General features: G+C 23.0%; 14 protein-coding genes across 26 annotated transcripts; 10 read left to right on the top strand and 4 right to left on the bottom strand.

The window, feature by feature from the left end:
* The first annotated feature begins 403 nt into the window (after nt 1–403).
* On the top strand, nt 404–102562 carry LOC122848187 (tensin-1-like). 6 transcript variants are annotated; one of them, XM_044146081.1, is made up of 11 exons: nt 420–482; nt 726–816; nt 9653–9733; nt 52827–52901; nt 70905–71051; nt 96235–96363; nt 98132–98341; nt 98683–99119; nt 99819–100034; nt 100140–100311; nt 101514–102434. In XM_044146081.1, exons 2-11 carry the CDS (start codon nt 778–780, stop codon nt 101721–101723), a joined length of 1716 nt encoding a protein of 571 aa, XP_044002016.1. In that variant the 5' UTR covers nt 420–482; nt 726–777; the 3' UTR covers nt 101724–102434. The 6 variants fall into 6 exon arrangements, with proteins under 6 accessions (XP_044002015.1, XP_044002016.1, XP_044002021.1 ...); XM_044146080.1 differs by having other exon boundaries at nt 404–816; nt 101514–102562; XM_044146086.1 differs by lacking the exons at nt 420–482; nt 726–816 and having other exon boundaries at nt 9715–9733; nt 52832–52901.
* Nucleotides 102563–104481: 1919 nt separating this feature from the next.
* LOC122848188 lies at nt 104482–107120 on the top strand. Its single transcript, XM_044146087.1, has 4 exons — nt 104482–104616; nt 104894–105093; nt 105474–105644; nt 105703–107120. Exons 1-4 carry the CDS (start codon nt 104610–104612, stop codon nt 105760–105762), a joined length of 438 nt encoding a protein of 145 aa, XP_044002022.1. The 5' UTR covers nt 104482–104609; the 3' UTR covers nt 105763–107120.
* A 502-nt stretch (nt 107121–107622) lies between these two features.
* On the top strand, nt 107623–113540 carry LOC122848186 (tetracycline resistance protein, class H-like). Its single transcript, XM_044146079.1, has 6 exons — nt 107623–109227; nt 110416–110517; nt 111395–111532; nt 111631–111714; nt 112086–112242; nt 112518–113540. Exons 1-6 carry the CDS (start codon nt 108144–108146, stop codon nt 112735–112737), a joined length of 1785 nt encoding a protein of 594 aa, XP_044002014.1. The 5' UTR covers nt 107623–108143; the 3' UTR covers nt 112738–113540.
* Nucleotides 113541–113984: 444 nt separating this feature from the next.
* LOC122848189 (angiotensin-converting enzyme 2-like) lies at nt 113985–120753 on the top strand. The gene is made up of 7 exons (XM_044146088.1): nt 113985–114590; nt 117570–117754; nt 117831–118185; nt 118353–118913; nt 118989–119238; nt 119297–119386; nt 119470–120753. The coding sequence occupies exons 2-7, from the start codon at nt 117572–117574 to the stop codon at nt 120158–120160; spliced, it is 2130 nt and encodes a 709-aa protein (XP_044002023.1). The 5' UTR covers nt 113985–114590; nt 117570–117571; the 3' UTR covers nt 120161–120753.
* A 644-nt stretch (nt 120754–121397) lies between these two features.
* Nucleotides 121398–133174, top strand: LOC122848190 (putative uncharacterized protein DDB_G0277255). Of its 4 annotated transcripts, none has more exons than XM_044146092.1 (7): nt 121398–121590; nt 127014–127161; nt 127297–127510; nt 127584–127679; nt 127977–128214; nt 128651–132281; nt 132465–133174. In XM_044146092.1, the coding sequence occupies exons 2-7, from the start codon at nt 127034–127036 to the stop codon at nt 132634–132636; spliced, it is 4479 nt and encodes a 1492-aa protein (XP_044002027.1). In that variant the 5' UTR covers nt 121398–121590; nt 127014–127033; the 3' UTR covers nt 132637–133174. The 4 variants fall into 4 exon arrangements, with proteins under 4 accessions (XP_044002027.1, XP_044002024.1, XP_044002025.1 ...); XM_044146089.1 differs by lacking the exon at nt 121398–121590 and adding an exon at nt 123391–124689; XM_044146091.1 differs by lacking the exon at nt 121398–121590 and adding an exon at nt 126190–126410.
* A 2415-nt stretch (nt 133175–135589) lies between these two features.
* On the bottom strand, nt 135590–138938 carry LOC122848192 (activin receptor type-2B). The gene is made up of 4 exons (XM_044146096.1): nt 138098–138938; nt 137603–137805; nt 136393–137529; nt 135590–136315 (listed from the first exon to the last, which is right to left on the bottom strand). The coding sequence occupies exons 1-4, from the start codon at nt 138159–138161 to the stop codon at nt 136130–136132; spliced, it is 1590 nt and encodes a 529-aa protein (XP_044002031.1). The 5' UTR covers nt 138162–138938; the 3' UTR covers nt 135590–136129.
* A 1630-nt stretch (nt 138939–140568) lies between these two features.
* LOC122848191 (bromodomain-containing protein DDB_G0280777) lies at nt 140569–146302 on the top strand. Of its 2 annotated transcripts, XM_044146093.1 has the most exons (8): nt 140569–140834; nt 141189–142362; nt 143828–143912; nt 144344–144517; nt 144638–144766; nt 144862–145065; nt 145139–145388; nt 146038–146302. In XM_044146093.1, the coding sequence occupies exons 2-8, from the start codon at nt 141419–141421 to the stop codon at nt 146214–146216; spliced, it is 1965 nt and encodes a 654-aa protein (XP_044002028.1). In that variant the 5' UTR covers nt 140569–140834; nt 141189–141418; the 3' UTR covers nt 146217–146302. The 2 variants fall into 2 exon arrangements, with proteins under 2 accessions (XP_044002028.1, XP_044002030.1); XM_044146095.1 differs by lacking the exon at nt 140569–140834 and having other exon boundaries at nt 141183–142362.
* A 9068-nt stretch (nt 146303–155370) lies between these two features.
* On the top strand, nt 155371–157546 carry LOC122849349 (PR domain zinc finger protein 13-like). The gene is made up of 5 exons (XM_044148041.1): nt 155371–155389; nt 155483–155574; nt 155886–156138; nt 156513–156791; nt 157164–157546. Exons 1-5 carry the CDS (start codon nt 155371–155373, stop codon nt 157544–157546), a joined length of 1026 nt encoding a protein of 341 aa, XP_044003976.1.
* Nucleotides 157547–158407: 861 nt separating this feature from the next.
* On the top strand, nt 158408–163775 carry LOC122848193 (interaptin-like). Its single transcript, XM_044146097.1, has 12 exons — nt 158408–158737; nt 158863–159044; nt 159120–159299; nt 159376–159543; nt 159614–159751; nt 159820–159990; nt 160071–160406; nt 160575–160751; nt 160829–161005; nt 161073–161249; nt 161316–161470; nt 161540–163775. Exons 1-12 carry the CDS (start codon nt 158641–158643, stop codon nt 163599–163601), a joined length of 4020 nt encoding a protein of 1339 aa, XP_044002032.1. The 5' UTR covers nt 158408–158640; the 3' UTR covers nt 163602–163775.
* Nucleotides 163776–168848: 5073 nt separating this feature from the next.
* Nucleotides 168849–171101, top strand: LOC122848194 (protein FAM76A). The gene is made up of 7 exons (XM_044146099.1): nt 168849–169183; nt 169529–169593; nt 169658–169871; nt 169942–170078; nt 170142–170385; nt 170461–170698; nt 170786–171101. The coding sequence occupies exons 1-6, from the start codon at nt 169088–169090 to the stop codon at nt 170692–170694; spliced, it is 990 nt and encodes a 329-aa protein (XP_044002034.1). The 5' UTR covers nt 168849–169087; the 3' UTR covers nt 170695–170698; nt 170786–171101.
* A 1507-nt stretch (nt 171102–172608) lies between these two features.
* On the bottom strand, nt 172609–187820 carry LOC122848195 (GATA zinc finger domain-containing protein 14). Of its 4 annotated transcripts, none has more exons than XM_044146103.1 (7): nt 187374–187820; nt 177326–177507; nt 177132–177251; nt 176912–177037; nt 174495–176835; nt 174073–174408; nt 172609–173986 (listed from the first exon to the last, which is right to left on the bottom strand). In XM_044146103.1, exons 2-7 carry the CDS (start codon nt 177491–177493, stop codon nt 173832–173834), a joined length of 3246 nt encoding a protein of 1081 aa, XP_044002038.1. In that variant the 5' UTR covers nt 177494–177507; nt 187374–187820; the 3' UTR covers nt 172609–173831. The 4 variants fall into 4 exon arrangements, with proteins under 4 accessions (XP_044002038.1, XP_044002037.1, XP_044002036.1 ...); XM_044146102.1 differs by lacking the exon at nt 187374–187820 and adding an exon at nt 179163–179220; XM_044146101.1 differs by lacking the exon at nt 187374–187820 and adding an exon at nt 177603–177644 and having other exon boundaries at nt 172609–173983.
* A 14159-nt stretch (nt 187821–201979) lies between these two features.
* On the bottom strand, nt 201980–205175 carry LOC122848204 (pyridoxal kinase). The gene is made up of 7 exons (XM_044146123.1): nt 204678–205175; nt 204499–204598; nt 204262–204405; nt 204027–204147; nt 203803–203945; nt 203267–203446; nt 201980–203188 (listed from the first exon to the last, which is right to left on the bottom strand). Exons 1-7 carry the CDS (start codon nt 204762–204764, stop codon nt 203079–203081), a joined length of 885 nt encoding a protein of 294 aa, XP_044002058.1. The 5' UTR covers nt 204765–205175; the 3' UTR covers nt 201980–203078.
* Nucleotides 205176–205519: 344 nt separating this feature from the next.
* LOC122848196 (probable serine/threonine-protein kinase DDB_G0282963) lies at nt 205520–209638 on the top strand. Its single transcript, XM_044146105.1, has 3 exons — nt 205520–206029; nt 206628–206851; nt 207271–209638. The coding sequence occupies exons 1-3, from the start codon at nt 205800–205802 to the stop codon at nt 209025–209027; spliced, it is 2211 nt and encodes a 736-aa protein (XP_044002040.1). The 5' UTR covers nt 205520–205799; the 3' UTR covers nt 209028–209638.
* Nucleotides 209639–209798: 160 nt separating this feature from the next.
* LOC122848207 (ATP synthase subunit delta, mitochondrial) lies at nt 209799–211039 on the bottom strand. Its single transcript, XM_044146127.1, has 4 exons — nt 210928–211039; nt 210575–210706; nt 210280–210477; nt 209799–210103 (listed from the first exon to the last, which is right to left on the bottom strand). The coding sequence occupies exons 2-4, from the start codon at nt 210686–210688 to the stop codon at nt 209936–209938; spliced, it is 480 nt and encodes a 159-aa protein (XP_044002062.1). The 5' UTR covers nt 210689–210706; nt 210928–211039; the 3' UTR covers nt 209799–209935.
* Nucleotides 211040–227289: the final 16250 nt, after the last annotated feature.

The raw sequence follows: 227289 nt of genomic DNA on the forward strand, positions 1-227289 counted from the left end.
TTTATTTGAACCTTTTTTTTCACGTGACTTTTAAACATTAAAAATATCGTGCATCACTGTGCCACTGTAAAAAAATTTTTTAATCTTTTTTTTTTTTTTACAAATTGGATTTTCTTGTGGTGCTTCTTCATGGTTGTGTATATAGATTGTCTGTCATTTAGCCAATGATTTTTTCTTAACGAAAAATAGTAAAAATTATTTGAAAAAAAAAAAAAAAATTTGTATTTATTTTTAAATTAATGAAAATTTGTTAATTTTATTATTCGGGAAATTGTTGGTGGTAGTGGTCATGATGATGTTGATGATGTTGATGATGGTGATGGTAATGTTGATGATGATGATGATGGTAGTGGGGCAGGGGTAAAGGGGGGCCCACATGCAAGAAAAAGGAAGTGTTAGCAGTATACCTTCGTTCGGCCTTTCGGCATTGTGTCGTGCGTCTTTAAACTGTGATCATATTTTTGCCTGATTATTTATAAAACGTAAATTAATTTAACTAATTTATATTGTTAATTAAAAAAATTATTGTTATTATTGTTTATTTATTTAAATTTGCACTGTGATTTAAAGTTTAGTGATGTTTTTAATTTTTTTGATTAAAAAGTGATTATGATTTGTGATTTAAATAAATATTGTAAATTTGTGCCAATTTTTGATATTGGATTTATAATATTGCTGTTAATTAAATTATTTATTTTTAATTAAATTTTTTTTTTATATTATAGTCATTATTACTTATGAATTTTTGGAATAATTGGATAGTTATGTCTACGTATTATGGCAGATCCGTTGTCGAAGAGACTTGTCAAGGCTGAGGTAATTAATTTAATTTAACAATTTAAAAAAAAATTTATATTTTTATAAATAATGATATATTAGTTGTTTAATTATGCTCATTGATTCAAGGTAATTTATTTTTATTGTTGTTTTTATTTGATTATTTAAAAAAATAAAATTTTTTTTTTTTTCGTTTAGTAGTTTTGTGTGTGGGATAAATAAATTCCAGTGCTTAAATTCACATTAATATGAATTCACCTGTCAAATAACCAATGACTATCATTTCATATATCTACAAAAAAAAAAAATTTTTTTTAAATCCGTAGATTCTATTTTTATATGAAAAAAAAAAAAAACAATAATTTATGAAATTTATGACAACGTGATTTTTAGGAAAAAAATTCTTTGGGGTTTTTTTTCTTCTTTTTAAATTTGCATTTCAACATATACGCGTGTAAAATGTCGATTGAATTTTGAATATTTAAAAAATAAATATAAAAATAATGAATTCTCACGGGAATCGTTCTCATCAGATCAGATTACTGTTGAGTTTTTGTGGCTAAGCGAAATCGCCCCACTTGATGCAAAACTCATGTACCAAATGGAAAAAGAAAAAGAAAATAAAAAAGAATTAAAATAAAAGAAATATATAAAAAGCAAGATCAAGTATATTAAATTAATACTAAATTAAATACGTTAAATTTATAACAACTTTCAATTTCATTAATAAATCATTATAAAATATCTGTTATTTACAACTCATTTTGTCTGATGCTTGGGTTTTATTTATGTTTATTTGTTTTTAATTTTTTTTTCGCATTTTATATCACGCACATCACGCGATGCTTGATATACTTGCCAAAATAAAAAACAACAAAAAAAAAGGAGTTAAAAAGTGAGGAGTTTTTTTAAATAATAATCGAAAGTATTTCGTAGAAAAAAAAAATGAAAAAAAAATTATTTAACAATTGTAACGTTGTGCAGTCTGAAAATTTGTCACAAATAATATTTAAAAATTATTTTTTTCTACTTGTTGACCCAGTGGAATAAAGCCTCACAAATAGCTTTTGTGCTTTTTTTTAAATTAAATAATGAATTGACTCATTTTGACCCTCTAGAAAAATAAAAAATAATCATTTCGACGATGAACATTTCGACGATGAACATTTCGACGACTCAAACTACCCAAAAATGAATAAATAAATTTGTAACAATTTTAAACGCTCGTTATATTTACGATTATAAAATACTCTCAAGTGGTTTTATAATCCTGTCGTAAAAAAAATTTTAAAAAATAAAACAACCTCAACGTATAATCCCTTGGCAAATGTCTCATTTTCGTTCCAAATCGTCATATATCCATTGAAAATAATGGACGCATTTATGTATAAACATGCTTGATGTTAAAAAATAAACCAATAAATTTACAGTGGCTTTAAATAAACATAGATTTGCATAAATTTTATATATAACCTCGCACATTTCGAAGCAATATTACTCTCTAGAAATCCATCTTAAATTTCTATCTTTTTTCATCGAAAACACATGGACTTTTCCACTGTTCAATGTGCTTAATTGTTTTTTTTTTTTCTCATCAATTTTTTTTCTATATATTTTTAGCTTTTTTTATTTTCATTTTTTTATATTCTTTTTTTTTTTTACTGTTGTGTCTTGAAGTTTGGCTGGCGCAGCTAATGGACGTCGATCATCAGCTGCAAGTCTTGAAATAAAGAAGCCAGTCTCAAAATAATGTATACCTTCAATTCGGCATCTCCATTAACCTCGATTAACATCACCTTCCTTTGTTTCATTACTTTTTTTTTTTTTTTTTATTATTATTATATTATTTTTACATTAAAATTTTATGCGATACACAGAGGCAATTCATAAAAATTAAATAAAAAAATTTTTTCATACACATAAAATTATTTTAATAATAGGTGTAATAAATTTTTTTTTATATTCAATTTTTAATCGAGAATGAGGATCATATTGTGGATAACAGGAATAATTTTAAATTTAAAAAAAAATTTTTTTTTTTATTTACCAGTGAATAAATGTACTTGCGTATTTTATTTCGATTTTTTTTTTCGAATTTGGTATTGGTAAAGATCTTTGAAAATCATTATACAAATTAGTTTATTTATTTTATTTTTTATTGCTAAAAAAAAGAGTCGGTCTCGGAGGATATCATGCAAATCGTCTGGTCCTTTTTTTTTTTTAAGAGATAACTGAAAAGTGTCGTGAAGACGATACAAACATTCAAGTCGATGACTCATTTCTCATTTAAATGCTCATAAAAGGAGAAACTAAAAAGTTGAATTTACAATAATAATAAAAAAAAAATTGAGAAGCTAATTTCAAGGAAAAAGATCAATTAAAATAACCACATGATTTCATGGTTGAAATTATTGAAAATTAAATATGACTTTGAACAATTTGGCTGAGAATATTTTTTAAAAATTCTAACGGAAATGCAATTTATATTTTTAATATTTATAAATAAAAAAAATTGATGTTCAGTATAATTTGAAATAAATATAAATTGATTGTAATTCACTTGACTAATTTTATGATTGATCTAATTTATATTCTTGAAAATACATGAGTTTGCATATCATCATCATCATCATCATCATCAGAATATATAAAAGATAAAAGTGAAAGGATTGAAAAAAAAATAAAAATAAAAACCTGTTGCATATATGCAACTTTTATAAAAATTCTCAAACAAAAAGTAAAAAAAATTATTACAGATATAAATAATAATAATTTTGCAAATGAAAAATTTTTTAATTTCAATTTATTAATTTTATTATAAATAAATATTGAAATGTAGTTGATGACAGTAACATTGTGGTTAACCATAAAAAATGATAAAAAAATTTAATAATTTTTATTATCGCATCATTGGCAATCCAGTTTTTTTTATCAGTATAATTTTTTTAATTTTTTTTTTTTATGTGTTAGGCACAAGTGAAAGGTATGAGCGCAAATTGCAATTAACAATTCAAATTAAATTTTAAATTTTAAAATTCATTTTTCATGTTAAAAATAATAATTTTATTCCAATTTTTTTCCTAGAAGTTGTAAAAAATGTCACAGTTATTCGAAAAGTATTTTTATTTGTTTATTAATATATATTTTTAAACAAAATATAAAATTATTTAAAACAAAAAATTCAAGGTTTAAATTTGCAGCTGAAAATTCAACAATTTTTTCGCTTTGTTTTCTTATTTACTTTGTTGCAGTATGATTTTTATGATTTTTTAAATGATTATTATATTTTAAAATTAAAAAATTTCCAAGTAATGAAGGCGTTGGTGTGTTAATAATAATTATATTCAGTGTAGCGTAAATGAAGGACAGCTGGATTTTTACCATTAGTTCACTTGAGTCACTCGAAATTAGTTGGCATAATAAAAAAATAATAAAATTGCAAGCTGGTAAAATGGAACGTGTTTAACATCTATATTTTAAAAGCGACAAAGAAAGATATTAATTTATAATAAATATATATTATACAGTGTTGAATTTATATTAACACCATATTTTTTTTTTCTGTTACGTTCCATTAGTTTTGCTTTATATCAGAGAGTTGTGAGTAAAACAGTCACACTGTTGCATAATTATTTGAATGAGCTTGTTTAAAGGTAACATGAAAATTCGCTCGTAATACACAAGGGGCATTTACCCTATTTTATTTACCCCCCTTTTTCAAGTAATTATAATATTGCAATTTGCCTCAAACAAAAGTCGTTCTCGTCAAGCCATCTAAATTCAACTTGTTAATTAATTTTTAGCAATAATAATAATAACGATTTTAATATTAAAATTTTTTATATAATAATTTCTCATTTGTTTTAATTAATTAACAAACTTATTTAAATATAAATATCATATTCATCATTATAACGATAGGGTGGTTTTAATTATCATCGAGCAGAGCAGTTTTTAATTAAACGAAAAATTTAAATCTTGGAATTATATTTCACTTTTTTTTATGTTAACTTTCAGGAAAATTTATAAATATATTTTAAATTGTTCATATTTTTTATTTATTTATGTTTTTTTATAAATTGATTGTTGCTTTATTGTCATAAGGGCCTAACTGACAAAAAAAATTGAAAGTAAATTGAAACTTTTCGAATATTTGAAGCGTGAAAAATAAATTAAAATAAAAAAATATTTGATAGATGAAAATTAATATTAAAAAGGCGTAATTCCATAGATTATTTTTGTGGACATAAGCCTGTTTTATTCTGATAATTTAAACATTATTTTATTCTGTAAAATAAATTTTTTCCGCACAAAAACTTTAAATTTATTTGAAATTTTTTGAAAATTAAAAAATAAAAAACACTTACGCCTTTGTAATATTAACAAAATTTGAATTTTCAAAATATGGTGGTTAGGCCCTTCTGATAGTAATATGAAAATGTATATTTCACAATGTATATATATATTTTTGTAGATACATATTTCAAATGAAAAATCCAAAACCAATAGAACAAGTAGAAAATTTTTTAGTTCTTAATTTTTTTTCATAAACCATCAAGAGGTTGTAAATTTTTTTCAAAATAGCTATCTTGATGTAAATTTGTCTGTTATGATTGGCTTAATTCATCTGATATACAAACTAAAAAAAAAAAATGAAATAAAACCTTTTTTTTTTTTTTATTCTCCTTAGAGACTTTGTAAAATCTTTTTTATCGGAGTTATCTTGTTTTCTCAAGGTTTTTTATTTTTTTATTTCATTTTTATATACAATAAAAAAAAATTATTATTTTTATGTTATTACTTTATTAGTAATTGCCATTCTGTCCTCTGTATTGCTGTTATTTTTTTTTTATACATTTTTTTACTTGATTATTTTTTTTACAATTTTTCTTAATTACTATTATGAAATTTTTTATTTCTTATTTCTTAATAATTTATCACTGGAATTTTTCTACTTATTATTATGATTATTATTCTAGTCTTATGTACAATCACTATGAAATGATAGATAATATTTTTTTAAATATCTAATATAAATTATTTTCCATAAAAAAAAAAAATTTTCTTTTAAAATTAATTCAAATATTGAAAAGAAATTTTATCGTCAAATTTTTATGATGAAAATATAACGTTTTTTTTTTTTAAATTCAAAAATAATTTCAAATATAAATTGAGCTGTTTATAGAAAAAAAATAATTCGCAGGTCAATTTAATATTTTCTTTCAATTTAAAAAACTCATATTTCATTATTGTTTTTTTTTTTACCGAGTAATTTATTGCCGGCAATATTTTTATAACGTTTTTTTTTAATTTTAAATTTTAGACAGATGCACAATCAGTATTTTGATAGTAATCACAATATGAATCACGATGTTGGGTTAACCCAGTCGAACACATCGTGACCATAGTTAACCACCCTCGTTGTTCGACGAAAGGCTCACACAAAACTCTCACTCACATAGTCACATGTACACTTTTCTTATAAGAATTATAGTTCGTTGTCCAAGAAAACATAATTGCGTTAGTGTTATTTACAACGTTCACGAAATGACCCCTTGTGCTGGTTATTTATTGGGTGTATATTCGCCAACAATAAAAATAAAAATTTCATTCAAACTATATATATAAATAAAATAAATAAACGGTTAACTCAACTATTTTTATCACCCGTATAATCACCTGGAATTTTGCCAAATATATCCATCATTGTCAATATACAAAATAAAGAAAAAAAAATTTTACAATTTAAACCATTTAAATTACAAAAAACAATAATCTTTTTACTTAAAAATTATTATTTATAATTTAAATCTAATTATTTGCATTGAAAATATTATTTTTCATTATGTAAATTAATTATTTTCATTAAAAAATTAATTTTATTAACAAAAAATAATTTTTTTTCTTAGAAAAATTGATTATTTCGTTGAAAAAATTAGTTATTAACATGAAATTAATAATTTAATATTTAAAATAATAATAATAATAAAAGTAAAAGTCTTTTGATAAGATGACTAAATTGACAATCGAAGAGGGGTATATAAAGGTGGTGTACAAAGGCGGAAAAGGGGTCGTATCAAGGTCGATGAGCTGCCAAGCGAAAAAGGGAAATGAAATTCTTGTCGTAGGCCTGTCAAATATACATATATATTTTTATATACTTTTCTATATATATTGCCGCTTTAGACACGACCACGCGAGTGCCTTTTTTATATTTTTTTATTACCTTTTTATATAATATTTTTTTTTTATTATCTTTTCTTGTATATAACGTCTTTCTTTCTTTCGTTACCCCAGCATCAGAGAAAGCCCGCGGTGATCTTTTGTTGTGCACACAGAAAATGACATGCTCTGTGCTTTCAATCATTATTTTTTTTTTTTCTTCATGCATCTTTAGTATTAATCTCAACTCATATATTTTTGCTTATACAAACTGTATGTATAAACTAAAAAATAAAATAAATTTGCAATTTTTAAATTTTTGTTTTAAAAATATTTCAAATATTTCAAGTAAGTTTATTATGATTATTATTATTTAATTTTTTTTTGTTTTTTGGTAGAGTTTATTGTTGTTATTTTATTTTAATTTTTTTTTCAAGTTATAAACATTAAAAGTAACTGTAAAGTTGTAGTCAACACTTTGAAAATATATTTGCCCAGAGGCTTTTTTTTATTTTTTTTTTTTACAATTTTTATTTTCATACTTTTGTTCTTTCGTGTTTTTTGATAAAAGGAAAAGAATGTTTTTCAAGTAATACTAGTATACAATTTTGAAAAAAAAAATATAAATAAATAAAAAAAATTTGCCACGGGACAGAGGATTAGCCGAGTGAAAAGTTTTTCACAATGTTTCTACTATATACTCTATCTGTTCAACATAGTTTTATTTTTTTATTTATATATATATATTTATTTATTATTTTTAAAAATTAAAATCAGTTTATACTTTAACTGAAATAACTGCAAATGTTCATTTATTTATTTTTTGCAATGGTACATTGTTCAGGTCGTTCTAAAATCTTGTTATTAAAATTTTCGATTTTTTATTGAAGAAAAAAAGCTCATCCTCATGGACATACGTCTTTTTGTTATTTCCAAATTTTTTTTTTTATAAATAAAAAAAGGGCCTATCTCCACTGACATATGCCTTTTAGTTTGAGCTTTTTCTTATTTTTTTTTAAATTTTAAAATGTCCATACAATTATCAAAAATAAAATTGAAAATTTTTAAACTGAAAGAGAGCTTTATTCGCTGAAAGCTAGGATTTTTTGTAAAAAAAAAATAAACACTTCTTAAAATAAAAAAAGCATGAGTCTGTAGAGTTAGGTTTTTCTTAAATTAATTTCTGGCAATTAGGTTTTTTTTAATGCTAATTTTCCTTCTTCTATTATTTTGTTTACAGTTTAGTCAATAGTGTTCATAACTATTAAATTGCATATTAAATTAACTTGAATTAACTTAGCCACCATTTTAAATATATCGATTTATTGAATGTATCGAACGTATAACGTGTATGTGTGTGTGAGCTAATGAAAATGAATGTGTCGACAGCGTCAGCCAATAGAATCACGAATAAAGCGACTTCACATGATGTTAGCCATTAGTACCTTGTTTTTTTTTATATAGGAATGTGTTACTATGTTTGTTTTATTTTTTAAACTACTATTTGGGAGGGAATACTTGACAACAAAACTGTTATTAATATTGAACAAAAAGATTGAGATATAAAAATTATTAAATTAGGAATTGCAAAAGGATAAATCCACGTCTGGAACAAATATTTCCGAGCATAGAACCAGGAAAGAAGCTGTCTTTACTCGTTCTTTGCAAGGAGATATTTGTTCCACACGCCTGGTCTTTTCATGTACATCCATTTTCACATATCTGCGATGACCCAACCTTAATGCATCTACATCGAGCTTTAAATGTAAATATTGAGTGTGCTCTTAAAGATCTGCCATCAAATAATGGACAGGAGATTCGAACTCAAGACAATAGGCACCGTATTACGTAGCCCTAGCTCTCTCAACCACAAGCTTGCTTGATATTTTTTAATGATCGATTATTATTTATCTACGTATATTTTCATATATCATCCATTTTGTAAATAATAAAACTGTAAAAAAAATTTACTGTATTTAATACTACATTTCGTTCACGCAACAATTAAAAATTGTCAATTTAATTTTGGATTTTTTGGCGGTCAAGTCTCTCTACCAGTGAGTCTACATACAATATAAATTTATTTGTATATTTTTATTGACAACTGAATACTGTTAAAAAATTATAAAAAATATTTAATAGCATCAATAAATATTCCCCAATTTTATTTGTTATTTCTAAATCATAAAATTTCGTCAAATAAATTTTTTTAATGTCATTTTTTTTTCAAATCTATAGAATTGATAAAATTCACTATAAATTCATATTGAAATTTTTATTTTTTAATACCAATGCAGATAGATAGTTTCATATTTTATCTGAGAAATAATGAAAAGAATAATAACTTTTGTTGTAAAGGTCAGTCAGCATAATGCGGGACATAATATACATTCATGAAAAATTTATTATAATTAAATGTACAACTTTGTAATATTTATATACGTAACAAAGTTCTTAACATTTTTAACTACATAACAAGGATATTTGATATTTTCATGAAGCAGTATTTGTTATTTCATAAAAAATAAATACATAAAAAAATACTGAAATTTTAAACCAAAGCTTATACATAAAAATCATTGAAAAAAAAATAATTTAAAAAATACACATCTTGAATATATTTTTGTATTTATAAAATAATTTTTATTCATATTTTTAATCTATCTATTTGTTCTTTTAAAATATTTTATATATTTTTTTATATTTATTTCAGTACATGGGTTCGTTTTCAGTGGCGAGTCCTGAGATTTCCAGACGAGCTGAATTTGTACGATCCCAGCTCGAAAACCTGAGGGTGAGTAAGTCTTTTACATTATCATTAAATTTTTTTTACTATTGAAAAAAAATTAAAATAAGTAAATCATATTTTTTTTTAATATTTCAATTAACTTTTCTTTAAAAAATTTGAATAATTTATTTTTAAATTACCATTAAACTATATTATTACAAAATTACATTTTTATCATTCAAAAATTAAATTAATTTTCCTTTTGATATTATCAAAAAAAATTATTTATCATTCATATTTTTAAAGTATACATAAATGATATTTAAAAAATCCAATAAATTACTTTTCATTGCCTAAAAATATTTCCAAATTAAACTAAATTCTATAAGTTTTTTTTAATAAATAATCTTAATTAATAAACAGAGCTTTTAATAAATTAAATACACGAATAATTAATTTTTTTTTAAATCACTAAAAACAACGTTGAATTTTTTATTAAAAAAAAAAAAAAGAAAATAATATTTGTCGAGTATTAAAAACGTCTGGATGCATAATATATGTAATAATGGAATAAATACACCCCTGACAGACACGTGATTTTGTTTACACTTCTGTTCACCATTCATGCATTATTAATATACCAAATTTAACCTACGCAAATACATTAAAAATCCAACTAATTAATATTCTAAAATAATAAAAAAAAATCCAACTATCATCATAATTTAAATACTATTTTTTTAAATATCCCAAGGTAGGTATATATTTTTTTTTTTTGTTTGATTGGGTTTATCGGTCATATATAACATCAGTAAAAATATGTAATTCCGATCACGTATCATATTCACTGTTCAATAATCCGTAGCGATATATAATATAACAAAAAAGAGATTATAAAATTTTTTTTTGTTTTTTATTTTCTCTCGTCACGTTCACAGAAATTTTATTTTTGCATCATCGTAAATTTTTCATTGATTTAGTGTTTAATATTTTTGTTGAAATAAATAATAAAAATTTTTTTTTTTCATAACAATAGTCAATGAGATAAATTTCGTATAATTTTTTTTTATAAAATTTTAAACTAGACAAAAAAATGATTGTAAATAAGGGTTGAAATTTTACATTGACATTCTCAGACATGAGATGGAGGAAAATAAAAAGTGAATATGAAAAAAAAAAAAAAAGTTCTATTCTTCACAACAATGTAATATAAAAGATATATTCATGAATATTTTATGAGAAGATTTTTCATGACATTCTGTAGAATCAATAAATATAGTATAAAGTTTTTCAATCACAGTGTGACCAAGAGTCAAGTAAAAAACGTTTGGAATTTTGGCTTTAAACGTCGTTCTTCGTCCAGGTATTTTAAATATAAAATAGACGAGGGTGATCGAACCACATGCTATTGGAATTCAATTTTATCGTATGAAAATAAAAAATATATACGATAATATTAAAATCCAATAAAATTCTTGAATTTGTATGCTATAAATATATGTACGTGTATTTGAATTAAAGCTAAAATAAATGTAAGTGTTGATTTTGGAATTTTCATTTTAAAAAAACCCTTTTTAGCGAGCTTTTTTGTCTTCATTTTCATTTTTTTTTTTACTTTTTTAATTGTAATAAAATACACAAGGACAAGTAAGTTTTAAAAATTCATATAAATATATTTATAAATTTGTTTGACTGCTGTCAATCTTGACAGTTGTCTTGTCAATTTACAAAAGATAAATAATTTTTATGTAATTTAATTATTAAAACAATTACAAAACGAAATTTTCAATTTAAAAAAAAATCAGAGATGAATAAAGCTGCACTTTTTAAAGCTCAATTTAAATGTCCAATAAAAATAGAAAAAAAAATAAAATTAATCTGTCTAATTTACAATTTAATTACAATTTTATCTAATTATTATGAAAAAAAAAAAAACTGTATGGAATTTTTATTTTTACCAAAATCAAAGGTCACAAAAAAAAGCTCCTTTTTTTAACTCAGACTTGAATAAATAATAAAAATAAATCATTGAAATTTACAAAATAATAAAATTAAAATATAATTTATTAAAATTAATTCAATTATATGAAATTAATAATAAAATTTTTTGACATTTACGAATTTTTATTTTAAAAATTGTTTATTTGAAAATTATGTAGTCAATTAATTTATTGAAATTTTTTTTTCATGACAAATATTCGTCTGATATATGTAGCTACCGTATATTTATTTCCGAAAATTATTAGTTGTTGGGTATAATAACAGCTGGACCAAAAAATAAAAAATAATCGTGAAAAAATGTTGATTTAATTATCATGCTGGTCACGATACTCAAGCACACGTTTATTAAATATTAATTATTATTAATTATTAAACAAAGTGACAAGAATATATTCATTTTTTTTTATTTGTTTTTTAAATAATTTTATTTTTTTTTTTTTATGAAAATAAAATCAAATGATGAGTAAACTCGAGGTGATGTGTCTCTTCATCTCTGATAATTGCAACGATGAAACAAAAGTCAAGTAATTTTCTCTCTTTGCTTTATTTTATATTTCTTTTTTTATTTTATTTTATTTCTTTTTCTTTTATACCAAACATTTTTACTTTGTCGACACTTTTGTACACGACTTTATTTATTTTTCAAAAAATTTTTTCATCCGTTTGTTTGCATTTATTTCTCAACTTGATAATTTTTTTTGACGCTTATAATTGGTTCGGGTAAAATCTCCCCAAAGCAGTGCTTTAAATAATATATATAATTTTTTTTTTCGCAAATGAAATAGTGGAGATTTAAGAGACAGACTTCGAGTCCAATCAGTCGAAATTAGATCAAGTGTAAAGCTCATTTATTGTCCCGAGCTTTTATTAAAAAAAAAAAGAAAAATAAATAAATTAAAATAGATAAATTAATGAAATTTAAGTTGAATATACTATGGGTTTTTGGGTTTTATATAAATTTGGATATTTAAATCATAAATGAATATGTTATTTGAAAATTCGTTGACATGGAAAGACCAAATTTAGAGGACATTCAAGCATGCTAATCGAAAATTCAACACTGTGCATATGTATATTATTGTTGGCAGCATGTAATCTTGTATTAATGCCTACTCAAATATATATACAATACATGTACACACATACAAATTCAACTAAATACATTCACTCTAATATTTTATCCATAAATATAACGTACACGTGCTAATCTCGTATTTCTCAAACTTCGATCGGATTTCCATTGTTTAACTAAAATATACTCAAAATTTGTTTTAATATTAAATTCACGTTTATTACACTTGAATTAATATCCTTTCTTTAAAAATATACATTTTTATTTTTAAATATGTTTTATTAATATACTTTTATTAATAACTTTTGTCTAAATTTAAAAATAAATTTTTTTTATTTTTTTTAATTTCTATTTTATAAATATAAAGACTAAAATAAATACTATAAAATTTTTGAATTAATTAAAATTACAAAAAAACAAGTTATTAAAAATATAAATCAAATTAATCAATTAATTTTTTTATTTATTAACAATTAAATAAATAAATAAATAAAATTTAAAAAAAAAAAATTTTTTTTTTTTTAAGTCGTCCTTAAAAACTATTTATTACAAGTCATTGTTTATAATAATAATTATTATTATTAATTTTTTTTTTGTCACAATAAATTAAGAAAACTACAATCAATATAAAAAATTAAATAAACAATATATTTTATTGTTAAATAATTAAACAAAGCTTGAAGTAAAAAAAAAAAAAAAAAAAAATTTGAAAAATTCAAAATTATGTTTTTTCTTTGAAATGAAATATAATAATTAAAAAATAATAATAATAAATGAACAATTGATTAAAAAAAATAGTTTATATTTAATTATAATAATTATGAATTTTTTTTTTTGTCACAATGAACCATGAAACACGTTACGTCACCTCAACTCTCAAAATGGACCGGTGTGTCCTACCTCAGCATTCACATTGGGTCGTTGAACTTTTGCAAAGCCCCACATTCTCTTCCATGTTTAAATGTTAGTGCGTATATATACATACATATATTATTATTATATATAATATACAAACTGTATATAATATAAGTTTGTATTTTGTATACAGTCTTACTGGTATTTTTCAGCGATCCATCCATAATACAAATCGAGTGTTTCTGCATTCACTTTTTATATTATTTCATATCCATCAGACAAAGACAAAATGAAATATAAAAATTTTTTTATTTATTATAATAATATGTTTATATAAAAAATAAATTAAATAAATAACAAGATGAATTTTATCGAACCGTTATGGGGATGAGACTTGTATCTTTCGAAAAACTTGTTAATGAGCCATAAATTTTTTTGTCATCAATCTTTTACTACTCCTCCTTTTTTTTTTTTTTTTTCATTCAAAATATTTGAAATATTTACTTTTATTTATTTTATTTTTTAAATATTTTCATTTATTTGTTTTGTATTTTTTTTTATTTTTAATCTATATAACATTTGATTGTTATACTTTAAAAAAAAAAAAACTTTTAAGGACAATTTTGAAATTGCAGTTTTATTTCTTCAACATGAAAACAAGTTGAACTTTGTTCACTTGATAAAAATGGGAAAAATAAAATTCTCGTTAACATCGAGTACCCTTAACACTGAAAATTGCAATTTTACATCGTAAAATAAATTTTTTTTTTTTTTATTGCTATACATTCAAGTTGAAAAAAAAATTTTACGCTTTTTATTTTTTGTGTGTGATTGAAGAATTTATTGTGTCTATCGATTTTTTATTATTGTATCGTTTTTTTATCGTTTTATATTTATGATAAATAAAAATAAAATGAATGACAATTTATTGTTAAATTATTAGATTTTTATATCAAGTATTGATAGAAATTTCTTGGCAGTTGTTTGATGCTTTTAAAATGGAAATAATTTAGTAAATTAATAATAATATGTGACAGAGTTATCATGCCAAAAGCAGGCATGTGCAATAAATTCATCAAGCATGACCGAAGGTAATCAAATTACATCTAGAAAGTTACAGAACGCTGAGTTTGTAGAAAATTGATGAGCATGTTATAACGAGATGTAGGAATATAATGCTGTCGTGGATTAAGAATAATTACAACGTTTAAAAGTTGTTAAAATAATTTGAAAATGAAAAAAAATTTTTAAACAATAGAAAATAGGTTTTTAGTTGAAAAAAAATTTATATAAACATAAAAAATTTTATTGATAGGTGCATTATTATATAATTAAAACGAAATAATTTTTTAAAATTGATTAAACCTATCAATTTTTAAACAATAAAAAATAAATTTTTTAATGATAAACCTTTTAAAAGAAAACACTAATTTTTTGTAATGAAATTTGTTTTTTTTTTATTAAAAAAAGACATTTTTAGAACAGTTTTAAATAAATTTTCTATGAAAAATAATATCAACATTTAGTCATAACAATAAGATGACTAAGTAATTAACTTTTTAATAAATCAATTTACAATTTATCCAAGATATATAACAAAAGTAAATTTTAAGCAAATAAATATCATAATTTTCGTGACATTTGATGATAGTCATTGTGTCATTATGATTAAATGTGTTACTACGTTTGTTTTATTATTTAGCCTACTATTTGGGGGATACTTGACAACAAAACTGTTATTAATATTGAACAAAAAAATTGAGATATAAAAATTATTAAATTAGGAATTGCAAAAGGATATCTCGACGTCTGGGACAAATATCTCCGAGCATAGAACCAGGAAAGAAGCTGTCTTTTACTCGTTCTTTGCAAGGAGATATTTGTATCACACGACTGTGTCCTTCGATATTACTTGGATTTTAACGTATCAGTTAGATATCATCCACCATCTTCGATACCGATTCATAGCTAATTTTGAATACTCAAAGTTAGATGGTTTTACATAGATCTACCCCCACGTACTGTTGTACTGTGATTTGAACTCAAGACTACAGGCACCGTAAAACGATGCCCTGTCTTTCTCAACCACAAGCTCGCTTGATACTTTGTAATGATCGATTATTATTTATCTATGTATATTTTCCATTTTGTAAATAATAAAACTGTAAAAAAAATTTACTGTATTTAATACTAGATTTCGTTTATTTGTTACTGTATATGGATATTTTTTATAATTATTTCTTTTACTAAAAATAAAAAATTTAATAAAAAAAATTGAAATTTTAGCTGATAGTAAGACGTGACGATATTGCATAGAACTGGTTTGCACGACTAATTACAACTATCTCACAACTATCTCTCTACACAAATCTTCGTATTATTAACCCTCCAAAAAAAAACAAGAAAATAATATTATAATACTATTAATAATATAATAGAAAAAGAAAAACAAATTAACAAAAAACAATATATACCTAAATAAGAAAATTCTTTAATAGAAAATATAATTTTTTTGTAATAAAAAAATTTTTTTTTCAAATGAAAAAATAGTTTTCAAGATTTTAAACAATTTTATAATAACACCTTGTTTGATAAATTACAAAATAATATAAATTTCCATGACAAAGTAATATTTCAAGTAAAAAAAAAAGTAATTTTTTTTTTCAAACAACGCACATGTTAAATGAATGGGGTCTTTATTAACCCTCTCACACTGATAAACGGTCCAAGAATATTGCTCGTCATTGGCATTCATAAATTCTTACTTCCCATCTTGAAAAAAAAAAATAAATTCTTTACTCACCATTACATTTTTTTTTATGATATTATTAAATTCACAATGTGTCATAACCGACGATAATTCAACCCCAAACTATTTTAATTTAACCATTAAAAAAAAAAAATTACTGTGCCAATAATAATAATAATAATATTAAAAAAATAATTTTTTATTTTTCTATACATATACATTATATAAAATATTAAAAATCTCAATTTAAATATTTTTTTTTTAAATGAGAAAAATAGAAAAAGCTCGATGAAAAAAAAAAATAATGAAAAAGAAAATATTTTTTTTGAATAAAAAATAATCTAGATCAAGACATTCATCTAGACTTAAAAATTTTAGGCAAGATTGCTCATTCATTCCAAGTAGCTTTTCATTGAAAAATTTATGCTTTATATTCTTTTATATTTTTTTATTTTATAGACAACTGTATCCAGAACTTGGATTGATTACAAGTCTCTTGCGCAAGTCAATGTATAACAGCTATTTTTATTTTTATTTTTTTTCATTGACAATTTTTGAACACGTATGTATATTTATTAACCATAGATAATTCTTTTTTATTATTTTTATTATTTGGTTTTTTTTGGAGTAGGGTAGAGTCGTCGATAGATCCACCAATACAGAGAACTAACATCAAACCGGATATTTACAGTCTGCTAGGTTTTATACGGGTAACTCTTGGATGCCTACTTTAATATCCTGTCGTCACTCTACCGCCAACTTTTAAAATACAAATAACAAATGATCAAAATAAATAAATAATAATATTAATATTTAATCGATAAATTTTATTTAATATTTTTATTAATTTTTTAAATTTTTATTTGATATTTTTATTGACTTTTGAATTTTGATTTATATTATCATCAATTTCTAAATTTGATTTGATAATTTTATTTTTTTTTTGAATATTAATTTACATTTTTATCAATTTTATTAATTTTTTTTTTATATTTTCTTAATTTTTTAAAAATATTTATATCATTTTTTAAATTTTATTTAATATTTTTCTTTTTATTTTTTTAAATTTTATATTTCAATATTTTTCTTTTCATTCATTATTTATATGATTTCAACTTTTTTCTTCTTCATCATTATCTATGACGACAGTCAAATAAATAAATAACATGATTTTCTGATAAATGATGTATCTCAAAATATATTTATTACTTGAACACAAAAAATAATATTTATTTCACAACATAAAGAAAAAAAATTGACGTACTGAATTTCATATATACTCAATAAAAAGAATAATAAATATAAAATTTTTCCAAAATAAATACAACTTTATTCATATTTTAAAAATTGAAAAATGATATTTAAAAATCCAATAAAAAAAAACCAAAATAAACAACTAAAATTTAAAAATCCCCCGATGTAATAAAAAAAAAAAAACTAAAAAATAAAATGAAATAAAAATTGAGCAACATTATGCTCAAAAAGAACAAAAAAAATGTCATCAACTTTTTCTATATTAATTTAATTTCTATAATTTTTATTATATTTACCAAATTGAAATTTTTAAATGGAAATAAACAGCATCAATAGAGATAGTACTAACCCACATCAAAAAGAAAATTTGTTCCATTTAATGCATATATATATAATTTAGCAAAAGGAATTCATTTCAATGCAACTCACGCATTTGGTATCTGTGGTTCCTTATCTGTCCGTTATCTGTCGGTATTCCAATACAACACTGAAAATAAAAAAAAATAAAAAAAGTCTTTCAATTCAGTCTATCTACCACACATGTACACTTTCAAATTTCACATGTATTCACATCGTATTTTACATCCCCATTTTGACATATGTATAGTAATTTTTTTTTTATTTTTTTTCTACATTTTTTCCTTGTGTATGTATACATGTATATACATGTTTCTTTTATGCATTCGAATCGTGAATTTCTGCATTACACAGATACATAGAAAAATGTGTACTTGGTGTAGATGAGTGTCGGTGAAAACAGTCGTCTAGAATAGAGATCGAGCCAAGATGTCTGTACATTCATGCTGGACACGAGCCCATCATTTTGAAACTATGTTTCACACAGTATATTAAATTTTTTTACTCAAAATTTATACTGTTATTTATCAATGTTAATCAATAAATTTATTACAAATTAATAAACAGATAAATAAATGAAAAAATATGGGAAATTTAAAAAATTAAAAAACCACTGACCACTGATGCAATAAAAGTGTTTGAACAGATGGAAATAAAAAATAATGGAATAACTTGTTTATTGGATATTTGTGTATGCGGTTAGGGTCACATGTCCTTTTGTAGTTCAAATATTATCAATATTGAAATGTCCATTCAAATGGAAATAAAAAATTTTATATTAAAAAATTGATAAAATTAATAAAATCATTTTTTTTTAAATTGCAAAAAGTCTGTAAAAATAACAAAAAAAAAAAAAAGAAAAATACACTGTTGATTTACTACTAAAAAGGCGTAAAATCCAACAGTCTTGAAGCTAAAATAACAAGGGCCTATCTCCAGCCAAGAATTTTTGAATTATTTTTTCAAAAAATTAATATATAAAAATGGCTAATTATACGGACTTACGCCTTTGTTATTTTGAAGATTTGTAATATTTTTAATCCAAAAAAAAGCTCAGCTTTTATTGATTAACGAGCACATTGGCGCGCTACGCGCGCCTGTATCTATACATTCTAAAAGGTTCATTGTTCATTGATTTTATAAACACAAGTATTATCATAAAAAAAAAAAAGAATGAATAAATTGACGAAAAATTTTATTAATTTATTTATTTACACATAAATCACACATAATTCACACGTAATTTTTAGTCTAATAACATCAAGATTGAATGTTTACTGAAAAAGTTGTGCTACCTTAATATGTCAATTTTAAAAAAAAATATAAAAAATATTTAAAAAATTTTGTTTTTGAATTATTTCTTCACACATAAAAAACACATAATTCGCACAAAATTTTAAGCCCAATTGCATCGAGATCCGATAATTACTAAAAAAGTTGTGCTAGCTTAATATTTGAATTTTTAAAAAAAATTTAAAAAAATTTTCTTTCAAATTTATTTCTTCACACATAAAACACATAATTCGCACAAAATTTTAAGCCCAATTGCATCGAGATCCGATGATTATTAAAAAGTTGTGCTAGCTTAATATTTGAATTTTAAAAAAATGTAAAAATATAAAAATTTTCTTTTAAATTTATTTCTTCACACATAAAAACACATAATTCGCACAAAATTTAAGCCCAATTGCATCGAGATCCGATGATTATTAAAAAGTTGTGCTAGCTAAATATTTCAATTTTTTAAAAATGTAAAAAAAAAATTTTCTTTCAAATTTATTTCTTCACACATAAAAAACACATAATTTGCACAAAATTTTAAGCCCAATTGCATCGATATCCGATGATTATTAAAAAAGTTGTGCTAGCTTAATATGTCAATTTTAAAAAAAAAAATATCAAAAAAAATTTTGTTTACTCGCTTTTTTTTGTTGTTTTTTCGTTGCTAACGAAATAAATAAAAAAATAATAGAAAAAAGCAAACAGAAAGAAATTTGTATGAGAGTAAGTGAGAAAAAAACAATGACCAATCAAATGTCCGGAAGACCGATGATGTTTGTCCTTTTTATATTAGGAGAATACTTTTTTTATATTTTAATAATTTTTAACTATATTTAAATGCTAATAAAAAATAAATAAAAAATAAAAAGCTCGTAACAAAAGTTTACGTGGACATAAGTCTTTTTTTATTCTAGGACATAAGCCCTTATGTTATATATATTTTTTTTTTCTCAAAAATACTTCAAAGTTATACATGAGAAATCGAACAATAAAAAAAAAAAAAACCCAGTCTTATTTTTGTTACGCGTAACTGAAAAAAAATGGATTTAAAAAAAAAAAAAATTTCATGTATATTTGATCGAGACAGAAATGAAAAAAAATTTTACAGACATGTAAATAGACATGAGGATTATAGTGTGAAATATATTTCGAGTATATTGAAAAAAATGAAAATAAAAAGTATTTTTTATATATATAAAATATTAATGTTTACTTTTATCAGAGGGAGAGAGAGAGTGAGCTTTTTCAAGCTCCATCGGTTCTTCGCCAGTAGAACGAATATATTGAGTTCTAGTGTACGATGGTTTTTAGAAACTTATGAAGGGAGTGTATTACGTTGAAGCTCACTGATAAGCTCAGACTGGTACTCTGTATATTCAAGTGTAAACAGCTCACTTTTAACACAGCCAATAGTCTACTAGCCTTTTTGGATGGCTCAAGTTGATATCTTCAATACTGAATGCGAAAAAAAAAGGAAAAAATTAAACCAAGAAAAATGATGAAGAATAAAAAAGAGGGTGGAAATGTTTACGTTGGATCATTTTACTTTTTACTTTTTTTTTTTTTGGTGATAGGGTATCGAACAATAATATTTATATATGACACAAAATACTAGCCAACAAAGTTTTAGATTTTTTTTGTGTTTTGTTATTTATCTTTTTATGCTGTGATTTTGAAAATTTTTTATTCTCGTCAACTGTCTCAAACAGACAGAGCTCTGTGCCTTTACAAGTCTCATGGTTGAAAATTTACAGCCGATTAACTTCTATGGTTAGGTAACATGAGTGGAAATTCAGGCGAAAATCTTTTGAAATATTCACTAGACTATACGAGAGTCTATATTGTATTGACAGGTTTGTAAAAAAAAAATATTTATGCCTAGTCAACTATTTATTTTTAAAATGTAAAATATGGAAAAAATATATGTGAAGAAGCTTTTTTTTTAGTGCAACGTGTAACGTTTTGACTTGACAGAAAATTGAGTTGTATATATTTTTTTTTTAGTGTTGATTTAAACAAATAATTTGAGTGATGATAATTTTTTTTTTTAATTTTAAAGCCATGTCTAATTACATTTTAATCACTTTTTTGAATTGTCTATGATCTTAGGTAATTGAGAAAAAAAAATTATAATTTTTGAAATAATCAAAAGAGGGTAGGGGTGAATTTTAATTGTTTTTAATTTTTTTAACTGTAGTAGAGTTGAGCTATCCTCGTATTTTTTTTTTTATTAAATTTTTCATGATTAAAGCTACTTGAGAAAAAAAAATAGGAATTTTTGAAATAGTCAAAAAGGGGTAGGGGGTGGTTTATAACTGTTTTTAATTTTTTCAGCTATGATATAGTTGAGCTATCCTCGTAACTTTTTTTTTAATAAATTGCCTAGGATCTAAGTTAGTTCAGGAAAAAAAATTATAATTCTTGAAACGGTCAAAAAGGGGTAGGGGGTGGTTTTTAGATGTTTTTAATTTTTTTGACTATTATGGAGTTGAGCTATCCTCGTAATTTTTTTTTTACTGAACCTTCTAGGATTTAAGCTAGTTATGAAAAAAAAATGGAAATTTTTGAAATGGTCAAAGAGGAGTAGGGGGTGGATTTTACTTGTTTTTAAATTTTTTGACTGTGATAGGGATGAGTTTGACCATTTCAAAAATTTCCATTTTTTTTTCTGACTTAGCTTAGATCATAGAAAATTTAATAGAAAAAAAATTACGAGGATAGCTCAACTCCATCATAGTCAAAAAAATTAAAAACAAATAAAATCCACCCCTTACCTCTTTTTGACTATTTCAAATATTCCCATTTTTTTTCCTGAACTAGCCTAGATCTTAGACAATTGAATGAAAAAAAATTTACGAGGATAGCTCTATTTTAATAATAATTGATTACAGGAGTTAAGGGCCGGGCCCAAGAAAACCCAGCTGTACTATTATTTGTATATAAATTAATTATAAAAATAATTTTAAATGATATTTTATCTAATAAATGAATGGTATATAATTAAAATTAAACTCTAAAGTTTGAATTTAGCAATGACAATTGATGAAATGTTTAAATTAATTTATCTAATTAATATTTTATTCCTAAAGTAAATTCTAAAATTTCTATGAAAACCACATGGATCAATTGAATTTAATTTGTGCAGAAATGACAATTACAAATCTATTCATACGTAATTTAGTACAAAATGTCCAATCGAATTTTAAAGTTCAAAGTGACCTGACGTTTGACTATGGACAAATTCATTTAAATTTCAAGAGACTTTTACAACTCATATAAATATATTACTGTAAATTTGTAAAAATTTTTCAATATTAATTTTTAATTCATATTTTATTTCAATTTATATTTAATTAATACTTTTATTATTTTTATTTTTATTTTTACTTCAAAGTAAAGCTCCATATCAATTTTTCCCCTAATTTTTCCATTTTAATTTTTCATATAGTTATGATATTTTTATAAACAATATTTTATATTAAAATTTTAAATTGATATTAATTTTTAATTTCAAATACTTTTCTATATAAATTTTACAAAATTAATCCTTGTATATTTTTCTACTATTTCATTGCTCAATTAAATTTTAATGTGACAAAATAAATCGATCTGTATAAATTTATGTACAACTGGTTTTTCAATATTAATGTATATGACTCAATTAAAAACAAGTAAATTTGCGTTTGTAGTATTTAGAATATAATCTAATTATGAATTCAATTATCAATAGGCTTCAATAAATATATCAATTTAATATAATTTTATTATTTAATAAAATGAATCCGTTAAATAGTAACTACTAAAAATTTTTTGTGATTTAAAAATTATTTTAATTGTATCACGACAAATTATCATAGCGACATAAGACATAAATAATTTTCCATAAAAAAATTAATTCTAACAATTAATGGGTGAATTTAATTTTTTAAAATTATTTTGCAATATTTAATTTATAATGAAAATAATTAGATGTTTATTTTTATTTTAAATATGCAAATTAATATTTGAGTTAAAATAATTTCAACACTAATTTTTCTAATAAATTAACTTTAGAAAAAAATGATTCTGGTTAATAGATTCACTATGTAAAAATATATATATTATAATTAACGGAATTGTGTCAACACGATTTGGTCAAGTTGGTAAAGCGCGTGGTTACTTTACGATTATGATAGAGTTCAAATCCCGGTCCGAAATGTGTTTCGAAAGGATACAGGTGCACAACTTGTTTGTCATGTTATGGATTTTCCAAGCAAATACCTCCGGGTATAGAACAAGTTGCGTCGAAGTCGTCACTTGTTCTACGCCAGGATGTATTGGCTCCAAATGCGCTAGATTCCTTTTTTTTTTGTTTTTAAAAAATACTCTAATTTTAATTTATATTTATTCTCGTTTCAATATAATTGAAATTGTTTATTTTTTTTTTCTTTTTTTGCTCGATCAACTGAAAAAAAATTGAGATATCAAAAAGTATTATGGAAAGAAGTTGTCATTTTCAAAATTATAAATACACTTGTCAACTACATTAATTATTTTTTAAATTGATATTTATTATATTTTTATTAACAATATTTTATATTAAAATTTATTTTTAAATTGATATTAATCTTCAAATTCAAATACTTTTTTATATGAATTTTACAAAATTAATCCTTGTATATTTTTCTACCATTTCATTGCTCAATTAAATTTTAATTTACAAATTTTTATCAAAAGAATAAAAATCATTCAATTCATCTTCATATTTCTATATCTTTTCAAGGAGTAATTAAGCTTTTTTTTTTATTTATTATTTTAATATATTTTTTTATTTCCACGGTCTATTAAAATTGCATAAAAGAGTTGTGGAAAAAAGGAGAGCTAAAGAGCTTGCATGTAGCTTTGGCATTGACCATGAATAACTGCCTCAAAAAAAAATAAAATAAAATACCCAAAATAACACAAAAAAAAATATATTTAAAAATTCTTAACAATATACCTTTTGTTGGTTCATATCCAAGTTAAATAAACAACACGTATTCATATATATTCATGATTTTTCATGTTATATATTTTATTTATTATTTTTTTAGATAAAAAAAATTAACAAACATTTGCATGCCAGTAGGAAAATTTAATTTGGCAACATGTAACATTGTTTTTTCTATTTTTTTTAACAATAATAAATGATGATTTAAAGGGTAAATAAAAATATAAAATTATCACTTTAAATATACTTGGCAAATTGTCAATGTAAATTAATTTTTAACACATTTTTAAATCTGTGTATAAATAAAATTTATGTGGTTAATAAAAATTATTAATTGTTATTGTTTTTACGATGTTATTGATTATTGATAAATCATATTAATAGTAGAAAAAAAAAATAGATAGATAGCCTAGATTATTTAATTTCCGTTGAAAAAAAAATTAGCTTGTCAAATATTTTTTTGAAAATTAAATCAATTGTGTTCTGAGAATGATAAGAAATCAATTGTCATGACCAAATCCGAGTTAACTGTTGTATCGCCAATCAGAGGGTGGTTTTTATTTTATTTTTTTTCATCAATTGGACGTGGTACCTCGATACTGCCAATGAAATTAGTGAGGGTTTGAATTGATACTTATTTTATCAAGTTGGAGATTTTAATTTTCATTTATTTTTATTTATAAAAAAAATATAATAATAATATTATTGATGAAGGTAAATAAAATATAGATATGAATGATTTACGAATGTAAATAAATTGCTGGAGGCAAATAAAAGAGATGAAGGAAAAAAAAAAAATAGAAATAAATAGCAAGAAAAACGGAAGCTGGACTCGCGAGGTTTCTTTATGTTTGAGCCCTAGGGTTTCTTCAGCTGAAAGGAGATTGAAATATAATATGAAAAATTTTTCAATATAAAAATAAATTAATACACAAGTTGTGAGTTATTATTGATTTTTAAAATCAATATTAAAATTATTGCACTAAGTAAATCGAGCTTTTAATAATAAATTAAAATTAGTTTTTAAATATTTTTTTTTTTTGAAATTAATTATTAATTTCTTTATAGCATAAAATTTTATTTAAAAATACAATTAAATAGTAAAATAATTGAAAATACAAATTAACAGATGTATTATTAAAATTAACTTCATGTTTCAAAATTTTTTATATATATACTTTTTGATAAATAATTTTTGCAAAATAATTTTACGAAATAATTTTTTTTAGTTTTTTTTTTTTCTGGTATTTTACAACGTTCTGTAAATAATTGAGTAAATAAATTGAAAAAAAAAAATTACAATCATATTATAAATAGCATAGAATACAAAAAAAAAAAAAAAAAAAATTATTTTAAAAAATTTCTATAATAAATACTGAAGCCAAATTCTAAAAACTAATTATTCAAAAAAAAAATTTTTTAACAAATTTTAAAAAATCAATTTTACTTTGAAAATTCCTTTTTTAGTTTCTATTTGAATTATATTTTTTAGTTAGTTACTATTAAGCTGTATTTCAAACTAAAATTTTACAATACAAAAATTAATATTAAAAAGATTTTAGAGAATGATATATATGAAATAAAATTGAATTAAATAAACACGACTGTTAACTTGTTAATTAAGATTGAATGTATATGTTCTCCATCTGCATAAATAAACAATTATCATACAACAATCGTAATAAATCACGTGAATAATACAATCACTAATTGTGTGAGTATAGAAACGATAGATAATTGTAACGTAAACATCAAATAGATGCTAGAGACCGTAAAGAAAATCAAGTTTAGAAATATAGAAATAGAGAAATTATACTGATAATTCAAAAGTCAAAATATATAGTCACAAGTAAGCATCAGACATTTGGTATTATGATGATAATATACAACGGGGTTGAAACGAGTAAATTGTTGACTTTTGGGAATGATTCAAGTCACTCAAATTCACAGTTGGTTGTGTTATAATTTTGAGCTCGTGCAAGCATACAATTTTAAGGCGACATATATAATTTCCACTGACATATATTTTTTATCTACATGTAGACATTATGATGTCTCAGTAATGAAAATCCTTGAGTTGTTCATCTTTGTCACATCATTGTACTCTCGGACAAATCGGCTTTGAAGTACATCAACTTGTGTAAAAGGAAATTGTATTTTCAAGTCAAAGCTTCTTGAATTTCATAAAGAGACATTATTATATTTTTTTTTTTTTAATATTCTTTTCACTTTTATACATCAACCCCAGCATATTTTGTTTCAAATAAAAAATTTACTATCTATTTTTTAGTTTTAAAATAATAATTTTATTTATTTCAATTTTTACCACTTTTATTTATGTCCTTTTTTTGTTAGGTCGCGTGCCAACGACTGTTTGTGATTTACAAAAAAGATATGATATTTTTGTTTGACAAAGAAATAAAATAAAACACAAAACTATAAAATTTATTATAAAAAAATATAAATATAAAATGTTTATTTAATTTTTTTATAATAATAATAACAAGTACACTTATTTATTTTTTATTTAATGTTTTTTTTTTTTTTTTGTGGATTCGTCTTGTATTACTTGAATTTTTTATATATTTTAATTTTTCTTTTTTTATTAGGCATATCATTTTTATTTGCATTTATTGTTTTATTCTTTTGGCAGTAGCATTAAGAGATGATATGCCTAGAGGGAATGTTTCATGTTATACATTTGCTTCATTTTCAAGTTTTCTGCGTGAAACAAAAGCACGACTAATTAACAGAGGGTCCGGTTGCACACCAACCCCAATTTTTTTTCTCAACATTTTTATTACATTTTTTTTTTTTCTTTAGTTAGTCTCGTTTTTGCCTTGGTTTTTGAGTGTCTAAATATACATATATACTTGCGGTTATTCCAGGGGGGGCCAAACACACTCACAGGTATTTTTTTTTTCTTTTTAAAAAAGGAAACCTTTTTTAGTCTCCCTATTATTTTTGTATATATAATACGAGTCAAGATCCCCAAGTGTAAAATACAAAAAATAGTAATACATATTTTTTAAAAAATTAAAAATTATATTACAAAAAATAAATATAAACAAGTGTTGTTTTTTATATAGCTTTTTTTAAATAGAATTTATGCAAATAAAGAATTAAATTCAATCGATTAATTATAGATACATTTTATAAAATTTATATTCAATTTGAATATTTACCTGAGATATGTTTGCAACGTGACAAAATAAATCGATGTGTATATATTTATGTACAACTGGTTTTTCAATATTAATGTATATGACTCAATTAAAAACAAGTGAATTTGTGTTTGTGGAATTTAGAATATAATCTAATTATAAATTCAATTATCAACAGGCTACAATAAATATATCAATTTAATATAATTTTATTACTCAATAGAATGAATTCGTAGCTAAAAATTTTTTGTAATTTAAAAATTATTTTAATTGTATCACGACAAATTATCATAGCGACATAAGACATAAACAATTTTCCATAAAAAAGTAATTCTAACAATTGAAGACTAAAATTGATTTTTTAAAATTATTTTACAATATTTAATTTATGATGAAAATATGCGAAAAAATATTTGAGTTAAAATAATTTTAACACTAATTTTTCTGATAAATTAGCTATAGAAATAAAATATTCTGATTAATAGATTAACTATGTAAGAATATATATATATCATAATTAACGATATTGTGTCAACATGGCAAGCGGTCAAGTTGGTAAAGCGTGTAGAATTTCGAACTCTGGTGTGTGGGTTCGAATCCTGGCCTCTGGTAGATTCCAATTAATGTGAGTCCAAATTGATGTTGTCAAGTTTTAAAGTTTTAAGCGAATACCTCCTGGCATAGAACGAGTAGCGTCGAAGTCGTCACTTGTTCTACGCCAGGATGTATTGGCTTCAAATGCTGGATATCTTTTTTTTTGTTTTTAATAAATACTATAATTTTAATTTATATTTATTCTCATTTTAATAATAAAAATTGTTCATTTTTATTTTCTTTTTTTGCTAGATCAACTGAAAGAAATATTGAGATATCAAAACGAATTATGGAAGGAAGTTGTCAATTATCAACAGGCTACAATAAATATATCAATTTAATATATAATTTTATTATTTAATAAAACGAATCCGTGATTAAAAATATTTTGTAATTTGAAAATTATTATAATTGTATCTCGACAAATTATCATAGTGACGTAAAACATAAATGATTTTCCACATAAAAAAGATCCTAACAATTGAAGAGTAAATTAAGTTTTTAAAAATTATTTTGCAATATTTAATTTATGATAAAAATTATTGGATGTTTATTTTTATTTTAAATATGCGAATGAATATTTGAGTTAAAATAATTTTAACACTAATTTTCCTATTAAATTAGCTATAGAAATAAAATATTCTGATTAATAGATTAACTATGTAAGAATATATATCATAATTAACGCAATTGTATCAACACGGCAAGTGGTCAAGTTGGTAAAGCGCCCGCATTCCACAATCGTTATTCGTAGGTTCGATTCCTGGTTGTCTATATACTGCCTGACGATATTCAATGCTGTGTCATTTCAAATAATTGACCATTTCAAGCGAATAACTCCTGGCATAGAACCAGTTGCGTCGAAGTCGTCACTTGTTCTACGCCAGGATGTATTGGCTCCAAATGCTGGATATCTTTTTTTGTGTTTTTAAAAAATACCATAATTTTAATTTATATTTATTCTCATTTTAATAATTGAAATTGTTTATTTTTTTTTTTTTTTCAACTTTATCAAGTAAAAAATTGATTTTAAAATAAACACTTGTCAACTACATTATAATGCAATAATAAAAATTATTTTCTTAAATTGATAAGCAACATTTGATAATTTTTATTTTACGTGCTTTTTTAAGAAAAAAAATATACAAATTGACAAATATTCTAGAATGTAATTTTAGCAATATTATTGCGCTAAAAATTTATAAATGAATGTGCAATTTAAATGTTTTTATTATTTCATTTTTTTTTACCTAAAACACTTCAAAAATAATTTAAACTATGTATAAATTATTTTTTATATTAATTTAAATCATCATGTCAAAGGTAAAGAAGTGTATTTAATTTTTGGAATTTTTATGTTTTACTTTTCAAAGGTATTAAAATTTATTTTTAAAAATTTTTTTGGCAAATGACTTGTCTAATAATTAGCAAGATTTTCATCTTCATCGGACACTCGCCTTTTTTACCATTAACTCCAAACAATGGTTATTAAAAAAAAAAAAAAACAATACACCAAAAATAGGTCATTTAAAAATTTGTAATTTATTGAAAAATATATTTCCTTTTACTCTGTCATTTATTTTAGTAAAGAAAAATTAAAAATGATATTGAAATGTTTTTAAGAAAATTCCAATAAAATGAAAGAAGATAAAATCAAAAAAAAATTAATTAACAACTTGATAAAGATTCCTGAAAACTGTCAGTAAAATTCACGTTATGAATAAAAATGCCTTGCGGCTTTTTCTATATTCAGAATCAATTTTTATAAATATTTCTTTCTTTTTTTTTTAAATTAATCTCCCCCATATGACGATGTTATATTTAGCTGGCCATGACCAGACGATGCTTCTGCAAATACTATATACAAAACACGAAAAATAAAAAATAAAAAAACCTTTAATCTGCGTGAAAATATGAAAATATATTGAAAATAAAATATAAAAAATACAAACATATCGATTAGCTGTATTGCCAAAGAGAACTTCACGTAAATATTTATACATTGGCCAAAAATAAAATACAAAAAAACAGTAATAATAACAAAGCCAAAATAGGTTGAATAATAATAAAAGTTATTTTTTACATCAGCAAAATCAGTATGTATACAAAAATGAAAAAAAAATACAGTGTGTTTGATTTTAGCTAGTCACGATTGGCTTCAGGTGCAGCAGTTGATTATTTTCAATACCATTGGGAAATCTATCGGCACAAACGATGAGTCTTTAAACGAAAAAATCAATGCTTTTACTGAACCACGACGACAATATTCTTCTATTTTTATTACCCATTGAATTTTTGTTATTTTCACTTTCAAAAAAAAAAAAATTAATTAACCCAATTAAATATATACACAAAGATATCAAAAAAATGAAAAAAAAAAATATCAAAAGAATAATTCTCGAGCCTTTATTATACACTAAAATGTCAATTTAATTTTTTTAATTTACAAACAAATATTTTATTATAATAATCGACATTGTTATAATTTTTTTTCATTCATTTTTATTATTATTTTTATTATTATAAACATTGTTTGTTGTTATACTGAATGCAACAAAATTTCCGGAAGTTAGGACACTAATTATCCAGCCGGAAGAGTACTGCAATTTTTATTTTTATTTATTTTAGATATTTTATGATGCGCATGTGCTTAGGGTGGAAAAAAATAATATATATTTGTATGTGTATGTGTGTTGACAGGGTGGTTCAACCCACGTGGCGCAACACCGTGCTGTCAGTTTGCCTTCGCGAGTCATTCAGTGAATGTCGTGATTTAATAACCCGTGTTGATAAACAAATTTAAAAAAAAATATACTCAATTAGTGTGTTGATAATTGTTTAAAAAATTAATATTATTATTATCATTATTATTATTATAAGGTATTTTTAGGGCTTAAACAAGCAAGTGTATTTTGTTAGTTAAATTTTTTTATTAGCTGTTTTTTGGGTAAGTTTATATTAAATTGTTTTTTTATTTTTCATTTATAATATAAAAATAATTTTAATTAATTAAAATAGATGTTAAAGTTTAATTAATCATAAAATAAAAAATTATCGTAATAGTTTAATTACGTATATGTACTTGTTAACAAAAGTGCTCGTCAATCTCGTTGTTATTTGCTGTCAACTTTTCAATCATCGTGTTAAAGTTTTATTGACTTTTACGTAAATGAGTGGTTTTTTAAAATTTATTACTACTGTCTGTGTTTATTTATACAATAAATATACGAGTGTGTGTGTGTTATTTTTTTTTTATTAGCAATTTAAAAGCTCAATGAAAATATTTATCTAAATTAATTTTTTAAATGAAAATTCAAATAAATTTTAATAAACAAATTATATTTTTGAATAACAAAATCTTGTAATTTTTTATTATAAAAATATATTATTATTGTTTTAAATTTTTTTGGGTAGAAATTTCGATAAGCAGATATTTTTTTCTAATGGTTTTTTAAATTATTTTGATTAGTTTATTTAAAACGAGTTTTATACTGATTTATATTAAAAAATTTGCATTTATTTTATCGTGTTTATTTTGTTAACTATAATAGTTTTTAGTAAATATATTTATTTTTTGAATATATGTGATCTAAAGTGTTATGTAAAAATAAATTGATAAGGCTTCTAATGGTGTGTAAACTGATAAATAATTTTTTTTTTGTTTATAATGTGCGTTAGTTTGGATAAATTTGAAATAAAGGGCGTATAAAGTGCTTTTGACTCCCGTTGAGATTTATTTTTCATTTTTTTTTTTAGATTTTTTTCTCTCTCTGGTTTTGATACGACGTCTGGCCTTGACGTTTCGATAAACACCCAACATTGCAACGTCGTTTAATATATATATTCTTTGTTTGTATATACTTAAAAAATAATAAAAAAATTATAGTCAAGGGCGGATATGAACTCTTTGTTACTCTCAAATCTGACAAATTGATTGCAATTTTTATTTTAAAATGATTTTTTTAATTAGAAAATTTATATATATTTATCAATATTTATTTAATTTTTTTTTTATTATAAAATAAACAAAGAAATTGTTTGTTTTTTTTGGAAACAAAATTACAATATTCAACCACTCGAATGAAAATGACTTGAGGCGAAAATAGTTATAACAAAAATAAAAATAGATGAATTTATCAATTAAAAAGTTGGCTTCGTTCATTTTGTTATTTTATTTTATTTTTTTTTTAATATTTCATTTAATTAAATTTACAACTCGAGTGTATTCATCAAATCAAAGTTTTTCTTTTTCGATGGCTGCACTCTGGTATTTTTATTTTTTATTTTTTTATATTTATAAATTTGTATATTGATAAAAATTTATAGAGATAAATTTAAATCAAACAAAATTAATATTATGTATTGCTATTTGACTGTTTGAATGTACTTTTGTATCAAGTTAATTGAAATATTTATTTTTTAAATTTCTATTTAAAAAATTTTGTTTTGAATTTGAATTATTTGAACATCAGAATTAATTAGTTTTCGATATATCCTACGGGTGTTTAAAATATATGCATACTAAATTAAATTCAATCGATTAATTATAGATACATTTTATAAAATTTATATTCAATTTGGATATTTACCTGAGATATGTTTGCAACGTGACAAAATAAATCGATGTGTATGTATATTTATGTACAACTGGTTTTTCAATATTAATGTATATGACTCAATTAAAAACAAGTGAATTTGTGTTTGTGGAATTTAGAATATAATCTAGATATAAATTCAATTATCAACAGGCTACAATAAATATATCAATTCAATATGATTTTATTATTCTATAGAATGAATTCGTAGCTAAAAATTTTTTGTAATTTAAAAATTATTTTAATTGTATCACGACAAATTATCATAGCGACATAAGACATGAATAATTTTCCATATAAAAAAAGTCATTCTAACAGTTGAAGGGTAAATTTAATTTTTCTAAATTATTTTCCAATATTTAATTTATGATGAAAATATGCGAATAAATATTTGATTAAAAATAATTTTAACACTAATTTTTCTAATAAATTAGCTATAGAAATGAAATATTCTGATTAATAGATTAACTATGTGAGAATATATATATTATAATTACCGATATTGTGTCAACATGGCAAGTGGTCAAGTTGGTAAAGCGTTGAAATTATCATATACTAATGACTAGATTCGAATCCTGGCCCATGTTAGGTTTCGAATGGATATGAGTCCCAATTTATGATTTTAAATTTTCAATATTTAAGTGAATACCTCCGGGTATAGAACAAGTTGCGTCGAAGTCGTCACTTGTTCTACGCTAGGATGTATTGGCTCCAAATGTGCTGGATTCCTTATTTTTTGTTTTTAAAAAATATTCTAATTTTAATTTATATTTATTCCCATTTTAATAATTGAAATCGTTTATTTTTTTTTCTTTTTTTCCTCGATCAACTTTCAAAATTATAAATGCACTTATCAAGTACATTAAATATTTTTCAAAATTGATAAGCAACTTTTCGATAATTTTTATCTATATGTTTTTTTGAAAGAAAAAAAATATACAAATTGACAAATGTATAATACAACTATTCAATTTTTTTTAACTTAAAATACATCAAGAATAATTTAAACTATATATAAATTATTTTTTTAATTCTTTTAAATCATCATTTAAAGGTAAAAAATTTTAACACTAATTTTTCTATTAAATTAGCTATAGAAATAAAATACTCGGTTAATAGATTCGCTAAATGTAAGAATATATATCATAATTAACGGAATTGTGTCAACACTGCAAGTGGTCAAGTTGGTAAAGGGCCTGCGTTTGAGCTATGTCGAACATTGGTTCGAGTCTCAATACCGAATTCTTCTCGTTCTTTGGTATTGATCCTATGTAGTGTATAAAAAAAGTATTGGTCTCATTCATTAATAATTATGACAAGTCTCATCTAAATGTAGCGTTTTAAGCGAATACTTCCTGGCATAGAACGAGTTGCGTCGAAGTCGTCGCTTGTTCTCCGCCAGGATGTATTGGCTCTAAATGCTGGATACCTTTTTTTTGTTTTTGCAAAATACTTCAATTTTAATTGACTCTTATTCTTAATTAAAATTTTTTTTTTTTTTCCTATTTGCTCGATCAACTGAAAGAAATATTGAGATATCAAAAAGGATTATGGAAGGTAGTTGTCATTTTAAAAATTATAAACGCATCCACTTGTCAATTATCACAAATTATTTTTTTTAATTGATAAGCAACATTTTGGTAATTATTTATTTTACGTGTTTTTGGAAGAAAAAAAAAATATACAAATTGACAAATATTCTAGAATTTAATCTTAGCAATATTATTGCTCTAAAAATTTATGAATAAATACTTTAAATCATCATTTCAATGGTGAGGAAGTTGTATTTAATTTTAGAAATTTTTTTTTTTTTTACCTTCAAAAATTAAAAAGTATTAAAATTTATTTTTAAAAGCTTTTTTAGCAAATTACTTGTCTAATAATTAGCAAGATTTTCATCTCCATCGGACGCTCGTTTTTTTTACCATCAACTTCAAACAATAGTTATTGAAAAAAAAAAAACAAAACAATATACTAAAAATAGGTCATTTAAAAATTTGTAATATATTAAAAAATATATTTCCATTCATTCTGTTATTTATTCTAGTAAAGAAAAATTAAAAATAATATTGAAATGTTCTTACAAAAATTGTCCTAATAATAATAATTGTCTGGAAAATAAAACTAATTACAAATAATTACCATCAAAATTAAAATCCAATTTAAAATATAAATAACATTTTAAAAATAAAATCCATTCATTATTTGACCACGTGAAAGTATTTAAAACTTTAAAAAATTCACCAAAACATGTTACTTAATTATCTCAACTAATCACATACCTGTATTCAACATTATTATTATATATCAAAAATATAACCACAACTATTTTAACACAAATAAAATATACCCTATTGCAATGGAATAATTTTGTACTCTCATCGTTATCCAATTAACAAACCGGACAACAAATAACCATAAAAACTTTTCATTAAAATCCACATGAAAAAGTTTTTAATTAATACACAAATTTACACTCAATTTATAAAATACAAAATTTATCTTAATAATATTCTATTTATCTTTAGAATATACATGTTTTATAAAAAAAAAAAATATATATTTGTTCACCTGCTTGCAATCAGTGTTTCAAATATTTTTTCAATATATTTTTCATCTGAAAATATTTACCAGTACGAGTCAATTTTTTTGTGTGTTATTTTTCATCAATGATCATTTTTTTTTCAATTATTTTTTTCCAAACTTTAATTTCATTTTAAATCATAAAAAAAAAAAAATATAAAAATAGTTTTAATAAAATATATATGTTATTTGATTTCCAATAATATTGTACATTTGTGATCGAGTCTAAAAGTGTATAAAGCAATCAAATTTAGCCTAAGGGGGTTACGGAAGTAAAGCTTAGAACACATCTTCTGGATCCACTTGGTCGATCACTCAATCATCCCCTTTTCATCCCCCAAAAAACATCCCTCTATTTTTATCATCTTTCACCTTCAATCGAGTCTCGTTCTCTCTTACTTTTGGTCTCTTATTTTATCCTCTTTATATTTTTTTTTCTTTCATTTTCAACGTAGCTTCTTGCAATTTCAACATCCCTTCAGGTTCTTTTTTTTTTTTTTCTTTTCTTTTTCTTATTTTTGTCGTAAAAAGTCACATAGCCCTTGATTAACACCCACGCGACCACATTTTTGCTTGAGGGTCACACTAGAGACAATATATACATTTGGATCTACCTTTTTATTTTTTTTTTTATTACGAGATTGTTGGATATTGGTGACTATTTTTTGTAACCGCAGGGGATCAATTGACAAACGCATGTCTATTACAAATTTGCTGAATCAAAACATTGACCTATTTTAGCAATTGAAATTTTTTTTTTTAATAATTTTTATTTTCACATTTATTGGGTCTTAAATTCCATCAAAAATTAACCAGAAAAATCTATCTAAAAAGCCATTTAAAATTTACAAAAAAAAAATCTTAAAATTTTTTTTTATTTATTTAAATAATAGCTATATTTTTTCATACATAAAAATATTAATTAAAGCTTAATATCATTTACGTAATTAAAATTTATTACTCAGTGCATTTTTACAATTTTTTTTTTCATTTTATTTTCAATTTCAAATATTCATAATAATTTTACTGTTTTATTTTATACGTAATTTATTCATTATATAATTTCAAATGAAAATAATACATTATTTTTTTTATTGTTCTATTCATTGAAAAACAAATGATAAAAATAATAGGATTAAAACAAACAAAAAGAAAATATTAAAAACAATTAATCTGTGTATAATTTTTATAATTTAAAATTTATTTTTTCACAACAATTTTATGAAATATCATATCTCCTTTCTCTATATTCAATTAAAAAATAATACCTTCAACAAAATAAATTAAGACAAAAAAATATAAAAAATATAATTTTGTCGGTTTGTTATTTACAAATGTGTGAATGGCTTTAGAAAAAAAAAAATAATAATAAAATCAGAAATTAAAGTATATTACCTAGTTTAGATTGAATACTTTACTACATATCGAAACGATTTAAACGTAATTCTTTTTCTTATCTCAAGATATACATATATATTTTTAAAGCTCGTTGAAAGAAAAGAGACTGTAAATCGACGAGGCCAGATTGGATACGCCAGATTACCTTTGGTGCAGTTTCGATTCATACTATATTACTATCACACACATTTTTATATATATATTTTATATCTTATATACTTCTTGGTTATATATTGCTTTTCATTTGGTCTTTTATACCACTCATTTCACCTTACACTTGCCAATCCACATTTTATTTTTTTTCATATATATTTCTAAAAAAGGATAAGTAACATTTACATTTTTTTCTATCATTTCTAAATATGTAGAAAATTTATTTTATCAAGATTTTAATAGTGTCAATTATATTCAAATAATCTTAATAATTTTTTTTATTTATTTATTTTTAAATAGTTTTAAAATATTATTTTATTTACTATCGATTTGAATGGTATTTTGTGGTTTTATTTTCAATTGAGTGTGTGGGTTTATTATCCTGATGATTGGTGTAAATAAAATGTATGAAAAAAAATAAAATGAAAGAGATTTCTGTAGGAAAAACGAGATATTCACCATTAGACCAAGTGTCCATGGAGAGTTGAAGAAATTGAACAACTCTTGGGAGCAATATATGGTGTCTACTGAATTGAGAACGACTCTGAGATTATCAAACACATGTTATATATATGATTTTTTTTTATCTACTTACTTTTAGACTTGCAAAAAAAAAAACTGATAAAATTTTTTCAACTAAAATCAAAGTTTTAATGTAGAAATTTTTTTTTTTTTTTTTCCATTTTTTATCGTTTCTTCAAAGGTTTTGTTTTATGTGTATGAGGATGACGTGATCGATGAATACTACAAAGAGAGATCGTCAATCAACTCTCACCCTGTCTCAATAAAAATAAAAAATACAGATTTGTTGAACAAAAAAACACAGAGAAAAATAAAATAATATCATGAAGCTCTTATATTTCGCGATAGAAACAGAAAGAGATTTTCCTCTTTTTTTTTTTTCAATTTGTTATGAAGACTTATCGAATTTTACTTTGATATTTCAAGTGGAAATTATTGTCACTTTTTTAAAGACTATGTAAAAATTAATAACATATTTATTATTAATTTTTTATTTTATAATCCATAAAAATAAAAAAAAATTTGAGACGATTGTGCTCTTTCATTATGAGCTTTTTATTTTGAATTAATTTTTCTAAAATAAAAAAGTGTTCGAGTCCATGGAACTTAGGCCCTTATTATAATTAAAGAAAATTAAAAATTTTTAGAATAAAAAGGGCAGAAAGGGCTGTCAAATTAAGCTCATGTTTTATTAATTTTTGGCAGCTGAATATTTTTCATATCAATTTTTTAAATAAAACAACCAAAAAAAAAAATATTTTAGCACTTTAAATTGGAGATAAGCCCTTGTCATTTTAATTTAAAAAATTATGTAGTTTGTCGCTTTTGTTAGTAAAGCAATGATTATTTTTTTTCTTATTTTTTTTGTAATTTTTTAAAACATTTTAAATTGGACGTCCACTGTACATTAACAAAAAAAAAAGAAAAAAAAAGCTCCGTATTGTTGTATTTAATTTGTTAAATATAAAATATAAAAATAATAAAATTTCAATGATAGGGTAAACACATGTATTGTTTATTAATATTTATAACTTTTGGTTGTGTCATGAAAATATCAAGAGACCATTACCACCCCTCGAAATTCTTGGTTGTTATTATTCCTGTTATTATTTTCGTGTCTCAATGTTATACGGTCCTTCATTTTTATATACAACTGCACTATTTTTTTTTAAATATTTTTTTCTTTTTCTAGTATTTTTATTTTTGTGCCGAAGGGTGAATTCACGTTGTCTCGTCCGGACGAATTGATATAGGGATGCTACAGAGAAAAAGAAAAAGACAGAAAAATAAGAGAGGGTGAGTTTGTGTACCGTCTACACAGTGTACATCAAAAACCACCCCCCTGAATTTTATTTTTTTATTTTTCTTTTATTTCTATCTTTAGTTATTTCTTATTTTTCTTTCTATAGATTTCAATATCAGTATATTTTATTTTTTTTTTTATGACAGACAAAAAAAAATTTACGTTGCTATTATTATCGCAAGAAATTTTAGCTCAATTTTTTCGAGGAGCATGGAGCATCCAATGCATTGCTATGATTGTCGATTTTTATATTCCTTTGTCTTTTTTTTTTTCTATATTTACACACCACCACTGTGGCAATGAAATTATCTTGAAGAACAAAAGCCACAATTTTTCTACTTGAGATAAAAATAAATAAATAAAATCAGATAATAAAATTTTATCGGGATTAATTTTATTAGAGTTATATTTTCATGAAAATCTTTATCAATATCATTGATTTTTTTCGTTTTATTTTCTTCAATTTATTATTGTTCTTTTCAGGATATTTATGGATTTTATTTTTATTATTTTTTCATATTGTTGAATTAGTTTTTAAATGGAGATTTTATTTTTTTTTTTCGACTGGGTTTTGTTTGAATATCAATGATGACATGTTGCTAGCTAAATTACATTAAATTAGAGAAAAAAATAATGGTGAAAAAGAAAAAAAAAAAGGAAAATTGTGTTGGTAAAAATTTTTTTTTTTTTGGAAAAGTAACGAGCAGGATGCCGGAAATCCTTTTGGCGCCAACGAGTAGTTTCTTGCAAGGTCAGCTAATTTAATCTCAGCCTAGAAAAATAATATTAAAAAAGAAATATTTACAAAGATTATTCAAGTTTTTTTCTAGCATAATTTTCATAATATTCTCGATACAAATTGAATATAAAATTCATGAACAATGTCAAGTGAAAAACAGGCTTCATTTATCTTTTTGATTTATAAAAAAGAAATGAAATATAAAAACGCTGTATTGAACAATAGTTTGACAGGAAAAAAAATGAAATTATATATAATTTTTTTTTCTTTTCATCTAAAATCAAATGGATTAAAGTGGTTGATGAATTCTCGGTATTAAGGGGTGTGTTTGAATGCGTCAGTCGTGACTAAGATATAATAAAAAAATTATAATAATGATATAAATTGGTTGGGAAGTTGAAGCATGTCACCTGCAACCCCTCCGAGTTAAACAAATGGAAAATAAAAAAAATCAAAAGAGGGAACAATCTTGCCACCTGTCAGCTAAATTATTAAATGTAATATTGTTTCACAAAATAATTAGGGACTAGGGTGTTTATTGAATTTTGCAAATTTTATTTTAAAGCAACGACAAGTATTGGATACAAATTTTTACAAATAAATATAAGCTTTTTGTGTTAATAAATAAATATCAAAAAGTTATTTATTTATTCAATTAAAAATCAATATATTTTATGGTTTTTACTTATTTTTTTTGCTGTAAATATTGGATGATTTGGTGTCAAGAGATATTTCCGGTAAGTTGGCTGACAAGAAAGAAAAGAAAATAAATTTTTTATCAAGTCCAAAAGCCAAACTTGTGGCTCGATTGACCCTATGAAAAATTCAAGCTTTTTTCTTTCAAAATAAGAAAATTGTTCGAGAAAAAATTGAATTATTTAAAACAAAAATAAACTTGTTTTATAATGAATATTTAAATAAATTAAGTTTGGGAATTTTTTTAAATAAACTGTCAATAATGGATAATAATTTTTTTTTTTTAATCATTTATTTGAATTGGTGCCTTGAAGTTTACATGATGATCTTTCGAAATTTTAATGTAATGAAAAATTTGCAACGTTTAGAAATTCAAGATTTACAGTAAATATCTTCAATAAAATTTAGCTAGAAGTTTAACATGCATTAATTCATCTTGAAGATGGTAACCCAGACGTGAATTAATTAAAAAATTACATTACCTGTAAAAAAAACAAATAAAAAAACAAATTATTAAAAAGAAAAAAAATGTATTTTAAAAATCTCCATGTAAATTTAAAATTGAATATTTCGTGAAAATAATTAAACCAGCTAATCGACAATTCGATTTTTACAAAATTTATTTCTGAAAATAAACAGAAAAAATTATTTTCAATCGAAAAAAAAATCTAAAAATAATATTAAGCAATTTCAATTGTCTGAGATGAAATGAAATTAGAAAAATAAATTCTAAAAATATTCAAATAATATTTAAATTTATTTTTAAGCTTTTTTAAAAATAACTAAAATTATTAATAAAAAATTCAATAATTGGCAAATTAAATTACCCTCAAAGATAAAAATAAATAAAATTATTTTCAATGAAAAATTAGTCTAAAAATAAATGCAGTATTATCAAGAATATAATTCAAATTATAAATAGAAAATTCAATACTTTTAACAAACTCAATTGTCGTCTGTGGTAACTGATATGTAACTTTGGTCTTTCATAAATCCACAAACTTCTAAAAACCAATATCTTTGTCTCGAAAATGGTCATTTTACAAATATCATAAGCATACAAACGAAGCCCAATGAAATACTCAGTTATAAACCGTGCAAAATGGTCATTCAATATTGAATTTCATTCAGCTCTTGTTTGGATTCAAAAGAGACCAAGCTAAAAAATATAAAAAACCTTTAGTAAATATTGGTCTCCATAAAAAACATGAAAACATTTTCAAAAAAAAAATTTAAAAAACACCATCGTTTATTTAATAAAAATTATAAATTACATTTTTGTTTGTCAAGTGTCTACCTGGATGTTAAAAATTAAAAATTAAAATAATAATAGTCAATATATACTTTATCGATTGAATTTATAAATTATTTAATTTATGTAAATAAAAAAAAAATGTGTATTTAGCAAAACGTTGTTGATGAACTGTCATTAATCCAGTGGCGATCTCGAGATACTCATCTTGTGTAAATTGATGATGGTGATAGGCAAATTTAAGCATTCACATATTCCTCATTAATTTATTTATACTTGAAATATATTTATTCTTTAAGAACTCTCCGGTCTCCACGAACACCAACCAACTACAAAAACATCAGTCTAATTGGCTACCGGAGACAATTTATCCCACATAAATATATAAATTTTTCTTTAAATTTTTTTTATCCAATAGTTAAATAATTATAGCAATTATAATTAAAGTCAACAATTGCTAATTGACATTCAGCGGATGTGTAGAATAAATAATTATTCATTAATTTATTTAATTATGAGTTTTATAATTTTTTTTCACTTTATATTTTATATAATATATTTTTTTTTTGAATATTTGTTGAGGAATAAATTTATTGTCGATTGACTTGTAAATTTTTGGTAATTGTTTATTGGATTTTAGAGAAGATTTATAGTCATATTTTTCTAATTTTAAATGATTATTATGAGGGTCATTTAATTATTGCCAACAAATCTAAATTTTATTTTTTATTATTTTTTTTTCTTGATTTGATAATTTGATAATTTGATTTTAGAAATCAATAGGATTGTTAATAATAATTAAATAATTTTTTTTAATTAAAATGATAGTAAATTAGATGATTATATAATTAATTAATTTTTTAATTATTTTTCAATTCAAGATAAAACTGTGAAAGCCGAAAATTAAAAAAACTCAAGTAAAGAATTTTTGATTAATTAAATTATTTAAATTATTATTTTATTAATTGATGGGGCTATTTGTTTTTATTGATTGTCGATGAGAATATTCAAGTCAATATTTCAATATTCATATATATATTTTTTTGTGTTTATTTATTTTTATAGACAAAAATTTTTAATTGTAAAAAAATTAAACAAACACATAGACTCATGTAAATGAGAAAAATTCTCGGTAAATTTTTTTTTTACTTTTTTTTTTTTTTTTATTAAAGGGGAATAAAAAAATTGTTGCTTGATGTGTATACACAATCAGACAACTAATGAGAATAATAGCTTGTGTGTGTACATAACACAAAAAAAAAAAAAAGGAAAAATTTCTTTTTTTTTTCAATTTTTTTGTTTGTTTTTTTATTGTTTTGGGTTTTTTTTTTAGTTTATTTTGCAAAAAATGAATAAAAAAAAAAAAGTCAACTTTGAAAGGATTGGTTTTGGTGATGGGTATCAATACCAGAGGGTGTAAAAATAGTCAGGGGGATAAACTATTATTCACGTGATTGGATCAACATCAATTGGAAGTATCCAAAAACACGATGAATAATTTGACCAACAATGTCATCACAAACAAATGAAAAATAAACAATTATAATTCAAATTAAAATTTTACAGTATCAATTCAACAGAATAAACAATTTATTTTTAAAAAAATAAATTACTGCTTTGTAAAATTAAATATAACATTACAATTTATTATGTTAAACGAAAAAAAAAATAAAAAGAAATTTAAAACAAAAGAGATAAAATTGAAAATGAGGGGACAATTAAATTCAAGTGGTGTGTGGCAATTAAATACTTTGTGTCTACGTTACACTTATAATATAAAATAAAAAAAATTATTTAAAAATAAACAACCAAATACAAACCACATTAAAACGTCGCGAGATAACCAACCAAGGGTTTGAGAGTGTGTCTGACCATATATAGTTTTTACTACTGCCACCACGATTAAAATACAAATAAATAAAAAATATATATATTTATAAAAACATTTTAATCTAATTTAAAAATAAGAGGTGAGATTACATAATAATACATCATTGCATAACTAACAAAAGGGCTTAACTACCTTTTTTTTCGGAATTTTATTTTTTTTTATTTTTTAATAATTAAGTTGTCTGGATTTTTTGTTTTATAATTTATCGATATGTTATATTCATTTAAAGTGTTTGTAAAAAATGAAAATATACAGAATTTATAACAAAGTGTACTAGATTTTTCTATTATAAAAAAAACAGTTGTCATCGATAATTATGAGAGAGAAATAGATAGAATAAGTGTAAGTGTGTTAAATTATTTTTTTTGCAAAAAAAATAAAAACAGGTAGCAGGAATTTGAGGCAAATATTTCCTGGAATAGACCAAGTGCGTTGTTCACGTGGTCTATGCTAGAATATATTTGTTTCAAACACCATGCTAATCAATTTCTTATTAAATACTGATTATGGATTAGTATTATCAAATGGTCTAAACCCACTCACTATATACAATATACAGAGTATATCTCCAATAACCCTCATATATACGAGTCCCGCTTGGGCTTTGAACTCGAGACCTCAAGCACTATAGGCAAGGCTCTTGCCGACTTAACCATCAGCTACTCGATGAAATATATGGAAAATATTTATACTTAATTATTATTAATTCGGAAAAAATTCAACTTCAATTTAAATTATCCATTATGCCATTTCAGTAAGACCAAGTACTGATCAGAGAATGTAGTCATCATCCAAATTAAAAATTGAATTTATCAATTTTAATTGTTTTTCAATTTATTTATGTAAATGCATATTTTAATTTAGTAATAAACAGAAAACTGTTAAATTAAATTGTAAAAATTAAAGTGCTGAATATAAATTAAAGCTCACTTTTAATTTTTATAATTAAAAAAAAAAACAATGATCATCTCACAATTTTGAGAAATTATATTTACAAGTATTTTTGAAGTACCAATTGATCCATCATTTTTAATAATTCAAACTTGTCTAGGCCCTCTACCTGTCTAGTAAATATGAAAAAGACCTATGTCGTCGAAAATTGCCATTATTTTTTTTTTTTTCGAAAAAAAAAAGGTCATATCAATGGATACATGCCCTTTTGTTATTATTAATTTTTTAATTTCACAAATATAAAAAGGGCTTATCTCTACGAACATATGCTCTTTTGTTATTAATTTTTTTTATTTATTATTAATTTTTTATCTTATAATCCATAAGCATAAAAATACAGCTGAAAAGCTTTAAAATAAAAAAATGTTTGAGTCAATGGAAGTAAAGCTTTTTTCATAATATAAAATAATAAATAATCTTTAGAATAACAAGAGCGTAAATCCATGCGAAATTAGCTTTGTATTTTATTAATTTTTTGTCAATTGAATAATTTTATCATAAAAAAAATAGACAAGACGTAAAAATTTTTGTTTATTTAATTTTTCTTTGTTTAAAATTTCTATTATTCTTTAATTTTTTTTCTATAAATGCATAATGAATAAATAAAATGATATTACTAAACAATTTAACCTACATCACAGTTAATATTTACTTGAATAATATACTCGAATTGTTCGATGAATAAATTTCATACTTCATTTGCTTCATGCATGAATACAATTCTCTCTTTTTTTTTCTTTCTCATTTACGTTTATCTGTAATATCTATAGATCCAAAATTTATTTAACAATTTAACCGTAAATTCAGTTGAGTGTTATATACATATATAGAGATATCAAGCCATCAAGAATCCAAGATTCAACCAAGTAAAAGGAATTTTACCGCGTGCACCACGCCTTATTCACGTAAATACATATATATTCAACTTAAAAGTTATATATAAAAAGGGGTGGTTTTACGTAAACAGACCAAAAGTCACTTTGCCTTATAGCCATTTCTACTTTCTATTTCAACCCCTCGTTTGTCCTTCTTTTATAAATTATCCTTACACAACTCTCCTTACAACTTAAACCACCACAAAATCTAAAACCAAAAAAAAAAAAATTTATATATAAAAACATAAGAAGTAAATCTTTTATATATTTTTTTTTTTTTATCACACTTGAATACTCATTTATTTATTTGTAAAACAATTTGAAAAAAACTACTTGACTCGTGTTACAATGTCGTCATAAAAATAAAACAAAAAAATTGAAAAGATGTTTTTTTTATTAAAAAAAATAAGGGTGGAGTTTAGATGATAAATAAAATTTTAAAAAACAAAATTAATACATAAATGAAAAATGTATTTAATTTAAAAAAATGGAAACATTATTATGATTAATTTTCAGGGGATTATTGTTATCAGTTGCATAGTTGCAGTATTGTGGAGAGAAGGGTGAGTGGGTGGATGGGTGGATGGGTGGATGAGTTGATAGGTTGATGAGAAGAAGGGAAAAGGGCATGTAGAATGTAGATGAAGATAGTATGCTTCCGATCACACTGTACAAGAGATTCAAGTAATTAGTGAACACTGGATTAGATTGGATGGTATTAATACAGTCAGTGACCGTTCATAATATTGGTGAACCATGCCAATATTCTATGTGACAGAGTGCTTGTAATAATTTCATATGAATATATTCTCATAGTATAATATCAAAACTAGATTGGGTGATTATGATTATAATCTTGGTACAACAATACAATATTGTATACAATAGATATTCTCTGTCTCTCTTTCTCTCTTGATACTGTAATAATTATTATTTCGATTTTTTTTAAATTTATAAATCGAGTTCCTTTATTAACCTACAATATTGTCTATATATAATTAAAATATTTCGATAAGGTAATTCAATTATATTTTTGATTAAGCTAGTTTTTTTATTTTTCTCATCTTAATTAATTTTTATGCTCTATAGTAAATTATTAATTGACTAATTGAGGTTTAAAAAATAAAAGAGAATTACTTCTAAAACAAATTGGTGTGTTTGTTTTTTTTTTTCTGGTTTTTTAATAATGCTATTGTTTAATTTTAAATGAGACTATTTTCCTATGGAAATTGTCTGTAATTAGTAATCATAATAATTATAATTATTATTTTTTTTTTAATTTATATCTAGTACTATTGTTAAATACAAAATTGTCAATTATAAAAATAAAATTGGATTATATTATTATTTTAATTGGATTTTTATTTTCATAATAATTTCATCGTTTGGAAATTGACTTTGTTTAGCTTTTAATTATGTTATTCAAACATTTAATAATTGCTAAATATAAAATTTATAAAAATTATATTTTTTATTATGAAAAAATTACTCGATAAAAATATTTTAAAAATGAATAAATATTTTATTAATAATGAAGCTAAAAAATAAATCAATAAATTGATACTCATGAAGATTATTAATTGTCATTTCAAATTAAAAATATGAAAATAAAAAAATTGAAAAAAAAATTACAGATTCAGCAAATTTATCAACATATTCTCGTCATATTGTCTAAAATATATTGTTTAACCAACGGATCGTTGAACATAAAATATGCAAAGCTCATTGTTCCATGGATTCTTAACGTACAAAATTTTTTTTTTCTCTTTTTCATTTTATTATTTTATATTATTATATTTATTTTTCTACTTTAACTGTGTCTCACTTTTATTTTTGGTTCTTTTAATTCATCTCTTCACATCTCTTCAACTTTTATTCCCCACATCTACCCCTTTCTCTCCCCATTTTCACCCCATTTCAACTCACATTACCCCTTTTTCTTCTCTTTATTATTTTCCAAAACTTTCATTCACATAATGTATATACCTATATATAAAAATACATCCGGTTTGTGCATTTCTTGGGGCTTTTTAAACAACCAAAACAAGCCCTTTAAAATTATATAAAAAATAAAAAATAAAAATATGTCTTTTGATGCTATACATAGCTATTTTTAATAATAAAAACTTTGTCTTCTTTTCATCACTAAATTTTATAAATAATGACAAAGTTTAATTAATTTATTATTTTTAATTTAACATGAAAAATAAACAGTGAATTAAATATTTTAAAAAATTAAATTAAAATTGAATTCAAGTCTCGAAATAATGAATTCTCCAACAACTCGTTTTCTTAACATTCATTATGTATTTTTTATATGTATGCAAGTCGTCTTGTTACACCTTAATTAATAGTAATAATTAAAAGAGAGAGAGAGATGAAGAAAGAGGCTGTATATTTGTAAACGTGAGCAGTTACTGCAGTAAAAAAATTAAAAAACAACCCTCCAAGGCAATATATCTATACATATATATTTTTTTTTATATTTTAAATATTTTATACGTGTGTGTGAGTATGATTTTGTGTACCTGTGTATGTGTGTGATAACCATACTACTAATATGATGATGGTATCTCTCTTTATCTCTGCCGAGTATCTAAAATTTGAATATGCAAAATTTGTCTCAATTCTTCTCTAACAAACTGGAGTTTTCTCTCCTCAAATTTAATATATCTGCATATTGAAAATTTATAAAAATTATATTTTATTTATTTATGATCTATTGTGTTTATTATATATACATTATGTATTTTTAATTTTTTATATATAATAAAGACAATGCAATCAATTTTTTTTTTTTTATTATAACTTTTTATTTATTTTGTTACTTTTTTTTGTGTGTTACATTGTTCGTTGTATATTGGAAAATATGATTCACTTGTGATTGGTATTCTGATAGAGAAAATATGACTTGGTTAAAGTGCATCCTGCATATATCCTCGAGGGATAATATTCCTAGACAAAGCAAGTCTTTAAAATCATATATCAGAAATAAAAAAACGTGTCTAATATTTTTTTTTTTTACTTGAGTTTTATTTTATAAATTTTTATAATATTTTTTTTGAATATATTTTACTTTATTTATCAGCTTTAATAATTAATACATATTTTCATAATAAATTTATACAGAAAATTTCATTTTATTTTATATATTTTTCTGTTTTAATTTATGTAAAACTTGTAAAAAAAAAACCAAGACTTTTGCTATTTACAAAATGCCAATTATAAAAAAATAAAAGCAGTTATCGATAATTATGAGGGAGAAATAGATAGAATATGTGTAAGTGTGTTAAATTATCTTTTTTGAAAAAAAAATAAAGAACAGGTATCAGGAATTTGAGGCAGATAGTACCTGGCGCAGACCAAGTGCGTTGTTCACGTGGTCTATGCTAGATTATATTTGCCCCAAACACCATGCCAAATAGTTTCACACCCCACTTAAAATACGATGGTGCGATCATCGTATACACGAAGAGTGTTTGATGGGTTTTGATCTCGAGACCACATGCATTGTAGGCAGGGCTCTTGCCGACTTAACCATCAGCTTACTCGATGAACTGTATGAAAAATAATCATACTTAATTATTATTGATTTGAAAAAAAATTCAACTTTCATTTAAATTATTCATTATGTAATTTATACGTCGATCGGTAAGACCAAGTACCGATCAGAGAATGTAGGCATCATGCAAGTTAAACATTAAATTCATCTATTTTAATTGTTTTTCAATTTATTTATGTAAATGCATTTTAAAATCGTTGAAAAAAAACCAAGACTTTTGCTATTTACAAAATGCCAATTATAAAAAAATAAAAGCAGTTATGTCTTTTTTGTTCGTGATGCTAATAAATAAATAAGTAATATAGACTTAAAAAATAATTTAAAAACGAAAAAGAACAAAAAAGAAAATATGTAAATTGTAGGGTATATTGGTTCTAATGACCGTCTTATTTTGTCAACAGATTTCTTGACAAATTGAAAAGGCAAGCAAACGACCAATTTATATTCCTTCTCTTCTCTTCTCTTCTTATTTTTATTTATTTATATTTATTTTTTTTTTTTATATATACATTTACTTTATCGACCCCATGGTTTCTTCAGTGCTTCATTCATTCACTCACAGCAACAATGAATAATGAAATAGTGAATAATGAATAATGACTAATGAGACAAAATCACTACTTGTATACTACAATTATTATTATTATTTGTTTTATTTAATATATAGCTATGGTATTTATATTATACGATAAAGAATCGACAATTATTTTCTTCAAGTACAACAAGTTCAAAGTCTCAAGTGCATTAGTTTCAGATCGTTATATTGAAAGATTGCCATTGAGCGAAAAATAAAAAATTAAATTAAATAAAATAAAAAAAAAAAAACAACAAGTGATTGTATACTTGAAGAATAAACAGTTGGGAAGTTTCGATAATGGGCATTAATAATATATTATCGAATAAAATAAATTATATTTTTTAATAAGCTTTTATTTTAAAAGAAAAATTATTTGTGTCTAAAGACATATGCCCTTTTATTATGAGCTTTTTATTTTGTATTAATTTTTCTAAAATAAAAAAGTGTTCAAGTCCCAGAAAGGGCTATCAAATTAAGCTCATGTTTTATAAATTTTTGGCAGCTGAATATTTTTCATATCAATTTTTTAAATAAAACAACCAAAAAAAAAAATATTTTAGCACTTTAAATTGGAGATAAGCCCTTGTAATTTTAATTTAAAAAATTATGTAGTTTGTCGCTTTTGTTAGTAAAGCAATGATTATTTTTTTTCTTATTTTTTTTGTAATTTTTTAAAACATTTTAAATTGGACGTCCACTGAAAAAAAAAGCTTCGTATTGTTGTATTTAATTTGTTAAATATAAAATATAAAAATAATAAAATTTCAATGATGGGGTAAACACATGTATTGTTTATTAATATTTATAACTTTTGGTTGTGTCATGCAAAAATATTAATAGACCTATACCACCCCTCGAAATTCTTGGTTATTAAAATCGAATTGAAATGTTTTTTTGTCATTTTAAATTAGAGCTTTTTTTTTTTTCTGGTGGATAGGCCTTTTTGCTAGTAAGCCGCACATATTTTATATATTTTTATTCAAATATATTATACTTTTTTTTACTCTTTAGTGTCCTCACTTTCATGACCCTATTTTAAAAGTCCAATATCTCGGAAGCTTCTTGCATTTTCTCGACAAGAAGTCTCAAGGGGACTTTTCAAGTCACTGCAGAAAATGCTGCTCCAATGTATTCTTCACTTTAATATCAGATATGTAAACCAAACTTTACTATGAATTTCAAAAAACTTATTTTTTTTCAACAAACTCATAGTATCTATCATCCTAGAAGAAAAAAAAATTATTATCAAAAAGTTTTATCAACAATAATAAATAATATATATATACCGTTTTTTTTTTTTTCTTTTTTTACAATTTTTTTTTATAGAATATTTTCTGGCAGCACGCAAACTTTGACTGAGTCTCTTTTTTTTTTTTTGCTAAAACGCCAGCTGGATATGAATCATATCTCCAACATTCATCTCTTTAAATTTTTTTTCTTTCGTTTTTTAAATTACAAAATTATTAACTCAACTATCAAAATTTAATACTAATCAATATTATTTATTTTTCTAAATACATGATTTTTTTAATTATAGACAAAATGAAAATGATAATTAAATTTATACAATGATTGACAAGTGATTTTAGATAAAAAAAAAATAAATAAATATAGATTAAAATGATATAAATTTGTTGATTTAATACTGATGATTGATGATGTACGTTGAAAATTTTATGTTATAATACAAATCGATGACAAAAACCTTTTAGCCTGTCATTTGTACATTATAGTTTGACGTAGACTGTATATTCTCTCCACCAGTTATCAATTAATTTTCGGTATATCAAATATCAAACTGTCGTTATATATATTTATATTCATGAAAATGTCAATCAATGAATGACTGTTGTGCTTCATTAAGCAAGTAAATAACCATCGTGTGATGCATCATTTATTTAAAAAATAAACAATACTCTTTTTTTTAATTACAAAGTACTCGATTAATTTTTTTTTTTATTTTTATCTGTTTTTTAATTATTCAAATATTAATAATGATTATAAAATTTATTTCATGCTGATAATAAAATTATTTTATAATGATTTTAATTTCATAATAAAATATATATCAATTGAATTTTTAAATATCAAATTTTTGCTTTTATTTATAATCATTAAAAACGTGATTTAATTTGCAATTTTTTTTTCTGTTTTATTATGAAATTTATGGGGTTTTATTTGATTAATTGAATTATAAATTTTTATGTCATTTTGTCGGTGTAATATTTTATTGAATTTTGATATTTAAATGATTTATTTGTTTGACTATTTTACAAGATAAATTATCAATCAGATTTATAAATATTTTTGGTAAAAATAGCTAATTTAAATTGAATGAAAAATGTCTTTTGTTTATTTTATTTTTATCAATTTTGATAATAGTAATAATTTATTTATTTATTTGTTTTAATGTGGCTTAATGTTGTATGAACTAAAATCATTTTTATTTTTTTTTTTATGGAACCCTTGTAATGCCACAGAAAATCCATCAGATTTATAAATATTTTTAGTAAAAATAGCTAATTTAAATTGAATGAAAAGTGTCTTTTGTTTAATTTATTTCTATAAATTTTTATAATAATAATTATTCATTTATTTATTTATTTATTTGTGTTAATGTGGCTTAATGTTGTATGAAATAAAATCATTTTTATTCTTTTGGAACCCTTGTAATGTCACAGAAAATTAGACCGTTGGATTGAAGAAATAATTTATTATGCACCCTTGACAATACGTGAGTCAAGAAAATAAACGAGTCATTTACAAAAATGTCGACTGTATAAATTCATAAATTTACAAAATACATTTAAGTTTGTTTTTTTCTTGATTTTATATTATTTAAAAAATTCAATCTTTATTTTTTTGTGGTTCATTAAATTTTCATATTCATTATTTATAAAATTAATTTAAAAAAAAATAAAAATAAGAAAAAATTAATTCTTTATTCTGCAATTGCTCTTGTCAGTTATGTCATTTTAATTTTTTTTCTTTTAAGTACGGTTTTACATGAGAGCTTTTATTTTTATTTTTTTTTGATCTTGTCTCTTTTTTATTCTCAACGACTGAAAGGGTTTTTAATCACCCTCGATGAAGAACAATAGCAGATGAGTGTTGTAGGTGATAATGTACAATACGTATGTTGATTCATCATGTTATTGATATGTGTGTTTGCATGTGTGTGTGTGGCTTTATTATGAAAGAGAAAAAAATTGAAAAAAAAAAATCATGACCAACTGGTTAACAATGGACAATTTTTATGCTTCTTTTGCTGGTTATTTGAACGATTTAAAATCATTTCAATGAGTTTGACACAGTTTCATTAATTACATGCTTTATTTTTCCATTTAAAACCATAAATTTTCTTTTTTTTAATTTTAATTTTCATATTTTTATGAATTTTTTCAATGTCAGGCAATTTATTAATTTTTAAAAAATTTAAAAATGCGTTTATTTTAATTTTTTTCATAATAAATTATATTCTTTTTTCATTTAATTTGCTTAAGTACATTTTTGTCTTATTAATTAATCATTTTTAACTCGAATTTTTATTTTATTTTATCGTGTTTATGTCAATTTTAATTTCCATAAATTGTCAATATTAATTTCCCCAAGTTGTCAATATTTTTAATTTAATTTAAAAATATTATTACAATTACTATTTAATTTATTTAAAATGAAATTTTAAAAAATTTAAATTATTATTAATAATCCATTGTTTTTGCTAATAGCAATAATAATAATTTTTTTTTTATTCAATTTGTTTTAGCACAGCGATCGATCGACATCTGTACTTTTAATTGTTTCGCTCGCTGGGATAAAAGTATGCAGCCCCGATGGAAACGTAAGTCAAAAAAAATATTTAAAAAAAAAAAAAAATACTTGATTAATTCTCACTCAATTTACAAAAAGAAAAAAAAATATTTACCAAAGGTTATTTTTTTTTTACAAAGAAAATAGGTCAAGTAAATGTGAAAATTTCATGACAAATTTTCCACAATTTTTTTATCTCTCTAAAAACTATAATTTATAAATTTTTTTCTGCTTCTATTTTTCACTTTGGTGTGTAATTTTGTGGAGAAAATTCAAATAGCATCACAAAGGATCAAAATACAGATAAAAAAAAAAAATTAGAAACAATGAATAAAATGAAAAATGAAAAGAATAAAAAAAAAAAAGCTTTGAGATGTTACGAAATCACTGAATGCCGATGGAGCCCAATAAAACCCTTTTCATATTACCCACACATCCAGTAAAAAAAATTTTATCTTTTTGTAAATTCATTATTATTATTCCTTTTTTTTTTGAGATTCATTGAGTCCTCTTGACGACACATGGCTGAATGACAAGTGTGTAGGAAAAAAGAAATGAATGAAAGTTGATATACATGTTTGCCACTTGGTTTTTTAAATTTTATTTCTTTCAAATGTATTAACTCACTTATATATCCACTCACACATTACATTGAGAAGGGTAAATTTCATGTTGGTGAATGAGATAAAGGGAATATATTTACTCCAAAAATACATGGGGGTAAATTCTCGCGAGACTTTGATAAATTTAAAATCAGTGATTGGCAGTGCAAATGAATATTTTTGTATTTTCTTTCCTGCACATTTTACATCCCTTCAAAATATCATGAATATTATTCGAAATATATATTTTAAAAGCTTGATTGATAATATCCGTTTTAGTCTTTATTTTATATCTCTATATATTTTTTTTTTTATTTTTTCATTAAAAAGTTTTTTTGCTTTCAATTGAGAACGAAAGATTTTATTGTAGAATTTTAGAAAAAAATTTATTTCGATTCTTTAATAATTGAAAAATAAAATATTTATTTAGTTTAATTAATTAGATGTTGATGGTTTTAATAATTATAAATTAAATTTATTTTTAGAAATTTAAATGGACAAAATGTTTAACTTTGAATGCCGAATTTTTTCGAATTAAATATTTATAAATTTATTTATAACAAAAAAAAATATGTTTATAAATTTAATAAATAAACAATAATAAATAAAATATAAACAATTAATAAAAATAATTAAATTTATATATAGATTTTTCTATAAAAAATTTAAGAAATATTGAATTTTTAAATTTGAAAATCAAAAAAAATTAAAAATCCTTTGGTTATAAATTAAAAAAAAAAAAATTATAAATAAATAAATAACATAATAAACAATTGAAAAATTAATTAATAAAAAAAAAAGTGAAAATATTATTCCAAAATTTTCTAGGAAAAATGAAATTTATTTTTCTTCTTTTTGTGTTTATATTTGATTTATACATTTCGATTGAATGAAATGTTCTCAGCAATTGTAAATGATTTTCGGTGGGTTGGTCTGAACAAGTTACTATTCTCTCAGCAATATAACATGTACATCAACGAACCCCAGTGATTTATATAGGTTGACGGACATGTAGCCATCCAAACCAAGACACAAGGCAATCACTTACCAGTGAATTTCGAATTCGCTTTTACCATTCACTATCAAATAGTATCCAAATAGTAAAACATTTTATACCAAACTATTTTATTCATCACAATTTAATTTCGCTGAAGTTTCAACAATTTACACATATTAAAACACTGTGCATCATTACGTCATCAAAAGAACAAAAACAAACGGCAAAAAAAAAAAAAAAATCATCATAAATCTCAAATGGATCGTTGGAGATATTTTACTGCAAGAACACGCACGATTGTTTGCAACCCTCATACATATTATTTTTCATTCATCATCACGACCAATAAATTTATTGATCATTTACCAGAAAAAATATTTTTTCTAAAACAAGCAAATTTAATTTTTTTTTTAATAAAAAATATTTGTTATTTATTCATCAAATTTACACATTTTTTTAAAGAAAAATTAATCAATAAATATCTGATTATTAATTACAAAAATCTGGTATTATTAAATTAATACCAGCTTGATTAAAAGAAAGAAAAAATATTTTTTTTCTTTTATTGGTTTCTCGACAATCAATCAGAGCATCAGTTAAAATAAAAAAAAAAAAAAAAGTCAGAAATCGATTGATCGGTATAATACCCGTCCAAGAAAATAACCATGATAATAATCTGTCTCGTATTGCTTGTAGAGATAATGCCAGCATATATATAGTAAAGAAAAGCAAACAATTCATGAAACCCGACTTCCGTCAGGATGTTGCACCCTCGGTGAAAAAGGATATACCCTAAAATATATATATGTATGTATAAAAATGAATGAAGGTGGAAAGTTTTGTTGAGGGTCCAAACATTGCTCACAAATATATATAGAAAATTCACAACGCCCAATGTCCATCCGGTTTTCTTTCAACTTTATATGAATTTTGTCATGTGTACTATATCACAATACACTGCAGGACATCATCTACCACTCATCTAATGGCAAGAAAACTTTTCAAAGCAACCCTTACTCTCTCACCATCGTCATCATCTTTAACATCAAAAGTCAAACTTTTTAGTTCTCCTCAAATATTTCTCAAAGTCCATTTATATAAATTATTTTTTATTTTTTTTTTTTCATTTTTTGTTGGTGAAATATATAAGCATAATATAATGACAAAATTAATATTAAAAATTTATTTATTTATTTTTTAAAATGTTACCTAAATTATTATGCAAAATTTATTTTTATTTTTTATTAAAATTTTTTTATTTTTCGGTGATAAATTATTTTTTCCTTGACAATTTTTTGTATTTTTTTTTTTTTTATAAAATTATAAACATGTTATGAATATAAGAAGATGATAATTAATAAATTTATTGAGATTCAAAATAATTTTTTTAAATTTCTATTCAATACTAGAAATTAATTTAATTTAATTGTCAATTTTTTTTGTGTAATTTAGTGGAATTAGTGGGATTCACGAAGTGGACAAGCTTCTTCAGGAAACTTAAAATCATACCATTCCGGTTTCACTATTCTTAAACATGTTGATTCTCTATAGAGATGACGGTAAAGTGCCCGACCTGGAGAACGTCCAGGAGGTGGCTCTGGATAGATGTAGAAATTGACATATGTACACTTTTCAGGAAATTCAATAGATTCAATTACTCCTTTATCAGTGCCTTGGAAAGGTCTACTTCTTGCAAAATGCACTACACGAGAAGAATCGTAACAGTATACAGACAAAAATACATTTTCCTTGGAATTATTTGCGACCGAAATTGTTTTAGGTTTTTTCAATTGATCAAGGCACAAATTTGTTGGAATAATTGCACACAGTATAACCAATGCAAAAATTATTTTCATCTTTACTTTTTTTTTCTGCAAGTGTTAATAATTTATTTATTCATTTGTTTATTAAATAAATATTTTTTTTTTGTAATTTAAAATTTTATTACTTACTCAATTATGACAGCAATTATATTTAATATCCTTTAACTTTGAGATTATATTTTCTGGCAATTAATTTCGTTGTGAGTGGTGACTTTTCAGTAAATTAATTAACAGTAAATATGTTACGTAATTTTATTTTAAATCACTGATTAACTTGATTTAAAAAACAATTATTAAATGATCAATTTTTAACAAGTATAAATTTTTAAAAAATTAAACTTTGACTAGTTATAAACCAGTCAGAGTCCAACTAAATAGTGAAAATTTTTTTTACACAAGCTAGCTTTTTATACGTTTTTCCGTTGGAACATAGAGCATATACAACAGTATATTTCCAGGGAAAAACTCCACTAGTCGTTCTTGCCTACTGCCAGGTAAAGAAATAGGCAAAAGGGATAAAGATGGCTGGGCTCATGGGCTCGAGAAAATGTATTGTGAGATTTCTCTTGGATTTCTTGGTCTCTAGGGCCGATGTGCACAGACTAACCCAAATAAAAGAAGGTTGTCTATATTCACCGAGACGAATTGAAACCATCAGGCCGTCCTTTATACCATTAGGATACATCCATGGAGGTTAAACTCCATGGGATACATCAAATAGTTAGCCACAGGAAGCTTCAAGGTCCTACGACCCGATTAGATCCCAACTTAAATGCAAAACAAATAAATTCCGACCTTCATAATTTCTAGTTTTCATTTTCATTCCACTGCAAAAACACGCACAATTTTTTGCAACCCCTCATACTTATTATTAATCATTCATCATCACGACCAATAAATTAATCAATTATTTTTAAACCAAAAATTAAAAGTGTTTTCTTTCCAAAAAAACTAAATTTAATTTTTTTTAATAAAAAATATTTATTCTAATAATTAATTGATTATTTATCAAATTTGCCAATTTATTTTATCATAATCAAATTGATAAATATCTAATTAATAAATCAATAAAAGCTTGAAATTCATATAAAAAACTGATACAAAAAAAAAAAATAAAACATATATTTTTAAAAATAAATTTAAATCGATATTATGAGTTAAATTAATTACAAGTCTTTATTGGTAATAAATAATTGATGAAAATAATTAATAAAAATTTAAGTATATTTTCAATATACCAGCTGGAATAAAAGAAAGAAAAAGGTTTTTTTTTTTTCTATTTGTTTCTCGACTATCAATCAAAGCATCAGTTAAAATAAAAAAAAAAAAAAATACAGAAATTGATTCATCTATATATTTGTCTCGTATTGCTTGTAGAGATAATGCCAACATATATAGTAGAGAAAAGCAATAACACGTTGCATGAAAATGTGAGCATAAAAAAAAGAAAAAATTAATATTAAAATATTATTTATTTATACTTTGTTAAGTAAATCATTGATAAATAAATTTTTTATTTTCATGATAATTATTTGTTTTTTTATTTTTAATTGGACAATTTTTTTTTTCACACAATTATAACGATGTTGTTGAATATAGAGACATAATTAATAATAAAATTTTTTTGATAAAATTATGATTAAGCATATTTCTTTTTTTTTACAATAATCTCATTATGTATATCTTATTGGGATGTTTCGCGAGGTGGTCATAGGACATTGTTCTATATAAAAGTTGATACGGTCTAATGTCCATGCTTTTATCATTCTAACGCACCCACCATCTCTAAACTGGTGACACCAGAGAGCATCACCTGAAGACCATCCAGAAAGCGGTCTGATGCAAAAATTTGCATATGCACATTTTTCTGGAAATTCAATATAATTCATTACTCCATGATCACTGCCTTTCCAAGAAGCACTCTTTATACATTGCAGTTTGTTATCAGCATCGCGACAGCATATAGACATAAAGACATTTTCCTCGGAATGATTGACGACAAAAATTTCCTTGGGTCTTTCGAATGGTTGCAGGCACAAATTCGTTGGAATAACTGCACACGCTGTGACCAATGCAAAAATGATTTTCATCTTTTTCTGAAAGTATTAATATTTTATTCAATTATTTATTTATCCATTTGTTTCTTCAATCAATATTATTTTTTATAGCTTAGGGTCAAATTTACATATTCAAAGTGTACACAATAAGTATTCTACACATTATTTGTGCACAGTAATACTTAAACAATTATTTAAAAAAGTTATTCGCGATTATTCACGAAAAAAAAAAAAAAAATTCTATTTTTTTTTTATTTCTCCCGGTGTGTACTTATTGTGGAGGGAAAATACGTGGTTCAATTGGAAAAGAAATAAAATTATTATTTATAAAAATCGAAAATTCATAACTTTTGAAATATATAATTGTTTAAAAAAAAAATTATGATAGGCTGACGATTTTTTTTTTTTTTATGTAGTGATTTTTCGATTCAACTCATTTTTTTCCCCGTACAATTACTTATGCATGAGTGGGAATAGCAAGCGATCAGTTGTGTGCAGGTGAGCGAAGAAAAAGAGAAAAAATATTTTAATATTTTTTAATTGTTTACTTGTTAATAAAATAATTAATACACCACAGCCAAATATGTTTTTTTTTAAATCTTTATATTGTTAACTAGCAAGCTTATAATTTTTAAGAATTTCTATTTACAATATTATTTTATTTATTAATTATTTGAAAAAAAAATTTTTCGAGTCTGTATTTAAATTTTTTTAAAAATATTTATGTTGTTTATTTATTATCTTAAAAACTTGTCAATAGAAATTGTTGAAATTTATAGGATTGTTAGTTAACAATATAAAGATTTAAAAAAAATATATTTTGTTGTGTTGCATTAATTATTTTATTACTAAATAAACATTTAAAAAATATAAAAAATACAACGTATAGATTTACGGGGATATTATTATGTTCTTAAAATGTTTATTTAGCAATAAAATAATTAATGCACCACAGCGAAATATATTCTCTTGTAATCTTTATATTGATAACTAACAATCCCATAATTTTCAACAATTTCTATTGACAAGTTTTTAAGATAATGAATAAACAACATAAATATTTTTAAAAATTACATACAGACTTGAAGAAAAATTTTTGTAAATAATTAATAGATAAATTAAATGTCAAAAGAAATTCTTAAAACTTATAGGCTTGCTGGTTAGCAATAGCAAGATTAAAAAAAAAACATATTTGGCTGTGGTGTATTAATTATTTTATTAACAAATAAACAATTAAAAAATATAAAAAATATCCCCGTAAATCTATACGTTGTATATTTAATTGTTTAATTGTTCATTTGTTAATAAAATAATTAATGCACCACAGCCAAATGTATTCTTTTGTAATTTTTATATTGATAACTAACAATTCTATAATTTTCAACAATTTCTATTGACAATTTTCTAAGATAATAAACAAATGAGATGAATATTTTTACAAAATTAAATACAGACTTGAAAACTTTTTTTTTTTTAAATAATTGATAAATAAAATAATTGTCAATAGAAATTGTTGAAAATTATAGGCTTGCCAGTTAACAATATAAAGATTTTAAAAAAAAATATTTGGCTGTGGTGTATTAATAATTCTATTACTCAATAAATATTTTTAAAAAATAAAAAATACCTTCGTAAATCTATACGTTGTATATTTAATTGTTTATTTGTTAAATTAAAAATTTGTTGAAATTAAAATATCTTTTTGTTTATTGTTTTTTTTTTTACTTACTCAACCAATTAACTTGTTAAAAAAAATGATTTTTCAATGACTAAGTAGAAATTAAAAAAATAATAAAACTTTGACTACCCGGGATAAAAAATATCGAGTCGTTATAAATGAGTCGGAGTCTAACTAACTAATGATAATTTTGTTTACACAAGCTACCTTTTTATATGATTATCATAGAAGACAGTAGGCATCACGTGAGTGACAAAATTTGAATTCAGAAATTAATAATATTTTTGATGAAAGAGACGTCATCCAAAAAACCCCAACCGATAAAGTGTTGGCTGATAACATAATGATTTTCTGATTAACTTTTTCATCCACAATATTTTATTAATTTTTATTTTTTTTTCTATTAAATATACCGAGAATCGATAAAAGTTTTAAATTTTTTTTCAATATAATAGGTCAATGACAAATCAATCAATGTATTTCTTTATAAATAAATAAATTTTATTTTTTAATCAGATTTTAATTGCAGCACGATTCTTAAAATTCGTTTTTTTTTTTTTTATAGTCATATATTATCACTGAAAAATCAAATATTTAAAAAAATTTACTCTGTAAAAATAAAATAAATATTATCAAATAATAATATAAAAAATATTTTTTCTAAAAATATTAATTGATTATCTTCGATGAGAATCAATTTATTTAAATTTTTTTTTTTTTAAAGTTGAAGGTCTTTACTTTTTATTTAATAAAAAAATCATTGAGATAATTTCTTTTTTTATTCTATAAAAACTAGATGAACATATTAGAGATTTTTTTTATAGAAAATGTTTTTAATGACACTTTTTTAAGAGATGACAACAAACACGAATAAAAATATAATTAATAAATTGAAATGAAAAAAAATATGATTATTAAATGTCAAAATATTTTACATCTAAATTTATTTTATAAAAGAACATCAGTCACATTGATGACTAATCAGTAAATTAAAAATTGATAGCCCAATTTAAATCCTCGTAATTATAAACCTATGATTAAAAATATAAATTTTAAAAAAATATAATAATAAATTTACTAAAAATTTAAATAATAATACATAGCTTTGATTAACACAAATTAAATTACATGTAAGTAATAATGGCACTGATGAAAATAAATTCCCAAGCGAGACATAAAATAAATCTACTGTATAAATTATTGTCTTGTTATTTTAAATTAAATTTTTATTGTTGTAATTTTTATTAATTAATAAATTGATTTATTTAATTATTCAAATTAAAAAAAAAATAAATAAATAGGTAAACAAAAAACAGTTGAATAAAAAAAATAAATTTAGAAAAAAAATAAAAATAATTTATGCTAATAAATTGTTATGAATGTATAATAATTATTGTAATAGTGTATATGCAGATGTTGTATATCTTATGATGTATATATTTTGTATATATTTTAGACAATTTAATGCAGCATGCGGTAATCCAGGTGGATTAAATGTAAACACATTGGATGAGAGAGAAAATTTTCTACCCTTTATATTATCTATACAATATACCATGCAAAATATTTATGCCCAAAGCTTCAGATTATAATCTGCCAGTCTATTTTTTGACATAATTTTATAAATTGTAAATTTTATAAATATCAAAATATTACAATAAAATTAACACTTAAAAAAATTATCTAATTAAAGCTAATGACGTTGAATTATTACCAAAAAAAAAAAATTGAATTTATTATTTCAACAGCCTATAAAATTGAGATAAATTCAACGAAAAAAAAAATTATATATAGTGTCTCTTTAATAAAAAGAAAAGCTTTAATTTTCAATCATGGGAAATTTTTTTTTTCAATAACAAATGGGCGTATCTACCTATTTCAAATTTTTTTTTTAAATAATTTTTGAATTTTTTTTTTTATAAAATCAATATAAATCTTGGTCCAAGTTTTATTATTGTAATAATATTGTTAAAATAATTGTTAATAACAAGAGGGTGTAAGTGTAAAAAATAATCTTTTTTTAATTTCAATTAAAATAATGTTTTTTTAATTGTTTTTTTTAGCCTCAAATTTATCATAAAAATTGGAGAAATAAAATCATTTAAACATACGCCTTTTTTACTCTCAAAACATGGATTAATTTTAATTAAAAAATGTCAATATTATTTCCTTGTTTTATCAAATGAAAAAGTAAATTTATTTATAAGCTTTTTTTACAAAAGGTGAATGCCCTGTTGATGATATTGTTGTTATAAAAATTTTTCTTATTTCATGTAAATTTGATTCTCTCTTTACTGCTATCATCACACTTGAAAAATGAAAATAAAAATAAAAAAAAAAGTAAATTATATCATGTTCGCATAACACAACAAGTATATTTTTGTTTTATACAGCTTTTGCAATATTATCACAAGAGAATAGATATATACAAGATGAGCAAAAGAGCTATTCATATACAGTCATGATAAAATGCAATATGCACAAAAAACACTCGCTGTTTTTCTCCTCTCTCTGGCCAGCGTTTAAAAAAAAAAAAAAAAAAAAATCTCGTTTACCCTCTCACTGAATTTTTATACACTATTTCATTTTTATTTTTTTTTTTTTTCGTTACGTTTTCTTGTGTGTTCAAGCGCGATGCAATAACCAGCTTTCATTACTATTATTCCCTCGAGATAAAAAATAGAAAAAAAAATATAAAATAGATTAAAAATTAAAATGAAGAAAAATAAATATGAAATAAATTAAGAAAATGAAATATATATTTTTTTTTTTTTATAAATTGAAGATGAAAAATAATATAAATTACAACGTGATATAAAGTGACGAGATCAAAGGATTTTTTTGATTTTTATGCAAGTTTGTTGTATTTTCTCTTTTTATTTTCGCGGTGGTCGTGATTTTTTTTTTGTCTGGGAATAAAAAATATATAGATATACTTAAAGGTATATATTTAAAGTTGAATATGTGTATGGGCATATGTATATATAAATGTGTTCATTCGATTTATGTAAAAAAAGAAAAAAATTATAAAAAAAAAAAAAATTTGATGGGTGGAGCTTTTGAGGTGAAATATGCTTAACTTGTGTTAGCCGTGACTTTACGACTCTTGTAACCAACCACCCTAGTTTAGATATATATATATTTACTACTTACACTGACTTTAACCCCTTTTTCTTTAAGCATTTCGATCACCCTCTAATGCACACTCGAGATTCCAACGAGTCCCCTTCAATCCTAATGCACCTTGTTCAACGTTTTTTTTTTTTTTTTTTCTTTTTTCTCTTTGCTCTCTTTGTAAGAATACGAATGAAAAAAATATAATAAAAATATTACATGTTAGATAGAGAATGACGTTTTAACTTTTTTAAATGTATGATAAGTTTTTAGCCAATGGAGAATATACTTTGAGCTTGCTTATCGATCAATGCAAAATTTATAAAATTTTTCGCTTGGAAAAAAAATTATTTTATATATAAATATAAACAATAATTTGACGTTATGTTGATTGTAATTATCGTTGGAAAAGTTATCAAATTTAAGTGGCAGAAATTGGGAAAATAATTAATTTTGTAAAGTCAAAATGTTTCTCGCATGGGGACATGTTGGAGGTTTGTTAATATATATACAAGTTCTAGCGGACGATTGATGTGCTATAGCGTTAAACGAAGTGCATTTTTGTGAAAACAATATATCAAATAGCGCATATATCGATCATTAATGTTTATCAAATTTTATTTGTCTGTATATTCTGGTATTTGTTTATTATATACAAATACCAGGACCTTCAGACAAAAAAGATTAACCAAATAACAAGATTAATAAAAATCAAAAATAAAATAATTTTTTGATTTTTGTATCCAAAACAACCTGGATAAAAATTTTAGAATCAATTACTAAATAAAAAAAATAAAAATCTAATTACTTTTTTGTCAATTAACTTATTAATCAATCAAACAACTTATCTTTTCTATCAACTTATTTATTTATCCATCGATTGTTTAATTGTAAGAATATGAATATGAAAAAAATATAATAAAAATATTACATGTTAGATAAAGAATGACGTTTTAACTTTTTTAAATGTATAATAAGTTTTTTAGCCAATGGAATATATTTACTTTGAACTTATTTATTGATAAATGCAAAATTTATAATATTTTTTTAATTTAAAAATTTTGATAGATATTTTTTTTTGCTTGGAAAAAAAATTATTTTATTATTTTTATTAATATTTTTCTTTTAATTAAATATTTATTTATTTTAAAAGCTTTATAAATAAATCAAATTCTCAGTTAAATATAATTTAGGTAATTTTAAATAAAATCAAATTTGGTAAATAATTTTTTTCCTCAAATTTACTTGCAAAAGTTTATCGAAAATGTTTTATTTTATGAAAAGAAAAAAATAGTAAAGCAACTAAAATTAGCAGTAAAAATAAATGTATATATTAAACAGCAAATAAATATGTATATTTAATTTTTTTATGTCAAGCAATAATTTAATATTATGTTGTTTGTAATAATCATTGTAAAAATTATTAAATTTAAGTGATTGAAATTGAGTAAATAATTTATTTTGTTCAAAATTATTTTCAATTTTAAGTAACAATAATGTCATTTAAAAAATACAAATATTATTATAATAAATTTTAATAATCTCATTAAATTAAATCAAAATAAATAATAAATTTAAATTAATTTCATTTGATTATTTGCAAAAATGATATGATATTATTTTTTAATAATGAAAAATTATTTCCATTCATTTCTATTTTAAATACCTGTCAAATTAAAGAACAATATTTTCATATTAAAATTATCCCGCGAGAATAATATTAATATCATTTTTTTAATATCAAGGTAAATTTTTTTGCCTTAATTTCCAAACGAAGAATCGATTTATTCAAAAAAAGCCCGAACAATTTCATTTGGGAGCAGCTATATAGTGGACAATATCACACACGAATTTTATTTTTCTATTATTTTTTCATGTGTCTCATGTCCCGTGACAATGTATATACATAAAAAATCTGCACGATCCAATTTCTCTACCCATCTTTTCATGTTAATATACACATATATATACACGTGTGTATTTTTCGAGAGCAATATAAATTCAAATACCTCATTGACAAAACAACAAAACGACCAGTCCAAAAACAAGCCAGTTCTAATTTCAATACTGACGCTGAAATACTAGGTAAAATCACATCAAATGAATTGAAAATTTAAATTTTTATTCCCCGTTTTTTTCAACAATATATTTATTTATTTATTTTACAATAAAAATTTACTGTCATATGATATTTTTTTACAATATACTCTACATAGTTATAATACGAAAAAAAAAAAATTATCTGTGTTGATATGCAGTACTCGTTTTTCATGCTGCACTGGAGTTCCAACACCTTTTTCTTTTTTTTTTTTAAATATACCCTTATATGCAAAATTTTAAAATGCATATATGGCTTTGCAATTTCACCTCGACCATACGTGAAATTTTCTCATATATTTTTTTTTATTTACAAACCATTCAAGTGTCAATACAAAAATAATATTTTTTTCCAATAATTATTGATATTTTCGCGCTTAAAAAATTAATTTTTATTAAAATAAATGTTTAGTTGCCAAAATAAAAATTTAATTTTAGTTTTTATATGAAAAATATATTTTAAAAAATACCAAAATTAATAAAATAATATTTTTTCTAATAATTATTGATTTTTTCGCGCTTAAAAAATTAATTTATATTAAAATAAATATTTAGTTGTCAAAATAAAAATTTAATTTGAGTTTTTATATGAAAAATATATTTAAAAATACCAAGATTAATAAAATAATTGAATTTTGTTTGTGCCTTTTTGTTGAAAAATATGTATTTTTAGTTTTTAAAAAAAGAATTTGACACATTGCGAGTACAAAATAACTGATAATAAAATTTTTATTGTGAATTCCGCGTACGAGAATGAAAAATGATTTAAAAACTGTGATATGAATGTGTGTGTATAGCTACAATAAAAAATTGAAATAATTGTAAAATAACAGTGATATTTATTCACCTCCAGGGGTTGTATTTTGTATAGAATAACGAATGCATAAAATTATATACGCAATGTCGTATATTTTTAACTAAAAAATGGGAAAAATAGAATTAAAAAAATCAACAATAAAACTACCTAAAATGGCAAAGAATATAAAGAAACAAAAAAAGTTAAAATTAAATCCCTAGGGATCTTTGGAAAGTGTGAATGTGCACAAATGGAAAGTGTAAAATATATATACGAGACATTGTGAGTGGTCTTTCATGTATATTCACATAAAAATCCGTAAAATAAAAAAAAAGAATAAATAAACAAATAAATAAAAAAAAAACAAAAAAAAAAAATTTCTATTCTGTTATTTACGTTGTCAAGATTTATCGCAATATATCAAGGTATTTAAAAAAATAAAAACAAAAATTATATGCAAATGGAAGTTCAAAAGCTACTTGACTTTTATTTTTTTACTATTTTATTTTTGTTTTATCTTAAATAGAAAAATATGATGTTAGAAAAAAAAAAAGAACTACTTGAATTTCAAATATGCAATAATAATGATGAGCTTTTTTGTTATTTATTTTTAAAATTTTATGAAGAATGTTTTAAAAAATTTTTGTCGATTTTTAATTTTAAAGTCAAATAAAAATTATTCAATTGCATGGAAAAAATTTAACTATTTATGGAAAAGCTCAAGTAAATAAACAAGTTATGAAATTTATTTTTATTTATTTTATAAAAATTTTTTTTAGTTTTTTTTTTTTTCTAAATCGGGTTTTTTTTTTTTTGAAAAAAAATTACAAACTGTCTGATCATGTATTTGACTTGTAATATATGTCTTTTAAAGTCCGTGAAACGAAAAATAAAAAAAAATATATATATTTAAAAAAAAAAAAAAAAATTATAAAGAAAAAAAAAAAAAGCTCACATTACGCCTGAGTGCAGAATTCAAGAGGCGGTATACTCGAGTTGTTTATCTTGCAACTTGTCACCGGGTTCTCTTCTTTACTTTATGTATAACATCGTCCAATTTTTTTTTTTTTATTTTTTATATTTTTTTCTATCTTCATTTTAATTTTTTTTTTTTTATTTATTTTTTCTTTATCAAGCAGACGAGTAGACGCCAAATGAGACACTGACTATTTTTCAGCTAAAAGTTGAAATTCTATAGATTTGATTTATTTGTACATTCATTACTTGACAAAAGAATAATTATGAAAAGAAAAAACATTTGATTATTCTCAGCTAATTAATGTGTCTGTTGATTTGTTACTTTTTAAAATATAAAATATTACTTTGAAATTAAAATGAGAAAAGCTCAAATTTTATAATTATTTGCAACTTTTTATATTGCAGATAAATAATTTTAAAAATATCTAATTGCCAAAAATTAATATAAAAAGTATCTAATTCTACAAAATTAAGCCGTTTTTAATTTGAAAATATTTTTTCCCTTAGTCACATTAACTAACACATGAATTAATATAGAACAACAATAAATTTAAAAAATAAAAAAAGCTCTGACCATTTTACTATTAACAAAATGAAAATTTCGAAACAATTGCAGTTAGGCCCTTTTGTTATTAATGCAAAAAATCATAAATTCTATAAATTATTAATTTTTTCCAAGCTAATAAATAAAAAAATATCTATAAAATATTATTTCATTGTAAATCATCATCACGACCATTTTTAAAAGTCAAAAAATAATTTTAAATTTTTCGAAATTCAAAAAATCTTTTATCTTTTGTTAATTAAAGAAAAAAAAATAACATAAATTAAATTCAATATCAAATAATAAAAAGATTAATATGTCAGCTGTAATAATAATAATAAATTTCCACTTAATTGTTATTCAATTATTAAAGTATAAATATAGGTTTAGCCTTTTTGTTTTAGTAGTCCAATGATACAACAGAAATTGAGAATTAAATTTTGTCCAGTGCTCTTGAAATGACCATTAGTTGATGTAACAGTTGTGAAAACATAACAAAACTATTCATGAAAATATGACAATGGAGTGTTTCTCAAGATTTTATTCAAGTATTTTGAAACCACAAATAATAATACACTTGACAAATATACATACATATATTGTTGACAATGAAATTTTACTTTTTAAAATTATAACAATGTTGTATCATCAGCCAACAAAATACTTGATGATAATAATATAAACATTAGTCTTTATGTGCATATATATATGTGCATATTTATATGTATAAAATTTAAATTTAATATTCTTGAAATTACATTTGGCATTTTAAAACTAAAAACAACAATAATCATTATATGCGCGTGCTTCGAGCTTAACTCGTTTGTATAATTAGTCCGTTGTTGGCAGTTTGTTTAAAACTACAGTGTCACTTTCTATCTTACTTACTCTTTCAAATAAAACTTATATAAACAAATATAAAATAAAAAATTTACAAACTTTTAGTCATTTGCCTGTTGTTGCATTGTCACTTGAATTATTGCTGCGATAAACTCATTTACAATAAAATCCCAGGTGTATACATTCAAGAATATTAATCATTTATTTTGTTCTCAAGTCAACCCTTTACTTTTTTCAAATATTTTTTCGTTTATTGTTAGTTTTTTTCATTTAATCAATGATCATTTTTTTAGCCAATGAAATATACCTATATATTTTTTTAATTCAAAAATTTTAATAAATATTTTTTTACTCGGATAAAAAATTATAAATAATCAATAATTTGACTTTATGTTGTTTATAATTATCGTTGGAAAAACTATTAAATTTAAGTGATGGAAATTGGGAAAATAATTGATTTTGTAAAGTCAAAATGTTTCTCGCATGTGGACATGTCGGAGGTTTGTTAATATATATACAAGTTCTAGCGGACGATTGATGTACTAGTGTTAAACGAAGTGCATCTTTACCTAACTCTTCCACTACCTTTATACTACAATCTATACTCAAATACTCTATCAGAAACTTTACCAGAAAAATATGCGAATATCAGATACTATACCAGAAACAAAGTGCAATATGAAAATATACAGATGAATAAGAAAAACCAGATAACAAGATAAAAGAAAAAATAAGAGAAAACAATAATTTTTTGATTTTTTTTTGCAAAAAAACCTGGATAAAAATTCTAGAATCAATTAACTAAATAAAAAAAAATAGAAATTGAATTACTTTTTTGTCAATGAATTTATTAATCAAACAACTTATTTATTTATTGTTTATTTATTTATTGATTAATTAATTGATTTATTAATTTTTTCATTAATCTATTTATCCATTCATCCATATAATTATTTATTTAAAAGTTTTGTTTATTTTTTATTTACCATTATTACAGTGCGTGTTATTTAAAACAAAAAAATATATATATATTTGAGTAAATCATTGAGATAATTATCATGTAAATATATACAGTTGTAACCCTCAATCTTGTTATGAAAATGACTCGTAAATAATCATTCAAAAAAATTAAATGATGGGTTCGATATGATTGCAAGGTAAAATAATAAACACATATAATTTTTAACTCGAAATCAATATAATTTTTTATCATGTAACATCTTTATTACATCAATACAAAATAATTTCTATATACAATTAAATTTTTTTTTTTCTTTATCTTTTATTCCACTGAATTTTAACTCAACTAAATTTCTTTTTCCCTGGAAATATCATCTTCAATATCATCAAAATAAATATTCCATAAATAACAATTTTTTTACTACTATTTTAAATATAAAAAAAATTATTTATAAAATTTCTAGCCAATACGTTTCCATTAAAAGTTTAATTTGTAAAAAATAAAATAAAAGTAAAATTTGTGTCTTGATAAAATAGAGTAAAAAAATATTGGACAAAGTTTTATAAAAGTAATTCTGATAAAATGAAAAAAATATTATTAAAATTAATGCAAATTACAATTATTCGTTCGTCAAAGTTTGGAGTAATATTTATATAAAATTGTCGTGTATTTTTATACATCTGTGTCACTTGGGGCTTGTTTAAAATTTAAAATTTATAACCAACAACAAACCCTTCATGAATACAAATATTATTTTTATTTGTGACAATCAATCAAGCTGGTAATAAATATCACAATAAAAATATTTAATAGATATTTATTATAACCAATTATTGTCAATGAGGATGACCACAATTATCAACAATTTATTCAGTAAATTTTTACATTTTTTTTTCTTTCTCACAGATATAAAGCGAGACTTGAATTTTATTCATTCATCGACTTTGATAATCTTGGATTTGAAAAAAAAAATAACTCCATCTGTTGTGCATAATGAAGTAACTTTTTGAATCGAAAATTATTTATCATCTTGTGTCAAGATTTGTACACTCCAAAATTTTTATTAAAAAAAAAATTCATTTTTTATTTTTATCACTTGGAAAAGTGTGTCGAGTGAGGCTCAAACTGAAACTTTAATTTTCATTTTATAAAAATTTTTTTTTCATGTTTTTATCTTTTTTTTTTTAAACAAAAATAGATTTTACATTTTTTTTTTTTTTACTTTAATTTTCTCATTTGTTTCGTTATTAAAAAAAAGAAAAAATTAATATTAATTTTTAATTATTTATTAACTTTTAATGTTGCTTTATTTATTTTTTAATTTTTTAATTTATTTATTTACCTGTTTATCAATTAAAAATTGTTTTTTTCATGCAAAAAAATTGAAAATATTTAAACAAATTAATTGAGATAATTATTAACTATTAAAATTATTTATTTTTAAATTTCTAATTTAAATTTTCATATTTATTTTACTGTTGAAAATTTATTTTTTAATTTGTTGTAATTTTTTAATAATTGTTTTATTTCGTTTCATTTTGTTTTAGCGAGTGCAAATGGCACATGCGTTGAGACGCATCTCATACGCAAACTGTGAACCGCAATTTGCACAATTCAGTTTTCTAGCACGTGAACCACGTGCACATTTTAGTATTCAATATTGTCATTCATTCATCACCGAATCACCTGAACAGGTAAGCCAAAATATATTCCCCTAAAAACAAAAAAAAAATTATATAAATAATAAGTTATCGTATAAAATATTTACCCTTTTTATTTTATTTTATTTTTGTTTTATCCTCGTCACCACCAGTGTCATAACTTTGTTTTTTATTTATTTTTATTTCTCTTTTCCACCCGAGGAATTTTAAAAAGTATGCTTGTGATAAAAAAATAAAAAAGGGATAAAAAAAGTATATAACGGAAAAGGGCGTTTATATATCCAACAACTGTTCATCCAAAATCTCGTAAAACATTAATGACGAAATGTCTCGTGAATTTTTGTTTTCAAACCACGAACAAGCTTAAAACATATTCGCAAAAAAATTAAATTTATAAATGGAAAGAGCTGTATAAAATCGGACAACTAAGGAAATGATACAAATTTATATTTAGTCGTAATTTTTTTTTGTCTGTTTTTCCACTTAAATTACCGAAAATAATAAAATTATATAAATAAATCAAAAAAGCACAAGAGCAAAATAAACTTGAAAAAATTTTACCATAAGAAAATATGTATTTTTATTTGCAACGTTCTTTTTTCATTTGAATAATTACTAGTTATTAAAAAAATTATAAATAGACAAAATTAATAATTTAAAACAAAATAAAAAATTGCAAAAATAAAAAAAAAGCCATGTAAATTAAATGTAAATGTAAATTAAATTTTTTTTAATTACTTGTTAATTATTTTAGAAATATATTTACAAACACTCTAATTTTTTTTTCTTAGCAAAGTTCAAATCATCAAGTGAAAAAATAGTAAAAAAAATAATTTAAAAAATATTTTTTTGATTGTCTTATTTTACTTTAATAAATGTAAATTAAATTTTTCCAAATGATAATTAAAATGCCATTTAAATTTGTGGTAATTTAAATGAATCAATTTTTTTTTATTTCAACTAATTAACCAGGTAATAAAAATAAAAATCTATAGAGAGTTGTTAAAGTAAAGTTAAAAAGTTAACAGTGATGAAGTTTTAGTGATTATCCCCCATTGAGACTTTAAACGACCGGTAAAATAAATTCGCTTAACTTTGTGATCACAAACTAAATGTCCATCCTCTGATTTTAATGGCCAACTGTCTGGCGAAACGATATGCATCCCAATGGGATTTAGCTTCATTTAAAATTGGAATGATATTCCATCAAGCGAGAGAAGAGAAATCTTTTCAAATAATTTATCAATTGATTTATCATAAATCGATACACATATAGATCATCTGTTTTATCATTGAATAATTATTTTGAAATCTACATTACCGACTGAATGATCTATAAATCATTTTTATCATTTTATTATTATTCAATGCCTAAAATAAAAAAAACTTAACGGAATGTTTAATAAAACTAGCGGTTTAAAATACTGTATAAAATTAAAAATATAAAAATAAATAATAATAATACAACCGAGGGCAGCAATGACACCTCATGCAGAGAGTCACGCGCATAAATGCTGATAATTATGCACAAACGCAACAGGATATCATCATAAATGCAGACACTCAATTTTATTTAACGGTCTTTAATATTACCGCAAATTATCATTGAGGAAATTTCATATCCGGGCTTAATTTTTATTTCTTTGTCTTGTTTTATTTTCTTTTTTTATTTTTACTATTTTAGTAGAGATTTTTTACTCATTGAAGATTCAAAACCACTTGATACATAGATTGAAAAAATAAAAATGTAAAAATATTGAGAAACTCATTGAGAATAATAAAAGAATTTGATTATCGAGTCAATTTTACATGGAAAAAAAAATAATTAGAATTAAGTGGTGCTTGGATTTGTAGTTAGTATAATTTATTGTTGAAAATTTTTTGTTGTTTTTGTATAGAGGTTAATTAATATCAGTTACAAAGTTGATAATATGGTTTTTTTTATTTTTATTTTTTATGGTTTTCTCATTATCTTTTGGGTATTGAAAAAAAAAAGTAAAAGTTTTTGATGTCACAGGGAAGCAATATGCTGGAAAATATGTCTAATTAGTTGAGCTTAGAGAGAAGAGAGAGCCAAAGTAAAGTTTCCGCAGATTCATACTTGGAAGCTTGCATAGAAACGTTATTACCGGAGACAGGAATTTTCATATTGCAATTTTTCATTAACTAAAATATGCTCATGTTGGTAATTATAATTTCCAGATTTACCCTAGTCAAACTATTTAACTTAATTTATTTACAAAAAAAAACAAAAAGAAAATATTTTTTAATTATCCATAAATAGATTTTATTTTATAAAAATTAAATGATTTTTATAAAGAAATATTTATTTAAAATAATTATAATTTATTTAGCATTGGTAAATTAATTATTTAAATTGATAATTAAATATTTTTCATGAACAAATGCATTTGAATTTGTTAAATGATGTAGAGCAATAATTTTTGAGATTTAGGGTTTATAAAAAATTCTCCCAAGAAAATGGATAAGTAGATATTTTTAAAATTTGTCTAGCAGATCATAACTAGCTTCAACTATTCTCAAAAAAATTCCCGTCAGGGACCGAGCATTATTTTTTGCAAAAAAATATAAACCGTATTTTCAAGATTATAAAAATTCTCCTGAGAAAACTCATCGAATTTATTTATCAATTTTTTCTATTTAAATATAAAAAAATTATTGAATTCATTTATTTAAAAATCACTTGTCCAAACAATAAAACAATAATAAAAACTTCATGCTAATTAAATAATTTAAAGGACAAATTTTCCTATTAAAAATTTCTTCTATAAATTATCAAAAAAAATCTAATTTATTTCACAAAAATAAATAAATTTATCAATTTTTTAATTGAATAAATTAAAATAAATAAAATCAAGTCAACACAATAGAAACTATATATACCTGCAAAATAAATAAATCTAAAAAAAAACCACAAAAAATAATTGCAATTTAAAAAAAAAAAAAAATATATCTAAACATAAGAAAAATAAAAAATTGACATGTCCAATTAAAATTCTGATGTAAAGTTACAAGTTTTTTGGATCTGAAGAAACAGGTGAGACGAGTATATCCACTTAGACTTTACCTTGTATATATATTTTTACACATACTGTAATCTCTCGGTCGTTGACATTTTAAATATTACTATAAAACAATATAAAAAATAATTATAAATATTTATAAACATTGCTAAAAAAATTAAACAAAATATCCAGTTATAATCCCAATCGAAAAGTCACAATCTAAATTCATAAAAAATATATTAGAAAAAAATTATAATCCAGCAAGGAGAGAGCAGCAAAAAAAAAAAAGATGAGACATGGCTTTTCCACATTTCTTGTTACATTGTATCTATCATCATTGGAATATATTGTACATATGTCTGCATTATATTCTCGACGACATTTGACTTTGTCTGAATGCACACATTTTACATACACCAACATGTATATAATATTAAATGTGAAATGGAATTCTCGTCTATTCGTCACACTGAATCACATGCCAAGAAAAAAAAATAAAAAAATAACCCTTTGAGAAACTTATTTCCTCGGATTGCTCTTATTTCATATGCCTCTCAAAGGCACCTTCTTCTTCTTCTTTTTCCTCTCAACCCTCCTATATTTATATATATATTTTTTTTTTTTTTCATTATTTTTCTACTGATGCTACTACTTCTTTTCCATAACTTCCGTACTACCAAAGTCTTTTTCTGTCTCTTTCAGCCTCTTTGAACATTTAAATAAAAAAAAAAAAACCATATAGTAACTCTCTTAATTTAACGCATGACTTCTCTCGAGCTTTTCCGTTAAAATTACATTTCATACACATATTTTTTTTATTTTAAATTCTAGTTGAATTGTTTTATTTTTTTTTTCTTCTTGTTTTTGAAGTTTCTTTTTTTTTTTTGGAGAAGTTTATATTTGACACTAGAGAGTTTGGACAATTTTTGAATGTAAAAAATTTAAACTTGTGTATGTATCAATTATTCTGGGTGGCTTGGGGATGATGGGAGAAAGAGATTTTGAATAATTCATATCTCGGGAGAGACTGAGGTATACTGAAGTTGAAGCTGTACGTGTTGGTCGATCAAGTACGCGATGTTAACTCGTTCACCTTCGCTGCTTCAATGTATGTGAAGAGGGTTAACTCAATGTCCTTCGAAATGTACAGAAGCTACTTTATCTGTCTTTCAAAAAAATTTTATTATTTTATGAAACTCTTTGGGGTTAAATAACGGTTATTTAAATAAAATATTTTCTCCGCATGATAAATAATTTCAGTCGAAAATTCATATTTCGATATATATATTTTTTTTTTGAATGAAAATAATTTTTTTTTTAATTAAAAAAATATATTATCAATCTGAAAAATTCATTTGATTAACAGCAATTTTTTATTTTGTTTATAAAATATTTTTTTTTTGCAATAAATTAGAAATTAATATTTTTTAAATTTTTTAAATTCATTTTAATATTTTAAATAACTTTTGTAATTTTTTAAAAATTTTTTTACATCATTTTATTATTTTTAATAAACAAAAATATAATTAAATTAAAAAAATGTAAAAATTGAATTTTTTAAATATTTTTTTTATTTAATTTTTTTATCAATTTACATTCTCCACATTTTTTAAATTAAAAAAAAATGTAATTTGTTAAATTTTATTCTTGTCATTGTGATGAAACATATTTATCTATTTATTTTTTTAAATTTACAAATTCCAATAATCATTTTATTGACCATTTCTTTATTTCCCATTAAATCATGATGATAATTTAACGGCATTTTAATTTACCATGATAATTGACATGAAAAAAAAAATAAAAATACTTGTAATAATCAACAGTAGCATGTCAAAGCATAATATTATTTATTATTTTTGTATAAATTAAATTTTTTATTTAGCCCTTTTTTAGTCTATAGACTATACATAAAAAAGTGTTGTTTTCCTTTCACACCCGATTTAATTTGATGGACATGGATGATAATTAAGATTCAAAAAAAAAAAAAAATCAAAAACAAAATATAAATGAAACAAAGAAAGGGCCGGATCAGAAAGATTGACACATCCGGAGTTTTTTATTAGTGTTTTAATTTGTATTGATGGAATGTTTTATTATTATTATTGTTTATAAAATTTTTTTTGTTTTTTTTTTTTGTATTAAAAAAGGTGTGGTATGAAGGTTATTTTTTGGCTGCCAGATGACGTTGTGGTGGTTGGTTGTATTGTTGGTTTTGCGTATGAAATAAATCGGATACACCCCATATACCTTACCTCGATGTATCTTATTACCAACCTGCAAAGTTATTTTAAATTAATTTTTTTTTCTTTTTGTTGATAAAATAAATTATTAAAAAAAATATAAAAACACATGTGCACACACACTGGTGTGTAGATGAGAAGCCAGTGTTTACCAATGTGATAACCACAAATCGAATTTAATTTATATAATAATATTCGAGTACAGTGGTCAGGTTTAATCAGAGATTGCATGTGTTGATGGTACTCCAATGTATTTACAAACATGCTCTCTAATCGGGTGTTAAATTAAGTAAATTACAAAAAAAAATATTTATCAATATACAATAGTTATAAAATGTATATTGAATTCAATTTATTGATATTTTTTTTAATAAGAAAATTTGAGAAATAATAGGTCAGCTCATTGATTAACAAGTCTATTTTAATTTTATATATAAAAAGATATATTTTTTTTTTTTTGGTATATTGTTTGTTGATTTTTAAAAAATTTATATGAACATTTTAATTTTTTTTTGATGTAAAAAAGTGTGGCTGAAAATATTTTTAGTATTTCGATGGTATTTAAAACAAATTTTGATGATAATTATTTAAAGTAAATTTCGATAGATATTTGAAAAATATTTCGATGGATTTTTAAAATATATTTCGATATTATTTAAAAAATATTTCGATGATATTTAGAACAAATTTCGATGATGATTATTTAAAGTATATTTCGTCGGACATTTGAAAAATATTTCGATGGATTTTTAAAATATATTTCGATATTATTTAAAAAATATTTCGATGATATTTAGAACAAATTTTGATGATAATTATTTAAAGTAAATTTCGATAGATATTTGAAAAATATTTCGATGGATTTTTAAAATATATTTCGATTGATATTTAAAGTAATATTTCGATGTTATTTACAATATATTTCGATGATATTTAAAATGAATTTCGATGGATATTTAAAAAATTTTTCTATGGCTTTTTAAAATATGTTTCGATTGATATTTAACGAAATATTTCGATGGCTATTTAACGCAAACTATCAATTCAATATATCCGTTAAATTATAAAAAATCTATTTTTATTTTCTTGCACAAAATATAACCACCCAGAATAAAATCACATCATTGGTCTCTTGTTCATTATAAATACATAAAGAAAATCGAAATGCTCATTTCCGGTAGTAACATTAATATAGATATATAATATACAAAAAAAAATAAAATATATTTATATACATGCGTAATAATTGGAAAGATAAGACGAGTCAAAATGCCCCCAGGTATAAATTGAACATCCTCACGTGAATAACATTAACACATGCACAGGTTGCTATGCGAAGAATAAAATATTTGTATAAAATTTTCCAATCGCATCACTGGCTCATGTATTGCAAGGAATAAGACTGACCTTGGCATTCTATATTTTACATGCACAAATAAAAGTGATACTCAATATATATATAAATAATTTTCTTTCAAACTAAATTTAATTATTCCTTTCTCTTTGGATTCATCAATTTTATTTTTATCAAAATTATCATGAAAATTTATAATCTTCATGTTTGTAAGTTCATTTATCGTCCAATTAAATGCATCAAGTTAAATTTATATCAACACAAATTATAAAAAATATATTTAGTATTGAAGATGTTGAATAAAATTTCTCATTGAGTGTATATAAAAAAATAAATAACCGACAACGAAACAAGTATACCTGAACAATTAACCCAGACTTATTATTTATGACTTATGACTTGGTACAAGTCTTCTGGCTAAGAAGTAACTGGTGTAATTCAATTTCTCTTTTTTACTGTTCAAATGCCTCAACAGTAAATGACCAAAAAAAAATATAAAAACAAATTATAATATATACAAAATAATAGCTACAATTTAGTTAATGGAATGAAGAAAAAAATTTATTTATCAATACAAAAATAACAAAATAGTTTTCTAAGAATTAATTCTAAATATTCAAAGAATGTTATTTTCTTTTGGCACCATCACCATGGGGCATGGAATATTTTAGCCAATTCAAGAAATCCATGAGATATGCGAAAAAGGAACGAAAAAAAAAAGACAAAGTTCTTTTTTAACAAAAAAAAAAAAAAAAGTGTAAATCGTGCACGACAGGTGTTGACAAGAAGCCAATACTATAGTCCATAAATTCAGTCCCAAAAATGTCTAGTATACAGAAAATAAAAAAGAATCAAGAGAAATACAGAAGAGAAAATTATAATACAGATAAAGAAAAAAATTAGGGTCAGCAGCATGATAATCATAGCGAATAATGACGATTAAAGCGTGACTCAGACTGGGACTTTAAAAGAGTCCGGAAATAATCTTCAATTTATCCTGGAATTTTTTGTTAGAAGCTCCGAAAATCTTGATGAAAATTATCCACTACTGATCTTTAAATTTTCCAATCGAATTTATAACTATTAATAGAAAAAAATGCAACAAATTTATCAAATAAAAATTACAAATTAAATTACTTAATTAATATATTTATTTTGGAGTAATTTTGACTGGAAAAAATAATGAAAAATAAAAGCAATTAATACCTAATTATTAGAGAAAAAAATACGTTATTTTGGCGGTAAAATTCAAATAATTTATTCAAAAATTTTATACAAGATAATGATTTATAATTTGTTATATTTTTCCTTCAATTAAATTCAAATATAAATGTAAAATAATTACTGCACTATTGTGTAATCCACAAATTCCAAAAAAAACAATACTCAATTTGAAAAAAAATTTGAAATATTGCAAAAAAAAAAAATAAAAAGGGGGTCAAAGAACGATTTTTATATTTTTTTTTTCGGCTGGAGAAAAGATCAGGGATTCCAGCTGCCGTTGAACGTGTTCAATGTCGGTGATGCAGACTGGAGAGTTGCGAGTAAGAGAGATAATATAAAAATTGCCAAGTCAAAGCAACTATATAGAGAAAGAAATGATGCTGGGTAGAGAAAATGAAGATGAAGAATAATAATAAAAAAGGAGGGAGGTATGTACCAGTCAAGAAAAATAAAGAGAATAAAAGCAAAAGAATGAAGGCAGGCCGCATGGTTTTTCGAAAAAATTTAAAAATCATGAGTGGGGATAAAGAAATCGTGTGGGTTCTTGAGTTTGCCGTGTTCAGAAGAGCCAATACAACGTTACAACCAACTCTCTCGTACACAAGTCTCAGCTTGGCATGTATCTTGACTTCATGTACTCTTTGATATTTTTTATAATTTTTTTTTTTTATTATTCAAGTATTTCTTAACATACCGTTTTGTATTATTTTGAATTAAATTTTTGTCTATTATCTAGTCTATGTTAAAAAAGTGTTATTTGAAAAATAAAAAACCAAGTGATTTCTGTCGATAGATATAAATATACACAATGAAAATCTAAAAATAATTAAATGAAATTAAAAAAGAAAAGCGCTGGAAAATATATACAGCAAGTAGTTGAAAAAAATAAATTGTGAGTGTTGTGTTTCATGTGAAAAGTGAAAGTTTAGTGAATATATTATTTTAATATTAAAAATATTGTTGGTTTATGTATTTTGTTTTTTTTAAATAAATATATAATAAAGTAATAATACGTAACAGTGGCATGAGGAGATTGACACGCAAGCGCAGAAGCCTTGCGGCGTTAACAGTGATAATGGGACGACTTGGTAAATCAACTCAAAATCAAACCAAACCAATATTCAGGGTACATTATAAAAAATTAATTGATGAATATACTAATCAGCAACAGGATCAGCTTAAGTTTATGCCAGCATTGCCAGATTATATGTCATACTGTTGCTGTCGTTGTGGACATACACAAAAACTTGAAGTAAGATAATTAAAATTCAAAAAAAAAAATTATAATCTATAATGAAAATTATGAAAAATAAAATTACAAATTATTTTATATATTTATTTAAATTTTTTAAAATTTATTTGAATATTACAACTGAAAATTTAATTAAATAATTCAAAAATTTAAAAGAAATTTTTTTCTAAACATTATTATAAATAATTCTAATGTTTTTCATAAATTTTATGTAAATTATTTTTCAATTTTTATTTATTTTAAATAATCAAAAAAAAATTAATAATAATAATTGAATTGTTTATTAACAATATTATAAATAATTTTAATTATTTTATTAAATTTTTTATTTTTTTTTTTAATTGTTATAAGTAGACATTTAAATAAAATTTAAAAATCTAAAAAAAGTCTATACAAGTTAACCAGTTTTGCCCACGTTTATTTTGTAATTCAGTGTAATTATAAAATTGCATCCAAGGTATTCATGATCAACTGACATAAAACTGAAAAAAAAAAAAAAAAATTAAAGAAACTATCCTATTTCATTCAACAAACTATAAAATAATTTCGAAATTTTTTTACTATCAAAAAACGTGGGAGTGCATAAAGTCTATGAAAAATAGAAAAAAAAAATTTTTTTTTAAACAATTCTTAGATTATATAAAAGGGGGGTAAAATATTCTTGAGAAAATCGATGTTGGATTTGTTTTAATTTTTTTTTTATTATTTTAATAGCAGCAAGTATGTAGTGAGTAAAAATAAAGTGAGTGTTAGTATTGCTATGTTGGTCTTAGGGGGGTAAAGAGAGTAAGAGAGAGAGAGAGAGTGATAAAGAATTTTAGGTAAGGGGGCTGAAGGGTACACAAGAAGTAAGGGAAAAGCCGTGGGATCGGACGAGCACATTCCTGGCTTTTTTATACCTCTCTCTCTCTCTCTGTCTCTCCTGCTCTCTCTTTCTCGTTATCATTATTTTTATCTCACTTACTCCACTCACTTACTCCTGAAGACTTTGTAGTAACTACTTGTGATACAACACAGAGAGAAAACTTACGATGAAAAGTACAGGATGTTCACACAAACTTCACAACTATTTTTTTTTTTTTTATATTTTTTTAAATTACCTTTTTTTATATCATCAATTACACACGTCATTTTTTAAAATTTGTACTATATTTATCAATGATTATTTTTGATAATTACATTTATGAAAAATTATTTAAACAATTATCTTAAAAATTATGAGAAAAGCAAAGAAAATACTTGTGTAATTCTATATTTTTTATTTGGAGCAAATCCAAATATTTTTAGTTTGTGTTTTTTGAAAGTTCTGGTGATCCAGTGCCTTTGGCAATGCGGAAAAAAAATTCAGCGATACATATATAGTTAAAAAAAATAAATAAATACCTATTTATCATAAAAAAAAATACCAAATATATGAAAAGAAAAAAGAGAACTCATATTTGAATATCAAAAATTTACCTCAAGGCTATGGTTTTTAAAATTTGTCTAGGAATTTTAATAATTTAAAAAGTTACGGTTTTAATTTAATGACTATTTTATATATTCTTTGGCAGACGGTGAGTCAGTAAGTGACATCATCATTATCGTCTATTTATTCATTCAATTATAGATACAGAGTTATTTTTCGTAAAGTGGATATTTCGAAGAAAAAAAAAATTTAATTTCACCTAAAAAAAAAACTGTAAAAATCTAAATTCATGAGGATTTTACTTTCCTCTTTTTTGACCATTAAACACCATAAATTTCCATGCTAGAAAATATATTTTAAATTGATTTTTCCAAGTGGAAAAAAAGCTTTTTCAAAAGGAACCTTTAAAGTCTCTTGATGATTATTATTAAATATTATTTTGGTACATGTCAATGTGCAATTTTCTTTGACGTAAAATAGAGCATCGAATTTTTATTAAACACAATAGAAATTTATTTTATATATAGACTCATTGTCGGGACACTTCATAGAAAATAACATCAAGGAATTTATATGGGGACACACCATAACACAGTATGAAACCCTTCGATGCGATAATGCTTGGAAGCATTTAACTTACACCTGGAAGATCTTCAATAACGCCTCTCCATTTCCCTCATATTGTAGACTATTTTTCCATTTTTTTTTTCTTTTTCTTTTTCTTCTAGATTCATCTTTTCTCTTTTCTTTTTTCATAGTTACTTGATGGATTCTTTTGATATAAATTTTTGCTTAATATTTTCATTCATAGATATACATGAGAATATAATTGGCACCGCAGTTGTAGTTGGCCCTTCAAATACATAGGTATATTATAAAAAAAATAATATATGTTCATCGTTTTCTTTATACATTGTCGACAATACCACGCATACACGAAAATCATTTGAGTCTGATTTTTTTCATTTTTTTCCTTCCATCTCGCTTCGGTAAATAAAGAATAATGGACTAAGGTCGAGGACGTATTATGTGACTCACGGGACTTTTATACTTTTTTTGTTTTTTTATTCTTTCCTACATTTTTTTTTTTTTTTTTTTACTTTTTTTTGTCCCGTATATATCGCTTTTTTCTTTGGAATTATTTTTTTTTTATTTCGACAGATCACGTCTGTAACGCATCGTAAATTTGCTCATTGTGGACCCTTGAGAGAGTGACACTCGAAAATTTTCTTCACTCATTGTCGCGTGTCCCCGGACTTTATCGATTTATATAGAGAATTTTATATTGAAAAAAAATATATAGTATATTTCAAGAGGCTTCTTTTGTTGTATTTTGACATAAATTTTTGAGTATTATTATTTGATAGATATATATACTTTTTGAGTTATTCAAATAGTCATTCAAAAGTCACTTAAAAAGAACGAGAATTATATATTTTTTAAATATTCTTACTATTTTCTTTTATGAATTTTGTAACACGTTTACTTTTGTATATCGTTTTACTCAATATTCAGAAAATAAAGTGGAAAAAAATTTTTTAAAGCTGAAAAATTGATTAATGCTCAGAGCTTTTGGATAAATTTAAAATTAATTATGTAAAAATATATTATCAAGTCATTATGTTGTAATGACTTGATGTTATTATTATTTCAAATTTAATATTTTTAATATTAACCTTTAAAGTATTGTATAAATTGTTTATACATGCCATGGAAAAATTTTTATAAATAAAAGTATTAAACAAAATTGTTTGAAAAAATCCGTTACTAAAAGTTTTTTGTAATTTAAAAATTATTTGAATTATATATCACGACAAATTATCATAGCAACATAAGACATAAATATAATTTTCCATAAAAAAAGTAATTCAAACAATTGAAGGGTAAATTCAATTTTTTAAAATTATTTTGCAATATTTAATTTATATTAAAAATTATTAGATGTTCATCATTATTTTAAATATGTGAATGGGTATTTAAGTTAAAATAATTTTAACACTAATTTTTCTAATATAGAAATAAAATATTCTGGTTAATAGATTTGCTATGTAAGAATATATATCATAATTAACAAAGTTGTGTCAACACTTCTAGTGGTCAAGTTGGTAAAGCACTCAGTTCCCGTTGATAAGAGGTTAGGTTCGAGTCCAATTCTTGAAAATTGTCATGCTTATCACAGAAGAGCTTCGAACCATTTGAATGAGATTTATCGTTGACATGAAATCTATAATTAATTGATTTAATTGAGCGTTTGAAGCGAATACCTCCTGGTGTAGAACGAGTTGCGTCGAAGTCGTCACTTGTTCTACGCCAGGATATATTGGCTCCAAATGCTGGATAACTTTTTGTTTTTACAAATTACTCCAATTTTTATTTATTAATTTCTACTTGTCGACAGATATTTTAAACATTTCTACAGATATTAATTTTTTGCCAACAATTGAAATGTCTCAATCCACTTCAAGTCATTAAAACTGTTTATTTATTTTATTTATTTATTAAATTTATTATTAATAAAATATAATTATAATATATTTTTGATAAATTTGTCTTTTATTTATTTTTAATTTGGCAGTCGATATTTTCGTTGTCAGAATAAATTAAATCAAATTATATAAAACTAGAATAAAAATAATTTATTAAACAATAATTTATTATTAAAAAATTTCAAATTGACAGAAAATTAATTCAGAAAAAAAAATTAAAAATTGAATTTTAAAAAAGAAAAAAAATTTTGAAAATTATATTATTTAAATTTTTTTTTCCAATAAAAGAATATAATTAATACCATCTACTTGAAATAAATAATTAATGAAATAAATAATTAACGACAATGATTAAAAAATAAAAAAAAAAAAAACTAAAAATAATTCAAGACTGAAAATGTAAGGAACTTGATTTTGAATTGAGTCTATGCTTCTCAGACATTGAATTTATAATGAGAAACATATGAAATTTAGCATTGTATAGAATCATAAAATATTCAACAATTTACCTATATCTTTTCATGTAAAATTTATTGTTAATATTACAATAGATATTCCAAATGAATAACTAACATTATTCATTGTCAAAAAATTCATAAAATAAATTCACAAATTTACATTTAAAAATTTCATAAATAAAAAAAAAAAAAATAATCCTTTTAAAACAAATATAAACAATTGGGTTAAATTATTTATTAATTTATTCAAATAATTTTTTTTATGGTTTATTTTTAGCTACAAGTATTTATAAATAACTCGAAAACATCGTTAATATATTGACTTTCTTTATTCATTTTATCTAAAGGGTTTTTTTATTTTTTATCTCAACAAGATAGCGGTGCTTTAGGATGTATTTTTATGATCAATCAAATAACATTCATAATCATAGTCATAAAATATACATATCGATACACTTCCGGATCAAATAAATTTTAAATAAATATATTAAAAATTAAAAAAAATAATTTTATTACTATTTTAAATAAATTAACATTTAAAAGAAATTTTTATTTTCAATTAATTTTTATAAATAATCAATTTAGTTTATATTAATTATATAAATTATTTCTCTGAGAATTTAATAAAGATAAAATAAATATTTCCTCGTGTTTAATTTTGTTGTATGTAATTTTTATTTTTAAATTACTGGATAAAAAAAAATAAATGTTGAGGGTAATTTTATTGTTTTGTGGATTTTTATGTTGTCAGTTTTTTGTGTATATATTTATCTTTTGTGTTTGTTCACCGCAATTTAACGAAAATTTGCAAGAATGAATTATAATAATTCAACTTGATGCTAAGGTAACATATGAACCTTGTGGTATCTTGTTTGTGCACACGTTATTTTAAACAAAAAAAAACTTTAAATTTTATTTAAAATGGAAAACAATAAATTTATCGAAATAATTTTATCAATTTTCATATAAAACAAACATGAGAATATAAAAATTATAAATAGAAAAATTTTAATCAACAAAAAAGTGATTAGATTCTATAAAAAAATGATATAAATTATCAAAAACTTTTATCCCTGATGACATTTTAACTGCTGACTTGAACTAAAATGAGTTTTTCTTTTTTTCAGTGAGAAAAGAATGATTCAGTTGATTTTTATAGCAATGAAAAAATATATATAAATCATATTTTTCTAATGGAGAAATTTATTTCATTCATTTTTCTATTTTTTTTTATTTTTTTTTTTTTGCAAATATTAGATTTTTATGGTGTTTAATCGTGTACATTAAATTGCACTGTCACCGGAAATGGTCAAATGATTTATCGATTCGATAAATTGAAAAAAAAAAAAAAATTAAAACCGCTTAAAATTTGCTAATTAATATAAATTACTTGACATAAAAAATACATTTAATTGACTAAAAATAATAATTAGAAATTATATATTTAAAATATTTTTGGTAATTAATTTTGCATGTAAATATTCTTAATTAATTTTATAATTTAAATAATTGTAATTTGAAAATTTATTGAGACGAAAATAGTCACGTAAACATCAATCTAATATAATGTCAAATTGTCAAAGATTTGTAATATATATTCAAGTGTATAATGTGGATATTATATGTACTAAATGTCAAGGATTTCTCTAAGGATTTAATACTAATTGCTGATCAAAGACACCCACTTAAAACCAACTTGAATCTCCTTATCAAATTCAACCCCATTTAAATTTGAACCCCCGTTTCCGCAATCTAGGCACAAATCGTGTCAAGTCAAACAATTTTCCACTTTTAAATTACACAAGTCAGTCTTAATTTAAAACTCATTACAAAATTACACTCGTTATTATTATTACTCTATTTTTTTTCATAAATTTACACGATCATCATCGTCATCAAATAAATCTCTCGTATACCTATATATTTTTATATCATCATCTGAGTAAATTTTTTCAAGTGTCTATACAATCTCAAGACTCTCAAGACCACCCTTTATTTTTTATTTTCTTATCAGTAAAAATGTACTTGAGAAAATGAGAAAATTACCGGATGTTGTCGGCCTTGTCTTTGTGGATTATTTAAGGTCGTATGAATAAATTGTAACTTAATAATATTCAAAGAAATACAATATACTAGAAAATTAAATTAAATAAAAATTTAGTTGTATAATATTGTGAAAAGAAGAATATTTAAAATGGAAAAATGAATTTCAAGGTGTGGAAAAAATTTTTGCAAAGAAAAAGTGGATTTGTGATGTCGTGGTAAAAGAGGAGAGGAAGATATGTGTATAATATATGAAAAAAGTGATCGAGGTGAGGGGTAAAGAGGTGAATATAGAGGAATGAAAGATATGGCCGTGACCGGTTGGTATGTGCGGAATGTGGCCCGTCACGCAGTCAAGTTAAAGCATTCACACAGACAGATATGTAGACATGTATATGTTAATACATTTACAAATGTGGGTAACATCAGGTAACTTTACCTTACCGGTACCTTTCGATTTTTTTTTCTTCTTTTATTTTTTTTTTTTATTTTATTTTTAATATTCATTTTTGTCCTTTATTTAACCGCAATATGGTAAATTTTTTATTCACTCAAATTGAAATGATTTTTTTTGTTTTTTTCACTTAGCTAAGAATATTATTATTAAATGGAAAAATTTAATTGTATTTATGATTGGTATTACAATTAAATAGAAATGTATATACTAGACACAAATTTAAGTCATTTTAAAATTAATTATTCTGGTATATAAATAGCTTTTTTGAGATAAAAAACGTGTAGTAGTTTTTTTTTAATTATTTAGAATATTTATTTATTATTATAATAATAGTACAAACACAGTAAAATATAAATAAAATAATACAATGAAAATTGTCTAATGATCATTTCGATGTATAAATAAATATTGCATTTAATAATTTATTTATATTTATAAAATTTACTTTTATCATAGATATTGGATAAATTTAAAATTGATTAGTTTAAAAATATATTATCAAGTCATTGTGTTGTAATGACTTGATATTATTATTATTTCAAATTTAATATTATTAATATTAACCGCTTGGATGTTTATTTTTATTTTAAATATGTGAATTAATATTTCAGTCAAAATAATTTTAACACTAATTTTTCCATCAAATTAGCTATATAGAAATGAAATATTATGGTTAATAGATTTGAGAATATATATCATAATTAACGGAAATGAGTCAACACTGCAAGTGGTCAAGTTGGTAAAGCGCTCAGTTTCTGGTATAGCGTTCCTAGGTTCAAGTCCAAGTATATCCTTGGTAATTGAGGTTCAAAAATTCGGATTAATTTAGTCACGTATAATTCAGCGTTTCAAGCGAATACCTCTCGTCATAGAACAAACTGCGTCGAAGTCGTCATTTGTTCTACGCCAGAATGTATTGGCTCCAAACGCTCGATACCTTTTTTTTATTTTTACAAAATATTCTAATTTTTTATTCATTTATTTCCACTTGCCATCAGATATTTTGAATACATATTTTTATAGTTATTTATTTTTCTGTCAACAATATTGAAACGTCTCGATCCACTCCAAGTCATTAAAACTGTTTATTTATTCAATTTATTTGGCAGTGGATATTTTTATTGTTAGATATTTTCTACTAGTTTTTCATATTCTTTTTTTTTTTTTTTAAGATATTTATTATGCAGATATTTTTTTTGTTCGTTATATTTAACAGAGTAATTTTTGTTTGAAATATTTATTCATCAAATTATTTATTAATTATTATATATATTATTTATTTATTAACTTACCTTTGCTATAGAAAATATTTTTGTAGTGTAATATTTCCCATACTAAATTTTATTATGCAGATATTTTTATTCAGTATATATTCAACAAAAGAAATTCATTCAAAATATTAAACTTGAACAAAAATATTCAAATTAAAATAAAAAAAAATAAATAATTATCTCTTCAGGCCAATTATAAGACAGCTGCAGATTTTTTTATTTATGATAAATAAACACCTGTCTTCTCTGAAAGTTCATATATACATACGATTATCCTTTTTTTTTGTTTCAAAGAATAAAATAAAATCACTGCATTAACATCACTTGAAATCAAAAAAAAAAAAAATAATAATAAAACCAGCAATAATTTGAATTTTCATATTTAAAGCACAGATCAAAAAAAAAAAAATATATTAAAATTAAGATTGCGTGATAATGGAAAATCGATTAGACTTGCCACCTGCAGATTTATATATTCCATCTTAGATAAACCAAAAGATGAGAGAAAAAAAATTCTTCCTTTTAAATATTGATCCTTCTGAGTGCAGCTGCATTTTTTTTTTTTAATCACATGTCTTTACCATCATCATTCCTTCTCTCAATTCTCATTCTACCAATATTTTTTCCTTCTATTATTATTATTTGATTTTTTAAAAATAATACACCTGTCTATACCTGAGGACAAACAAAAATTTAAATACTCAAAATTTTTTAAATACATTTAATTATAATCACTGCATTTTATGAAATGCTACTTTATTAAGGTGTATCACCTGCTAAAATTAAAAATAAAATATTTTAAATACATATATATAAAACATCCGTAACGCCTCTTTTTACTTTTCAACATCATCTTCCTTTTTATATATTTTTTTTTCGACTTCTTGAGGTCATAAAGTAAAAAACAAAATTCTCTGGGGTTTCACACTCGATAGTTTTACCGCCCACATTGCACTATATTCTTCCAATTTTTTTTTTTTATTTTTTTCTTTAACACAACTCATGATATATGATCTTCATGACGCAAAAGGCGTGGACAATGCTCATCCAAAAGAAAAAAAAAAAATTCCCTTAATTCAAGAAGCTCTCTCCAATTCATGAGAGAGTCTTTTTGAATTTTCAAAATATATTTATTCTCAGAATATTATTCACACCTCGTAGTTGTACATTGTATTTCAGATGGTTAAAAATAAGTAGCAGAAGATGTTAAAAAAATATATAAAAATGAAGAAGATAGTAAAAAAAAAAAAATGAAATAAAAGCTGACTGAAATTCTATCACGTAGAAATGTCACAAATGATTGTAAAAAAAAAAAAAAGGTGTCACTATACACTCTTGATACGTGACTCAAAGTCTGTCGGCTCAAAGCTTTTATACATGTAACTAGATGAAAAATACATAAACATTAAAATAAGAAAACTTGACCGGAGATAAATTTTTTTAAAAGCAAAATTTTTAATTATTTGTATCTGAAATACTCAAATTTTTAACAATAAAAAAAGGTATTTTTTAAATGAACAAGACTTGAGGATAGTATAATTTTTTTAAGATTATATTTTTATTTTGAGAGTGTTTTACTTTGAGATAAAAAATACTCAAGTGTTTGATGATAATTTTTTAAAGCGTGGGAATAATTTGAGTTATTTTTTAAATTTATAAATAGCTCACTTGGTTTTATATTTTTATAGTCGATTAAATATATTATAAATCGATAAATCAATCCATTAATTTTTAAATAAGAATTTTTTGTAAATGATTTTTATATGTATTTTGTATTCATCTGGTTTTTAATATTTTTCATAATTTATTTTTACATTTTTATTATAATAAAAATGTATATTTTTTTGTTTAAATTGTGACAATGCCTTGGAGCCGATTTCATTTATATTTTACTTGGTTTTTCCCACCGTTGTAGCAAGTTGCATTGGACTGTGTAAAAAAGAAAAATGTTTTTCCCGAGGGAAACAAGACAGGTTGAAGTGCCCACTGTCTGTATGAAAAAAATAATAATAAAAAATTATAAATGAATAAGAAAAATATAAAATAAAAATATAAACAATTTTTTTTTTTATATATTTTTATTTTTTTTATACATTGGACAATTATTTTTAGTTAGGAGAAAGACTGGATTTCAGATAATTTATTTTTAAAGATGAGCTACTGATAAATCTTTAACATTGATTTTAATTTTTTTTTTTTTATCTGGAAACAAGTGACAAGTGCACTTGATGTAACTTGTATCATTGATGAAACTACATCCAATTTTAGACGATAAAAAAAAAATATTAAAAAAAAAATTTCCCAGAGACTTTTTATTTCTAAAGATAATTATTTTTTTAATTTTTCGCAATAATTTTTTTAATATTAATTTAATGAGAAGAAAGCTATAATTAGATTTGTTGATGAAGACAAATTATTATTGTCTTGTTTCATTTTTAAAATAAAAGAAAATTAGTTGATTATTTTTGTAAGGAAGTAGTTTTATTTCAAAAATGATTTCTTGAAAATGATACACCTCGAAAATCCAACTGGCAAATAAAGTCTTTGTGGAAAAATAAAAAAGGAAAATTGAGTAAACACACAATATTGTCTGCAAACCAGCAGGTAGAGCGCCTTTTTTTTCTTTTTTTTTTTTGCTTTTATTAACCGGAAGATATGTGTTTTGTTACTTGGAGAATTTTATTCTCAACCCTACAAAAAAAATTCGAATAATATTTACTCAACTTATTCACCACCATTGGGATGGTTTATATATTTTTTTTTTTTTCCTTTTACAACACCTTTTTTTTTGTTTAATTTACGATAAACGAATACGTGAGATTCCTTGGGTTTCTAAGATTTCTTACGAGGATTTTCATCTCACATTTCATCGACACTCGAAAATGCTAAAATTTATCTTTCAAAAAATAATAAAATAATAAAATAAAAGAAGAATTTCATTCAGTATATACGAAAAGTATTGTAGGGATTTTTATTTCTATTAAACAAATGAAATTTATTATTTTTTTGTAAAGTCTTTTGTGATTTAATTATATTTGAGATTAATAGTTTAAGTTTGATTTTATATTATCATCTTTGAAAATAAGTGGTTCAGATTGTTAGCAAAAGTTCAACCTAATAAAACAAGAAGCTATATATATCCAAGATGATAAATCATTTAAATTTTCATGAAAGTAAAATTTTGTGGTTCATAGAGTTTTGAAAATGGCACAAGTATATAACTTGATGGTGAATTCAAATTTCAAAAGTGTTATATTCATTGTCTACACAGGCTATTCATTTTTTATTATCAAAATTATTTTTTATTTTTTTCATTAACTTTTAAAGTCTTCAAAGACGCAATCAATAAAATTAATAATATATTTCTAGATTTCTGTGTTATGAAATAAAGAGATTTAATTAATATTTAACAATAAAATTTTTTAAAAAGAAATATAATTAAATCCAATAAAATTACTGGAATCTGAGTGAGATTGCTATGCAAATAGTCCGAGTTCTGGGGCTTCTGTGGAATCTATTGAGGATGTCATAAACCCGGAGAGTTATGAGATCAGTTCTCTTGGCCAAGTAATTACATCACCAGCTATATCTACATGCATCATCAAAATACCCAACCATAAACACGGTATCTTTGTATTCAGTCATTCTGACAGTATCAAGGCTTAATATCATTGTCGAAATAAACTAAACACAAACTTAATTCATCTTGAAATACGAAAACATTTTTAGCATAAATTCGTATTTAAAATATTAATTAGTTAGAATAATTATTTATTATTACAATTAAAAGAATTAATATATATCATAATTAACGGAAGTGTATCAACACATCAAGTGGTCAAGTTGGTAAAGCGCTAGGTTCTTCGTTCCACAATTTGGTGTTCGAGGCCAAGTTGAGATGGTCGTTATTATTTTCGTCAATAGCTCTAAGTTAGCGTTTTAAACGAATACCTCTTGACATAGAACAAGTTGCGTCGAAGTCGCCACTTGTTCTACGCCAGGATGTATTGGCTTCAAATGATAGAAATCTTTTTTTTTTCGTTTTTACAAAATTTAATTTTTTAATATTTAATTTATGATGAAAATTATTGGATTTTTATTTTAATTTTAAATATGCGATTGAATAGTTGAGTCAAAATAATTTCAACACTAATTTTTCCATCATATACAAATGAAATATTCTGGTTAATAGATTCTCCATGTACGAATATACATATATCATAATTAACAAAATTGTCTCAACACTGCAAGTGGTCGAGTTGGTAAAGTGCTTGGTTAATGATATTTCGCAAGTGGAGGTTCGAGTCCAAGCCTTAGTTTATTAAAGTCTCAAAATTTAAAGCTTCCAACATAAGCCAACTTTTTAAGCGAATACCTCCTGGCATAGAACGAGTTGCGTCGAAGTCGTCGCTTGTACTACGCCAGGATGTATTGGCTCCAAATGCTCGATATCTTTTTTTTATTTTTACAAAATACTCTAATTTTTTATTCATTAATTTCCACTTGTCAACAGATATTTTGAATATCCCTATAAACACTTATTTTTCTGCCAACAATCCTAAAACGTCTCAATCCACTCCAAGTCATTCAACCTTGAAGCAAATTTATTTGCATCAACTACACACACAATACCATATTACCATCTCAATTTTATTTTCTATATACAACATAAATTAATTTATCAATTTAATATTATCATCATCATCATTTCACCATCAGTATACATTTAAAAAAAAAAAAGCGACAGAAAAGAATATAATATAATAATTTCCTCAGCCACACCCATCATCTGAATGGTAATTAGCCTAATGGCATATCGAGTCAAAAAATAAAAAAATAAAAAGTGATTGATACACAGAACAGTAGTAATAGCAAGGCAATCGCGTGATGGGTCAGACTCCCTTTCATTTATCGATGATACTTTTTTATTATTTATTTTTTTTTTTTCAAGGAACGTTTAAGGTGTCTGACTCAATGTTTATATTTAAATACATGCAACTGTTTATCATAATACCAGTAAGCAAAAATATTATGTTGTACCCGAGTGATGATTGCGACTACTGGGCCATCCCATTAATAGCTCCAAAAAAAAAATCATAAATAATATTAAATAAAATTAAATACATATGTTATGCGTGTATGTGTTAACTGACTCAAATCACGTGTACCACATGAAATAGTCACCCTAAATATCCATATGTTTTACTAACGACTATAAAAAGTAAAAAAAAAATTAAAAAAACGTTCATGTTTCACTTGAGGAAATGGATTTTAACATTATATATTTTTATTTTTATATATTTTTTTATTTAGTTCAATGTTTTTTTTTTTCATTTGTAAAAGAAATCGTCCATAAAGAGTAACGTTGTGCCAAGAGATGAATGACTCCACTTGACTATTACTCCCCAATTTTTTTTTTTTATATTATTATTCATTTCGCTAGTGCTTTTAAACGTCAGTTCATTTGAATGTGTAAAAAGCACTCGTATTTTGTGTTATGGGTAACCCTTGAAATTTCAAATAGCATATATTTTTTTTTTTTATATTTTTTAAATTTCTTACGTACTTGAAGAATATTCATATTGTATGTCTTGTGCTTATGTGAAAAATAGACTTTTATATTAGTAATTTTCTCTCCATTTTTTGTTTTTTTTTTCTTTTAATTTTTAATCATGTTTCTCTTTTTTTTTTTGATGGTTAAAATTTTTTTTTGGTCTCTACGTGTGTGGCATATTATAATGAGCAATAAACGTAAATAATTTTTGATAATTTTTTATTTTTTTATTCAACAGGAAATGATGATAATAGTGATGTATAAAAATTAAGTAAATAATTTTTTTCTTTTCAAATTTTTGTCTAGATAAAAATTTGCTTTTTGATAAATTCTTTACATGGAAATTATTTAAATTAAATTACCAAACACACCTCGTAAAAAATTGATCACAGTATTTTTTTTTTTATTTTAATTTAACGATAAAATTGGCCAAAAATTTATTCAATCAAATTTAGTCTATCGCCTTTGTAGGGGTTGTTCGAGTGTGACGAATCGAATAACGATCGAATTTACTCATTGCATTTGTGCCTCTTTACCAATCGATCAAAATAATTGGACAAAAAAAATTAAAATAAAAATTACTTTCTCCAGCGATCATAAAAAAAAGAAGATTCATTTAATTTTTTTTTTTATATTCCACAATTGTTATAAAATTGAAACGTCGACGGGGCGAATAATACCAAACGATTTTAAGGGATTTTAAAAAATTCTACAAGTTTTTTATCTACGGATTTTTATAGCAGGCCACGAAAAATTTAATTGAAATGAGGTGAGCCTCCAGTAGATTACGTTCATCTTTATTTCTCGGTTGAGGATCGTCAAGTTATATCCTCATCTTTCTTTATCCGCGGCATCAAGATTAACCAGCCTTTTCCAACAATTTAATTCTCATTTTTTTTTTTTTTTATAAAACCAAGTTCTTTAAAATTAAATCATTATTTTTACTTCATTTATTCAAATGTTATTTTTTTTTAAATCATTTGCAAAGTTTTGCCTCGCTGGGGAAAAGCAGGGAGCATTAACATTTTCTTGAATTGCTTCTCAATTTTAGCAAGCCATAAAGACAGTTTATAATAAGAAAAAAAAGAAAAATAAAAATCAATTTTACAATAAAAATATTTGTAATAATATTATTTAAAAATTTATTTATTTATTTGATAGTTACAGGTATTAAAAATATTTTAAATTTATTTATTTGCTGTTAATGTACACCGGATATGTAATTTTATTTTTAATGTGTTATAAAAATACCAAAACCTTGCAATTTGTATTCTAAAAAAAATTACGTTTTTAATTGAGTAGCTTGTGTTAATTTTTATAAACAAATAAGTAGGTATTTTAATCTAAAAATTAATAGTTTTTATAAATGAAAAAAAGATAGTAAATAGGAATATTGTTGGGATTTTTTTATGGTTATTATTTTGTTTGAATACGCATGTGGAAAGATGAGAAATTGTGGTGTGTATATTGCGACTGATCAAATTTCAGATCAGTGTGGTTTTGACAAAAGACCACTGACAACTTATTCTAGTGATTCCATTTCCTTTCCGGTTATATATCTAATTTATTTTTACATTCAACAATATAATATTTATACATGAAAATTAAAATATACATGGAATTGAATTCCCCTGGTGACAGATGAATAAATTAAATTTATCGCGCTAATTTCGATTTATAAAATTTATATAGACAAGTGATTGATAAATATTAAATTGATTTATGAATTTAAAAATACTCTAGATAATATTTTTAACTCTTTCTTTTTTTTTCTTTTTGTTAATTATTGAAGAATAAATTAATTAATTTTCAACAGTGTGCTCCAGGTGAATTATCTGTCAGAATCAAACGAAATATTTATTTCTAAAATTAAAATTAAATATATTAAAAAATTTTTACCAGAAAAAAAAATACAATGGACATTTTAAAATATTTCTGACAATGAAATATTTAATTTTAATTAAATTTAAATAGTGAACTGTATTAAATAAATTAAATGAAAAAATTGACTCGATAATTTTTCATCAAAGACTGTCATGATTTTCTTACTTTAAATTTAAAATGAAAAATAAATTTTTGGTGAAAATATTAAACTATAAAAATCAAGTTGAAAACCATCCAATTTATTATTACGAAGTTGATTTTTCTACTGGTCTTTTTGGTGAGCATTTGAATATACTTGCTGGCAACAAATGCAAAATTTTCAGTAGCCATTAAAAATATTCTATATCCGGCTTAGGTAACTTTTAAACCACAGTGTAGTGTAAAATAGTTTTAATATTTAAATTTTATATATGAAATATTTTTAACTTTTCATATTTATAAATTTTCCATTTCCTCAAAAAAATGTGTAAAATATAGATGAAAGAATTAGAATCCATATATATTTATTATCGCAAAGATAGGATATTAATTTTTTTTTTTTTTTATTTAATTTCAGGCTGAGGAATTAAATACAATTGTTGGAAATGCTTTTCGCATGGCTTATGTGGCGCAAATTCAGCGTCAGCCAATTCTTCAAGATGTGATAACATCAAATAAAAATACAAAAGAACACAAAAACGTCTGGGTATGTATTAAAACATAAAAATATTAATTAAATTTCCAAAAACAATTAACAATTTCAAGCTAATAGTTAAAAAGTTATTTAAAAAATTAAATTAAGACAATTTTAAGTTGACTCATTCATAAATATTTTAAACAATAATAACGGTAGACTAAAATTAATAAATAAATAAAATAAACAAATTAATAAACAAAAGATAAAATAAAATATAAATATTTATCTTCAATAAAAAACCAATTTTTAAAATAAAAATAAATATAAAATTATAAAAATATTAATTAACTAATTAAACAAATAAAAAAATTAATAATAATTTTAACAGTAATAGTTAATAATGAGTCATTATTAATGACAAATTAAAATGAAAATAATAATAAAAAATATAAAATAAATCCTAAATAAATTTTTCAAAACTGTAAAATTAAATTAACTTTACATTAATTTAAATTTCAAATAACGATGCATGATTATGATCAATTAGAATATCATAAAAAAAAATAAAAAAAAATAAATAAATAAATAAATTAATTAATTAAAAACAATATTTTTTAAATAAATTTAAAGAAAATAAAAAAAGGATAAATTGAATTTATGTAGTTTAAAAATTCGAGATAAAAATAATGATAAGGTGATAATAAAATTTTAAAATATAAATTAATGTGAGGGGTTTATAGTGGTGAATGTGGTGTAATGAAGATTTTGATGATTAAAGCTCATGTGAGATGTGATGTATCATGGTATCCTGGTATCAACTGCGTATCATATGTATACATGAAGTTATGCGGGCCTCATGGGGCAATATGTGTATAATACAACTATATGTCCCATTTACGAGTAGAAATGCGTTAATTATAAAGTCAGCCTCGAGGCTTCTTGTTTCTCTCTCATTTTGTTGTATTATAATATATGTGTGTGTATCATATTCCTGGCGCCGATGAGATTTTAAATGGTATACATTCTGTATACAGAAAACAGTAGACCGACGACGCAATGTCAACGCGTATAAATAATTTTCATAGTTAAAAATATATTGTTAATTATTTATAAATTGTAATTAATTTTTTTTTATATTGGTCCATTTGTTTATATATATTTTTGTATATTTATAATTTTTTTTCATTCATAAACACCAGGACGAAATAGATATAAAAATTTTTTTTTTTTTGTGCCATCACGGTTTGATGAACTTTTTCAAAATTCAGCGCTTTGTTTAAAAATAAACCTTTTCATCTGATTTTTTTTGCAATGGGTTATTTGAAATGTCAACTTATTTTAGTGGTGAATTTAAAAAATTATACTTGAAAAATAACAATAATAAATTAACAATTAGTTGAAATGAAAAATTAACTTTTTTTATGTTTTATTATTTTTCTTTTTTGGTATAATTGTTAATTTATTGTTGTTATTTTTCAAGTGAAATTTTTTAAATTTATCATGAAAATAAGTTGGTATTTTGAGTAATTTAATGCAAAAAAAATTAGATGAAAAAGTTTATTTGTGAATGTAGGATTGGATTTTTAATTTATTATTTTTTTTATCACCACGGTCTGTCGAATGTAGGAAGTTGTAAAAATTTAAAATTCAAAATTCAATCCAACGTTTAAAAATATACTTTTTCATTAATTTTTTTTTTGCAACTAGTCAGTCAAAATACCAACTTACATTTGCAATAATTTGCGTCAATAAAAACCCTAAAAAATATCAAAAAAAAAAATGAAACCAATGAAAAATGAAAATTAAATTTTATATATATTTTTTTTTATTTTTACAGAACAAACCATTGAGTGGTAATTGTGAAAACAATAATAATTGTAATGGTGAAAATTTAATAGTAAGTGGCTATAAAAATTTATCAACAAATTCTTGGCTTAAAAGTCGAACAACCCAGGGATCACATCGTGGAAGCGGCTCGTCCGCAGTTGACATGAACGTCCAGATTGGCAGTGCCGGATCGCCCACGCTGCGACTCGCCAGCGTCAAGGTATAATTAATTTAAAAAAAAAAAATAATATCATAAACTATTAACAAACAAAACAATTTAATTAAACCAATTCACCTCAAAATAATTTTTAAAATATTTAAATAAAAAAACTACATAGCCAATTTATATAAATTAAATTTTTCATCAAGAATTTTATTCGTTTTCATGTTGATTCTTTAATTAAAAAATATAAAATAATTTTATACTAAAACTTTGTGAAATTTTAAATTGAAATTATCGATAAGAATATAAAAAAAAAAATTGCGAAAAAAAAAATGCAATATTTGTTATTGTTTGCAAGAGTTGAATTAATTAAAAAAAAATTTTTTTTCTTTTTGCAGACACCAAATTCAATACCAGGTCTTCGGCCATCACACACATTTAATAATGTACGTGGTAACATAACAGTTAATAATCAAGATGAAAAAAGTATATCACAACAAAGTACACCAAGTAGTGATGAGAGTAATTCACCAACAGAACTTAATTCATACAAAAGACTTACTGATAAACCACCATTAATAAAACGTCTTACAATGGGATTAACAAGTGGTGTACTTGGTCTTAATGGTGATGATGATAGTTGTCCTCTTGTTAGTGGTAGTAGTACACCAACAACACCAACAAATAGACCACATTCTGGTGGTTATATTAATGAAGCCATCATTGAAACGGAAAATACAAGAACGTCTTATAATAAAATACCACCATCTGAAAGTATTGATAACACATTAAGCTCTACAATAAATACGAAAAATTTAAATGTCGAAATAAATAGGTAATTATTTTTAATTATATTAAATATATTTATTATTTACAAAAAATTTTATTAATTTAATATTAAATACATGGACTGGAGGGGCAGTTGAGCTTGAACAAAAATTTAAAAAATTTCAAATTATTTGATAGTTTTTTTTGTTTTTTTTATCTAAAAAATTTATTTATTTAAAAAAAAAATTTATATAAATTTTTAATAGGACTGTAAATAGCACGTAATAATTGAGACACAAAAAAATTTGAAAATTTTATGTTAATAATAGTGAAAAATGACTTTAAACTTTTTAAATTTTCGTTTATGAAAAATTGAAATATTGGGTTATTTAATTTACAAGTTTATGTCCACTTTAACCTGTGAATATTCAGTGAATGTAAATTAAAATTTTTTTTTATTAATAGTTTAATAAATGTAATAATAATTTTAAAAAAAAATAATAATAATATCTATTTATTACTAGCCAATAAAAAGTAAAATAAAAAATAATAAAAAAAACTCTTAATTTTCAAATTCAAGTTAATCAAGTTTTTTAAATTATTAATAAATATTATTTTAAATACAACAGTTAAATTAATATTTAAAAATTATTATTCATTGTGAAGATATTAAAAATATAAATAAAAATATAATAATAATAATAATAATGGATGGGATAATTTGTTTAATTAAATTTATTAAATAAAAATATTTTTTTGTTTGTAGAATTGGTCATTCGCCAAATTCAGGAACAGATAATGATTTTAAAACAAAAAGAAGATCACAAATAAGTACATCAAGTAGTTCAGTACCAGCTGATGGAAGTACACATGGTTCAACACCAACACCACCACCATTACCAGAAAGAACTGATAGTCTAAATAATCGTTGTGAAGAAGGTGAATTACGAAAAGCACCATGGTTTCAAGCTGGAATACCACGGTAAATAATATATATTTAAATAAATATAATAATTGTAAATTAACCAATTCTATTTATTATTATTTAATTAAATAATTTAAATGTAAATTTTTTATTTATTTACAGAGAAATAACACTCGAAGTATTGAGCCAAGAACCTGAGGGTGCATTTATGGTACGTGAAAGTACAAGTAAACCAGGATGCTATGCATTATCATTACGTGTACCACGTGAATTTCAACCAAGTGGAATTGCCCATTATCTTATTATGCGAACAAATAAAGGCTATAAAATCAAGGTAATTATATTTTTTTCTTATTTTGAATATTATATTTAATTTTAAAAATATAAAAGTTAAAAAAAAAATGATTTTTCTTTGTGTATGTTTGTTTTTCAATGTTATAATTGAGTTTAAATTAATTTTAAAATAAAAAGAATAGATTTTTTTTAAATATACGTATATACGTATTAAGAGTGTATGAAGCTTAAATGTATAAGTGAGTTTGTTGTACAGCCCCATAGGCACAGGGGCAAACAAACTCAGTATGACTTTTATATGATGTACCAGAGGGAAATCAAAGTAATTTTAAACCACTGACTTTGCTCATATATACTTCTATAACAAAGTAGAAATTTATTTTAATTATTATTATAACAATAGACGTATTAATTTTTTCATTGATTGCTAAATTGCTAATTAATTTAATTTATATTTTTTTGTTTCTTTAATTAACAAAAGATAAAAGATTTTTTTGAATTTCGAAAAATTTAAAATTATTTTTTGAATTTTAAAAATGGTCGTGATGATGATTTACAATGAAATAATATTTTATAGATATTTTTTTATTTATTAGCTTGGAAAAAATTAATAATTTATAGAATTTATGATTTTTTGCATTAATAACAAAAGGGCCTAACTGCAATTGTTTCGAAATTTTCATTTTGTTAATAGTAAAATGGTCAGAGCTTTTTTTATTTTTTAAATTTATTGTTGTTTTATATTAATTCAAAGTATTTGCAAGATAATTGAATGAATAACAGAAGGGCTTATGTCCTAGATATTAAAATAAAAAAGGCCTATGTCCACGAAGATTGGATCTTTTGTTGGCAATTTTTTTTGTTATTAAAGGAAAAAAAGCTCACCTCCATTGATATATGCCCTTTTGTTATTAGCAATTTTTTTTTTTTTTACTAATGAAAAAAGGGCTTATCTCCAGAGACATATGCTCTTGTGTTATTAGCTTTTTATTTTTTATTAATGTTTTTTATTAATATTCCATAAAAATTAAATGAAAAATTTTTAAAATAAAAAAAGGTTTTAATTTATGGTACTTGGGCCTTTATGTGACTAAGGGAAAAAATATTTTCAAATTAAAAATGGCTTAATTTTGTAGAATTAGATACTTTTTATATTAATTTTTCTAATTAGCTAAAAGATATAATCATAAATATTTTTAATCATCAAAATTTGTTAATTAAAATTTCAATTTTTTTTTACAGGGATTTACTAAGGAATTTTCAACGCTAACTGCATTGATAACCCATCATTCTGTGATGCCAGAATTATTACCATGTCCATTATCATTAAGCCGTTATAATCCAAGTTTTGTAAAAACCGACTCAAACAAAGATTTTGCTGACATTGATTCTGATCCAGATTACAACACTCTTGCTGATTTTCGAAAAATGATGGCTGATTTAAAAGACTAAATAAACAAACAAAAATAAAATCAAATAATATTTAATAAATAAACAAGTGATGTACGAGAAAATAAATTTAAAAAAAGACCATGAAAGTCACAGTGATAGAATTTAAGGTGTTTTAAATTAAGTAATTTATGCTAGAAAATTTTTTTAAAACAATATCGTGGTGTTTCGGGTGAAAAATAAATTAAATTAAAAAAGCTTTCACTTGACTGGTTCGAGACACAAGCACAAACAAAAATCACTGCCAAGAATTTGTTCTTTTTTTTCGATATATTTTTTTTTCTTGATGATGGAACAATTAGAAAATAAATAAATAAATAAATGTATCCACGTAAATGTATTCAGCGTGAATGTAAAAACAATATGAATTGATGTAAATGTGTTTATATGTATATAAAGTATAATTGTTAACTGGTATATTATTTAATTAAAATATAAATAAAATAATAATGTGCAAGAGATGCAAATGTAAACTCGATTGCTCGACTAAAACTAGTCTTGTACAGTGGCATTTAGTTTCAATTATCCAAAAATAAAAAAAAATATATATATACGTTTAAGAAATATATTAACGAATAAATTACTATGACGAAATCAACGGGCAAATGTCAGATCATACGCTTTTTTTAATTTGCAATTTAATGAAAATAAAAAGCTAAAAAAATGTAAACAATTTGTGTGATGATAAAAAAATTTAAAAAAACATTTATCAATGGAAATTTAAATGTTATTCTATTCATTTGTATATCGAAATACAAAAAATAAAAAAAAAATTAAAAGCGATGCATTGTATAATATTAATAATAAAATTATTTATTACAAAAAAAAAAACAAAAAAAAAATTGTCAATATTTATAATTTCAATCCTCAACGAATGAAAAAAATAATTTAAAAAAATTTACACAAATTATTAATAATAATTTAAATTAAGTCTCGAAGAAATAAATAGTTTAAAATTATTTTTCAACATCAATAATATGTTTAGCTGGCTCAGCAACAAATGGAACACTTCCATGTTTCGAATGTCTACGACAATTAGCTTCTTTGGGTTTTTCTTTTTCACGTATAATTTTATATTCTGCTTGTGATTTATAAATTGGTTGAGGAACATGATGATGCCTAGCAGTTCTCTTGACTTGTGGATGGGCAGAAAATTTATCAATCAATGCACTGCCATAATTTAATGCAGCTTTTTCTCTGGGCTTTGATGAATCAAGTTTTTTAGATGCAGTTGATTTCCATACACGTAAATTCGCATCTAATCATTTCTACTGATGACGTATTTATTATCAAACGACCAAGCAACGTAAATGTTCATCTGGATTACTTGATAATACTTTGATTTTCATTTTGGTTTTTTAATTTTAGTTATTAATAATTAGTGCATTATTATGAGATTTAATTATCGCGCATGTTTTTGTTTTGTTTTTATTATATTATTATTATTTATACATAGATAGCGCTACTGTAAATTCAGAAGATAAAATAAATTCCATTGTTAACAATTGAATTTAAAATACCTATCATCATAATGATTAATTTTAACTAACTGATTAACTACTTATGAGATATTTTCCGGTAAAAAGCAGTCGGAAAAACTTAGTTATTAATAGAGTTTAAACCTTAAACTGTAATGTTACAACATTGAGATATAAAATTGGAAAAATATACAAGGAATAAATATAAAAAAAAAATAAATCTTTTTGGATTGTACGAAAAAGAAAATTAAAAATGGCATATCTATTAAACCGTCATATTTACGACAACCTCGTAATATTAAGAAAAATTTCGTTGATTTTTGTTAATATTACGAGACTGTTGTGAATATGACTATATGAAAGAGGATATATGATAATTGAAGATAAACAAGTCCTTTTTATCAAGACATTGCCATATTAGTAATACATATGTATGTAGTATGAGTATATTTTACTGGAACAAAATATTCATTAGACAAAAATTATTTGAAAGTTACTTTGTAGTATTTTGTGAACACCACTAATTTAACAGTAATATTATTTCAAAAAATTATGTCCACCACTAGCATCAACACGAACACCTGCCATACCAAAATATATGTCATATTATATGAATTAAATATATGTCATTTTAAAAATATATATAGAGCCAAGAAAAAACCATTATTTATTATTTATTAATTTTATTAAATATATTTTATATTTAGATATAATTTCTCAGATTTTTCTTTAATTTTTCTCCGATGTTTCTTTGCGATTTTACTTCGGTGAAGTACGGAGAAAATCAGAGTTATGCAGACGAAGCTAGAAAAACCATCAAAGAAAAACAAAAAAATATCAGAGAACAGTGAAGCAAAACGGAGACAAATTTTCACGACGGTACACTTGAAATCAATAAATAAATAAATGAATAATTTCTATCCATGATTTTTTTTCATCTTCATACGCTGGTTATTCTGCTAAAAAAATATAAATTTCACACAATAATTATTATAATACTAAAAAAATGTCGTTAATAATTTTTTTTCAATAAATACAATTTTTTTTATCAATAAAAATAATAAAACTAGTCAATTGTCATCAAATTAAACCAACTACTATACTGAGTTATTGAATATTAAAATAAATACCTCAAACATATCTGCAGCTTGATAAAATTTTCGATAAAAAAAAAACAAATTAAACACGTACTATTTTTGGACGATGACATATTTTAAGAGAAAAAAAAAATTTCAATATAATTTCTGAGAATAATTTAACACACCCAGATACTCAACAATACAAACACACCATCACGATAAAAAAATGAAAAAAAATTGATAAGATAATATAGGTTTTTAAGCAGGTTACCGAATCAGATAAGTTTCATTTGGTGATAAATCATTGAAGCAGTTACAAGTCGATTGCAAAAATGCCAGGTAAGCAATTAAATATTAAAAATTATTTATCAAATTATAATTTGACTCTAATTAAATTAAAAATATTACAATTAAATTTAATAAACAATTAAAAAATAGTTCAAGCAATTTTATTTAATTAATTTTTAAAATTAATTTAATTTTTTTAAACAAAAAACCTTGAAGATTTTTATTGATTAAAAATTAAATATCTTATCTGTTTAATGTATCACTGTGCAAATAATATTTATACTTATCCTTGATGATAATTTTAAAATGAAAAAAAAAAAAAAAATAGCTTACAGATGGGTAACACGTCATGTTGGACAACCATTGCCAGGGACAGCCGTATCAGGTGGCCGTGATACTGATGGTTCAACAATATATGTTGGTCGTGCATTTCACAATGGTGATATGGTACCAGCTAAAGTTATTCCTGATAAACGTGCTGTGTATGTTGCTCATGGTGGTGAAGAACACTCCAAACAAGAATACGAGGTATTTAAAAAAAAAACAAATAAACCAGAATTTTATCTAATTGTAATTAAAAATTTTATTAACATTTTGCTTGATTAATTTTAATGCAACAACAATATTCAAATGATTTTACAATTTAATTGCTTAAAAAAATGAATAAATAATTAATCAAAATTACCAGATGATTAATTAATTTTATGCTAATATTATCAATGGAATTTCCAAGATGATGATATAATATTTTTTCAATTTAAAGTGTAGCTTTTCGATGACAATGAGATATGATTTAAACAAAAGAAAAATATAATTATAAAATTAGTATTATTGATGACTTTTTTAAAATTAATTTTTCATTAATATTTATATAATTTATTTATATTTATTTATTGCTATTTTTAAAGGTACTTTGCCAGGGTGAATTTGCCTGGGTATTTGCAAGTAATGGTGTGATTCCTGATGATGCTGTGGTTGGTGGTCAAACAAGTGAAGGTGAACCCTTGTACGTTGGTCGTGTCCTTCACAATGGAGCTCAAACAATTGGAAAAGTACAACCAAGTCATGGCTGTCTCTATGTAAGTAAAAACAAACAAAAAAATAAATCTATTTTTAAAAATTATTATTTTCATTTAGATTCCATTTGATGGAGAAGAGCTCAGCTTCAGAGACTACGAAGTTCTTATTAACCACTGAAACAATAAAATAAAACCTTTGTTTCTACTAAAATTTAAATAACAAAAAAGAAAAAAAAATTAACAAGATGTTTTTAAAATTTCAACTGCCAAAAAAATAAATGAATAAATTAAAATCTTTTTATTGTTATTAGTATATTTATTGTTACAAAATATGTTATTATTTCCAGGGTTGAAGAACTCAATGTGTAATATTTATTATGACAATTGCTTGACATTTATATATTTGTATTTGAATGACATAATTTCGAATGATATATCCGGTAATTCTCCTCTTAATTTTGTATCATTTTATTCATAATATTTTGTCTCTACTGTACATAATATTTTTTTTTTGTCTTAAATTGCTATGTAACATATTTATATACATATTGCACACTTGTTTTTATTAATCAAATTATTAAATAAGTTGTTGAATGTCCTCGTGTTTTAACGAAAAAGTACTTGGGTAATTTCGAAAAAGAAAAAGACAATTTATAAGGTCATGGTAATTATACTAATCATGCATTTCGACAGTTGAAATTTGGATTTAATTATCAGTTGATGAATAATTTATTGACATTTGTACAAATTTTTTTGTAATCAATCAATCTTGTTGGTTAATATTTCAACTTGTTTATTTTTAAATTATTTTTTTCTAGACATCATAAAATGGCTTTTATTTTTTTATTTCGTAATTATTTCCTGGTTCAACAGGATACCTGCAGGATGACGACAATGATCGTTTTTATATTCACAAAAATTAGTATTTTTTTAAAAATAAAGTCTGTTATAAAACCAAGGCTAGGTTGTATAATCAATGGAAATTATTGATAATAATAGTCAATAGAAAAGTGAAAATTACAAGGATGAGTTGTATAAGAAATAATTTTTTTTTAAACATAAAATCACAGGAAGGTGAACGTGATTTTAAGACTGGTTTTACAGGACTCTCTGGTTTTTAAAAATTAACGTTCAACGACCTTTTTTTTTTTTGTTTAATCATTGCCAAAAAATTTGCATTAAAGTTGGTTTTGAAATTGCAAAAAAAAAAAATTAAATTTATTTATTTGTACAATACAATGTTAATGGAAATATTTTTTTAAAACTAAATATAAATTTTTATTAACAATAAAATTTCAGTTTTTATATGATTTTTTTTTTTATTGTTGTTGTAATATTTCTTGGCAAAATTTTATTTCGAATAACTTTGATAAGAAATAGCTGCTTGTTGAACAGAAGAATAATCCAACAAGTAGAATTATTTACGTTCAAAGAAAACGAATAAATAAATTTTTAAATAACTAGTTTTATTTAAATTAAATTTTTCTCTTTTTCATTACCATGAAGAATTTCATAACAAAAAAAAAAATAATAAAAAAAAAGCTACTCCACTCACTTTCCATGAATATAAATCCTGCGGCTGTTGATGGAATGTAGGAAGCATACTTTTGATGGGTTTTCCTTTCGCTCATATTGCTGATAATGATGATTCCCTTTTTTTTTTTTTTTTCAAACTCTATGGTTAAATAAAAATTGCACAGTTGTTTGTGTTCAACAATCATTGATCAATTTAAAAAATAAAAGAAATTTAAATAGGATACGAGAGTTGCTAGATGATGAAGAAAAAAAAAAAGAAGAAGAAGAAGAAGAAGATGGTGATGTTCAAGGTCCAAGTTGTGTAAGGATTACGGGTGGACCAATCCAAGGTGTTTTTTTTTTTTTTTCTTAATTTTTAAAAATAGAAAAAATAAAATATCATTACCCAATTGCAGATGATGCTGTTGAAAATATAATAGGGAGAGAGATGAAGGAAGCAAAACTACAAAGAGGGAGCACAAGAGGAAAAAGAGGAGGAAAAAAAATTGTACAAAAGTAACAAAGTGGAAGAGGGGCCGGTGTTAATACACGCGAGGTGTATTGCGCGAAATGCAAGGCACAATATGCCAACAAGAGCTTGCCTTGATACACTCAACGTACAAAGTTTATTTTTTATTTATTATTTTTTTAAATATATATTTTAATTCAAGTGTTCATTTTCATTATCATCACTATCATCATCATCATAATCATCATCATCATCATCATTTACCTGGGCTATGTATAAATAACAAAAAAAATATCATAGTGATTAAATCAACCAAAAAAAAAATAGATTTAACAAAGTGATTGTTTAATAAACAAAGAATATATTGTTGAAAATAATAAATGGATATAATTTATATATTAGATAATTTGTATATTTTTTAATTTTATTTTTATTTTTTAAAATCAATTTAACGTTGACTTTGAGAAGGTAATTGTGAATGAAAAATTTGTGTGAATAAAAAACCTAGATATTCTGGTCGTTACCAGTACATACCAATTGAATAAAACTGGGACAACAAGTGTTACATATTAACAATGACTAATAATGTGGCCCTACAGGGCACAATGCCATCATCATCACCATCTGATTTACTAAATGATAAAAAAAAAATAATTTTATCATCAACAACAACAACAACAATAAATTCATACAATAACACATCAACACAACAAACAACAACAACAACAACACAATCAACAGATAAAGTTGCAACATGGAAATCAATGAGTATAAATGAAAAATGGAATTTTTTAGCAAGTAATATAACTGTTGAACCAATGGTTGCATGTTACATTATGCCAAGTGTATTAGCATCATTAGCAACACAAAATTTAAATCTTGAAAAAGCATGCAGAGTTAATTTAGGATATTCAAATGAATTATGTAGTTCATTGGCAGCACGTAATACAAGTGGTTATGAAAAAGAAGAAACATCTGTACAACAACTTGTTGCTGGTATGCAAACATGGAAACTAGCATTACAAAGTGGTTTACCAACATTATTAATATTATTTCTTGGTGCATGGAGTGATCGTACTGGTTTACGTAAACCATGTATGTTATTACCAATAATTGGTGAATTTTTAACAAGTGTTAGTTTAATTGCTTGTACATATTGGTTTTATGAATTACCAATGGAAGCTGCTGGTATATCTGAGGCATTATGGCCAGCATTAACTGGTGGTTGGTTTACAATGTTTATGGCAATATTTAGTTACATTGGTGATATTACAACTGTTGAATCAAGAACACTTAGAATTGGTGCTGTTAATGTTTTTTTATCACTTGGTGTACCAATTGGTATGGCATTATCTGGTATTCTTTATATTAAAATTGGTTTTTATGGTGTATTTACTATTTCAACTATTTGTTATATATTGAGCTTTTTTTATGGTTTAATTGTTATCAAAGAAGCACCACAAAAACCACATAATATTATTGAATTACAAAAAAAACATGATAAACACATGAATGTATTTCAAAAAGTACAGGATTTTTTTGCATTTCGACATATTGAAGAGACATTTAGAGTTGCATTTAAAAAAGGTGATAATAATCGACAACAAAGAGTTGCTGTTTTGATGGTCATTGTCATGGTTATTGTTGGACCAATGTATGGTAAGCTAAAATCTAAATATTATTATTTTTATTTATTTTCTCTCCCAACAATCTTATTCACAATCAACAACTTTACTTGACATTTTTTTTTTTTTTTCTTTTTGATATTTTAAATGTAACATTAAACACTTGTTATTCTTCAACTTTAATCAGTATTTTTTTCTATTTTTTGGCACTCGCGCTTCTTTAATAGCAAAAATATTATTCAAGTAATTTTTCATTTTTATTGCTCATTGTCTACTACTTGAAAATAAAAAAAATAAAAAATTATTTTAAATTACAAAATGATGATAATAGTGATTAATAGAAAAATTCAAATAATCTAATTTTAATCGTCTGGATGGAAGTTTTACAAGATGATGATATAATCTTTTTTAAAAATTTTTATTATTTTATTTTTTTTCTCAAATCAAAATAATTATCAACCATCAGACTTATCATGTGTAATTTATTAATATTTTTTTTTTTTCTCAAGAAATATCAAGAAGCAAAAAAAATAAAAAAAAAATCCAAAATATTGTCATTTTTTCATTTATCATAATTTCACATGTTTGACCTTGTTGATAATGATAAATTATCGTGTATTATGGTTGCGTGTGCCAGGAAATAAATTAGTTTATGACACTTTGATCCATATCTACAATAAAACACATGTATAAATGTATATTTCTCTTAGAAATAATAGTAACAAGTTGATTTTTCAATTACTAATATAAAAATAATTATATTAAATTACATGACAGTTAAATAATTTTTAGAAAAATTAAAAAAAATTTAGTTTATATTTTATGAAGGTTTTTAAATTGTATGAAGGTTCGGGCCAATGACGAGAGAGTGTCGAAGACCTCGGCCTCCAAACAAGTCTTACCTTTCAAGGATAATATCTTGCCAATGTCCATTTGCAATATCACTATGAATTACATACTAAAAATCCTTGAACTTGATTTTACTTGAACATTTCAAATAACATAAATATACTAATGCTAATTTTAATTCATTCTTACTAATTAATCTCTCCTTTTTTTTCCCAAAGTTAATTACAAAAAAATAGTCATAAATCTACTTGTTGTGTAATTTTTTAATTATTACATAACAATGTTATGATTATAAATGAACGGGAAAAAATTATTATTCAATTGTTTATTGAGTTGTAAATTTTAATAATGAATTTTTTTTTTTTTTATGTAGGTGAAATGGCAGTTATGTATTTATTTACAAGATATCGGTTTAACTGGAATGAAGTTAAATTTAGCATGTTTTCAACTTACAGTATGGTGACAAATTTAATTGGTAAGAAATATATTTATTATAATATTAATAATGACCATGAAAAATACAGGATAATAGGAAAATAATTAAATTAGATAAATGAAATCGATATGAAAAAACTAGAAAAGAAGTGAAATCGCGGAAGTAAATGATCTCCTTGACGCACATCGAATTGATTTTATTTTTTCTATTTAAAAAAAATTTAATAAATTCATGAATTAACAAGTCGAAAAATTTTAAATTAAATATTAACGTAATAAAATTGCATACGCAAATGTCTTTGTTATTAATCGACCTTAATTGATGAAATAAATATTAATATACTGAGAGATAATAAAAAATTTTCTTGTTGTTATTTTATGGCACTTTCACTTGTTGATTTATATCAAAGAAAATAAATTAATTGTTTATTAAATGGCATGTTTATTTAATTGAAAACGTTACGTTTTATTTGTATTTTATTTTTTTTTATATTACATAATTTAAAAATCAATTTGTATTCGCATGTATTTATTTTTAGATTTTTAATTAATTTATGATAATGAATTGCAAATTGTATATGCTCATAGAATTTGACTGAAAATAAAATTTTAAATTACGTTTTTATTATTTAGCCAACAAATGAATTGAATAGATTTTTTTTTATTTTGAAAAAATATCTTTCATTTGTGATTATTCAATTCAAAAAAAAAAAAAACGGATGTGGATTTTTTTGAAATAGCAAACTCATGGTAAATAAAATTAATAAAATTGTCGTCAATTACGAAAATTACAATTCACTTGATTGTTCATTTGGAATTTATTCGAATGAAAAAAAAAAAAAAACAGTTGATGTTATTGACGAATTAAAAAATTAAAAGAGATGATTATTCATTTATTTTTTTTTTAATAATTACAGGAACAGTTGTATCAGTTGGACTTTTTAGTCATTTTTTAAAAATTGATGATGCACTTGTTGGTGTTATGAGTTGCATGAGTAAAATTCTAGCAAGTTTTGTCTATGCATTTGCAACTGAAGACTGGGTTTTTTATCTCGGTAAGAAAATAGATGAATTTTATTTTTTTATTTTATATTTTCTTTATTAATTAGCTTATTAATTTGTTGGTTTTTTTTAAATTTATTTTTAATTACAGCTCCATTGGTAGAAATTGTAAATGGAACGTCATTCATTGCAATGAGATCAATTGCATCAAAGCTAGTACCAACTGATGAACTTGGTAATGAAAAAAAAAAATAATCAAATACAGAAGAAAAAAAGCCTAACCCACAAAATAAATTGAAAATTTAAATTTTTAAAAATTGAAAAATAATGAAATTTGTATTTTTAAAAATTTCGAAATATCGAAATTACAATTTAAAAATTTCGAAATATCGAAATTACAATTTAAAAATTTTGAAATCCCAAAATTACAATTTAAAAGTTTTGAAATTAAAAAAAATAATTTAAAATTTAATAAAAAACAACTAAATTTTTCAATTATAACAATTAAATTTAAATTTAACCCAAAAAAACCATTTAAATTAAATCAACAAGACTATTTTCTTATTATTTTTTTTGTTTTTTAAATTAAAAAATTTATTTTTATAGGAAAAGTAAATTCATTATTTGGCGTATGTGAATCTCTAATGCCACTTGTTTATGGACCAATGTACAGTTCTCTTTATGCATCAACAATGGATACATTTCCAGGAACATTTTTTTTACTTGGTGGTTTTTTAACAACACCAGCTGTCATATCCTTTTTGTAAGTACATTTTACATTGATTGATTATACACACGTTACGAATAATAAAAACACATATTAATATATTTTTTTTTTTTATTCACAATTTGTATATACATATTTATAAGCCTCCCTTCTCATACCCAATTTTTCATTGACACGAATCAGTGAGACTGATGATTGTGTGAGCTAATAAATGTATCATTAATCCCATTTTAAATTTATGTCAATGTATGAGAGACAAATTATTTATACATACACATATTTATTATTTAAAATTTTTTTTTTTTATACAGATGGTTGTACAGAGAACACAGAAGAGATCGTGCATTGGAGGAAAAAAATATGATAAATAATAAATTTTTTAAAACAGAAGAACGTGAAAATGGAATTGTTGATGTTAATGATAAAATTGATAATGATAAACAATTAGAGGCTAATAAAATTATTATTCAAAATGATAAACATATTGAAGCTGGTATTGATAATCCAACATATTTGAATGAACGTTTATAAATGAACAAAAAATTACAACTAATTTCTAAAAATCATTTTTACGATTATTGTAAATTTTGTTTTACCTTTTTTTTCGATTGAATTGATGAGGCTATATTTTTTTTAAACCTTTAAGGGAAAGTTATGTTAACCAGTTTTTGGTTTATTACTTGAACAAGTTTTTCTATATAAAAAAAAATTAACAAGTACATTAAAAAGTGGAAAAAAAAATTATTTTAGTCCAGGCCTATTATTACTGAATCGTAAAATTCATTTGATTTTTTTTTTTTTTTTTCTTTTTTCTACAAATAATTTGTTGTTAAAAAAAATATATTTAAAAAAACGTTCACTTTCAGTTTATGTGAAGATTTACTTGTAAATTTGAAAAAAAAAAAAAAAATTAAAATAACTTGTTTTATTGTTTTTAAAAATAGAAAAAAAAGTTGAAAAAAAATACAAAAATAAGTTAATTTTTATGCAGTTAATATAGTTATTATTATTATAATTAATATTATTATTATTATTATATTATTTTGTACTTAAGTCATTTCACATTGTAAAAAGGAAAAAAAATAATAAATAAAATCAAAATTTGATTGTATAATAATTTTTTTTTTCCAAAAAAAAATAATAGCAGTATTATGAAAAAAATTTTAAAAAAATTTAAATATTTCATTTTAAAAAACAAATAAAAATATTTTAAATATTAAAATTATTATTATTATTATATGTAAAATGTTTAAATAAATAATAAATAAATGAAAATTTTATTTTTTAACATATTGTTTATTGTGAAGTTATAAATAAATAATATAATTTTAAAATTTTTTTTTTACTTAATTTATTAACATCAGTTGAAAAATACTACCAAAAGAGCAGCCAAATTTAGCAGTCGGTAAATTTCCGATGCACAAAAATGAAAATGCAATTTAAAAAAAAAAAAAATAATTAAATAATTATAAAAACATTGCAAGTATTTTTGGATAATAATTTAATAAAATTTCTACAATCTGAAAATGAATATATTTCATTTTTTTATATTGTAAATTTAAATAGTTTCTAGATAAAAAAAATAAGGTCGGTATGAATATAGAGACTGACGAGTGAATGAATATAAGACTGTAGTCCTAAAAATAAAATTCAACTTGGATTATCTATATTATGGACCGAGATAAATTTCTTGGAATCATTATGCAACGTAAAATAAATACGAGTTGTGAATCATGATACTCCATAGTCTGTGATTCAAAGTAACAACGTCACAATAAAAAAAAAAATACCAAACTAAAAATACATACATATTCTTTGTACGAAAAAAAAATATATACACATCACACTGTCATGTTTTTACAGTAGCACACAAGTGAGCACTAAAATTAAACAACACTGTGTAGAAACAAATTTAAAGAGACGAAAAAAAAAAAAAAGAGTCAAATCGAAATATATAAATACTAATCATACGATTTCGATATAGAAATGATAGAAATAGTAGGAATCAGTAGAAATGAGTAATGTGATATAGCAGCAACGATCTGGATCGATTGAACTTTGAACAAATATTTTTTTTAATAGTCAATTTAGAGTGTATGAGGACGCGCGAAATATTGTTGAAAAAAAATAAACGATAAGACATGATTGTAAAAAAAAAAATGATAATCATATCTCAAATATTTTAACAAGTATTTTATTAATTATTTATGTTGTTATAATTTTTTTTTTTAAATTTGTATCGTGTGCTAGTTGGTGATTAAACCGGCACAGTTTTTTTTTTTGAAAATAAAAAAACATTTGTCTGACATACAATTATACAAACTGATGAGTTTGTAAAAATAACAAGTTCTGTTTGAAAAAGTGTACTGACAACTAATACAAAGGTGAGTGATAAAAAAAATAATTAGTTAAAAAATCTGGTTCACTGTGTTCTTAGTAACAAAATAAAAGTATTTCTTTGTAAATTTATATAATAATTATTTGTTTAAGAGGAAATTTGTTTTTTTATTTTTTTGAAAAATATTTTTTTTTATTTTGTTATTGGTTGTTTTATTTTTTTTTTAAATAGTTTATTTATTTTTAATTTATTATTGACCTCGTTTATTGATCAATGAACTGGTACATTGACTGAATTTTATTTGTCTCGACAATTAATTACAAGGTTAATAATTAATTTGCAGTAAACAAAAAAATTTTTATGATTTTTTTATAAGACTGATTGGTTTGTGGAAATGATATTAAATTTTAGTTTTTTTTTAATTATTATTAAATAGTGGTTAAATAAGATTGTTAATAAATTTTTTTGTTTTGTTTGAAATGAAATTTGTTGATTTGTTTTTTTTGTTTAAATTTATTATGTAAATTTTATTTTATTTTATTTTATTTTACTTATAAATAATTTTTTTTTGGTTGATGAAATTGAGTTTTTATATTTTTCAAATTATGTAAAAGTTTTATTTGACATTGAGATGGCACATTGCATGCAAATTGTCGAGTTTAGAAATGACTATATTGTTTCATATAAATTTTCAATGCATGTGAACCTTGACAGCATGCCAAAGGTTAAACAGAAACGCATAACGAAAAAAAATAAATAAAATATATACCAAATAAAAATATTAATAATCTCTGAAAATTATTAACAAAGATAATATTGTTTGAAATTAATTCAACTATTTAAATAATTTACAACAAAGAGAGTTAATAAAATATGTGAAAAAAAATTAATAATCTCAAGAAATTATTAAGGATCAAAGCTTTTCATTTGTTGTAAATAATTTACAACAAATAAGAATTATTTAAAATGAAAGAAAGAAATAAAAATTGTTTAAGAAACAACAATATTTATTATTGAATAAAAATTGTAATTTACAACAATGTAAATAAATTAATAATCTCTAAAAAACTATCGACTAAAACGATAAATTTTTATTGGCTTTTGTTGTAAATTATTTACAACAAACAAATAAATATTAATAAGATGAATTTAAAAAACTAAAGAAAATTGAATTTTTAAAATGAATTTAAATAAAATAACAATAAATAATATCAAAAAAATATTAACAAAGATAAATTATTGCAAATTGATATTCAACTATTTAAATAAAAAATAATAATTTACAACAATGTAAATAAATAAATAAAAATAAATAATCTAAAAATATTTCTAACAATTTTTAAAAATAAATTTGAATGTCGAAACTAAAATCATAATTAATCAGCTAAAAAAATTACTTAAAGAATTAAAGTTAAGGAAAAATGAAGATTTGAATTTTAAAAATTTTCTAATTTGTATATTTTAATATTAATTTTATTTAATTAAATATAGACAAACTTTATCGTGCTCCTTGACATAAATACTAAATTCTATACAATAACTTTGATTATATATTTGCGTATAAAAAAAAATAATAATAATAAAACAACAATTACGAAATATAATTGTCACGCTAACAAAAAAAAAAAGTTAAATCCAAAAAAATAAATAAATAAATTTAGGCCTCAATTTTTTTTATTCATTTTTTATCTCAATTTCTCTATAATGAAAGTGCTAGTATTTTCGTGAAAGTATTAATACACATAAATAAATTTAAATAATAGATAAAAAAAAAAAAAATTTAATCTACAAATTGTTCCGACAAAAATTTCTTACGCAATCGTCTTTATAATTTTCATTCTAGACCTGCTGTTTCATTTATTTTTATTTTGTCTTTTTTATTACCTCGTTGGTCATCCGGTTTCAACAAATTAATTATATACAATACGTATATATATTTAAAACAATGTATTAAATTAAAAAAATAAAGAAACAAAAATTTTATAAATTTAGTTTTATCATCGTACGAGAAATCAATCGTAATTGACATTAATTTAAATACATTATCGAAATAAAAAATTAAAGCACTATAAAATTGTTAACAAAAAAAAAAAAACAAAAAAAATTAAAAAATAAATTACGTTTGATAAAATAAAAAATAGCATTAATTAAAATTGACTCTTCAAGGAAGTTTATTAGAGGCATTTAAAGAAATTAATTTCTTTTGATTAAAATAAAGAAAAAAAGATGTGAAAATATTTTCGATCAATTAATAACAATTGAAAGAGACATTATTGCAAATTCATGTGATCAATCATAAATACCCACGGTTTTAATTTCTTATAAATAGGTCAATTAAAAATTTTATTATAAAAGGTATAAACAATTAATAATTGTTGCTAAAAAAGTGTGTTAAATAAATTTATAAAATATATTTTTTGAGGGTTTATTTAATGACGAGTTGGGTCATGAATTTCCTTGATATGTTATCACGTTTTGTGGCCTTCAATGAGTCACATAATTTTTTATGAATCTTCTAGATTTTTTATTAGTCATGAAGATAGCTTTAAATAAGTAAATAATCTTTATGATAATTTTTTTTTTTCATTATTTATTCAGTTGTATATAAAAAAAACAAAACAAATTTTTATTATAAATTTTTTGGAGCATGACACAAAATAAATTGATAGAAAAATACTGGGAATTTTTTAAAATTTCGAAAACAGATTTTAACGATTCTCCAACTAACCCCAGTTTATAGTATTTTTTAATAATTTTTTATTTTAATTATAACTTGTTTTTATAACGACATTATCAATGACGAAAATCAGCTGATAATTTTTTTTTTAATTTTAATTTGTCTCAATCTACAAATCGAAATCGAAATCGAAATCCCAATTTGTTTTTTTTCCAATGCAAGTTTGTAAAATAATTTCCCCACTTGTCAATACCACAGTAAACAAATAAAAATAAGCAATTTCATATTTAGAATTTTTTTTTACTTTATTATAAAATTTAACTAAAAAATTTTGTTTAATTTTTGAAGGTATGAATCTACAGTGGATTTGGGTAAGTTTAAATCTCCTCGTCATTGTGAATACATTGTCAGAATCAGAATTCGATACACATATTGAATTTACTGATATTGGATATGAAGATGCATGCAACAAGGCATCACAATCACACTGGAATTTTATCAATAAACCCACCAATGAAACTCTACAATTATGGGTAAATAAAAATAACAAAAAAATCCAACTCTTACATTTATTTATATTTTTAAATTAAACCATAATTATTATTTCAGGAGGATGCACTTAATGAATATGCCGAGTACAAACGTGAACAGGAAATTGATATTGCAAATGTAACTGAAATAATGGATCTAAATGAAATGAAAAAATATAAAAGTAATCTTGTGAGTAAGCCAGGTGATGCTCTACTTAAAAAAGACGAATGGAAAAAATTTATATCATTTATTGCTGACATTGAATATGTAAAAATATCAAAAAATTATACAACAATTTTACAAGAATTATCTAGTAGTAAAACATCTGATGAAAAATACAAAATATGGTCTGAATGGTACGACGATTTTAAACCATTAACATCAAAATTTATTGATAATTTAAAATATTTAAAAAATGCTGCAATTGCTAATGGTAAGTTGTGTAATAATTCATAAATTAACCAATTTTTATCATTCAAAAAAAACCAATAAAACAAATCAAATTTTTGATACAAATTATTTGCTTAATCCAGTGTTAATTGCTAAAAATTAAAAACGAATTAAATTGTGTTTAATGATGGCTTATTATTTTACAATTAGGTGAAAATAATGTACAAGAATATTGGGAATTACTTAGTGAACATAAACATGGCTATGATGAAGCAAATGAAAAATGGTCAGAGGTATTACCTCACTACACAAGACTAGTTGAATTTGTAAAAAAAAGATTGTCTTTAAAATACAACAATGATGTGATCAATAACAATATACCAGCTCATTTACTTGGCTCACTTGATGGTCACAGCTGGACACCAATTATATCAGATGTCATACCATATCCAAATACAATATTTAATATTAAAAAAAATCTTATAAATAAAAAACTACGTGGTAAAGATTTATACAAATCAGCAGCACAATTGGGAAAAAAAATATTAAAACATAATCCAAATGGTGAATTTTTTCATAATAGTTTATTTAATAATTCATGTAATACAAAGTTAATTAATTATTGTCGTAAAGGAGAAATGACAATATCAACATGTTCAGAATCATCAATTGATTATTTTATATCTGCTCATAAAAATATTGGTAAAATTTTGGTTAATCAAATGTCAGAAGAAAGTAGTCCAATTTTAAATAATGCAAATAGATATTCAGGTAATTTTTTATTGTGTTATTGACTATTGAAATTGTTTGATAAACTATATATTTTTTTTGTATTTAATACAACAGCTTTGGAGGAAGGAATTACTGAGTTATTTGGAATATTATCAACAAGTCATGCTTGGTTACATTCACGGGAACTTGTTAATAAAACAAATGATGATGCTGATGAAATTAAAATGATTCCATTGATGATAAGTGCTCTTGATGTGTTACCAAGAATGTCATACTATTTAACAGCTGATAAATGGAGAATTGATTTAATTAAAAATAATACATTTGACAATGATAAAATTGTATCAACATGGTGGCAATATAGGTGAGTTAGCAATCATCTATTTTGTTTTTTAAATTATTAATTTGTTTTTTTATTTTAGATCTGAGATTGGTAATGTTAGTAGTCGTTTTAAAGATATTCCTACATTTTTAAATGACGATTATATTATCAGCAACAAACCCTATCTCTCGTGAGTTATTTAAAAATTTATTTATCATTTTTTATTGATTTATTTGTTGTTAATTAGCTGTGTTAATAAATTTTTTTCTAAAGGAAATTCATGGGGATATTATTGGGCTTTCAAATCTATGAATATCTGATGGATTCAACTGAGATTAGACTCGAAAAAATTGAACCAACAAAGACAAAACCAGAGCTGATAAATTTAATAAGAAATGGTCTTGATGGTAATTGGAATTTGATGATTGAAAAATATTTAAATTTCAATGAAATATCAGTTGATTCATTGATTAATTATTTTTCACCACTGGAGGATTATTTTGAACAAATTGAGAGTGATAATAAAACATTGCCATTGTTTCCAATTGATTATGAAATGCAGCTGGAAAAATTGGAAAATCAGTATAAGCATGATTTAACAACTACGACAACAACAACCACCACAACAACTACAACAACCACAACAACAACAGTTAAACCAAAAATTATTATAAAAGATGATTCGAAAATGATGAATGATCAACAAAATTTAGATAAAAAAATTAATAATTCAATGAATGATAGTAAAAAGATCAATCCAACATTTGAACAAATGAAAATTGATAATGAATTATCACCAAAAGAAAAGAAAAAAAGAGAAGAAGATGAAATTGCTAAAGGAAATACTAAAAAAGCTATTTGGGCTATTGGGGCTGTACTTATTTCATTGGTAACAATAATTACTATTGCAATATTTGGTAAAAGAAGATGTCGTAAAATACCAAAGAATAGAAGATACGTTTAAAAATTTATTTTTAATATTTTAATTTATAATTAAACATTCCAATTAAAAAAAAAATACTTGCCAAAGGATAACTACACAAGTTGCCTCTTAAAATTGCAAGTTTTCTTTTTTTTTTATTATAATATAATTAAAGTTAATATTTTCTCGAAATAGATGATAAATTTTATAATTTATAAAAAATTCATTTTTTTAATATTAATTTTTGAAATGTATAAATTTAATTTAATTACAACAGTATTTCATACGTCTTTAAATAGTAAATTAATTTTTTTCTTTTTTTTTTTTTTGATAATTATAAACACGCACCATAAAAAGTAATTTAAAAAAAAAAAAAAAAAAGCCAATGGGAATAAAAAAAAAAACAAGGTAAAAACGTACTGAAATAAAATAAAAATTTGTACATTTTTTTTTGGGAATATTAATTGCATAAAGTAATTAATTGGTTAAAAAAAAAAAAATAGTATAAATAGAAAAAAAAATCGATTGATATTTTTTATAAAATTTGAAAATAATTTACTTTGTGTAAATGATTAAGAAAAATTTTTGTAAAAACATTTTCATATGACAAAATAAAATGTTTATTTATTGATAAATTTCATTTCTTTTTTATTTAATTAATTGAAAATAAATTAGTCACTTTTGTCTTTGAATGAATAATTTTTTTGATGATAAAATTTAAATTATTTCTTCAATGATTTATAAAAAAAATAAAAAAAGAGTATATAATATGACTGTTTATTTATGATTCCGGATAATATATTTTTATGTTGAATCATATGAGAGGTGAAATAAAAAGTCATAATTTATTGCAACATATTCAAGACCCTCACCGAGGCCTTTGCAACAAAATTGTAAAATCAATACAACTATACGCTCGACTTAATCGTAAAACTACAAGAAATATCTTCAAAACCCCAAAGGTTTAGGATGCATGTGAAGGTACATGCACACATCAAGACTATAATGAAAAAAAAATCATATAAATCTATATACTTTTGCCTGATTTAGGCTGCTTTTGCCAGTTGATCCAAAAGAAACCTCAATATAATTTAAAAATATTTTCTCTATTTTTCCTCATAGAAATTTGTGATGGAAAAAATATTGAGATGGAAAAATATTTGAGATACTTTATCATCGTTGAAATGAAAATCATCCCCTTTGATTATTTGTTTTTTTTTTTTATGAATATATACTCAAGACATGCGCAGATAATTTTTCAACATTGGGGATTGTTTCAGTCAGGGAGGTGACCATGTATTAAACGCATGACTCAGTAACTACACCCTAAAATAAAATATATAAAAAAAATTTATTTTTCAATATCTTAAACATGGAATTGTATGGAAGAATTTACTGTTAATTATTAATAATTATTGTGGTTATTTATCAACAATTTTATTGGAATACATGTTGGATTTTAACAAGTTAAGGTGAGTTAATTTAATTTTTTTTTTATTGACTCGTTTTTTAAATGTAGAACACACCCACATAGACATTTAAATATATATTAATAAATAATCTATAAAAAAACATTTATTTAATATTATTTTAACAATGTCAAATATGTTTTTCTATTTAATTTCGAAATTTAGTTATTTTTTTTCGACAAACATCTGGAAGAAATTTGAAATACATCTAAAAATATGTTTTTCTTAAATTAATAAAAATAATAGATTTTTTTTTCTTTAAATAATTAATAAATATTGTTAATTATTTATTGGTTTTTTTTCTTTTTATTTTGGTTTATAGATTTTTATTTTTTTTCGTTTTTAAATTAACCTCAGGTCACGATCATGTTGGTATTGATTTTTCTTAATTCAATGTTATTTTAGAGCTTTTTTTTCGGTTTATATAAATTTTTATTATTTTAAATTATTATGCAATTTCTTTGATGTATTTTCAAGTGCGCAGTTTATCATATTTTTAACCCAGATTTATCAAATTAAATTATGAAAAATATGAATTTAAAAATAATTTAAATGAATTTCATAAAATTATATAAAAAGAATTGAATTTCAATTGGAATTTGATTTTTAGAAAAAATAAGAAATTTTTTGTTAATATAAATAAATTTATCAAGTGGCTTATTCATTCTCTAGTTATTTTCAACAGAGTGTGTTTTATTTGTCACTTTTTTGGTATTTTTTTCATACTCAATACCAAAGGGGTATTTATTTTAAAACTAAATAATATATAATCCACATGTGCCAACCATACTTTGAGATAAAAACAAATTTATAAATTTAAAATATTCACATTTAAACAATCCATTGGTCTATCATACGTGCTTTTAATATAAATATATAAATAAACTGTAAAAAAAATATTATGAAAAACAAATAAACAATATAAATAAATAAATAGAAATAATTTTTTTCGAAAGCAATATCAATCGAAAAAAATCGAAAGAAATTTTATTTTCTATATTAAATTCTGTTGTTTAATATTAACCCTATTGTTTAATGTTTAATTAATAAATAAGTTAATTATTGATGATTGTAAATATATAAAAAAATAGATAAATAAATCAATAGAAATAATTTTTATAATTTTTTTTTAAAACGAAATATATCAATCGAAAAAAGCTGAGAGAAATTTTTTTTTTCTCATCAAATTCTGTTGTTTAGTATTAACCCTATTGTTTAATTAATTAATCAATCAATTGTTGATAATATAGAGTTTATAAAAAAACATAATAAAATATAAATAAATAAATAGAAATAATTTTTATAAATTTTTAAATAAAATTAATACATCAATAGAAAAAAAAGCAAAAGAAAAAACAATGTTTTCTTTCAATTAAATTGCCATTGTTTAATATTAACCCCATTGTTTAATTTTCCAATTAACTAATTAATTATTAACAATTGAAAAAATTAAATAAATAAATAAATGAATAATATAAAAATAATTAACTAAAATAAAAAAATAATAGAAATTACCATCAACAGAAGAAGAAAAAAGGTAAAAGCAATTTATAAATTTTTTCCATTAAATTCAATTGTTTAACCCTATTGTTTAATTGACTAATAAAATTAAAAATATATTAATGACGTCAATGACTCATTGATACTAAAAACAATCAATATTTAATTGAGCAAAATTAATTATAAAATTGAGTATAATATCGCAATTTTACTTTATTTTTTCCAATAGAGTGCAAAATTTAATGGGTTAACGAGTATAATGTTTTCTGCAAAGAGGCTTTTTTTATTTTATATATTATTTTTTATAATTTATTCTTGTAAACCATGCATTGGGTATTATTAATAGAGATTAAAAGCAAGTTGGCGTCCTGTAGTGTCGAGTGCAATAGGTCTCCCGCGCTGTTTTCATCAAATCGTACCAGTCTGAGTCAGACATTGGTACATGAGACAATCATCAACATCATCAACAAAATAATATTTTATCTTTTAAAAAATTCTTATAATCAACACAGTGATAGCTAAAAAACAACCGGATATTTAAACTACCCAGAAGATCACTCGATACAATCACAATCTTATTTTCATTTAAACTACTTTACTTTTTTTATTGTGGTTTTTTATTTTTATATTCAATCTACCTTTGAACTTTGGATTCATCAACACATACAGATACACTATTTGAACTTTTTAATTGTGAATTTTGTGCAGTTGGATTACATTGTGTAAAATTAAGTGATTATTTTAAAACAATTTTTAATAATGTAAATTATTTATTTTAATTTTCAAAATTCAATTGCAATGTGAACGTGAAATAAAACACTGACAATATTTATAATAATAATTTTAAATTGTCGTTATAATGGCAGTTGTACCTGGTTAACACTGGGTAATTTTCAATCAAGTGCAACAATTGGCTCGTCACTTGTTGTAATTTAAACGCTCTGATAATTTTTTATATAATTTTTTTTTTTTTATCTACTATATCGTCATTAAATATTTATTAATTTATTTACAATATTTTTAATAACATTGAACGCTGTAAATTAGCTTTTAATTATATACATTTTTTTGATATTAATTTGTGTATTTTCCCTGATAAATTAGTGATATTTAAAATATTTTTTTTCGCTATCAATAAATTTGATGATTCATTGAGTTTGCCTTGAACGCAAAAATAACCGAGCATTTACAAAAAAAATAAAATAAATAAATGACATTGCTTTATTTAAATATTTATAAATAATTATTTTCATTTTATAATAATAATAATGGTGTTGATAATAAACTACTAAATTGCTTTAAATACATTAAGTGTTTTTTTTCGATTAAAAAATAGACAAAGATAAAATAAAAAAAAAAAGTTTCGTCGTGATAATTAATACAAAAAAAGGAAATAATATTTCGTCTATTATTTTTTTTTGTTTTTTCAAATGATGCTAGTGTTTCTTTTGTGTGTCATAATGAAGATTGCCGAGTTATCAAGTGGACGAACAAGTCCAACATTGTCAAGACAACCACCACCTTATTGTCAAAAACAAAAACGTCGTTATCGAATTCGTGGATATAATTCAAATATTAAAAATATTTACTGTGGACGTAAACGTAAGCCATTTATTATTTATAAAAAATATATACTTTTTTTTTTTGTTAATCTAACAGATGACTGATTAACTGACTGAGCGTTTTTAATGAACATTAAGTAGTTTTAAGTGGCTCGTTATTAAAGCATCACCCCATTTTTTTTTTATTCTCATTCTCATCTCAATGTATTCTAAAAAAAATAATACATGACGTTAACTAAAACATTATCTATTTCTGCATATTAATATCTATTTTTTTGTTATATTTTTTAGTATAAATAAAATATAATTTAATCGTTTGTTTTTTTGTTACATTGGCTTGATGTTTTTTCGATTCGTTTGATATAATTTCGATTCGTTTGATATTTTTTTTTATAAATAACATGTTTAATTAATTATGATAATTACAACTGATGATTCAAAATGAATGTATATTTAAGTTATTTCATAATTTATTTCCATAGAATAATTTTTAGTTTGTTATTGTAGCGAATAATAAAAAGATGAGAGCAACATGATAGTCTGCTAAAATTACATTTTAGTTTGAATTTCACACTGGGCGTTTTGCCGAGTCAAATAAATAATTATTATTCAAGTAATTTTATTTTTTATGAACTTGAACTATTCCATGAATATTTCATCTATTTGGCTGTTTATCAAAATTTAAATAACAGCTTTTAAAAAACTTTTTAAAAATTATATTTTGTTATTTTGTCATCAAAACAATTGTTTGATGTAAAAATATTATTACCATGAACAATGTTAAAAAATAGGGACAAGTACGCAATGAGCATCGACTTTCTACAATGACAATTATGACAATGAATAAATTATTTAATACACATTAGTCTTGTGATTGAACTGAGCACAATAGGTACCATATGGTCGTGATGATACATCAAATATTTTCATTAAACTTTAATGTATTTTAAAATTTAAATGACAAATTAAATTACCTAAAATTATCATTTAAAAATCATCTTGTTCATGAGGTAAAAATAATTATTATTAATAATATTATATTATTATTAACTTACCCATTTATTTATTTAAAAAATAAATCATCAAAATATTTTTTTTAAAAAAGACAACAGTGTCTAGACATCATGGCTTCACTAAAAAAAATTAAACAATATTTAATTATAGCTTTACCTATTCATCAACAACCCACTAATTAATAATAACAATTAAAAATTAAATTTACAAATACCAAAAATGACCATGAAAAAAATTCATGATAAATCATTTCATTTCTAATTGTCATTTGAAAAAAATTAATGAAATTAATAAAACTTACCTGATAAATTTACAGGATGTTGATAAATAATTATTTAATTGTTAGCAACAATATCATTTAGCCGGATAAAATAACATATTTAATTTTTTATTATTGTTTTTTTTTTTTGTGTTATTATTATTGTGTGTGTCGGCCATGTTGTGATAATGACGTCATTTCGAAACCGAGTCGAAACGAAATAAACCGACGTTTCATGTTCCACTTGGTATTTTTTGCTGGATGAAGACCATCTCAAAAGTGTCAAAATATATCTTAAATTTTTGTCAATAATACCTGTCAAGTGTCAAAATAATAAACATAATAAATTATAATTATTTAAACTATTTTTTTGAATAGTAATATCGTGATTAATTGATCATTAAAATATGAAGAAATTTTTTTTTTTATTTAATTTATCATCTACGCACACGAGACGAAATCGATCGTATTTTTGTGTCATATAAAAGGTTCGATTATTATTATAATAAAATTAATAAAATTAATTCATTATTTAATATTTATAAATACCTAATTTAATAACAATAATATGTGAAAATATTTTTTTAATATTAATTTAAAATGTATGAAAATTTCGATTTTATAGAAATTAGTGTTAAGTGACTTAATTGTGAGTCATTGAAATAATTTTTTTTTTTTTATTTTCATAATGTGTCATTTAAATGTTTTGCTATTGCCTACATGATATTACTAATTACCATTGATTATAATGAACGTCTTTGTGTGTTACGAAATAAAAAAAAAATATGATTTTTCCATTTTAGGATAGGAAAGTCGTGACAGATATTTATTTTTTTTTTAATATGAATTTTCTGCTGGGCGTAAACTTAATAGACAATATTGTCCTATTTTTTATCGTATTATTTTAGTGGGATGTAATGATTTTTCAATTGCATTGTCATTTGAATTTACATTAATAAATTAACATGATGATAAATTGAATAATAAAAATAACTTTGTCATTGTTAATAAAACTAAAAATTATTTCATAATTATTGTCAATTGTTTTTTATTTTATTTAAATAATAGCTTGTTTAATTTTTTATTTTCAGGTATTAATAAGGAAAGTGCAATGATGGAAGATCCACAGACTCCTGGTTCTGATTGCAATTCAAATCCAGCAGATCCAATTTCCCAAGATTTAATTGGATCAGAATTCATTCAGGATAATTCTGATTATCAATGGTTCATTGACTATGGGTATGTGAAATTACTTTCTCATTTTCACTTATTTTTTTGTGTTGTTAATAAACAAAAAAACAAAGCCAACATGATGTGGACAATTTAAATGTAAAAGTGAAATTTTATTAAAAGTTTTCCAATTTTTAATCATAGATATCGAGATGGCAGTTTACATGTACACCCAAGTGTATTAACATCATTATCAACATCTTATAATCATGATGATTTTACTTATTACGATGATTTATCACGTAATTTAGATGCAAATCTTGCTGAAGTTGATATGGAAAGTTTTAAAACAGCTGATATACATACATTATTAACAGCATTACCAGTTATGTGTACTGATCCAGTTCAACAATCAGAGGTAATTATTAATTAACTATTAATTATTGTTTAAATAGATTATTTTTTATGTAAAATTGTTGATGTTGATACAGTTTAACTATCAGAGAGAACGTTATGCAAGTATAACTGGTTCAGTTATGGAAAAAATTGACATTGGTACCTCACTTGGTCCACAAAATAGCAGCCAGGTACTGCAATTATTAGGAAATCAATAATTTTTTAGATAATTGCATCAGTAGTTTGCTTGAATTTTAAATTAATTAATTATTTTATCTAAAAACAACAGCATGTCTTTGATGGTGATGATAAAAAGAATTGAAATTAAAAAAAAAACAACAGTTTAATAATAACAAGCATATAATTGATAATATAATTTTTGCAGTTTCATAGGAATTAATTGAATGATTGGCATGAATAGATTGGCTATTTAAATTATGTTAAAAAAATGTTAATAATGTTTTTTTTTGTTGTTGTTTTTATTAAAGGGAGAAGACTCGGCGTCTTCAACAACAGATACAATATCAATTTGTAAATCTTCGTTGTTATTTTCCCCTGTTAAGGAGACACCTGTTCTACCACCAGGTGGAAGTTACAGTGTTGACTCTCTGGACTGTGAAGATATGTTACTTACTTGTCAAACAAATAATAAAAATAATTATACAATTGCGTTTGAAGGAAGTATGACAATGTATTCTGATGGTTCACAAGATTTTGAAAGTCAAGGTATATTTATATTTTTTAAATATTAATAAATAATTTAAAAATTTAAATAAACAATAAAAATGCATTATTTAATTTATATTATTGCTATTTATAATTAATAAAGAATTTAATTTTTTTATTTTTTGCTTTATAAATTTTAAATAATAAATTATTGTTTTTTTAAAATATTTTTTTCAAATTTCGGACAATTAATTAATTAATTAATACAACTAAATATTTTATTTTATTTATAAATTAACAATATTAATATTTAAAAAAAAAACAATAAAAATTAGTAATTTAATTTATATTTTTAATATTTATTCAGAAGTTCATATGTTTCTCATTTTTTATTTTTGTAAATAATTTAATAACGTAATTTAAATTTTTATAAAACATAAAATACATTATATTATGTATTAATTGAATAATAAAATTTATATTTTTATATTTTTAGAAAAACTAAAAAACCATGAATCACGTGAAAATTCATATTACAATCAAAAAATGGATATTAAAAATATACTTGATTTATCAATGATATGTTCTGATTCAAAAATATATACAACCTGGAGTAATCTTAAAAATTCATCATCAAGTAATAATCAAATGACACGTAATGATTCTGTCAACAATAACAACAACAACAACAATAATAATATTAACAATAATATAACAAGTAATTTTTATTACAAAAAATCATGTAAAAAATTAACTAAAAAATTCAAAAGTTTACCAAATTTATACAAACCAGATAATAATATTATTGATAATACAAAATATACATTAAATTATTCAACAACAAATTTAATTGAATCATCAAATAATCAAGAATCAAGTACAAATTCTGGTAATTGTCATTCAATAACAAACAGTTCAAATAGCAATACATCAAATGACAATAAAAAATTACAAAATATAAGTCTTGTTAAATTATATATGAAACAAAAAAGTATGAGTTCAGAAGGTATGAGTTTAACACTTGATCAAACTGATTCAACAAGTGATAATAATTGGCCAATAAGTAACAATAATAGTCATCATAAAAATATAAAATTAAAACGTCAACAAATAAATGATAATAATAATAAAAAAAACATTCCAAATAATGATTATTCAATAAATTGGATTAAAAATGATGATTACAATAAAAATGATGATAATAATACAAATAAAATTACATCAATTAAAGAAAATAAAGAAGAAACAACATCATCAATTGATAAAATTGACATAAATATTATTGATGATTATAAAAAAGATAATAATAATGATAATAATAAATTAATTGATAATAATACACCAATATTAAGATCAACTGGTACCCAGGCAATAACTAAAATGCAAGAAAATAGTGTACAAACATCATTACTATATGTATTACCACCAAAAAATGATTATTCATATATTCGCGAAACGCTGATTGATAAAAAACCAGTTTATATTGTATATCCAAATTATACACTACCTGATTTATCATTTTTAAATACAACAAAAATATGTAGCAATAATAATAACGTAACATTAAAACCACAATGTAGAACAACATGGAAAAAACAATATGGAAGAAATAATCGTCCATTTTCATGTAATGATATTGATGCAGTAAAACAAAAAGGTTTTTCACATATTAAAGATTGGGAATCATTAACATTTTTATTACCATTAGAATATCGTAAAGTATTACATGATGTACCAGAAATACCAAAAAATATATCTCTAAATGAAGAAATTAAAAAGCCATTATTTTGTTTATCACCACCAATGATGCGTAATCGTTCACGTAAATTAAGTGATGCAATGACAGCAACAAATGTATCATCAAGTAGTAGTACTGGTACACAGCCATCATCTGGTTATCGTGGTTCATCAACAATACTAACTGATTCATCAACAAATCAACAAACAAATCAAAATCCATTATATTTATATCGTTATGATAGTGCTAGTTCAGATAATAGTATAACAAGTCAAGATAAAAAATTAATAAATGGTAAATTATTAACAAAACGTTCATTATCATTAATACAAAATAATGATACACCACCAAGACCACCATTACCACGTAGTATATTACGTAAAAATCGTATATCAACAAATAAACGTTATAGTATGTTTGATATGGGTGGTGGTATTGAAGAAATTGATGATCATTATCATGAAAGAGAATCAAATAAACGTATGTCATTACAAGAACCATATTTTATTAATAATAATGTTAATAATAATATTACAAATAATAATAATAATACACAGCTACATACAAGACATGGTAAAATAATTGATTCAGATAAAGATGTTGATGAAGTTGAAGAACGTAGATATGCTGAAAGAATGAAAGAAGTTGATGCATATTGTAATAAAAATTTAAATAATAATATAAATAATAATGATGATATTGAATCAAGTATTGATGATGTTAAACAACTTGAAGAATATTTAAAAAAAAGTGGTTTTTCATCAAATAATAGTAGTGATGAAAGTGCATGTGGTATTAATGATGATAATGATATTAAATTACGTTCATATGTTAAAAAATTTTTATCATTAAAAATGAATAAAGATTTAAAATATATTGATATGCAAGAATCACAAAAAAAACAAGTTAGTTTTGCAAAATTAAATTCTAATAATAATATATTTAATGTTAATGATGATATTGATGATGATAAAAAAATGTTAATGTATCCAATAAATAAATCAGTTGATTTATTAATTAAATATTGGCAATCTGGTTCACGTGATACATATGATAAAAATGAATGTTCACAAATATGTTTAACAAATTTATGTTCATCTTTATATGCAATAATGTCTGATGGTTTAAAACAACAATTAACAACATCATTTGGTCCAATAACAAATAGTGTATGGCAAGTTATTGAAATATCATCACAACAAGGACCATTAACTAATAATTTAAATGATCTTGTACAAAAAATTAATAGTGAAGATTTTATGACTGAAGGAATGATTAAATTTAATGCATTTATATTTGGTTTATTAAATTTACGTTCACTTGATGCATGGTTTGCATATTTATTTACACGTGAAACAATACTTAGAAAACATTATTCAAGTACAAGTTTATTTGTATCATCACTTGGTTGTGTTAAATCACGTTTAATTATTGATAAATTTTTAAATGTACTACAACCACTTGCATTTTGTCCATTTCAATTGGATTTATTTTATCAATATCGTCAATTACATAATAGTTTTGGTAATATTAATGGTGCTGTTGCTGTTGCTGGTGCTGTTGGTGGTGGTGTTGGTGGTTGTATAATATCACCAAGTCCTAAAAAAACAAGACCACGTTCATGTAATTATGATGATAAAATTACTAAAAATGATAATGATATTAAAAAAAGATGGAGTAATTTAACTATTGGAAATAAAATTAATCCTGTATTGGATAAATTTTGTCTAGATGATTCTGAAGATTATACTGATAGTTTAGAGCATTCACCGCTAAAACGTGGTGGTAATAATGTTAATAAAAATCAAAGAACAAATAGTCCAGATAAAATAAAATCAAGTGTTGATGATGATATGATTAATGGTGAAATTAAATTTCGTAAATTACAAGAAAAATGGGAGTTGATGGTTTGTAATGATGATGTTAAAGATACAATACCAACATCACCAAATAAACAAACACAAGCTTGTCCAATTGGTACTAGTCAAAAATCAAAAATTCCAAGATTATTAACATCACCAATAAAACAACAACAATTAAAAACAAAATTAACAACACCATCAACATCATCATCATTAAAAAAACCAACACCAACAAGTAAATTAGTACCAAAGAAATCAACTGATGTTAAAATTAAAGAATTACCAAAACGTACTAGTAGAGTTGATCAAGAACATACTGTTACAACAAGAAATCATTTAACAAGACCAAGTTCATTACCATATAAAACATATGGACCAACAAGTAAAGATAAAAATTTAATATCACCAACACAAAGACGTGCTGCATCAACATCAATACCACGTACAAATAATACACCAACATCAAGTAGAACATCAACAGCTACAACACCATCATCATCAACGTCACACATTAAAAAACCATTAAAGTAATTATTAATATATATTATATATTTTATTATTGTTTATTTTAAAATTTATTTATTGTTTTGTGTGTTGTTGTATTTTATTTTGTTTGTTTTTTATTTTATATTTTAATAATAAATATACATTTGATTTAACATTGACAATTTTATTGTTGTTTTTCCTTTTTTTTTTTATTAATTTTCTAGGGAGGTGAAGACGTTGACTCAAAGATTACCATCTGATAATGGTCATTTGTCATTCAACGAGGGTGACAGATTAAAAGTTATATTTGAAGTTGATAATAAATGGCTGTTATGTGCTAAGGGCGAAAGAAAAGGTCTTGTTCCACGTACTTGCGTTCATCCATATCAAACTTAGCCCACTATTAATTCTTGATGAATTAATTTGAACTCAATAGCTTCATTAATCAACAAGACATTTAAATAAATACAAAAAAAAAAAATGATAAAAAATATTTGTACAGTGTATGAAACAAACAAAATAATACAAGTAATTACGTTGTTTTCTATTAAAAAAAGAAAAATTTAAAAAAATAATGATTATATAAAGAAGAAAAAAGAAAAATAATTTGCTTTAAATAAAAAGTTTATGATGTATATTAAATCATAATAATATTTTCATCATAGCTGATTAGATTTTAGTTAGACAAACCGCTAGTCATAGACTCACAAGAAAAATGAAGATAAAAAAAATAAATTACAAAGAATAATGAGGAAAAATAATGAAAAAAAAAGAAACCAGATTGTATTTATCTATAAAAATAATAATTATATCAATGAAACATTTTATTTATTATAATTTTAATGTAAATAATTATGCAGTTGGCAAAATAACGACTGTGGGACGAAAAAAGAACAAAAAAAAAAAAACAAAAAAAGCCTGATGTTTGTTAAAATGTAACACACATTTTATTATTATTATTATTAATTTTATTATTATTATTATTGTAACTGTGATCATAGTGAATAGAAATTCATGAAAAATTTATTCACAAAAAAAAAAAAAAATTTCATTTTTGTTTTCTTAATTATAGTTTATTTTATTTTAATAATTTTTAAAATAATTTCGATCCACATCGTTTGTGCGCAAAAAAAAGTAACAAAAAAAAAAAATTATTTAAATTTATAAGCGCTGTTTTTTATACTGATTTGAATTAATTAGCATATCTTTGTTTAATACGTAAATAAAAAAAAATATTATATATAGTTAAATTTATTTATAAATAATTATTATCGCTGTATAAATATAACAGGCTTAAAAAAAAAAAAAATGTTTAATCTGCAATAATTAATAAAACATGATAAAGACATTTAAAATTGAAAAAAAAAAAAAAGAAATGTATATAATTCGATGTCAAGTGTTTTAATTTTTAAACTTTGACTTCGCTGGATAATTTATTAATTAATTATATCAAAATCCTTAAAGTCACAATTTTATTTACGTAAAAAATTGTATTTAAAAATATTAACTCAATAATCAAACATGACAGCTTTTTTGTATTTTTTATTTTTTTTGTTGATTGAAATACGTTTTTTTTTTGTGTGTGTATTTATCGCCTGAAAATTAATTAAATAGAATAATTAATATCCTGAAAAATGAAGCAAAAAAAATATATGACATTAAAAAAGAAATAGATATTATTATAAATTATAATAATAATTAATAAAATGAAAAAAAAAGATTGGCCTCGTTTCAGTTTTATTAACACACTCGTATTGAAGAAATAAAAATGTATTTACCTTTACATAAATAAAATTATCATATTTATGATGACAACTTGGTGTTATTGATTTAATAATTTTATTATTTTAAAATGATCCTTCTAAAAAAATGAGCTATCATTTAAATTAAATTTCGTTTTGCATATTTCCATTTTTTTTTTTATAAACATTTATTTATTCAGCAGGAACATTTTATTTGACAATATTAATTCGTGCATTATGTGATAAATGAAAAATTATTTTATTACAGTTAGTCTTAAATCTCCTAGTAATTTTTTTATACATGATTAGTATTTATTTACAGTATCAACGTTTTTTTCTTCTTCAAAATTATCACGAAATTTTTTTTACTAACGGGGATTATTTTTTTATATTAAATTATATTAATACAATCAGATAAATTCAAAAACACTTGTCAGTTAATTTTTTTTTTTACAAATAAAAGTCTGCTAATGTAAGTCGTCAAAAAAAAAAATTTATATATAGTAAAAACCTGGTAAATTATACTACAAAAAGCTCTTGAAAAAATAATAAAAATATTGTTAAATATAAATTTTATTTTTCATCAAAATGAGTTATAAAAAATTTGCAATTTCAATGTTAAATTAATCAATGAAAAAATAATATTATAAATTTATAACAAATATTTTTATTGTTTTAAAAACCACAGAGTTATATTTCAAAAAAAATATGTATAATTAATTAACAAACTGTGTTTTCACTCAGAAAAAAATTATAAAAGACACTTGAGATAAAGTGACTGGTGAGTCATAAAAATGTGTCGACTAATAAATGAATCATTGTATCAAATATACATAAAGTAATTCAAATAAAAAATCTAAATTTATTTAAATTAAATAATAATGTCACCAATACAGTCCACAGTTTTATGTACAATTAAAAAAATAAAGCTACTTTAAACAAAATTAGATAAAAAATATCGTACAGTCATTAATCTATATTATTATTAATATATATATATATATTTTTTTTTTTCATTAAAAATAGGTTTTACAATAAATAAATGTTCACGTCCACTGTCAGATATGTCAGGGGGAGAGGAAAAAATAGGAGACTTAATTTAACAATCCTCAATAAACATCAGATCTCATACAATTTTTGTTTTCTTTTTTTTTTTTTTTGCATTAAATATATCTACCGTAAGATATATTTAAACTAAAAAAAAAAATCATCTTAAATAATGTTAAAATAAAGCTAAATTTATGTAATATTTCAATCGAAATAATTTTTTTTTTTTAAATTAATTTTTGAGTAAGTGATGATTATTTACTTTTTTTTATGCAAAAATGTGTATTTTTTTTATTTTTTTTTTTTCGCTATTAAATTGCACTTAATTAACATTTATCTATTTTTTTTTTTTTCTTTTTGTTGTGATTTTTTTAAATCTATTTTATTTACTATACTGTTTGTATATTTTTTTTTTTTTCTAAATATTATTCAGTTGAATAATTTAATAACTAATTACGTATTCGTGGCCTTGCTATTTGTTTTTTTTTCTACATGTGATTTAATTAAAAATTAATATGATCAACTTGATTTTTTAATGCAAATAATAATCATAGATATGGTTAGTTGAAATGATTTCATTTTTATAAATAATAATAAATTAAAATTCAATTTAAAATCTTGCTACTTGCATTATAAGTATTTTTTTTTTTTTCTTCTACTAAATTCCAGGTGGCTATAACACGATTCAGTGTCTACCAGGTACATTGTTTTCTTTTTTTTTTTATTTTTATCCAAGGTAATTTTTCAGATAATTATTATTAATTTATCTATTAAAATTAATCAAGAAAAAAAATCGTCAAATGAACACAATAAATTAAAATATAAACTGTGACTAAAAGTAAAAAAAAAAAATAGAAATTATAACAACTTTGTTAATGTTTTCTAAATTAATTAAAAAAAACTTTAACAAGATTTTTTCATCATGATAAATTGAGCAACTACCTGATGATCAAGCTTGACTGTTTGAAATAAATTTAAAAAATCATTAAAACCTTTTTTTCTTCTATAATCCATGTAAATTTTTTTCATATAATAAATGTATATTATATATAAATAAAAATTAAATTAGAAAAAGAAAAGAAAAAATAAATTTTAGTCAATTACATACTAGATTCCTTGGTATTATTGATAGACTCATTTGTATTATCAACTTTGATTAATGTCGATGAATTTATAACGAGACTTCTCAAAGTTGCAATACGTTCCATAACACAAGATGCTGATAGTCTAGCCTCAGCATCATGATCCCAGCATTCTTCCATTGTATCACAAATTGATAACAACAGCTAAATAACAAAAATAAAAAATACAATTAGCCATTAATAATTAACAAATAATAATTGTAATATAAAAAGCAACTTACCGGTTGTGATTTCCATATTTCTGGTATATGTGGTCTTTCTTTTTTATGTACAACACTTTCTTGCATATCTTCAAGTGTCGGATGTAAACCAACTTCTTCCTCAAATGGTAATCTATAATCTCCAACAATAAAATCACCAAATGTACATCTTGATACTAGCTCCCATAATACAAGACCACATGCATACATATCAATACGTAAAAATGAATCTCTTGTAAAATTAATAGCACCCTCTAATACTTCTGGTGCCATGTATCTTCTTGTACCAACTTGTCCATGTGTATCACCACATGGTTTACCAGGTTGAAATATAAGTGCAAGACCAAAATCAGCAATACATGCACTCATATCTGATTTAATTAATACATTTTTAGATTTAAAATCACGATGTGCAACTGCTGGCTTATAACCATCATTTTTATTTGGTGATATTTCTTCATGTAAATGCATTAAACCTCTTGCCATTGATTCTGATATTCTACACATATCAATCCATGTTACTGTATTTGCTTTTAAATAATCACACAATGATCCTTTATCATGATATGCTGTTATCAACCAAAATTCAGCTTGTAAATTATCACCACGTTTTTCAACACCAATGAAATTTAATATATCATCATGATTCATATGTGATAATTTAAATATTTCTTGTTCAGTTTGCCATGATTGTTTATCTTGCATTGGAAATACTTTAACAGCAACAATATCATTTTTATATTGTGCTTTCCATACAGCACCAAAACGTCCACGTGCTTTTATTTCAAGTAATTGAATTGGACGTAATCCTAAATTTGGTGATGGTTGTGGTAATGGTATTGGTTCTAATGTTGGTATTTCATTAAAATAACCAAGTTTACGTTTTTTATAAAACCATAATAAACCAATTAATATTATTATAAATAATAATAATACACCAATTGATAATATCCATGTTATTAATTGTTGTTCATTATTTTGAATTGGTTTTTGTTGATTATCACGGGTCGGTGGCACTGTTGGCTGTGGATCCCATGTAAAATTTTGATTACACATATTTGTATCACAACAACAATAAAATAGCTGTGCTTTACGTTTTGCATTTTGTTCAACACAACGTGGTTTATCATAACATTCTTTGTTGTCTAACCAGCAACCCTATTATAACAAAATAAAAATTAATTAATTTCATTTTCAAGTATTTACATTGTTTATATTATTAATTTATTACTTTTAATTTTATTGTTGATGTATTTGTTGCATTGTTATATGTCCAAAGAACATAACAATGATTACGTTTTCCTGGATCTGGTGATTGACATGTTTCACGTTTTGAACATCCTTCTTGTGATTCAGCACATTTTGTGTCGTTGTAAAATTCACAAGATGTTGAACCTTTTACATCATGACCAGCTCCATATTTTACCAATGATCCTGTAAGCAAATATATTACATTAAATAACAAATGTAATCCTAGAAAATCAATATAATTTTTCTGTGAATTTATTTACAACATCAACAAGACAATACAGCCTTGGATATCAATTCAATAATTCAACGTTAGTCTCTTTATGTTGCTCTTGATTCAATGCAAATAACAAAAAAAAAAATAAAAAAAATATATCAATTATTTAAATAAATAAACAATAAACAATAACAATTTATTTTTTTGCTCTTTAATGACTTTTTTTTTTTTTTTCAATTTAAAAATTAATAAACAACATACCAATGATAAATCCAAGAAGAAGCAATGATAATTTATTGAATGTATTCATTTTGATAATAATCATACTGATCACATCAAATTTTTCAGCCTATTAGCTATTAAGCAAATTGTTCAAGTTATTCATCCACCGACACATGTCTTATTTAACTTTTTTATTTTTTTATTTTTCACTTCTTCAATAATTTAATCAAAAATATTAATATTATTATTATTGTCTTTAATTTGTTACCAGGTTTACATTTACTTCATGATTTTAATGAAATTTATTTTATATTTTTTTTTAACAACAAATTAAAATTAGATGGAAAATTAAAAACACAAATAATTTTACAGAGAAAATTCATCTGAGTCGAATCGAATTTCCATTATCATTTTTTAATTGTTATTATTATTATTGTTGTTATTATTATTATTTAATTTTTAGGTATTTAAGTTGACAAAAATATTTCTTGTTTTTTGCACTTGCTTATTTATTTTTGATTATTGTTATTATTAAAAATATCTATTTATAATGAAAATGATTTTTTTTATTTTAGTTTTTTTTTCTGTCATAGCTATATTTATCTGTCTTTACTCCAAAAAAAAAAATGTAAATCACAACACGATTTTATATTCACAAATAATTTTTTAATTAAAAACACTTTTTAACTGATTTATTGATGTTTATTGTTGTTGATAATTAGTGGATTTATTTAGAAATATAATTTTGTGGTTTTTTTTTTAGTTTGGCTTTTTTAATAATAGTAAAAATCAGATGAAATTTGTAGAAATATTATTTTTTATCAGCACACAGCATCAGCAGGGTATTATATTTTTTTATCTATGTATTTGTGTGTAGATAATCCTGTCGGTGTGTGTCTAGACAGTAGCGACGTTAACAACAGCTGCCATTTTTGTTGGCGCCATTTTTTTTATATTATTTTTAAATTTTTCCCGCGTAAATTAAAAATTTAAATAATTAATTTGAATGATAAATAATCAAAAAATTAAATTCAAAATAAATAATTAATTATCAACAATAATTTATTTATTTATTTTTAAATTAACTAACTTTAAATTTATCCGGAAAATTTTAATTAAAATTTAATTAAATAGAAAAAAAAATAGATAAATTATTAAACGGAATTATTTATTAATTTTTTATAAAATTTTTGAGATATTTTGTTTATATTTTACAGATAAATTAATAAACAAATGATAAATTTTAAATTTATTGATACAAAATTATTCATTTGCCTAAATTAAACTAATTTTAATTTTCACAAATTATAATTTATAAATCATCGTAATTTTAATTATAAAATTTACGTGAAATTGTTTTTTTTTTTTTTTTAAATTCAAGATTGAGCTGTGGCAACGTTGATATGTATAACCAGGTTGCCAAGAGCAACGAGAACACACAGATGAACTAAATAAACTTTAGTCTATTTTTAAACAAAAAAAAAAAAGTAATAAATCATTATAAATTAATAATAAAATTGATAAAACGCTTAAAAATATAATAATGAATTTTTATAATTGAAAAAATTAATAATAATATAAATTGTCATTGTCAGTAACAACTATTTATAATTGATTTTAATATATTTTATTTTCTTGTCATTAACCTCAATGACCTACTTAAATGATTATTATTTAATGAATAATTAATTTATTAATTTATTAATTCAAGATGTCATTGAGGAATCAAGACTGTAAAATGTGTAATCAAGGATTACAACATTACAATATACCATCAGTGTCATCGTCATCCAGAAGAAACACATATGCCTTTGTCAAAAATCCAAGGGCCATTCTTAATAATCAAAAAAAATACAGAAATCCAAAGTAAGATTCATTTTATTTATTAAATTTATTATTTTTTTTTTATTAAAATATTTTTTTATTGTCATGTGTTGATAAAGACAAGTTGTCATGTTGAATTATTTATAACAAATATGTATTTAACTATAAGAAAAAAAATATTAATATACATACAAATCGATTTTAGTCTAGAAAAAATCAATAATTACTCTGTTAGCTTGTTGAAATAAATTTTCTTCTTTTTTGCTTGACCTGAGAATTTTAATAGAAAAGGCAAATGACCGGACGCATGGTGATAGACATCTTGCCTATTTTTATAAATTTTTTTTACATTTTATTAGAACTACTAATATTTAATAATTTATCAAAAAAACTTGATAGAAAAAACAAATGTTTGAAAGTATATCAAGGCTTTAAAAATAATTAATTAATTATAATAAAAAAAAATTGTCAATGAAATGAATATAGTTGACAATATCATGGTCATGAAAATGAGGAAAAAAAAAATCCACATATTAATTTAGCCTGAATGTTGATATGTTATTAAGGAATATCAAATTGACATGCGCAAAAGGGTAAAAAGAGGGTGAATTTCGTCTGGTCAGTGGTCGTATTGAGTTGGCCAGTGGCTACTTTTATATATAGATATAAAAAAAACATTGTTTAATATTGTTAAACATTTGTTGAAATATATGATGTAGCTGATGTAGGTTGAAATAATATTCAGTAGTCCATGTCGAGCTGTTGGTAGTTGGACATGTTGAAAATTTCGAAAAATAAATTGTTCGATTTGTACAAGTGTAATATAAATTAGTAAATTAATTAATTAAAAATATTAACAAAATTATTTTAACATTATTATAATGATTATTCAATTTGTAATTATTGAAAAAAAATATAGCTCAAAGTCTTTTTTGATTGGTCAAGGATACACGTGAGTTTGTTAATAATTTAATGAACTTTTTTGATAATTCGATATCAATCAATTTTAAATATACACAACTAGAACTCATTCTCATTAAATTTTTATACAAAAAATTTCATTATTTTTTCTAATTTACTTTGAGCTTTTATTTTTCTTAAATTTTATTTTTGTCGAATTGTTATTTAGAGCTTTATTAATTTAAAAAATTGTTATCGAAATTTAATAAATTCTTGGAATTTTTATTTTTATTTTTTAGCCTTAGTTTACTTGTGATTAGACTATCGTTTATTTTTTTTTTTTATCATAATTTTCTTGGCTAGTGTATATTTAGAGTGTACTTAAGACGATAAAAAAAAATTTCAGGTTTAAAAAATACTTATCGTGTTTTGCGGTCAACAACAAGTCACGCAATAAGACAGATTTTTCCCTATGATAATTTTAAAAAAATAAAAAATCTATATATTTTTTTATTCAACTGTCAAAATGATGTATATTTTTCATTTACATAACAATCGAAAATGTATATTTAATTATTAAAATACATAAAATATTTTTTTCGTCAAGTGAAAATTATTATTAATTAAATAAAAAAAATGCCAACTGGAGTATCAAATTTGGCACAATTTAATAATGCCGGTGAAAAATATAAACCAGCATTTAAAATAATAAATCGTGATAATTTACAAACAACTCTTCCAATAATTCACTTTAACCAAATGAATAGTGATGATATCAACAATGATATCAACAATGAAATTAATAACAATATAACAAAAATAAATAATAAAAAAAATTTAAATAAAAAAAAATGTATAAGTCGATCAAACGATCATCTTGTATTAGCAAGTCTTCAAAATAACCAAAAAACCCCAATTCAAAATAATGGTAAAAAAAAAATTAAATCAAAAAGTCATGATAATTTAATAAACATTGATGCTGATAATAAAAAAAAATTAGGTAAAAAATTAATGAACATTTCAACTGAAAATTTTAATGATGTTTTAAATGCAAAATTACGTAAAATACAAGAACAAGAAGAAAATGAAATGGCTAAAAAAATTAATAAAAAAATAATAAATAATAATAATACAAATAATAATAATAATATTAATATGAAAAAGCCATTTATAACAACTGTGAAAAGTGGTGAATTTTTAATGCCACCACCAGAAGTTGCAGCGTTATTAGGAATGACACCGACTGGTGCATGGATTGGAAATACATATTTAAATAATATTGATAATTCATCAGGTATTAATACAAATAATAATAATAATAGTAGTTTACATATTAATAATGATATAATTGTTCCAAAATTAAAACATCGTTCATTAATAACAATTGGTAAACGTCCTGAAATACGACATAGTAGTCACAATGCAAGATGTCCAGCAGCATTAAAAGCAACAATTGATTTTAGTATTAATCATCAAAATAATAATAATAATAATTATGTTAATTCAATTACTGCTAAAAGTTTGGCACAAGAGGAACGTCTTAAACATTTATCTGACAACAAATTCGACAAGAACGAAACGTAAGTTTCATATGAGAAATTTTGTTTTTTTTTTTTTCATCGATTTTGTAGCTTGAATATGAATATTATGGTTAATAATATTTCAACAAAAATTTATTAGTTAGTCAATTTTGAAGTAGAAAATTTATTAAAAAATATATATTAATTATTTAATTACAATATTTAATTTATGATGAAAATTATTGGATGTTTATTTTTATTAGCTTAAACTTAGCATCAAATTAGCTATTAAAATGAAATGTTCTGGTTAATAGATTCACTATGTAAGAATATATATATTATAATTAACGGGATTGTGTCAACACTGCAAGTGGTTAAGTTGGTAAAGCGCTCAGTACTTGAGGGCATCATTATAATCTCGAGTCCGAGTGTAGGCTGGTTGACTTTTACAACTTTGAGGATCAAAAGATTTCAAACTCTAGAGACATTTTTAATTGCTGGGTTAAATGCTAAGCGAATACCTCCTTGCATATAACGAGTTGCGTCGAAGTCGTCACTTGTTCTATGCCAGGATGTATTGGCTCCCAAATGCTCGATACCTTTTTTTTATTTTTACAAAATACTCGAATTCTTTATTCATTAATTTCCACTTGCCATCAGAAATTTTGAATATTTTTATAGTTATTTATTTTCTTGAAATGTCTCAATCCACTCCAAATCATTAAAATTGTTTATTTATTTTATTTATTTATTAAATCTTATTAATAAAATAATTATAATATATTTTTGATAAATTTGTCATTTATTTATTTTTAACTTATTGGCAGTGGATATTTTTGTTGTCAGTTGTTGTTATATTTTTTACGGAGTAATTTTTGTTTAAAATATTTATTCATCAAATTATTATATTAAACTTGAATAAAAATAATTTAATCTTATTTTAAATGTTCATTTAATATAAATACTAATAATTGATTTATTTTTGTTGAAATAATATTGCAACTACAATATTTAATTGTAATAATTATTTTTTTTCAACGTTCGTTTGTAAAATTATTGTTTTAAAAATTGTCAAGGTTGTGTTAATTGTTCAAATGTATAGATTATCATGTTAAATATTTTGAATCAAAAATGTAATTTGTTTGATTGATGAATTGGCAAATGAATACAAAATTATTTTAGTGGATTCAATCGGAAGAAAAGAGCATTGCCAAATAGGTTGGAACCAATCAAAGGCCCAAAACCCATCATTGATTTCGGGTAAAATTTATAGTGTGATTATTTAAATCAAAATTTGTGAATGTCCGTTTGAAAAAATAAAAAATATATATATATTCATTGACTATTGTATTTTGTATATGAGATAAATAATTCAACATGACCAACAAACATTGACACAAATTAACACATAAAATATTAAACACAAAATCTATGTATATTCAAATATAAATTTAGCTAATTATATTTATCAAATTATCAAAATAGAAATGACATTTAATCTATAATTAAAATTTCTACATTGCAGTGATCATCATTCACTTCCATTTGGTAATATTATGTATGACAAACGAGTCATTCGTGGCAGTACATATGCATCCAGTCAATTATTAGTAAGTTTTTAATTTTTTAAATGATTAATTTAACATCCAATCTATCAACAAATTAAATTATTTCATTGATTAATACCTCGTAATTAATTTCGAAAGAAAAAAAAAAAACATTGAGATAAAATAAACTCAAAATTAAATTTTAAAAAAATTCTAAAACTGGTGAAAAATAAATTCAAAAATTATAATAAAATTATTAAACAATTTATAATTTATCTATTTTTAATAAAGATAATAAAAAAATATTTTAAAATTTAAATGGGAAGTTTAACGAGTATTCATCAATACGATAATCAAAAAATAAAATATTAAAAAAATTTACAAGTCTTCCCAATGTTTCCCTGTCTCAAATTTCTATTAAAAAAAAAAAATATAATTAAAAATTGAATGAAGATGATAATTAAATTCCTATAAATATGATAAATAAATTTCAGAATGATGGTGAACAATCACAAGCGGCAAAATACGCTGAAATGAGAAGAAAAGGATTGTTGAAAAAAAAAAATCAGCTACAAACAACAAGATCAATGATGCTGCGAATAAAATCTCCACCACCAGTTGCGGGACGTAAACATGAACCGGTTCAAACTGAGCTCTATTTAGAGGAGGTAATTTTAATAAAAAAATTATAAAAAAATCTACAAATTATTTTTACTAATAATGAACTTAAATCTCAATGCAAAAAAAAGTTAAATGGAGAAAAAAAAAATGTTTTTATGTAATTTTAGTTGTTTGATAAACCAAGTGAATCAGAAGTTGGTACACAAACAGATTATTTTTTGGATAGACCATCAACACCACCATATTGTCCTGGTAAAATTGGCACAGATGTAGAAACCCAAATTGATCCTGGTGATGTATGTCAGTCAATTTTATTTTACATAATAATTAATGATTTTTTTCTTTTAAATTATTGTTGAATTTGTAATTTTGTTTTTTAAAAAATTATTAGCTCTTTGATTACGATACTGAGGTTCAACCGATCCTTGAGGTACTCGTTGGAAAGACGATTGAACAGGCACTCATCGAAGTTCTTGAAGAAGAGGAACTTGCTGCTCTGCGTGAACAGCAAAGAAGATTCCTCGAATTGCGCGCTGCTGAGAAAGTTGAACATCAAAGACTCGAACAGCAAGATAGACGAATTAGAGAAGAAAAAGTAAGTAGAAAAAAAATATATTGTTTATTGAAAAAAAAATCATAATGGTAATTGTTTATATTTTAAATTTAAGAATCAACGATTAAAACAACATGAAGAAGCTGTTAAAATTCAACAAGAAACAGAAGAACGTGTTGCTGCTGCTGTATTATTAACTGGTTACATCGCTGAATTATTACCAACGGCAATTGAAAATTTAAAATTATCTGGTTATTTAATTGACGATATTAAACCAGATATTCAAGATAATTTTATGCCATGGTTAACAAATGAGGTGAAAAAAGAAATTGGAAATACCATTGAAAGCAGAGAAATACTGATGGGTTAGTTGAAATATTAACAAAAGATATAGATAAGAATTTTTTTTCTGCAAAAAATACATGTTAAAAGTAACAAGAAGAATAGATTCTATTGTTTAAAAAAGGGAATAACACGTCAATACAATTTGTAAAGGACTGACGATCTGTCGCGACAGTAAAATTTTAAAAAATCATCATTCTTTATATGTGTAAAATAATAAAAAAATAAACACCATTGACGTGAAGAGATTTTTTCTATTTTACACATATTACATGCACAGTAGGTAACACCGGGTTAAACAATCAGCACATAGGATTTAAAACCACAAATATACACACTCATGTTTGGTTCAGGCTTGACAGAGAAATTTTTTTTTTTTTTTTTTTCTTTTTTCTTTTTTCTTTATTTTCTACCAGATACTTTACAAAGAAAAGCTAAAATCTCTTTCAAATTAACAATACAATTTTACAAGTTAAAATCATCAAAAAAAAAAAATATATTTTTTTTTTTTTTCTTTTTCTTTTATTTTATTTATTTACTTTATTTTTTGACAAAAACATAAGCAAACATCTTTTATATTTGAAAATGAATTCTTCAAATTTAGCTTACAAGGTTTTTACAAGTAAAAACGAAAATAATGTAATTTTTCTTTGATGTATTTATTCTTTGTAGATATTGTCACTGAAGTTCTTGAAAATCGTGCCAAGACCTACCATAAAATTGGCATTGAAAATGAGTCAAATTACGTCAGTAGTGAAAATATTGCAACACAAGAATTCGAAGAAGAAAGTGGTGGTATACGTGACCGAGATTTTCATGATTATAAAACACCAAATTTATTAAATAATTAACAAAATAAAAAACAAACTAAATGAATTTAAATATTGGAAAAAAATTGATAAATAAATAAATAAATGATTTGATGAAAAATAAAAAAGATAAATGAGTTTTATATTTTATTAATTTTCTTTTTTTAGTTTGGAAGGAAGGGGGTGGTGTTTTTTTTTTTGGAGGGAATATTTGAATGGTGTACACAGCTGCGAGACAAATCCATCTATTTTATTTGTATATATTTTCAATATTGCACCGACAGCTAGTGCATCCCCCCTAGCTTCTGCAAGAATGTTTTAATGCGTGTTGGGCCACCCGATATATTCACCCGGTGGTTTATCCAAACAGCAAATATCACCCACAGAAAAATACAAAAAAAATACATCAATTAAATGACCATTATATATTGATTTTTACAATTCAATTATTTATTTTTTTTTATTTAATTTTGTCTTATTTATTTTGTAATTATTTATGAAATTTTATTTTGATTTTAATTGTCGAAATAATTTATTTTTAGATGATAATTTTATTTGTAAATTATAAATTAATAATTAATTAATATAATAATAATTTAATAATAATATTTTATTATTAATAATATTTTATTTTATAATAATAATATTTTAATTAATAATAATTAATTAAAATAATTTAATGAAAATTATTTTCGTTTTTACAATTAAATTTTATTTTCAAGTTTTTTAATTTTCCAGGGAAAAAATATTGGTATAGATATTTTTTAAAATAGAGACAAGCTTTTAAACTTTATTTTTCTGTAATAAATAATCATGTTGATTTAAGAAAAATTAGCCCTTTCTTTTTTTTTTTTTTGAATCAGGTTGCGACAGGTTTTATAAAGTGACAAATTAACTGGCAACAGCTGTAAGTATTGCCCAATTTATGAGAATCCTCTGAACTAGAAAAAATAAAATCTCACGTACTTGCAATAACCGGATACTAAAAGTCTCACCAGCTAAAATTAACTGTGAGAATAAATGTTTTTAAAATTCCTCAGGATTAGTTTAATAAAAAATTATAACTCTATCTAAAATTAAATAATTAAAAAAAAAATAAAAAAATAACTACATATCAATTGGAAATTAATTTAACAAATTAAAAAATTAATTAAATAATTAAAAAATTTAACAATAAAATTGATAATTTAAATTGATGACTTAAAAATTTTCAAACGAAAAAATTAATATTTTTTTTTTTGGACTTTATTCTTGGAAATAAAAAAAATCTATTGATAAATTCTTTAAAAAAATTAATGAATTCCAATAAGACATTGTTTGTCTTTTGTATTTATTTATTCGAAAGAAAAAAAAAGGGAAAATTTTAAAGAGAAAAATAATGCTAACTAATTTTTGTATCAAACTAGCTATATGGAAATAAAATATTCTGGTTAATAGATTAACTATATGTAAGAATATATATCATTATTAACGGAATTGTATCAACACTGCAAGTGGTCAAGTTGATAAAGAACTTGGTGTATGGTCAATAATGTCCTGAGATCGAGTCCAATTGTGGAATTTGTTTTCGAATAGCTCTCGTAGACATCAATGACTTCTGAATACTTGGTTATCTTGATGCTTACTTTAGCATTTCAAGCGAAATACCTCCTGACATAGAACGAGTTGCGTTGAAGTCGTCGCTTGTTCTACGTCAGGATGTATTGGCTCCAAATGCTCAATACCTTTTTTTTGTTTTTACGAAATACTCCAATTTTTTATTTATTAATTTCCACTTGCCAGCAGATATTTTGAATATTTCTATAGTTATTTATTTTTCTGCCAACAATTGAAATGTCTCAATCCACTCCAAATCATGAAATTTGTTTATTTATTTTATTTATTAAATTTATTATTAAATATTGTTAATAAAATAATTATAATATATTTTTGATAAATTTGTCATTTATTTATTTTTAAATAATTGGCAGTGGATATTTTTGTTGTCAGATATTTTTTTGTTCGTTATATTTTAACAGAGTAATTTTTGTTTGAAATATTTATTCATCAAATTATTATATAAAAATTGCGAATAAAAATAATTTAATCTTATTTTAAATGATTATTCATTTATTATATTTATACTAATTAATAAATTTTTGTTGAAATAATATTACAACCACAATATTTAATTGTAATAATTATTTTTTTTCAACGTTCGTTTGTAAAATTATTGTTTTAAAAATTGTCAAGGTTGTGTTAATTGTTTAAATGTATAGATTACCATGTTAAATATTTTGAATCAAAAATGTAAAAATAACTATTATTTAACAAATGAAAAAATTAATTAAATAATTAAAAAATTTAACAATATAATTGATAACTTAAATTAATAACTCAAAAATTTTTAAATGAAAAAATTAATATTATTTTTTTTTGAACTTTATTCTTGAAAATAAAAAAAACTATTGATAAATTCTTAAAAAAAATTAATGAATTCCAATAAGACATTCTTTGTCTTTTGTATTTATTTATTTGAAAGAAAAAAAAAGGGAAAATTTTAAAGAGAAAAATAATGCTATCGCTAAGGAATGTTTGACATTGGCGACTTGTTGTCGCGCTTATGTTGGAGATCGCCACATGGATACCATTGTGGTAACAGTTGTAACAAAAAATTTAAACTATCGACACTTTGAATGACCCAAAAAAATATTGTATATATATTTTATAACAATTGTTTTTCACGCTTATTTTTTCATGAATATAGTTTCTTCATTTTTACTAAATCCAACAGACAATATATTTTCAAGGCTTGTCTGTCAAAATTTTAATTGTCAATCATTGGGCCTTTAAACTTGAAATATATTTATTTTCATGTTTTATTTTATAACTTTCGTTTATTTTTTTTTTTTTCTTTGATTCTTTTATTTTATTTTATTTTTTTCTTCTTTTTTCGTACTAAAAATTCGATAGACCCCTTGCAAAGTTTGGAATTTCTTTGATGACCAGCGACTATTTCGAAAACCAAGTTTAGAATACTAATATTTTCACTTTTCTTTTTTTTTTTTTCCACATGAAAAATCATGCTTAAAAATAAATTAAAATTTGAAAATATTTTTTTTTTTTAGAATTAAATGACAAGTTCCAAAAAAAAATTAAATCCTGCCAAAATTAAATGATAAAAATAGCTAAAAATAAATTTTCTTTCAACTTTTAAATAAATCTAAATTTTACAAACAAGATACAAAAGAAAAAAAAAAAAAACGAGATGAAGATAAAAATTGTAGAAAAAAAAAAAAATGATAACCACACAGAGAGACAAACCTGTCCGATCCAATCAGGATTAGATAAATCATAATAGGATGAGGTTACATGGTGAATTGATATCGGGTTTTAAAAAGCCACCCCCAACCCCTCGAACAATTTGTGGTATGCCCTGCAATATATAATTTTTTTTTTTTTTTTATTTTCACCCCTTCTTATTTTAATTCTTGTCCAGCAGGCACACAAGAGGAGCATATTGTATTGGATTAAATTAAGCAATGTATGAACAAATTTCATCTACACATACACAAAATCATAGATAATATATATCAATAGAAAACTTGTGTGCCAAGTGAATCGTGTACATGTATTTTTTTTAAGCAAGAAAAAAAACCAGAGCAACAAATAAAATGAGCTCTCCCTATTTAAAAATGTAACTTGGGGATCATCAATGAAATAAAAAAAAAAAAAATAAAAGGGGGTTGTATTATTTTGTCATGTGACCTGTATCACCTGCTTCTCTACACGTGATTTTTTTTATATTTTTTTATTTCATTTAAAAATTATTTTTTTAATTCATCAGGACAACAAATAATTTTGAAAATTTTAATTTTTAAAAATATTTCTAGCGCTGTTTTAAGTGAGGAAAAAAAAGGTTTATTATTGTTGTTATTATGTGAGGAAATAAGAGAGTTGAATAGATATTTTATAAATTTTTTTTCTACATTTTTTCTAGTTTATTTTTGAGGGGTTTATATAAGTGAATGATTGACTCTTAAAATCATGTAAACACCCAACTAATGGTTAAATACGTTTGTATCGTTAAAATTGTATTTCAAATGTCGCCACGTGTCGTATTACAGGGTAAATATAAGAGCAATATGTTTAGGCACGTGACCATCGAGATTCGAGTGGCAATCATCTGCCAAAGTCAAAAAATATTGAAATAAAATTATTGAGAAATTTGGATTTTATTAGGTAATTTTATTTACAACTAAACAGAAAAAAAAGTAAATAGATAAATGAATAAATAAATAAACAAACGTATTAATAAATAAATAAAAATAATTTTTTAAAAATTATAAATAATTTAAAAAATAATCCTAATTATCCAAAAGTAAGTTTTATTTTTTTTTTTTGTAAATTTTTATTTATTATTTAAAAAATTAATAAAAAAATTAATAAAACATGAGACAAGAATATAATACAAGTCTTAGTCATATATATATAAAAAAACCATTAGCTATCATCCGAAAACTTTTGACACTTGCAGAACCATAACGAATTGGCTTCAAACCAAAAATAAAAAAAAATAAAAAAAAAAAAAATTCAGTAGGGACTGTATTGAAGTATCAAAATATAAAAAGAGAAAATAGAAAATATGTTGATGATATTGTAGACATTATTATATACTTGTCTCTTTTTATTTATGTTAAATATATAAAATAAAAAGCATAATTCAGTAGCATCCTGTGCATAACAGTCAGCTTGTAAAGATACATCCATATTAATAAATAAATACAATGATATATAGGGGGAAATGATACAAATATCAACAACAAAGAAATTCGTCTTGGTCTTGGTTCAAAAATATAATATAGACCCATAAATGTTATATTCAAGTCATTGGCTTGCAATTTTTAATAATTCACCCTTCGTATTAAACAATATATTATTTATAAAAATTTTAACAATAAACAATTATTACAAAATTTTTCAAAATGAATTTTTCAAATAAATTTTTTAAAATAAAATTTTTATCATTTTTAAATCTATAAATGAGTAATTTATTTTTTTAAAAATTATTTAGTCGTTTATTGACATCTTAATTAATCAATTAATCAATTTATTTATTAATTTATTTATTTATTTATCAATTTATTAAATTATTTAAAATCCCTACATTAATCTTTGAATTTTTTTTTTTTATTAAAAGACAATAAATTATTTAAACAATAAAAAAAAATGTACATACATTTTGCCTTTTTACATTTAAAAAAAGTTCTTTATTTTAAAATAACAATAATAACAATAACAATAACAATAACAATAACAATTATTATTATTATTATTATACAAATGTTTATAAAAATTTTTTTTTTTTAATTTTTAAATTTAACTGGTAATTTATTACACAATAAATTTATAATAAATAAAATATTAAAATATTAATAATGTTAATGACAATACATGTAAAATAATAATTAATAATAATAATAATATTTATAATTTAATTTAATTATATAATATTTTAATAAAAATAAAAAAAAAATTGAAATAAATAAAATAATATGAGGATGGCATTGAGCTAGTGTACAGAGTTGATGTACGTAGAGAGATGTGATGTTAGATGAGGGGTTGATGCACATATCCCCATTGACGATAATACGTTGATGATAATCGTGATATTAATATCGCATTGGGAAATGCGCACATGCGTGCAAGGCCTTACCAATGAAATTCGCTATGGTGGAACACTTGCTTCTCGCGGTTTATATATATTATTATATTATTATTTTCAATACATCCTGATTTTTTGGTTGCTGGGTTATATTTTGGGGTGTGGGTCACAAAAATACAAGGGAGTAGATCAGGGTAGACACATCATAACAACAACAACAACGTTATTTAAGTGTGAGGGAGGATATAAAGACCAAAAATCATGCAGCCGGTGATGAAACAAACCCCCTCCTATATTATTTTTTTTTTTTTTTTTTTTTTGGACCTTTAACACCCCAATGTATACATCATATATGGTTTTTTTTTTTTTTTTATTTTTTTTGGCAAAATAGAAACACCAACAAAGTGCATAAATATATAAAATTTCACCTTGTGCACGTGTGTCAATTTATTTATTATTAATTTATTCAATTATGATTATTTAAAATAATAAAAATTTAATTTAGATTTAAAATAATATTGGCAGTTAATTGGCAATTTAAAAAAATTTAATTTGATAATTTAATTAAGTTAACAAATTGATTTTTAAATTTTAAATAAAATTTAAAAAATTAACGAAAAATTAAAAATAACATTGATTTATAAATTTTTGATAAAAATTAACAATTGAATAAACAATTTAAAATTAATTTACTTCAATTTTATTGATTATTTTTTTATTTAAACTTTAAATTTACTTTTTTATCTTGATAAATTTTTTGATCTAAATGTGGTTTTTTTTTTTTCATTTTTTTTTTATAAAATCAAACATAATGCACCACAGGATAGGGCTATTATTTTTTTATTTAACAATATTTAATTTTTGCTGATGATGCATTGGCATAAAAAAAAAAAAAAAAAAATATACATAGATGTGATAAGAAAAACAGCATGCTGAGATGAGTGACCGTACATTGAAAACACTTGTGTCACATTAATACTTGATACATACAAAAAATAAAAAAAGAGAGAAGAGTAAAAATATAAAGGGGATCATAGAAAAATATATATATGTATCGAGAGAAAATGAATAAGATGAAAAAAAAAAAAAAAAATGAGGAAGCCTTGATCGGTGTGGTTGAGAGGGTGACGACGTGTGAACACTTGTGTTTTCCCTGGTCTTTGTAGTTGACGACGACGACGACACACCAGGCATTCTATATCCCCTGGATTATTATATGACTCACAATAAAATAGGTATACATGTACCAAATTAAAAAAATTATATACTAAGAAATTTTAAATTTAAATACTATTTTAAAAAATTAATTTAAAAAACTTGTAAAAATTGATTCGAAAAATTTAAAAAACCAATTTTTGTTTTCTCATTGTTTTTGTAAAAATTAAATTAAATATTAAAAAATTTTTTAACACAAAATTTGCTATTTATACTAGTCTATTGAAAGATGAATAAAAATAATTTTTAAATGTCAAATGCACATGTGCAGGCGGCTAAAACCACCCACTAAATCAGTCACGATTAAATCACATAATTTTTCTATGCAATTATTATTATTTGTAAATTATTTGATTCACAATATATTGATGATTTTATCAGGTTACTTATCATACAGCTAAAATGTTAAAGATCAGATAAAAAGAAAAAAAAAAAATGTTTATTTTTTATTTGTTAATGCATTAAAATAGGGAATAAGAATGAAGCACTTAATTTGGTAATCAAGCGTTGATTCAAATCCACCTTTTTGATGCATTTAGCTTTTTAGATGGTCCAGCACACTGTGGATTGGTTTATATATGGCTAAATGTTAAATTTACCCTATAGATATATACACACTCAATGGGACACGCATTGGTTTGCAGCTGAGCCAAACAATGTCCTTTCACATGAAGCTTTTACAGCCCCATCAGTGAAAAACCATCAAATAATATCACCAACAATTTATATCGACTTGAATTTTTTATAAATATACATATATTTTTTTTTTTTTCTATTTTTCTTAAAAGCTTTATAAAATATTTCCAAGCTTTTTTTCGTTGAAAAAAAAATTTCTAAATTCTATATAATTACAAACAAGATATTCAAAAATTTTTTAAACAGAAAAAAAAAAATAAAAGAATTTTTTAAATTTTTTAAAAACATTTTCTTATTAAAAAAGAAAAAAAATTCTATTTCTTTTTTTTTTTTTTTTTTTTTCTCAACAGGTATCAAGGGGCTTGTAAGACATAGGTGTCTTGTAAGAAAAAAAAAAAAAAAAAATGTAAAATATCTTTAACAAAAAGAAATTTCTTATGAAAAATTAAGAAATAAAGAAAAAAAAAAAAAGCAAGTAATAGTTTCGATGTTTTTAAAAATAATAATTTTTATTGAAGAGTCAAGGTCAAGGAAAAAAAATATCATTGTTGCAAGCAAACAAGTACGTCTCGCCATTATTGTAATTTACACATGCAGAGGCGTCAACATTTTTGGCGCCAGACAGAGTCATTAAATGCCAAAAAAAAGAAAAAAAATAAATAGAAAATTTCAAAAATCTTTAAAAATCATTTTTTTTTTTTTTTAAATTTAAATAATAATAATGAGTCATCAGGGGGCATGACCACGACCTTAATCCGTCTAGACAAGCCAATTGAATTTTCAAAAAAATAAAAAAATTTCTACTCGTTTAAATAGTAAAAAATAAATAAAAATAGGTAGAGTGTAACGAAGGGTACCATTGAATTTAATAGATTAATTACACCTTGCAGAGGGTGGATAAGGGGGGGATAGATAAAATAGTGGGAGAGATAAATAGAGAAGCTAGTGATGGTCCTGTCTAGTTCCCGCCTACCTAGACACTTACCCTGTCGTGGTCATGATTTTTATGGCTCCAGCATCACCATGAACACCATAACACTTTGACGATTGGATAGAATACACTGAAGGGAAACCAAAGCCAACCCAGAGGAAACCAAAGGGAACCAAAGGGAGTCAAAGGGAACCAAAGGAAGTCAAAGGGAAACCATAGTTAGTCATTGAAAATCAAAGGGGGTAGAAATATATAGACAAAGATAATAAAATTTTCATTCCAAGTATAAAATAAAAAAGAAAAAAAAACAATTGATTTAAAGAAGGAAGGGATATATTTTGTAAAAATATCAACCACTGACTAGTCACCAGTGTTCCCCACCAACTTTTTTCCAAAAAATCCCTTATCGTTTATGGTATTTCTTTTTTTTTTTTTTTTTTTTTGAAGCCTTCACCCTCTGGTTATTTAAGGCACGTGTTCACTCATGTTCATGTTAGTTTAATATCTACCATCGTCCTAAGCACTACTAGATTTTTTTTTTTTTTTTATTTGCTCTTCAAACAGGTTCAACTGTTTGTTTTTTAATTTTAAATTTTATTATTTTGTTTTAAATTAATTTAATATTGAAGAGAAAATGGATTTACAAGTGTTAGTAAATTTAAAGTGAAATATAATTTTTTTTTTTATTGTTTAAATAAATTATTGAAGGAAAGAGGTGAAATATTTTGGGTTTTTTTGGAATTGACAGTGAGCTTTTACGATTGGATATTATGGTGATTGTTCATCCAAGTTATTTGGATAATAGAGCATCGTTGATTAAGATGCAGTCAATTTTAAATTTTAATGAATTATCATGTTGTAATGTTAAAAATAAATTAACAGTTTGTGCAGCGTCGGTTATTAATGAAAATTCAACAACTGAAATTGTTAATGTTCATCGAATTGCTGAGAATAACACAATGTTACTTCAAAATGTAAGTTGAAAAATTAATTTAAATTTTATTTAAGTATTTTATCAAATTAATTGGTAGGTTTTTTTTTTCAACCTGCTGAGACTGTTACTGATAAGATAAAAAACTTTGCCAGTATTTTTTCCAGTTATTTTAACGCATGAGTCATAGAAAAGAAAAATTTCCATTTGAAATAATTGAAAAGAGTTTAGAAATTTTATGACTCATAGGATTAATAATATTAAATAGTTTGATTAAAATTAATTGTTAATTTTCACATGTAATAATTCAAGATTAAAAATAATAATTTTTATATTTTTAAAATATTTTTTTAGGCCGAAATTGCTGAGTCAAACGGTCGAATGGTTTGTACTGGTGGTCAGGTTAATCCAACATGCTGGATAAAACATGTACAAATATCAAGTGATTGTCAAACAACAAATGTACAATTAGTTCATGATAATAGAGGTGTTTATCTTCAAGCCTTGAGGACAATTAAACCAGGTGAAATATTATTCATGTGGTTCAGTGATACAATTTTAAATATGATGGAAATTCCCGGCTACTTGAATCCATTCAACATTATTGGTAAGTCCAAAAAAAAAATCACAAATTAAAAATAATTAATAAACACAAGTAAATTCTTTTGAAAATATTAAAATAATTTTTTTACCTGTTAATTAAATAATTACCTTGAATTTTAAAAATTAAAAAAAAATTCCTAAAAATGTGAAATTAATTTTTATAGAAATAATTATTTTAAAATTAGAAAAAAATTTTTTTTTTCAAATATTTTTAATTAATACATTTTAATTGTTAATTTTCCATTAAATTAAAAAAAAAATTTTCTTTAATTTATTCGAAAAATTAATTAAAATAGAAAAAAAAATTTAAAATTCGATTTTTTTTTATTTTCAAATTATAAATATTAATTGTTTTTTTTTTTTGAATTTTTTGTTTAGATAAAAATCGATATCAATGTGGTACCTGTAAATCAATAATGGAATATCCAAATACACTAAAAATTCACATTGGTTTAAATTGTGATAGCCTGCCTTTAAATAATTTATGGAAAAAAATGTCAAATAATTTTAACTCAAGCCTAAATTTATCACGAACATTAACAACATTTAAATTTGAATTAAAACCATCAACCATCAGATTAACCCCAACATTATCACCAAAAAATCACCACGATAAAACACGACAATACACACTATCCCCATTGTCATCATCATCAAGTTCATCACTAGATACATCAACTCTAAATCAATGGAATCGATTATCACCATTATCACATGATGAAATAAATCATCAATCATCAGCATTTAAATTATATAATAAAAAAAATAAAGCATATAAAAATGACAATCTATTAACATCTAGAAATAATTTATCACCAAATTATTTGAGTGATAATTCATCACCATATAAAAGAGAAAATTTATCACCATACAGTACAACTGGAGTTTATCATGTGCAGCCTGATTATCATCAGAATGACGTTGTCATATCATCACAAAAAATAATACCAATTAATTATCATTATCAGCAACAACAACAGCAACAACAACAGCATCAAAATATTTGTAATTTATTACCAAGTGGTCCAGTTGTTGATGATGCTCATGCAGCACATATCGAAACGATTTTTAGTAATATTGGCAAGTCTGGTGATGGACATCGTTGTGTTTATTGTGGCAAAATATATTCACGTAAATATGGATTAAAAATTCATTTACGAACACACACTGGTTTTAAACCTTTAAAATGTAAATATTGTCTTCGTCCATTTGGTGATCCAAGCAATTTAAATAAACACATGAGGCTACATGCTGAAGACACTAATGCACCATATAAATGTGATATTTGCGGCAAGGGACAAATTAGAAGGAGAGATTTAGAACGACACATGAAAGCACAACATGATCAACTTAATAATTCAGCTGGTAATGAGACTGAATTTTATGAATCAGAAGTTGAAATTGATGTTTAAAATTTTATCAAAAAAAAAAAGCTCTAAATGAATCTAATGAATTTTTTTTTTTACGGTTGTGACATGTACAAATTATTAATTTTTTTTTTTAAACTAATTTAATTATAGATTAAAGAAATTATATTTAAAAAAAAAATAATAATAATATTGTTTATATATATGTAAAAAGAAAATGTTTATAATAAAATAAAATATAATTTTTTTTTTCTTTTTTTTTTATAAATTTCCATTTTTTTTTTTCTATTTTTTTTTTTAGATTTTAAGTGTAAAAAATAGTCAGTTTAATTATTTAATTTTTTTTATAAAATAGTTTATTGAATAATTTACAAATAATTGAGTACAAAATTGTTGATATATTTAATATTAATAAATAATAATTTTTGTTGAAACAAAGATTTATATGAAAAAAAAAAATAAATAAATAAAATATTATAGAAATTATTTTTTACGATTTTTTAAAACTAATTATTGCATTGTTAAACTACTTTTTGATAAAACTAATTATATATTAGTCATTATTGCTTATCAGCCAATCCAAGGATAAAATTATCAGCAATTTTTTCTACAAATTCATTAACAAATTGACAAAAAACCAATCGTTAGAAATTTCGAAAAAATACATTTCAATTTCCTTTTTAATAATTATCAATTGAATCAATAAACTATATTAGTAATTAAATATATTAATTACATAATTTCGTAATTTTTAAATTTTATTATCATTGTTTTAAGTAACTTTTTCGATTACAAATTAATGTAATGAATATCCACGTGTAGTTGATCCAATTAATTTCCACCGATTACAATGAATATTTATTTCTTTTGTTGTATACTTTCCCTCCTCTTGGTTTAACAAAAGCTTCTTCCATTGGCCCTCATATACTTGCAACCCTCTGATAATGCACTCTGTATGGAACAATTTTGATTTGATCAAATACACACACCCAAATGACAAATTCACATACACCTTTGCTCATCAATCCAAACGAGTCTGTCGCACACACAAATACAAAGCCAACAACAGTCGGTTAAATATTAATTAAGGTATTACATTATCATAAATATACAGTGATAATACAAATAAAATTTAAAAAATGACGGCCTTGGATACAATAACAAGTAAATTTGATGAACTTGTTAAGTGTACCAATGCTCTTATTACGGCTGTTCCAAGTGGTTCTTATGAAAAAGGTCAGTATTTTAGGTTAGTTTTTATATTTTAAATAGAAAAACTAACAAAATAACATTATTGTTATTATTATTTAATTAAAATGTATTTGTTTTTATTGATGTTTATATTTTATTTGTTTATTTAGAGCTTGGTTTATTTGCAAACAGTCAAGAAGATGTTAGAAAAGAATGGGCATCATCAATTGTTGAGTGTGATCATTTAAAATCAGAAATATCAACAATTTCTGATGAGTTATCAAGTGCAAATAGAAAACTTGAAGAAGAAAGAAAAAATCGTATTAGTCTTGAAAATAAAAAATTTCAATTGGTAAGAATTGTTTATGGTTTTGTTGATAAAGATTTTTGAGGTTTTGTAATATTTTTATTTGTTAATTTGCAATAGGAAAAATCACTTGCACAAGATAGAGCTGAAGTTAGACAAAAATGTTTGACATTTGTGCAAGAATGTGAAAGATTAAAAAGTGCATTGGATAAAACAAGAGATGATTTACTCAAATCTCGTCAATTATTAAATGAAGAAAGAAAAAAACATTCTGCTGTTGAAGAAGAAAAAGCTAAATTGGTAATTATAACATTCGAAATACATGTTTAGAAAATTTATATTTATATTAATTGTTTATTTTAATTGTGTTTTTAAGATTGCACAAATTTCAAAAGACAAAGAAATTGAAAAAAAGCTATCAGAGTCAATAAAAGAATGTGAAATATTGAAAATTCAATTGAAACAAAATAAAGAAGATTCATCAAAATTACAACAGCTATTTGAAGAAGAGAAAAAGAAAAATTTTAAAGATAAAAATCAAGAGGTATATTACACATCTTTATTATTAAATAAATTATATCAAAATTGGTTTGTAATTTTTTTTTTTTTTATAGCAAAATGATGTAGCTAAAATTGGAGAAATTGAAAAAAAATTATCAGCATCTGTTGAAGAATGTAAAAAATTAAAAACTCAAGTTCAATTGTTTGAGGATGAAAAAAAAATATATCAAGATGAAGAAAAAAAACAAGAGGTATGTTGACATGTACTTATTAATTTATAAAAATAATTGTGTTAATTGAATTTGGATTTAATTTATAGAAAAAAAAAGCTATCGAAATTGCTGAGTTGGAAAAAAAATTGTCATCATCTGCTGAAGAATGTAGACAGTTGAAAATTGAATTAGAAAAAGCAAAGAGTGAGTCAATTCAATCACTAAAGTATCTCGAGGAAGAAAAAATAAATCATAAAAATAATGGAATAATTCAAGAGGTTTGTATAAAATCATTTATGAGCTAATAAATAAATAAAACAATTAAATTTCTAATGAAAAAATATTTAATTTATAACAGAAAAAAATTGAAGAGTTACAAAAAGAGCTGTCATCATCTGTTGATGAATGTGAACAATTAAAAATTGAATTAAAAAAAGTCAAAGATGAAACAATTAAAACTGAGCTTCTTAAAATTCTTGAACAAAGTGAAAAAGATAGATGTCAAGCTGTAACTTGTGATGAACAAAATAAAAAAATAGAAAATCTAAAATGTCAATTGTCAACATGTACAATGGAATGTGAAGAATTAAAAACAAATTTAAATAAAACAAAAGAAGAATCATCTAGATCACTAAAGCTTTATGAAATTGAAAAGAAAAGATATCAAGAAACTTTTGTTGAAAAAAATCATTTGGTTAGTATTGTTAGAAATTATTTTTTTTTATTAATTTAAAAATTCTTCTTCTTGATAAATAATTTACAGGGGTTATTGTTTTTGCTCAAGGCATATTTTTAATTCGTGAATAAAATGTTGAAGATGTGCTTCTTTTTTTTTGTACAATTATTGTTGTCTTTTTTCCAGATAAAACAAATCGAAAATATAGGAGATGTACAAGATAAATTACTAGCATCACTTCAAGAATGTGATCGTTTCAAAGATGAACTTGAAAAAGCACAACAAGAAGCCATCAGTACTCGTCAACAACTTGACGATGAAAAACAAAAATACTGTACATTGGAAAATGAAAAAAATCAACTGGTAAATAATACATTTCGAAAATAAATTAATAATTATTTAAATTGTCTAATAAATTAATTTTCTTTCATGTTATTTAGAAAAAACAAATTTCAAATAATAGTGAGTTACAAAAAAATTTATCAACAGCCATTGAAGAGTGTGATAATTTAAAATTAAATATAAAAAATTTACAAGAAGATCTTGATAATTGTCGTCAACAGTTGAATGAAGAAAAACAAAAATATTTAGCACTTGAAATTGAAAAAAATCAAATGGTAATTATTTATTTACTTGAAAAATATTAATTAAATATAAATATTAATTTATTGTTTTTATTTTTAGAATAAAATAACAGAAAAAAATTGTGAATGTGAAGAAAAATTATCAGCATCATCATTGAATTATGAAAAATTATCAAATGAATTAAAAAAAACTCAGCAAGAATTGATTGATGTTAATGAAAAATTGGATGATGAGAAGAAAAAATGTTGTGCTCTTGAGCATAAAAATAATAAACTTGTAAGTTTATTATTTAGATAATTAAAATTATAAAAAATATAATTGTTAATTTATTTTTTATTGCAGGAAAGACAAATGACTATTGCACGTGATATGCTAGTCATTGAAGAAGATGTCATTGAAAAACCACTTGAAAAAATACCACCACCAGTTTTTCAAGTTAATGAAAATGTTTGTTCATCATTAATCAATACCAAAAATGAAAATAAAACAATTGAAGTGTAAGTTATTGAAATTCTATAATTCTATAATTATTTTTATATTTCATTTATTGATTTTTTTATTTATAGAATAAATACAACAGCTAGTGACACTTGTAATGAATCATTAGTAACTGATTTTGATGAATCATTAAAGACAGATATTGTTCCGCTAAAACCAGCTGATACTTCAAGTGATATTGGTGAAAAATTAATTTCAAATAAACGTAAAAGAAAAGGACGAAATTCAAGTATTGAAATTATACCAAAAAAACAAAAAAAGACAATGAAAAAATCTAAAAAGTCAAATAAAAAAATTAGCCTTTTATTGGATAATGAAGAAATTGATAAATTGTCTGTTGAAAATTCTCAAGGTATGGATTTTGATGATATTGATGAAACATTTGTTGTAAAATTCAATAATCCAAATAAAAAGAATAGAAAAAATAGTAAAAAAAATTCATCAACAAAATTGGATGAGAAAAATACATCAAATTGTACTTCTGATGATGAATTTGATGGAACCATTGAAGAAGTTGATGGATCATTTGTTGAAATATTAAATGATTCAAGCAAAAAAAGTAAAAAATATAATAAAAAAAATGTTCCAGTGCAATTTGGAGAGGAGACTACATCTGATGAGAAAATTGATGAAATAATCGAACAAGAAATTGATGAAACATCCAATGATTCGAATAAAAAAAATAGAAAATATAATAAAAAAAATGTTGCAATAAATTTGGGAGAAGAAGGTACATCAACACCTGATGAAATGATTGTTGATAAGGCTGATGAAATAATTGTTGAAAAATTAAGTAATAGTCTAAATAAAAAAACTAGAAAATATAATAAGAAAAATGTTACAATAAATTTTGGAGAGACTGGTACATTTGATGAAGAATTTAATAAAACGATTGAAGAAGTTGATGAAAGTTTTATTGAAAAATTAAATGATTCAAGTAAAAAGAGTAGAAAAAATAACAAAAATAATGTCTCAGAAAAATTGGGAGATGAGAGTACACCTGATGAAAAAATTAATGGAACAATTGAACAAAAAATTGATGAAACATTGTATGATTTAATTAAAAGAAATAGAAAAAATGATAAAAAAAATGTATCATCAAATTTTAGAGAGGAAAGTACATTAACAAGTTATGAAAAATCAAATGAAATGATTGTTGATGATGTTGATGAATCATTTGCTTCAAGTTTAACAAATTCAACAAAAAAAAGTAAAAAAAATAAAAAAAATGTATCATTTAAATTAGACGATGAAGAAATTACATCAACACCTGATGAAAAATTAAATGAAATGATTGTTGAAAAAGTTGTTAAAAAAAAAGGAAGAAAAAATAAAAAAAAAATTGAATCATTAGAAGATAACGCTCTATTGCCTGTTGAAAATGAAATGATAAATCAAGAAGATAATAAATTAGTTTATCAAAAATTACCTGGTTCAAATAAAAAATATAGAAAAAAAAATTTACCACCAGCAATTGAAGAGTCAATTCAATCGACACTTGATAAATTTAATGAAATGATAGCTGAAGAAGACAATGAAATAGCTTTACAAAAATTATCAAATAAAAAAAATAAAAAAAAAATACCAATGATATTAGATGAAAGTAGTAGTGAAAGTCTTGTTGAAGAATTTGATAAAGAAGTTATTGAAAATACAGATCCGATATTTGAAAAAGCAACTGAACAATCTGAAGAAAATTCAATTGAATCTTCAATTGATGATCCAGCTGAAAATCCTATTGATGAATCAATTGAAAAACCATTTGATCAAACAATTGATAAATCAATTGAAAATGAAATTGATTATTCATACCTACCAGCACCAAAATCTCGTAAAATTCGTTCTAAAAAACCTCAACAAATTGAACAAAAACAAATGAATAATTATGATATTGATATGAATAATGATGTTGCTAAAAATCCATCACAACATTATGATGATGAAAATCCAAATAAATTAAAATTAACACCGAAAATTAATTCAAATCATGATAATATTGTAACACTCAATGGACTAAGATTTGATAGTCCAATAGTATCACTTGAAAAATTACGTTCAACAAATTTTAAACAAATTACACAACGAGTTAAAAGAAAAATGAATATATCAAGTCTTAAATTGAGTAAATAAATAATTAAACAATAAATAATAATCCAAAGTTTATGTTGTATTAAGCAACAACTATTAACACTTAAAAAAATAATATGAAATCATCAAAGACAGTATATTCAAATAAGTCATTATGTTATATTATTTGACATGTATTAATAATCAATAATTACCAGACTTTATGAACAAATAATAATCATGATAAAAATATTTTTCTAAGTAAAATATTATTAATTTTAGCAAGACTATTATTATTAATATTTTATTGCACGAAATAGCTTTTTTTTCTTGTGAGTGAATACACAATTATTGTATATGTTTTTTTTCTCTTTTTTTTTTTTTTTTTTTATTAAATATAATATTTGCTATAGTTATTATTGATTGTTAGTTAATTATTTTTCATTTATGGTATTATTATTTTATACTAATGTATTATGATTATTAAAATTAAATTAAAATCGTTTTTCGAAATTTAAATAATGTGTTTGTTATTTTTATTAATTTCATGTTGTTTTTCTACGAATAATATGGTTTATTGATTAGAAATTTCACAGGTATATTCAGTATTGTTTTAAGAAGCTTGAAAAATATGAAAATTATTTTTAAATTATTTCGATTACGTGTCAAGAGTCAGTGAATTAAAAATAATTTTATTTTTCGTTAGAAATCATCATCACCTGGTAATGATCATTTCGATAAAATAATAAATGAAAAATAAATTTAAATTGTGTTGATAATTATATAATGCTTGTTGTAATTTTTTCAAAATATAATTTTGATATGATTATTGTTTAAATAATAACACTATGATGAAAATTATTTAATTTGATACAATAATTAATTTCAATAAAATATAATTTTTATTTGTTAATTCAATGGGTAGGTAAATATGATAATTAAATTAATTTAAAACAAATTTTATTTAGCACAATTTATTAATCATTCACGATTAGTTTCGTGAAAATCAATTGATACATTTATTGGTATTTTAAATTATCATGTTTTTTGTCTTTTAATTGGAATTTCATCAATTGAATCAGTAGGATGCATGTGTCTTTTTAAATTAATATTTGCTTTATCAATATCATAAAATTCAAACATGCTTTTAGCTTTAACTTTTTCCCAAAATTGATTAAACATAGTAATAAACATAACGTCCAAATTTTCATTACGTTCATTTGAACGTTTTGTATGAATTTTTCCTGAAATACAAAAATACTTAATACATAAATTTAAATTAAAAAAAAAAAATCGTACCAAATATTTTTGTTGTTTGAATTACACAATGAATAAATTGATGCAAAGTTATGTAATTATAGTCTCTGTATTTATCAATTAAAACTGCAAGTATTTTATACGATAATTTATAACCAAATTCATCAAGAATAGTTCGCAAGTCTTCATATCGTATCAAACTAAAAGATTTCACAGAATATTCATGATACAATTCCTAAAAAAAAAAAAAGTTTCGTAATTTAAAATTAAATAACAATAAATAAAAATATAATTTTTACATACTTTTAATTTTTTTATAAACTGAATAATAATTTTAAATTGTTTAAAATTAATTCTTCCAAATGAATTTGAAGCTGGTACTTTTGGAATATGATCAGGTATCATTGTAATCATATCATAACATAATTCAATTCTAAATTCTTCACAATAAATTCCTGTTAAATGAAAAATAAATTAAAAGCTCTATATAATTTAAAAAATATTTAATAGTAAATTTTTTATACCAATTGTACTTTTAAAAGTAAGTGCAATAGTGACAAAATCATTGTAGCTAATCATTTCATTTGAATCGACATATTTTTGAAATATTACGCCAAGTAAATTTTGATTAATATCATATCCAAGTATTTTTAATGCAAGAGACAAAGAAGTTTTAAAAATATATCCAGAATAATTTGGAATTTTATATGTATCAAATATTTCCTGTAATAAAAAAATGTAAATTAAAAAAATAACTAAATATCAATTTATATCAATGATATTATTTTACTTGACAACGTTGATCAATATTTGACAAAGTTGAAAGAGAAAATCTTCTAAGTGGTCCATAAACATTCTGTTCAATATATTGTTGTAATTTTACACTTGCTATTTCATCAATTTGCTGCACAGGTTGACCTGAATTAACAATCAACATTCATTGATTACCCATGACAATAATAAATCATTTAATATAACTTACATTTTTCATACAATGATAATTGATTATTATTTAAAATATCATATAAATTTTTATAATCAATTGTTTCATCTTCCAATGCATAATTTTTAAATAAATTATAATCTTCATTGCCATTGTCAAGCTCATTATTTAATAAACTATCCAACTATTTAAATAAATAAATTATATCCATATTAAAATTCATTATAAATTGCTGATAAAATTAAATTAAATTTACCATATTTTTTATATCAGGCACATCAATATCACGATCATATATTCTAAATTAATATTCATAAAAAAAAAAAATATGTTTTTTTAATATTTTTATTCTACCAACAACAATAAAGCAGGGACAATAATTTTTTTTTTCTTTTGAACATTAATAAAACTTACTCTAAAATATCAGGCTCTTCAGATAATATTTGAAGAAAATAAGTTGCTCCTGCAAATGTTTCTTTAGCAAATGGGATAATGTAATATGTACCAGGATATAATTCAATTCGTTTGCTTACTTGACCAAAATTATAATAGTATTGTGAATATTTCATGTATGAATTATTATCTAAACCACTATTCAATGGCCTTGGAACTTCAATATTATCTTTAAACTATTAAATTAATTATTAAATAACAATAAATAAAAAATATGTAAATAAAAATAATAAACTTACAGAGACAATTGTAAATGCAATCAAAGTGTTTTTTATTATTTCTAAATCATCTCTACGTTTTAATGATAAACCAATGAGAATACTACATTTATTACTACCAGAATTATCTGGTTTTTTTAATATCATACGATATTGTTGACTTAATATAAAAAAATCATTATTATTTTTATTTCTTTCAATATAGTCAACTGAACCAATTAATTTACCTTCATCAGATGTTAATGATAATTTTGTAATTCCATCATTTGCATAAACATTACCTGTTATTACATTTGGTGTTAAATTACAAATTTCAACAGCTAAAAAATATTTTATAAAATCTTCATATAAAATCCATAATTCTCCATCAACTAAAGTTTGTAATTCTGATGATATTTTTTCAGCTGTTAATTTGTTTTTTATTTCACCAGGATAAATATTTAAAAATTTATAACCCCTTGGATCACAAATTCTTATTAATTTAATTCTATTATTATGTATTCCTTTGAGAATTTTAACGTCTGTTATAGCATATGAATGTTCTGCTATAAGGCCAAATTCTTCTTCTGCTTTTATTATCATAATATCTTTGGGAGGAGTTGCACTAGTCAACATTGTTTTTCTTTTTCTTGCATCAATTAAAATTTCAAATAAACTTTCTTGTGTATATTTTATCAGATAACTTTCAGAAATACCACCTGAAAAATCTTGCATTGATATTTTTGATAAACAACCTTCACCAAGAAGTTCATAAGATCGATAAATTAATTTTGCATAAGATTTTTCAAGTAAAGTTGGCTGAAAATTTATTTAATATTATTCTAACATTTATATTATGATAATTTTTGAGGCAAAAAAAAAATTTATACAAACCCAAAACTCATTGCGAACTCCTGATGTTACATAGGTCGGAGTTCTAATATCATCTGTTGGAGGTAGCTGATCATCGATAACAACATCAACCCATCTTCCAGCCTGCCAAAATCTGCCATCATTAAATTAAATGTTTATCATTAAATTACCTGGATTAAAATATTATTACTCTATTGATTATTACTCTATTAATCAGGCAATATGTTTTTTTTTTTTGTTGTAATTTATATTTACCTAAAATGAAATATACCAGCGTATTTTTCATCCTCAAAGCCTTGGTCTTTACGTGGTACAAGTACAGAAAATAAATTTCTATATTTTCGAAGATTTATAACTGCTGTTAGAAACCAGCAGCTACCTAAATATCCTTGTTTGATATCAAAATTTCTATTTTCATCAGAAATTAAAACTGGATTTTCAACAATATCCTGTAAAATAATTACAAAAGAAAAAAAAAATAATTAATTTATATGGATGGTTTTAAAATTTATTATAAAAATTATTTATAATATACTTTTGGTCTTGGTAAACGTGGAATTTCATCTGTCAGAAGAAAATTTATTGGAAATTGATTATCGAAAAATAATTGTCCATTTGTTTTCATATCTTTTTGAATTATTTTATAATCCTGCTGTGGTAATTTAGTTATCTGGCCATTTTTGTATTCTGTCAACTGTAATCAAACATAAAAGTAATAATTTATAATTTTTAAAAATATTTTTTAGCAGTTTAAAAATTAATTTTACAACCTGAACATTTTCTATTTTTAATTCTCGAAGTTTTGAGTCAGATAAAATACTTGAATAACATGATGATGATGAAGATTTACTCGCTTCAGTATTACATGATAGTCTGCTTAACATTTCATCGACATCAGGATCAGATGAATTTATTTCTGTCAAAAATTAACGTATGAAATATATAATTATAAACTACTGTACAATAATTAAATCGAGTAACAGACATTGATAAATGATTCAACGCTTATTTTCTTGTGAAATATATTATTTTAAATATATTCTATTTAAAAAAATAAAAATACAAAAAACTCAATAATAAAAAAACCTTATCTATTTTAAGAAACATTTATTATTCAATTAAAAATTTATAGTATTTAAATAATTTACCAATTAATAGATTTAAAAAAATCAAGAAAAAAGTACAATTAATTTTCATGATAACTAAATTTATTATTTTTACTTTTTTTTAAAACACAGCTTGTATTTACAAGAAAAAATTTTCGAGTTTTATTTGGAAATACAATTTTACAATAAACTTGGAATTTTTTTTTTTTTTTATCATTTAACCTTGTAGCATTATCAGCAAACATTTAATAATAAAAAAAACTATATTTTTTTTTATTAAATATTTTATGTGTCGTTCTAACTGAACGCATATTTGTCTAATCTAAATTAAAAATAAATAAATAAATAAATTTTATTTGTTCTATTTTTTCTTTTGCATGCAAAAAAAAATATATATATTTTTAAATATTTTTTTTTGCCACCTTAAAATCCGCCATAATGTCGTTACATGAGAATTCCTTTAAACACGCAGCCGCCATGACAGCATTGTCAGCCGGTCTGGTAAAAAAAAAAAAAAAAATCTGTCATTTGTCAGAATTATGTTATATATACAATTATTTTATTCGTTTTAATATTATGACGCAAAGTTTTTATTAATCACATAACGATAATTAATTTAATTAAAAGTGTGAAAATAAAAAAATACAAATTTTAAAGTAAAGTGTAGTTTAATAATTAAATAAACTCAGTGAATTTTGGTTTTTATTATAATATTGCAAAATGAGTTCAAACAACGCCAAAGCCTTGTTTGCATGCTCCAGGTGTTTTTCACGTCATCCTTTCGAAGAATTATCACCAGGCCAGCAGCTGTGTAAAGTAAATATACAAAAAAATTATTATTTAAATTAAATCGAAATTATTTTACATTATTTTGCAACTTGCATCTTTCCTCGTCATCTAAAAAATATTTTCTAATCTAATAATAGAAATATCATATTATTGGCATTATATTTAAACAATAAGTTCATTAAATAAACTAAAATTTATTTAATTATTATTAGCTATTTATTTATTTATATAAAAAATATATAAAACAAACTCGTTATTTTTTTTATCTAAAAATCAAGCGTCATTTGTTAATTGCATCAATTAATTTGTTGCAAGTAATTTAAAAACAAAATTATCTACGTCTAAATGAAGACAATGAATTTATTTATTTAGGAATGTCGTGGATCATTTCCAGTTGTTAAATGTACATACTGCAGATCAGAATTTCAACAAGCAATGTAAGTAATACTTGTAATATAATCCTTGACATATCATATAAATAATAAATAAATTAATTAACAGAAAAGGTAACACATGCACAATATGTAAAAAATGTGAACAAAATGTTAAAGCATATGGTAAACCATCAGCATGTGAATATTGTAATACAATTGCTGCATTTATTGGTAGTAAATGTCAAAGATGTACAAATTCAGAAAAACGTTATGGACCACCAGTAACATGTGAACAGTGTAAACAAAAATGTGCCTTTGATAGGCAAGATGAAGATAAAAAGGTTAGAAATTAATTTAATAAACTAAAAATATATATTAAGCAATTATTAATTGAATTTTATTGATCACTAGGTTGATGGTAAATTATTGTGTTGGTTATGCACATTGTCTTACAAGCGAGCACTTGCTAAGACTAAACAATCTGATGCTGATAGAAGAGCTCACATGAAACTATCACAAGAACGTGCAGCTAAACATAAAGAACAAAAGTAAATATAAAAAATATAAATTGATTTGTTATTTGTTAATTGATTTGTTTATTTTTTTGATAGATTAAAAGGACATAATAAAAGACCACATCGTATTGATGTTACAAAATTACCACCACAACCAGAACCAGTTGAAACAAATGGACCAACACCAGCTAAAATAACAAGAATGGTTGGTACTCATGATCCACATGATCCAAATAGTTCTGATCATGTTGTTGCTGTAACACAATTAAAAGAAAAAATTGCATTACTACAAAAACAATTGTCACAAAAAGATAGCCAATTGTTGACCAAGGATAGACAGGTAATTTTTATATTTTAATAACAATTGTTTTTAATTTTTATTAATAAATTATTCATTTATTAAATTAATTTATAGATTCATGAATTAAAAGCTAAAAATTTTACTGCTGAATCTGAATTACGTAATAAAATGAAATCAACTGAAAAAGATCATGATAATAAAGTTAATAATATGCAACAAAAGATATCGAATTTGTTGAAAGAAGTAGCGACGTTATCTAAAAGTAAACAACGTAGTGATAGACTGGCTGCTACTAAAAATGAAGCTGGAACAAATAGTGGTAGTGGTACAGACAGTCCTGTACCTTGACAACGTAAGTTTAATATTATTTTTTTTTTTTTTCTTGATTGTTTTATTATGAGGAGAGTTTTTTGGATTCATTTCGAATTTTTGTTGATAGGAACGCTGGGCTAGGCGTGACAAGACAACCACATTTATTGTCAATAAATATATATTTTTTTTTTTCCCTTTTTTTGTCATATCGAATATACAAACGCTACAAATTTGTATTATTTTTATAATTACCGTAGATTAATAGCAAGTTGTCTTCTGACGTATTTAAAACAAAAAAAACTTAACAATGCTCATTGTTCTATTTTTTTTTTTTTTGTTCAATTAAGTAGCATGTGGAAATTTTTGTCATTTTTGTTTTGTGAATTTTATCGTTTAAAATGTCTCAATTTAATGAAAACTTTTTAATTGTCTGTATGATTTTAATCTGAAACCCGAAAAACGAAGAAAAACATTTTATTTGTATGGAATTTTTTAAAAAACGAAAAAACTAGGAAATTGTATTAGTTCATTGTATGTTAATTATCTTAAAAAAATTTCTTAAATAAAGTAAAATTAATAAATGACATAAATAGTTATTTTTATTTAAAGAAAAAAATTATTTATCGTATAATCAAAGAAAATTTCGATTTTTCATAACCCATTTATAAAATATTTTTTTACAATTTAGTCTACCTTTTTTGTTTACTAAATTTCATAAAAAATATATCTAATTTAAAGTTTATTTATTAAATAAATGATAAATATTATTTATCCATTAATTATCAACAAAATAACATAGAAATTTTCTCAATAAACAAAAAGAAAAATAAATAATTCTTCGCTATTCGAAATTAAACATTTCTGTTATTAAAAAATTTCTTTTTCCATTACTAAATTTATAAAACAATTAAACAAATGATAAATATTATTTATTTATAAATTATCAACAAAATAATATAAACATTTTCTCAATAAACATAAATAAATAAATAAATTTTAAATATTTCAAAATGAAACTTACCTTTTTTTAAAAAAAACTCTATTTACGAAATTTCTTTTGAAAAAAATAATAATTAATTGTTAATTATTAAATAAACAATTAATATAATTGATCCATTAACAATCAAATAAACAATATAAATTAATTTAATTTTTTTCACCATTATTAACTTTTATTTATTTTTTTTTTTTTAAATAAAACACAACGTCATCAATTCTGCATGATCATAGCGAGTATCGAAACTCATTTTATTATTTAAAAAATTATAAATAAATATAAACAAAAGAAAAATCAAGACGCCATTAATATTTATTTTTTTTAATATCCAACAGCCATATATTTATTTTTTATTTTAAGAAAACAAATGCTAATTGAGCATTACCTATTTGATAATTATAATAATAGTAATAATAAATGCATAACAGTTTTGTTCATTTTTTTTTCTTCTTCTTCTTCATCATTACGATAATGAATATGTAATTTAATTATAATATTATAGTTTAAATATGAGCGTATATATTATCATACACGTGTGCATTTTTTAAAAATGTTTTTAATATTTTTTTTTGTTTTGTTTTTAAATTATCAGAGCTGAATCTTTCATCATATTTTTTTTTTTTCTTTACAATTTATTCAGTAATATTATTATTTAATTATATCTACCATTATTAATCATGATTTATTTTTTTTATATTTTTTTTTCGTTTTTTTTAATGAAATTTTTAATAACTAAATATTGCTTTTATTTTTGCCGAGGCGAAATTATTTTTTTACTTTGCTTTCTTTTTGATAAATTCACACAAAATTTATTTACATTATTTATTGCATTCATACGTATTTATAATTATTATTTTGAAAAATAATTGCAAATTATTATTCAGACAATCGCATTGAAAGCAAAGTTTTAAAAAACAAATTTTAGATATATTTTTAAATTTAAATTATCATGCACGGCTGAGCTTGATTCTTATGAGTTATAATATCAGTCTACAAGTCGTCTATTTTTATCGACATAGACAAGCGATTTTTAAAAAAAACCCGAAAAAAAAAATTTATATTTTATATTCTATATTTTCTTTAATAAGATTTTTTTTTTTTTTAATTTTATTCATCGCTGATCTATGAGCAATATCAACGATTTATTATTTATTATTTTTTTTTTTTGCGGTGAGCTGCTTTCTCACATTGTTATTTTAGAAAAAAAAAATTCTTAAAATTAATGGAAGAATATTTTATATTAGCCAAAAAGATATTTAAATTCAGAGAATAAAGTGCCATTTAAAGAAAAAAAAAAATATAAAATACTGATCGGTTTTCGTTATACAAGAATGAGAATTATTTCCAACAAATTCTCTTTTTTTATATAATAAAAAAACATCAAATTTAAAATATTATTAATTAGTTAAAATAACAGTCTTAAAAAATATATTTACATAAAAAATATATTTATATTTTATATCTAGTGAGTGAATTATATTTTTTACTTTTTTAAATTTTAATATCAATAAATTATTATTTAAATAAATTGAGAATTTATTTGAGGCAAAAATTATTAATTAAATTTTCAAATGAGAAGGCAGTCCACCGCTTGGTTAACTTTATCTTCAAATTTAATTTTTTTTTTTTTCATTTTTTATTCTTTTTATTATTTTTTTTTTTTGTTTTTTTTTTTTTTGTCTTTTTATTTTTAACTAAATAATAATTGAACAGGTCACGTATAGTTACAGTCATGTCGTCACTTGTTTTAAATATCATTTTTTCATCCACCAAAAATTTTTTAAAATAATATTTTAATTATTAATTAACGGACGCCGACGAAATCCGCGATAATTAACTATATAATAAATTTCATTTTTTTTCTACTATACGGAAGAAAGAGAAATTAGTAAAATTATAAATTTTTTTTTTATACAATTAGTACGAAGAAACACGTGTTAGTTTATTCTCACTTTGGAAATAAATCATTGCACCTTTGGGGAAATTAAAAAAAAAATATATATATATCTATAATTACAATTAAAAATTGGTGTTTTATCTATTTTTTTTTCTCATCTTTTTACACTCATTCACACGCACTTGATAATTATAAATCCCCAATAATTTTTAAAACTAAATTAATAATTTTTAAATTGTTTTTTTTTGTGCGAATATTATTTATCCACTTGATGATTATTTAAGTACACTCAATGATGTGTGGTTGTGATGATTCAATGACACTTGGACGACCAACTGAGTTTTCTAAATTATGTAAAGTTGTTGAATGTGCACCATTGCGCCTTTCATAATTATCAATATGTTCAATTTCACATTCTTTTTGCATATTACCTGCTAAACAAAAAAAAATACAAAAATTATTATAAATAAATAGCTAATTATTGTGTTGTAAAAATGAATAATTTTTTTTGTTAACTTACCAACACTTGCTTCATTTCCAAACTCATAATAATTTGGTGAAGCAGCAGCAAGTGCAAGTTCATCTTCAATATTATTTGGTCGACAACTTGTTGTTTTCCAATGTGTTCTTAATCCACTTGCACTTATATATTTTTTATCACAACCTTGGCATGTGTATGGTCTCTCATTAGTATGAAGTCTTTTGTGCAATTTTAAATGTACAAATTGTGTAAATTTTGCTGGACATAAATCACAAGCATATGGTTTTTGTCCAGAATGTAAACGTAGATGAGTTTTTAAATTTGATGTTGAGCTAAATCTTTTTGTACATATTTCACATTGATGTGGTTTTTCACCTGTAAAAAATTTCGAAATTAAATAAACAATCTAAACAAGCTAACACTTATAACAATTAAAAATTAAAATTAATAAAATTTCTTACCAGTATGAACAAGATGATGTTTTTGTAAATGTGCAAGTTGTGTAAAACTTTTTGTACAAACATTACACTTGAATGGTCTTTCACCAGAGTGTGTTCTTAAATGTACTTTTAAATTAGATAATTGTCCAAATGTTTTACAACAAACATTACACTCATAATGCATTTTACCATCTTTTTTTTTTAATGGATATGGTAATGAACGATAGCCTCTTGAACCTTGTGAATTTGGACTTAATGAACCACTTTGTGAACAACCACGATCATCAGGTGACAATGAACTTGCTGGTGAATAACGATTAATATTTGTTGATGATGTTGAATGTATTGTTAAATTATTATGATGATTTAAATGTAAATTATGTGTACCATTAACAATATTTGTTTGGTTACAATCAATTTGCATTGTTGATGATGTTGGTAGCTGATGTGAATTTGTAATATCATGTCTTCTATTATCATTTCTTTCATAAATAATACTTGTTGATGGTGTTGGTGAATATGGAGCACAATTTATTGATAATGGTGCAATATTATGATGTAATGTACTATTTTGATGATAAATACTGTATTGATAATTTGTTGATGGTGATCTTATTGATGATATTGGTGATACACTTGTTGAATTATTATTACTATTACAATTTGTTGAATAATTATTACCAGTACTTGATTCAATATGTCCATTATTATTATTACTTGTTGTTGTTGTTGTTGTTGTACCATTTGTATACATTATTGTTGATGGACCAATTGTTGATGTTGCTGTATTTGGTAATATTGTTGTTGATGTTGTTATTGTTACTGGTGATGGACTTTTTAATTTACGTGATTTTAATAATGGTGATGTTGTCGTTGATGCTGATGATGATGATGATGTTGAATGAAGGCCACTTGTTGTCGATGTTAATACAGTACTTGAATGTATACTATTACTATTAATATTATTATTACTATTACTATTTTCATTAATTATATTATTATTACTATTGTTGCTATTATTATTATTATCATCATCATCATCATCATCATCTTCATCTTGATGATTATTATTACTATTTGATTTTGATATTGGTATTGTTGTTGATGTATGATTTGTTGAATTATATTGATGCAATAAATTACCACTACTTGAGTGTAAATTACCAGGACTTTGTTGCATTGTTGTTGATGAATGATTACTTGTTGAATTAACATGATGTGATGTGTTATTTGATGATGTACAATCACTTTGTATTTGTAAATTTGAACTTGAATCTGGACTACATGGTAATATATTTCCGTATCTGTGTGATTTTTTGTATGAATATGCCATTTCAGTTGGACTTGATGGTGGTGGTGGTGTTATTGAATTGTTTGTAACATTTATTGTTGATCCAACATTGTGCGTTTGTTGTAATATATTATTGTTGTTGTTGCTATTTTGATGCATACTTGTTACATTTGAATTGTTGTTGTTGTTGTTGTTGCTGTTGTTGTTGTTGTTGTTGGAGTCTGTTGAATTTCGCAATAATATATTTTCAAGTATTGAACTACTTGGACTTGTCATATATGGTGGTCTTATTGTTGCTGTTGTTGTTGTTATTGTATGTGAATTATTTTTACAATTATTATCTGTATCATAATATGATTTAATAATTTTATTATCATTTAATTCATCTTCACTTGATATTGATGTTGTTGATGTTGATATAACTGTTGTTTTTTGTTGTTGTAATTCTGGTGTTATTGAACGTTTTAATATATCATCTTTATCTTTTAATTCAATACCTTTTGTTGATGAAAAATTATTATATGTTTTTGTTATTTTAATTTTAACTTTTCTATATTCATTTTTAACAAGTACACTTTCTTGTTTTATTAATTCATTTTTATTATTTATAACAGATGTTTGATTATTTGAATTATTTATATTTATATTATTATTATTATTGCTATTATTTGAATTATTATTTTGTTGTATATTTGATGTACGTGTTGTTTTACTAAAATCAAGTACATAATTATTTTCTGAATCAGATTCACTGCTTTCTTCTGGTGGTGTTAGAATTTCATCATGATAACCATTTGAATGATAGCCTTCATCAGATCTAACTGAGCCTTCAGTTGGTGTCATTTGACAACGTCTTTCATATATTACTGATTCTTTTAATGGTATTGTTATGTCAACTGATGATACTATTTCAGCTGGTATCGTTGATTGTTGTACTTGTTGTCTAATACGTTGTAACATTAATTCACCAGTCAATGGATAATTTAGCCTTTCAGCAAATTCACGACAATACCAAACAAGAAGTTCTTGATTTGGTAATATTGGCTTTATTGTGTAAAAATATATTTCCATCTGTAAATTAATTTACAAACATAAATATGTCTTGTTATATTTTTTATTAGTTTTTTTTTTTTTTCATTCAACATACCTCATGTTGACCGGCAATTAAATTTTGTGATTCCGATGAATATGCTGGATTAACATATCTCATCCAATTTGATTTTTGCACATCATAGCCATCAATGTAATAAAATATTTCATTATTTCTATAAACCTGTTTTAATCAAAAAGAAGAGACAATTAATTTTTGTAAATTAAATTATGTATTATTTAATTATTGATAAATGTATTTTGAATAATTATCTTACCCTCCAGAAATATTTTCTATTTGCATCAACTGGTACAGAATCTTTGACATAAACTTGTCCAACAAGAGGACCAAATCTGGTACCTTTTGGTATATAATCAGTACTCCAAACGCCCAAAACCTAGATGATAATTGATAGTTAATTTACATTTCCCTAATTTAATGATGAAATAATAATTGAAATAAAATACTTACATCATTGAGAGCTTGTGATGGTTTTAGAACAAGATTTCTTGGTAATGATGCTTCAGCACGATTTGTCTCACCAGGTGATGTTGGTGCATCTGGTACTAAAAATGTTCTTGCAAGTTTATCTAATTCTTCTTCTCTCAATGTTGCTGGATCCCATTCACTAGACTCCATTTTTATTTTAATAACTATAAATGAAACAAAGAAATAACTAAATTATTGTTTGTTTTCAATAAAGATTAAAGTATTATTTAATTATTAAAATAAAAATTTATTAACATACTATTTATTGATAATTTAATAGTTAAATAAAATAACATTATAGAAAAAAATTTTTATTTATTCATTGATTTGTATTATATATATCTATATCGAGATGAAAATGAAACAGCGCGAAAGTGAAACCCGTCCACGCATTGATCGACTGCAAGCTGAAGATGCACGGGGTTGCAGAGGGGATGAAGGGTGGGAGTAACCGGTGGGTGTGGGTTTATGTCTATATGCAACCAACATAAATTCTATTGTTAAATAATTTTTATTTTTAAATTTAACATTGATTTTTATAAATTAAAAAATACTTATATTTTTAAAATTTGTTTTTCTTACTTTTTTTTTTTTTTCTATGGATTTTTTGTTTATAATTTTTAATCTTTTCCCTTTTTTTTTTAAATTGTATTTTAATTTTGTTGATAATTTATGTTATTCTTGAATTTTTTAATGACACTTTAACAGTCATTTTTGAAATATTTGATATGAAATAATTAATTATTTTATTTTTTAAATTATATTTTTTATTAAACATTTACGCTATTATTAGTAATTTTTGTTAATTGTTTTTAATTAATTTGGTATTGAGGTGTGCCTTTTTTACAATCGATTTTCAATGTTACGACACACGTTTTTTTTTTTTTAGTCGTTTTATCGATTATCAGAACAATAAAAGTCCCACACATCACAAAACGACGAAATTTATATTATTTCTATTTTGTATATAGAGCTTTAATTTAGATAGATAATAATATTTAAACTAGACACTTGTCCCAATTCACTTTCAATAGTCAATAAATTAAAAAAATTAAAAAAAAAAAAAAAAGTGCAAGTTGTTTTTACAAAGATCAACTCAACTCACAAATTTATTTTTAAAAAAAATGAAATAAATAACCACTATTGTTTTGCTTTTTTATAAATTAAAAATATATAACATCTAAATAATATTTTTAATTTTTATTCAATTATTTATCCGCATTATCACACACCCACAAAAAAAAAATAAAAAAATAATTTCAAATTTCACATTAAAATATTTTTAAAAATTGACTATTTTTAAAAAAATAATAACCACTAAAACAAACAATAAAATCACAAAATTTGAATAAAAAAATTTATAAAATATTATTTATCAAATCCACACAAATTAATTTCGAAAAAAAAAAATACAAAAACTATATTTCGAAATGCCAAAAACTTGTTGTATTGATTTGATGATGAAAAAAAAATTATTTTATTGCAAATTATTAAGCACAATGTTTATTATTAATTGTAAAAAGTTTACGATTAAAAAAATAAGAAACAACAAAAAGTATAAAATATTATTTAGTTTATTGCAATGTTGAGAGGGTTCGCGGGATGGCACAGTGTGTAACTCGGGTAGACCTGACCTAGCCCAACACAAGTCGGCTTGGCTCGTCTATATTCGCATTGGTTTATATGTTTTTTTACCCAAAGTCAATATCTGTTAAATATATATATGTTTTGTGCATGGGACAAACAGTAAAACTAAATGAAGAGACGACGTATATAAAATTTTGCGATGGTGGCGTTAGCTGTGTTTCAACATTCATACCAGACACGCTTATTTCTTGCTGCATTTTATATCTGCGCTGCGCTTTCAATCGACCCGATGTTGACGGCGCCCTCCAGCCTAGCCCCTCCCTTAAGCCCTCTTCATCATCAACCCTCAACTACCCCTTTTTTTTTATTAAACCCACACATTCTTGTATTGCATCACTAAAAGCTTTTTCATTAATCAAAATTTAATTTTTATCTCAGATTATTTTTTATATAGACATTCATTTCGAAATACATTTTTTTTAATTTCGAAATATTTCGAAATTATTAAAAGCCTTTTTCTTTTTTTTTTTTTTTTTTAATTCAAGACTAGCATGTTTTATTTCTACACCCTTTTTTTTATCTAAAATTAATAGTAATATAATTTATTTATTTATTTTTTTTATTAATTATTATTTTTATAAATTTAAACATTGTTAAATTTCATAATAAAATTATGAAGAAAAAAGAAAAATTATTATAATTGTCGGTTTAATTATTCAATCAATATAATTAATGAAATTAATGTTTAATATTTTTATCAATGAAATATAATAAATATCGAATATTTAAACTGACAATTCTGTCAGTCATAACTGAGTTTCGTACAAGTGAACGAACTAGCAAAGAATTTCCGCGTGAATCGACGACGACTACTAACCCAGATATTCGCAGGTCGTCGATCTCGCTACTTTTCTTAACTTCTCTCACAAACTTGTCAATATATAATATCAATAATAATTATCATTATACCATAAGCTAAATCCTCATTACAATGATAATTTTTACAATATAATTTTCATTAGAAAAATAAATCTCCACTACTTTTTTCATTAAAAACAAATTTGTTTTTCGCATTTGTTTATTTTTCTACAAAATCAAAGTCAAATATAATATTAAGTTCATTGACCTTCATGTTGTGTTAGAAAATTATTTTTTAATTATAAAAGTCGCATAACCTTCGTGTGTGTGCAGGAGGGGGGGAAGGGGGGGGGCTTTATATCAGGTAAATGTAAACCGGAAAAACGACGAGCAAGTGAATTAACTCCAAAGAGTTCGCGATTATTCTTTTTACCCCCCTTCCCCCCCCCCTCGATCTTTCTTTCTCTTTCTCTCTCTTTTATTTATATATTTATATATTTTTTTATTTTTTTGTTAACATATTTTGCCGTTCATTTCGCTTGCAACTTCTTGGCCAGTTTGTCGACTCGCGAAAAGAAGGTCTCTTACGGTCATTGTCCTACTTTTTGTTGTATATTTTACCCTGGTATATAACTATATATTTTTTTTTTTTATTTATTTATTATGCACATACAACTGGACATGGCCATGACACTTGTTTATTCCACCTTGAATTATATACATAATTTTGTTAATGATTTATTAAAATTAATTTTTATAAATTTTTGAAGATTTTTCATTAAATAATAGAAAATTATAGCGGAAAAAAAATATTTTCTATTGTTAATACAATAAGGTGATAGTGTAAATAATAAAAAAGTAATTAATTTAGTTGAAAATTTGAAACGAAAAATTATTGAAAGGAAAATATTGATATTTTTTTGAGAAAAAAAAAGTTTTAAAATATTTTATTTTTATGACTGCACACAAAATAAATATATTTATTTATTTAACATTATTATTTATTATTATTATTACCTTTTTTTTTTTCTATGTAGATAATTTATTTAAACTCGGGTCTTGTAATGCGAACCGTTATACCAAGAGTACCGTTTTACACCACGGGGAAAGGGAAACAAGAAAGGTGAAGATAAACGCAAGAGAAGATTTTTTTTTTTATAAATATATTTCTTCTTTCTTTTTAATTTATTTTCTTTTTCCATCAAAACAAAACGTCTGGCTGTTTTTTTTTATTCATTTATTTTTTCCACATTGTTCTTTGGGACTTTTTTTTTTTTCATTGTTATTATCCGGATGGGGCCATCAGCCAAAAAAAAAAAGTAAAACCGAATTCATTTTCGGTATCGTAAGACCGCGTCGAAACTCCAAAAAAAAAAAAATAATATAATAAAAATTAAGCATCAGAAAAAAGCTTGTGGAAATGAGAAATTAGTTGTATTTTTTTTTTGTGAATTTAAATAATTTGATTGATGATGAGCAGGATAATTGGTATCAAATTTTGTAACAGACAAATTTGATTGTCCTTGAGACACCTGTGTTTATGTAAAAAATAACAAAAAGAAATTTAAAAAGAATGAAAGAAGATAAAAAAAAAAAAAGAGTATAACAAATAAAAAAAAATTGGCATTACGCAATGGAGCGAGTCGAATTTTGTTGGGTTCAAGGTGGCGAGTTTGTGGTTATTTCGAAGGTAAGGACCTCGAATTTTAGCGAAACTCATGTTGCCATATGGTGGGAGTGGTGATATAGCAAGCGAAAGAAAAAAAAGGTTCAATGAACTCAACGACAGATTGCCATGAAGGATAAACATATCTATCTCTTTTATATTATTTTTTAAATAATAATAATTTTATTATTTTAAATGTTTAAGGTGAAAGGGAACGACCCTGAAACCATAAGGTACATAGTATTTTTTATATATCTCCATTTCTTTACTCTTCATTTTTTATATAAATTTTTTTTTTTTTTTTTTTTCGCAGTCAAAATCAGCAGGAGGCAAATTTTTAAAACATTCAATTTTTTTTCCGGTTTTCAAGGATAATGCCCGGCCATTGAACCCCAAAATACATATGAAAAAAAAAATTAAATTATACAAGAATAAAAAAAAAACCACTGAATGATTGAACGAATTAAAAAAAAACAAAAAAAAATTAAAAAATTGCGAAACAAGTAGTTTGAGTCAACGGCCAGTCAGACATATCTATTCACAAAAAAAAATTGATATGCCTATTTAAAAAAAAAAAAACCATATACATAATTAATAAATATAATAAAAAAATTAATAGTTAAAGACAGTTATGATTTTTTTTGAGAATAATTAAGTAGTATAAGTCATTCTTGCGAAAGCTTTGGTTCAAAAAAAAAATAAATAAATAAAATAGTAGTGTACATAGACAGAGAATACAATACATATTAAGCGTAAATAAATAAATATATAAATAAATAAATAGAAAATGAATAAAAAGTCTGTGAAAAAAAAAAAAAAAAAAAAAATAGTTGTATGGGTGTATGTGCGACAAGCGAAACAAGGCAATAGTAGTTTCGCTAAAGCGCAAGGTAAATGTACAATATGAGGTCTTTGAACTCACGGCACTGTTGGCGCTGCATAACCCATTTTGTAATAGCCCACTTTGTTTTAAAACCGGCACGCGGACTATCATCGGCAATATAGAAATAGCAATACGGATTACGGACCCAGATACCACAACACCAATCGTTCATTCGTTTTTTTAATTTTATTTATATTTATTATTTATACTTTTTATTTTTATTCTTCCAACGGGATAATCGACCTCCCACCAATATTCTTGCTTTTTTTTATCTTCTTTTTTTTTTTTTTAATCGCGAGACGCAATTTGGCGTAAAAGAAAACGAGACAACTGGGACATACACGTGCCAAGCTTCGATTTTATAAATTTAAAAAAAAAAATTGTTGTATTTTAAAATTATATTATTTAGGTGTTGCTTTTTTTTTCTGCAAAGAAATTTTTGTATTTTTTTTTTTATGGAAAAATTAAGATGAAGAAAAATAAATTGATGGTTGAGTTGACTGCTGGTGCATAGAATCGATAGCACACTTTCTAACCCAGTTTACTAAAAAATTTTAATATATAAATATTTTTTTTATTATCATGGTTTTTTTGTTTTTAGATAATTGGTAAATTTTATTTAGAGGAAAATTTTTAAGAGGGATTATTTTTTGTAATTGCAAAAGTGAATTAAATAATAAAATATTTTCAAAGTCATTTCCGTGTGTTGTTGCAACACAAGTTTAATCGAGAGAGGAGTGCCTTCAATGTCAATGTCAGTGTCGCCCTTTCACCTTATATAACAAACATATCTGTATTTTAACAAGTGTATGCAACGAAAATTATATTTTCAACGTTAAATTATCCAACAAAATTATTTAATAAATTTTAATTAATTAATGCATTTTTTTTTACATTTCCATTAACTATTTTTTCATTAAATTTTAATCAACTAAAAACAAAAATTAAATTTTATATTTCAAAAAAAATAAACAACTTTAATTACTTAAATTTAAAAAAAACAATTTTTTTTTTTTTTAATTACTTTATTTAAAGGGTTGTAAATTTTCATATTTTTCAATTAATTATTTTTTTTTTTTTTTCTGTAATTTATTTATTTATTTAAAAAATTTTTTCAAGTACTCTAAATTAATATTTTTAATTACTTAATATATTAAGGGTAGTAAAAAATTAATTTATCTTAAAAAATTAATGTAATATTAATTATTAAAAAAATTTTTAATAATAAAAAAAAAATTTATATCTTTTTTTGTCTTTGAGAGTGAAGGAATCTCACCGGTTGATGGTTAGCGTTGGCCGTGACTTTAACTCTTCATGAAGAGAGAGAAAGAGTGAAAAAATCATGATTTAAAAAGAGAAAGAAAAAAAAATATAATAAAAGAGTGAGAGAGAGAGAAAGAGAGAGGATCAGGCGGCACTCGCGGCGCAACGCGTCAATGTAGAACGGTCGTTGACTCGATGGCTCTCCATAGAAATACAGATATTAAAAAAAAAAAAAAAAAAAAAAATACACCACCAAGTCCAAGGAACTTGACTCCCAACAGTAACCATCAACAATTCCGTGTCTATGAGATCCTTTGATGGTCTCATCACCTCACGCATTATTATTTTCAAAACTAATTTCAAAAAAACAAAATTTACTCAATCATTTTTCGCACATGTTATTCATCAAGTGTTAAATAAAGATAAAAAAATAAATAAACAATTATCCTCAATGACACATGATATTTAAAAAAGCATCATAAAAAAAAATTATCTCCTTTTTTTTTCGTACAATGATGGTACCTCAAATGACACGTACAAAAATTTTTGCAAAATTTTTACTATGTAAAAAAATGAATAAATAAAAAAAGAGGAATTACGGTACTTTGGCACTATCACTGTGGGTGCATACTTGGCTAAATCTAGGTCTAGTTGGAATACAGAAAATTAAGTAGCAAAAACACATATTTAACTAGAAAAAAAAAAATAATAATAACATGCAGGAAGAGACACTGAAAGAAATAAATTACGAATTTACAGTTTTGACTTATTTGCATATTATTTATCAAGGGATTTATATAAATCAAAATCATATTGATTATTAAATTATTGCAAATAATCATAATGAAATTTGGAATTTAAAAAATGGTAAATTATTGAGGATATATATGAAAGCGTCGAGAGGTGGTTATTTATTTATTTTTTTTTTCTTTTTGAGTATATATTTTTTCCGTCATCCCGTTTAAACGAGACCGCATTTGCTGATCCTTTCGATTTGTGTCTTCGCTCTTATAAAAGTGCAATGACCGCTCCAATAAAATTATTACCTCCACTTGCCCCCACTCTAATTGACCGACTCAACCCTCTTTGGCCTCCTCTCACATTCTCTCCCTACCTTATTACATATTTACATTGAAAATTTATATTTCTTTCTTTTTTTTTTTTTTCCAATTTTTTTTCCTTTGCCATTCGAGTGCCGTTATGTCACACTTGTTTCATCTGCGTCATTACTTTGATTTTTTATTTTCAAATTTTTATTTAAAGCTTTTTGAATTTTAAAATATAAATGAATTTTTTATTGCCTTTTTTTATTTTATTTATATCCTCTTTTGTATAAATTATTTTTAAAAGATTTTTATTTTTTTTGAGGGGAGAGGTCCTTGAAACCTTGTTGGGTTTTTCATAGTCGTTTTTTTTTTTTTTTTTATGGCTCCTCACTTCTTCGAATATGTATTTGTTAGATTTTTATATTTTTATTTTTCTTGTTTGATTTTTTATCCTCTGAAGACCCTTTCGTTTGTTCGAGAGTGAATTTAAATCGTAACCAGAAATTATCTATTTAAAAAAAAAAAACCTTATTGTATTTTTTTTTTATTCTTTCCTCTTTTTTATGGTTTTTTTTTTTTATCACCGACAAAATCCCGTTGGTGAAACATCAGGGCATAGAACTCTGTCGACGACTAAGAAGTTCCGTTTTATTTTGCAGATACTCTCTCCCCTATATATATTATTTAAACTTCCTTTCTATATTTCTCTCGTAATAATATTACATTATCTCAAACTTCATGTTCCACCCTTGATATATCATATTAAATACGTGGCACAAAAAAAAATAACTGTATAAAGCTTGCAAATCATTTGCTAAATAATTCGTCATAAAAATTTATCATTAAAAAATTGTTCCAGCTTTTAATTTTATTTCAAATCATTAGTATCAATATTTCTACGATTATTTATCATCTTTACTTTCATTTATCATCATTTTTATAATTTAATTATTTACGAGTAGTATTTTTTAACACTATTATAGTACTAAGTACACTATGTAATACCATTTTAGTGCTATGTAATTTTATCAAAGTACTATTTCGAATTGTGTAGTACTAAATAGTGCTAGATAAACCATATAATGCCATATAATATTACTATACAGTATAATATAACAATACATAGTACTACATAGTACTACATAGTACTATGATCATCTTTAAAGAACATGTAATGTCATTTTAGTACTATATAACACTATTATAGTACTAAATAGTGTTTTTAGAACTATATAGTCCTAGAATATAAAACTGCATGACACTATACAGTGCTATATAGTTTTATTCAATGCTATTTTGTACTAAGTATATTGTATAGTGCTATGTAACACTCTATAATGCCATTTTAGTGCTATATAACTCTGTTATAGTACTATATAATGTTTTAATATAAAACTCTATGACATCTTGGGGTACTATACAGCATTACAGATAACCACACGTATTTTTTACTAGGATGAATTCAAATATAGACAAATTATTCATCAAAATAATTTGAAAATACATTTTTTTAATTTTTTATAAATATCTTTTGAAAAAATCAATTTTAAAAGCTCAAAAAAAATACATGTATGTGTGCACTCATGTTTCTTTATTGTCAATGCAATGATGTGATTTTATATTTATTTCGTTTGAAATATTTTTCTGTTTTATTTTCCAATTGAAGCAACGGTAGACCGTTATGTCATATTAGGAAATAAGGTAGTGCGTTTAACGGTGTATTTTTTTTTTTTGAATGTATTTACAGACATCAAAAGTGGTTCCTTCAAATTCTCTTATGTATATTACATTTATTCAATATCTATAGCCTAACTGTTTAACAGGTTTTTTTTTTTTGTCAATTTGGATAACTATATGAAGACTAAAATATATTTTAATAATTTTTTATTTCCTTCATTTTACATTAAAGTTATTAATTATTATTAAATTTATTAGTTGAAAATTTTATAAATTAATTAGATTATTATGTATTTAATTTTATTATGTAAATTATAATTTAATTAATTAATTTAATTTTTATTTGACAGAGAACATGGGAGAATAAAAAATAAACTTTTGCTAGATTTTTTTTTCTCTTTTTTTTTTTGCTTCTTTTGACATGACTATCAGTGTATAAAATATGCTAGAAATATATTTCGTAATTTATTTATCGTGACCTTCGTGTTACAAAATAAAAAAAAAAAAAAATTGAATAATAATAAATTTGGGGATTAGAGGACCTTGGTTATACAGACATGCATAAATTCGTAATGTCTGTATCATGTGAAGGACAAAGTTCGGCAATATATCTATTATAATATTTATTCAATTTTATTTTTTTATTTTTTACACAAGACATTGGTTGGATATTGCGAAATGCCAAATCTTGTATTCGCGTCCTGACACAACCTATTCCCGATTAGAAAATCTAACCATGGCCAAAGCCCCAAAATAAGACATAAAAATATCTATTAAAAAAAAAAAAAAAAGTTTTTAAATTAAAACTTGCTAAAAAATTCATCCTTGAAGCTTTCTAGCTTGTAAATTATATCATAAAAATAATTTTTAAATTTAAAATAAATACGAGCTTTTGCTTTTTTAAATTTCCAATGTAAAATTATAATTTTTCAAGTTAAATATGTCACGCGTATGGAAATAAAAAAATCAAGAATCTCCAGAATATTCCATCCGCAATTTTAAATAAACAATTTCAAAAAAAAAAAAAAATTATTAAATAAAAAATCTCACCTTAGCAATGTCTTCAATAAAAAAAAAAAACAAAAAAAATGAACAAGTTGTCAAAACAATCTCAAACAATTTGTCATCTCTTGGCCAAAAATTTATACTTCAATAATTTGTTGTATCCGAAATAAGTTGTTAAAATAAATGTACACAATTGTCAATTCACAAAATTCACTTAAAATTTAATTATTCAAAAAAAAAAGGTTCCAAAAATGATAACCACTTGTGTCACCTTTCCACAGAAAAAAAAAAAAACAATAAACAAACTTTTTCAATATAAAAATATTAAATTAAATTTAAAATATAAAAGCACCTTATTTTTAAAAAAATAACAAAATAATAATGTACTTTTTTTGAACAAACGGTTGTTTCGTACAAGCCGCGTGTATCTTTCGTACTGACGCGCTGGAAGGTGAGTATAGGTATAGGTGGATTGTTGAATAAACCACCAAGAAGGCAATCGTGAACGCCACTGGATGGCGGGATAGTCGGGACCAGCACCATCACCACTACCATCATCATCATTATCATCATTATAATCATCACAACAAATACAAGTTCAATATCATCATCATCATCATCATCATCCTAATAATAACAATATTAATAACAATCATATGAAATGCAATAATTTAATTTTTAAATCAATGCGAACATTGAATCAAAGCAAATCAACAAATACATGTACATAAAAAATACATATATATATAAAATATAAAGTAGAAGTGGAAGTTCCCTTCTCTCCTTTTTATTTAATTTTTTTATTCTCTCTTTTTCTCTCTTTTTTATTTCCATTTCTGTTGAAAAAAGCCTTTGCCTTTCATTCGTTTCTTATCCTCTTCTTTTCTTTCTTATTTTTTTATTAATTTAATTTTTTTTTTTTTTTTCATCCAGGTATTATTTTTTTTCCTCTTTACATCGACTCTATAAACACCTGTGTATTTTTGTATTTATGTTTCGTCTAATAATTATTTTTTATGTAATAATTATTTTAGATTTTTATTAAAATATTTTTTTTAAATTGTCAAAAGTGGTTTTTTATTGTAGATTTTTTATTTTTTGCTGTTGGGATATTTCTTGTTGTACTCCCACTGAATTTTATTTATCTTTTTTGTATTAATCCCCCTTGCGTATTTTATGAGGGTTGTAGGAGGGGACGAGGACCCACGTTCTAACCGGGAACACAACGGTACTTGTGACTATTTCCATCTCACTCAAACATCACTGGTTACTGACCTCCGAAAATCTTTTATACACTATTATTATCGTCGCTTTATTTTCATATACGTATACAAATTTCCTTTCTTTTTCATTTGAAATTTTATAATTTTCCTCATGTTTATTTTGGTTTATTTTTTATTTATTTTTTTATATTTTCAAGTATGGCTGCTCATTTTTTTAACATAATTTTATTATTAATCTTTTTTTTTTTTTAGCTTATATTTTATATGGCTTTGTAAAAATATTTCTTGTTCGTGCATCAAAGTCTCCAGCTTAAAATAAATTCAGCGTTTAAGTGATTTCAATACTCAAAAAAAAAGAAAAAAAAAATAGTTTTTGGTAAATTTAATTATGAAAATTATTTATACAAACAAAATATAAATTTTTTTCTTTTTATAATTTTACTTTTGAATATCTAAATTGACCCTATGTATTTTTTTTTTCAAATTAAAAGTATTATATCTCAACAAATCTTAAAAATTCAATTATTTAATTTTTTTATTTCATTTTCAATTTATTTCTAATTTTTTTATTCATTCAAATGCCAACTGTAAATTCTTGTACTTGCGTTTAATATATATTTTTTTTTAATTTACAAACCCTTTTATTTTCATTAGCATATAAATTTTTAAACAATTAATGAATGATTATAATTAATAATCATCAGTTGTATTTAGAAAAAAATCGATAGATAAATAAAAGTGTCTAAAAAATAGTATAAAATTTTAATTTAATAAATTTTATATTAATATAATATTTATTGTATTTTTTTTTAATAAATTTTATTTTCATAATTCTAATGCCAGGATCAGAGCAATCGCCGTCGGGTAACCGGAACGGAACGAAGCACCGAGTGGTTACTGACCTTAGGAAGCACTCTTACGCTTGCACTACTTACTAACTTGGCGTTAGAAGCCTTTCTTTAATCGAAATACAACCTCCCATGTATTTTCAATATCCATCCACCCTTGTACATAAAAAAACCTTAAATAAAAATCCATTGATCCTTAAAAATATATTTAAGATAATGTCCATCATTCTTTTCCATTAAATAAATAAAAAAAAAATCTTTATCCCACCTAAACGTGTATAAAATAAAAAAAAAAAACCAAATAAAAAATTATCTTTTAATGAAAAATAATACCCTTTTATCAATCTCTCGAAAAACAATAAAATATTTTTACATTTTTAAATTTAAATAAATGATTTTTTTATTTATAAAATATATTTATAGATTTATGTAAAAAATAAAAAAAAATGTATACATATTTAGTAAAAATGACAAGTATATATAATGAGTTTTATGAACTTTATAAAGATGATTAAAAATATAAGATTGCGCTCAACGACATTGAGTTCATTAACCTTAACTTGAAAATACTCTTACATCGCGGTTGCGTGCCCACCAGGTCGGTGCACTAGTTTACTTTACGCTCACTCGCGATTCGCGACTCTTGTAAACTTGTACATATTCTTTAATATATATATATACACATATAAATATTTATTGCTTAAACTATATGTGTATATATTTATTATCACTTGCATGAATGTTATATACTCTCAGTCTTCCTCATTCTCAACACTCAACAAATTCTTTTTTCACTCACTTGAATTTTCAATCCAACAATTAAAATCTTAACTATCAATATTCAATAATTTTTTTTTTTCATTAATAAATACATTTATCCTTATTTTATGCATTACCATTGACCCCCAATCACCCTGCAAACTCTAATTTATTTTATTTTATTTTTTTAAAATAAATATAATAATTGTAATATTTAAAAAAATTATTTATCATCAAGTTGAAAAGCACAAGTACCTAATAGCTTGTTTCAAACATGAATAAGCAATATTTTTTATTTTTTTTTTACTCCTTTTTATTTTTTATTTGAATAACGTAAAAAAAAAAAATCAAAGTGAAGAGAGCACAAGTATCTATAGATCATGCTGAGAAGGCGTGTCCCCATGGACTTACGCTCTTTTACCGTTAATTTTTTCTACATTTAAATTTGAAAAAAAAAAAAATTTAATACATAAATTTTGAGCATAATTTAATGCTACTTAGTGCTATAATCAAGTACTACATAGTGTTACAAAGTGTTAATACTATTACAGAGTCATATAATATGCTTTATAAATTTTTTACATGGCTATTTATTACTATTTAGATCATATAGTATGCTATTGTATAGTTACATAGTGCTAGATAAGCCATACAATGTGATTTTAGTACTATATAATACTATGTACGCTTATAGTAGTATTATGTAGTACTCTATATACAAATATAAAGCTTTATAATTGTAACATAGTACTAAATAATGATATATGGACTATTTATTGCCATTTAAGTACTGTACATAGTGCTATGTAGTCTTGTATAGTACTATGTAATATTATATAGTACTTTATAGTACTACATAGTACTAAATAGTGCTGCATAGTACTAAATAATGTTGTATAGTACTAAATAATGCTGTAAAATTTTACACATAGTGAATTTTACACTATGTAATAAATTTTAGTGCAGTATAATACCATCATAGTACTATACATGTTGTACATAAGGCTATGCAATATTCTAATAGTGATAAATAGTAATGCAAAACACTATCACTACATAGTAGCAAATCTCTACATGTCCCCTTTCAAAATTTAAATTCATTAACATTTTTTAAACGCCAAATGCACCAATGTGTTTTACAGAAAAAAAAAATTTAGAAATACATTATTTTTAACTTTTAAATGAAAATTCAATAATAACAATTGGATTGAATATTGAAATTGAATTGAAATTGAATTTTTTATTTTAAATTTGACAATATATACATGTTTCTATATAATGATAAAAAGAACATAAATAAAATAATAGCTACTGACACCTACTAGACATTACAACATTGTGATTTTATTTAAATATAATAAATAAATATAATTTTATAAATATATATCTATAAATATGTATATCGTCTAAGGTCATATATTACAGTTATAGTTTGAGGTTTAAAACTATGTAATATTGCACACACAATTATTTTATCTTAAATAAAAATATAATATACTCCTACTGCTTATAATTTACAATGAATATAACATGTGTAATGGAATATATGTATTTTAAATTGTAATATATATGTGTATGTGTGTTTTAGCTGGAAAAGAGCTCGGTCACTTGAAACAGTCTCAGCAAAAGCGTCAGAAGTGAAGTGGCACACACGATATGCGTAAGAGTATTTTGTATATAGCAAGGTCTTTGACCGCTCTGCTTCTTGAGGTTCTTCATGAAGACAAGAAAGAAATAATAATTTTTTTTTTATATAAATATATATATATTATTGTACATTGGTCTGTGAAAAGCATCAGTAACAAATCAGACTATACCGCAATCCAACGGTCACGTGTGTGTCCATCATCCAACGAAAGCCGCGATAGCAACGACTCAGTTTTTTTTTTTTTTTTTTTATTTTCATTTTTTCTCTATAATTTAACTATTTAAAAAATTTTTTTTTTTCTTTCATTCTCTCTATTAATTCATTTAAAATATTTATAAATTTTTAATTTAATTTATATCTAAAAATTTGAAAATGAAATTTACTTTTTTTTTTTACTTTTTTTTTTTTCGATTAATTTTTTAAATTTTTTGATAAATGTTTATTTAATTTTTTTTTCCTTTTTTTTTTGAATGAGACATTGACCCTGGTTACACACATCGGATACTATATCATACAAGTTACGTTGATGATATTATGTGTTAACATTCAAAGACGTAAAAAATAAAAAAAAAAATTTTTTTTTTTTTGACTAACGTTATCTAGCGGTATAATTTAAACCGTTAAATATGACTCGCTTTTATTTTTTATATATTTTTTGTGGTTCCTTACATAATACTGTAACTATTTTCTTACAAAATATATATTTTTTTTGAATTTTTATTAACGGATTAATTTTATATATAAATAAATTAAAATATGAAAAAGAGATCATTGAGTAGATTTCAATGTCAATGACACTTGCCAAGATTTCATCATTAAATGCATTAATATTATTATTATTTCAAGTGAGTGCATCAAGGTCTATTCCCCACATTTTTCCTTTTTCTTTTCTTTTAATTTCTTGTAATTTATAGCGTGTATATAAATTGTAATAGTATTAGTTAACGAAAGCCAATCTATTAACTAACACAAATAATATTTTTTTTTCCTTTTTTAATTTTATATATATGTATTTACACTTTGTGCAAACATGAACGTTTGTTGAGAACGTGAAAGACCTAGTTTTGAGGTAGAACGCGCCTTGCAAAACGGCACTGGGTCACGCATCGTGTTTGCAGTTCCTGGATTTATGTGCAGTCATCATAGATAGATAGACTAATAGATTAATCGACAATATAAATGATTTAACAAATTACAAATTATTTATATTACCATAATATTAGATATAACAAAATTAGTACAAATAATCAATCAAGCTTCATTATATTTAAATTAAAATATTTAATTAATTTTTAAATCATTAATTAATTTGTTAATTTTATCTACTATCTTTATTCATTTATTTATTTATTTATTTATTTATTTATTTATTTATTTATTTATTTATTTATTTATTTATTTTTAATTATCAATTTAATTTATTCAATAAATTACATACATTTTTGTACACAGATAATTTTTTTATTTATAATTATCATTTTAATATTTAAAATTTATTTGTTTATATTTATTTATAACTATTTTGATTAATATTTTTATATAGAATTTTATTTTTCAATTTACTTATGCTTGATTAATTTTTTTTTACGTTTTATTTATTTATTTATTGGAGGGGATTTTACTTGAGAGCATGTGCTGTATTTGACGTACGTTCAATGTCAAGAAATCTGGGCCACCCATAGTCGCTTAGCAAATATATATATTGTATTTTTTTTTTTTTTTTAAATTTTTTTTAACACATCAAGACGAGACACGAGACGTATTCTCGCCTCTTGTTCCGGGAGAAAATAGTCATAGATGCATCCGCGAGACGCATCAACTATTACAAACGAGGGCAATGCACTTTGATCAATCAAAAAAAAAAATATAAAACAAATAAATATAATTTACAATTGTAGAAAAAAAGGGTAATTCTCTCTAAATAGTAATTTTAATTTCAATTTAAATTAACATACAAAAATTACATAAATAAAAAAGCTGAAAAAAAGTTAAAAAAATTATTTCAACATTAAATTGATTCTCAAATTTTTAAATATATTTAAGACAGTCATTTTGATGATGAAATAATTTTAGAAAAAATTCTAGATGATGATATATAGATAAAAAAAAATATATATACACTTTTCCTTTTTTTTTTATATATATAAATTTATTTAAAATAAAATCTTTTAAAATTAAATTTTAAGAGAGGAACAAAATGACGCAAGAGCTATTGTATGATTTTAGTTTGTTGTTTTGAGTTTTGAGTGTGGTATGTGTAAGCGGTGTAAAAAAATATAAATAGGTATGTGTAAATAACGGAATCTCGACAAAAGAGAAGGTGGGATCGATGAATTCAAATGGCTAATGCAATGACGGTGAGGTGCATGGATAGCGATAACGGTCATGACACTCAACCGACATTTACATTGCCCTTGTGTATACCCTCCATTCACATGGAATATTCTCGTTATTTAATTTTAACTTATCCTTAAAATTTTTTAAATATAAAAATACATAAAACAGTATACTTTATTTATTATCAATTTTTAATAAATTTTAAATCTTTGTTTATATTTATTTATAGTTTTAATTTTTTGTAAATAAAAATCAGCGAGGCCAATGACTCTCTAAGACAATTGATGAAAGTTTATGCAATTTCTCTGTTCTAATTTTTTTTTTTTTATTTGTAAAAATACTCAATATAAATGATAGTTAATTTAATTTATTTTTATAATTTTTTTTTATAATAATTTATATATTTTTTAATTTTGATTTTTTTTCGATAGAAAAATTTGAATTCAAGTTGAAAATTTAAATTAAATTTGTCAATATTTTGGATTATATATAGTCATTTAAAATAGCAATAGAAAAAAATTATTTTTTGTCTATAAAAAAAAAAAAAAATAAGCAACACGTTTGTGCGATCAGTGAACCCGGGACCCAGAACAACAAAACTGTTTACCGTGATACTTTTCCTTCCTTTACCTTCTTAGCTCTCGAATACAGTTTCTGACGTGTCTCATTTTTTTTTTTTTACATTTTTTTTTTTCTTGCTTTAGTATAATCTCGGCCACGTAATTTTCGTCAATACTGTACGAAATATACACAAGTTAACAAATACAAAGATATTAATAAAAAAATTGTCATATCATAATAAAATTAAATATAACTCAAACATCAATATAACATAAAAAAATTTAAAACATACAAATCAAATAACTACATTCAAACAATAACATTTAAAAAAAATAAAAATTTTCATTAAGTTATTTTTTTTAAATTTTATTTTTATTTAATAACTTATATTTAATTTGAAAATAACTTTATTTATTTCAAAAGATGAATTATGTTTATATTATCATTTTTTTAGAATAAATAACACATTAGTATTTACCTAATTACTATTAATCTTAATCATTAATTTTCTTGTATTTTTCTTTACTACGATGATATCTGTCATATAAACTATATATAAATGCATATATTAAAACATGATTATTATATATAATAATAAATATATTTAAAATTATTAATTTTAGTAAATCATAAATGATATTTGTTAATTCAAAATTTATTAAAGTAAGATAAAAAACTTGCTTATTCATAATTAAAAATTGTCTATGATTAGTTATATTACATTTTACATTTTACATTAATTTTTACATTTTTTTTTTTCTTGCTTTAGTATAATCTCGGCCACGTAATTTTCGTCATCGTCTGACTGACATATACACACGTTAACACATACAAAGATAAATTAAAAATTGTCATAATCCATAATTTTTGGTGGGTCATCATACTAATCGCACTTAACAATCAAAATTTAAAATAACAGCCATAATATTTCCATCGAAAATAATATTTATCAAAAATCATTTATCATATATTTTAAAAATCAATTAATTATTTACTCTTATTTATTTAATTTTTTTTTTTTTTTTTTTTTGAATATTTAATAGTTTATTAACATTATGAAAAAGATGAGTGTTTTGTTTATATTTTCTTCAAGTTGTTTTATGAATAAAAGTAATACGCAAAGTTTATTCCTCCTAAAAACTTTCTCATTCATAATAAAATTGTTGCGATTCTTGTTATGGGTTAAGGCTACGCTGTCATTGAACTACATTCCCACGCACATTTTAAACTCTTATCCTTACAACCATATAACAGCAATATAAAAAAAATTATTATTTTTTAAAAACACATCATATTTGTAAATACAAAAAATAATTATCATTAAAGTGAAGATAAAAAACTTGTTGATTCCATATTGAGAATTATTTGGTTATTTATGTGTTTATATTATTTAAAAGCACATATTTTTTTTTTTCATTTAATAGTATTATTTATAAATAAATAAAGGTGTAGTATGTTTGTGTATGTCTGTGTCGTTATATAGCACTGCAGTGTTATAGAGTACTATGTCGCTGAAGTGCATAATTCTGTACAGCGCTATGATAACATTACATAGTCATAATGTACGCATGTAGTACTATGATAGTATTTTTATCACACTAAAATGGCATCATAGAGTCTACCTGGTGTTGTAAATAATATTTTACAGTATTTTGTAGCAGTGCACTGCTAGAGTCGGTAGAGCTGCACTATGTAGTTTTATAAAGCATTATTAATATAGTACTAATAGTACTAAAACGGCACATTATAGTCTACTTAGTTCATATAATATTATATAGCACCATTTTCAGGAAAAAGAAAATAATAATGTATATTATTTGTAATTTTAATAACTTTTTAGAATTTATTTTCGTCGAAAATTCAAATATTTATATATTGTTAATAAAAATCTACCCCTTATCGATCGCGTAGAAAATTATACAAAAAATCCAACATTATGTTTATTCATCCCTTAACCACCTCCCGTAATTATTTTTATATAGACGGCCCTTTATCTAACTTAAAAAAAATTATTTCTTTGAATATTCCCAGAAAAACCAAGTTTATTTTTACACCTACCCCAATCTACCCCTTGCCGATCGCGTAAAAATTTATGAAAAAAATCCAACATCATCTTTTTTTATCCCTTAACCACCTCTCGTAATTATTTTTATATAATCGGCCCTTTAGCTAACTTAAAAAAAATTAATTCTCAAAAAATTCCTAGTAAAAAAGAGTTTATGTCCAAACCTACCCCAATCTACCCCTTACCGATCACGTAGAAAATTATGAAAAAAATCCAACATTATCTTTATTTATTTTTCAACCACCTCCCGATTGAATGTTTTACTAAACATTCAATCACAATATTTTGCTATGATAAATTTTTTCATCTCATAAAATTTTTTTCTACTAAAAAATTAAAAAACAACATCTAAAATTTTTTTAAACAAATAAAAAACCTTTCATACAAAATTCTGACATTAAAAATTTATCATGTACTTACATTTTTTCAACAGTAATATTTTTTTTTTAAACAGACAATTTAAAAAATTTTTTTTTTTACCTGCAACTATGTTTAAAAAATAATAACTATACATACCTTGTAAAAAAAAAAAAAACCTGAAAAGCACAAAAAAATAAAAGACCAAGTATAAAAGAAGACGTGAATTTTTATATATATATTTTATTTACAAAAATGACTTTTGGGCGTGTATTTTTTTGACTAAAAAATATATATTTTGATACCTGCGAGGATTTTTGTCTGAAGGTCCTTGATGGTCACTGAGGGTTGAATGCCCTCAATGGAACCTAGACCCAACAATAATAATAATAATAAAAAATAAAAAAATAAAAAAAGAGGCCAATGTTCCCTGTCGGATTTTGTAATCATTAGAGGTGTCTTGTTATGTAGGCACTGGGTTAAGGCTAAGTTATGTAGCTGAGTTATTTTTATACTTATTTATCTATTTTTATTTTTTATTTCATTTTCGATTTGTGGGGCTGTCTTGTAAATGCAGGTACATTATAGATCATTTTAGATGATTTTAGATACCTCAGATTATCCTTTCACCCTTCTCCCTTTTTTTTTTTTCTCTTCTCTTATTTTTTTCCTGCTGTTTTTAATGCGTTTGTATGTTACTACCACAAAATACACCGGTTTCTTTATAGACCCTAACACTTGTTTATTATTCATGGTCGAGATTTCAAGGTCAGTGACTTGGTTATTTTCATTTTTTATTTTTAAATATTTTTGTTATTTATTTATTTATTTTTTATTTACCTTTTTTTTTTTTTTAAAATTATCTAGACGCTTTTTTTTTTCTACTCTAGTGATCTAGAAGTAAGTCAGATCAATCATTTTCTATCATAGATATGCATTGGACTATTTTTTTAAATATTATAATTATTATTTGTTTAATTTTTTTATTTATTTATTCTGAGATGTCAGTGGTGAAATGATTTTTGTATATGAAAATTCATCTGTCAAATTAATATTTTCATTTTGAATTTTTAATATTCAATGTTAATTTATTTATGGTATTTATTTTGGTATTGAAAATTTTAATTGAACTGATGAAAATTGAATTAATAAGTCGACAAAAAATATTGACTTGTTTTTTTTTAAATTTAAATTTATACAAGCCTTTTTTGTTTTCATTTGGTATTCCATTCATTTAAATTATTTAATTTTATAATTTAAAAACAATAAACAATGTTTATTTAAAATTATCATTTCAATTTTTAGTTTTTTAATTTTCCACTTTCCATCTTTGGTATTAAAAAAAAGGTTAAACCTTTCTTGATAGACCCTCAACTTTTTTCTAATTATTTTTTTACATGAGAAAAAATAAATAACAAAAAATCTTTCTCGATCATTCTTTCGAATGGAATTTCTATGCATAGAAAAAATTACTCCTATTTTTTTCTTCGAGTCATGGTTTTGTTGGAGTCATTTTTAACAACACTTTGACGATCAAAATATTCTAACAACAAATAAAATCAGTCTCCCTATAAAACATGATAAAAAAAAAATACCCACATATTTTTAAAGATCATAAATTAACCCTTAATCAATGTGTTTTAATTTAATTTAATTCCTAAAAATTATTACAACAATTGAAAAAAAAAAAACAATAGTAAAATCTTTTTTTATTTCCTATAAAATCTATTGAAAAAAAAATAAATATATTCTTGCAATAAAAAAATAAATAATATTCTCATTTATATACCAATAATAATAAAATAATTTAAAAGTAATATTACTGGTATTTAATAATAATTTTAAAATGCAAAATTGAGTGCGTTGACATCGTTTCAGTTTCAATATTAAACAGCAAGGTGCGCGCAAAGTAATATTCACAGTCATGATGAATGTCACATACAACACAAACAAATAATAATAATAAATATAAAAAATAATAATAAATAATAAATACGTGTATGTATTTGTAGCATGCGTTCACCCATGGACTACTTATAACATCGAGTCTAACGCCATGGTAACTGACCTTAGTTTCGTGGTGAGAATTATTACACACATATTACTATCATCATCGTCAACTAGCGATGCACATAGACTTCACTTTACCGTTCGTTAAATCAACAAATTCGCTTTAAACATGTTATACTCAACAACCTGTACAATTAACAATACACCAATTATTATATTATTAAAATGAATAACATTAATTTAATAATAAATAAACTATAGAATTATAAATAAAAAACATAATAAATTTATGTTTGTATTTTTATATTAATTAAAGCTTTATTATTTAAAATTACTGTTTTAAATAATTGCTATGTTATATATTCATTTTTTTTTTTTAAATTTCATTCATCTGTTAAATTACTCAACAAGAATTTCTAATTTTTATTATTAATTTCGTAAAATTGTATTATTAAATTTCGATGAATTTAAAAATTTCTTTTTTGTTGCTATTAATTATTAGTTAATAATTTTAATTTTGTTAAATTTACCTTGACGATATTCATAAGTTTTTAATAGCACAAAATGTAATGAATTTATTGTTTTTTCAAGTGCAGTTTTTAATTCAGCTTCGTAATTTGAATGTGCCAAAAATAATGCAGCAAATAAATCACCAGATCCAGTATAATTTGTTGGTATTTTTGGTATTTCAATTTTAATAACACATTTATCTGTAAATTTATCATTAAATATTAATTAAACAATTGTTTTAAAATTTTTTTTTCAAATGAAATTAATATGTTGTGCTAATTTTCCTCAAATTTAATTTAAAAATAAATTAATAATAATTATTATTATAATTAAATAAACAAAAATAAGTGAATATTTATATTTATCAAATTGCTAAAATAATAAATAATAATTTGGTATAATTTATAATTATACTTTATAAATATATATACGATGAAAAAAATAAAATAGTATAATTTATTCTTAGCCCTTGTGCGACCTTCATTGGCCCTGCATGGCATTTAAAAACAGGAAGTTTTTGCCACACATTGAAGAGAGTAAATAGTTAGCAGAGGTTTTTTAAAAAATGAAATAAAATAATGAAATATTAAAAAAAAAAAAAATTTACCTGGTGTAGTGGCTTTCTGCCTCATCGTCGGTGGCATCGACCTCTTGCTGCGAAACGTCCTCGGGGCACATCGTGTCTCGTGAAAGAAATAAAGAAAGATATATAAAAAAATTAAATAAATAAATAAATAAATAAAAAAAAATTATTTCGTTGACTTTCTGCGGTACACGGCCATGAACATATACATGGTATAACCATGTAGGTATCAGTAGATATACAATCCGGTTGCCAACACCAACACCATCAATTTTATTACAAGAGATATTGTACAGGAATATAACGAAGAAAGAGAACAAGAAGAGAGGCTATATGCCACGATGATGATGATGATGACGACGACGCAAAACACCCAGTCAAATAAATGAAAAAAAAAAAAAAATATAAATAAGGGACAAGAGAAAGGAAAATCAAAGGCGTTAGAAAAAAATAAATATCATCGTTTGAAAATACATAGAGATTATATGGAAATAAAAAAAAAATTGATCGAATAAATTTTCCATCAAGAAAATAGAGATGAAATACGAAAGAGGGTCTTTTTTTTTTTAAATATTGGATTAAAATTTACGGAGGGTTTATCTAACAATAAATTCAAACTCCGACCTTTGGAGTTTGATGGTCTTGATGGACCCAAAGAAGAAGATTAAGGGAATCAAAGAAATAAAAGGTAAAAAAAAAAAAAGGGAGAAAGAAAAGGGAAAATAAATAAGAACAAGGAAGAAGGACGAATGAGATTGTGAGGTAGATATATGTGGTGGAATGTTGGGGTGAGAGAAAGAGAAAGAGAAAGATACATGAGAGAGTAACACGAGTCAAGTGAAGATGTGGGACAATGTACCAGAGTAACCTCTATCAAGGATGGATGTATCCCGATGAAGAATCCATGAAGAAGACGATGATGACTATCCATGATCGCCTTCACTTATTTATTTTTTACCTTTCATTTCGAAAAAAAAAAAATATCATATTTAAATATTATTTTAATAATTTAGATTTTTATTTTTTTTTCATTTGAATTAATTTATAAATTTAATAGTGTTATGGAAATGTAATATTTATTTGTATTTTTTTGAAGATTAATTAATTGTAATTGAGAAAGAATAAAAATTTAATCGAAATTTTTTTTTTTTTTTTAGTTTAAGTGAAGAATTAGTACAGTTATAATTAAAATATATGTAATATTATTTTATTTTTTGATTGTAAGTTAATTAGTAAGTTGGAGAAATATAATTTTTAATTATTTTTAAGAATTTTTAAAATTTGGAATATTTACGTTTTTTAAAGAAATAAAATTTATTTCTTGGATTTTTTAAAATTACAGTAAAAATTTTTTAAATATTTCGAGTTGAAATTGGGATTCAAGACAATTGTCCCTAAAATTAATAATATTTTTGTTAAATTAATTAAAAAGATGAGAATAAAAAAAATATAAAATTTTATTTTTCAAAATGACTATAACATATTTTCTTTTTAAACTTATCAATCTAGGATTAAAATTTTAAAATATAAATCGAAACAAAATTTAAAATAAAGATTAAAAAAAATTGTTGATAAAATTATTAATATTATTTTTTGAATTGCGATTAAAACAAATAGAAAAATTACGAAATTTTATTAACTTTTATTTTTCAAATTGACAATTAAATATTATCCTTCCAAATAAAAATCTTAAAACATCAAATCGAAATAAAAATAACATTTCTTTATTAATTAAAACTGGTTTGAAAAATCTAACATACAAATGAAATATTTCTTTCGAAATAACAACCACCAACTCGAGTTTTTCTTACAATTTCGATTTTAATATATATTTTAAATGTTTTTTTTTTTTGCAATATATTTATCGTTAATTTACAGTGGACAAGAGGGATTTCTTCAGAGTCCATTCAACTCATCCGTTGAATGACCTCGCGGCCAAATATCCCGTAGATATTTGGCGGTCACGTCATCGTCCTGCTGTCCACCGGAAATAACTCAGGTTGCTAAGCCAAAATACGAAAAAAAAAAAATTTTTTTTTTCGCCACCATCATCATCATAAAAAGGATGATTCTTCCATATACATATAATTTTTTTTTTTCTTCTTAAACAGTGAATGTGAGAATGATAAAATGCTCGAAGGTTCAAGGTGAACATCCACACTTTTTTTTTTTTTCTATTTTATCTATTTACTCATTCGAAAGGGAGAGGGAGAATGACTAGAAATTTCTAAGAAAAAAAAAGGACCAATAGAAAAAAAATTATCCCAAAAAGCCGACAGATCAGAGAGAATGATTTTTTATTATTTTTTTTCCTCCCCAATGGTAAGTTTTTTTTTACTTTTTTTATTACCTTGTTCAAAGCGATTCAAGTTGAGACTTTTTTTAAAAAATATATATTTTTTTTTTATTTCTATTGAGCGGTCGAAGACACCGGAGGCCAGTTTGTTACATAAGAAAGGCAAAGGATTTCCATCTCCTTTGGTATTTATTTCTGCATCCGCGATTATGCCACTTTCAATCTACCAGCGCACGCATGCTCATAAAATTATATATATTTTTTTTAATTATCACTGGTTAATTAGCTAATTAAATAAATTAATAAACAACAAATATTTATGTATTATTTTTTTTTTTTAATAACATTTTCTCAATTGAGTATGGATTTTTTTTAAAACATTTTTTTTATCTGATTTGATATATATATTTTTTGTTTTAATTGGAAGACATTTATCTTGGTCATTTAGTATATTATTTAAAATAACAATAATTAAAATTCGAGCTATATAATTGTTGTCTTGATTTCATTAGTAAATAAATTGTTCTAAATTGTTAAAAAAAATAATTTAATGTTACAAATATTGTGCTTTTAATATATCTGGTGGATTTTCAATGACGTATTTACTCTGGATTAAACGTAGTTCTTTGGTTTTAGCTTTTTGTACTGTGTCATTATTAAAACCTATAAAAAAAATAATTTCTTTTTTATATTTTGTTGCTATTAATTATAAGTTAATAATTTTAATTTTTTTAAATTTACCTTGACGATATTCATAAGTTTTTAATAGCACAGAATGTAATGAATTTATTGTTTTTTCAAGTGCAGTTTTTAATTCAGCTTCATAATGTGAATGTGCCAAAAATAATGCAGCAAATAAATCACCAGATCCAGTATAATTTGTTGGTATTTTTGGTATTTCAATTTTAATAACACATTTATCTGTAAATTTATCGTTAAATATTAATTAAACAATTGTTTTAAAATTTTTTTTTCAAATAAAATTAATATGTTGTGCTAATTTTCCCCAAATTTAATTTAAAAATAAATTAATAATAATTATTATTATAATTAAATAAACAAAAATAAGTGAATATTTATATTTATCAAATTGCTAAAATAATAAATAATAATTTGGTATAATTTATAATTATACTTTATAAATATATATACGATGAGAAAAATAAAATAGTATAATTTATTCTTAGCCCTTGTGCGACCTTCATTGGCCCTGCATGGTATTTAAATAAATAGAATAAATAAAGCAAAATGAAAAAACAATTGTATCCTTAATTTACCTGTTGAATTACTAACAAGTGCTTCTAATTTATTATCAATTTCAGTTGATGACACAACAACTGTCTTTGGACCTTTTCCATGAAGTTTTAATATTGCCTCTTTGACATCATTCAATGATGTTATTTTTTGATCTACCAACAATCTAAAAACATAAATAATATTTCATTTAAATTTACATTATTATGATAATCGTTTTAAGAATATTTTTTTATTCAATTTATACCCAAGTTCAAACTGATTTGGTGTTAGTATATCAGCAAGTGGTACAATTTCATTTTTATAAATATCCACAAGTTCATCAGGTACATAAAGCTTTCCATTATCTCCCATAACAGGATCACAAACTGTCAACACAAAAAAAAAAATAATAATTATCATCAAACTGACAAAGAATGATGAAAAAAAAAAAAAAAGACAAAAGTAAAATAATAATAAAATAATAAAATAAATACACTTGCCATAAATAAGATTTGGATTTTTTTGTTTTAGAATTGGAACAAGCTGTGCAATTCTTTTGAGAAATGATGCCGAGCCAACATATCCAGTTAGCAGATGACTATAATGGTCCAGGTCATTCGCAGCAATTCCCTCAGCCAGTTGACCTGAAAATAATAAAAGAAAAAAAGAACATCAAGCATTAAAATGACAATTTTTTTATGAAAAAAAATATATATTTATGAGTAAAATTAACATACTTAAATGTACGTCATTTAAAACTTCTCCTTTGACGATTTTATAACCAGTATGATTTGAAAATTGAACAGAATTAATAGCATCAACTTCAAATCCAAGAAGCTGAAAATAAATTACATAACAATTATCAATTTTTTATCGAAAAAAAATACTCATTTTTTTTTAAATTTAAATTAATTACCTGGAGTGGAAATGTTGCACATTTATTGCCAACATATCCAGAAACAACATGACTCTGAATTGACAATACATGACGTTTTTTTTCCATATTTAATTTATGTAATTAAGTCTGGTAAATTCAAGATAACAAATGACTTTAACTGTCAATGATCAAACAATAACTGAAGGTCTAAAAAATTCATCAGCAATGATTTGGCGTTTTTTTTAATTATCTTAATAACTGATTTACTGATTATTTGTTGTTAAAATATAAGACACATCATCTAGCCACGTTTATGCCACTCCCACAATTAATCATTCAATATTTTTTATCACCTAGAAATTTCTAGTGTGTGTTGCTGTCAATAAAAACTGATAAGACGTTTTATTTTTTTTCTCTATCAGTCATTTGTAAACAATATATATATTTTCTCTCGTCTTATCTTGGATCCAACAACTCCAGCATTGATCAGATGATTATAATAATAATAAAATTAGAAAAAAAATACAAAATTTTATTTTATCCGGAAGATGGCAGACTAATCTGTGCCGCCATTTTCAATAAATATTATGCCGGCAATTTTAAATAAATTTTTTGTATTTAATTTTTCAAAAAAACCATATATTGTTTATCAATTAACATACTATAAATTTATTATAAACAATTACGAGAAATTTTTAGTTATACTGTAAATATTTATTTCATTTATTTTTATCAATTATAAATTAATTTAGAGCATTAGTATGAAAAATAAACGACAGGGGACGTTGTTAAAAAAAAAAGATAAAAAAAAAGAGTTAAAAAATATATCCAGATCATTTTTTTTTTATTTTTTTTTTTTTTTTTTGATACGTGAGAGAGAAAATATGATATTATTTTCTTCTCTCTGATGTTCGAAAATATTTCTTCGCGCTAATATTTTCGTGTGCAACGAGGAGAATCTGACTATTATTAAAAAAAAAAAAAACCTCATCATATTGAGGATAGACGAAAAAAAAAGAAAATAAATAAAAAACTGGTTTTTTTAAAAAACATTTTAATGAGAGAAAAAAATATCTTACTGTTTATATACGTAGTGCCATTGAATAACAATAATAATTGTAAAAAATAAAAAAATATAAAAAAAAAAAAAATAAAATAATAATGGCGACTTGGGAATGTAGTATATTTAATGATGATGTTAACAGTGATATTCTCGATGATAATTTAGATGATATACTAGTTGATCATGATCTTCAAGATTGTCTTGATGATAGTTTGGATTTATCAAATTTCGATCATACCTATGAACAATCACTTGGTCTTGATTACTCCGAAAAATTTATTGATGATGGTACATTTTCACCAAAATTTAATGATGATAATATAACTGGGTATGTATTATTTAATTATTCATTAATTTCATAATATAAAAAACTATTTTTATAACCAACAAATTAAATTTATCTCATTAAAAAATTTAGCTCAAACAATTTTAAATATAACTTTTTTTAAAAATTAAATACTCCATGAATTTAGTGTCTCTTCCATATAAGGTCATTAGAAAATTTTAAAAAACATTAACAACAATGCTTAATTAATAATATTAAATTAAAAAAATAATATAATCATTATTTTCTTAATGTTATTAAAATAACAAAATTCCTGCTATATTTAAATATTAATTATTTTTAAGTAATATCATTATTAATGTGTCCTTCCAAACTAAAAATAAAATAACCACGTTTTTTTTTCTTTTTCTTTTTGGAAACTAAAATATGATGTCACAACATATTAAATGTCATAAATTTTTGTTTTTTTTTTTTTACATGAACAGGTGTGCTGTTGATGCCAAATAATATATTATATTTTTTAAAATTTAAATCAATTTTTAGTCAACAAAGCTGTGCTAATTAATATGAAAATAATTATATCAATTTTTAATTAATTAAAATTAGATTGGTAATTTTGTTTGTTTATTTTTTTTTCAAGTTATATTCATCATACAATTAGTCCAAATGAAATATACATGAGAATACATCCAGGTCAGGATGATTCAATGCCAGATGATCCATCTCATGCAACAATAACAATTGAGAGTACTGATCCAGATACAAATCAAAAACATATTAGTCGTTATGAATGTGAATATGATGGTTGTGCTAGAACTTACAGCACTGTTGGAAATCTCAGGACTCATATGAAAACTCACAAAGGTTATTTAAATAATTACTAAATTAATTTAATTTATAATTAATCATATTGCTTAGCATTATTATTTAAATAATCAACTTGATATTATATTTTTTTTAAATGCTTACAATGATGTTAATTAAATTTTTAAAAATTAAAAAAAAAAAAAGTGGTGAGTAGATGAATATTATATACATATGTCATTTGTTATTTTTGTCCGCAGTTTATTATAAAAAATTTAAATTTATTTTGTCTTTATAATTATGTAATTAAATAAATTTGGATGTTCAATGAGTCAAATTCAATCTGCATGTTCATATTGGTTAGTCAATTATATTAAATAAATATAAATAATTATTTGTTTAATATTATATTAACAGTACAAAAATTTATTACTTTAGTTATAAAATTAATTTGAATTGTTTTGTTTTTTCTTTTTTAGGAGAATATCGTTTCAAGTGTGCTGATCCTCAATGTGGCAAGGCATTTTTAACATCATACAGTTTAAAAATTCATGTTAGAGTACATACAAAAGTAAAACCATTTGAATGTAATCATGGTGGTTGTGAAAAAGCATTCAATACATTGTATAGATTACGTGCACATCAAAGATTACATAGTGGTAATACATTTAATTGTGAAGAAACTGGTTGTGTTAAATTTTTTACAACATTAAGTGATTTAAAAAAACATATACGTACACATACACAAGAAAGACCATATAAATGTCATGAAAAAGATTGTGGTAAAGCATTTACAGCATCACATCATTTAAAAACTCATAAACGTACTCATACTGGTGAACGTCCATATACATGTCCACATGATACATGTCAACGTTCATTTACAACACCACATAGTTTAAAAAGTCATCTTAAAACACATAAAAAAACATTAATAAATATTGATGAAATACAACAAAATAATGAAAAACAAAAAATTATTATAACTGCTGATATATTAAGTGATAATTCATTACCATCATTTACATTAACATCATTAAATACAATAGATATTGATAATAATAATAAACAACAACAAGATAATAATAATACGTGTAAAAATATTCATTCGTGTGATAATAATCATGTACAAATTCCATCATCATCACCATCATCACCATCACCACCAGCAGCACCAACATTAACAGCATCATCATCATCATCATCATCATCTACAATTACAACTATACCAGTGTCACCACCACCACCAGCACCATCAACATCATCGTCATCTGGATTTACAACAATTGAAATAAAAGATAATAATAATTTCACAAATTCAACATTAGAATTATATCAACAATGTAATAATAATATTGTTGATATTAAAAATAATCATGACAATAAAATTGATAAATTACCATTGAATTTAGAACAAAAAATAATACGTGATGGTATTAATAATACAATTGCTGAATTAACTGATAATAATGAAAATAATGAATTATTTAATAATACAATTGATACATTAACATTTGTTGATAATGTAAATGATAATAGTCAATCAGAAGCTGTTGAATTAGCAATTGCATCTGAAGAAGAAGAAATACCATCACCATGGATTGATGTTATGGCATTGGCAACATCACCACCATCATTAAGAACAGAAACATGGCCAGAAATAAATGCATTTCCAACAGCTGTACAATCACTTGTTGATATTGTTGGTCCAGAACCATATGCTATTGTTAATAATCAACAACAACAACAACAACAACAAACAACAATGGATCCAACAATACAATTGAATAGTTCAATCATACAACAGATACCACAAATACCAATTGAAATAAATGATTTATCAATGAATATTATTAATAAAAAAAGTAAAAAAAATATATTACAAAAAATAACAGCTGATGCTGATATTTGTAAATGTACTGATTGTAAATGTGATCATAATAAAAATTGTCAAAATAATAAGACAAATGATTATTGTGATTATGATATTAATAAAAATTCACAAATGAAAATTGTTAGTGAAATTGTATCATGTTTACAGAGTAAATGTGGTTGCGATAATAGAAGTGATAATTGTGATTCTTGTTGTGTTGTTATTTGTTTAAAAACACTTCATCAATTACAAAAAGTATTTAAACAAAATTGTTGTAATAGTAGTAATAATAATTTAGGTGGTTGTTGTAAAACAAAAGCTGCTAATATTGACCATAATAATATGGCTTTTTCCATGATGTAAATTTTTTCTAATTTAAAATCATTTAATCGATTTTTAAATATTTTTTTTTGTTTGAATTAATTCTTCTTTTTGTTTTTGTTGATATATATTATTAATTTCACTAGTCAATTTTTATTTTACAATAATTCTTTTTATATTTATTTTTTTTTTATCAAAATTTTTCTTTGCATTTAGAGTTTATCTGAGAATTTTTTCAAACAAAAAGAAACAAGTAGAATACTGATTTCTTTTTTTTTTTTTTTTTATACAAATAACTATTTATCTTTTGCTTTAATATTTTATTTTTTTTTTTTAAATATATCATTGTTATATATTACTGAGTTTTTAATTTTATCTCTTATTTTTTTTTTGCAGTTAGCCAAATTTATTGTAAAATTGTTATTTTTATGATGTAATGACTATAACATGACTATATTTATTTTTAATAAACTAGCAATATTTGTTTATGCCAAGAATAAAAATGAAAAAAAAAAAAAAATTACGTGCCATTGAAAAAAATATATATATTCATAAATTTTAATAATATAAAATTTTTGAAATTGAAAAAAATATATATTAAATAATGTTAAGTTTTATGTGAATTTTTATAAAATATAATTTGAATGAAAAAATATATATCAATTGTTTTCGAATAAATTTACTAATTGAAAATAAAATTTATAAAAATAATAATATAATTTTGTTAATTGTGTTCGACCATAATGATCATTAGAAATTTTCGAAATGAAAAATTAATTTATATTCAAAAAAAAACAATCAAACACAGAATAATAATTTTGTTTTTTTTCTTTTATCTATTTTTGAATTATATTTTACAGATGAGTAGTAACAAGAGATGTTGATAACATTCTTTCTAAAATTTAATCATCAATTGAATTTTATTTTATAAATTGTATTTTTGTTTTTATTTACGCAGATGCTGATACAAGTGCTTCAGCAACTTCAACAGCAATAGCTGCTTCTGCTTTGTCTTTTTCTGATGAAGCAGAGCTCAATTGTTGTTGTGCTTTGTTTAAAATATCTTTAGCAGCTGAGTTATCCAAACTTTCAACAGCATGTGCTTCTTCAGCCAAAATCTATCAACAAAAATAAATAAATAAAATTATTTATAAATTGTCTAGATGATTCGTCATGTTAATGATAAATTTATAAGCAACCCATCAACTCATTCAATTTGTTGATGATTCATCAACACTGTCAACGAGTATAAACAATTGACTGATAAATTAATAATAAAAAAAATTATTTATACCTGAACACTGGAGTCTTCATTGATGGTAACAGTACCTGATGAAACAAATACTTTTTTAGTATCACCACTTTCTTCATAAACAGTAACAACACCTGGTTTCAATACAGCAAGTGTTGGTACATGCTTTGGAAGAATACCAAATGAACCAGAAAATGATGGTACATCAACTTGACGAATGCTCACTTGATCATAGAATACCTTGATAAATTCACCAACAAATTAATTAATTAATCATCAGAATATAATCATGACCTTCTTCTTTATTTTAATTGATATTTAGAAAAATAAAAAATACCTGATTTGCACCAGCCAAAGTGAATTTCATCTCATTTCCAGCTTCAGCATAATTTCTAACTTGACTGTAAACAGTTCTGAAGACTGGTCGTAGTGTACGTGTTAAACTTGCCATTGTTTAATTAATATTTATCTGAAATATAAGTTTATATTGTTAATAATTAATTTATAAATATCACGTTTGACACAACTGTTACATCACAGACAATCTATCCAAGGCTTAACCCCCATTTTGTTTACTTTTTTTTATATTATTGTGTTAAATTTCGAATTGTTCTTATTCAACTTGGATTATTTATTGTTTAAAAATTTTTTTAGTTTCATTTATTGTTAATTAGACATTTGTTAACTTACCGATTAAATTAGCTTTGTCGATATTTATTTAATAATTTAATAAAAAATTATTAATGGCCAGATATTTTTCAGAGTGTTTTTTCTGCGCCTGTGTAAAATGCAAGTTGATCAAGTTAACGTTTGACGGCGCTTTAAGCGCTTTTAATTTCTATTTTATTCTACATATATCGTTAATCATTATTATCGCGTACGCGTAACACGTGTTATAAATTTTTGCTAAATTTCATTGATTTTTCTGTGGCTAAATCAGGTTTGATAAATCAATATTTAATTAGTAATAAAAAACACTTGTTTAGATTATTTTTTCTTCAATATTTTAATCAACAATTTCTTTATTTATCGTCAAAAAAAAATATATATATTTAACTATGCGTTCATTTGATTTATGATTATTAAATTATTTGCCATAAAAAATTTAAATTTATCATTATGGTTTTAATAAATATTTAATCAACAATCTTGACAGTCCAATAATATGTATTGTTTATATTTACAGTATTTACTCATAAATCATGATGAGTGCAAAGAGGATACGTATTGAGGAAGATCAACAAGTCTCTGCAGATGATGTTGAGGAGAAAATGGATCTAATTAACTCTCTTGATAATAATTCATTAGCACAAGTATTCATACTGCTGCCAGTATCTGAGAGGATATAGGTATATTATTTAGCTTGTTGATATTAATGTTTTAAATGTTTCAAATTTAATATTTTCTATTCTAGTTTGTTCCAAATGGAAAGAGGCCTGTCAACTAGCTTGGTATGACATCAAAAAATACAAATGTACGGATGCAATTGTTCGTAGTTATGAAAAATGTATTTTAACACAATCATACGTAGAAAAAATATTATTCAATTGTGGTATTTATTTAAAAGAATTGATTCTTTCAAAAATTTGTGATTCAAGTATCATGCCAATAGTTGCTAAACACTGCAAAAATTTAACAACACTTGAATTTGAAATTGTCAGATTTGAAACTTATGATACTAAACGCTTTGTTAAAGCATTCACACAGATGAAGCAATTGAAAGTCGTTAAAATACATATATCTGGAGATAGATTTCAATTTCAAATACTGAATAGTCTTCCAAAAAATATAAATGAAATTCATTTATTTTTTAGACCTTATGAACAGGCAGAAGCGTTGGGTTTGGACCCAATACAATGGTTTTGGGTAAGCAGCTATCATTATATAGTTTTTTGTTTTTTATGTGTAAAAAAAATAAATTTGAAAGAAAAATTTTTTTTTATTTTTTACATATTTTCTATATTTTTTTAAAAAATTCAAATATTAAGCTAGCACAACTTTTTTAATAATCATCGAATCTCAATGCAATTGGGCTTAAAATTTTGGGCAAATTATGTGTTTTTTATGTGTGAAGAAATAAATTTGAAAGAAAATTTTTTTTTTATTTTTTACATTTTTTTAAAAAATTCAAATATTAAGCTAGCACAACTTTTTCAATAATCATCGCCTCTCGATGCAATTGGGCTTAAAATTTTGAAAAGTGAATTATGTGTTTTTATGTGTGAAGAAATAAATTTGAAAGAAAAATTTTTTAAAATATTTTATATTTTTTTAAAATATTGACATATTGCTAGCACAAATTTTTATTAATTATTAGATCTTGATGCAATTGGGCTTGAAATTTTGTAGTGAATTATGTGTTTTATGTGAAGAAATAAATTTGTTAGAAAATTTTTTTTATTTTTTACATTTTTAAAAATTCTAATAATATTAAGCTAGCAAAACTTTCAATAATCATCGGATCTCGATGCAATTAATAAAATTTTGTGCGAATTATGTGTTTTATGTGTGAAGAAAATAAAAATTTAAAAGAAAATTTTTTTAAATATTTTATATTTTTTTAAAATATTGACATATTAAATCTAGCACAACTTTTTTCAATAATCATCGGATCTTAATGCAATTGGGCATCTTAAAAATTGTGCGAATTATGTGTTTTTATGTGTGAAGAAATAATTCAAAACAAAAATTTTTAAATATTTTTTATTTTTTAAAATTGACATATTAAGGTTGTATTAATTTTTGCTAATTAACATTCAATTTGTTGATGTTATTAGACTAAAAACATGAATTATGTGTGATTTATGTAAATAAATAAATTAATAATAATTTTTGTCAATTTATTATTAATTTATTTTTTATGATAATACTTGTGTTTATAAAATCAATGAACAATGAACCTTTTAGAAGGTATAGATACAGGCGCGCGTAGCGCGCCAATGTTCTCGTTCATATAAAATTTACAAAAAACAATACATAATTAATAATAACTATTGCTATGAATTTAAAATTAAAATAATACAATGTGTTTTTTTTTTTTCTTTGTGACTTTCAAACGAATGACAAGTTTCTATCATTCTCAGTCAAATAAAAAATACCGCAGTACAATTGTGGTATTTAAAAATGTTTTAACATATAAAACAGCTTAATTAAATTATTCAAAAAAAAATCATTAAACAAAAAAAATATATATGATGGAATAATTAATACACTAATTAAAGGACGAAATAAAATATTTATTCAAATTGATATACATAAAACAAATAACTCAAATATTTATTACTGTTAGAAAAAAAAAAAATTAAATTAATTACTTGATTTTTTTTTTATTTACCATTAAACAATAAATTTTATTTTCATATCAACTTTTTTTTACAACAACGATTCATTATTTTTAATCTCTAGAATCTTCGAAACGATTTGTAATATAATTTGGGCATTGTATTTTTTCTACAGATGTTCTTTTTAATAAACTACTAATTACTTGAATGCAAGTGTCCGATGGTTCATCATATATCGATTGAAAAACTTGAATTTCTCCAGGCAATCGTAATCCTAATCCTTCTTTTGCTTCATATATTTTCAGCTCAATATTTTTACAATCATCAGGATATTTACGTGTGTTAAAACCTTTTCCATTGACATGTTTAGATTCTACATAGTAATCTTTATCACCATTACGAGTACATTTTATTGAAAAGTACATGGTATAAAATCCATCATAAGAAACTTGAACAACTCCTGATTTTGCTGATACATTTGTTGCAATAAATGCAAAAAATATAACTGACAATAAAATTATTTTCATTTTGAATATTTCTCTGTAACACAATATTAATATTATTAATTTTAAAATACAATTATTATTTATTATTTAAATATAATTTTTTTATATAATTACTTGATGATAAAAGCAGTGACTTTATTCTCTTGAAAAAAAATAAATTACTAATTTTTAAAACAAAAAATCAGTATAATTTAGATTTCGATTTGAATGAACAAGTCTGTGGCCAACTGAGCTTTGATTTCTTTCTTTAAACAACGTTTTTATATACAATTTTTGAATTCTATTTTTATTAAACACCTGTGTCAATAACAGCTGAAATTAACGATATATAAAGAAAAAAAAAAAAAACCACTACGCCAATCGAACAACTTTTTAAATTGATGGTTACATTGAATTTTATTTATTTTATTTATTCAAATGGCCTTTTTTATCCTTATCACTAAAACAAAAAATAGATAAAAACAAAATTAATTTATTTAGATAATAAATCACAACAAAAGAAATCGATTTATAATTATTGATGCTTTCGTTTAAAATGTCAATAGAAATTAATTACCTCTTGTTTTAAAAATTTATTTAATAATTTAAAAATGATAATGTTAATAAAAAATATTTACTGGACCTAAGCTAAACTATAATTTAATAGACAATTCAGTTAAAAAATAAAATAATTAAAATATTTTATTTTATAGATAAATAAATTTACCAAAATTTTAATAATTTAAACAGTATTTTTAATTACAAAAAAAAAAAAAAAAAAAATGTCAATTCAATGATTATTTAAAAAAATAAAAATATTAAATCAATTTATCAAGTAGAAATAATTATTCTGTATTATAATTTCATAGCCAGAACTATTTTTATGTGCTTTTTTTATTTTTTTATCAAACCAATAGGTATGAGGCTAGATAGATTTTTTTTTGTAAGTCTGAGCTTGTTAGCTCATTAACAAAAAAGACTCATATGACAAAACTATATATAAAAAATATGATTTATTGTTGGTCTAGAATCATATATTATTGTTAATAACAATAACAATAACAACAACAACAAACAACAGTGAATTCAACAATACAATTGAATAGCTCAATAATAAAACAAATACCACAATTACCAATTGAAATAAATGATTTACCAATGAATATTATTAATAAAAAAAATTGAAAAAAATATATATATTAGTCAATTTTTATTTTACAATATTAATAATTATTTTTATGAAAGAAATTAAATTCTGATAATATAATTTATTGTGTATAGTTCAAATGTAATTGAATTGTTCATTGAATTATTTATCAGTCAATAATTTATTTTCTATTTATAAAAAAATAGTTTAGTTTGGTCCAGAAAATATTTTTTAATAACATCATCATTTTTAAATGATTCTATAAATTTTTAAAACCAACTGGGACTATTATTTCGATGGAAATTATAAACGAATGCATCAATAAATCAATTATTATAAATTGATTATTTTTCGTTGTGAATTGTTATCTTGAATTTGATTTTTTTTCTATTTTTCATTTGAGTGATAAGGATAAAAAAAAGACCATTTTTTTTAAAATATATAATTGTTATATATTACTGCGTATATAATTTTGTTAGTTATGTTGGATTCCAAAATAATAATTTTTACAATTACATTATAAAAAAAATAAAATTCTGATGCACACGTAAATTATTATTGGAATTGCCACTTCAGTATTAGAAATATTATCAGGATAGATTACAAAGTGTTGGTGATTAATATTACAATATTAGGAGTTGTTTATTTGGTGTGACGATTTTGTCTGTGGGGATGGAAATTCCAAAAGTATTGTCACTTGGAAATGTTCAGTTGGCTACCGACTGGTTTATTATAGTAATTTTAATTTCAATTATAAAAAACTAGTCGGTAGCCAATTGAAAATTTCGATAGTTACCACCACATCAATCAAGTAAATCACGTGACTTAACTGATGCGCTGCTTCGTTTTAAGTAGCTTTAAGGAAATCAGATATCACTCAAAGTCACTCTGTGTTTGGCCACTTTACATAAAGGTACATTTGTAAATTTTTTTTAAACGTTTATTGGTGACATGGCTTTGCCACATCACGAACTGATAATTATTTCATTGCCTCATTATTAAAAATATTCTTTTTCATAATTTTTAAATATATAATAGACTGTATTAATTTTTTTAAATATAATAAAATTTAATCAAGTGTGCATAAAACCACACATTACATGTTTAAATAATAAATAATAGTTATATTTTAAAATTAATAATATTAATATTGTGTTACAGAGAAATATTCAAGATGAAAATAATTTTATTGTCGATTATATTTTTTGCATTTATTGCAACAAATGTATCAGCAAAATCAGGAATTGTTCAAGTTTATAACGATGGATATCATGTCACGTACTTTTCAATACAATGTTTGCGTAATGGTACTGAATTTTACTATGTAGAATCTGACGATCTCCATGGAACTAGTATGACCACACGTGAATATCCTGATGATTGTAAAAATACTGAGTTGAAAATATCACGAGTAAGATCACATACAACATTTCGATGGAGTCAACTAATTTTTCAATGGACATTTGATGAACCATCGGGCACCTGCATTCAATTAATAGGAGATTCCCGTACAGGTCCAATCGTAACAAGAATAAAATGTCCATAAAATATGAATAAAAAAAAAAATAAATAAATAATATATAATAATATTCTGTGTTTAATTTTTTTTTTTAAATATGAATTAATTTTTCATTTTGGAAATTTCTCATGAAAATAATTCTTGTATACCTACCTGATAATAATAATAATAATAATAATAATAATAATAATAATAATATACATATAAATACTTTTAAAATATTTTTTCTATTTAAATAATTTAATAACAATTCATTTTAGCTGACCCGATTTTTTAATAGCTAAAAATAACTACTATTATCAATGTTATCTTTAACGAAAAAACCATTTTAAAATAAAAATAAATAAATAATGATAAGGTTTTTAGTTTCTTCTAAACTTGAATCCCAAGAATATCAATTTTTTAATGGATCAATAATAATTAAATCACCAAAATTAATTTCTTATTTTTCAATTAAATAATAATTTTATTTTCCAGATATAATCAAACATTGTATTATTTTTTTTTACTTGGAATAAGCACATATGTACCATGGTTTTTTTTCATGAATGCCCAAACGGTAATAATATTTTTTTTTTTCTTATAAATAATTAATTTTAAATCTTAATTAATAATTATTATTTCAGTACTGGGATTTTAAATTACGAAATGTAACATTAGACAATTTGAAAATTGACAAAAAAAATGAAACATTATTACAAGGTTATTATACAAGTTACATGAGCATTGCAAGTGCAATTCCATTTTCGCTGTTTTTAATTATCAATGTGTTTCTCTGTAAATGGTAAGAAAATAATCATTATTAAAAAAAAAAAAATTAATTAGTTAAAACTAACTAGCTATTTAAATTTTATGTGTATTATTAAATTTATTTTAGACTAGCCATTTAAATAATTAAATTAACTTTTAATTAGCCAATTGTTGAATTAATTTTTAATTACCCATTTAAAAAATTTATTCTATTGTTTAAAGGGTATCAACAAAAATACGAGCAATTGTAACACAATTATTAGTAATAATATTGTTTATAATAACAACAATATTTGTACAAATAAATACTGACAATTGGCAAATTGGATTTTTAATAATAACACTGTCAACACTTGCTGGATTAAATGCACTTGGTTCAACATTTGCTGGAACAATGTTTGGTGTTGTTGGACATTTTCCATCAAAATACATATCATCATTTTCACAAGGACAAGCTGTTAGTGGTATATTTGCTGCTATTTTTCAAATACTATCATTGTGGCTGAGCACTGGACCAATTGCAACTGGTCTCATGTATTTTTTAATTGGTGATTTTATTATTATCTTTGCATTTATTTCATATATTTTTTTGGAGAAACAGGTAATCCATTTAATCGAAATTTATTATGTTTATTTTTATTAATAAAAATTAAATAAACAAATTTATTATTAATTGTTTTTTTATAGGAATTTTTCAAGTATCATATGAAAGAGGAAGTGACGATTAAAAATTCTGATAAATCTGTTGATGATACACCAAGTTCAGGTGATAATAATTCAGTGTCATATATGAAAATTCTTGTTAAAATTTGGCCATATGGATTGGCCATGTTCTTGACATTTTTTATAACATATTCAATTTATCCAGTAATTAATACTCGAGTGGAAAGTGAAGCACCACGTACAACCGAATGGGGAGGTCAGTAGAAATTAAATTAAATAAATTTAAAATTGGCATTTTTATTGTTGAATGTTATTTGAATTTTAGATAAATACTTTTTATCTGTGGGAACTTTTCTCATGTTTAGTATTGGTGAATATGTTGGATGTTTATTATCACGTTATTCTTCTTTGGTAAGATTTAATCATACAAGATTTATTCTCATTCAATTATATTTCAATTTATATTTTACGAATTTAATTTTTATGTCGCAGCTTGATGGAAAGCCCTGGTTAGTACTGACACTTTCAATTGTCAGGGTAATATTTGTTCCAGTATTTTTTGTTTGTAATGCATCTCCCCTGGAAGGTGCTGTAAAATATTTTCCAGTTTACATCACGAATGATTTTTTTTACATGGCGTTGATGCTTTTATTTTCCACCAGCCATGGTTACATGTGGTCAATTTTATTTGTCCTCATTACAAAGTAAGTAATACATAGCAATTCCATAAAATATTATAATAATCATAATAGTATAATAATCATTTGTTATTATTTTTTAAAAAAACAACAGAGTCGTAGATCCACAAGATCAAGAAGTTGCATCAACAATGATTGGAGGATATCTTGGGCTGGGCTATTCAATCAGTTCCATCATCAGTGGAATATATTTTATCAATTTTTTATAAAGTATAATTTTTATTCGTTTAAGTTTTTATTTAAATTTTTTTTTTTTCTAATTTTCAATTTATCAGAATTTTAATTTTATTCATTTTTAGTTTTTATTGACACGCGTATCTTTAAAGTGATTATCATTTAAAAATATTTCCTAGAAATACTGATAGCCCCTTCCATTAAAATTTATTTTATTTAAAAAATCTATTTTTAATATTTGATTAGGAAAAAAAAATGTATACTCGTGTCAATCAGTGAGTATATATTGGCTTTTTTAAGCGATGAATTGTCAACTTTCATTTTGTCGTCAATAAAAAATATTAAAACAAATAATAAATTTATTATTTCTATTTATTTTATCAACAATAAATGCGCATTTTTTTTTTTGTATAAATTTTTTTATAATTTATTAATTTTACTTGTAAAATTACAAGTTTTATTAGAAAAAAAAAATGGAATTCTCATCAGCCCACGAAGATGAGACGAGGAAAAAATTCATAGAAAAAATTGACAAACAAGATGAAATTACAGTAAAAATGTTAAAAAAAAATGAAGCAATTGCTGATAGGTAAGTGTTAAAACAATGACTATAAATTATAAATTGAAAATTCACAATTAAAAAAATATTTATCATCTTACAGATTCAAATTTACATTTTTTGCTTTTTATTTGCTCGGAATTGCTGCTATTTTTCCATACAATTTTCTGATGACTGCCGATGATGTAATATCACTCAAATACAAATCAATTATCAAATAAAAAATCAATGTAACCCAACAACTATTTTTTTTCTTTCAGTACTGGTTACATAAATTTAGAAATTTAAATTCAACAAAAAGTCAAAATGGCTCATCAACAATTCCCGCCCACGATTCAAAAATGCAACAAACAATTATTGTTTATCTCAATCTGGTATCAAATGTATCATGCTTTATATGTCTCTTCATCAACGTATACATCTGGAAATGGTAACAAAATAAATTAACAATAATAACAATAAAAAAAGTAGAAAAACAATTTAAAAAAAAAAAAAAATAAATTCATCTCTTCTTGCATAAATCATCATGATATATTTTTAATTTATATTTATTATTGTTTCAAGGTTTTCACTGAAATCAAGAGTCATTTCAACACAAACAATTGTTCTTGTATTATTAATAATAACAACATTATTTATTTACATCAACACTGATGGCTGGCAAGAATATTTTTTCTTCTTTACTCTTTTATTGGCATTTTTAATAAATGCATTTAGTACAATTTTTTATGGTGCATTAGTTACAATAACTGGATTATTTTCACCAAATTACATCACTGCATATTCAGCTGGTCAAGCACTTTCCGGCATAATCACAACATTAATTCAAATTTTATCATTATGGATTGGTATGACCCATGAGACATCAGCTTTTATTTATTTTATGATTGGAAATGTTGGTATTTTATGCTCTATTCTTGCATATATTTTATTGGAAAAACAGGTACTATTTGCTGATATTTTATAATATGTATATAATTTATTAATTTAACGATTATTATTTTTTTAGAAATTTTTTAAATCCCACGTTTATAAACACCAGAATATTCAGAAGAAAAAAATTAATACTGGTGATGTTGAGGAAACTAAAATAGAATATAAAAAAATTTTTAAAATTATTTGGCCTCATGGTTTGAGTATGTTTTTGTTGTATGGTGTTACATATTGTGTTTATCCATCAATTAATGTGCTAATTAAAAGTCAAATGGCTCCAAGTCCAAATGAATGGAGTGGTATGTTAAAAAAATTATAATTTCTAAATTGAAAAATTTATAAATAAATAAAAATATCAACAATTATTTATGTTTTTTATTTTTACATTTGCAGATAAATATTTTACCCCTGTTGCAACGTATCTTTCATTCAATTGTGGTGATTACTTTGGACGTTTAGTAGCTGGATATTTTTTATGGGTAAATAAATTAATATAAAAATAAATATTAAAAATTTAATATTAAAATTAAATTATTATTTTTTCAGCCAAATAAAAAATACATGCTGGTGTTGATAACATTATTGAGAATATTATTTATTCCTACATTTATGATTTGCAATATTAAATCTGAAATTAATATTTTACCAATTTTAATTGATAATGATATTATTTATACGTTTTTGGTATTTTTATTTTCAACTAGTAATGGATATATGTGCAATATTTTGTATCAGCATGTTCCAAAGTGAGTAATTTTTATATTTAAATTTGAAACAGTTGATTTATATTTTAGGAATTTGAATTATTTTATGAGAGAATGATTTTTTTTTTCAACAGAATTGTCGAGTTACAGGACGAAGAAGTTGCTATGGGTTTTTTGGGAGTTTTTTTGGGACTTGGTATTGCAATTGGATCTGGAATAAGTGTTCCTATTGTTAATATGCTTGAATAAATAAATGCATTTGGTATTATTAGTTTTTTTTTTTTTTTTTTTATTAATTACTTTTTGTATTAATGATTATATTAAAAAAATATTACTGAAAGAAAGAAATTGGGCATAATTTTGATGATTCCACTTAAAAAAAAATATTTCTAAGCTAAAATTTCATTAAATTATAATTATAGTATTTAGACAACACTTAAATATTGTTATTCTAAAAGTTTTGTAATTTAATTTCAACTATTTGTATTTTTTTTTTGCAATTTTTAATTTTCGAAATCATGGAATTTTCTCTAAATTGATTTCACTTAAAAAAAATTATTTCTAAGCATAAATTTCATTAAATAGAAATTCTAGTATTTAGACAACACCTTATTATTGTTTTTCTACAAGTTTTATAATTTAATTTTAACTATTTTTATTTTTTTTGCAATTTTTATTTTTCGAAATCAGTATAAAGAAAATTCCATAATTTCGACGATTGATCCCACCTAGAAAAAAAAATATTTCTAAGCATAATTTTCAAAATTATTAGATATTATTTAAAATAATAATAAGCTAGTTTTAAAATTTTTATATTTCAAAATTAAAATATAAAAATTTATATTTATATATTACTCTGTATGCCCAGAGGCATTTGACAAGAAACATAATCGAATATTTTTTTCTTCTTTAATTAACCCATCTCATTAATTTTTAGTTATTTTTATTTCTTTTTATCAAAACAAAATGACAAACTCAGTTGACCCAAAAACTTCATCAATGTCTTCACAAAAAAATAACAAGAAAAGTAACAGCATTGTCAAAGTGACCAACAATAAAATGACAACAATAAAAATTCCACCAAAAGATCAGTAAGTTACATTATTTTATTATCAAATTAATAACTAATTTTATTAATTTATTCAACAAATAATTAAATTTTTTATTTTTAGATACAATCAAACATTGTATTATTTTTTTTTACTTGGATTAAGCACATATGTACCATGGTTTTTTTTCATGAACGCCCAAACAGTAATTGAATTTTCTATTTTAAAAATAACTCTCAATAATTTTTTTTTAATTTAGAATTCATTTAACTTTAATTTTAGTACTGGGATTATAAATTTCGAGACGTGACATTTGATAATAATAAAGAAAATAAAAACACAACTATTCAATCAAAATTACAAATTTATTACACTGCATATTTACACGTAGCAGCAGGAGTTCCATTTGTACTTGTTGTGATAGTTAATATTTTCATTTGCAAATGGTAAAATTAATTTATAAATATCAATTTAAAAAACAGCATTTATACTTTTTTGTATTGTATATTTTTTAAATTAATAACGAGAATTTTTCTCCCAGGATTTCTACAAAAATAAGGCTAATAATAACACAATTTTTCGTGATGATATTATTCATAATAACGACAATATTTATCGAGACAAATACTGATAATTGGCAGTTTAAATTTTTGATAATAACACTGACAACAGTAGCTGGATTAAATGCATTTAGTTCAACATACACTGGAACACTTTATGCTGTTGTTGGACATTTTCCTCCAAAATACATATCATCAATGACACAAGGACAAGCAGTTAGTGGTGTAATTGCCGCTATTTTTCAAATACTATCATTGTGGCTGAGCACTGGACCAATTGCAACTGGTCTCATGTATTTTTTAATTGGTGATTTTATTATTATCTTTGCATTTATTTCATATATTTTTTTGGAGAAACAGGTAATCCATTTAATCGAAATTTATTATGTTTATTTTTATTAATAAAAATTAAATAAACAAATTTATTATTAATTGTTTTTTTATAGGAATTTTTCAAGTATCATATGAAAGAGGAAGTGACGATTAAAAATTCTGATGAATCTGTTGATGATACACCAAGTTCAGGTGATAATAATTCAGTGTCATTCATAAAAATTACTATCAAAATTTGGCCATATGCATTGAGTATGTTTTTGACAAATTTTTTGACCCACTTGGTTTATCCAGCAGTCACGTCTCATATAAAAAGCGAGGCACCAAGCAACACCGAGTGGAGTGGTGAGTTAAAAAAAAATTAAATTAAAATTGTGTTGAAAATACTTGAATAATTATAATTTATTTTAGATAAATATTTTAAATCTGTGGCGACATTTCTTTTGTACAGTGTTGGAGATTATTTTGGATGTTTTTTGTCGAAATATTCATCTTGGGTAAAATATTTATTGGACATTTAGTTTAGTATTTTTATTACAACAATTGTTGGTAATTTTTTTATTTTTTTTTTTGCTTCAGTTGAAAGGAAAGACATGGTTGTTACTGGCTCTTACAATTGCCAGAGTTATATTCCTTCCAATTTTTTTAGTTTGCAATGCTTCTTCTTATCCAAATAAATATTCACCTATTTACATTACGAATGATTTCATCTACATGGCTTTGATGATATTATTTTCTACCACTTCTGGTTACATGTGGTCAATAATATGTGTACTTGTACCTACGTAAGTATTGATTTGTTTTAATTTAAAAATAATTAAAATACAAGTAAGTTTATTCTGTCATTTGTTGTATATATTTATTTATTTATTTATTTCTTAAATTATAGAGTTGTCGAGTCAAAAGAACAAGAAATTGCCTCAACAATAATCGGAGGATTTCTTGGACTTGGATATTCTGTCAGTGCTGTCCTCAGTATTTATTTTCTAAATTTATTGTAAAACAAAAAAATTTTTGAAATTTAATTCAAATAATATCTTATTATTGACACTATTATTGTCATTTCAGTTCTCGAAAAAAATTTTAATTTAGATATTGTAGCATTACTTGTTAATTTAAAATATTTTTTAAATTTTTATTCAACTAAAGTGTTATCAATCACTTCCTGAAAATTATAATCGTAAATTAATAATCACAATTATTCAATTTGTATATAAATACATGAATAATATTATAATTAATTAAACATTTTTCTATAATTGTAATTTTTTTTTTCTGATAAACTCATGATTATTAAAAAAAAAAATAGTTTTTCAATTTAATTTTAACTTATAATTATTGATTTAAAATTTTTTGTTATCAAATGAGCAATAAAAAAGATAATTAATTTATTTTTCATAAAAATTTCGATGTAAAGTGACCTTGAAATAACAGCTTAATTGTAATTGTTCTCATTAATTAAAATTGCTTTAAAACAAGTAAAAAAAAAACCTAAAAATATGCATTATTTTAAAATAATTATTTAAGTAAAATTTATAATAGAATATAAATAAACTGTTAGTTTTATCACAACAGTTATCAGCTAAAAAAATAATGAACGTGTTTCTAGTGATAATTATAATTGTTCACCTTGAATATAAAAAAATATATATATATACAACTTGCAGTTTTTTTTTTGTCCACGATCCAAACGTGACTGTATTTATTTGTTCTTTTTCAATTTATATTTCTATTGTCTATGAAATTTATCAATAAAAAATTTAAATAGAATGACTCTTAAAAGTAGCAATACTGCAATTCATGCAAAAGATCAGTAAGTAATTACTTTAGTGTTGTTAAATAATTAATTTTTTTTAAAAACAATATTATTTTAATTTAGAATTAACTTCACTCAATTAGATTCTATTTGGTTTTCTTTATTTTTTTTTTGATTGGAATAACTATGGATATGTCATGGATTTTCCTTGTAGATGCACAAAAGGTATGAACATATTTTTCAAATAATTTTTAAGTATTTTATCGATTATGTTGATAGATTTTTTTTTTTTAATTTTAGTATTGGAGATATAAATTTCGTAATGTAACGTCAAATTACATTGAAGAGGAAGATTATTCATCTCAATTACAAAATTATTTTACTGCGTATTTTGAAGTTGCAACTAATATATCGTACACCCTTTGTTTAATTATAAATATTTATTTAAGTGAATGGTACATAAAAATTATTATCATCTTGGATAGAAAAAAAATATATCGAATATATTTGAGTTATTTAGAGTTTCATTATTGTATATAAAAATAAATTTTTTTTCGTAGGATTTCTATACGAATTAGAGTGATAACATCACTATTAGTAATTTTTATCATGTTTATAATAACGACTGTATTTGTGAATATCGAAACTGATAAATGGCAGAATGAGTTTTTAATAATAACATTGATAACAGCAGCAGGATCAAATGGAATGGGTGCAATATTTACTGGAACAATGGTTAGTGTTGCCGGAAATTTTCCATCAGAATACATATCATCATTGTCACAAGGACAATCAGCTTGTGGTATAATTGCTGCTATTTTTCAAATGTTATCATTGTGGCTAAGCACTGGACCAATTTCAACTGGTCTCATATATTTTTTAATTGGTGATTTTATTATTATCTTTGCATTTATTTCATATGTTTTTTTGGAAAAACAGGTAATCCATTTAATCGAAATTTATTATGTTTATTTTTATTAATAAAAGTTAAATAAACAAATTTATTATTAATTGTTTTTTTATAGGAATTTTTCAAGTATCATATGAAGAAGGAAGCGACGATTAAAAATTCTGATAAATCGATTGATGATACACCAAGTTCAAGTGATAATAATTCAGTGCCATATATGAAAATTTTCATTAAAATTTTGCCCTATGGATTGGCCATGTTTTTGACATATTTTATAACATATTTAGTTTATCCATATTTAAATGTTTAACAATTAATTTATTTCAGATAAATACTTTGTACCAGCTGCAACATTTCTCACGTTTAGTATTGGTGATTATTTTGGATGTTTATTATCATGTTATTCAGCTTGGGTAAAATATAAATTAGTTTAACACTTTAAAAAATTGTGTTTCAATTGTTTTTAAATATTTTATTTTATTTATAATTTAGTTGAAAGGAAAACCGTGGTTACTACTGAGTATTTCTACAGCCAGATTTATATTCATTCCAATTTTTTTTGTTTGTAATGCTTCAGCTGATTCGGAAAAACATTTTCCAGTCTACATCACCAATGATTTTATTTACATGTTAATAATGTTTTTATTTTCTACAAGCCATGGTTATTCATGGTCAAGTGCATTCATACTTGTTCCTACGTGAGTAATAATTTTTTAATTTATCTGTTTTCCATAAATAAAATAATAAAATAAATAATTCATTGTTTGATTGTTTGAAAATACAACAGAGTAGTAGAATCACATGAACAAGAAGTGGCCTCAGCAATGGTTTGTGGATTTTATGGATTAGGTCTAACAATAAGCAGTGTAATCAGTGTTTATTTTATTGCTTTTCTGTAAAATAAAATTTTTTTTCTAAAATATATATGAAATATTTCTTTGAATTGTGTATGAAACTTTGTATAGATAATAATTTGTGAATTTTTTTTATTTATGTTTGATCATATTACATGAGTATGGAAAAAGATAGGCTGTTTTTTGTTTTCTTTCAAATATGGATTTGAACTGGAATAATTATCAACTGTGCTTCATTAAAAATATTATACATATTATTTATATCATATTATCGACTGTATAAGTATTTCAAAAAAATAATTACCACTGCTTAGTGCTATCTCGTATGTATTCAGGTCATTGATAAAAACAATAAAAAAAAAAAAAAAAACGACAGTCATTTTAAACTAAGACATTGTGTCTTGTATTAAAAATTTAAAATTGACTAAGTATAAAATGCCTGATCAATTAAACCGGTCAAGCAATCGAAAAGTTGACTGTCGAAATGATGAGAGTTCGAAAGGATTAATTGACAAAGCAGTACCAGAAATTAAACCAAAAGATAGGTAATTATTTCATAAATAATAATTTATAAAATAATATCAATTTTAAATGACACCTTGTTTTCCATTTATTTTCAGATATAATTTGGCATACATTTCATTCTTTGTACTTGGTATGACTTCAGGTCTACCATG

Source organism: Aphidius gifuensis, linkage group LG2 (assembly GCF_014905175.1).
Source record: "Aphidius gifuensis isolate YNYX2018 linkage group LG2, ASM1490517v1, whole genome shotgun sequence".
NCBI classification, from domain to species: Eukaryota; Metazoa; Arthropoda; class Insecta; order Hymenoptera; family Braconidae; genus Aphidius; species Aphidius gifuensis.

What these genes read in the sequence shown, in the direction of transcription:
- LOC122848187 (XM_044146080.1), top strand. Translation starts at nt 778, where the DNA reads ATGGCAGATCCGTTGTCGAAGAGACTTGTCAAGGCTGAG. An exon ending in TATGCAGCCCCGATGGAAAC is followed by an intron (nt 52,902 to 70,904) that starts GTAAGTCAAAAA and finishes ATTTTGTTTTAG; the next exon opens with CGAGTGCAAATGGCACATGC. An exon ending in TGCGACTCGCCAGCGTCAAG is followed by an intron (nt 98,342 to 98,682) that starts GTATAATTAATT and finishes TTCTTTTTGCAG; the next exon opens with ACACCAAATTCAATACCAGG.
- LOC122848196 (XM_044146105.1), top strand. Translation starts at nt 205,800, where the DNA reads ATGGCGACTTGGGAATGTAGTATATTTAATGATGATGTTAACAGTGAT. An exon ending in AATGATGATAATATAACTGG is followed by an intron (nt 206,030 to 206,627) that starts GTATGTATTATT and finishes TTTTTTTTCAAG; the next exon opens with TTATATTCATCATACAATTA. An exon ending in TCATATGAAAACTCACAAAG is followed by an intron (nt 206,852 to 207,270) that starts GTTATTTAAATA and finishes TTTCTTTTTTAG; the next exon opens with GAGAATATCGTTTCAAGTGT.
- LOC122848186 (XM_044146079.1), top strand. Translation starts at nt 108,144, where the DNA reads ATGACTAATAATGTGGCCCTACAGGGCACAATGCCATCATCATCACCA. An exon ending in TATTGTTGGACCAATGTATG is followed by an intron (nt 109,228 to 110,415) that starts GTAAGCTAAAAT and finishes TTTTTTATGTAG; the next exon opens with GTGAAATGGCAGTTATGTAT. An exon ending in TATGGTGACAAATTTAATTG is followed by an intron (nt 110,518 to 111,394) that starts GTAAGAAATATA and finishes TAATAATTACAG; the next exon opens with GAACAGTTGTATCAGTTGGA.
- LOC122848204 (XM_044146123.1), bottom strand. Translation starts at nt 204,764, where the DNA reads ATGGAAAAAAAACGTCATGTATTGTCAATTCAGAGTCATGTTGTTTCT. An exon ending in AAATCCAAATCTTATTTATG is followed by an intron (nt 204,148 to 204,261) that starts GCAAGTGTATTT and finishes TTGTGTTGACAG; the next exon opens with TTTGTGATCCTGTTATGGGA. An exon ending in CCAAATCAGTTTGAACTTGG is followed by an intron (nt 203,946 to 204,026) that starts GTATAAATTGAA and finishes TTATGTTTTTAG; the next exon opens with ATTGTTGGTAGATCAAAAAA.
- LOC122848194 (XM_044146099.1), top strand. Translation starts at nt 169,088, where the DNA reads ATGAGTTCAAACAACGCCAAAGCCTTGTTTGCATGCTCCAGGTGTTTT. An exon ending in CAGGCCAGCAGCTGTGTAAA is followed by an intron (nt 169,184 to 169,528) that starts GTAAATATACAA and finishes TTATTTATTTAG; the next exon opens with GAATGTCGTGGATCATTTCC. An exon ending in GGCAAGATGAAGATAAAAAG is followed by an intron (nt 169,872 to 169,941) that starts GTTAGAAATTAA and finishes ATTGATCACTAG; the next exon opens with GTTGATGGTAAATTATTGTG.
- LOC122848192 (XM_044146096.1), bottom strand. Translation starts at nt 138,161, where the DNA reads ATGATTATTATCAAAATGAATACATTCAATAAATTATCATTGCTTCTT. An exon ending in TCTTCTTGGATTTATCATTG is followed by an intron (nt 137,806 to 138,097) that starts GTATGTTGTTTA and finishes ATTTGCTTACAG; the next exon opens with GATCATTGGTAAAATATGGA. An exon ending in CATCAACAATAAAATTAAAA is followed by an intron (nt 137,530 to 137,602) that starts GTAATAAATTAA and finishes TTGTTATAATAG; the next exon opens with GGTTGCTGGTTAGACAACAA.
- LOC122849349 (XM_044148041.1), top strand. An exon ending in ACACAATGTTACTTCAAAAT is followed by an intron (nt 155,575 to 155,885) that starts GTAAGTTGAAAA and finishes ATATTTTTTTAG; the next exon opens with GCCGAAATTGCTGAGTCAAA. An exon ending in GAATCCATTCAACATTATTG is followed by an intron (nt 156,139 to 156,512) that starts GTAAGTCCAAAA and finishes TTTTTTGTTTAG; the next exon opens with ATAAAAATCGATATCAATGT.
- LOC122848193 (XM_044146097.1), top strand. Translation starts at nt 158,641, where the DNA reads ATGACGGCCTTGGATACAATAACAAGTAAATTTGATGAACTTGTTAAG. An exon ending in AAAATAAAAAATTTCAATTG is followed by an intron (nt 159,045 to 159,119) that starts GTAAGAATTGTT and finishes AATTTGCAATAG; the next exon opens with GAAAAATCACTTGCACAAGA. An exon ending in AAAATGAAAAAAATCAACTG is followed by an intron (nt 160,752 to 160,828) that starts GTAAATAATACA and finishes CATGTTATTTAG; the next exon opens with AAAAAACAAATTTCAAATAA.
- LOC122848189 (XM_044146088.1), top strand. Translation starts at nt 117,572, where the DNA reads ATGAATCTACAGTGGATTTGGGTAAGTTTAAATCTCCTCGTCATTGTG. An exon ending in ATGAAACTCTACAATTATGG is followed by an intron (nt 117,755 to 117,830) that starts GTAAATAAAAAT and finishes TTATTATTTCAG; the next exon opens with GAGGATGCACTTAATGAATA. An exon ending in AAATGCTGCAATTGCTAATG is followed by an intron (nt 118,186 to 118,352) that starts GTAAGTTGTGTA and finishes TTTTACAATTAG; the next exon opens with GTGAAAATAATGTACAAGAA.
- LOC122848191 (XM_044146093.1), top strand. Translation starts at nt 141,419, where the DNA reads ATGCCAACTGGAGTATCAAATTTGGCACAATTTAATAATGCCGGTGAA. An exon ending in ATGCATCCAGTCAATTATTA is followed by an intron (nt 143,913 to 144,343) that starts GTAAGTTTTTAA and finishes AATAAATTTCAG; the next exon opens with AATGATGGTGAACAATCACA. An exon ending in AAGCAGAGAAATACTGATGG is followed by an intron (nt 145,389 to 146,037) that starts GTTAGTTGAAAT and finishes TATTCTTTGTAG; the next exon opens with ATATTGTCACTGAAGTTCTT.
- LOC122848188 (XM_044146087.1), top strand. An exon ending in ACTCCAAACAAGAATACGAG is followed by an intron (nt 105,094 to 105,473) that starts GTATTTAAAAAA and finishes CTATTTTTAAAG; the next exon opens with GTACTTTGCCAGGGTGAATT. An exon ending in CAAGTCATGGCTGTCTCTAT is followed by an intron (nt 105,645 to 105,702) that starts GTAAGTAAAAAC and finishes ATTTTCATTTAG; the next exon opens with ATTCCATTTGATGGAGAAGA.
- LOC122848207 (XM_044146127.1), bottom strand. Translation starts at nt 210,688, where the DNA reads ATGGCAAGTTTAACACGTACACTACGACCAGTCTTCAGAACTGTTTAC. An exon ending in CTTTGGCTGGTGCAAATCAG is followed by an intron (nt 210,478 to 210,574) that starts GTATTTTTTATT and finishes GAATTTATCAAG; the next exon opens with GTATTCTATGATCAAGTGAG. An exon ending in ATGAAGACTCCAGTGTTCAG is followed by an intron (nt 210,104 to 210,279) that starts GTATAAATAATT and finishes TTTTGTTGATAG; the next exon opens with ATTTTGGCTGAAGAAGCACA.
- LOC122848190 (XM_044146089.1), top strand. Translation starts at nt 124,518, where the DNA reads ATGATGCTAGTGTTTCTTTTGTGTGTCATAATGAAGATTGCCGAGTTA. An exon ending in TATTTACTGTGGACGTAAAC is followed by an intron (nt 124,690 to 127,013) that starts GTAAGCCATTTA and finishes TTTTATTTTCAG; the next exon opens with GTATTAATAAGGAAAGTGCA. An exon ending in ATCCAGTTCAACAATCAGAG is followed by an intron (nt 127,511 to 127,583) that starts GTAATTATTAAT and finishes ATGTTGATACAG; the next exon opens with TTTAACTATCAGAGAGAACG.
- LOC122848195 (XM_044146100.1), bottom strand. Translation starts at nt 177,639, where the DNA reads ATGTTATTTTATTTAACTATTAAATTATCAATAAATA. An exon ending in ATAGAAAATATTTCTGGAGG is followed by an intron (nt 177,038 to 177,131) that starts GTAAGATAATTA and finishes TGATTAAAACAG; the next exon opens with GTTTATAGAAATAATGAAAT. An exon ending in TGGAAATGAAGCAAGTGTTG is followed by an intron (nt 173,987 to 174,072) that starts GTAAGTTAACAA and finishes TTTTTTGTTTAG; the next exon opens with CAGGTAATATGCAAAAAGAA.